At 39.3% G+C, this 288358-nt stretch overlaps 1 protein-coding gene across 6 annotated transcripts; it reads left to right on the top strand.

Moving 5' to 3' along the window:
• Positions 1-142778: 142778 nt before the first annotated feature.
• RASSF8 (Ras association domain family member 8) lies at positions 142779-262108 on the top strand. Of its 6 annotated transcripts, XM_057702081.1 has the most exons (6): positions 143474-143688; positions 183238-183334; positions 247066-247271; positions 257479-258368; positions 260902-261046; positions 261654-262108. In XM_057702081.1, the coding sequence occupies exons 3-6, from the start codon at positions 247169-247171 to the stop codon at positions 261773-261775; spliced, it is 1260 nt and encodes a 419-aa protein (XP_057558064.1). In that variant the 5' UTR covers positions 143474-143688; positions 183238-183334; positions 247066-247168; the 3' UTR covers positions 261776-262108. The 6 variants fall into 6 exon arrangements, with proteins under 6 accessions (XP_057558069.1, XP_057558064.1, XP_057558067.1 ...); XM_057702086.1 differs by lacking the exons at positions 143474-143688; positions 183238-183334 and adding an exon at positions 142779-142839; XM_057702084.1 differs by lacking the exon at positions 183238-183334.
• The last annotated feature ends 26250 nt before the right edge of the window (positions 262109-288358 follow it).

Below are 288358 nucleotides of genomic sequence, written 5' to 3'. Positions count from 1 at the left end.
TGCTAAGTGAAGGAGGGAGTATTTGAAACTGGGTCTAACTACAAAATAAGGCATCTCTGTGTTGTCAGGTATGGCTACTGAATAAACTCTGCACAGGGAGGTAGGGAGATGGATGGAGCAGTCACTTGTTCCAGGAACAGCTAAAATACTACCATAAAAAAAAAATCTGTCCATATATACAGGGAGAAAAAGGGCTCATAGTAACACTAGCAACACTATGTGTGATAACCAAAAAAAGAAAAAAGAAAAAGAAAAAGGATAAAAGAGAAGCAACCTGAATATCAGTTAAAAGGTCAACCATAAATGAATAAGTAGGATGGTATAGCCATGTGATAGAATGTTGTATCACAGTGAAAATAACCGAAGTACAACTGCATATAACAATGTGAATGAATCTCAGTGATTAAAGATTAAACAAAAAAGCTACTGCAGAAAAATACATAGCATGAGATTCCATTTACAGAGTTCTTTGACATGGAAGACTGAATGATATAACAAGGGAATAATAACACAACATTCAGGTCAGGGCAGGGACGGGCTGTGAAGACAGAAGTGGAAGGATGAGATCTTAGGACTCTCATAAGATGGCAAAGTTAAATAACGTGTTCTTAAACCTGGTGGGGGGGTCCAGGGAATACTGCATAATTATACTTTAAAATTTTTTGTTTTTTTAAATTATAGTAAAATACATGCAATATAAAATTGACTCTTTTAATTTTTAAGTGTACAGTTCAGTGGCATTAAGCACATTCACACTGTTATGCAATCATCATCACTAGAGAAGAACTATTGTTTTTGTCTAGTAATATTAGATTAAAAGAGTTTGTAGCAATAGTTGGTGATACTTATATAACCTTCATCTCTTTGGTAAATTCTAGACAACTCGTGATTGTAAGAAAATGTCTCTCATTTAGTAGTGAGAAATTTGGTTTTTGTTGCTGAGAAAAGTACATTGAGTTAGTCTGGGGGAAATTAATATAATATGTGGAGGAAGGTTAAGATGTTTAATCTCAAATAATTAAAAAATAGCAACATATTTTCAATGGGACTTGAAGTTTCAAGGATACCTTGAGTTTAAGGAATTCTATCTACTACCTTTTGGGTCAACTGTAAAGCAAATGTTAAGTCAGTTTTTTTAATTGCATTAATTAAATTTCATCTCTCTTTCTAATCATTATATACCCCAGTAGCAACAAAAAAAAAAAAAAAGGAAAGAAAAAGTATGACAGTTGCATCTGTACACTTTCCAAAAAAGCAGCATAGTTAGAAATGGCAAGTAACTGTTTTATAATGTTTTCCATAATATCAGCTGTCCATGGGTTATGTGAAGAGCAAGGATAAATAGCCGGTAGGAAGCCCAATGGAGTTATATTCTATTTTCCATCAGCTCACACTTTGAGCACTATTGATCTCAGGTTTTTCTCCAATGCTGGCATTTCAGACCCAAGTTTAGCAGTTTCTTGCTGCAGTTGTTCATGTGTTCTTTGTGCTTGCTGTAGCATGACTTGATCATTGTTTAAATGCATTTGTAATTTCAGAAACCGAGGGAAGAAAAAAAAAAGGAAGTGGGGCTGTTTTAGGCAAGAATTCTCTGTTTTATAATAAAAGAAGCCATTGAAAGCTGATTATGTAACAAATCCATCAAGGCTGCAAAATTCCACTAGAGAATGAAGCATGATGGGAATTTTTAAGTCAGATATAATTTCTTTTCTGTCTGCAGGAGTTCTTTGTTAAAAAGCAATATATTAACTCATTAAAAAAATTCTGGCAAGACTTCAAAAAAGTAGCTTAATCTGCTACATTTTATGACATTTTATAGCCAATTCATGTTTTAACAAGTTCATTTCATTTAATCATTACAATAGATTATCTGATACAGTTCCCTTTTATAAACTAGATTTTTCCTCATGAAGTATAGTTTGTTTAGATTTTTTTTAAAGCTCAGTTTCTTTTTAGAATAATTCCATAAATATTCACAATGTACAATTCTGTGTTACACATTTATTATAAAGGGCTTAGCCAACAATGCACCGTGAATAATAATGATGATACACTTTGCTGGTTCTGCTTCTTTAGGATTTTAATTAAAAGTAAGCACATGGCACTTAGAAGGCAGCATATAGATGATTTGTGAGTAACGACATGGCAAAGTAAATTAAAATTGTAAATAGCTGTTTCATCATCCAAATACCTGAGTTTCACTGAATTCTGAGAGGCAGCAGGGTCCAGTGGAATCCCTTGGATGATACATCCAGATTTCTGTTTTCTAAGTTGTGAATTGTTTTTTTTGTTTGTTTTGTTTTTTTATAAATTTATTTATTTGTTTATTTTTTATTGTTTGCATTAGGTCTTCGTTGCTGCATGGGAGGGCTTTCTCCAGTTGTGGCGAGCGGGGGCTACTCTTCCTTGCGGTGCCCACGGGCTTCTTATTGCAGTGGCTTCTCTTGTTGCAGAGCACAGGCTCTAGACACGTGGGCTTCAGTAGTTGTGGTGCGTGGGCTCAGTAGTTGTGGCTCACGGGCTTAGTTGCTCCGCGGCATGTGGGATCTTCCCTGCCCAGGGATCAAATCCATGTCCCCTGCATTGGCAGGCGGATCCTTAACCACTGCACCACTAGGGAAGTTCTCTTAGTTGTAAATTGTAAATGAAAATATCATCAACTAACTTTATTGCAGGAAGAAATGAAACACCAGGTGTACTATCTAACCATAATTGTAATTTGTTGGGAGAATTCAGTTAAGTGTTTTCTGGAAATTCATATGTAGGGAATACACACAGACCCAATCTGATAATGCTGTAAACAGTGCTGATTCATTAAATTTCTATAAATCTCTGAAATAGTTTCTTTTAAAAAGTGACATGTATATGGGTGCATATATAACACACACACACATATATATTACGATACACTGTATGCATATATATGTCTCTCCACCCACCCCACCCCACCCATGTTCTGGTACCTTCTCAGTCAGCGAGATCCAGCCAACACACTGTATTGTACACATATCCCTGGCTAAAGAGAGTTAGTTCACCATATTGCAAAGGTCCTCTGCCAAAGAGTACTCTGCTTCATTTTCCTGAGCTGAGTAAGTTCTAAAACATGTATTGTTTACTATTCTATGGCTGCTCTTTCTACTATTTATTGTGTGTTATGGTGAACAGTTTTGACCCATGACATCTGACAGAAGTCAAAAAGTATCCAAGCAATACTTACACCCTAAAAAAAGGTGGTAGGGGATACGCCTACCACAGGTGCCTTCAAGAAAATGACCTAGGAATCAGATAATAAATATCATGAAGCTCTTATTTATTTATTTATTTTTATAAATTTATTTATTTATTTGTTTATTTTATTGTCTGTGTTGGGTCTTTTTTGCTGTACGCGGGCTTTCTTTTAGTTGCAGTGAGTGGGGGCTACTCTTCGTTGTGGTGCGTGGGCTCCTAATTGCCGTGGCTTCTCTTGTTGCGGAGTACAGGCTCTAGGCGCGTGGGCTGCAGTAGTTGCAGCACATGGGCTCAATAGCTGTGGCTCACGGGCTTAGTTGCTCCGCGGCATGTGGGATCTTCCCCGCCCAGGGATCAAACCCGTGTCCCCTGCGTTGGCAGGCGGATCCTTAACCACTGTGCCACCTAGGAAGCCCCTCTTCTTTATTTTTGAGGGTCCTTTGACCTTCATGAACATCATAAACATCACTGCAAGCTGGGGGACTAACCAGCAAAGAGAGACTGTCCATGTTGATGGTCTGGAGATCATCCCTTTAAGGCTGTCCTCCAATGAACCCACATAGAAGTGATCCTGCCACTTCTGGGAATACGTCCCCTGAATTAAACCAGGTATGCCATCTCCAGAAGTTTCTGGAGACATGGTCTCTTTTGGAAAGTAATTTAAAAGATACAGCTTTTCGATGGGACAAAAGGTGTTAAAGAAACTGGCTGAATCACAAGAGATGCATCACCAAGTGACGAGATGGACCATATCTGGCAAAAGTACAAGAGTAAGAGGGTAAAAGTATGTCGAGAGAGAAAACAAATGATAAGCTGATGTAAGTTTAAATTTCATGCCTAACCTGGCACACTTGATGCAAAATGGAAGTCACTCTGGCAGAAGACAGTGGGTAAATCAGTGCACAATGGTTAAGCCTGCTCAACCAACAGTGCCTGGCACATGTTTACATACACAGTAAGTGGTTAGTGAATGAATCCACAAATAGCCTACACGACCCAAGTAAAATTAGCCTCTAACTGGAAAGTGATGGCCAATCTGGTTTTCCAGATAGTAGGCAAAATGTTACCAAAATTGCACCAGCAGGAAGAATCCACAGCAAGTACACACTTTGCCTCTTTTGGATATTAAAAAATAAAGATAATTCTAAAATATATATTTAATCAGAAGACAAAGAGTTTTCTTATAGTTACTGATTCAGGGTAAAACTTTATGAAAAACCATAAACGGTCCTTTCTATGTCTTTTTTTCCAAATTCTTAACAGTGATATGTCTTTTACTAGGTCCATGTAACATGAAACAGGTCCATGGCAATCAATCGTGGACCTGCCTCCAAAGACATTTCATTTTCATACTTTCTACAGAAATTTTTCCCTTCTCATTTCTACATCTCACAGGTTGGAAGGGAAAATACGTGAACTCTTTCACCTCCTCTTCCCTACCCTCATCTTTCCTACACATACATGTATTTAGGGGGAAAGAAAAGTTTTTAAAGATATATAAGAAAATCCTGGGAATTCCCTGGCAGTCCGGTGATGAGGACTCTGCACTCTCACTGCCAACGGCCCAGGTTCGATCCCTGGTCAGGGAACTAAGATCCCGCAAGCCAGCCAGAAAAAAAAAAAAAAAAAAAAAAAAATCCTTTTGGCAGCAACTAAAGCAGGGTGTTTAACCTCTATCAATCATTTTACCTGCTCCTGCTGAATCTTCAGAGGCTTGTGGGCTAGGGTTGTGGAAGAAGAGGCGGAGGAACTGAGAAGGATCAGGAAAAGTGACACATTCATTCTATAAGCAATGCCCAGGCTCACTGACCGAGCTGGAACTACGACAGTCCGTAGGACGTAGCCCCACCGTCATGCAACTTTCATTATAAAGGTAGAAAAGCTAACATTAAACAAACAGCAATAAAATAATCATAAAATTGGAAATGTTATAAAAAAACGAAGGCTGCAAGATAATAGTGGCTGTTGTGTATTAGGGGGTGGACACCCACTTTAGACAGAATACTCAAGACTAAGTGAGGAATTGACCACACAGGATGATGGGGAAGCACTGACTGGGGAAAATAAGCAGCATCATTGCTCCTGAGGTGGAGTGAGTGTGAGGGTGTGAGGGGCAGAAACCCCAGTGACTGGTTCTGCTTCTGCAAAGATTGCTCTGGTTGACTTACCGAGGATGGACTGCAGGCAGGAGCCTTGGTAGGAGAAGTGGGCAGCTGGACTAAAACGGGGCAGAGGAGATGAACAAAAGTGAGGAGATGAGGCTTGACAATGGAGTGGGTGTTGGGATGCAAGAAAAGGGAAGGACCAACAATGACTCGGGTTCCAGCCTTGAACGTTTGATGGCCAGTGGTGGCATGTACGGATGTGAATAAGACCAGAGACTGGGAACAGATTTGAAGGAAGGATAGAGTGACTGAAATCAAAACTTCCTTGTAATGCGCTTTTTATGGATTAACTCGTGGGTTTACTCTGTCAGAAGTGGCAATAAGCAGAAATCCACCTACAAATAACCTCACTGATGATCCTGTTTGAGCTGTGAAATATCTGCTTTATAAAATGAAGGATTACAAAACTAAATACCGTAATTATTCCTCTCAACCTGGTATTACAGTAACCATGTGGGAACTGTAATGAGTCTCACTTAACGCACAGCACATTCTGAGCTTCTCAGAGGAAATGAATATGGGTGGAAGGTTCATTAATTTAGTATCCAGGAATGTGTTGTGGGATGCAGTAGCTGTTAAAGATAAGAGTAGAGGTCTAAACATAGTAGCATAGTTTCCTCTGCACAGATTAACAAGTGGCCTTGGTTCCCGTTCATGAATCCTGGCCTAGTTTGTCTGTGAGCATCAAAACAAGTAATTTGACAAATCTCACAATCTGGAAAAGTATCACTACCTTGTTTGAAGTAAAGTCCATTATATTTGGGGATGAGAGTCTTCCCTTTGCTTTTGACTTCTATGCTATTAGAGTTGAGGAGACTCCCAGAGGTTACATGTGGATTTACTTAGTTCAAGTTCTTGACTAGAGGACAAATGATTTATTGTACATGGCTCTTCCTGCCATATCAGTTGTTCCATTGCGTTAATATTTCAATCTTTTACATGAAATCATGTATGGAGTAATAGTTACTCCTTAAATTTCATTGTCCCCTGATGTACCCATCAGCAAATCTTCAGAGATCTGAAGTGATGAGATATACACTCCATTCCTGAATGTCTCTAGAGAAAGAGACTTCCCAGTCGGATCAATTCAATAAACATTAAGAGGCTGTATACCATGTACCAGAAACTGCTAGGCGCCAAGGATACAGAGTTTGTGTTGCATCATGTTTCTATAAACTGCCTCAAACTCTCACCTCAGTTTTTTAATATCAGTTTATATTTATTCATCACAGTGTTTCTGGTAACTATTTTATGTAGTTTCAAGGAATAACTCAAAGACAGTTATTTTGTGTATAAATGTTCTCACATAGGAAGAAGATAACCAGCTTGTCCCAGTTTGCCTGGGACTGCCTCTGTTATTATTTTTTTTAATTGAAATGAAATTCATATAACATAAAAGGAATCATTTAAAGTATACAATTCGGTGGCATTTAATACTTTCACAATGTTGTACAATCACAGCCCCTATCGGGTTCCAAAACATTTTCATCACCCCACAAGAAACTCCCTGATCCATTAAGTAGTCACTCTCTACTCTCACCTCCCCCAGTTGCTGGCAACCACAATCTGTCTTCTCTTTCTATGGATCTACCTGCTTCTGACATTCCCCATAAAAGAAATCACAGCATGATGTTTTAGAGGTTCACCATTTGTCATGTGCATCGATACTTCACTCCTTTTAATGGCTGAATAACACTGTGTTATATGTATATCCTAAATTCGTTCATTCCTTGTCAGTGGATGGCCGTTGGGTGGTTTCCACCTTTTAGCTATTCTAAGTAGTGCTTCTATGGACATTGTGTACAAGTACTTGAGTACCTGTTTTCAGTTCTTTGGAGTATATACCCAGGAGTGTAATTGCCAGATCATATGATAATTCTGTGTTTAACCTTTTGAAGAACCACCAAACTGTTTTCCACAGTGGCTGCACCCATTTTACACTGCCACTGGCTATACACAAGGGTTCCAGTTTCTCCACATCCTTGCCAAGATTTGTTATTCTCTGTTTTTATGGGTTTGGGGAGTTTTTTTGTTTGTTTTTAAATAATAGTCATCCTACTGGGTGTAAAGTGGTATCTCTGTGGTTTTGAGTTTCATTTCCCTAATGCTTAATAATGTTAAGCATCTTTTCAGGTGCTTATTGTCCGTTTGTCTGTCTTCTTTGGAGAAATGTCTATTCAAGTGCTTTGTACATGTTTTAATTAGGTTGTCTGTCTTTTTGTTGTTGAGTTACAGGGATTGTTCCTATATTGTCAATACTACTCCCTTATCAGATATATGATTTGCAAATACCTTCTCCCATTGTGTAGGATGTCTCATCACTTCCTTGATAATGTCCTTTGATGAACAAAAGTTTTAAATTTGGGTGAAGTACAATTTATCTCTTTCTCCTTTTGCTGATTTTGGTATCATATCTAAGAATGCTTGTCAAATCCAAAGTTACAAAGATTTAGGCCTACGTTCTCTTCTAAGAGTTTTATAGTTCTAACTCATATATTATGTTGTTATTTCATTTTACATTAATTTTTGTATATGGTGTGAGGTAGGGGTACAGCTTCATTCTTTTGCATGTGGATATCCAGTTATCCCAACCCCATCTGTTGAAGAGATTATTCTTTTCCCACTGGATTGTCTTGGTACCCTTGTAAAAAAGCAGTTGACCATAAGGACTTTCCTGGTGGTGCAGTGGTTAAGAATCCATCTGCCAATGCTGGAGACATGGGTTCAATCCCTGGTCCAGGAAGATCCCACATGCCACAGAGCAACTAAGCCCATGCACCACAACTACTGAAGCCCACGTGCCTAGAGCCCATGCTCTGCAACAAGAGAAGCCACTGCACTGAGAAGCTCGTGCACCACAACAAAGAGTAGCCCCAGCTCACCACAGCTAGAGAAAGCCCATGCACAGCAATGCAGCCAGAAATTTGGGGGGAAAAAAAAAAAAACCATTGACCAGAGTGTGTGAGTTTATTCCTAGACTCTCATTTCTATTCCGTTGGTCTGTATGTCTGTCCTATGCCAAGACTCAAACTCTCATTTCTTGAAGTTAGAGGTGGGTAAGGGCAGAGAAAAGTTTATATCAAAAATACACATAGATAAAAAACACAGTTACTACCACTGAGGGACTCACAGTCTAAATCAGGGATGCACAATCCCTTGAAATTATACAAAAAATTTTCATGAATGTAAAGATCACATTTATGTATGGAGAAAGATCCATAGTTTTCTTAAGGTTCCCAAAAGTGTGTATAACATAAACAAAAAAGAAGAATTAATTAAGATAACAGTTGTTCTCAATCCTAGGTATATATTAGAATCTCCCAGGAAGCTTTTAAAAACTAATGATTCTTTGGACTCACACCTAGAGGTTCTGATTCAATTGGATGGAAGTTGAGCCCATGTATTAATATTTTTAAAAAGCTCCCAAGTAATTATAATTTGTGGCCAGTGTTGAGGACCCCTGGTCTAAAAAGAGAGTCATCATTATATATAACAACATAGGTTATTACATATCCAATGCTAAATACAGAAAATTACAATAACTCTTCTCCTCTTCCCTAAGATCTCACAAATTATAACTGGGAAATTTCTGATATAACAGAAAGACTGAGGGAAAATTTAAGAGAACGTTTAACCCAAATCTTTGTATCTTTGTTTTTCTCTGTTTCTGGAAGCTGCCACAGAATTTCTTGGTACTGATCCAAGTTTGAGTGCAACTACATGAGAAAGCCTGAGCCAAGGCCATCAGCTGGGTTCCTGCACCTCAGAAACGGTGTGAGGTAATAGATGTTTGTTGTTGCAAGTGACTGAGTTTGAGGACTGTTATGCAACAACAGATAACAATACAGATGGTAAATAAATATTCAGACATTTTATTAAAAATAAGCATCCTCTCCATGGGTCCTCCTATGTATAGAAAAAAGACAATGATTGGCCTTGGGGTCAGGAAGCTGGGTTCTAGTTGAGCCCCATCACTTGTTCTGTGAAATGGGAATAATAATGTTGGTCTCCTTGGCCAGAACTGCATCACATGACTAAATCAACCATGACTCATCCCTTTCAGCTCAGGTTGGAGCTGTTCATAAAGTGCATGGCTGAAAAGAGGAAAGTTGAAACATACACCACATCAAGGTCTACTTAGAGAAAGGTTAAATGTTTTTGGAGTAAGCAACAGAAACCATCTCCTACCATCACACAGTAACACAATGACCTTGAACAAATAGCCTCTCCAAACTTCCCAGAACAGAAACAGCAGAAGACCTGGGTACTTACACTGGGATAAGTAAATAAAGGAAACAAATAAATATGAAAATTAAATCAAAAAAATGTTATATGCCAAAGAAGGTATGGAAAGATAATTTTGATGTAGTTCCCAAAAGAAATCTGTATTTGTCATACATAATTTAGACTAGAAGTTTTGGCCATCCATTTTGTAATCATCTACAGCAACAGTAGGAATGAACCATGATATAACTGTGATAGTAGGTACTATATAGAAAATTGATAGCACCCAAAATATCTTCCAACGAGTGAAAGATAAGTATTTTTCGGAAGTTGAAAAGTTGTGTTAGGACTTCTAAGAGCAATTTAGAAGTTTAATGAGGATCCTTTTGATCCCTATTCAATGGATAACATGGTACCAACAGAGAATGAATTCCTTATGCCAAGAAACAGACACAAATGAAAAAGAAAGGGTGATAAAATCTTACTTTCTTCAGTAAATGAACAAACAGTAACACAGCAGAGGAAAGTTTCCTATAGATAGGAAATTGAAACTGAAAGCACATTATAGGAGAGTTTTATCAAACACTTAAAATCTTCAATTTCTATGGATTCCCAAGTTTGCTGAATAAGTACTTGGGACTCGTATTTTTTTTTAAAGAGTATTCTTTCCGTAGTACAAACGATTTTCCATCAATCTTGTTTCCAAAGCTAGTGAAAAGTTAGATTTCACTGTCCCTCTGTATGACCTGCATTATATAACATGGGCAAAGAAAACAGCAATAACAGTAACACTTTATGGGCTTTATATATAGTAGTGGAAAAGAGATCATCGGGATAGTATTATTTTACAACCTTTCTTAGATATTTGGTAGCCTCTCACAGGCAATGTACAATGGAAGCAAGAGTTTGTCTTGACCTTTTACAGTAGCTTCTCCCTTGGATCCTCATTTGGACATTCAAATTAGCATTCACACCTGAAGTCATATAAAATGTGGGGGTGAGGAGTTGTGGGGAAGAATACACACAGAGTAGGCGAGACTCTTGCAAGTATCAAAATATCACAGTACCAGATTCTGGAGGTTTTTAATTCTAAGTTCTAAATATGTTTTCTTGCTAGGCAAAACTTGAATGATGTACTTGGTTCAGTTTCAGGTAAACTCTTCCTTAAAAGACTACCAGGTTTCTATTGTACAATATGTTCTGATTGTTTCTCTCTACATACAAGTATAAACATAAAGATATTTTTAGTTGTAAGACTGCTTGAGGTAGAATCCTAGACTAACCACCGTTGCACATCTCGAAGTGGCATGGCTGTGCCTGCCTGTCTGAGCTCTGTAAAATGGGGAGAATAATAATATCTACCTTACATCTGAGGTTGCTGTGGGGATTACATGAGTTCGTACACGTGAAGCACCTAGAACAATGCCAGGCACAAATATTAATCATATTTCTAAGAAAAAGGTGAAAATGAACTCATTATTTCTTCATCTCTAACTCTTTTGTGCAAAAGCGATTGTTTTGTTTTTTAATGGGTTGGCTGCTGTGGTTCCTAATTTTAGCTTGGACAGTTTATTTACCTGGACATGGGAAGCTCATGAGTTTATAAAGCTCTGATCCTTTCACACACAGGCCTCTGGTTTATACTCTAACTTATTATGACAATGACTCAGAATCACTGCCACCCAACCTCCCTGGCTGCTTGTACAAAATGACTTAGTTTTCTGTGTCCAACTCATGGGGAACAGATGTTAAAGTGAAAAAAATAACACCACAACAATTTCCCTTAATTAGCACCTTTGTGAGTAAACTGAAGAAGATTGAACAGTCCTAGAAACTAAATTACCCTCCCATCTGCAGGCGAACCTTCCAGCTCCCCAGGATGAGTCACTAGCCAGCACATTTAACTCCTCCGTGCCTCCTCTGTGAATGCATGAGGCCTGCAGTCTTTCAGCTATAAATCTGGCCATTTTTAAGAGCACTTTGATCATTCTCCACTTTTTTTTAAAGCTGATGTTTTCATACAGTCTTTCTTCTTTCTTTTTCCTCTGTGCCTTCGTAAACACAAAGTGATATACCTGTGCTTTTCATGCTGTCACTGACTCAGCAATTCCTTTGTTTTTTATGAGCTCCTATCAGGGGCAGGATAAAAATATTACCAAATTAAGAGCTAACAAGGTAACCTCTAGGGCCAAAAAGAAAGGGGGGTGAGGGGAGGGAGAAAACCTTGTTCTATCACAGGAAGTTACCAGCCAAAATCAAATGATATAAAATAATGATTTTTGTTGTTCTAACATGAAATCAAATATTCATTTGAGAATATTTTTCCCTGGGTTCACATTCAGCATCCCCTGATGAGATTAATTTTAATATCATGAGAGCAAGCTCCAGCCTCTCAACCACTTCATTTGCATACTATAATTTCTATATGATTCAGATTCATATCAATTTGAATCCCAGGAGCCCAGAATAAATGTAGCATTATCACTGAATTGCAGAGTTTTTCTCTCTTTATAAAGATGAATTTATTCTTGAAATAAATTTATTCTAATCCAGCTTGAAATATACAGGCACTATCACAGATTCCAAGGACTGAAGAAAACTCAAGGGGTTCTCCAGTCTAAGCCAGACCACTCTTAGAATCCATCAGGTAGAGGGGTTTTAAACCTAATCTTATGGTTCCCCAAGGAAAGAAATTTTGTAACACCTCCCAATAACTTCTTCTGCAGCTTTGACTATACAGGGTGTGACTCTACAGTAACCAAACAAAACATAATCCCATAAACCATTCCTGAAAATTTTTCATTTCTTAGTCATACTCCACAAAGGGAATTTCTCAGGTCATCACACCAACATTTTACTTTTTGCATAATTGTATGCAGGTTGTTAAGATGAAATTTTTAATGAGTTCACCGTCTTTTTTTTTTTAGCTTCTTAAATTTCCTTATTTTCTCTTGCCTCTATTGCCTTTTAACAAGTGATGTAATCTTTACTAAAAATTCTTTATTTTGAGTTAAGGGATTTATTGTCAAACTGCCTTTATGACAATCTTGATCATCATAGATAATACTGCTGTCTACAATTTCCTATAAAAGGCCTATATTCATTCTCTGATGTAACAACAACAAGAAAAGCACACACAGACGCACATAGGTGACTGGTCCAAGGTCATGGATAGTTGAAATATTTTTGCTGCAGAAACACTAACCAAATCAATCCTTTTAGGAATTAAGTACAAATGCAAGTTTATGAAAGTCTATTAGTTTTTATGGCTTATAAAATGTACATTCACTTTTCAAAAGGGCTCATAATTTTTTTTGCTTCATAAAGTATGTTTATCTTACTGAGTTTCTTTCATAAACTCCTAAAGAACAATGTGGTTTTGTTTAGTAGGTATTTATTAATACCCACTATTTACCAGACACTGTGTTCAAGGGTGAGGATACAAAGATGAGAAAACCAGGTCCACACGTGGTGGAACCTGCAGTCTTGCAGGAACCACCAACACAAAACACATCATTTCCATACAGGTGGCAAGTGCTATAAGGAAAGCCTCTAATGGAGGACAGGCGGCCAGAGAGTTGTGAAGTCAGGGAAGACTTCCTGGAAGAACTGCTGTAACTATCACAATTTCTAATTTAATTTTTAAGAAAATATTCTGTATAAAAGAAATTTTAAAAATACTCAATGTTTATGGCAGAGAATCTAGGAAGACACATGTTGGAGGATGGGAGTGAGGAGGAGGTAAACTATTATTTAACCATGTCACTGACAAAGGGAGAAGGTTTCCTCTTTAAAATGTTTAAGTAGAGCTGGTGAACAGCCACAGGGCTGCTTCTAAGATTCTGACACCAATTCCAACTTTTGGAGTTTTCTCCCCCCACACCAACTAATTCTCTGACGCAAGCTGGGTGTCCTACGATTCAACTCAAGTATGACATTATCTACCCGGAGGTAGCATCAGATACCACAGGTTAAAGTCCCAAAAGACTGGCCTTCCCACCCCCCACCCCCACACACTTCAGATGCCAATCACAGGTCCAGGTTGTCACCTGTGCTTCAACTGACCAGCTACAGATCAGAGGTTTCCATCACCCCCTCCATGGGTTTGATTAACTTGCTGAAGTGGCTCCTACAACTCTGAAAAACATTTTCTTATGTTTCTCTGTTTACTATAAAACTCAGGAATAGCCAGATGGGAAGAATGCATAGGACAAGGTATGTGGGAAGGCGCACGGAGCTTCCATGCTGAGATTGCCACGCCTGAAGAGAAAGGAGGTCTTGGAAGGCATCCCAGGATCTACAGAACCCCAGATGATTGTTTTGTAATAAAATTTCCTCTTCCAATATTTGGGAATCTACTTCTAAAGACGCTCAAATTTTGATTCATTAAAGAATAAGTGGGGTTGGGACTTCCTTGGTGGTCCAGTGGTTAAGACTCCATGCTTCCAGTGCAGGGGGCACAGGTTCCATCCCTGGTCAGGGAACTAAGATCGCACATGTTGCATGTATAGCGGGGCAAAAAAAAAAAAAGGAGTAACTGGTGTCTCTGGCTTTTGCGTTTCGGACTGTTTTCCTATGAGATTCTCATAGGAACATCCACCTAATGTAAGAAGCCCTGGTCAAAAGATGTGATTGATTTGATTTTGGTCTCTTTCGGTGCCATGCACATGCTGTATAAGAAACTGGAGATTCTAGACAAAATAACAATACTAAGAAAGCACGCCCATATTTGGTGAAAGTTTTTAAACACAGCAGACAGTGTCAGTGTCCACCATTACTTTTTAAAGTTTCGATGTGCTTTGGCCTTTTCCAACTGCCAGCGTTAGAATCTCTGGCCTGAGGACCAAGGTCCAATCTGCCCACATACCTAGCAGAATGGAAAGACCAGGAATGAACTACCTCTGAAGCAGCCCTCAACCATGTCCCAGCTTCCTACCTCTCAGGCAGGGTAATTCTGAAGCATGCGTTTATCCTGCTCACTAGAGCTGACCCTGAGAAGTAAGCACTCGCCACTCATTTTAGTAGCTGCCTTAATGATGCACATTTTATCAGCTGCTTTCCTTTCCCTGTATATTTCCCTGCTCCCCTATTGGTGTTCCCTGCACCTCACAAACTGCACTCAAATACTTATCCCAGGGTCTGCTTCCAAGGGACCAAATCAAGAGGACATGACTCATTAAGTATAATGGTATCTTCACGTTCAAACAGTATTTTACAAATACACAAAATGTACAACCAAAATTGCAAAGATAAAGAAACAAAACCAGTCATTTTAACAACAACTGTGTTTTCTAAAACATATTAGAAAATAGACGCTTGTTCAATTGCCTAATTTTGGTCTCAGGAGCATAATGTGGTTTGCATACACTTGGAGGAAACCACAGTAGGGGCTGTCACCAAGGAAGGACAGGTCAGTCATCACACTAGGTACAAGGGCAGAGAATGGTATGGAGAGGGAGGTGTCAGGTGGAAACCAGAAGAGAGGTGTTGCTTTTTTATAAGTAAGTAAATGTAAGCATGTATACTGAAAAGTACTGTGGGACAACAAACCCACTGCCTCTCCAGCTGACTCTGATCAGCGTAATTAATAAATCATGACACACTGATGTGCTGGAGCTAGCTTGGACCAGCTCACCAGAGCCAGAGAGCTGACTGCTAATTTCAGGAATTTTGCAAGCCAGATGACTTCATGGTGTAGCTTGAAATAGATTGTGGTGGGAGTATTTACACCACAGAAATGGGCAAATGCTGTAAATCAGGCTTCTTTTTTCCCCCAGCTGTTAAATTTATCAGCACACCATTGAATCATGACATTGTCAGTGTTCACATGTTTATTAATTAGTCAATCTCACTACAACAAGGAAACCAAGGACTAAGAATAAATTGAGACTCACTTCCTTGGTGTCTTGTAAAACTATAAGAGATCTGTAAGAAATCAAGGAAGATATTGCCTAGATAAGTGGTCTTTACATTAGGCTTTGCAAAGTTTTTACACACAAATAATTTTAAGGGACTCAATTTCCAGATCTTCAGCTTTCATATGTGCTTTTCCTAAAAATATGCTTGCCGGACAATGAAGCTACCTCTCCACAGTCTTTCTCCCATTTTACAGAAGAAAGGCATACCCACATACACACACACACCAAATCTTACTACTGGGCACTTCCCTGGGGTGTAAAAGTCTCCAAGTCCCCAAACAAAGGCATACAGGGAAACACTGGTTTGGGAGAAGAATCCTTCATGATTAATTAAGTCATCTTAAACACACAGGGCCTCCTATCTTCCCCAGTTTATCCGTGAAGGTGAAGCTTGAATTAAGGGAAAGGCATTTTAGCCCATTTCGTAATTTTTCTGAATTCAGAACAACTGGGGGAATATATCAGTGACATTAATTCTTTTTATTGTAGTTGGAGCACTTTGCAGGACTACCAAAAAGTTAAGATACTTTGGAAATCCCCATGGCTATAAATTTTACATGCCTTCTTTGCTATTCAGTGAGCTTTATTTCATAAGGTAATTAAAATGTATTTCATCAAGTCATATCATGAAATAGTTACCCAATTACAGTCAATCCTCATTTCATTTTACAAGACGTTCAATACTTTCTATCACCTAATAACGAAAAAAATGTATTTAAACATAATTTAAAAAATTATAGATGTCAATTTTAAAATGACTGAAAGGTGCATAGTTTTTTTAAAAAATTCCTTTAGTCAGGAGCAAAGAAGTTTGGCGCTGCGGCCTGAGGTGACTCTCACAACCCTTACCATTAGCCTGGAGAGTGTAACCTCTCCGGAGGTGGATGAGGCAGGGGCAAATGAACCCTTCCAGAATACCCAAAAGTAAAGAAAGAAAAAAGAATCCCTCTGAAGAATTTAGTAACTCACTGCAAACATGTCATTACAGTTGTTATTTAACAAGATACCCTCATTGATGTGTGAAAAAAAAAAAAGTCTACGGAGAAGGAATCTGGAAAACAATAGTTTTAAAACATGGTGAACTTCTTTGAAAATGATTATGTATGTGTATATATATTCAAATATATAAATATATAAAAGTCAAAAACGGACTTGTGTCATTTCATTTAAGAAGCTCTTGAGCAGAAAAAAATAAAAACCTTTTATATCTATGAACAGTTACTAACCCACAGCCAAGAGTATATCTCATTGCTTTGTTTTTCCAAGTGTACCCAAAAGTCGGCTTCTCTTAGATCCTGTGATCTAAGCACGCTTGATGTAAGCTCTCCTATGGAGTCATACCGGATAGTAAACGTCTGTATTATTAATAGTATCAAAGCAATAAATGTGTTCCTGACATAGGCTAAACCTGGGTATTTACAAGGCACCTGCACAGCCTCTAAGGCTGTTGGCAGAATACGTCGAATTGTTTCTTCTAAAAGCATCCACTAAAAAGAACCCTTTTTTTTCTTCTTTATTAGGAATTCCAGAAGTTATGGTCTCCTATAAAATCAAAAGCATGTGGGAATAAAATTTATATTCTTCCAGAAAGTTCCTCTGAGCATTCAAGGTGATGTATTTGTGGCCCCTCATACCGTGATGGTGGTAGCCATCTATGATTGTTCCAATAAAAGTCTCAATTTAAAGATAACTTATTTTGGCAACTTAATGATTATGTTTAGCCAGGCTGAAAGTAGGAGGGCAGATAAAATTCCCTTCATCAAGAAAAGAGAAAATGTATTTTTTTTAAATCAAAATGCAGGCAATCTCAGTGGCAACACTTTACCCAAATAGCTATAGACACTGCCTTACTCCTTTGGCATTAAACCGTATATAAAAGTTGCAAGAAATAAACTCACTCTGTTTTATTGGAAAGAAGCTATTCCTATTCCGTTTTCTAGAAATGGGAGGAATAATTTATCTCGGCAGTTCATCTATTTGTGCGCCCAAGAAAACTTATTTAAAAATTCTTTTCTCTCGCAAATGGGTTCAGGAGTATTGATTTAGCCACTGCTTCTTACATCCAGGGCATGAAATCAACTGATAACTTATGTACATGAAGGGGAATGAAAGACATAGAAAATAATGCCTGTGAGAATAGTTCAAAAAAAAAAAGTCAAAGGGAACACATTTCTGAGAGCAAAGGAAAGGGAGTCAAAACGATGAAGGATTTTGATGATGAAAGCAACTATGCGTGTTCAAGCTAGAGAAGACACTTCAATGACAATTATGAAAGGCAGCGGCCACGGGTTTTGCTTATTGGGCAAGGATGCGATATAGCACAGCCGACTGAAGCACACCCTCTCCCCTCGGGCACCATCGCGGGCAGTTCCTCAGACCCTGTACTGAAGCTTCAATAGCCTCTACTTGGTAGAAGCGGATAAAGGCCTATACTGCCTGCCTCCCTCCCTTTTCCTTTCCTTTTTTCCTTTCTCTCCCTCTCCTGTTGGAAGCACTCACCTTGCCTGATGCACTGTATTCTCTACACTCCTGAGTCTGCCCAGTTAGGTCTGCTCCAGTTTATTGAGGAGCCTCCATTTGTTCTGTGTGTAAACAAAGAACATCTTACTTCTTCCAGTAAAGCAACCGCCTCCAAATATTTCTGCTGATGCTCTCCTTTCTCCCTTGCTTATCAACTCCCTTAAAAACGTTTTCAGCCACTGTACTCATTAGAACAGTCTAATTCCAGGGTTTAAGGGGCAGTACTACTCGTTTTAAAACTTCAGTGTTGCCGGATTCAAACACTGTTCCTCTTCACTCCTTAGCTCCGCTGGGCTCACTATACGGCAATGTGTGTGGTGGGGATGGCGGCGGGTCTCGGGGACACAGGAGTCTGACTCGCCTGTGCAGGCCTCCTCCCTCTCCTCCCCTAGGTGCTGTCTGTGCCAGTGTCAGAGCTGCGAGAAAATGAAGGCATGGGCCTCCTCACTTGACGGAGCAAGGTTGCTGTCATCGCTGTTTCTCTCACCTAGCATTACCGGTTTGGTTGCCATTTGTGTGTGAGGGAGTTAGACACTCATCTGGAAAGCACACGGGGTCCTTTGCAGGGCCAGCGTTCCCATGGCAAGGTTTCTGGATTTGGGAGGAGACCACTCACCCGCTCTTAGCTCCCACCACTGGCCATCAGCCCCCCAGCCTCTTGCTTCAGAAAATAGCCTAGCCCCACCCCACTCTGCTCGCACGTCCTTGTCACCCCAGATGGTGGGAGCGCCGCTGTGTCTGTGCGCCCTGCTGCCCCAGCCTCTCTTTGCTGACCTTCCTCCAGGTCCCAGCGGCACGGATGCTCAGCAGGCCCAAAGGGTCTCACATTTCAAAGAAGGAGAGAACCTTAGCTTCTGACTCTGCAGGGGCTGGAGAGAGCAGAATTTGGGTACCCCTTCCCCTACCACTCCCCAGCCTCACTCCACCCCACCCACACCCACCCCGCAAACTGTCTTGGCAGTTATCTTAGGTTCTTCGTCCCTGTTCTTGGGAGGTGATGTTGTATACATGCAGAGAGGATAACTTCTCTGCACAAGCATAGCACCTTTTTATAGGCAGCATTTTATCCCTCCCTCCCCTCATGTTAACTTGGGGGCCTTAGCTGGGGAGGGAAGCAGGGAAGGTGGTTGGTTATAGGGCCAGTTCTCAGCACGGCATCTCTCACTACATCCTGGGGGTAGTAGCTGGCCCTCCTGCTGCTGTCACTGTAAATGTAGAATCTGAGGTATTTGGTGCCTTTAATCCTTTAATGATGCAACAGGAAAAATCCCATTTCACATCCTGCTGCATCTGTACTGATCTGGACAAGTCACTGAGGCAGCCCTGGGCCCTTCGGTCCCCTTAAGAGAGAGACCCAGACCTTTGTTGCTGCCTTGTTGGATGCTCAGGTCCTCCTGATTGATATTTGGCACTGGTCAGGCAACTCCTTGGTCTTCATCAGCTCCGGAATAGTCCCTGGTACATAGTACATTTCTCCTTGTCATCACAAGGACCAAAACTCCTCATTAACTGAGATGCTCTGATAACATCAAAATATGCAACAAAGTGAGAGGGAGAAACCAAGGAGCAGAATGTCTGCTGAGAGCTCAGCTCCTCCATTCATTTTCCCAAGGACCCCCTGCATGTATCCTAGCTCCTCTCCCCCGGCAACAGCCTCCTCTGTGTACACATTTTATATGGTCAACCAGAATACTCTGAAATTACTCTCCATCCTTCCCCAATCCCGAGGGAAAGAACATATTGTATTTCCCTGGTTTACGGTTATTTCTATGCTTATCTAAAAGACCTATGCTTTTCCCCAGGTGATAGATTCCTTTTGATTTCACTGTTAGATTATCTAAATCTCCCCACCTCAAGGCAGAAGTCCGCAGACGTTTAGCAGCAGTGTTCTAAGTTGCACCAGATTTAAATGTGTAGAACTACTGTTATCATAGAAATCAAAATGTATGTGTTAATGCAAGACAACTCATGGCAAACTGCAGGCAACTGCCCAATGCCTTATGCTTTGGGAACCACAGAAAACACTGATGCTTGGGTAGCAACTGAGAAGGTATCTATTGGAGGAAAAGCAGTGGTTGGGTAGTTGGTGGGGGACAAAACACAAATGTCTTGATCACATAACCAATCTGTAATTTCTACCAAAGAAATGGAATAAGGCTACCCTTTCCTCAAGATTCCACCTGTTTCAAAATGTAGACAGAGGGAGGAAAACAGATGAGGAGAGAGATCTTTGTGAAGTGACTTCGTGATGCTGAGGTTATGGATCTGTTCTAAATGAGCTTCTCGGAATTTTTTTAGACTCCAGAATTTTTTTCAACTCCCTGAATTTACAAACAAGAAGTTTACTTTTTCATGACCACAGATATACAATTAGAAATGAAAGTAAACGACAAAACATGTCTCTCTTTTTTCTAAAATTTGTGTCGTGAATGAGTAAAGGGAGAAATAGAACTGCCTAGGAAACCTACTGCATGGTTCTACCATCTTTTTAAATATTGCAAATACAACATCACCCCATTCTTCAACTATATTCTTGTGTACAAATACATTGAAGCTTTGTAACTTCAATTTCTTTTTTTTTTAATTAATTAATTTATTTATTGGCTGCATTGTGTCTTCGTTGCTGCATGTGGGCTTTCTCTAGTTGCGACAAGTGGGAGCTACTCTTCATTGTGGTGCACGGGCTCTTCACTGTGGTGGCTTCTCTTGTTGTGGAGCATAGGCTCTAGGTGCACAGGCTTCAGTAGTTGTGGCATATGGGCTCAACAGTTGTGGCTCACAGGCTCTAGAGTGCAGGTTCAATAGTTGTGGTGCACGGGCTTAGTTGCTCTGTGGCATGTGGGATATTCCTGGGGCAGGGATCAAACCCGTGTTCCCTGCATTGGCAGGTGGATTCTCTTTTTTCTTTTTAATTAATTAATTAATTAATTAATTTTATTGCCTGTGTTGAGTCTTTTTTGCTGTGTGCGGACTTTCTTTTTAGTTGCGGTGAGTGGGGGCTACTCTTCGTTGTGGTGTGCAGGCTCCTCATTGCCGTGGCTTCTCTTGTTGCGGAACACGGGCTCTAGGTGCATGGGCTTCAGTAGTTGCAGCACATGGGCTCAATAGTTGTGGCTCATGGGCTCCAAAGCGTAGGCTCAATAGTTGTGGCACACGGGCTTAGTTGCTCCTTGGCATGTGGGATCTTCCTGGAGCAGGGATGGAACCCATGTCCCCGGCATTGGCAGGCGGATTCTCAACCACTGGGCCACCTAGGAAGCCCCGGCAGTCGGATTCTTAACCACTGCACCACCTAGGAAGTCCCTGTAACTTTGATTCCTTAATTTACCTGTCCTGACAACCAATTAAGATTGTTATAAATTATTGTATCAATATTATACAGAGATAATCTCTAATTTGGTTTCCTGGTGGCGTAAAAGAATTAATCTGTCTTTCTCCGACTGAGTATATCAATAATTTCTTGGGAGTAAGTTGCCCTTCACAAAGATTTTTAGAGAGAAAATAACAATCTATTTCCTAGGAATTTAAAGAACAACTTTGGGTGAGTCACTCTGCCTTCCTGAATCTTAAATGTCATCATTCATATAATGCAGATAATAATAATGATGGTGATGCTTTATTATAACCTAAAAGGACTAATGTAATAATTGCTATGGAATACTTTATAAACTATAAAATCTGATACAGACATTAACTACCTTCAAAGTCACACTATAAGACTCTGTACTCTCCACATCGACCTATATTATAATTGAGAATGATTGTCAGCTAGGTGTGTACTTCCAAAGATGTAACTATGTACACAGAATGTCATACGTCTGTCAGGATCATTTCTAAACGCAGCCCTTAAAGTAGTGCTGTATCTGAAAGTGCTTGGCACACTTTAACTAAGTTAACCACCCTCCAGCTTCAGAGTGTCCTGTAATTCTTGTGCTGCTTGGCCATCACTACCTGGAAGCTAAAAGAATTAAATCTTAAGCTGCAAGAGACATATCAGGAATTAACCAGTGTGCTCCAGGCACACAACTCTGTGCCTTTTCCAGAGAAGTAGGAAGTAAAAATAATAGCAAAAGCTGCTCCTTGGAGCTCTTACAACTGCTGGGCACAGTGCTAAAGGCTTTTCAAACACTTCCCGCTTAACTCTCATGACAGCCCTAGGATGTAAGTATTGTTTTCCCTAATTTTGAGGTGAGAAAATTCTAATTTTCTAATAAGAAAAAATCCAGGACTGGAACTCATGATTGCTACACCGTGGTTCTACCCAGTAGATGGGGGTCGTACCCTTCCAAGCACATTTAAGGGTGACCTTGTCATTAGTTTATCAGGCCTGAAGATAGAGCTTTTGCTTGGACTTTTGCCTCTTTTCACACTTAGGACGAGGAAAGAAGGAAGATAAAACATAAAGCAGGTCATTTCTTTTTTTCTGTTCATGTTTTTAAAAGGTTTTACAGCCCCAGTTCTACAGGGAAGGTGGGACACCCTTCCAGATTTTGTTAGCTTTGCCTGTCCTTCACACTGAGATGTGCTCAGGGGCAGCTCCCTCATGAATATGTAAGCAGCACAAACTCTCCAGAACAGCTGTCCAAGTGCAATAGCAGCGACTGCTGCATTCCCCATTCCCCAGTAACCTTTCGAAAATCTGCCTGATACTAGAGTCAAGAGTTGTTTTTTTTCCATCTGCAACACCCCAGTCTTAACAGCCTGTGATGAATTTGCTTTCTGGGTTTTGTTTTGTTTTTGTTATTAGATTTTATCCCAGTAAACGAAAAGAATTTCAAGGAGTGAGTGACAGTTGAGGCAAATCTTTACCATCTGGGTGATTTCACTGCACCGGGCAGCAGGTGAAGCTGACTTCAGCAGCTAAATCCTGCACCAGCTGATTCACAATTAAGAGCAGCCCCATTCATTCCAGGCTGTCAGAGAGGTGCACACCGAAGCCTCATCATACTCCTGTGCCCAACGAAGTAGAATGGATGATAATGAAGAAATGTCATAGAAGATGAAGCCACAGGATCATGGAAATCTAGAATGAATGCTTAGATGAGGTTTATTTATTCCATCACTCAGCTAGGAGTCCCATGTGTCTAGACATAACAGATAACACATTTATCTACTGTTGGGTGACAAACTGCCACAAACTAGCAATTTAAAACAACATTCATTTATTATCTCGCAATTCTGTAAGTTGAGAGTCTCATGGTCTTGGCTGGGTTCTCTGCTTAGGGCCAAAGGCACAGCGTCAGCCGGGCTGAGCTCTTATCCGGATGCTCTAGGGAGGAACCTATTCCCAAATGCATTCAGACTATGGGCTGAACACAGCTCCTTGTTTCCCAGGGTGGAGGCCTGCATCTCCTTGACTTGTAGCCCAAGGCTGCTCTCAGTGTCTAGAGACCACCTGCATTCCTCATCACACGATCCCTCCATCGTGGAGCCAACAATAGTACATGAAATCCTTCTCCTGCCATGAAATGCCCTCCCTCTCCTGCCCTTAGCAAGGGAAAGCTCTCTGCTTTTAAGGGTTCCCGCAATTAGAGTAGACCTACCTGAATAATCTCCCTTTCAAAATGTTAACTCTAGCATATGATACACCACTTTCACAGGTTCCAGGGATTAGGGGGCATGCGATCTTGGGGGGCCATTTTTAGACTTCTGCCTACCTCACTTAGCAAGTAGAATTAATAAAAATATTGTGAGGCTTTTCCTATCCTTAAAAGATAAAGATTTTGTAAGTATAGGAAGAAGCCGTTAGGAATAATATTGAGAATCACGTCCAAATTTCTGGACATGAAAGTTTCAAAGTTTAGATGGCATACTGTTAACACTCCAAAGAAGCATCTTAAAGAAACCAACTGGTGTCCTTTGAAGAAAGTAGCAACAATTCTTCGGCAACCAACTCTCCTTAATACATAATTTTAGAAAACATGCTAAAATATCCAATCTTGCTCTACGAAAAGCAAGAGGCCATAGTTGTCCTGATGACCCCACACTTTTAGTTTAGCAAAACCTTTATATCCTCTCTTTCATTCATCGCTAGTGTCTTGAAATCAGCCTGGACCCATCTTGCACTTCATCTCCTGACCCGTTCCCCAGTTCCTGAGCCCTTGACACAGCTCTGTTTGCTGCCTTTGGTCACCCATCAGGCTCCTCTGGTACTAATGCAGTAGCTCTTCCCTGAGCAGGTCTGCACTGCTTTTGGCTACTCTGTAAGCAGCGTGCCAAGAACTCCCTCTCTGCCGAGATGGGGGACCCCTGTGATTGAGCTCTCTCAGCCTCACGCTCCTGCCAAGAAAACCTGCTCTGTTCAAAGAATAATTGGTTCTTTCCTGGCTAACCTTACAAATGTTCTGAATTCCCTTTGCCATCCCATTTTTATGCACTTTGTTCTTCCATTTACATGTGATAAAAACATCGCATTATTTATTTTACTCAATTGCTTATTTAAAATGACTTGTGTCTCCTTTGTGTTGAGTCAGTTTTATCTCTCTTAGGTTCTGCACGCTTATATGTGGACAACAAGGTATTAGCAAATGTTAAAATGCTTTGTGAATTATTTGCCGAGGGATGACGGCAATCATGGTATTGAGGTGTTCTAGGTAGATATCCTAAACCAATTTAATGCCTACATGTTGCCCAAAAACCCAAACCTATGAAGTTATTAAGATGAGCCCAGGTTTATAAATGGTAAATTACCAGCCACATTGCTGGAAGCTGAGAAGTTAACAGAAGTAAGAATTTTGAGATGCCTTTTTCTGTGTGGCTGAAACAAAAGTTACTCCTAGCTACTTTCCTGGTAAGTACATCCCCTGGTTCCTGTAGACTCAAGCCTATCTCTGAGGCCAGTGTCAGAAAGTTATTTTTTCTTTTTTCCCGGTTATTAAACATGGGTTTTGATTTTGATTAATAATTAATGTATTCATGCAAGTATAATAAAGTTTTCTTCCTGCATTCAATTTTTTAAAATGTGTTACCTATTTTGGCTTCCTAAGCTGAAATGCAAGCCTTGTGAAATTACATGCTTTTTTATTTAATAAGGAATCTTTACCAAAGCAGAAAACTTTACTTCAAAAGTAAATTTTGGGAATCTAAATGTAAGCACAATTTTTTAGTTTTTAAAAATAAAGAACATTCTAACTATAATTAGCCACAGACTGAAAATTGTCTTATAATCGTTTAAAATATTTTTTTTTCTTTTCCCTCTACATCATCAGGTAAGTTCTCCTCCATTCCAGATAACAAAAGTGAAGCAGTATGACAGTAGACAGAATCATTTCCTGCTAATATTTCCAAGATAATCAAAATAAACTTAAGGAGCAGGCAGGTGGAAGCCCTTCAGGGGTGGAAGCAAAGTCATTACCAGACCTTTGCCCTGGACTTCACCCTGCAGAATCCCTGTCAGATCTTTTTCTCGCCTACTGGATCCAAAATAAAGCTTTGTAGCCAAAACATTCAGTGACAGATGGCTCATTTCATTGCTGTAATGTTACCCTTTGGGTCTCTGAGGGGATGAGTCCAGGAATAGAAAGCATGGCAAATACAGGAGTGGATGTATAACAGAATCTAACACAAGCAGGGTTTCTCCAGTTGCTGATGGAATCAAGACCTTCCCTCCTAAATTCTTTGCATGGAACAACAGGGAGTGGCCCCTCCTTCTCTCCAAATTGTAATTAGTGCATAGACTGAGGTCCAATCGCCCCTGACCCTGAACAACCTGGTGATTTTGAACCTGCTCCTCAATTTCCTCATAAGTGAAATGGGTATCATAATAGTAATACTTACCTTTAGGATTTAACTAAGTGCCCAGCCTGTTAACTAAGCCTACATTAGTTAAGCCTGAGTGCCTAAGCACTCAAAAGTGGTAACTGTTCACATTTCCTCCCCACAATTTGATTAACTTGGCTTTGTAGTAAGGAACAATGCATAACAGAGCATAAAACAAGATGCACAACATAGGAAACCTACTAATGGAAATGATCTCCTGTTAAAATTCCTATTTCAGATAGGACTTAGACAAAATTAGAGGAAAACCAGCATTTTATTATGTTATTATGGAATCAGGGGATTTTCCCACTGAAACGGCCTTCAGAAGCAGCTAGTTAGTCTTTTCACAGTTGAGATCGCTAAAGCTAAGGGAGATTGTGACTCACTCCTAGTCACAGTGAAGAAGCTCCCTTGATAAAATTTCTCACATTATTCATCAGAATTGTTTCTAAATTTCATTTTTTGTTTGCTTCACTTTTTGAGAAAAACATATGAATTTTTTCTATCACATGCATTCACAAAGTGATAATTCACGATCCTGTGGTTTTTGTTTCTTGTTTGGCATACCCTAATCTTTTCCCAAGAGCCTGTATTTGTGCTGCTGTTTTCCAGTTGGCCCTGGCATCACTGCTCCACCTTTTGACACCTAATTCAACATAGTTTTATCATCATCATCTGAACAGTACCACCCCATCTGAATGTACTTCACAACTGCCCTCCTCTGCTCCAGGCCTCTGCTGGGTCTGCTTTCCCATACGTTACCCGTCCATCTGTTCCCAAAAAATGCCATGGGGGAGTGATGGTGCTTCACACAGGGTTTGAAAATCCTGACCTTCATTAGGGGTTAGTCACTGAGTATCACTGGATTCCTAACTTTCTTTCTTCGAAATTCTTTCCCAACTGAAAACCACACGAAATTAATCAGGTTCATGTTTTCTAAAATACCTTCACAAGCTTTTGCTCTTGTTATGATTAATTTAGGCTGAATGCCATTTAGAGTTAATCGCTGGGTGCCAGAATCTTTATATACATTACCTTTAATTTGATAATAATCTTATGTGTTAATGAGTGTTATTATCCCCATTTTATTAATGTGGAAACCAAGAATCAGGGAATTTAAGTAACTTCCCCAAAAGCCTGTAGTGGCAGTAAAGGGCTGCCTTTCCCACTAAGCCAAGATGCCCAAGAGGGTCTTTTGAAAGATATAGCAGTTGTTCTCAAATATTCATATGCATGGAAGTTATCTGACATGTTCATTAAAAGCGTATACCACAGAGTCCATCCCCCAAATTCCAGGCTGCATTGTCCAGATTCTGATTCAGTGGGTGGACCCAGGCTCTGCCTTTCAACAAGCTCCCTGCAAGACTCTAACGTCGGCCATCTGTACAGCACACCCAGCTCAGGAGATACGCAGCCTGGCTCTGCATTCCCATTTATGCACCAGCTCCAGAGCAAGCATCGCATTTCCTGCTTTTCTTCCCCTTAAAAGCCATAAATTAACTACCTGCTGAGCTTTGCATCTATAACAAAACTTAAGCTGTATGGGGTTTCCCAGAATTCAGGTTTTATTGGGAGGCAGAATTCTAGCCTGGGGATCAATAGAACTGTTTCCTCTGTCTCTTTCCTTTGCTGACTTCTTGTATGTCACTTGATCAAATAACTTAACCTCATTGTGTCTCATTCTTCACCTCTGTAAATGGAATGTGAAAATTCATGTCTACTACTCATCGTAGAAGACCTCTAAAGAGGAAAACTATGACCATGGGAGAAGCATGAAAAGCTGCAGGCAAAGAATGTGGTTTGAGTCCTCAAGATGAATTACCGTCTTATAAAAGAGGGGCATGTTGATTTTATCATGGCTACCATTTACTTTACAAAACAACCGTTTGGTTGGCATTTGTGAGACTGGAGTGCAGTAGCTTGCAATGCACAGGTTTTGTGTTCTTGGAAAAGTGATTTTAAGTCTATGCACCTCATTTTCTTCATGTGTGAAATGGGAGTAAAACTATTATCAACCTCATGGGGTGTTGAGTTCAGTCACTTCGTGCTTCACATAAACGAGCTTTGACAAATTGCTCAGCCCAGATATTTTTTTTCTCAAGAGCTTGGCTTCAAACTATTGATAACATCAGCATATTCAATCTCAAGACCCTGATATCTGTTGTGACATCCTGGGTTCTACAGAAAACAAATATGATACACTCCCTGCTCTTAGGAAAGTTACTCTCAAGTAGATGAGACACTCTTACATGACACCTAAAGCAACTGACTTGGGGGGATTGTCACAATGTTTTATTAAGGGGGGAAAGCCCCTTAATAAAAAAAAGTGTCTATGACCCTAGTTTTTAAAAACAATTTTAAAACAATGACTGATTCTTCCATATTTTCATTTGCATATATTATATACACACATATAAAACATATATATATTTATAAGATATGTAATTTAATAAGTATCTATATAATTAATAAAAGTTATTTTGGAGAGAGAAAAAAGAAAAGATAAAGAAAAGAAGAAAGGGGTTTCCTGGCAGTGCAGTGGTTAAGAATCCACCTGCCAATGCAGGGGACATGGGTTTGATCCCTGGGCCGGGAAGATCCCACATGCCACGGAGCAACTAAGCCTGGGCACCACAACTACTGAGCCTGCGCTCTAGAGCCCGAGAGCCACAACTACTGAGCCCACAAGCCGCAGCTACTGAAGTCCACGTGCCTAGAACCCGTGCTCCACAACAGGAGAAGCCCCCGCATTAAGAAACTCACGCACTGCAATAAGAAAACCACGCACTGCAGTGAAGAGTAGCCCTTGCTCGCCACAATTAGAGAAAGACTGCGCACAGCAACAAAGACCCAACACAGCCAAAAAATAAATAAATAAATAAGAAACTAAATCTTTAAGAGAAAAAAAGAAATGGAAAAAACATAAGGAAATAATAAGACTTTTTAAAAATACAGTATGTCCATGATTTAAAAAAAGAGTATATGTGATACACCCCCATTTAAATAAATTTGTATCTATGTGTGTGTGTGTGTGTGTGTGTGTGTGTGAAATGCATAAAGACATAGTCAAAATACTATGTGCAGCTATCTCAAGGTAGTGAAATTTAAGTGATCTTAAGTGATCTTTTTTCTGTATTGCTAGATTGTTTCTTATAATGACAAATGTTATTTATAATAACTAAAAACATAGGACTGTGTCAATATATTTATTATTGTACATTATGTATTATTTTATTTTGCTTTTTTCCAAATTTTCCCTATGAATGACTTTGATGTGAGAAAAATTATATTATTTAAAGCAGTATTCTTAGTAATAATAAAAGGCAGTGGAACAAAGATATTCTCAATATAAGCCAAAGCTGCTTCAGCTACCCTGATAAAGTAGACTGCACAATGAACTTGTTTTGCTGGAAGAAACACAGTTACTGAACTCTCCTTTCTCTTCTTTCTTTTCCTCCCACAGATGTTTTCAATCATGTAAATCTTGGATTTTTTGAAAGAATCTAGTTTGTTTGTTTTTTAACTTTACTGTATGGCTTCACTTATGTTTTCCCAACTTACTACTATTTTCCACAGCTCATCATGTCCAAAATTGAACTCATAATCTTCCTTGTGCCTCAACTGACTTCTCTTATTGCCTTTTTCTTTTTTTGGTAGGAATGTCACCACCATCCTTGAGTCACCCAAACTGGATGTCTGGGGGCAACCCTGGATTGTCCCTTTAGTTCACTGGCCCTCTGCATTCGAGTCAGTTCATTTCTGTAGACACTACATCCTAATATCAGATCTCTCCTTATCACATCTCTTCTCCACAGCTATTGTCCTCATTGGCCCTACCTAAATTACAGCCCTTATCTTTAAATTGGTCCCCTTGTCTCCACTTTGAAATTGTGATCAAGCAGGAGAACGTCTAAACTTCTTTACATACTGTGTGAATAGACGTTGTCTGCCTATTTTCACTTCCTTTGAGGAAACCATCTTCTCAAAATATGCTGCCTTGGGGACTGTCGGTGGTCACAGTGCTCTCACTCCCCGTGATGTTATAAGCCAGGCAGTGACAGCTCTATCTCCCTAGACTCCATGCCTGGTTCAGAGAGAGGCAGGGTCCTCAGGCATTCTGTTCCAGGACTTTTCTGTAAGAGTCAGAAGAAAAACTCTCTCTTGCTTTTGGTGGGTCACAGATTAATTTAGCAAATTCCTCTGAAGACTTATTTTTCTTGAAACTTTCTAGGAGGCCATGTTCAAATAGTATAGAGACACAGAGCAAGTCATTTCTTTGGTTTTTCTATAGATAGACATATATTTTCATACATTGGGAACCAACTCCAATTTTAGAAAGGTAACCAGATTAGTGGTGATTTATGATGATTTCTACTTTGTTACCAGTGTGGTGGTTCCGAAAAAGGAAAGCTATTAATTCTAATTTCTAATTTCAATTAGGCTATAAATGTCTTCACTTTTTACACTCTACATTATAGGATTGCCATAGTAATTGTTTACTTTTTGTTCTAACTTTTTATTGATAGGTAATATGCATCAAAAGTACACAAAGTACACAGCTCAATAAATTTTCAAAACTGAAAACCTTGTTGCTGTATATTTTATGCACACAAATAAAATATGTCCAAGGTCATGACCATGTTTTCACTTTTCTCAGCTCATAGCTCAATCCCAGGCCCAACAGTAATGCCCAAAGTTGTTTTTGTTTTTTTTTAATTTCCAGTAATGGCCAATGTTAATGTCACTGTCCTTTGCTTACCAGGTAAAGATCCAAAAATCATTCAGTAGAAAGGTAGAGTGTCTACTCCAGTGTATTAATTGAACAATAATTATACCAATACAGAGAAATTGTCAAGCGCTTATAGGTATTATCATTATCTCAGTTTTATGGGTCAGGAAACCAGTGGACAGAGATTTAAAAAGTGACTGAGATCAAATAGCCAGTAAACAGTAGAGAGCAAGACTGCAAGATAAAACTCAGTTTCCCCAAAATAACTTAAACCATCTAATTCCTCCACTAGGATAACTACCATTTTCACTGAGTGAGAAAAAACAACAATTTTTCTTAAGACCAAGAGATAGAATCCATTTTCTTTTAGTAAATGTTAGCTGTGATTCAGCTTTGCAGGAAGAGAGCAGCTGAGTAAACTCAGCGTTTAGAACTCTGCAAAAAAGACAAGCAAGAGCACGTGTGAGAGATTACAGGCTTACTTTTTATTTGTGGCATCTTCCTGCATTTCTTACTGCATCCAGATTACCTCTGCATCACCAGCTTCTTTTCTACGTAGCTGTTTGTATGGAATCTTTGGGATCCTTAATTTGGGAGCTCTTTCGGATGGCTGAGATGGTGCTTCTGAGTGGGCACGCTGCCTCTCATCTCTCTAAATGCCTGCCATTTAATTACGGAAGGATGGCGAGAAAGTCAGATCTTCCTTGAAGCCACTGAGAAAATCCCAACCAAAGACCCTACAAAATCCCATTTACTCAAATTGCTTACAGGGAAGAAATTCTTCAGATTCCTTAAGATGTGTTAAAAAATAATCCAAGACATTTTAATGTGTAGTTTGAAAAGCTACCAATACTGCTACGAGATTTCTGGGTAACACACATATTCTGATTCTGATTTTATTGTAAGTATTTCTGTTAAAAATAAAAAGCAAACAGTAGGCATTAGGGATTTGGTACCTGCCTTTTTTTGGTTATGTTTTTATTTAATATAGCTAAGATGAAGAAAAAATTTTGGTGAGACATTAAGTTGAAGTGAAGAAAATAATTTATACACTAATTTGATGTCTCTGCCATGAAATGTTCTAAAGAATACAATGGAATCAATATATCTTGAGTCTGAACTAGCAGAAACTACACATGAAGACTGAGTATATTATAGATCTGTAAGACAAGGGAGATAAAATAGAATAAAAGAATAATTTTGAAGTTCCCTTCAACTAAAGTTAATGCATCATTGTAACTTTAAAAGCAAAAATAAATCTAAGCAATTTATTGTCTTTTTAAAGTAAGATTTTCATTTTTTCATGAGTAAAAAACAATTGCAGCTGTAAAAGACTATGATACACAATTTGTATTAGAGAGAAGCATGGTCCTCAACTTTAAGAAATTATCTCTTGCTCTTTCTATGCCAAAGCAACTCTCTTAATAAACGTTTTTCAAATCAAGCGGTAGCAACCACAGAAGCTATGCCCATCTACATGTGCTTTATGAACTTGATGATATGAAGAACAATGAAAATGTGATAACTCTATTACACTGTCAGCCCAAACTGCTTTGCATGCAGCCCTGTCAATTATCTATTTCTTTACTGATCTCTCTCACTTTCTAATATTGGTGGGATCTGGTTAGCTGAGAAGGGTCCCAGAGGCATCTCCTCCGCCCCTGCCTGCCCGGCCTCTCAGCATCCTGTATCCTCGTGACTACATGATACTCCAAACTTCATCTTGCTGGAGTCACAAGGTCATACTGACTGGTTTCTTTGCAGTTCCAAACAATAGCTGTCTTTTAAAATGTAGTTTTTCCTGATTTATAGTAATTTTAATATTATCACAAACATGCACTAACATTATTTATCTTTATAAACTAGCACACCAGCTAAATGCCCTACCATGCCTGGAATTAAGTTAGCATTTGGTTAGGCAGTGCAAACTTTCCCATCAGTACAATACTCAGGCATTAAGCAAAGCAACTGGTAGATAAAAGGAGTTGTTGCCAAATGATGGTTCATATTAAAGAACCAATATCGGCTACTGAACATTCAGTATGTTCCATTCACTAAGCTTATTTCATATCTTACAACTTCTGAGTTTGGAAAATTGTTTTCCAAATTTTACAAATAAGAAGACAGAAGCTTACAGAACCAAAAGGTACACTGCTAGAATCTGGATTGGAACTCGTGCCCTCCTACTCCAGAGTTAATTTTAGACTTCCTCACACAGGAAGCCGTGCATGACAATGGCCCAAACACACACAGAAGCCCAAGCTGGGTCCACCATGAAGCTATGGCTTGTTTTTTCCCCAAACTTGATGTGTCTAGGAGGGTACTACACAGGCAATTTTACCCAAATGCCATTATGAAACAAAAGAAAAACTAAAGCACATGGAAAGCTGGTACTCTTCCAGGAATAATAATAACGAGGTAACACCCTGAAACCCCCCAACTAAAGACCTTGCCTTTTTTTCCTTTTTTTAGTTTCCCATCTGTGCTCCTGCAGGCATGAAACTGGAATAAGTATGCATTTCCAAACACCCTAAGACCCAAATTCCTTACCTGAATTCCCTAGAACGTCTCCTTTTTCAACCAACTTTTTATTTTATTCTTTACTTGATTCCATTGTATTCTGTATCAAAGCAATGTTTGCCAGCCTCCCTTCCAACTCTCTAAATCTCGTTGCCTTTATTCAATTTCTTCTCACTCTATTGTACTGTTTCCATTGTTGCGGTCCATCTCACTCTTTCTAACTTCTTCTGTGGCTGTGAACATTATCGACACCCCTGCCCTGACCCTGTGAATGTTATATATCCTTCTGCCTATAGCATCTTTATTTTTCTGGCTTTGTCTGGCATAGCTAAAATAAACCCTATATTTATGTAATAGATACTATATAATCTCTTGTGTGTATATTTGCCGAAGACATGCAAAGATACATTTGATAATTCATGGACTTATTTCAGATTGAGACTGTAGTGTTTATTACATAATGTGGATTAATTATATAGATTCATTGACTTTTTTTTCTTCCAGTTTTGTTGAGATCTACTAGACATACAGCAGTGTATACGTTTAGAGAGCGTAATGATTTGAATTACATGCATCATGAAATGATTACCACAATATGTTCAATGAACATCCATTATCTCATATAGATAAAAAATTAAGAAACAGGGAAAAAAACTTCCTTGCGATGAGAACACTTAGGATTTACTCTCTTAACAACTTCCATATGTAACATACAGCAGTGTTAATTATATTTATCATGTTGGACATTACATCTCTCGTCCTTATTTATCTTATAACTGGAAGTTTGTACATTTTGACTACCTTCATCCCAATCCACCCCACCCCCCTTCAACCCCCGCCTCTGCTAACCACAAATCTGATCTCTTTTTCTATGCGTTTGTTTGCTTGTTTTTGACGTATAAGTGACCTACAATACTATGTTAGTTCCTGGTACACAACACAGTGATTCAATATTTCTATACCTTTCAAAATTATCATCACAATTAAGTCTAGTTACCTACCATTTGCCACCATACAAAGGTATTACACAATTATTGATATATTCCCTATACTGTACATTTCATACCAGTGACACATTTATTTTATAACTGGAAGTTTGTACCTTTTAATTTCCCTCACCTATTTCTCTTCTCTCCTCACTCTGGCAACCACCAGTTTGTTCTCTGTACATATGATTCTTTCTGTCCTGTTGTTTCTTCATATGTTTTGTTTTTTAGATTCCACGTGTAAGTGAAATGACACCATGTTTGTCTTTCTCTGACTTACTTCACTTTGCATAGTACCCTCTAGGTCCATCCACGTTGTTGCAAATAGCAAGATTTCATTCTCTTTCATGGCTGAGTAATATTCTATTATATATATATATATATATATATATATAAACTTATTCTTTATCCTATATATATATATATATATATATATAAAATTTATTCTTTATCCATTTATCTACTATGGGTGCTTAGGTTGCTTCCATATCTTGGCTATTACGAACACAGAGGAGGCATATATCTTTTCAAATTAGTGTTTTCCTTTTCTTTGGGTAAGTACCTAGGAGTGGAATTGCTGGGCCATAAGGTAGTTCTATTTTTAATTTTTCTGAGGAGCCTCCATACTGTTTTACATAGTGGCTGCACCAACTTGCATTCCCACCAACAGTACATGAGGGTTCTTTTTTCTCCACATTCTCACCAACACTTGCCATTTGCTGTCTTTTTGATAATACCCATTCTGATAGGTGTGAGGTGACATCGCATCATGGTTTAGATTTGCATTCCCTTGATGATTAGTGATGGTGAGCATTTTTTTTCATGTGCCTGTTGGCCATCTGTATGTTTTCTTTTGAAAAATGTTCATATACTCTGCCAATTTTTTAATTAGGTTGTTTGGAGGTTTTTTGATGTCAAGTTGTATGAGTTCTCTGTTTAGTTTGGAGATTAACTCCATGTCAGATATATAATTTACAAATATCTTCAGCTTTTCAGTAGGTGGCCTTTTTTTTTTTCTTGATAGTTTCCTTCATTATGCAAAAGGTTTTTAGTTTGACGTAGCCTCATTTCCGTTTGTTTAATTTTGCTTTTGCTTCCTCTGCCTGAAGAGACATATCCAAAAAATATTGCTAAGACCAATGCCAAAGAGATTACTGCCTATATTTTCTTCTAGATGTTTTATGGTTTCAGGTCCTATATTTAAGTCTTTAATCCATTTTGAGTTTTTTTTTTAATATGGTATAAGAAAGTAGTCCACTTTGATTCTTTTCATGCAGCTGTCAAGTTTTCCCAACACCATTTATTGAAGAGGCTGTCTTTCCCCACTGTATGTTCTTGCCTCCTTCGTAATAAATTGACCATGTAAGTGCGGGCTCATTTCTGGGCTCTCTATTTTGTTCCATTGATCTATGTATTTGTACCATACTGTTTTGATGACTGTATTGCATTTTTATAGTTTGAAATCAGGCAGTGTGATATCTCCAGTTATGTTCTTTCTCAAGATTGTTAAGGATAGTTGGGGTCTTTTGCATTTCCCTACAAATTTTAGAATTATTTGTTCCAGTTCTATGAAAAAATGCCATTAGTATTTTGATAGGGATTGCACTGAATCTGTAGATTGCCTTGGGTAGTATGGTCATTTTAACAATATTAATTCTTCCAATCCATGAACATGGTGTATCTATCCATCTGGTTGTGTTGTCTTCAGTTTCTTTCATCAGTGTCTTATAGTTTTCCAAGCACAGGTCTTTTACCTCCTTAGTTAGATTTATTCCTAGGTATTGTATTCTTTCTGATGCAATTACAAATGGGACTGTTTCCTTAATTTCTCTTTCTGATAGTTCATTGTTAGTGTATAGAAATGCAACCGCTTTCTGTACATTAATTTTGTATCCTGCAAATTGACCAAATTCCTTGATGAGTTCTAGTAGATTGTTGGTGGTGTACTAAGGATTTTTTTATGTATAGTATGATGTCATCTGCAAACAGTGACAGTTTTACTTCTTCCTTTCAAATTTGTATGCCTTTTGTTTCTTTTTCTTGTCTGCTGAGGCTAGCGCTTCCTATACTATGTTAAATAGAAGTGGTAAGAATGGACATCCTTGTCTTGTTCCCAATCTCAGAGGAAATGCTTTCAGCTTTTCACCACTGAGTATGATGTTAGCTGTGGGCTTCTCATATATGGCTTTTATTATGTTGAGGTGTGTTCCTTCTATACACACTTTCTTGAGAGTTTTTATCATAAACAGATGCTGAATTTTGTCAAAAGCTTTTTCCTGCATCTATTGAGATGATCATATACTTTTTTTTTTTTTTAGCTGTCATGTCTTTTTATTCTCTTTTTTTTTATTATTTTTTTATTTTTTTGGGGGTACATCAAGTTCAATCATCTGTTTTGATCATATACTTTTTATTCTTCAATTTGTTAGTGTGGTGTGTCACATTGATTGATTTGTGGATATTGTACATCCTTGCATCCCTGGGATAAATCCCACTTGATCATTCTGTATGATCCTTTTAATGTACTGCTGAATTCACTTTGCTAGTATTTTGTTGAGGATTTTTGCATCTATATTCATCAGTGATATTTGCCTGTAATGTTCTTTTTTCTGTGTGGTATCTCTGTCTGGTTTTGGTATCAGGGTAATGCTGGCCTTGTAGAATGGATATGGAAGCACTCTTTCCCTTGCTGTCTTTTGGAATACTTTGAGAAGGATAGGTGTTAACTCTTCTTTATGTGTTTGGTAGAATTCACCTGTGATGCTGTCTGAGCCTGGACTTTTGTTTGTTGGAAGTTTTTTAATTACTAATTCAACTTCATTATTGGTAATTTGTCAGTTCATATTTTTTTATTTCTTCCTGATTCAGTCTTGGGAGATTGTACATTTCTAGAAATGTGTTCATTTCTTCTAGGTTGTCCATTTTAATCTGTATAATTGTTCATAGTAATCTCTTATTATCCTTTGTGTTTCTGTGGTGTTGATTGTAACTTCTCCTTTTTCATTTTTGATTTTATTGATTTGGGCCCCCTCTTTTTTTCTCAATGAGTCTGGCTAAAGGTTTATCCATTTTAAATTTTTTCAAAGAACCAACTCTTAGTTTCATTGATCTTTTCTATTTTTTTTGGGGGGGGAGGGTCTCTATTTCATTTTTATTTCTTCTCTGGTCTTTGTGATTTCTTTCCTTATAGTAACTTTGAGCTCTGTTTGTTCTTTTTTCAGAAATTTAGTTGTAAGTTTAGGTTGTTTGAGATTTTTCTTGTTTCCTGAAGTAGGCTTATATTGCTATACACATACCTTTGAGAATTGCTTTCACTGCATCCTATAGATTTTGAATCATCATGTTCTTGTTTTTGCCTCCAGATATTTTTTAAAACTTCTTTGATTTCTTCAGTAACCCATTTGTTCATTAGTAGCATATTGTTTAGCCTCCACATGTTTGTGTTTTTTGAAGATTTCTTCCTTGTAGTTGATTTCTATTCTAATAGTTCTGTGATTGGAAAAGATGCTTGATATGACTGTAATCTTCTTAAATTTACTGAGGCTTGTTTTCTGGCCTTCCATGTAATCTATCCTGCAGAATGCTCCATGTATTGTACCCTTGAAAAGAATGTGTATTCTGCTGCTTTTAGATGTAATGTTCTCTCTCTCTATATATATATATATGTATATATACATATATATATATATATGTATATATAAAGTCCATTTGGTTTAATGTGTCACTTAAGGCCAATGTTTCCCTATTGATTTTCTGTCTGGATGATCTGTCCATTGATATAAGTGTGATGTTAAAGTCCCCTACTATTATTATGTTACTGTCAATTTCTCCCTTTATGTCTATTAATATTTGCTTTATGTGTTTAGATGCTCCTATATGGGGTGTATATATATTTACAATTGTTATATCTTCATTTTGGATTGATCCCTTGATCATCATGTAATGTCCTTGTCTCTTGTTACAGTCTTTTTTTCAAAGTCTATTTTGTCTGATATAAGTATTTCTACCTCAGCTTTCTTTTCATTTTCATTTGCATGGAATACCTTTTACATCCTCTCACTTTCAGTCTGTACATGTCTTTAGATCTAAAGTGAGTTTCTTATAGGCATCATATATATGGGCCTTGTTTTTGTATCATTCAGCCACTCCATGTCTTTTGATTGGAGCATTTAGCTCATTTACATTTAAAGTAATTATTGATAGGTATGCACTTATTGCCATTTTGTTAACTGTTTTCTGGTTGTTTTTGTAGTTCTTTTCTGTTCTCTTTTCCAATTTTCCCTTGTGAGTTGATGATTATCTTTAAGCGTTATGTTTGGATTCCTTTTTTTTTTCTTTGTTATGTGTGTATCTATTATTGAATCTTGGTTTGTGGGTACCATGAAATTTATATATATATATATGTATACACCATGAAGTTTATATATATATAGTTTATATATGTTTATATATTTCAACTTCCTGATCTCTTAAGTTTGAATGCATTTTAACAACACTGCATTTTTTATTCCCACCACTATGTTTACCATTTTTGATGTCATATTTTACATCTTTTTTAGCTAGTTATTATAGCTACAGATGACTTTACTCTCTGTGTCTTTTAACCTTCTTACTCACTTTATATGTGGTTGATCTACTACCTTTACTGAATATTTGCCTTTACCAATGAGATTTTTTTTTCATAATTTTCATATTTCTATTTACAGTCTTTTCTACTTAGAGAAGTCCCTTTAACATTTCTTGTGAAGCTGGTTTCATAATGATAAACTTTTCTGGCTCTTGCTTATCTGTAAACTCTTGATCTCTCCTTCAAATATGAATGATAGCCTTGCTAATAGAGTATTCTTGGTTGTAGGTTTTTCCCTTTCACCATTTTAAATATGTTGTGCCACTCCCTTCTGGCCTGCAGGTTTTCTGCTGAAAAGTCAGCTGATAGCCTTATGGGAGTCCACTGTACATAACAAGTTGCTTTTCCCTTGCTGCTTTTAATATTTTCTCCTTATCTTAAATTTTTACTTACAATGTGTCTTTGTATCACCCTCTTTGGGTTGATCTTGTTTGGGACTCTCTGTGCTTCCCGCATTTGGATGTCTGTTTCTTTTCCCAGGATAAAGAAGTTTTCAGCTATTATATTCTCAAATATGCTGTCTGCCATTTTCTCTCTCTCTTTGCCTTCTGGGACACCTATAATGCTAATGTTAATACACTTGATGTTGTTCCAGAGGTCTCTTAAACTGTCTTCATTGAATTTTTTTTTTCTTTTTTCTGTTCAGCTTGGGTGATTTCCACTACTCTGCCTTCCAGCTTGCTGATCTGTTCCTCTGTATTATTAATCTACTGTTGATTACTTCTAGTGTAATTTTTAGTTCAGTTATTGTATTCTTCAACTCTGTTTGGTTCTTCTTCATATTTTCTAACTTGTTATCAAAAACTTCTGACTTGTCATCTGTTCTTCTCCTGAGTTCTTTGAGCATCTCTATGATCATTACCTTGAATTCTTTATCAGGCAGATTGTTTATCTCCACTTCATTTAGTTCTTCTTCCATGGTTTCATCTTGTTCCTCTGTCACTTCATTTTGCTTAATTCTCCATTTTTATTTCTATGTATTTGGTAGTCTAGTTACTTAATGTGGGAGAAGTGGCCTTCTGTAGAAGATGTCCTATAGGGGTTAGCAACACACTCCACTCTGGTCACCAGCATTATATGCTCTAGAGGCACCATCTAAGTGGGCTGTGTAGGCCTTTTATTGTGGTGGGTTGCCTACTCTGGGCATGCTGACAGGCATGACTGACTCTCAATTGAGTTGGTTACCAGGCCTTGCTAAATACAGAAGCTGCTGGCCACTGGTAAGCAGGGTCAGATTCTGGTACAAGTGGCTTCATGGTCTGCAGAGTCCCAGTCCTGGTGCTGGCCCTCTGGTGTGTGAGGTCAGGTCATGAAGAGGATGGCTGCAGAGCCCTGGGGAGTTCTAGGGCTACTGCTGGCCCTCTAGTGAGTGAAGCCAGGTCCTGGGGTAGTTGGCTGCAGGCCCAGGGGTGCAAAGCTGGTGTGGGCTTGCTGGTGGACAAGACCAGTGCCCAGAGTGTCCCAAGGCTGGTGTCCAGAGGTCCTGGATCTGGTGTTGGCCCACTGGTGGGTAGGGCCATGTCCTGATGGCTAACTGTGGGGCCCAAGGGGTCCCGGCTAGGGACTGTCCACCGGTGGGTGGAACCAGGTCCCAGCAAGGCTGGGGGTTCAGGGGGTTCTAAAGCAACTATACTGTTGTGGGTGGGGCTGTGTCCTTGTCTGGCTAGCTCCTTAACATGGGGTATCCCAGGACTGGTGCCAACTGGCTGGTTGGTGGGACTGGTTCCCAGCAGGAATAAGATAGTGGGAGGATTCCAAAATGGCACTTGCCAGTACTAGTGTCCTTGTGGTAGAATAAACTCTCCCAAATGGCTGCTACCAGTGTTTATGTCCCCAGGGTAAAAGTCCTAGTTGCCTCCTGCCTCTGTAAGAGGCTCTCCAAGATCAGCAAGTGCATTTGACCCAAGTTCTTTTCAAATGACTGCTCCTACCCTTGATCTCAGAGCACATGAGATTTTGTGTGCACCATTTAAGAGTGCAATTTCTGTTTTCTATAGTCCTCTGGCTCTTCTAAAAGTAAGCCCTGCTGGCCTTCAAAGCCAAACACTCTGAGGGTTCATCTTCCCAGTGCAGGAGCCCTAAAGTGGGGAGCCAAATGTGGGACTCAGACTCCTAGCTCCCTGGGGAGAACTTCTACAATTGTAATTATCCTCCCACTTATGGGTTGCCTACCTGGGGGTATGGGCCTGACTAACACCACATTTCTGCCCCTCCTATCCATCTCATTGTGGTTCCTTCTTTGTATCTATAGTTGCAGAGAGTCTTTTCTGCTAGTCTTCAGGTCATTCTCATCAATAGTTTCTCTGTAAACAGTTGTGATTTTGGTGTGCCTGAGAGACAAGATGAGTTCAGGGTCTCCTACCTCCACCATCTTGGCCACTCTTGGTTCACTGACATTTAATTATACATCTAGCAATAATTTTTTAAAAAAGGAATCACTAGGAAAAGAATTATATTAAATGATAAACATATAAAATCTCACATAATGGTGATAATTATGATAATTCATAATCTTATCATTACCATCTTGAAATGATTATAAAGATGATGATAAATCTATGAACTAAATACACTATACTTACTTACACACAAAAAAACTCTTATCTTCCTTTGGTGGTGGTAAAAGAATAAGCCTATGATGATGATTAGATAGTAGTCATGCTACTAATTATTATCTTTTTCACAACTCCTAATTAGTTAATTTGAATTCATTATATTTCCAGTGGATACATAAAGAATAGGAAAGAGGAAAAATAGAAAAAATGCCTTTAAAGATTATCAAACATCAATATAATTCTTTATTGTCAATTTATACAAAGCTGAAAAGTAATTCCCATTGTGCCCTGCATCATAGATAATCTAAGGTTACACTTACTTATATAACTACTATTGTCAGGAGGCTCTGTTATTATAATTTATCATTTATGGAGTGCCCACAGGATTTTAAGATATTGTCCACATATGTTGAGTCATGCACAGTAAAGATATGACAAAAGAGATGAAACATAAAAACCCAGGAGTAGGTGGGAGTATTGTCTTGTTCCCTTTTTCTGTTTGTCTATACTAACCTTTCTTAGATTACAAAGGAAAAAAGCATCACCATCCCTGATCAAAGAAGGAGGGGAGAAAAAGGAAGAAAATGGGGCCAAAGTAGGGACATGCTAATGAAATGGAAAAAATTGCCTTATTTTATTATAACTCTAGCTTTAGGAAGAATAAGAAAAGGATATTATTCTTGTGAGTCCAAGAAAGAAAAATAAAAGTCTAAGAAATGAATTTGTGAATCAAACTTAATTTAAGAAAATAAATTGAGTATGAAAAACTAAGATTTGCTTTGAAGCTTGATTGATTGAATTTTACTGGTGCTCTCTTTTTACAGCAAATTATGGAAGTGACATTGGAATACTTAATTAATATCCACCAAAAATGTACCAATAAATGAATTCAGTAAAGTTGCAGGACACAAAAATAATATACAGGAACTTCCCTGGTGGCACAGTGGTTAAGAATCTGCCTGCCAATGCAGGGGACATGAGTTCAATCCCTGGTCTGGGAAGATCCCACATGCTGCAGAGCAAATAAGCCCACATGCCACAACTACTGAGCCTGCACTTTAGAGCCCACAAGCCACAACTACTGAAGCCCGCACACCTAGTGACTGTGTTCTGCAAGAGAAGCCACCACAATAAGAAGCCCACACACCACAACAAAGAGTAGCGCCCACTTGCCACAACTAGAGAAAGCCTGCATGCAGCAACAAAGACCCAATGCAGCTAAAAATAAATAAATAAGTAAAAATAAATTTTAAAAAGCTTAAAAAAATAATATATAGAAATCTGTTGCATTTCTATATACTAATAATGAACCATCACAAAGGGAAATGAAGAAAACAATCCCATTTACAATTGCATCCAAAAAAAAAGAAAACTCCTAGGAATAAATTTAACCAAGAAGGCAAAAGACCTGTATTCTGCAAACTAGAAGATACTGAAGAATGAAATTGAAGATAACACAAATAAACGGGGGGAAAAAAGTGCTCATGGACTGGAAAAATCAATACTGTTAAAGTGTCCATATTACTCAAAGCAATCTACAGATTCAATGCAATCCCTATCAAAATACCAATGGCATTTTTCACAGAGCCAAAACAAATAACCCTAAAATTTGTATGGGTCCACAAAAGACCCCAAGTAGCCAAAAAGAGTCTTAAGAAAGAAGAACAAAGCTGGAGATACCACACTCCCTGATTTCAAACTATATTACAAAGTTACAATCATCAAAACATTATGATACTGGCACAAAAACAGACACATAGATCAATGGAACAGAATAGAGAGCTCAGAAATGAACCCACACTTATAAGGTTAACTAATTTATGACAAAGGAGGTAAGAATTTCCAATGGGAAAAAGACAGTCTCTTCAATAAATGATATTGGGAAAACCAGACAGCTACATGCAAAAAAATGAAACTGGACTTCTTTCTTACACCATATACAAAAATAAACTCAAAATGGATTAAAGACTGAAATTTTGGCCCTGAAACCATAAAAATTCTAGAAGAAAACATAGGCAGTAATCTCTCTGAAATTGGTCTTAGCAATATTTTTTTGGATATGTCTCTTCCGGCAAAGGAAACAAAATCAAAATTAAGCAAATGAGAATACATCAAACTAAAAAGCTTTTGCACAGGGAAGGAAACCAACAACCAAAATGAAAGGCAATATACCACTGAAAGGGAGAATATTTGCAAACGATATACCCAGTAAGGGATTGATATCCAAAATATAGAAAGGGCTCATACAACTCAATATCAAAAAACCCAAATAACCTGATTTTAAAATAGCCACAGGACCTGAATAGATATTTTTTCAAGGAAAATGTAGAGATGGCCAACAGACACATAAAAATGTGCTCAGTGTCACTAAGCATCAGGGAAATGCAAATCAAAATCATGAGATACCACCTCACACCTATCAGAATGGCTGTTATCAAAAAGACAGGAAACAACAAGTGGTGATGAGGATGTGGAGAAAAGGGACCTTTCATGCACTGTTGGTAAGAATATACACTGGTGCAGTCACTATGGAAAAAAGTATGAAGTTTCCTAAAAAAAATTAAAAATAGAACTACCATATGATCCAGCAATTCCACTACTTGGTGTTCATATGAAGAAAATGAAAACACAATTTGAAAAAATATAAGTATTCCTCTGTTCACTCCAAAACTATTTACAATAGGCAAGATATGGAAGCAGCGTCAGTGTCCATTGACAGACGAATGGATAAAAATGTGGTATATATATACAATGGAATATTAGTTATTAAAACAAATAAAATCTTGCCCTTTTCAGAAACATGGATGGACCTAGAGGGTATTATGTGAAGTGAAATAAGTTAGACAGAGAAAGACAAATACTGTATAATTTCACTTATACATGGAATCTAAAAATCAAAACAAATGAACAAATAAAACAAAACAGAAAGAGACTCATATATACAGAGAACAAATAGGTGGTTGCCAGAGGGACAGGGATTGAGAGACAAATGAAATAGGTGAAGGAGATTAAGAGGTACAAACTTAAAATAAATAAGTCACAGGGATGTAACGTATAGTATAGGGAATATAGTCAATACTATTGTAACAACTTTGTGTGGCTGAATCACTATATAATACACCTGAAACTAATATAATATGTATGTTAATTCTAATTTAAATAAAAATAATAAAATAATTCATATTCGCTTGCCATTAATTTAGTCAAATACATCTGTTGATAACTTATGATAAAGACAACTAGTGAGAAAATAATGAAAGAATTAAGAAACACATATTGTGGTCCATGTATCATTTTTCCAATACTGGAATAAGTGACAGAGGTAGACTAAGATCTAGGATCCTAGAGCCAAACTGTACAGGTCCAAATACTGGCTCTGTCACTTACTAACTGTGATCTTAGGCAATTTACCTAACCTCTCTGTGTCTCAATTTCCTCATCTTTAAATATGGATAAAAATATATCTACCCCATAGGGTTGCTATAAAGATTACATTAGTTAATAAATGTAAAAACTTAGAACAATGCCTTTCACATATTTGGCATTAAATATTTGCTGTTGTTCTTTGAAAGTTATGCTGTTCTTTGAAAAGATATGTAATTGATTATGACATTCATTTCTGGTTTTAAAAATACTTTTTTTATATAAATTTATTTATTTATTTATTTTATTGGCTGTGTTGGGTCTTTTTTTGCTGTGCACGGGCTTTCTTTTAGTTGCAGTGAGTGGGGGCTACTCTTCGTTGTGGTGCACAGGCTCCTCATTGCCATGGCTTCTCTTGTTGCAGAGCATGGGCTCTAGGCATGTAGGCTTCAGTAGTTGCAGCACATGGGCTCAATAGTTGTGGCTCACGGGCTCCAAAGCGCAGGCTCAATAGTTGTGGCACATGGGCTTAGTTGCTCCGTGGCATGTGGGATCTTCCTGGAGCAGGGATCAAACCCATGTCCCCTGCATTGGCAGGAGGATTCTTAACCACTGCGCCACCTAGGAAGCCCTTAATAATACTTATAAGGCTAGGAATAGAAAAAAAAGTGTTCTCTACTCGAAACATCAGTTAAAAATGCTCTGGTGGAAAGTAACAGAAAACTCTATGATGCTGATTTAAGCTACAATAACATTTTTGTATTTATTTTAGAAGAATTTCAGAAGCAGAGAGTCTCAGAACTGGGTCAGTGAGCCAAAAATATAACCTGGGACTCAGGCTCATTCCAGCCTTGTGTTTCACCATGCTTAGCTGTCAAATCTTCATTCTCATGCTGGTTGCTTATTATTAGGAGGGCTGCCACAGCTCTAGGCTTCAAGAGTGGATGTAGGAAAAGGAGAATTGCCAACAAGCTCTGCGCTCACACATACACTGACATCTGACCCTTAAGAGGATTCAAATGATCTTTCTCTTAAGATGCCAGCAGACTTCCCCTTAACAGAGAAAGTAAGTAAATGGCTCTCCAGCATCCAAAGTTAGAGGTCACAGAATGGCTTTGGGGTAGTCCCCTAGCGGTTTCTGTTACTTTGATGAAGACAACCTATCGGAAACCAAAAACAAATGTCACACATATGGTGAGACTCGAAGTATTCTGATGAAAGATAAGAATAAGAAAAGTCTGCCTATTTAGCTATTATTCAATGTTTTTATGGATGCCCTAGCCAATGCTCATAAGCCAAGAAAATCAAAAACAATCAATTGAAATTTTTAGATTTAAAATAAATAAAATTGAAATTGGTTCAACATGATGGAATAGAAGGATGCGTGTTCACTCCCTCTTGTGAGAGCACTGGAATCAAAATGAACTGCTGAATAATCATCAACAGGAAGACTTTGGAACTCACCAAAAATGATATCCCACATCCAAAGAAAAAGGAGAAGCTGCAATGAGATGGTAGGAGGGGCACAATTGCGATAAAATCAAATCCCCTAACTGCTGGGTGGGCAACTCACAAGCTGGAGAACAGTTATACCACAGAAGTCCATCCACTGGAGTGACGGTTCTGAGTTCCACGTCAGGCTTCCCAACCTGGGGGTCTAGTAACAGGAGGAGGGATCCCCAGAGAATCAGAATTGAAGGCCAGCAGGATTTGATTACAGGACTTCCACAGGATTGGGGGGAACAGAGACTCCACTCTTGGAGGGTACACACAAAGGAGTATGTTCACCAGGACCCAGGGGGAAGGAGCAATGACTCCACAGGAGACTGAACCAGACCTACCAGCTAGTGTTAGAGGGTCTCCTGCAGAGGCAGGGGACCCCTGTGGCTCACTATGGGGACAGGACACTGGCAGTGGAAGTTCTGAGAAGTACTCATTGGCAGAAGCCCTCCCAGAGTCTGCCATTAGCCGTGCCAAAGAGCCTGTAAGCTCCAGTGCTGAGTCACCTCAGGCAAAAAACAACCAACAGGCCCCACCCATCAGCAGACAAGTGGATTAAAGTTTTACTAAGCTCTGCCCACCAGAGAAACACCCAGCTCTACCCACTACCAGTCTCTCCCATCAGGAAGTGTGCACAAGCATCTTAGATAGCCTCACCCACCACAGGGCAGATAGCAGCAGCAAGAAGAATTATAACCCTGCAGCCTGTGGAACAAAAACCACAATCACAGAAAGATAGACAAAATGAAAAGGCAGAGGACTTTGTACCAGATGAAGGAACAAGATAAAACCCCAGAAAAACAACTAAATTAAGTGGAGATAGGCAACCTTCCAGAAAAAAAATTCAGAATAATGATAGTGAACATGATTCAGGACCTCAGAAAAAGAATGGATGCAAAGATCAAAAATATGCAAGAAACATTTTAAAAAGGCCTAGAAGAATTAAAGAACAAAAAAACAGAGATAAGCAACACCGTAACTGAAATGAAAAATACACTAGAAGGAATCAATAGCAGAATAACTGAGGCAGAAGAAAGGATAAACGACTTGGAAGACAGAATGGTGGAAATCACTGCTGCAGAATAGAATAAAGAAAAAGGAATGAAAAGAAATGAAGACAGCCTAAGAGACCTCTGGAACAACATTAAATGCACCAACATTTGCATTATAGGAGTCCCAGAAGGAGAAGAGAGAGAGAAAGGACCCAAAAAAATATTTGAAGAGATTATAGTCAAAAACTTCCCTAAAATAGGAAAGGAAATGGCCACCCAAGTCCAGGAAGCACAGAGAGTCCCAGGTAGGATAAAGCCAAGGAGAAACATGCCAAGACACATAGTAATCAAACTGACAAAAACTGGCAAAAGATGGCAGCGAGGTAGAAGGACATGGAGTGCATCTCCCTTCACAGATACATCAGGAATACATCAAAAGATGAAGTAGTTCCCACAGAAAACTGGTTGAACACTAGCAGAAGACCTTGGACACCAGAAAGGACTGAAAGGATCATGACATAACTGGGTAGGACAAAGGGAAAAAAAATAAGGAGAAAGAGGAGGAGAAGAAAAGAAAGGGATAGGTCCTACAACCTGGGGCAGGGGGAGCTGAAACAGAGGAGAGATTGCTGAATTCAGGGAAACTGCCCTTATCTGACAGGGAAACCCCTGCTCCAATGGGGAATTTGATTGGGTCAGAAGGGAGGCATTTGGGACTGTCCAAAGAGGGTGAAGCAGTTGATCTGTGGCAGATGGGAAAGAGTGAGAAACACACAGAGGGTCTGTACCACGGCTCTGCATGTCTCACATTAAAACATGGGTTGACAGATGTACAGGGGTTCTGGGAGCTAGAACATTGGAACCGGAGAACTGGTTGAGGGTGAGAAACATTGTTGGCTGTGGGGAGATGGACTGAGGGGACAGGAGGAAAGAATCTGCCATGGAGAATGCCTACCAGGGAAGGCTGGGCGGCCATGGTGGTAGCTCGCTACTGTTGACTCCCAAACAGGTGGGAGGAGTCACTGCTGTTGCCTTTCTTTTGGCAGCTGTGATGAACAAAGGGAAGCTTGGCTGTTTCAGTCAACAAGGGATAGGAAAAGCCCCCTGGGGGTGCTGTCCTGGTGTGCCTGCTGCTGAGAGCCAGAAGAAATCCGCAGAGGACATCTCTGGAGACATTTCAATTATACCTGAGCCCACTGGCATCCCTCTGCAACTGGCGCCGCCACTGCCAGGGCTCCCGCGAGCCAAGCAGGGCACTACTGCTCACTCACATGCAGGGGAAGGAGCCACTATTGTACCCTCTCTCTCCCCACACACTGGCGCCTACAGACGAAAAACAAAGGAAACCCAGTTGGTCACAAAGTAATACAAAAAGCTCCCGAGGGCTGCCCATCAGGCGCCTTGCACCAGGCACCAGAAAAGAACCACACTAAGGCCAGATTTCCTATACCTGCAGCTGCCAGCAACCCTGTGCATTTGGCATCATCCTCAGGGCTCCCACGATCCAAACAGGCCGCTACTGTTGAGTCACACGAAGGGAGAAGAGCCACTATTAAAGCCTCTCTCTCCCCAAACACCTCCATCTGCAGATGAATAATAAAGGAAAACCTCACTGAAGCAGACCCAAAGAGCTCCAAGGCAGCCTCGGGACCAGACTCTGCCAGTTAGACCACATGCAGAAGCAGGGACAAAACCAAAGCTGAACACCAGGGACAGGGGGGCTAAGGAGGAGGTTCTAAAATCTTTCCATCAGATATATATGCTGCAGACTAAATCCCTGTGATCAGCTATGTAGATCCTATACTTTGGAATCTCTGAGTAGACAATGAATGTTCCCACAAATGAAAAAGGTCTAGCTTTGTCAGCTGTGGACAGTGGGAGCAAGCACACATGGGAATTGGGCCAGATCAGAGCCTAAGTGGACCCCATAGGACTCACAGCAGGTCCAGAACCTAACCCAGAGGCAGAAGAGGGCCTCCTGGGGAGGTGAAGGTGGCATGAGGCTCAAAATGTGTACAAGGACACTTACAGCTGAGACTCCAAGGAAACAGATTATTATTATTATTTCTATTGCTCTGATCCATTTTGTGGTCAGTCCTAGTGATTTTTTTCTTTTCTTTTTTTTTCATTACAATCTTAGCCCTATGGGATCTTCACGTTTTATAACATACTTTTTATTCTATTTTTTACATTTATTTTAATGTTTATCTTTTTTATATATTTCTATTTCTACCTAGCCTTTTTTTGTAGTGCTGAGTTTATCTCCTTTATCTTCCTTTCTTCTTTATCTTTAGTACATTTCTATTTTTTTCTTTTTCTTTTTCTTTTTCCAGTCATAGTACACTCTTCTGTTGCTCTGTATTCTATCCCTTCTTATTTTATTTTATCTTATTATATTTTAAATCCATATTATTGATCTGCTCTGTTTCCTTGTTTTATTCTTCAGATGACACACTGCTTTGGTTTTTGTTATTAGGTTTTGTCTTTATCTTAGTTCTAATTATAATTGTCTGATTTTGTTTTGGGGAATCTTCAGTCTACCTGGTTGTTCACTTGCTCTTTGTTATATTTGCTCACTGTTTCTATTTGGGCCCTGTTATATTTGGTCCTTGTCTTCACAATTTCCCTGTTTGTTTTGTTTTGAATTTGTTTTGGTTTTTAATTGTCTGATTCCGTTCTGGGGTTGTTATGTCAGGTTGTTCTAGTGCTTTAAGTTCTATTGTGTTCTGTTTTTGTGTTTCTTGCATGTGTACATGTTTCCTTGACTCAGTATTTGTTTGTTTGACTTAACATTTTACCGTTAGTCTGGGGCTTGGATAGTCTTTCTTAATCCCCTTTATTGCCAGGACAAGCAACTTCTGGAGTCTGGATTACTCGACCAGAAGTCAAGTCAGAGGCTCTGGGAAGGAACACCGAGTCCAGGACACTAGACCACTAGAGAATCCTCAGCCACAGGGAAGATTAACCACAGAGAATTCTCACAGAGGCATCTATCAGAGTCTAAGACCCAGCTTCACTCGACTGCCTGCAACGGCCAGTGCTGGATACCTCACACCAAACTATAAACAAGATAGGAACACATATCCACCTATCAGCACACAGATTACCTAAAGCCATATTAAGCTCACAGATACCCTAAACACACCACCTGACATGGCCCTGCTCATCAGAGGGAAAAGACTCAGATCCACACACCAGAAAACAGGCACCAGATGCTCCCATCAAGAAGCCTACTAAAGACACTGGACCAACACCACCACAGGAGGCAGAGAACAGAAATAAGAGGAATTACTACTGGGCAGTATAGGGAAAGGAGACAGAAAATATTATAAATTAGACAAAATGAGAAAACAAAGAAACATCTTGCAGTCAAAGGAGCAAGATAAAAACCCACAAGAGCAAATAAATGAAGAGGAAATAGGAAAATTGCCTGCAAAAGAATTCAGAGTAATGATAGTAAAGATGATCCAAAATCTCGAAAAGAAAATAGAGAAAATACAAGAAACATTTAATAAGGACCTAGAAGAACAAAACAAACAGTAATGAACAACACAGTAACTGAAATTAAAAATACTCTAGATGGTATAAATAGCAGAATAACTGAGACAGAAGAACAAGTAAGTGAGTTGGAAGATAGAATGATGTAAATAACTGCCACACAGCAGGAAAAAGAAAAAAGAATAAAAAGAATGGAAGACACTCTCAGAGGCCTCACTGACAGCATTAAGCACACCAACATCCAAATCATAGGCATCCCAGAAGAAGAAGAAAAAAAGAAAGGGTCTGAGAAAATATTTCAAGAGGTTTTATTGGAAAACTTCCCCAACATGAGAAAGGAAATAATTAATCAAGTTCAAGAAGCGCAGAGAGTCCCATACAGAATAAACCCAAGGAGAAACACACTGAGGCACATATTAATCAAAATAATGAAAATTAAACCCAAAGAAAAAATATTAAAAGCATCAAGAGAAAAGCAACAAATAACATATAAGGGAAAATCTATAAGGATAACAGCTGATCTTTCTGCAGAAACTCTGAAGGCCAGAAGGGAATGGCAGGATATATTTAAAATCTTGAAAGAGAAACACCTACAGCCAAGAATACTCTACCCAGCAAGAATCTCATTCAGATTTGACAGAGAAATCACAAGCTTTACAGACAAGCAAAAATTAAGAGAATTCACACCACCAAATCAGCTTATAACAATTGCTAAAGGAACTTCTCTAGGCAGGAAACACAAGAGGAGGAAAAGACCTACAAAAACCAACCCAGAACAATTAAGAAAATGGCAATAGAAGCATACATGTCAATAATCACCTTAAATGTAAATGGATTAAATGCTCCAAACAAAAGACACAGACTGGCTGAATGGATACAGAAACAAGACCCTTCCATATGCTGTCTACAAGAAACCCACTTCAGCCCTAGGGACACATACAGACTGAAAGTAAGGGGATGGAAAAAGATATTCCATGCAAATGGAAGTCAAAAGAAAGCTGGAGTAGCAATACTCATATCAGAGAAATTAGACTGTACCGTAAAGACTATTACAAGAAACAAGGAAGGAGACTGAATAATGATCAAGGGATCACTCCAAGAAGAACATATAACAATTGTAAATATCTTTGCATCAAATATAGGGGGACCCCAATACATAAGGCAAATGCTAACAGCCATAAAAGAGGAAATCAATATTAAGACAATAATAGTCGGAGACTTTAACACCCCACTGACACCAATAGACAGATCATCCAAACAGAAAATAAATAAGGAAACACAAGCTTTAAATGGCACATTAGACCATCTCGACTTAATTGATATTTATAGGACGTTCCATCCAAAAACTACAGAATACACTTTCTTCTCAAGTGAACATGGAACATTCGCCAGGATACATCACATCTTGGGTCACGAGTCAAGCTTTAGAAAATTCAGGAGAACTAAAATCGTATCTAGCATCTTCTCTGACCACAATGCCATGAGACTAGACATCAGTTATAGGAAAAAAACTCTAAAAAATACACACACATGGAGGCTAAACAATACATTGTTAAACAACCAAGAAATCACTGAAGAAATCAAAGAAGAAATCAAAAAATACCTAGAAAGAAATGACAATGAAAACACAATGATCCAAAACCTATGAGATGCAGCAAAAGCAGTTCTAAGAGGGAAGTTTATAGCAATACAGTCCTACTTCAAGAAACAAGAAAAATCTCTAATAAACAGCCTAACCTTACACCTAAAACAATTAGAGAAAGAAGAACAAAAAACCCCAAACTGAGCAGAAGGAAAGAAAACATAAAGATCAGATCAGAAATAAATGAAAAAGAAATGAAGGAAACAATAGCAAAGATAGATAAAACTAAAAGCTGGTTCTTTGAGAAGATAAACAAAATTGATAAACCATTAGCCAGACTCATAAAGAGAAAAAGGGAGAAGACGCAAATTAACAAAATTAGAAATGAAAAAGGAGAAGTAACAACAGACACCCAGAAATACAAAAGATCATGAGAGACTACTAAAGCAACTATATGCCAATGAATTGGATAACCTGGAAGAAATGGAAACATTCTTAGAAAAATACAATCTTCCAAGACTGAACCAGGAAGAAATAGAACATATGAACAGACCAATCACAAGTACTTAAATTGAGACTGTGATTTAAAATCTTCCAACAAACAAAAGCCCAGGGCCAGAAGGCTTCACAGGCAAAATCTATAAAACATTTAGAGAAGAGCTAACACCCATCCTTCTCAAATTCTGCCACAATATAGCAGAAGGAGGAACACTTCCAAACCCATTCTATGAGGCCACCATCACCCTGATACCAAAACCAGGCAAAGATGTCACAAAAAAAGAAAATTACAGGGCTAATATCACTGATGAATATAGATGCAAAAATCCTCAACAAAATACTAGCTAACAGAATCCAACAGCACATTATAAAAATCATACACCATGATCAAGTGAGGTTTATCCCTGGAATGCAAGGATTCTTCAATATATGCAAATCAATCACTGTGATACATCCTATTAACAAATTGAAGGATAAAAACCATATGATAATCTCAATAGATGCAGAAAAAGCTCTTGACAAAATCCAACATCCATTTATGCTAAAAACTCTCCAGAAAATGTGCATAGAAGGAAATTACCTCAACATAATAAAAGCCATATATGAAAAACCAACAGACTACATCATTCTAAATGGTGAAAAACTGAAAGCATTGCTTCTAAGAACAGGAACGAGACAAGTGTGCCCACTCTCACCACTATTATTCAACATAGTTTTGGAAGTGTTAGCCACAGCAATCAGAGGAGAAAATGAAATAAAAGGAATCCAAATTGGAAAAGAAGTGAAATTGTCACTCTTTGCAGATGACATGATATTATACATAGAAAACCCTAAAGATGTTACCAGAAAACTAATCGATGAGCTTAGTAAAGTAGCAGGACACAAAATTAATGCACAGAAACCTCTTGCATTCCTATACACTAACAATGAAAGAGCAGAAAGAGAAATTAAGGAAACTCTTCCATTTACCATTGCAACAAAAAGAATAAAATATCTAGGAATAAACCTGCCTAAGGAGGCAAAAGACCTGTATGACTTATGAATGAAATCAAAGACAATACAAATAGACGGAGGGACATACCATGTTCTTGGATTAGAAGAATCAACATTGTGAAAATGTCTATACTACCCAAAGCAATTTACATATTCAACGCAACCCCTATCAAATTATCAATGGCATTTTTCACAGAACTAGAACAAGAAATTTTACTATTTGTATGGAAATGCAAAAGACCCCAAATAGCCAAAGCAATCTTGAGAAGGAAAGACGGAGTTGGTGGAATCAGGCTTCCTGACTTCAAACTATCCTACAAGGCCACAGTGATCAAGACAGTACAGTACTGGCACAAAAACAGAAATATAGATCAATGGAACAGAATAGAGAGTCCAGATATCAACCCACACACATGTGGGCACCTTCTCTTTGACAAAGGAGGCAAGAATATACAATGGAAAAAAGACAGCCTCTTCAATAAGGGGTGCTGGGAAAATTGGACAGCTACTTGTAAAAGAATGAAATTAGAACACTTCCTAACACCATACACAAAAATAAATTCAAAATGGATTAAAGACCTAAATGTAAGGCCAGACACTATAAAACTCTTAGAGGAAACATAGGTCGAACACTCTATGACATACATCAAAGCATGATCCTTTTTGACCCACCTCCTAGAATAATGCAAATAAAATCAAAAATAAACAAATGGGACCTAATGAAACTTAAAAGCTTTTGCACAGTGAAAGAAACCATAAAGAAGACAAGAGACAACCCTCAGAATGGGAGAAAATATTTGCTAATGAAGCAACTGACAAAGGATTAATCTCCAAAATATACAAGCAGCTCACGCAGCTTAATGCTAAAAAAGCAAATAACCCAATCCACAAATGGGTAGAAGACCTAAATAGACATTTCTCCAAAGAAGACATCCAGATGGCTAACAAACACATGAAAAGATGCTCAACATCACTAGTCATTAGAGAAATGCAAGTCAAAGCCACAATGAGGTATCACCTCACACCAGTCAGAATGGCCATCATCAAAAAATATACAAACAATAAATGCTGGAGAGGATGCGGAGAAAAGGGAACCCTCCTGCACTGGTGGTGGGAATGTAAATTGGTACAGCCACTATGGAAAAGAGTATGGAAGTTCCTTAAAAAAACAAAAATAGAACTACCATATAACCCAGCAATCCCACTCCTGGGCATATACCCTGAGAAAACCATAATCCCAAAAGAAACATGTACCACAATGTTCATTGCAGCACTATTTACAACAGCCAGGACATGGAAGCAACCTAAATGCCCATCAACAGGTGAATGGATAAAGAAGATTTGGCACATATATACAATGGAATATTACTCAGTCATAAAAAGGAATGAAATTGAGTTATTTGTAGTGAGGTAGAGGGACCTAGAGACTGTCATACAGAGCAAAGTACGCCAGAAAGAGAAAGACAAATACTGTATGCTAACTCATATATATGGAATGTAACAAAATGGTACTGATGAACCCAGTGACAGGGCAAGAATAAAAATGCAGATGTAGAGAATGGACTTGAACACACAGTGGGCGGGGAGGGGCAAAGGGGAAGCTGGGACAAAGTGAGAGAGTAACATTGACATATATACACTACCAACTGTAAAACAGATAGCTAGTGGGAAGCTGCTGCATAACACAGAGACATCAACTTGATGACAGGTGATGACTTAGAGGGCTGAGATAGGGAAGGTGGGAAGGAGTCGTGGGAGGGAGGGGATATGGGGATATATGTGTAGATGCAGCTGATTCATTTTGTTGTACAGCAAAAACTGGCACAACTGTGTAAAGCAATTATATTCCAATAAAGGGCTAAAAAATTGGCAAAAATTAAAGACAATGAAAAATTATTAAAAGCAATAAGCAAAAAATGACAAATAACATACAAGGGAACTCCCATAAAGTTAACTGCTGATTTCTCAGCAGAAACTCTGCAAGCCAGAAGGGAGTCACGTGATATATTTAAGATGATGGAAGGCAAGAACCTACAACCAAGAATACTCTACCCAGCAAGAATCTCATTCAGATTCAACAGAGAAATCAAAAGTTTTACAGGAAAGCAAAATCTAAGAGAATTCAACACCACCAAACCAGCTTTACAACAAATGCTCAAGGAACTTATTTAAGTGGGAAAAATAAGAGAAGAAAAGGACCTACAAAAACAAACCCAAAACAACCAAGAAAATGGTAATAGGAACATACATATTGATAGTTACCTTGAATGTAAATGGACTAAATGCTCCAACCAAAAGACACAGACTGGCTGAATGGATAAAAGAAACAAAACCCATTTATATGCTGTCTACAAGAGACCCACTTCAGACCTAGGGATACATACAGACTGAAGCTAAGCAGATGGAAAAAGATATTCCATGCAAATGAAAATTTAAAAAATAAAATGAAATAAAATTAAAAGTTAGTTCCTTAGTTTCACTAGCAACATTTCAAGTGCCCAGTGGCCTCATGTGGCTAATGGCTACCATACTGGACAACAGAGACATCATTTCCATCATCTCCGAAAGCTTGATTTGACATTGCTGCAGTTTAGAGGGAAAGTTGTCAGTACCCACCAACCTTTAAAATGTGAATATTAGTTGAATTCACAATTGCACTATTGACAATAAACTGTCCTGCCGAAATACACAAATGCACAAAACTGTGTGTATAAAATGGCGATATTATTAGCAGTACTCCCAAAGTGGAAGTGATTTAAGTGTCCATCAAAACAGAGGGGAGATTTAATAAGTCACAGTACATTTATATTATAATATATTAAGCAGATATTTGAAAAAATGATACAGATCTATACTCACAATGAAGGGTGCTTGCCATTTATTGTTGAGTTGAATAAAGCAAGTTATATATGTACACTATAATCCCATTTTGCTTTTAAATATGTGTAAATTTGTATAAAATTGTATACATATATTTGCACATGTTTCAGGACCAGGACTAGGGGGAAGTGAGTGAGATGCCTATGGCACAAAACTCTCAGTATCTCTGTAAATTTTACACCCTAGATGTCTCACTCTACATACCCTAGTCCTGGCTCTCATATGTTGGCATATATATAGAAATATCTTTGAGAATAATCATACATTAATAAAGGAGTATTTTCATTTCAACTTTTTTCACTTCGTTATTATTTGATCTTTTAAAGGAAGGATGTGACCTGAAGCAAGTTGTTTACTGAAGCCTATACCTAAGGGAGCAGTGGAGACCACAACAGGAGTGAAAGACCTTCTCTAGTCCGGGGCCCCTCACAGACTAGCAACATGTTAACATTTGAGCTGGTTTTCATGTTGAGTTCCACTTAATTTCTAAAGATTTTCATTTGACCCTTTGAATAGAGGAAATACTACCAGCATATTTATTATATAAACAATCATATTTGCTTCTATTTGTATTTTTTCATGTTATATTCTCAATGCTTATTAGTAATAGCTCTTCCAGACCACAGTTTCTGCATAACTACGGTTGTAATCAGCTGAGCAAAATTTTAATGACTTTTTAACAACACAGAATATGGTCAGTCATTCGCCAGATTATTACAGTAGCACAAGTCACTGGCCTATGAACCAACAATGCTGCTAATCATGGAGTTTCTGATATGAATTGAGTGACTTCAGTCCTTTTCATTAAATGTCTATTTATATATTCTTTCAATCAATGTTCATGCCTTTGTTGTGTTTTTTCAGTTTTTTAGCTTTCAATGATTGTTTTTCCTTTTAAAAAGAGTTTTATTGAGATATAATTGACATACAATAAACTGCATATATTTAAAGTGTACAATTTGATATTTTTTCCTTATTAGTCATCTATTTTATACATATTAATATATATATGGCAATCCCAATCTCCCAATTTCAATGATTATTTTAAAGGAGACTTGATAACCTTCTGTTTTCAGGAGCACATACTTGCTGTAACCTGTCACCTTTAGTCATTAAAGCTGACAGTGGGTGAGCTTTGTTTCAGTGTGTGTACTTATCACAAAAGATACAGAGTATGAAGTGTGTCCTGTGTTTATACTGACAATGAATTGACACAATCCTCTCACTATTTATTTTTATCTCCATATGGTGTGAAATATTTCCATTGTGTTTTATGGTTTTTCAAAGATGGGATGAATAGCTCCTTTTCTGTTTTGAAACCTTTCAAATCTGCCCATAAAAAGTCCAACCCATAATTCCATAAACATTCAGATTCACAATCATAAATTAGTAAATGACTAAAATAAGTAACAAAACATATTTCAAAGTACTGATCATCTGGGTTTTATTTTTCCCAAGAGTAATTTTTAAAGACAAATGCAGTGTCCTCAAACCCTCTGCTGTGATGCCAGCATGTCACAACAGTCAATTTATGGAAGAGTGAAAACTATCTAAGTCAGCCAGCTGTTTGGGCTCCATGATGTCCATCTTCCTAATGACTACATCAACTTTGCAATGGGAAAATACTGATAGTTGCTTAGAAATTAAAGTTAATTTATAATTAACCATAATTTTAACCAAAGTTCCACTTCAATAGGGTTAGTGTTTATTATTTCTTTAAAGAGTAAACAAACTAAATTAATATTTTACTATTATATAAACTGACATGTTTTTGGATGCATATTTGTTTGTAAATTTTATCTACATTTCCTAGTTGAAGGAAGAGCGAAGTCACTTTTAAGGAAAAGGAATTAACTGTTTTTTAAATTAGTAATCACATTCTATCTCACTCCTGAGGTTCTTTGGGCTAGATTAAACTGCATGAAAAATAGCATTGATTTGGTTCCTAATATTCACAGTTGCCCTTGAGAAACTGAAATCTTTTAAGATCCTGCAGCAGTCCAATATTCATTACCATTTTTATAATCACACGGAAGCATTTGTCAATAATCTTTATTGAATATTGTAGATGTTTCCTTCTGGATCTCAGTTTATACACTTATAAATTTAAAATTAGAAAGTTGAAAGAAGTAATCGCTATAGTCCTAACATTCTATAATCCTATCTAAATTTTGAAATGGTCTAATAAAAACATATGCTTGCTTTGAGTGCTATCTGATGTGTATACATTTTTTTCTTTTAAAACTTCTGCCCAATTATCACATTTCTCTGCCACTTTTAAAATAGCTACTTATTGCTACCACTATCCAAATTAGGTGTATTGATAAGGTAACTTATTTGTAAGGGACAGAACATAGTATCATGTTAGCTGAAGCAAAAGCAAAAAGGATGACACATATCTGGGAGATTCAAGGGCTTTGGGTAGAACAGAATCCAAATGTTCAAATATCCTCAGATATTTGCCTCTCTCCATGTCTAAGCTCTTCTTTTCTGTTTTCAGTTTATTTCCAGGCATGTATTTTATGTTTAACATTAAAAATAATTACCATTAGCTTCATTCATCCTTACATTCCACGAATTCGCAACCTCATTGTTGCAAAAGTGCATATCTTTCCTGACAGCTCCAGAAGCCCTGAGATAGGCTCTAACTGGCCTGACGTGGGTCGGGTAGCCAAATCTGAAGTGCTCCAGTGGCCAAGAGGATTTGTATTCTCATTGGCCAGGCATGGATCATGTACCCCATCCCTGATGTCAAGTATGTAGTCACCTGATTGGAACCATGTGGACTCAGAGCAGTGGGGTGAACCCCAAAAGGACAGGTGTGTTATATTTAAGAAGAAGGAACACTGAGCAAGCAAAACCACCAGGTGTCCACTGTGCTAACTCCTGATAGCATTCCATCAACCTGAGTCCCTAAACAACATACTCTAGTAGTCAATCTATTTGTGCAGCTGTCAATGCAGCTGAGTCCAAAATGCTTACTTTATGGCATTGACTTGATACTTTCCATAGTACAGTACATTATATGCAGTGATGAAACATTAAGAAAACAACTACAGAATTTAATATGATAATAAGTAGATCAGCAAACATTATTCTCTTGTTTACTTTCCAAGTTGTAAGATTTGAGGCCCAGTAAATGTCTTACTCCTCGTCAACTTGCTTTATTACTAAGCTCTTCAAAGGACAAAAACTGTTTAGTACACTTGCTACCATATTCTCTTCTAGGAATTTCTTTAGGGAATCCACTTATAGCCTCTATCTACTTATAATAAAATCCTTATTGTCAACTAAAGAGCCTCGTATAAGGCCCAAGACTCAGCATAGAGTCTAATGTGCTTAGCACTTCTTTAAAAATTGATTTGAGGCAACTGGACAGTCTGAGTTAAGCTTCTTTTTAAAATATTTGAAATTGTCAATAACAAAAACAAATTTAGCACCCTGATTCAAAGTCATACTTGTACATTCCTAGGTATTTTAATTGTATATAATTGATCATCTTCATGATTTATCCAAAATTTATCCAAAATATTTACTATAAGGTAATAAGTTCTTTAGAGAACACTTCACCTAAGTGGGTCTCCTCAGATAAGCTCCACCGCACTTGAGGTGAACAGTATCATTTCAGATGCAAATGGGTATAGGCTGGAGTCTCATGTGACTCACAGAGCCAAATATTCTAAGCCTCCAAATAGTTTTATATTGATTAAGCAACAGTGGGATACCCTTATGCCATTATGGGACTAATTTACCAGGTTTCTCAGCATAAACAGCAACTAACACTTTTTTCCCCTCTTTCTTTCTTTTTTAAAAGAGCATGACAGGGACTTCCTAGGTGGCACAGTGGTTAAGAATCCGCCTGCCAATGCAGGGGGCACGGATTCGAGCCCTAGTCCGGGAAGATCCCACATGCCGCAGAGCAACTAAGCCCATGCGCCACAACTATTAAGCCTGTGCTCTAAAGCCCATGGGCCACAACTACTGAACCCATGTGCCACAGCTACTGAAGCCCACATGCCTAGAGCCTGTGCTCCACAACAAGAGAAGCCACAGCAACGAGGAGCCCGTGCACAATGAAGCGTAGCTCCTGCTCATGGCAACTAGAGAAAGCCCATGTGCAGCAATGAAGACCCAATGCAGCCAAGAAACAAAAATAAATAAATAAATAAATAAATTTATTAAAAAAAAATACTCAAAGACCTTTAAGAAGAAAAAAAAAGAGCATGACATTTATTTCTCCTGACAGGTTCTGATTGGGTGACTTTTCGCTTCTTAAGGTAAATTATGCAAAGGCAATTCCGTAAGTCAATGGCTCTAATTTGAAATATTTGCAGTGCTGGATAAAAGCCAGCCATCTCCTTTTCATGGAACTGTAAGACTTTTAGGGAAGCAATGGTAATAGTCATCACTTGCTTTTAAATATATATCTTTTTAATATTTGGTTATAAAGATTGTGGGGAGACCTGATCTACTGATTATGGAAAAGGCTCTTGGGGCCTTCCAATGGGAGAAATCACAGCAGAAATGTCCAGCTCCATTGCATGAGGGAAAGTCTAATGGCAATAGCCAGGAAGCAACCATGACCCCCTCTCCAGGGGGAATAAGAGGAAATTGTTGCTGAGAGAGACTAAAGTACCGTTGGACTTACTCTTCGAGCAAAACCACAGGCTGTGGGCAGCAGGGCATGCTTTGATTTTCCAGCTGATCCCTAGTTTTCCCTTTTGGTGGGATTTTCCTAGATGTCACATATCCTGGGTGTGGTATCCACGGTCAGGGTGACTGATCCACGCAGTGGAGAGTAAGACAGGGCAGAAGTGTTCCGTATTGCAGACGGGCTAGACAGGATCTATTCCAGCAGCCAGTGTGACCTGGGAACCCATGCACAGTGAAAGGATAAAGGAACAAATATAATGCTTTCAAGATGGACTTCTGGGCCAGACTGACCTGAGCTCCAAGGGTGCCTTTACGACTCACCAGCTGAGTGACTAGGGAAGCTGTCTTGCGCCCCTCTTTCCTCATCTAGAAACTGGAGATAATGATAGTATCATCTTGTAGCAGTATTCTATGTTCCTGGCATATAATTACGTGTTCAATCTAGAGTAGGGATAGAACAGTAGCCCAGAGGACTGACAGTGATGTTGGGAAAGCTGATGGACAGGGAAGGGGAGGAGTAGAAGAAGGAAATGGAGTGTCCCTTTATTGGAGTCAGCCACACTGTCACAACAGTCGGGGAACGGGCATCAGTCCACACCCACACTGGGCAGCCTGTTAGCCATCGTCCTAAAAATGGAACGTGTGGTTGCAGGGCCAGACACCACCGAACTGACTTCAAGAGTCCTCCAGCAAAGTTTAATCATGGATTAAAAAATAAGCAAGCTTTCTGGTTTGAAAATAATTTCCCTAAATCATCTGGTGTGTCTCCCTTTCGCTAGGCAGAGTTCAATTTAAACATCTCAAAATATATAACACGACTTTCATTTCAAGTATTATGTAGAGAAATAATTTTCACAACCTCTCTTGACAAACTATTTCAGCAGCTCACAATCCTTACTTTAAAGAGATTAAAAAAAATCTGACTGGGTAGATAGTGACCATTTCCACTGTGTAATGATCAGTTCTTACTCTTTCTGATGGGTTTACTTCCAGATCAGTACACTGAATCCTTAATGAAAAAAAAAAAGGATAATATTATGAGAAGTTAAAGAGTTCCACATAAAATATCATATTTAGAGCATTCAGATTTGAAACTATGGATGTGAATTTAAGTTCCAACTTCCCACTACAGTTCAGATTTACTGTCATAAAAGACAGCCTCTGATACTTCCCTCCATAGCATCTCTTGCTTTCATCGTACTCAGCCCAGCTGCACATTAGTCTCACTCAGAGAGCATGTTAAAAATTCTGATGCTGGGACCCCACCCTCAGAAATTCCTTCTGGAATGTGACTTGCCATCGGTTTGTTCCTTAACGTTCTCAGGTGATTCTAGCACCATTGAGAGCCACTGCTCTCTGTGGAATTATATATGCAAAGGCAGGAAGTACTCTTTTCTCTTTCTTTTGTCCTTAAGTTTCATGACTTAGTCATTTTTTAAAAGATGATGATATGAATGTGATCTCTTTAATTAAGATGACTGCATAATGAGTCTGTCTTTTTGTTTGAGTGATTTAGACAGAAATGATATAGTAGCGCCTACGGTTACTATAAAACGTTCTCACAAATTGTATTTTTAAATTATTGAAACTATGTTCACCAGCTAATGAAGTTTTTTTTTTTGCTATAAACCAAGCAGATAAGAATTTCTATAAAAGTAATTAATGAGCCTTTTCACCTTCCATAGAGATATGTCTTCTCTATTTCTAACAACATTATCACCAGTGTCCCAGGAATTCATGCCTTGAACCTTGTGCCTCTAGTATGGTGCCTTGTAGTGAGCAAAAAAGGAGCTCCGTTCATTGTTAATTTATAAATAAAATGCCCCATGTGGTGGTGGAATTTGGGTAACTGATGCCTCCTCCTGCTTCACAATGACTTTCACCTGTGATCCTATTTGTGAAACTCTGTCCCTGCCGTTGCTGGGGCTGTCTGGGTTCCTGTCTCTCCGTGCCGTTCCTTGGACCTTGATTTAATAAATATTCCTGAGGCACTTAATACATGCCAGGCACTATTTAAGACTGTGGACCTGTGGCAGTGAGCAAGGCAGGCTAGAACATCCAGTTCTCTTGTGGAGATTACATTCCAGAAGGGGAGACAGAGAATAGAGAACGAATAAATAAATAAGAAAATGTACTCTGTGTAGTACAGAGAATAGCGCAATCTCAGGTTCTACGGAACACACTTCGGGAAATTCTGGTCTATTGTGCGCATCTAAGAAAAGTTTCTGCCTCCCTGGTTATCACAAACTCTAGAATGATTTATTTTTCTCCCAAGAAAGCTTTCATTTCCTCTTACTAACAAACTCCTATAGAATTAGGTCTAGCTTAACAGTTTCTAGAATTTCATCTGTTGAAAGCTCACTCTAAGTATTTCGTCTTGAAGGTCACTAGAGGAATGTTGAGAAGGGCGTGGTCATAAAATTTCTAACTGAACTTACTCTTGCTTTGGAACTCTTAATATGTTAATTTTTTCCATCTTGTTTCTTTGTCATTTTCTGTTGGCCTTGACTCTAAATTTTCTTCATATTTTAGTTCTTACACTGATCAAAGTTGAGATTTCTCAGCCCCTTCCATTAACCTGCTTATTCTTTCTCTTAACTCAGCACCTAATTCTGTTTTCCCCTGGGCTGTTTTCACTCTACGCTTCTCAGGTTTTGTTGACAGTCCTGGGGACTCCCCAGTATCAGGCCTGGGCAAAAACATATGCCACTTTCAATTCTGTTGGCACAGTAACTACTCAACAAACATTTATTGACCATCTACTGTGTTCTAAGATCCACATGAGGCACTGAGGTTGCAAAGATGAACAAGATATGACCCGTTTTCTGAAGACGTTTACAGTCCTGTGAGAGAGTCAGGTATTTAAGCCAAGCAGGATAAGGTTTGTGGTCAGTTGGTTAAATAGAAATCTTTAAAGTGGAGAATCATAACACATAAAAAACTGAAGTGTATAATTTTAACTTAGACCTTTAAATATACACCTACTTATCAAACTTTAACACAGAGGGGCAAGTCCTTTTGTTCGATTGCTGGTTGGAATTTTGCATTGTCTTTCTTGTGGAGACATAACACATCATCTATCATTTCCAGTTTCAGTTATTTATAATCAAGTAAAAATGTAACAACACTGTAGAAGTATCAAAGTCCTAAAACCATGTAGATTTTTGTGATGTTTTCCCCAGTGTTTTACAGTTGTCTCACTCATATCTATTCTGACAGCACTTGTTTTGGCATTTCATTTTTATAGTCTTTCTAAAGCATTCAAATAAGTTTACAAGAAACTGTCTTTCATTCCACACTTAGTATCTATCATTAGTATAATTAAATTACATGTTTTAAAAATCTCAAGTACAATTGGACGCACTTGATTTGAATACACACACAGCTGAGTCTTGGTAAGCACACACCCCACACGGAGAGAGGCAAAGGCAAGAGTACAAGAACGGGAGACTCCTGGCTGGGAGCATCCAGCGTGTCTTCAGTACCTAACAGTATATTTCACAGCCAGCAGGGAACTCTCTGGTTAATCTGGTAAATTGCTTAAGAGGTCTACTCATTATATTATTGCAATACAATATAAATGGTTTAATAAAAGCTATGCAAAATGTTATGTTTATCTTAAAAGGATCCTTCCCTGTTACCCAGCATAAATGTTAATTTGGAATTCTTTCTTTTTAGGAGGTGCCTTTGATTATTTTAATTTATCTTTGGAATAAGCAACAGTATTGCATAATTCAAAATTTCTAAAGTAAAACAAACAGTGAAAAGTCTCTTTGATATCCTATTCCCCAGCCACCAGCCCCCTCTCTCGGAGGAAACCAATGTTACCAGTTCCTTCTGTGTCTTTATATAGAGGTTTTTTAAAATAAGTATAAAAACCCATCAAACACATAATCATATACATTTTCTTTTCCTTTTTATAAAAATACAAACTGTTAGCATACTAGTTCTGCCACTTCTAGAATGAGTTTTGACATTTTCCTTCACCCTCTGGGAGTCAGAATTTTCATCAGACAGGTTAAGAATTTGTCAGATGCTCTGTATTTAGCTGACTAAGGCTTCCAGCAGATGGCCAGATTATATCCACATTAACTACTATATCTTGATTCTCTGCCAGTTTTGTAAAATATATCAAGAACACATAATCTGCTTCCTCTCTAAAGTCAGTTCAACATCATGTCTGTCTCTTTTATCCATTTGTTAAGGTGTATATTTTGTGGATTTCCTTAAAGGTGTTTCTTCTTGACATATCATATTATTATACCTTCCCTCCTATCAGATTTTTAGTAATTATTTATTTGGTGCATGAGATAAACTGTTTCATAAAAATATTTCCAACAAGTCTTAGAACTTCCCATTAGCTTATATATGTGCATTCATTTTATTCATAACTCATGTGCTTTACATGTGTTTTGGTATTTGAATTTCTAAGTAATATTTTCAATTTCTTCTGATTATTTTCTCATGTGAATCACTGAGAAGCTCCTTCAGTCTTGTTGTTCTTTCCATATCCTATCTTTTCTCCTCCAAAGAAATCAGCATCATGGCTTTATCTAGGAATTTATTTTGCTTTCTCTATGTTTTCAACGTAGAGCTCTCTTGAACAGGTCAGCTAACCTCTGGGAAAACATGTTTATTCTTCCCCATCTTGCAATGTGCATCTGCTTCTAGCCAAGAGTTTATCTTTCCAGGATATTAAGTCATGGTCCAGGTATCTAAGCCTGTTTCATCAACACTAAGTGCATTGTCAGTAGTTCACTTCCCAGAGATTCCTTTATCTTTCACATGTCCTACTCCAATGAAAAAGAAACAATGGAAACATGACCTACACTTCACTAGTTTCCTGCCTAAAAATTTACAGTCCCTGAAAATGTTTCCCTCTTCTTTTGCTAGTGTCTTTTTCTGTTCAGGAATGAACAATTTGCCAACTTGCCAGCTTTGTTAATTAATTCACTAATTTCCCCAACTAATATTTGTTTAGTAGCCAGAGGCTGAGTTGTTAAAAATTTAACTTACTAAATTTTAATAGTAATTTATTACTGTATGGCCATAGTATCTATCATTTTAATTGGTAGGTATTATAGAAAAGTATGTTACAAAACATATGGGAGTATATGGATGGCCAACAGGCACATGAAAGATGCTCAACATGACTAATTATTGGAAAAAGGCAAATCAAAACTACAATGAGATACCACCTCACACCAGTCAAAATGGCCATCATTAAAAAGCCTACAAATTATAAATGCTGGAGAGGGTGTGGAGAAAAAGGAACCCTCCTACACGGCTGGTTAATTGGTGCAGCCACTATAAAGAACAGTATGGAGGTTCCTTAAGAAACTAAAAACAGAGTTACCATAAGATCCTACAATCCCATTCCTGAGCATATATCTGGAGAAAACCATAATTTGAAAAGATAACATGCACCCCATTGTTCAGAGCAGCACTATTTACAATAGCCAAGACATGGAAGCAACCTAAATGCCCACTGACAGATGAATGGCTAAAGAAGATGTGGACTATTACTCATTCATAAAAAAGAATGAAATATTGCCATTTGCAGCAGCACGGATGGACCTAGAGATTATCATAATAAGCGAAGTAAGCCAGACAAAGACAAATATCATATGATATCACTTATATGCAGAATCTAAAAAATGATATAAATGAACTCATCTACAAAACAGAAACAGACTCACAGACATAGAAGACAAACTTATGGTTACCAAAGGGGAAGGAGGGGAGGGATTTCGGATTAACGTATACACACTACGATTTAAATAGATAACCAACAAGGACCTACTGTATAACACAGGGAACTATATTAAATATCTTGTAATAACTTAGAAAAGAATCTGGAAAAGAATATATGTGTGTGTGTGTGTGTGTGTATATAAACTGAATCACTTTGCTGTACACCTGAAACATTGTAAATCAACAATACTTAAATTAAAAAAAAAAGATATGGGAGCAGCAAGGAAGAAGACACTAAATTAGTAGGTGTCTTCCAGGTAGCCAAGGGGGAAAAGTATATACAGCAGACAGAAGATTTTGTGCAAAAGCAAAGAGAGATGAATACACTTGTAAGCCTAAATTAAGGTAATATCAGTAGTAATGAAGAGGGGAATACAGAGTTGGGAGACAGTTTAGAGTTAGAATCTATAAGGTTCTCTGGCCACTAGGATATGGGAAACGAGAGAAAGGTAGGATTCAAGAATGACTCTGAGTTTGGTTACAGGTAGATTGATGGATGGTGAAGCCTGAGATTAGGAATTCAGGAGATGGGAAAAGGTTTGTGTATTGGACTGATAAAACTGAATGCAATTTTGCACATGTAGGTTTTGAGGTAGGCTATTCAAGCAGAGGTGCCCTATAAGCTATAAAAAGTATTGGTCTGAGACCAAGAGAGAAGACTGACTAAAACATAAATATGGGCAACTGTGAATATCATGCGAGCAAATTTTGCTATGGATTGAGAAATTAATGAGACATAAGTAAGTGGGATATCTTAGACACTTACAAATGAGAGGTAAATTTGGGAAAAAAAATTTTAAGTCCATTGATCTGTCTTAACAGGCTAATAATGGGAATATATATATATATAGAGAGAGAGAGAGAGAGAGAAACATTAGTAAATAGAAATAGAGTAGTAATAGTAACAGAAAAATAATAGAGTAATAGAAAAAAATATATTGTAATGCAATATAAAGTTGTCCTTCAGACCAAGAACACCAGTTCCAGAACACATTGCTATTTATGGCCCTAGTTCTGAATCATTCTTTTTAACCATTTTTTTTTGGGGTGGGGGGGGGAATATCCCACCAGATTCTCCCTGGAAATTAGACGAAGACTAAACTCAGAAGTCACTTCAGATACCTCCAACTGAATTGACCAAATCTTTGTACCAATTCAGTAATTTAACACGGGGTCTGTAACTTCCAGTTACTGCTACGGTGATGACCTAGCAACTGCCTACTTCAGTTGGGACTTGTATGTTGAAGTTTATGAATGCCAAAGGAATAATTGGGAAAATGTGACAAATGATTTCTTATTACCATAACAGACTATACATTTACCCTATAACTTGGTCACAAAAGTTATTAGTTATTCAGCATTTTGAGTTCCACAATGAATTCAATATACATTAAGGAAGTTTAATATGTCCTCAATATGTCACTCTACTAGCTGGAAGTACTATTACTTCTTTTCAAATATTTTAACACAAATATAGAGTGGCCTAATTCATGAAGATGAAAAATTGTAAAACCAAAACAAAAAACCAAGAGTTCCTGGAAATTCCAACACAGACGCCAGAACCCATATACGGGAGAAGGAATTTAGGCAAAGCAGAATTGCAAAATGTTGTGTTGAAAGTAAACATGTCTCTGTTTCATGAGAGAAGCACACCCACAGGGGAAACTGGTATGAATGAATTTTCCTTCGGTTCAGACTGTACAGAATTGCCGGGGCTGGGGTGGGGGGTGGTGACAGAAAGCTAAGCTTTCAGATTCCTTCCACTTTCCTGACACTTTCAAGGGCAAACCAGACCTGTTGAGTCTTTTAGTCTCACACAATTTCTACCCCGATGCTCATTTATAGAATGGAAATTAGAAAAGACATTCTAATACAAGTTACGTGAGGGTAGCAGGGTTTTTAGTTTAAAATTGTATCTCCAGCACATAGGTCAGCACCTGGCCCATTATAGCTGGTCAAATATTTGTTAAATTAACTAAATACATTCTGTTATCGATACCCAACTCCATTTAACTGTCACAGACTTTGACTATCACAAGAAGTACTTTCCCATATCTCCTTTGCAAATCTACTGAAAGATCTTCAATCATTGTAGCAACAGCTATTAGAGGAGCAATTCTCCTCTAGTCTAACCTATCAAGAGGCCACTGTGATGCCTTCATATTCTTTGGAATTTTTTAAGGCAAAAAATTACATTAAAATGTAGATCTAACAGACATATGTATGAATTGTAAAAATCTTCACTTGAAACACTAATGACAATGATGGTAAAGGCAGCCATAACTTGCAAGTTCTGCTTCAATATTCTGTGTTATTTTAAGTAGCTGAATAAACTCTGGACAAGGAAGAGTGCTGACCCAGTTTCTTTTGCCTCAGAGAACTTCAGTCAGTTGTTGGCACCTCTACTCTATTTCTCTTTATAATCCAGAACAGAGGTCATGTTTAAATTACATACCAATCTTCCTTCTTTACTTCCTTCATGGTACTTTCTTTATCTCCTTCAGCGATCATTTATTTATCAACTTCTATATGTTAGGTCTTGGAAATACAAAGGCAAGTAATACTTAGACACTCCCCTCAATGGAGTAAATCAACAGTTATAATAATTACAAAATGTACTGCAGTTGCATATAGGAGAGGCAGGTAACCCTGACTTCCCAAAAAGAGGCAGCACGTGGTCTTGAATGACAAATAGAAGTGAACCAAGGAAGCAGCATGTGAAAGGCAGGGAATCAAGGTAAACCATCCCACATTCAGGAAGTTTTAAGTAGTTCTTTAAAGATAACATTAATAGGACTTTCCAGGTGGTGCAGTGATTAGCAATCTACCTGCCAATGCAGGGGACAAGGGTTTGATCCCTGGGCCGGGAAGATCCCACATGTTGCAGAGCAACTAAGCCCATGTGCCATAACTACTGAGCCTGCGCTCTAGAGCCCGTGAGCCACAACTATTGAGCCCATGAACCACAACTACTGAAGCCCCTGCACCTAGAGCCTGTGCTCCACAACAGAAGCCACTGTGGAGAAAAGCCTGCACACTGCAACAAAGAGTGGCCGCCGGTCTCCGCAGCTAGAGAGGGTCCACATGCAGCAACAAAGACCCAACACAGCCAAAAATAAAAATAATTTTTTTAAAAAAGATAACATTGATAGTGTGAGACTAAACAGAGGTAGGCAGGACTAGATAAGATCATTAAGCCTCTCTGCCAGCCTATAAGTTCAACTTTAACCTGAACCCTCTACATAGCTATCAAAAAATTTTAGTTGAGAAGAACATTTCCATAATAGAAAAAGTTCTGTGATGACACAATTGAAAATATACTGAAGGCAGAGCAAGAATGCAAATAGGAAGACAGGTTAGGGGAAGCCATTGTAGTATTTTAGAAAAGAAATGATATCTGAACTATGGTACTGACAGAAGGGAAGTTTAGTTCAAAGCAGTTAGGAGGAGATTACCACAATCCTCCAGGGAAGAAATGATGTCATCCTGAACCAAGACTGGGGCAGTAGAGATGAAAAAATACATAAATAAATAAAAGATGGATTGCAGAGATTTGATCTCTCTTAATTTATATACAATATGCCTATTGTTTTGAATTTCTCCTTAGAATCTAAGTGCATGTGAATAAACATTTTGGCTGTCTTGTTCCATGGACTGGATAAAAATCATCTAATGTTATTTTCATTTGCGGTTATTTGAGATTAAGATCTAAATATAAGCACATTTCTAAACATATCTTTTATCAACTCTTCCCTGGAAGCACATGCTATAAAAGAATTTAATAATCAACCAGAACCCTAGTGAACTGGCTTCTTAAATGGATGAAAGCAGTTGATAGAAGAAAGAACTTGAAGAGTGATCCTGTTAAAATGTTAAGTTAAGGGCCTCCCTGGTGGCGCAGTGGTTAAGAATCCGCCTGCCAATGCAGGGGACACGGTTTGATCCCTGGTCCAGGAAGGTCCCACATGCCACAGAGCAACTAAACCCGTGCGCCACAACTACTGAGCCTGCGACCTAGAGCCCGCAAGCCACAACTACTGAGACCACGTGCCGCAACTACTGAAGCCCACACACCTAAAGCCCGTGCTCTGCAACAAGAGAAGCCACTGCAATAAGAAGCCTGTGCATCACAACGAAGAGCAACCCCCACTCTACACAACCACAAAAAGCCTGTGTGCAGCAACAAAGACCCAATGCAGACAATTAAAAAAAAAAAAAAAAGTAAGTTAAATCATCTCACTCTCACTTAAGATCTTTCAGTGTCTTTCTATCTTACCACGAGTAAAAGTCAGCCTTTATAATGACCCACAAGGCCCTACAAGAGCAGGCTCCTGACCCTCTGACCTCAGTTCTTCAAGTCCTCTCCCCACCCTCAGTTTGGGGCAGCCACGCTGGTTTCCTTGTTTTTCCTAAGTATCCAGGCACACTTGCCCATTGAGCACGTGCTTCTCTTGTTTCCCAGTTCTCCTCCTGGCTTGCTCCCTCGCCTCCTGCAGGTCTTTCCCTGTCCTTAACACTGTATTTAAAAACAAAATCCCTCCCACCCAGCACTCTCTTCAATTTACATTGAACACTCACCACAATCTAATAGACTTTTATTTCATTTAGTATTTAGTATCGGTCTCCCACTTTCCCACAACAAGAAAATAAGTTCCACATGGGCAGAGATGTTTAATGTTCTTCTGTACCTCCAGTGCCTAGAACAGTACCAGGCACATGGTGAAAAACTGAATCAATAAACTCCTAGTCCAGTATGACTGTCAGCTGCGGTGCCCCAAGGACCCAATGGACTGATGAGCAAAATCATCGCTGTGGAAAGAACCCTGCAGACAGTGACTGTTTTTTCCACCGGGAAGTCACTAGCAAAGTCAGATATAGTCTGAACTGTTTCCATCAACACAGAAGTTGATATAAGGCACTATAATTAGGACTCGGATCATAAGAATAATTAATTTAAAAGCAGTTTTCAGCTAACATTTAATCACTATAAAGCTGTGTTAAATTCTTTAACGTAATATAAAATTTGTACTGATTCATAATTGTACCTTTTCTATACTATCTGATAGCAACGAAACACTTATTGTTCATTACTGCTGAGAGAGGCTTTTGTTGAAAGTGATTCCATTGCCTCCAGCTCTGTAGTTAGACGTCTTAGGGTCTTCCCTTGGAGGTGCCCATATCAGCGGAAGTCATCATCACAATTAACAAAACCAAATTATTGAGTGATGCGTCCAAAGACCGTTTTCTGGTTTGTTTTTTTTTAAAGGTCTTAATTTTTGGAAGGTTTTTATTGCTATTTAATTTTGTAACCATAAATGATTTCTCGGGACTTCCCTGGTGGTCCAGTGGTTTGGACTTCGCCTTCCATTGCAGGGGGTGTGGCTTCAGTCCCTGGCTGGGGAGCTAAGATCTCACATGCCTCGCATCCAAAAAACCAAAACATAAAACAGAAGCAATATTGTAACAGATTCAATAAAGATTTTTTTAAAAAAAGAATAAATAACTAAATGATTGTTCATTGTAAAAAAAAAAAAAAAAGAAATACACACGTAGATAGAGTTTAAAAGAATAAATTTACTTTCACCCTTCTCCTTAACTCCATGGTCCTTCCCAGAAATTAACAAATATTAGCAGTTTAGTGTGTTTTTTTCCACGCTCTTTCTATGCATTTATACAAATATGCACATCCAGAGCTTTAGTTTTGGAAGATTCAAATATATATCTGTATTTTTTTCTTCTTTCCTTCCTTCCTTCCTATCTTCCTTCCTTCCTATCTTTCTTTCTTTTCTTCCTTCCTATCTTTCTTTTTTCTTTCTTTCTTCCTTCCCTCCTTCCATCCTTCCTTCCTATCTTTCTTTCTTTTCTTCCTTCCTTCCTATCTTTCTTTCTTCTTTCTTTCTTCCTTCCTTCCTTCCTTCCTTTCTTAGTGCTTTCTTTACCTAACAGTGTGTTTCAGACATTTTTCCACATCAGTGCATACTGAATTCAGCAATCACACGTCCAGGTTTATCCTACTTTCCTAGATTAAGTATTTAATAGTGCCCTTTTTCAGTGTCAAAAGTAGCCTACTTTAGATGATAAATTGCATGGTCCTAATATAAAGTTGCCTGATTAATGAATTTATCAGTCCACAAAACCATAATTTTTGTCATCATTAACCTATAAATGAACATTTAGATATTTAGATATCACCCTTTTTGGTATTATGATTAAGGTTGCAATGAACACTCATATACAGATATCTTAGTGCATGCATATGATTATTTCTATAGGATAAATTCTTTAAGTCCAATTGTGAGATTACAGGGCATATACATTTACATTTTTTATATGCTGTCAAATTGTTTTCTGAAAAGCTATATCATTTTATACTTCCATCAATAGCACCCACGTCACTATACCCTCACCAACCAGTTCTGGATATTAGACATTTTTTGGCCAATTCAATGGGAAATATATCATATCTCATTCATTATAGTTGATTACAGTTGAGGTTCAATTTTTTTCAGATTACTTCATATATTTTGCCAATTTTCAATGGGGTTATTTTTCCTCTTATTAATTTGTAGGTATTCTTTATATTAAGTGTAATAAAATATATAAGTTGTAAATGTATTTTCCCAGTAGTTCACTTATTTTCCCAGTAGCATGGAAATAAATTTTTTTTCCTACAGATATACCCACCAATATTTTGATTCTCAAAAATGGTTAAAATACATATAACAAAACAAAGTGTCAGGACTTCCCTGGTGGCATAGTGGTTAAGAATCCACCTGCCAATGCAGGGATACAGGTTCGATTCTTGGTCCGGGAAGATCCCACATGCCACAGAGCAACTCAGCCCGTGTGCCACAACTACTGAGCCCGCATGCTGCAACTGCTGAAGCCCGTGTGCCTAGGGCTCATGCTCTGCAACAAAAGAAGCCACCACACTGAGAAGCCTGTGCACCACAAAGAAGACCCTGCTCACCACAACTAGAGAGAAAAAGCCCGTGCACAGCAACAAAGACCGAACGCAGCCAAAAAAAAAAACAATTTTAAAAATTAAATTAAAAAAAAAAGTTTCAAACTTTCTTATTGTCCAAAGTTAACAGTATATATATATCCCAACCATACACAAGTACTATGAACTATGCACAGGTATGGTCTGCCACTGCATACGTTGTGAGTCATTTTATTTATATATATTATTTCTCCAAATTTTATATTAATTCCTTATTTTTATAAAAATAAATACTTTATTTACAATTGTGAGTGCAACAAACACATGTGTTGAGTGTAAATCACTCTAGCTCCTACACATAAATATTCTCTCTTTAGAGGAAGCAAAACTTAATCAGATTCTTTTGCATTTTTCATGCTTTGACTACATCTCCTAATTTTATCTTCAACAAATTTCTTCAGGGTTGAGTCAACCTTCACCTCAAGATCACAATGAATTGCACTGTATGTCATCCTAGCATGGAACTGACAACTGAAGTGTTACTCATATCATTTTTCTCAATAAGTCATGAAGAAATGGAGATAACAGGTTTCCTTACCTGGAGAAAAGGTTTAATAATTTCCAGAGGAACAGAGAACAAGCAATATAAATAAATGAAAGGTAAACAAAACAAATAAATAAATGCATATGTACATATATTTACATTTATATATATATAATATATGAATAAACAAATACTCTTTTAATACTTTGCAGGCAAAAGATTTCCCCCAAACACTTTCTCAAATGAATACATGCTGTTTGCATGTTGGTTGTCAAATACTCTTTCCTTTGTGTTTGTATGAAAAAGCTATTAAAGATATTGTCTTCTCTCTAAATAAACATACTGTTCATTAATTAACAAAAATGAAATATAAAAATAGAAATTAACAGCAGCAGGACTTCTGATTAAGGTAATATTCAAACTTTAGATATAATAGGCTTTGTGTTTCATCAAAATCCCATTGCAAGTAACAACAGGCATTAAAGTCGGATTTCAGTATCTTTATTATAATCTGATTTATGTCTGACCAGGCCTTATCGTTTCCACACACCACCCCTTTTAACAAGTGACACAAAGGCAAAATCTGGGCTGTTGAAAGGATGCCACAGAACAGCAACTGGAAATAATGGATCTCTTCCTATTTAGGGTCAACTTAATCAGCTGTGGTAAATTAGCTGAACTGGAACTTTCGGGCCTAATTTATCTATGTGTACAGACATATTCTCAAACAAGACTTCCAAATTATTAGATAAAAGTTCTTTTCACAGTAATTCTGTACCTCTGTCCACTTTGCATAAAGATCACCTACACTAATTTATGACATTCTTCATACTCTCAAGACTGTCCACAGGGTTTCACTAATGACAGTCTAAATATGAGGAATAAAACTTGGTTTTCCTGCCATTTGACTCTGTGCAATTGTTACAATTCGCTCAGCTCTGATTCAAGCTGTAATTGTCATATTAGCCGAGACTGGAAAGGCACTATCTCGCTGCCTCATGCCTCTGAGAATTTCAAAGCATTGTCATCAGAGCAGAGCTTTAATGATAATCAAAGTTCATCTTTAAAGGGCTTGAGTGAAAATTTTTGAAAAGCAGATCTTTTTTTCATCCCTTAGAGAACTAAACCGTTAGTCACATCCAACCCCAACCAAACCCCAATTTGATAGAACTCAGCTTGTTTTCTGCCAGATTTTATCGTTATTTCCAGAATGCAGTTCTCACAAATCATTCACGTGTTTTAAAAATAGACATTGATTTGAAGATTTTTAATAGCCTGAAATTAAGGTGAAGATTTGGCATCCTTGACTGATTTTCTCCATCACCACTTATTAATAGTTGTATATTGAAATAAGAGTCCGCAGAATGAATCGTTTTTCCTTTATGCCTTCTGCTGATACCGAACGAGGAAATGTTCTCATGCTGCCCTTCATTTCTGACAATGAATGAGCCTGTGAATCATTTAAGCAAATCAGCTCACTGTTGCTGCCCACGGTGAATCCATGCAAGGGGTTTGGAGCTGGAGAACACTGGATTAGATTTCAATTCTACCACTTATTAATTATGTGACCTAGGCAAATTGCCTCTACTTGCCAAGTCTCAGAAAAATGAAGATCATAATTCTTACCTCATTAAGTTGTTATGAGAATAAAATGTTAAAGTTTCAGCAGCATGCCTGGCATTTTCTAAGCATTCAGAAAAGTGATGGTATTATTGTTGTACCTTTTCTTTGATGGATTATTTTACAATAAAGGATGCTAATCCTTCATATCGTTCAAAATCATGGTAGAAATTTAATTCTCATACCAATCTGCACCTTTAAAATTCAGAAAATTTTAAAGTTGGCTAGGGTATCTTTTGAAATGAGTACCTTTACACATTGCTAATAAAAGCACGTGTGGGTAGGTTCCTTCTGGAATACAATTTGGCAAATATATAAAAAATGTTAAATATGTTCACATACTTCAGGTCAGTGTTTCCTTTCCTAATAATCTATCCTAGGGTTTTAGTCATAAAGATGTTTGCTAAAGAATTATTTCTAATACAAAAAGTCAGAATCAATTTATATATTCAGTAGTTAGGAGTTATGGCTCAAAGACAGGCACGAAAGGAGTTCAACTAGAACTCTAGACATTATATATGAAATAAACATAATAAGACTTTGAAAGGTAGAGAGAAGGCAGACTGGCTCAGGACCTGGGGAAAGGGGGAAAGACAATGAAGTGAGTTCCCTGGGTTTTGTTTTTGTTGGATAAGCAGTTACCTGTAAGTGCCAATGGGCACAGACAAAGGGGAAAAAAAGCCCTAGGAAGAGCCAATTCTCTAACCAAAGGACTAGAAGAAGAGTAGCCAAGCAAGAGAGAAAACATTTTAGACGATAACTGCCCCTGCCCCAGTCAGCCTGGCCTGAGGGAGAGAGGTGCCTCATTCCTGCTCCCTACCTGGTCTCCACCATTGGGGTTGTGGGGGAGTGATGCCTTGTTACCACTAAGTGGGGGTGGCGGTCCAAAGGGCCTCCACTGATGCCACCCCAGTGGTGATAGAAAAATGTGCAGCCCCACTCCCAACGCTGTCAGCAAAGGCTGAGAGGGGATTATAGATCTTGCTGGGCTGTAACAGGCACACCCTCTCTCCCTTCGTGGAGTCAGGAATTTCATCCCTGCCTGACCTTAGCAATGCCCCTCCCTCACAGTGTCAGTAGAGATCACAGGGGGAGCCTGAACTTTGATCCTCACCTGGTGGTAAGGAAGCACCCTTTTACCTCCCCACAGATATTATATGTGGACTGCCACCCACTTAGTGGTAACAAGGCATCCCTCCTCCACAGCCATGTTGGTGGAGACCAAGTGGCGAGCAGCAATGCGGCGCCCCTCTCCCGCAGGCCAGGGCGATGTCACTGGTGGCCTAGGGGGATTCTGACTCCTCTTCCCACCTCTCAGTTATAGGACTGTCCCTGCCCATCCTGTCTGCTGGGTGTCAATGGAGACCGAGTCGGCAATCCAGACTTCTACCACCACCTGGCAGTGAGGAGGCAGCTTCCCAGCCACTTCCCCTCTGGAATAGTGTCAGATAAAGTCTTCTAAATCAGAAGATTTAAATAAGACCCAGAGTTTCATAACATCAACACTGTGCATGTCTAGGATCCAACTGAATGTCACTTGTCATAGGAAGCAGCAAAATCTCAACTTGAAGGAGAAAAAACAATAAACAGATGCCAACCCTGAGATCACACAGATGTTGGAATTATCTGACAAAGATTTTATAGCAGCCATCATAAAAATACTTCAACAATTATGAACACACTTGAAATAAATGAAAACAATAGAAAGCTGCAGTCTTCATAATGATGATATAAATTAGAAACAAATGGAAATTTTAGAATTGAAAAATATAATAACCAAGAAAAAGAAGAAAAACTCAGTGGAGAAGCTCAATAGGAGAATGGAGAGGACAGAGAAAATAATCAGTAAACTTGAAGATAAAACAGTAGAAATAACCAAATCTGAACAACAGAGAGAAAATAGACTGGGCGGGGGGGAAGGGGACAGAGCCTGTGGGACTACAACAAAAGGTCTAACATTTGTGTCACTGGAGTTCCAGAAGGACAGGAAAAAGAAGCAGGGCTGAAAAAGCGTGTTTAGATAATGGCTGAAAATTTCCCAAATTTGGCACAATGCACACATATTAGAGACACTAAGCAAACTCCAAATAGAGACTTAAAGAATTCCATAGTAACACATATCATAGTCAAACTTCTGAAAATCAAAGGCAAAGAAAAACTCTTAAGAGCAGCAAAAGATAAATGACATCTTACCTCTAGGGGAAAAACAATTTAAATGACAGAGAATTTCTCACCAGAAGCCATGAGGGCTTGCAGGAAGTGGCACATTTTTCAGGTGCTGAAAGAAAGCAACCATCAACCTAGAATTCTATACCCAGCAAAAGTGTTCTTCAGTAATGAAGAGGAAATCAAGACATTATAAAAGCAAGTAAAACAAAAAGAATTTGTTACCAATAGATGTACGCTAAAAGAATGACTAAAGGAGGTTCCTGAAACAGAAAGTAAACAACAAAAGAAGGACTCTTGGAACATCAATGTACACTTTTGTGTTCTGTCTACATTTTCCATGAGTAGGACAATTTAACCAAAAAATGTTTTAAATGTTAACAATGATAACAACTACAGCACTTATTTTCCTTTTACTAATTCAGTTAATAGCAAATTAATTTGTCTATTAAAATATTCATTGGCACTTTTTCTTCCATTTTTCTGTGTATTTATCTTCTATCTCTTTAACTTGGCAATAGGAGGCCCATGACCAATATTCAGTTTTTCATTTCTTTCTCATCTCTCACACAGCATTTGCTAAAGTCATTTGTACCTAGTAAATAATAAAAAATGTTGCTAAATTATTAGACAGATGATTCTAGTATATTGAGATTTTAGAGATAGGAGTCAATACATTCAAGAATAGCATTTCTATTTCCATGACATGGAGTCTGGAAATAGTCAGATCCAATGATAGATCACTTAGAAAATATACTTTGTTCTACTGTGTTGAATTTTAAGTGTTTTCATTTGTACAATTTCCACCAAATGTTAGATTCAAAGAAAAAAATTATTTGGGAGTATAGATGATCTTTTTTTTTTTAAGCTTTTTATTGGAATTTAATTGTTTTACACTGTTGTGCCAGTTTTGCTGTACAATAAAGTGAATCAACTGTATTTATATATATATCCCCACATCCCCTCTCTCCCACGACTCCTTCCCACCCTCCCTATCCCAACCCTTTAAGTCATCACCTATCATCGAGTTGATCTCCCTGTGCTACGCAGCAGCTTCCCACGAGCTATCTATTTTACATCTGGTAGTTAGTGTATGATCTTTTAACCAACTTCTCTCTTTGTATTAAATATGCTATTGAAGCAACTCAATGTTAATCTGGGAAAGGAAAAAGTTAGATTGAAAATAATCATAGGGACTTCCCTTGGTGGTGCAGTGGTTAAGAGTCCGCCTGCCAATGCAGGGGACATGGGCTTGATCCCTGGTTCAGGAAGATCCCACATGCCATGGAGCAACTAAGCCCATGTGCCACAACTACTGAGCCTGCGCTCTAGAGCCCACAAGCCACAACTATTGAGCCCTCATGCCACAAATAATGAAGCCCACGTGCCTAGAGCCTGTGCTCGGCAACAAAAGAAGCCACCGCAATGAGAAACCCATGCACCACAATGAGGAGGAGCCCCCGCTCGCTGCAACTAGAGAAAGCCCGCATGCACCAATGAAGACCCAATGCAGCCAATAAATAAATAAAGTAAATAAATTTTTTAAAAAAGAAAATAATCATAATGGTAACAACAGCTAACATTATTGAGCATTTATTCTATGTCTGGCATGGTGCTAAGCACTTTACGTTCATTACTTCATTAAATTATCCCCCAAATCCTAAGAGATAAGTACTATTGTTAACTTCCTCTTACAGATTATTAAACAGAGGCTTACAGAGTTTAAGCAACTTGCCCAAATTCACAAAGCTAATAAATACCAAAGATTCAAACCCAGATTTGTTTGATTCCAGAGACTGCACTTTAAACCATAAAGCTATACATCTTCAACTTGCCAAGAATATACTGTCTTTGAAAATCATACAGTTCAATCAATTTCCTCTTTCCCAGAATAAAGCTGATGAAAGATTTAGAGTAGTTAATGAGTTATAAAACAAGGAGTATTTTCTCCCCCTTTTTTGCAAATGAAAAATGAGGTATTTTAGAGAGATGCTTTTCCTAAGCTTCATTACTTTGGTGACTTTGGACCAGGAAAGACAATTCCACCCCATTCCAATCCTTTAAGTAAATTTAGCCACCTCACTGAGTCATACTGGTCCCTCCTAAAGAGTGACTCCAATTACAGCATTACAGTTCTGTAACTTCTCAGACCGGTATCCACTATACTTGGAGCTCCACTCTCCTGACGCCACCTTGCCCCCCTTATTTTTGGTTCTTGTCAAACTCTTTCTCTTAATGGAGCCTTTTGCTTGGTGACTCCATTTGGATTCAAACACATGAGTGTGTTCAGTTCTCTGGCCCTATATGCTAATAATTTTGATAAATGACACCTCACTTGCCTCCCATCTCCGGGCCCAAGGACCCCCACCCTCACGAAACTATCTCCCCTCCTCACACACACCCCCCGACACAGAGCGGGGAAGGGGGCGGGGCAAGAGCAGCAGGTTGTGCTGATGGAAGCAAGCAGCATGTACTTCCCTCCAGCAATATCTTTCCAGGTCACATTTACAGAGATCTCGGCATTACTTAACAGGCATAAATCTTAGACAGAAGAACCTGAGCGTATTTCCCGACCTCTGCCAAGAGAGTTCAGGGAAACCATGGAACAAAAAGGAGTCTTCAAAAATCCAGTAAAATTCCGCATATTTATCTGAAAAAAAATCTCTAGGGGGCTTCCCTGGTGCCATAGTGGTTAAGAAGACCCAACGCAGCCATAAGTAAATAAAAATAAATAAATAAATAAATTTTTTTAAAAATCCACTATTTAAAAAAATGTTGATGGTGATTAAAAAGAATAGGGGGGCTTCCCTGGTGACGCAGTAGTTAAGAATCTGCCTGCCAACACAGGGGACACGGGTTCAAGCCCTGGTCCAGGAAGATCCCACATGCCACGGAGCTACTAAGCCTGTGTGCCACAACTATAGTGCCTGCGCTCTACAGCCCGTGAGCCACGACTGTTGAGCCCACGTGCCACAACTACTGAAGGCCATGCGCCTAGAGCCCGTCCTCCACAACAACAGAAGCCACCGCAATGAGAAACCTGCGCAAGGCAAGGAAGAGTAGCCTCCGCTCTCCACAACTAGAGAAAGCCTGAGTGCGGAAACAAAGACCCAACGCAGCCAATAAATAAATAAATAAATAAATTAGTTTAAAAAAACTCTAGGGAAGAAGTTCTTAAACTTCTCTGAGTCACTCATTTAAGGTCTGATAATATATTTTGCAGAAAGAATAGTCCAAAGGAAGGCAGTTTCCAATCAACAAAATCAAACTAAGACTGGGGTGGGGGTGGGGAGTTGGAAACGTGAAATGGATGAAACCAGAGAAAATAAAACGTAGGATTTCTTGGCAGTGTTTGTTGAAGAAGGAAGAGGAGAAGGAGGAGAGACAAGGAAGGGAAGGAGGGAAAAAAAGAACTATTTAGCCTGGTGAGGAAGACATGAATTTTTTGTCAAAAATATTTTCATTGCTGAAATTCCACTAATTCCATTAATGTCTCTAGCACACTAGAACATTCTCCCTTTCTCTTTTTGCTCAATTATTTTCTTCCTGCACTGTGAATCTCACCTCTTCCTTCAGACTCCAATGATCAGGGCTTTCTTTCACTGAGATATTTATCTCTATATCATGGCCTGTGACTCTTGCCTAAACCTCAGCAGCTGTGTCCTGCCTGGTCCATCCCCCACCCCCGCTGCCCACTGTTCACCTCCGGAGCTTGGCTGCCTCTGGCACAGCTCCTGTGGCTCCACTCACCCTGCTCACAAAACGTCGAGTCCACATCTGCCTGGCAGATAAGGCCTTCCACGGTTTGGCTTCAACCCATGCTTCCAACCAATCTTATTTTTCCGTTCTTTGCTTCTCATTAATGAAGAGTTTTTTGTTGTTGTTTTGTTTTGCCGCACCGCGTGGCATGAGGGATCTTAGTTCCCCGACAGGGGATGAACCGCACCCCCCGACCCCGTCCCCCCCACTGCAGTGGAAGTAAGGAATCTTAACCACTGGATCCCCAGGGAAGACCCATTCATAAAGTTTCCACGGCAAACAAGCGGTAATACCCACTGAGTCCCAATTGCAAACATGTATATTGCTATCAGGAAAATTGTAAAGGAAACAGCGGAGGTAGCCCTTCCCTAGAGAAACTCAAAGCCAAATGAAGACAGAATTAACTTCAGCAATGAAATTAAGAGTTATATTTAAGATGCACTTGCAAAAAAAAAAAAAAAGATACACTTGCACTTAGACACTTGCTACGGAGGATCTGAAGAAGGGCAGGAGCCAAGATGCATAAAGCATTTATGAGGTGACCTTAGAAGCCTATATGTGAGGGCTGAGTGTAGGTAATACTGTTCATTAAGCTTTGTAGCAAAATTAATGGGGGAATTAAGATCTTCCAAATACATCTTTATTCATTTACAATCCTCTTTTATCCTGATCCACTCAGGGCTGGACAAATTTACCCTCTTCTTTAAGGGGCAGGTTTGGGGAGACTGGAAATGCAAGATTCTGATCATGCTGAATCAGGTTATTTGCTGTTACAGAGTTAGTCTGCAATTTCCAAAATAGGCTTTCAAAACAATGAGTGGGGGGAGGGGCCCATCAAGCCAACATTTGCTTGAGCCTAGGTAGAACTTGGTCACCAAGGTCCCTGTTAGATCTGCTATCGAACTAGTCAGTCAAAGAAATTTACTCTGATGAACAAAAATAGGCATTTTTCACAATCACCATTACTTAAAGATGCAGATGCTGTGTGAATCACAGTACCTGAATTCAGCTGTGATTTAACACTACCTCTTCCCATAATGAGTGTTCAAAAGGAAGAATCAATAGATCCTCCAGTAGAACATGTAATTGCTTTTAATAATCTAGGGGCTTCTTTAATTATGTGAATTAAAATCAAAATTGAGGAGTAAAAGTTATAGCTTCTTTCTCTGGATGGCTAACAGTAAACCACCAAAGCATGTACTCATAGCAAACAAATTTTCATTGGTTTGTATAAACTAGGCATTATATCTGATACAAAAATGAATAATTCAAGAAGGGAAGTATGGAACTGTTTCACATTCAAAGGTTGATATAAGCTTGTGACATTAAGAAATTGACTATTGGTTTGGCTTATTTTGTACTCAATAAAATTTAAAAATCCTGTGACAATATAATTTACCCTCTCCCATAGATATTAGATTCTTCAATTTTGGAGATAAAGCAAGAAAGAATCTCTGCCTTTGTTTGTTTGCTTGCTTTTTATATAACTCTAAAGAGTTCAAAAAAATTTTTTTTAATTTTAAAAGTATTTTTAAAGATTTAAAATTATTTGTTGTCATTTAGATTAAAAAATAGTTGAACTAAAGTCAAACTCATTTGTGTATATATCATTATCTTCACATGATCTTGTATTTCTTTTTTAAAAGCGGACATTTTCTACTCTTATAACATGAGTATATTTAACAAGCTACCAGAGAGAGTTGTTCTTACAATTCAGATGGCAATAGCATTGGCTGAATTTCATCTCTTCTACCCCAAATTCTTCTGACAAGTCATGTGGTTTAATTTACAGTTTCCTCTATCTGGACCCATAGATCACTATGACTTAAAAGCATGGATTCATGTTTTGTTTTTTCTTTTTTTTTCTGGAAGTTTCTAAGCATAATTACAAAGAGTAGCAGACAAAGCACATCAATAACATCACTACAGTTTTAGTGACCAACTCTTGAGACATTGATAACATTCTGCCTGGCATTGCCATTATTTTGTTTAAACATGGGCAGCTTGTGTCTTGTTCATCTTTCTATCCTCCACAGTACCTGGCTATGCACACTGTAGGTGCTCACTAAATATTTGTTAAATTTCTGACTAAATAAATGAATAACTAATGACTGCAGCCATATTTCTATTCAGAAAAGATTGCAGTAAATCCACCTGTATGCCTTTCCTGAATGAAATGAAGAACTAGATTCTAATGGAAGTAGTTTGGGTCTCAGTATGGCTAATCAAGGTCCTTCTCAAATGGGACTTCCCTGGTGGCGCAGTGGTTAAGAATCTGCCTGCCAATGCAAGGGACATGAGTTTGATCTCTGCTCCAGGAAGATCCCACATGCCGCGGAGCAACTAAGCCCATGCACTGCAACTACTGAGCCTGCGCTCTAGAGCCCGAGAGCCACAACTACTGATGCCCACGCACCTAGAGCCCGTGCTCCACAACAAGAGAAGCCACTGCAATGAGAAGCCCGCACACCGCAACGAAGAGTAGCCCCTGCTAGCAGCAACTAGAGGAAGCCCATGCCAGCAACAAAGACCCAACACAGCCAAAACTTAAAAAAATAAATTTATAAAAGAAAAAAAAAAAGGTCCTTCTCAATTAACTTTACTCTCAAAATCACAAATTGAAAAGAGAAAAAAATGTGAGTGTGCCTCAATTTATCCTGATGAAGAATGAATGACTTACAAAGTTTGGAGGATTTTCAGAGTTGATGGTAAGTTGTTTTGTTTTAGCATTAAAGTACATTCTCTAATCCCTTCTTTACACACACACACACACACACACACACACACACACAAGATGTTACATCTGAAGAAGTTTCGGGGTACCTCCTAATTTCAGCCTAGCCCTTAAATATTAATGCTTCCTAGGGTCTCGACTTTGGCCCAACTCTCTCCATACTCTTTATGTTCTTCATTAAAGCCCTCAATGACCAGAGTGCACCTGTCCCTCTAGCCCCATCCTCCTAATATGTACTCATGGCTCCTAGATATTCACAGCTCTCCAGTTAGCACATCCTATTTTGCCTTTCCACCTTTGCTCATATTATTCCTTCTGCCTGACTTGCCTTCAAATCTCCCCAACCTCACTTCTTTTCGCCTTCCCCACCCTAGTCTTCCTTAGCCTGCAACCTCCTTTTCACACTACAAACACAGTTCAGGCATTATCACCATCCAACAGCATCTGTCCATCCATCACTGGGCTATAAACACAGTGCCCTTCCTCTGGATTCCTAGAGCATCCTGAGAACAACTCCATCATAGTTTTTGCCATATTTTTGAAAGTGCCCATTTTATGTTCCTATCTCGCCCATCAGACCTTGAGTTACTTGAATAAAGAGACTGTATCTCTTCATCTTGCTATCTTCAGCACCTCATTTGATGCCAATACCTGTGGATGTTTAGTAATTATGTGATGAACTGATCTGAACTGAAATAAACTAAACTGATGTTTAGTTTAAACCCAAATTCCCTTAACTTTCTTTCTGGAGAAAAAAATAATCCTTTACATTTGTATTCTTAAACTGAGAAAATTGGTTTTCTCCTTCCTTTTTAAACACTATTTTCCCTTTTAGAATATGACTCTTCAAGACTTAAGACCTTCCAGAGGAGGTAAGAATTTAATAAAATCTTCTATAGTGGTTTGATATTTCTCTAAATCTAGTTTTATTCTCCAAACTATTTTGGACTAATCAAATGATTCTTGGTATCAGTAACTGAAAAAAAAAAAAAGAAAAGGAAAAAAGTAGTTCGATTCTTTAACACTAAGCACTTGAGGAATATCCTGAAAAATACCAGAGACTATGGGTCATGTGGGTGAACTCAGCATGGCCTGAACACTCTGACTCCTGAGGAAGCCCCCTTTAGGGCACTGCCCTACCAGCTCTAGAGGAAATACTTTAGAATCAACCGTTAGTTAACTGAGTGGAAGAAAGGTGTCACATTGTTTCAGGGAATGGGGAGAATGCCATCATCAGATTTTTCAGGACTATCTTGCATGAAGTGTGTGGTAAGAATTCATCTTTGGAAAGCACACAGAGGGCTCTGTCATCACGCCTTTTAGAACAGTGGTCCCCAACATTTTTGGCACCAAGAACAGGTTTCGTGGAAGACAATTTTTCCAAGGACAAGGGTGGGGGAGGGGGGCTGGCTCAGGCGGTAATGCAAAAGAAGGGCAGTGATGGGGAGTCACAGATGAAGCTTCACTTGCTTGCCCGCCACTCACCTCCTGCTGTGGGGCCCAGTTCCTAATAGACCGTGGACCAGTACCGGTCCGAGGTCTGGGGGTTGAGGACCCCTCCTTTAGAACACCCCCAAATCCACTATTGGTAGCACTTAGGAAATTAATAAATGGTGGAGAGTGTTTACCATTCTCTTGATTGTTCCAGGGAAGATTTATGCTTTTTTGAATAAATGAAGAAAAGAAAAGAAAAAGAAGGGTGAGGAGGAGAAGAGACCATTGTTGGCATCCCAGGTTTTTTGAAGCTATATATGGTCTCACTGAGCAAATAAAATAATTCCAGGCAATGCAGTCTTTTATGTAGAGGCAAGCAAACTCAAATGAACCCATGCACAAGGTGGCAGGTAGACTGAGCACTGTGCCATGCATTCCAAGCAAGGAATGCAACGTCTAATGAAACTTGGCTCAAATAGCCCTACATTAAATATTTTATTGGGTATAGTATCTATACACACTCTGGTGAAAACTCTTGTCTTACAGCTTTCCATTGACCTTTCCAGATAATATAATCTTTGGTTCCTCTGAACCTGGATTAAAAAATTTAATTTGACAATTCAACCAATCTTAGAACTGCTGTCATCAAAGATACTAATTTTTTTTAATATGGTAGTAGAAAAGAGGCACGTTCTGCTTTCAGTACAAGCTACAAAACCAAAAATTCACCTTTTCCCTAGTTCAAAGAAAGAGCCCTAGACTAAGTACAAATCCATAACACATCAAGACAACCAGTTCACAAAACCAGCTCATCCTTTTCTGAACCCTTTGCTTACTACCAGTGGAAAGTGTAATGCACTGAGCTCCATAAATATACTCCACCAATGTGTTAATGAATCAATGACTGGAGAAATACATATTTAGACTTCATATGAGTGGGAGTGATTCCAGAGTTTGAAATATCTTACTGAAACATTTGGCTATAAAAAAATAAAAGAAAATATTTACTATAAGATATTTCTCATCATCTTGTGAATACTTTGGTATTAGATAGAATGTCTAAAAATTCCTAATCTCTTTTGCTTTCTTATAAAAACCTTATGGTTAGCATATCTTTTTAAGATAGCAGGAAAAGACTCTCAATACACTTATGGCAAAAATAAAACAGCTTATCTATTTCAAAAGAAACTAGTACAGCAACACACACATACATAGAAAACTTCTTTGTTTCCTAAAATCAAAATTTTATGCAAGAAAAAATTCAGGTCTCGAAAATTAATCAATGTACTCATCATCAAAATTCTAAGTGTACAAATGTTCAGCAGGGAAATATGTTCAAAATAGCAAAAACGTAGCTTTCCAATAATGTTGACAATGCAACATTATCACAACATTTGCAAAAGAGAATTGCAGCAAAAGAAGCCTTGCCTATTTAATTCACTAGCTTTAATTTCTCCCTGAATATCGAGGAGATTAAGTTCATTTGCATCAGACTTTGTGTTAACGCTGAAGAATGTATCAGCCCCATTCCAGCACTATGTTAGAAGCACTTTCTTTCTTCCTAGATGTTCTAAGATTTTAACCTCATGGGTGCCAGGAATTTTCAACAACATATCAGCGTAAAATCACCAGTCTCAAGCTTGGATTCCTGGGGCAGCTGCATCCAGATTTGTTGTGTGTTGTCCTAGGCACCGGCTGTGCTGATAGTTGCAGAGGGAATGTCCTCTCTGTATTTAGGCGTGGCGCACTGCATTAGATATGGGTAAATAACAGCCAAGGTCTAACAGCCACTGCATTCAAAACATTTATTGTATGAAAGTTTGGGCTTGACTGGTTCAAATATGCTTATTGTAATAGACTAAGAAAAAAGATTCAGATGGTATATGGTTACAAAAACATGGTGGCAACTGAAAAATCTGCAGTCTTTCTTTATTCTGAATATCACCACCCATCTCCCTGACTACCATCTTCTTTGTTCTAAGAAGGATGACCATGTTAAGATCAAAGTTTGGGGCCTGTAAAATGCATAATGCAAAAGACAGTTTTCGTGGTTGTCTATCAGTTCTGCTATCTCAGAGAAATGATTTCGTTACTAATTTTGTGACTCATTGCAGCTTTTTATTTTTCCCTCTAAAGAATTCTAACATACTGTTAAGTTTTCAGTATGTTGATATTTTTCACAATTTTATTTTATGGATTCATTTTACATTTAAATTTTTATCATAGTTGCATCCTTTAGTTGCGGGTTGGCATTACAGCATTTTCTCCAGTGCAGATAAAAAGCACAGGCATTTCATCACCCAGAGAATGTTCTTCTTTGAGGTGAGGTCCCATTCATTCTAAAGAAGGAGTTTTAATGACAAGGCTAATTCCAAAGCAAGGACTTCTTTTTAACTTTTTATTTTTTATTGTAGTATAGCCGATGAACAATGCTGTGATAGTTTCAGGTGCACAGCAAAGGGCCTCAGCCATACACATACATGTAGCCACTCTCCCCTAGACTCTCCTCCCATCCAGGCTGCCACAAAACATTGAGCAGAGTTCCCTGTTCAAAGCAAGGATTTAAAGACTTGCAAACGGCCCATAAGAATGTTGAAAAATATCTTATTTACAGTTAGGGCTGCAGATATAGCAAACTGGTATTTATTTCTATTTACTTTTTATGACAAAGGAAACACGAATATAAATTAGTTCTTTGTTTCTTACAAGAAAAACAGTAGCTGTCTATAACTAAGGACCACCTGTTTTCATTTAAACCTGAAAAATCTAAATTTATAACTCTTTAATAAACAATTCCAGCTAACACCCCCTTTTTAAAAAAATTTCTTGACATAAATGGCACAATTTTAGATTGGTTACTTTCTGCCCAGTTTGCTGCAAATGTTCAAAAGCAGAAGTAACATTGCCTTTCTTAACACAAAGGACTTGGTTCAGGCCTGTCATCAAATCATTGCATCTATTTATCCAAATGTATCTGTCCAGATTCTGGTCTCTAAGTGCATTTGAATCTAAGCCATTCATAGTTCTGACATATTTTATGTTTGCATATTAGATTATTTTGCTGTGCTGTTAAAAATATATCTTCAGTGAAATGAAATTGGATGATTTCTAATCTTTTATGTTCAAACCTTTTATGTTTTAGAATTCTCTGAGGAAATTGGTATCGTTTTCAATAGTAATGCATTTCATGGCTTATAGGCCTCAAAACCTGGAGTTCTTTGTTAATGATTTCTGTAGTAATGACTGAGGCCTTTAACTGTCATGTACACAGAAAACACAGTTGGTTTGGGGATGGGAGAGAAAACAAGTCATGACATGTACACAGAAAACACAGTTGGTTTGGGGATGGGAGAGAGAACAAGTCATGACAGGTACAAACAATTTGGAAGAGAAATACTAGCACTGTTGTAAGAAGCAGAAACTTTTAATTTTCTGTTGTTATTGAGCCAAAGGTGATATGAACTAATGAAAGCAGCAAATCTCAGTGCGGCACGAATGTGAGGGCTCAAAATATAAAAAGGGGAAAATGAGAAGTCCTAACAAGTTTGCAATATGATGAGATATATCACCATTTTCAAAAGAAGCTGAACTTCCAAAGAAACACATGGTCCCACTGGTGTTCTCACAGGAAATTGTTTTGGGAAAGAAGGAAAAAGAAAACTGGTAATATTCTAGTAACAAGTGAGGCTCCTGTGTTATGTACTTAAGAGATTTAACTGCATAGAAGGATGGCAGAGGGAGGAGAGGTTTTCATATCTACCTTCATTAGCTTAAAAAAGTTAGCAATTAGATTCACTATCCATGTTTATGTGTTATTTTCACCATATTATTATAAATATATGAGAGAGACGTTCTCCCAGATGCACACCAAACTCTTAATGGTGGTGACTATTTCTGAGGAGCGATGTAGTGGGGAATGGAATGGGGGAGAGGCCTTCCACTTTTTAATTTGTATAATTCTGCACTCTTTAATTTTTTGTGTGTATTTTACACAGTAAAATGTATACCTGTTTCCTTTGAAATTCATAAGCAGAAACTATGATATACCTTATAGTTTTCTTTTAAAAAAAAAAAACAACTTGTCCTGGCCATCTGTGCTAAGAATTAATTTATGCTGAGCTAGACCCTTGTGGTAAGTTTAATAACTAAAACCCCTTAGCTTTACTTATGTAGTGAATTTTTCTGTCACAAATACTTTTAAAGCAAACTTCTAACATAACACGAACAAGTAATACATTGTTTCTAATGTTACTGCCTTTTCTTAGGAACAAAAATGCAGCACACCACTTGACTCAGTCACTGCCTGCCCGGGGGTGCCTGATCACAACACAGGGTTTACCAATTTTCCCGGGAGCACGCCATGGGCAGGAAACCTTGGGGGCTTCTTTTACTTTCCATGTTTGCATTTCCCAGTGGACAAAAGTGATGGAAAATACATGTAAGTGGGCACAGAGCCTAAAGGACTCACAGCTTACACTACTCAAGGTACAGCGTGAGCCAGGGATTAGAGCTGCCACAACCAATCACTTCCATCTCGGCACCCCCATCTAAATCCTATCACCCCTCAAAAAGTCATCATCAACATATCTTCCATTTTGGTGTCAGCCATACTGTTTGTTAGTCATTTCATATACATGTCATATAGATTGTGTCTAAAAGTAGGACTTCCCCGGAGGTGGAAGTTGGTGGAAGTGCCAGGGTCAGTGGTTAGGACTTGGTGCTTTCACTGCCGAGAGCCCAGGTTCAGTCCCTGGTCTGGGAATGAAGATCCCACAAGCCGCGGGGCATGACCAATTAAAAAAAAAATGTAATTCACCAAACTCTCATCCTTCACAAAATGTTGCAGATTAGATTCTCCAGGAAACAGACCCCAAAATAGAAAAGTGTGCACTGAATGTCACAAGGCATGTTCCTGGGGTCAATATTTGCACAGATGTTAAGGAAGTAGGATGGGCAGAGGGAGCAACTGGGCTGCCATGAAGCCCCAACAGAGCCTTGCCCAGTCCTGTGGGGAGCTCTGCAGCTGGGATGGCCCTGCACAGCTGTCCTGAGTTGAAGCACAGTACCCCTCATCAACCATAGGCAGGGACAGCGCCTTCGGTAAAGAGGCTCTTTTCAGCCCAGCGCAGGGACCACAGAGGGATGCTCACTCAGCTGCGAGAAGTCAGCATCAGACTCCCAGCAGCAGGAGGGGTGAGTGCTTCATCCTGAAGGGCGGATCAGCGCCATGCTCACAGCGACCAGTACACTAAATACACCAGCCTCTTTCTATCGTAGAATGTCGGTACTTATCTGTGAGGCTAAGTTGGCACTTAACAGATTTGTTCTGCCTGGCTCGTTTGTACACTCTTAATGTGCCACTATGCATAAATTTTCTCTAGTTCATACATTAATTCATTTAATTTCATTCAATTCAAAAACTATCGGTTGAGTACCTACAACAGGCAAAGCACTGCTTAGCCCTGGTGATACAAGAATGGATAAGGCCAAGGGCAGAATAATGATAATCACGTTATAAAGTATTTAGTGAGCTTTTAGCCTGAGGCAGGCTCTGTGCATCTCATTTAATTTTCTAAAAACTTTGTAAAATTATATTCTGTTTTCATCTCCATTTTGCCAGTTGGGGAGACTCAAAAGTGGAGGGGTTTAGTAACCTTTCCAAGGTCACTCAGCTAATGAGGTGTGGAGCAGGGTTTGAGCCCAAACGGAATAATTCCAGCACTGGCGCCCCTAGCCTCTCCATGAGGGAAACAGTAACACAGAAAGACGATCTCAGTATAAAGTGGTAAGCGCTGAGTGGTAACAGAGGAAGACAATCTCAGTGCAAAGAGAGAAGAACCAAGGAAGAGTGTTAGGCAGGATTGTGTGGGAGAGAGCAGGCCAGCCTGGAGAGCCGGGGAAAACATCCTCAAGGAAGATCTGGGCGGTGATTAGGATCATCAGGGCGGGTAAGGGTCAAGCGCTCTATAGGCACAGACCACAAACAGAACAAAACGGAAGGTAGGACTACAAGTAGTTCAAGGTTACTTGAGCATAAGAATGCAAAGCAGGGAGTGGCAGGAGGGGAAATGGAGATGGAGACAGGGCCAGGTCAAGGCGCGTCTGCTGTGCCCTGCTCAAGAATGTCTGCTTAGGGACATCCCTGGCGGTCTGGTGGTTAAGACTCCGAGCTGCCACTGCCAGGGGCATGGGTTCAATCCCTGGTCGGGGAACTAAGATGCCGCACGCCTCACGGTGTGGCAAAAAAAAAAAAAAAGGTCTGCTTAATCCTAGAAGGCAGAAAGCCATTCAAGGGTCTAAAATAAGGAAGAACACGGTGGACTTGTGCTCCAAAAGATTTCTCTACTTAGTGGTGCCTCAGGGTGCAGTGCCATACTGAAGACGGAGAATTCGCTGGAGGAGGGAGGAGAGAGAAAGCACTGATGGCTGGAAGCGGCCTATGGGGTGGCTGCGCACCGTGATGCGGAAAGGCTAGAGGGCAGATGTTTAATTCAGGTTAGCACCGTGTTTACAGAAGTTACAGAACATATATATATATATACACACATATATATATATATACACACACACACACACACACACACACACACACACATATATATATATATATACATGTCCAGTGGGCAGCTGGATACTCACATCAAAAGTGCAGATGCGAGGTGGGGGCTGGATGTAGCTGGGAGACTCATTAGATTGTAAGTGGTAGTTAAAACTGCAAAGTTAAAATGACACTGTGGAGGTTTTGAAACGGAGTGGGGCCTGGGCACAGAGGGCCCTTTTGTCCCCCATTTCTTGTAGGCAGGACTCCAGCCTCCATGACTTGCCCTGAGTTCCAAAGCGCAGATTCTTGAACAGTTGCTAATTAAGGGAGGAGCAGCCAAGAAACCACCTGAGGGAGATGAAAGGGACCAGAGAAGCTCATCAAGATTGGAGAATGGAGACTGACCACCTGAGACCCTGCACACACCCTAATCTTGTCCGCATCCCACCCTTGAACTATTGCTATAAAACTCCTCATCAAATCCTCCCAGGTTGGGACACATAGTTTTTCAGTGCAGGAGCCAGCTGTGTCCCCCCTGAAAGAGAAAAGCTCTTCTTTTCTACTTCACCCAAAACTCTGCCTCCAAGATTTGATTCGGCACCAGTATATAGAGAAGCTGAGCTTTCAGTAACAGTTTTCTACACTGAGCATGGAAAATCTGGACAGTGGTGCACTGAGGACCAAACCTTAGAGAAGAGCAAGTGGAGGAGAGTTTACAAAGGAGCACAGAGGGCGAGAGAGGGCAGAGGAGTGCCCAGTGTCAGAGAGAGTGAGAGAGTGCTTTACAACGAAGTGAGTGATTCCAGTGTTGTAGGCATGGGATAAAACCAGGTACATCAAGTACTGGAAAGTGTTTATGGGGTTTGGCAATATGCCGGGATTGCTGACGTTTCCAAGAGCGCCTCTAGGAAGTGGAGACCGTAGGAATTGAGTACCTTGAGTTGGAAAGGTGAATGGGAAGTAAAGGAGGGGAGCTACATAAAAATTCGTTCAAGAAGGTTGAAAGGAAACGAGTGCAAGATGGGAACTACAGGGAACCCAGTGCGAGAGGATTGTTGCTTTTTTTTTTTTTTTTTTTTTTAACATTTCCTAGATAACTAATATATGTCAGACACTAGGAAGATATTTCATGTTGAGATCTGGTCCCTGCCTCCAAGTACTCATAATCTAGCGCAGGAGCCAGAAGCATGAAGAGCCACAGTAAAACGTGATGAGAGTGGTGATGGCAGTGTGATCAAAGAACCAGGGGAAGAGGGAGGAGAAAGACCCGGACTTCACTTAGAGCTCAAGAAGTAGGTGCATCAGCAGAAGGCCAGCAGATGATCAGGAAAGTGGTACAGCTGTGGGAGAGCATGGCGCAGGGTAAAGGATGGGCACATTTGCTGAAATGCATGCTTGGCGTGGCTGAGTGCAGGAGAATGGTGGAGGCAACAGATGACACTGAAAGGTAAGACTGACTTCCAATTACAGAGGGCTTTGTTCGCCACATTAAAGAATCTGACCTTTTTTCTAAGCAATGGGGGAGCTTACTGAAGGGCTTTAAGCAGACCACGTAATATGAACAATCGTGTTTTACAAGCCCCCAAGAGAAAAGCGGGCGACCTGGAGGAAGCAACTCAGGAGGTAGGAAGACCAGTTATGAGACCACTGCGCTTTATGCTGGGGAGCATAATGTAGCAAGGAAGGAAGTGAAGAGGAGGGACAGATTTGAAGGAAAATAAGAGACAGAATTCATAGAATATGATTACACTTATGTGGCGCCGGGGGTGGGGGGTGGGGGGTGGGGGAAGAAACAGTAAATGACTGTTCCAGATTGCTGAATTGGTGGCTGGATAGATGTAGAACCTATAACAAAGTTTTAACATTTATTAAGTGTAATGAGTTCTATCCTGAGATGCCCGTGTGATATCCAAGAGCACAAATATCCAAGTACCCAGCGCAATATGGATGTGTGAGTGTGGGGTCAGGGTGGGATTTGGGGGTAGATATTCAACAGATGGTAGTTAAAGCAGGAGAACGAACACAGAGAAGAGGAGGGACTGAGGGCGGAACCCTGGAGAATCCACATGTTAGAGGCTAAAAAAGTGGGAAGTGTTTGCACCAGCCTTTGCGGGAAATGAGGGGGAGAAAAGGGCAGGGACAAGTATAAAGATTATTAAGTGTCGGCTTCCCTCGTGGTGCAGTGGTTAAGAATCCGCCTGCCAATGCAGGGGACACAGGTTCGATCCCTGGTCCGGGAAGACCCCACATGCAACCAAGCCTGTGCACCACAACTGCTGAGCTTGCGCACTGCAATGAAGAGTAGCTCCCACTCTCTGCAACTACAGAAAGCCCGTGCACAGCAACAAAGACCCAATGCAGCCAATAAATAAATAAAATTAATTTTTAAAATATAAAAAAAAAAAAAGATTATTAAGTGGCACTGAGCCTGGCCTACAAAGTAAAACTTACTTTTGTAGGGGTTCTATCCACAGGGCCGTGTGAGTTTATACAGCAATGTTAAGTGACCCAAAAGGGTAGGTGAACTCCCTGATGAGTTTGCTGGGCATATCAGTTAGGAATAAGCAACGTCAAGAGATTTGAAGGTCCTGGTGAGAAAGCAGTTGAGTGTAGATTGCATAAAGAAGGACCTCAAGACAGGAGAAATTGGGTATTCTAGGAATTCAACACCCAGTGCAGCAATAATGTAAAATGGATGGTCACTCCACTAAATCATCCAGTCTTTTAAGCAAACTTAAAATAAATCTTTTCCAACCCAGGAGAAAACAAAATATGCCCTTTGGTTCCAGGTAAAGAAATAAGAAGCCAATGGAATTTTATAACTTTCTTATCTTGTACCAAGAGTAAGAATATAGAGCATATCTTCTTGGTACCTTCTAAAGGGAAGCCCTGGGCCTGGGGGTTGGGAGAGGGTACAGGAAGACCCATCTGATGTAATCCTCACATTTACTAGATACAGACCTTGATTTGTTCTCTGAAGAAATTTATGATAATATCCATAACTTAAAATGCCTGAGGAATTCAGTTTGCAAAAGAATGAAGTTTGCAACATTAAGATAAGAAATCAGAAGCCCATGGGTCTCTAACAGCAAGACAAAAATGACTCATGTCCTTTATTTCTGCTAATTTGGTAGGAGTTTCACAATCTTCTTTCTTGCTTTCACAAAACTGAGATACTGATGTGGGATCTCGAGTATCCCAAAACTGTAATTTGAAACATTTATTTAGAAGCCATGGATTGATTCTAATAGTTATGTTACAAGATGGAAAATGCTTACATTATGTGTGAATTAAAATAAAAGGATAGGCAATCGTCTGTAAGCTATGGTTGCAACTACATACACCATGTGGAACTGAGATATGAGTTGTGTAGATGGCGGAAATGTGAGGATTGTCTCCCTCTGTTTTCTAAAATGCGATTATATTATTTCTATGGCAAAAAGGAAATCCACCTGTGCTTGGCACAGCTAAGAAATACGTAAAGCACATTCAATAGGTATGATCCTATTCCACAGGAGCCTACAAATCTTTTCCACTCTAATGACCTTCAGCTCTGTGTACTTTGAAAACCAGGCCCTGAAGCTTTTCCCTCACTCACTGGAAGAGCTAAGCCTCTGGAATCTCAAATCCCATGTTCCAACCTCAGACCACAGCTGCCTCTTTCTAGCTCCTTCATGCCTATCATTCCCATGATACTTGCTTTTCAACTTCATCAAAAGCTCCCAGTTCCTTACAGTCTTAACTAGATGTCTCCAAATCCTTGGCTCATCCTTGATCCAGGATGACTGATATAATTTCTTTTCATATTGTCTTGTCTGAATTCCAAAGCATTGCTTATTCTGCCCCACCCCCAGATGCATTATATTGGGAGAACATCTAATCTTATAGACATACTAAGAGATTAAATCCCATTTGGGGGGCAACTTTGACCACAACTTATGGCAGAGATTGGTAACTGCCTATGCCCTATCCTTCTTCCTTCCTAATAGAATCTAACTTTTTTCAGCATGACAATGTGCATAGCCAAAGATTACACTTCTCAGATTCTCTTACAAATAGAGGTAACCAACGAGATATCCGCAGTAATCATCTGGGTAGGGGTCCCAGAAAGGTCTTTAAAGGAACCCGACGCATCTGAGAAGTCTGCTTCCTCTTGTCCTTTCCCCTTTCTTCCCTCTTCCTTACTGAGATATAATGGTTGGAACTTCAGCAGCAATTTTACAACCATGAGGAAACCTTTAAAAGGTCTCTGCATGAAGATAGTGCAACAGAAACCTAGAAAGAGCCTGAGGGCATGACAGTGTTGCATAGTTACTACATAGCCCTGGACTTCCTATTTGCAGACTTTTTTTGTTTGTTTTATGTAAAAGAAAATAAACATCTATCTTCTAAAAGTCACCATTATCAAGTAATTGTTACTAATGATCTGGCAACTCCTCATAGACACACTATTTCATTCATTCATTCATTCATTCATTCACTACCATGTATTTGCTGACTGCCTGTTCTGAGTTCAGCATTATTTGAGAAGTTTGGGTAAAAACGGAAAAAGTATAAGAACAGTTTTAGAGTACAAGTAAAGCCCTGTTTCTTCTATGTAAGGGAAGGCAGATATATCTTAAAAATCAAGATGAACTTCATGGCAATCTGTATTTTTCAAACACACTGAAAACTACAGGCAACAAGCACTGTGCATTATCAGTGGTGGATGAGGGGAGGTGTAGGACACAGCGACTGAGAATGGTGAGGAGGCCTGCGCTGCACTTGAACGGAAGGAGCGGGGTGGGTGGGGTAGGGTCAAGCCATTTCTTCTCAGGCTGAAAGGAAAACCATGAGCAATGGATCAGAAAGGAAAACAAAAAGCATAATTTCAGGAGGTACTAAGGACCACAGTCTGGCTGGACTCATTCTGCTGTGAGCTGAGTTTTCTCCCTTGCAAAACCACACGTGCTTATAATATGCTTAGAGGTTGTTGGGTGAATCCTGCATAACACTGTCAGTGGCACAGAATTTTTATCATTGTACAACACTTATCTTTCTTCACAAGGTTGCTATAAGATTAACAACTTTATATGGGATTAATATTTCATAGCCCTTCATGTCTTCACGTCCTAAATTTGCTAACGCCTGTGGGGTTTGTGCTGAACGAAATTGCTCTTCAAGGTGTACTTTGTGGGGTCCTCCTTGACGTGGTGGGAACTGCCTACAGCCCCCTTTGCTCAGTGCGTGTGCCTTACTATGTTTCTGTCCTGTTGTGCTGTATTGGCTAATGTATCATGTTGTCACAAAAGGTTTTGTTGTGATCTTTTACCAAACAATGTCATCAGCAGCATACACTCATCTTTCTGTGGTCACAGTTCAGAAAGCTACACTGCTACTTAGTCACTTAAGTTACCTGTAGGCTATGTTTAACCATCTGTGTACCACTGATGTAAGACAGTACAAAGACTGATTACAGTAAAAACCAATACATTTCTATTTCCTCCTTTTCTCTCCAGTATGGGTCCTAACATGTCTCTAAGTCTTCAGTTAACTGACCCTGCTCCTCAGTTCTTTCCTTTCTCATGACTCAGTTCCTGTCTCTTTGAGTCTTTAATAATATTAAATGGTGCTTCTCTGATTTCTTCTACAGCCATTCGGTATTTCAGCATAAGGCTAATCTCTCAGTAACTCAATGCACAAACACTTAACCTGCTTCAATTTGACAACCTGACTTCATTTTCTCAAACCTGGTACTGTTCAAGAAAAAAGTATCACGGGCTGTGTGCTGGGCATGTCAGAGACCAAACTCACTTAACCAGTGGGAGAAACGTCTTCGGGAGGCTCTTGGGACATGGGAGAACACAGATCTTTATCCACTCTGGCTCCAAGATAAGGACCCATGTGTCCTCACACTGACTTTTTTTTTTTCTTTTGGCTCCTGACCTGGGAACACGTGGCAAAGATTAGGGTCCTCCTCTCTAACTGGAAGGCACTAAAGCTGATCATATTCACCACGAGGAGCAATCCTTTAGGGAACAGCATTCTCTTCAGATGTCCCTCATGAAAAACTGGCATGAAGGGTCTTAAGTCCATGGATAAGTTTACCACCTTCAATGTTAGATATGATGGAAAAATCCTGCAAGCAACATTTAAAGGCAAACTCTTTTGAGTTTGGATTACAACATCATTCAACTGTATACTGCATATTCCTATTCAAGTTCCTGCCATAAATGAAAAGTTAACTATTCTATTGTAATGGAAGCCCATACCAGCTGTGAGAGGAAAATACACCACTTTCCACCAGGAAGATTAGAGGCTGTTTCTAGCAAGGCAAAAACCAGTTATTAAAGTGTTCTGGTTAAATGAAGACTGTGTGTGTTACTGGGGATGTGTAAGCAATTAGCTCCTGCCATCACACACAGCATACACAGAGTGGATTGTAGAAGGTGGGCGGAAGCATAAGTACACCCCTATTTATCCACACCGAAACTCACTTTCTTGCCTTTCATCTTGCTAACACCTACCCCAAGACACCCCAAATAAGACACAAGGAACTTCACTGAGAGTCCATGTGAACTCAGGATCTGCACAAAGCGCTTCTGTCACTTACTGGCTGTGGGTCACAAGCAGTCTCACAAGCTCTCTGAGCGACAATTTCCCACTCTGCAAAACAGTGCAATTAATACCTACTCTGCGAGGCTATTGGGATATTTAGCAATAATATACACAAAGCATTCAATACATGATAAACATTGCTATAAATATATAACAAATCTCTGTTTTCCCCAAAATACACACACACACACCCCCGCAGGGGTGGGGAGAGGAGAGAACGGGAGAAAAGGGGGCAATAATTTTATGCTGCTGAGAAAGGAGAAGCCTACAGAAACATTTTTTTGTTACTTTATCATTTCACTGTTTCAAGTTTAATATAGGATTTACCTGAGCTATGGATTTTACACTGAGTCAGCTTCCAGAGGGATATATTACTTTAATCTCCCAGAGAACAGGCAAGAAATTTTCTCCAAGGGAGAGGGAGTGGGAGAGATTGCCCATCAGTCACAACCTCCCTTAGAGACTGACAAGTCCGAGTCCACCCGTCCTCGTTTTGCAAGAGCTTTGGTGATCCAGCCACAGAACGGAAAGAAGCAGGAGGGGCGGGGGAGATAACATTCTCTCCCTCATTCCTGCTTGCCACTCCCAACCACACGTACACGTCCTTCTCCATAACATTATCTGCCTTTCCAAGGCAGAGGAACTCTGCACAGAAACAGTAGGGAACCCCTTTCTTAAAGTACTGAGGTCAACATCTGCCATTTCATCATGACTCTGAGAGTGTACAGCGGATGCAAATCCGCCTGCAGGCTGTGCCTCTCATTCTCGCCGCTGCTGGGACAGTTGTCTGCTGATGCTTCCCAGTCCCTTCCTCCCCAGGAACTGCTCTCAACCAAAGGGAGCTGCCGTGCTCTCCTGAAGCTGACTGCATCCAATGACTGCTTGAGGCAGCGGTACGAAGGCCCTGCACCGTTGCCTCCGTTCAGAAAGGGGGTTTCAGCTCTAGAACGTCACAGGGGGTCTGCTGAGGCCTCTGCTGCAACTGCATCACAGCTCAAGTCCGTCCCCTGTGAGTGGATGCTGACTCTTCCCTGTTCCTTCACTCCCTAACAGGTGTCCTTAGACCTCTCACCAACTAACTTCCTGCACGCAAATCTCCATCCCAGAGTAAGAAAATCAGTCTACATATGGCCTTTGACAACGAAGGACAGAATCTGGTAGGACCACCCTGCCAGCGAGGCTCCTGACAATACACTAATCATGTATGAAACAGTCGCTCAGCGAGAACCCGGGGGAGCAGGGAGACGTGCGCTGAGAGCACCTGCCCACCAAAGGCACAGAGGCAGCCTGGCGGGGGAGATGAGCGCCTGGATTCTGCAGTCAACTGCTAGGGCATACGACCTTGAGCAAATTCCTTAATATCTGTGTGATTTGAATATATAAGTTGAATATACAATAGTATCTACCTCATATGTATATACGAGGGTGAGTCAAAAATTACCCACACTCTGGCTGTAGAATTTACAGAAGTTTTAATATAACCGGAGTGTGGTTATATTATTTTTGACTCACTCTGGTATTTATATACATTATGTATAATCATATCTATGTAGATATAGTAGTATCTACCTCATATATATGTATTTATATATATAGCACCTACCTTATACAGTTATTTAGGGGGATTAACTGAGCCAACATGTGTAAAGAGCTTAAATTAATCTCAGCACATGGTATACATGTGGTAAGACTAGCTGTCATAAAACATTTGGATAACCCATGTGTGTATCTTTATTTAGGAACACCCAGGTTACCAGAGCACTTGCATATTTTTATCTCCATCCTTCAAGATAGTAAATTTCTTGAGAGCAAAGATAATGTGTTTAATGATTAAATAAATACTAATCCACACATTCGTATGTTTATACGTATCTATGTATATGTAAATGCACATGTTGATACGTAGAGTATATGTATGTGTCAAGCTACTTGAAACTCTAACTTGTTTTGTGTTTCTGATACCATAGAGAAAGAATCTGAGATTGTAATGACCCTAGGCAGAATAGCTAGAAAGGACAAAAGCACAGCTCCATTGAGCTCTCCACACTCTGCACTGGGGCTCTGGTCCCTCACTTTGAGAAGGCTTCTCTCTAGCAAATAAAGGAATGCATTAGAAGACAGGACCCTAGATCTTGGCCTGAACAGCTCGGGCCCATATCTAAAGATGTACCATGGAGACAAAGGATTATTCTGCTTATTTGGTACCTGGAATTGTGGTGGTTAATAACCCTTTTGGTTTGTAGGGTAGTAACTCTAACATGTTATATTCATGAAAAGATTGAAACAGAGATGATAATGCCTGTGAGTGTCACAATTTAATCTTTCTTAATATTAAATTCACTTAAAGCACTCTGACGTCAACAAGTTGGTGGATGACATTAACAGAAAGTTCTTTAGCCAAATGGTTTCTAAAAATGTTCATCCACTGTGAAAATAGGGCATCCCTATTATACGTAGCATCCCTATTTGGTGACATTTTTTAACCATTTAGGGAGACATTACAGTAACATCATAAAAATGCTAAGTTGGAGAAAACTGCAGAAGATATGTAGTTCAACCTCCTTTACAAATGAAAAACACAAGACTTGGAAAGATTACATGACTTGTCCAAGGTCATGCAGAATTTTTTTTAATGTTTTATGAATTCTGAAGATGAAGCAAAAACCAGATAAATAAATACATAACCACTTATATCTTAAGTGATGCAATTAAGAGCGGGGCTATAGAGAATCCAAGGGGAATCTGAGCTGACAGTGTTGTAGGATGAAAAAGAAAAACCCACTCTGGCTCTTGAGAAAATGACTGGACATCTGCCAAGGGTTCTGCACTGCGTGCTTCTGGACTACATGTGCATAGAAAGCAGAGGGCAATGATAAATTGCCAGTCATTGTCCAGTTCAAACAATTCAGATTCCATCCAGAGGTTAGCTGAAAACGGGCCTAAGAAATGACAATGGTATAAGCATTGTTATCAAACACAGGGAACAGTAACAATAATGAACATTAGGAGGGTGCTTTACAGACTGCAGAGGATTTTCAAACACAACTCTTTCCATCTTCATGACGGAAAACCACCAGATGAGTAGCCTTGCTGTTGTTATTATTACTACCAGCTCCAAGCCAGGAGACTTCGGTTGGTTCAGAGAACTTCTCCCGTCATCATCTGAGCCAGAACTCATAGGCGGTTGTCACTCCAAGCCCTGGGCACACTCCCCTATTCAAAGGTGCTGATCCTCAACAGTTTGATGGTCTCTGCTGAGTCCCTGCATAACAGACCATTGCGTATGTACGGTAAAAAGCGGAGTCAGAAATAAGAACCACTTACTTCACACAGAGGATTCTCTCTTTGCCCAGAACAAGGACACTCACTCAGTATCAAAAGTGTGTATGAAGGACCAAATCTGTGATTCTTTAGAGACTACCTGATTTAAGCCACTGAACTAGAACGCATTTAGTGTGGACCTACGGAACTTACACCTAATAAATCCTAATAAATTCAGCCTTTGTTTCCTATGAGACCAAAACCACTCAGACTCTTTCCTTAATAACTTTTCTGAACTAAGTGGCGCACAGACTTCTTCAGTATGTGAAGATGGAGGGATTCAGAGTAAGGGGTAGGGCAACTGAATAATGATCCTCTTAGAATTCTGAGTACGAAAGTGGAAGAATTTTATCACCTGTAATTGCTTTCATGATCCAGTCTCCTTGTGCCCTACCTTACCCCATGAACATTCACTGTTTTTACTGCCTGACCTAAGCATGGAAGTATCTGAGGAAGCAGCTATAACAGCAATTTTCAAGTATTTTTTTAAAAAATAACCTCATAAACGTACAGGCTGTGAAACAAGAGCTAAAGGAAGATCGTTATGCTCACTTAAATGCTGCACTGAGGTGCGCGAGGACTAAACCAACGAAGAATGATGGCTATCATACTCCATGAGGGAAATGTGGGTTACGTATTCTTTGTTTAATATTCTACTTAAGTTTTCTTGAATGGGTAAAGCCTTTTTCACTTCTTGAACTGCATTACTAGAGCCCACAGAGAGGCTCAAACCTAAATTTGTTAATAGGATATACTCAGAGCTTAAATGTGTGTATATGATTTGGGGATGCATATACTTGGTTACTGCTAGGTGGATCTCACATTAGTTCCAGTTTGATTTGTGAGAAGCTATTCTTAAGCTGTTCTACTTATTAGCTATTCCGATCTCTAGGGTGCCCATTTATGGAATGCAGGAGGGGAGCATAACATTAGGAGCAGATTTTTCTTAAAGCAAAGTGGGAAACCTGCATGAACTTTTTAAACAGAATTTTGAATGCACTCCAATCTGGAACACATAATTACTTCACGCTGACTGAAATCAAGAAGTAAATATGTGACTATACTCCCAGATGTAATTACAGATTACAACCTGTGCCTTATCATTGCATCTATTCAAAGATGCTCTGCTGGATTTCTTAAAATGATGACTCCTTTTTTCTGTAATTTAATGGAATTTTGAGTATAATGTAATACAGTGCCATTTCTAGGCAAATTACGATGCCTGATGACATTGGTTAGAACTTGAGGAACCTTTCCCTTTTTTTTTTTTTTTTTAATTTTTTATTTATTTTTGGCTGCGCTGAGTCTTCGTTGCTGCACACAGGCTTTCTCTAGTTATAGCGATCAGGGGCTTACTCTTCGTTGTGGTGTGTGGGCCTCTCGGTGCAGTGGCTTCTCTTGTTGTGGAGCATGGGCTCTAGGGGTGCAGGCTTCAGTAGTTGTGGCTCACGGGCTCCAGAGTGCAGGCTCAGTAGTTGTGGCACACGGGCTTAGCTGTTCCTCGGAACGTGGGATCTTCCCGGACCAGGTATCGAACCCGTGTTGCCTGCACTGGCAGGCAGATTCTTAACCACTGCACCACCAGGGAAGTCCCGAGGAACATTTCTAATGACATTAAAATATTTTCACAAGCACACACAAACATCTTTTTTCTCTCCTTTTCTATTTATTTAATTTTCTTTTTAAAACCAGGAGAATAGGAATAGTCCACAGTAATTCCTGGATTTCTCTTCAGAAGTGTGACTAAATATTAAAACTCATCATTTGATAAATACAGTTTGAATTACCTTTCCATAAATGCATGATAACCTGTTTGTCAGAGAGAAACCCATTTGCCACTTTTCTGTCCATTAACTCAGCCTCTGAGATACTGCATCAGATTTCCTTTTTGTAGCTGGCATCTTTCCACGTAGAAAAATATCATATCATTTGTGAATTTGAAGTTTTCACTCACTTATAAAAATTTTAAATAAACCCAATTCTAGTACTGATCCTAGGTAATCCTGTTATTTGTACTTCCATATTATTTAGAAAACTTTCATGCTTTTGTTTTAGATCTCCAAACTAGTCATTTATCCATGACAGAATTTTGTTCTTCAATCCCTTGATAACTTAAAAAAAAAAATCTTCCTCAAAAACTTTGCCCTGGGCTTCTCTGGTGGCACGGTGGTTAAGAATCCGCCTGCCAATTCAGGGGACATAAGTTTGATCCCTGGGCTGAGAAGATCCCACATGCTGCAGAGCAACTGAGCCCATGTGCCACAACTACTGAACCTGCACTCTAGAGCCTTTGAGCCACAGCTACCGAGCCCACACACCACAACTATTGAGCCTGTGCTCTAGAGCCTGTGAGCCACAGCTACTGAAGCCTGAACACATAGAATCCGTGCTTCACAAGAGAAGCAACCTCAATGAGAAACCTACGCACTGCAACAAAGAGTAGCACCAGCTCGCCACAGCTAGAGAAAGCCCGCGCAGCAACAAAGATCCAACACAGCCAATAAATAAATAAATAAATAAACTAATTTAAAAAAACCAAAACAACAACAAAAAATTTTGCTCTGACCAAATGCTTGTTTGTCTCTTTAGAGGGAAATAAACCTTCCCCCAATTAATTATGTTTCTTGGCATTTAATGAATCTCTACTTAATCCTGGCTGCCAACTGCATTACAGGTATAGAAATGAAGCATCCTAGGCTGTAGTTTCTATTTCAGGAACGCTTTCAATGAATGAAGGCCATTCTGGAAACCCATCAAGAATGTCCTAGTGCAGCACTACAACTGGGAACCTTTTCTTACCCTTTTCCTGTGTACACTAATCCTTACCTTTTGACAGCCAAATTAAATTTTATCTCCTCTATGAAGTTTTCTATGATTCATCCTATTCCTTTTTGAGAATTAACTCATCCTTCTTTCATGAGCAAAACCAAGTATATCTGAGAATCAGTGACTAGAATCACTTTATCCTCTGAGTCAAGAGGGATAGAAAACTGGTTGGATGGGCTCATAGGAGACATTTTAAGGTGAATAGGCAGAATAGGAGGAGAGTTTTTGTTGAACAGCCTTGACCACCTCAATTGCACAATGGCTTTGGAGTCAAACAAATCTAGAATGGACTCAGCTAAATAAATACAAATTAATTATTTCTATAGATATAAGGCTATTGATGTACTCTACTTCTTGAGTGAGGTTTGCTGGTTTGCATCTCTTTAGGAATTTGTCAGTTTCATATGTCGTTCATAATATACTCTTATTATCCTTTAAATGTTGGGGCTGATAAAAACCAAAATTAAGGATAGACTCATTGAATGTGTAAGAAATATAATTTGATTTGTTGGATTTGTAGTTAGGTTCCCTTTTCCATTTGTGATATTGGTCATTAGTGTTTTCTCTCTCTCTTTTTTTCCTCTTCAGTCTGGGTAAAGTTTTATCAAGTTTACTAATCTTTTCAAATAACCAGTTTTTAATTTAATTCATTATTTTCTACTGTATTTCTGCTTACTCTTTCACTGACTTCTACTCTGATCTTCATGATTCCCTTCCTTCTGCTTATTTTAAATTTGCTTCTCTTTTCCTAGTTTTTCTGAGATCCTTGCTTTGAACCTTTCTTCTTGTCTAATATAAGCATTTAATGCTATAAATTTGTTTCTAAAACTGCTTTGACTTCATCCCACAAGTTTTTATATGTGTTATGTTCATTTTCATTCTATTCAAAACATTTTCTAAATTTTCTTGTGAAACTTCTTCTTTTACCCATAGATTTAGAATGTGTCATTTGGGGATTTTCCAGATAACTTTGTTATTATTTGTTGTTTACTTCCTACTCTCCATCTGGTCCTGAGTTTGAGGTTGTGACTTTTATCTCGCTCTCTAGGCTATGATGATGAGTCCGTACTACTACTTGATCCCTGAAATGTGCCCTCCAGCTTTATGCCCCACTCTCTTGCCCTTCAGTAGTCCCCATGGGGCTCAGCTGGGTGTGTCTGACTCATCTTCTACATGATGTGATAGAGGAAACCCAAGCAATGATAAATTTCATAGGAAATCAAATGTGGATCAATTAAAAGACTACCGAAGTGCATTAAGGGTTTGGAAAGGATTAGATTAAATAATGCACAGAATGAATTTCTCAAGAAATACTAACTGAGGAATAGGGCACTGAAAATGTATAATGGGGTTTTACCAAACTTGAGAATTAACAGTGTTGATAAGATCAAGGTATAAAGGACTTTCAATTGTTAGTAAGACCCTTCTTCGACATAATTCCACATTTCTTTCAAAATCATCTTCCCATTTTTTCCATTCACATCTTAGTACAGATATCAAATGGTTCATGTGAATTAGATATTCTATTTGTATACCAGAGTCATAACAGAGAATATTAACAGGTTCAGCAAAGGTGTAACCCCCATTGTTCATCAATGATTGTAATCACATCTATCACTGGCAATTCCTCTAACATCCAGATAATATTAATTTATTATTTACAATTATAACCAATACAATCCAACCTATTTCCAAACTTTTCAAAACTTAAAATTCATGTTACTAATGTTTCAGGTGTGAGAATTATAATAAGGAGAATTTTTTTTTTATTAAAGAGTTCTTATTTTTTGACATACATACTGAAATATCTGCCCATAAAATATTTTTATAAAAATATAAAATTACCTCTTTATTGAAAGAGAATTATTAGAGAAACTTCAATGAATCTCAAATGAAGAATATATGATAGTATCTATTAATATATCTGTACATGTGGGAAAACATCTCAAATATATAGGATCCCGTGTCTGTATGCTCTTCATATAAAGTCTTCAGAAAGACATCTCGTACAATGATGCACAAACAAATCAATTCATAAAACCAGCTCCTCACAATTTGAGGAAAGTCATGATTGATCCTCATGGAAGCCAGGCCCTATAAAATATGGGTGTATTCTCTCTATGGCATCTGGAGCAAATCACCAACAAACAAGGGAAATGTGTAAACAGGTAATTTAAAAAACTTGAGGATGTTACTTAATCTGATTACAGACAAAGCTGAGGCCTACATCAGGTTGTCCCCCTCAATGTTTCCTAACTCATAAATTCCCCTTCTAAGACAGCCTGAAAGAAGGAAAAATAGACCAGCCCTGATTAATAAGTTGTGTGTATATGCACAAATGAAAAGGGTAACTTCTGGGCTGAATTTTGTCTCTCTCTACTCCAAAAGCACAGGGTCCTTACTCATTTGTGGAAGTAATATCTATTTGTATTACTTTGTTTTTATTAATATAAATATATCACCAACTGTATTCATCATTTAAACTAGCATAGTTCATGTCTGCAAAATGTGTTGAAAAGAACTACAAAGATGTCATTTTTATTTGCATCAATACTTTTGTGGTCATTGATTTTTTAAATAGGCAAATTTGTGCTGCTGCTGCAGGTCACCAGTATAATTTGCTTTTTTTGGATTAGCGCTGTGACACTCTCTGGTATCACTAATTGAAAAAGGATTGATGACATTATATTAAAAGTCTTTGGATATAAGATTTTTTAAATGTTTTATAATCACAAAATATGTCCTAGAGATAAAATCAAGATTCCATTTTATAATCAACATGACTTGGGACACTTGGCTGAACTAAAAAAAGGATAAGGCAAAGCAGAAGGAAAAAAGAAAACAAATGGAAGGCTAAGATTCAGGTTTTGTTTCTCAGGAAGGACAAAACTTGTGGTTAATTTATTATCAACATGGCAGAGAGACTGAATTTTTTTAAAAAAAACCTTGCCATCTGTCCACACTCTGTGTGCTGCTGCTGCTCTGAGGAAAACTGAATACATCCTGGGCTGATCCCAAGACACTGGGTTTACTATTAGTACCGTTCTCACTAATATGCCTTAATCAACACTACTGCAGTCTAAACAACTATGATAAATAAAGGTCAGATGACGGAGTATGACTTCATCAGGAGTTTTGATGTCATGTTTAGCATTTGGGTTTTTCTTTTTTAATGTTTTTTTTTGTTTGGTCCCATTCTGCAACTCTTAACAGCTAGAATTCCAATTTCAATGTCAATAGGAACTAAAGAATTCTGAACACTGTACAGTCCCAGATTTTAAAATGAAACCTGAAACATCACTTAGAATAATGGCTGGGGAAGAAAACAACCATAAAGTTTGTTTTGTTTGACAGTGACTGATAATGACATTGTTGTCCACATGTGTATGTCTGTAAATACTGTTGTGCATCTTTCAGCTCTTTCCCCTAGAGTATAATCCAGCTCTGGAAATAGCAGTTCAATCCATCACCATGGATACTGAAAAATCTGGCGAAGTGACCTAAAATGTAGACTGTGGGTAAAATTGTGTTGGTATCCGTTGCTGTGACGGATGGCAGCGCTCTGTCTTTCTCATTGGGCGCAGAAGCCCCGGGAAAGGGCCCAGTACTCCCGGAGATCCCCACCCCCATGGGTCCTGCTCTCACGCCTTACCTGCCTTGGCTCCACAGGCTCTCCTGAGGCCCTGGACCCACGATTCTGCTTTCACCCACACAGGAATCCAAGCTACCGCTGCTGGGGCCAACTATTTGTCTCTGGGGTATGTGGCCTCTGGAGATTTACTAGTTTCTCTGTCTCCACTGAGTGTGAAAAATCGCTTTTACATTTGTTTTAGCTGAAACAAAATGTATGAGCCAGAACATCAAGAGGAAAACAATGAATTTAAAAACAAATTCAACCCAGTTTTTGTTCTACCTTTAACTCATTACAGACCTTAAGTAGTTGCCTGACTTTTTATTATTCATTTGCTGAGGGCCTACTGTGCCAGACATGCTTAGGCAACAAGTATACAAAGAAAAATGGGAAATGATTCTTGTTCTCAAGCAGAAGATGGACACACATGCCAATGTTCGCGATGACCTGGGTGATTCGGATCATGATAGGAAGAAACAAAGGAGAAGGAGGGTCATCTCGCCCAGACTGGGAAGGTCAGAGTGGGCTTCCAAGAGAAGCACAGTCTGAAGTGAGGGCTGTAGGATGAGTGGGAGACATCCAGTCCAAGGGGAAAGGACAGGAGAGGGAGGAAAGGGTGAAATGATAATGGACTTGGAAAGAAGAAAATGTTATCCTGGCACGCTACTTGACCCAGCATGAAAAAATGTCCCAATAATATAAATGCCATTAGTTAGCTTTTAAAGCCAAACTGTATATAAAAGTATTGTCGATGGTTTCAACATAAAACAGTTAATAACATTTAAGTGTTAACACTATTTAACCACATAAAAGAAAATTATTACATCTACCCTATGACCTAGTCATTCCACTGCTGGGTATTTACCAAAGATGAAGGAAAATGTGTGTCCTCACAGAGACTAAAATAAAGATGTTCTCAGCAGTTTTATTCATATTAGCCCAAACTGGAAACAACTCAAATGTCTACTAACAGTGCAATAGGTAAACAAAGCGTGTATATTTACACAATTCAATAATTTTGGTGTGGTTAAAAAATAACTATTGATATATGCAACTACATAGATAAATCTCACAGACGTTATACTAAGAAGCCAGACACACAGACTAAAACAACACTGTGATTATATTTACATAATTTCTAGAAGAGGAAAATCTATTCCATAACGGAAAAGGTCAGAGAAATTGTTGCTTCTGGAAGAGGTAGAGGACTGACTAGGAAGGAGTGCAGGGGTCATTTCTCAGGTGATGAAAATGCTAGAGGGACTTCCCTGGTGGCGCAGTGGTTAAAAATCCGCCTGCCAATGCAGGGGACACAGGTTCGAGCCCTGGTCCAGGGATCCCACATGCCGTGGAGCAACTAAGCCCATGCGCCACAACTACTTAGCCTGCGCTCTACAGCCCACAAGCCACAACTATTGAGCCCATGTGCTGCAACTACTGAAGCCCGTGCTCCTAGAGCCCATGTTCCACAACAAAAGAAGCCACTGCAATGAGAAGCCCTCACACTGCAATGAAGAGTAGTCCCTGCTCTCCACAACTACAGAAAGCCTGTTCGCAGCAACGGAGACCCAATGCAGCCTAAAAAATAAAAAATAAATTAATTAAAAAAAAAGATTATACTCACTTTAAAAAAAAAAGAAAATGCTAGAGACACAGGTGTAGGCACTGATTAAAACTCATTGAATTGCACATAAAATTTATGGCTTTCACCGTACGCTTCTGATATAAAAAATGAAAACAAACACTAATTAGTAGTTTTGCTTTTTTCCAGTGGTATAAATTAGCTATTCTGAGGCTACCTCCTGTATATTCTAGGCTTGAGCAAAATTCTAGGCTTTTGAAAATAACGGGAGCCAGGTTTCTCATTGCCGAGGAATGTAAGAAGACTACAACTCTGATGTGTAATACAGCAGCTATTAGCCACATATGGCTCCCGAACCCTGGAAATGAAGCTGGAACAAACTGAGGATGTGCTGTAAGCATCAAGTACACACTAGTTTAGGAAGACTTACTACAAGGGGAAGAAAGTACAATATCTCACTGATAACTTTTCATATTGATTATATGTTGAAATGGTAAAAATTAGGATACATTGTGTTAAATATATTATTAAAATAGATTTCAATTGTTTCTTTTTTATTTTTTTAAACATGGCCACTAGAAAGTTTATAATTACATATGTGGCTTGTATTTGTAGCCATTGCACAGTGCTAGACTATAAGCACAGTGCTTGTGGTGCTGGACTGGAACTGGAGCTATCATATGAGAGTGAACTGAGAGTTTGATCACGTGAACGGAGAGTTTGATCATGTGAACTGAGAGTTTGATCTAGCTAGCTAAGTAGCTAGCTACCTACCTATCTTTTTCTCCTCTGAAAGGGCCTGGAAACAATGGCATACCAAGGGGATATGGGGATATGTGTATAAATACAGCTGATTCACTTTGGTGTACCTCATAAGCTGGTACAAGAGTGTAAAGCAATTAGATTCCAATAAAAAGCTAAAAAAAAAGAAAAACAAAAACAAACAAACAAAAAATGGCATACCAGTAGCAGTAAGTACTTTAGCACTCAGATCTTGGTATCATTCTCTATTAAAAGGACATATAGCTGCTTGGAGAAATGGTTGATTTCAAGGCTGAGGCACAGAAAGTAGAAGATGAGCTTGAAACATCTTATTTCACAAAAATGTAAAGGATTGTTCCCAAAAAAAGGGATGAGATGGAGCTATATGTAATGAGGTGGATAGAACTACAATCTGTCATACAGAGTGAAGTAAGTCAGAAAGAGAAAGACAAATATTGTATGCTAACTCACATATACGGAATCTAAAAATGGTACTGATGAACTCAGTGACAAGAACAAGGAAGCAGATACAGGGAATGGACTGGAGAACTCGAGGTATGGGAGGGGGCGGGGGGTGAAGGGGAAACTGAGAAGAAGCGGGAGAGTAGTACAGACATATATATACTACCAACTGTAAAATAGTCAGTGGGAAGTTGTTGTATAACAAAGGGAGTCCAACTCGAGGATGGAAGATGCCTTAGAGGACTGGGGCAGGGAGGGTGGGGGGGAATCGAAGGGGGGGCGTCAAGGAAGGGAGGGAATATGGGGATATGTGTATAAAAACAGTTGATTGAACCTGGTGTACCCCCAAAAAAAAAAAAAAAAAAATAATAAAAAAAAAAAAAAAAAAAATGGGGTATATAAAAATGATACAAAAGAACCACTGGGGCTTCCCCTAGCCAAATCGAGGATGATTTGAGCATCAAAATAAATGATAATAGCAATGGATTATAACTACTTAATAAAATAAGAATCCACGAGTCCATACCCAAACAAATAAATAAATAAGAAGGTACAGTGCCCCCTTATAGGAGAACATCAATACAGAAAAACAATCACGGAGATAGAAAATCATCAACAGATACTAAAACTAGTAGGGTAAAATTTTATGAGAAAGCATTATGCAGTTATTTTCAGTGTCTCCATATGTATTACTGGGTGGGCCAAAAAGTGTCTTCAGTTTTTTAAGTAAAAATAAAAGACACATTTTTCATTTTCACCAAGAACTTTATTGAACAACATATTCACCCTTTTGTTCTACTACCTTCTGCCATTTTTCAGGCAACTTCCTAACTCCACCTTCCCAAAACTGTTCATCTTTTCGAACAAAGAACTGTTCCAGGTGCCTTTTACAGTCTTCCAGGGAATTGAAATTTTTTCCATTAAGAGAATTAGGTCTTTACAATTTTGTAAAGACCAAAGTAAAGGAAATCCGAAGGTGCAATGTCTGGTGAATATGGCGGATGAATCAGAACTTCCCAGCCATGCTGTAATAGTTTCTGCCAGGTCATCAAAGAAACTTGTGGTCTTACATTATCCTGATGAAAGATTATGTGTTTTATGTTGACTAATTCTGGATGTTTTTCATCAAGTGCTGCTTTAGTCGGTCTAACTGGAGCAATACTTGTTGGAATTAATTGTTTGGTTTTCCTGAAGGAACTCATAATAGAGGACTCCCTTCCAAACCCACCATTTTACACAACATCACCTTCTTTGGATGAAGACTGCCCTTTGGTGTGGTTGGTGGTGGTTCATTTAGCTTGCCCCACGATTTCTTCCATTCCACATTATTGTACAGTATCCACTTTTTATCGCCTGTCATAATTTGTTTTAAAAATGGAACATTTTCATTATGTTTCAGTAGACAATTGCATTCAGACATATGGTCATGAAGTGTTTTTTTGCTTAACTTATGTGGAACCCAAACATCAAAGCAATTCACATAACCAAGCTGGTGCACATGATTTTCAATGCTTGATTTGGATATTTTGACTATGTCTGCTATCTCCCGTGTGGTAGAACATTGACTGTTCTCAATTATTGTTTTGATTTGATTGCTATCAACCTCAACTGGTCTACCAAACCGTGGAGCATCATCCAGTGGGACATCTCCAGCACGAAACTTTGCAAATCACCTTGACACATTTGATCAGTCACAGCACCTTCTCCATACACTGCACAAATCTTTTTTGTGTTTCAGCTGCGTTTTTACCTTTCTTGAAAAAACAAAGCATAATATGCTGAAAATGTTTTTCTTCTTCCATCTTCAATATTAAAATGGCTACACAAAAATTCACAAATTTTGATTCTTTTTTTAAATGCACACTATCACATACAATCTAACAAAATTGTTTTGAATGAAGTTAAAGACAAGTAAGTGCTGCTAGAGCTATCCTATGGAAAAAACTGAACGAAACTTTTGGCCCACCCAATAATTACAAAAAATATATATACTTAGTTTAGAAGAATAATTTTTAAACTTTATAACTGAAAAAATTGTCAAAATAAACTGAGAACTAATTAGGCAAATTTTCTGCCTTTGAATTTTTAAATATCACTGAGAGATTAAAAGCATCCCCCTACCCCAAATCTGATGAAGGAAAATTAACCTCATCTAAGTGTGGTCTATGCATCACAATCAGAGTCATGTAAATCTTTTTTCACAAAATCTTTATAAGATATAAGAGGCAGAAAACCTTCACATCCCAAGGAACGTGGCAGCAGTGGGTGCAATTAAAAATACTATTTACAGAACTAATTAGCAAATTTAATCAGGAAACAAATGAGAAGAATATATGAAATTATACTGTCATTTTTCATAGTTATGCTTGTTATTGTCATTCTTTAAAATGATATAAATTTAAGTAGTGTCAGAAATCTTTTATAATCCTTGCACTGACACTTCTTAAAATACTTCATGTAATTTTGAAAACAATTACAAAGGTAAAAAATTTCATAGTGACAGGAAATTACTTATAAAATTAGAAATTCTATTTTTTTTTTTTCTTTTATTTTTTGTCACGTTGCTCAGCTTGCAGGACCTTAGTTCCCTAAGCAGGGATTGCACCCAGGCCCCAGCAGTGAAAGGGCCAAGTCCACTAGACCACCAGCAAATTCCCTTACATATTCTATTCTTAAACAGACTGCACAACAAAAAAAGCCAAGTTTATTGCCAGATAATTTTAATATTAAAAAAAATGTTATTACCTATACATACACTGTAGTCAGAACAATTTAAATCAAGTAACAAGTAGGCACTATGATATCTAGTCTGAAAATTAAACATTAAATCATACCTCAATAGCTGTACAAACACAAAAGGATCAGGTTGATTTATTTCTTAATTTGTCTGTTTTTTGATTATTTACAAGATAAGCTCTCTGGGGTGTGGCCACGGTGGCAGAGTAAGAAGACCCTGAGCCCACCTCCTCCCATGGGCACACCAAAATTACAACTGCTTACAGAGTAACAACCTATGAACTGCAAAAAACACACACACATGAAATCTAAACAATATACTACTAAACAACCAATGGGTCACTGACAAAATCAAGAGGAAACAAAAAATATCTGGAGAAAAATGAAAACGGAAACACAGTGATCCAAAATCTACAAGATGCAGCAAGAGGAGTTTTAAGAGGGAATTTTACAGCAATACAAGCCTACCTCAGGAAACAAGAAAAATCTCAAATAATCTAACCTTAAACCTAAAGGAATTAGAAAAAGAACAAACAAAACCTAAAGTTAGTAGAAGGAAAGAAATCATAAAGATCAGAGCAGAAATAAATGAAATAAAGACTAAAAAACAATACAAAAGATCAATGAAACTAAGACCTGGTTCTTTGCAAACATAACCTAAATTGATAAACCTTTAGCCAGACTCAACAAGAAAAAAAGAGACAGGGCCAAAATATATAAAATCAGAAATGAAAGAGGAGAAGTTACAACTGACACCACAGAAATACATAGGTTCATAAGAGATTATTATGAACAATTATATGCCAATAAAATAGACAAACTAGAAGAAATGGATAAATTCCTAGAAATATACAATCTCCCAAGACTGACTTAGGAAAAATAGAGAATATGAACAGCATCATAAGAGATTACTATGAACAATTATATGCCAATGAAATGGACAAGCTAAAAGAAATGGATAAATTCCTAGAAACATACAACATCCCAAGACTGACAGGAAAAAATGGAGAATGTGAATAGATCAATTACCAGTAATGAAACTGAATCAGTGATTAAAAAACAAAAACAAAAAGCACCCAAAAAACAAAAGTTCAGGGCCAGATGGCCTTGCAGGTGAATTTACCAAGCATTTAAAGATAAGTTCATACCTATCCTTCTCAAACCACTCCAAAAAAAAAAAAAAAACAAAGAGGAAGGAATGTTTCCAAACTCATTCTATGAGGCCAGCATCACACTGATGCCAAAACAAGATGACACAACACAAGAAAGAGAGAAAGAGAGAAAGAGAGAAAGAGAGAAAGAAAGAAAGAAAGAAAGAAAGAAAGAAAGAAAGAAAGAAAGAAAGAAAGAAAGAAAGAAAGAAAGAAAGAAAAAGAATTTCAAGCCAATATCACTGATAAACACAGAAGCAAAAATCCCCAACAAAATACTAGCAAAGTGAATTCATCAGTACATTAAAATGATCATACACCATGACCAAGTGGGATTTATCCCAGGGGTAGTAGGATGTACAATATCCACAAATCAATCAATGTGACATACCACATTAACAAACTGAAGAATAAAAATCATATGGTTATCTCAATACATGAAGAGAAAGCTTTAGACAAAATTCAACATCCACTTTATGATAAAAACTCTCAACAATGTGGGCATACAAGGAATATACCTCAACATACTAAAGGTCATTTATGACAAACCCACCACCAACATCATACTCAATGATGAAAAGCTGAAAGCATTTCCTCTAAGATCAGAAATAAGACAAGAATGCTCACTCTCACCACTTTCATTCTAGTATTGGAAGTCCTAGCCATGGCAATCAGATAAGAAAATGAAATTTTAAAAAAATTTGAATTGGAAAGGAAGAAGTAAAACTGACACTGTTAATAGATGACATGATACTATATACAGAAAATTCTAAAGATGCCACCCCAAAACTAGTAGAGCTCAATGAATTCAGTAAAGTTGCAGGATACAAAATTAATAAACAGAAATCTGTGGCGTTTCTATATACTAATAATGAACTATTGGAAAGACAAATTAAGAAAACAATCTCATTTACAACTGCATCAAAAAGAATAAGATACCTAGGAATAAATCTAACCAAGGAGGTAAAAGACTGTACTCTGAAAACTATCAGACATTTATGAAAGAAACTCAAAAGGATACAAACAAATGGAAAGATACACTGTACTCATGAATTGAAAGAATTAATATTGTTAAAGTGACTATACCACCCAATATAATCTACAGACTCAATGCAATCCCAATGGCATTTTTCACAGAACTGGAACAAACAATTCTAAAATTTGTATGGAAACATGAAAGACCTCTAATAGCCAAAGCAACCTTGAGAAAGAACAGTGCTGGAGGTAACACAATCCCTGATTTCAAATTATACTACAAAGTTACAATAATCAAAACAATATGGTACTGGCACAAAAACAGACACATAGATCAATGGAGCAGAATAGAGAGCCCAGAAATAAACCAAAGTTCATATGGTCAATTAATCTACAACAAAGGAGGCAAAAATATACAACTGGGAAAAGACAGCCTCTTAAATAGATGTTGTTGGGAAAACTGGACAGCTACATATAAAAGCATCAAACTGAACTACTTTTTCACATCATATACATAAGTAAACTCAAGATGGAGTAAAGACTTAAATGTAAGACCTGAAACCATAAAAGTCCTTTAAAAAAAAAAAAAACCCATAGGCAGTAATTTCTTTGACATTGGACTTAGCAATATATTTTTTTTTGATTTATCACCTCAGGCAAGCAAAACAAAAGAAAAAAAATGTGACAACATCAAATTAAAAGCTTTTGCTTAGTGAAAGATCATCAATAAAATGAAAAGGCAGCCTACTGAGTGTAAGAAGATATTTGCAACTGACATATGTGATAATGGGTAATATCTGAAATGTACAAAGAACCCATACAACTCAGCATCAGACAAACCAGCAACCTGATTCAAAAATGGGCAGAGGATCTGAATAGACATTTTTCCAAAGAAGATATACAGATGGCCAACAGACACATGAAAAGATGCTCAACATCTCAAATCACCAGGGAAATGCAAATCAAAACCACGAGATACTATCTCACACCTGCCACAATGGCTATCATCAAAAAGACAACAAATAACAGGCATTGGTGAAGATACTGTGGAAAAGGAACCCTGTGCTCTGTTGGTGGGATTGTAAATTGATGCAGCCATTAAGGAAAACACTATGGGGTTTCCTCAACAAATTAAAAATAAAACTACCATATGATCCAGGAATTTCACTTCTGGGTATTTTCCCAAAGAAAACAAAAACACTAATTCCAAAAGATACATGCACCCCAATGTTCACTGCAGCATTATTTAAAATAGCCAAGATATGGAAGCAATCTTCCATATCCACTGATGGATGAATGGATAAAAAAGACGTCACACACACACAGGAATATTACTCAGCCATTAAAAATAAACCCTTGCCATTTGTGACAACATGGATGAATCTAGAGGGCATTTTGCTAAGTAAAATAAAACAGACAGGGAAAGACAAATACTGTCTGATCTCACTTATATGTGGACCCTAAAAAACAAAACAAAACAAAATGAAAACAGACTCATAGATACAGGGAACAAATGGATGGTTGCTATAGCAGAAGTGAGTGGAGGGTTGGGTGAAATAGGTGAAGGGAATTAAAAGTACAAACCTCTAGTTATTAAATGAATAACCCACAGGGATATAATATACGGTATAAGGAATGTGATCAATAATAAACTGTAGTAACTTCGAAAGGAGACAGATGGTTACTAGACTTATCATGGTGTTCATTTTATAATCTATATGCAAATGTCAAATTACAGTTTAGTATACCTGAAACTAACACAACATTTTGTGTCAACTATATTTAAATTTTTAAAAAAAAGATAACTTCTTTTCAAAGAAAACCTTTAGTTGCTTTCACAACACAGGGCATACAGAATCTGATTTCAAAATGAAATACAAAAATTTTCCATGTTAGACCTGTGGCAGGTTTGGACGTGAAGAGGAAGATGCCTGCTTTCCAGAGTTTTCTGAAAAAGCAAAAGAATGTCCATGGAATTGAAAGCCAAATATCTAGTAGTTGCCTCCAAGGGAGCTGAGAAAGACAAAAGGAAGCTTCTTTATGAAAGGGTTAAGTGCTGTCATCAGGAATGGGGTAGGAGTGCAGGAATAAAATCCGAATAAATAAATGGCAAGGAAAACTGGCAGAGACTGTGCATCTGTGAACTTCAAGTTACCATTTCTCATAAGCATCAAAGAAGTTCCAGATTCTTCACTGTCTAAAACCTCTTGGCTGTCACTAAAACACTTCATGAGGACAGTGAAGTAATACATTTTACAGGTTCTGTAACCCTTAGAAGACCAAGAAACAACAAATCATCCCGATCTTTAGGTAAACATGGCATCATCTGCAAGAAGAATATAATCAGATTTATTTGACTGTCAAACTCTTCAGAGCTGAAAATAATTTACTGTGTTTTATTAAATTTATTTTCTGCATATTTTGAAAAGAAAAAAATAGGACACTGGGGGGTGTGTGTGTGTGTGTGTGTCCTTCTGTGTCTGTGTGGAAAATAGCAAGGTTGGCTAAAGAAAGAACAGCATAAAAGACTTTTTTGCAAAATCAATTGAAGGTATCTACAGTGACTATTTTAAAAGTATGACCATCTTTGGGCTTCCCTGGTGGCACAATGGTTAAGAATTTGCCTGCCAATTCAGGGGACACGGGCCAGAGCCCTGGTCGGAGAAGATCCCACATGCTGCAGAGCTACTAAGCCCGTGCGCCACAATTACTGAGCCTGCACTCTAGAGCCCACGAGCCACAACTATTGAGCCCACGTGCCACAACTACTGAAGCCTGCGCACCTAGAGCCCTTGTTTCACAACAAGAGAAGCCACCTCAATGAGAAGACTGCGCACCACAATGAAGAGTAGCCCCTGCTCTCCACAACTGGTGAAAGCACATGTGCAGCAAGGAAGACCCAACACAGCCAAATAAATAAATAAACATATTTATAAAAAAAAAAAGTATGACCATCTTTAAAAAAAAATTTAACAGTTTAAAATATTATGAAAGAGAAAGGAAATTCAGACCAAGGGAAAAAAGAGATAATGTAAACACGCCATCTTGAGAAGTGTCAGAGTTGCCATGATTATTTCAAATCTGCACTGAGTTTCCTAGCAGCCAGGACAATGGGCACACTAAATTATGAAGCCTTGTTGCTGGAATAAGGAAATATTCTAGTTCCTTACAAAAGGAAAGGTTTTCCTTGATTTTAAATTCAGAAGATATTTCTCATGTGGAGCAAAGAATACTTTATCATGTAATATAGTATACAGTATCTTCCACTGGATTTTTATTGCTAACATCAAATGATTGTCTAGGAACTTCCCTGGTGGTGCAGTGGTTAAGACTCCACACTCCCAATGTGGGATGCCTGGGTTTAATCCCTGGTCAGGGAACTAGATCCAACATGCATGCCGCAACTGAGAGTTTGCATGTCACGACTAAGGAGGCTGCTTGCCGCAACTAAGACCCGGCGCAACCAAATAAATAAATATTTAAATAAATAAATATGATGAAGATTCAAAAAATATATTTATTTTTAAAAAATGATTGTATAAAGCACTGCTACTTCATGAAGGCAGTTCTGGGAGGGTTAAGGAAACCCCACTAAGCACACAGCCCTCCCATGCTCTAGAAATATCACTGTTCTCTGGAGAACACATTATGATCCTGATGGCACACCTAAGTGAATATATTTTTCCACTTGATTGTATCCTGCCATATAGTTAATGGAATCAATTGCCACGAAATTCATTGATTAGTTTTTTGGATGAACACAGGAACAAAGGCTCTGAAAGTTGGAAAGGATTTTAGAGAGCTCTTGGTCCAATAATAAATTATAGCAGCTAATGTCACAAAAGGCATCAGCATAGGAACTTGGCACGCATGCCATCATGGACAGTTGGATCACTCTGTCACAAGGCCATCTGCTCCACTGTAGTAGACAGTTGTTTTATTATGTTATGCTGAAAACTACTGGACTGTAATTTCCACCAGCTCTTAAACTCTGTCCTCCGGATCAAGCGAGGGGCCTTCAAATATCAGAAGACACCTTTGCTTTACCACTTGTCTTACCTTCCCTAAGCGAAACATCTTCAGTTTATGCTATTCATCCATTTTAAATGATGCTGATTACTTTAAAAGGCATATAACACTTGAAATGTTTTTCAGTGCTTTGTACACGTGACCTCACTTTTACCCTTGTATCTCTGAACGCTCTACAACACATATTCTAATCATGAGAAAACTAGCTGGCCCCTAGAGCCTACCACTGGTTTATGGCAGAACGTAGACTAGAAGCTTGGTCTCTTCATTTTCTTCCTACCTCTGTGTTTAAATGAGCATTTGTAAACTACACTGAACACTCACTAACACTCACTAAATACTAGTTAGTAGTTAGTAGTTAGGAGAAGTTAGGAGAGTGAGTAGTTAGGAGAAGAAAATTTTGAAGACATTTTACTAAGAAAATAATCAGGAAGACTCATTTACAGTAATTAAATACTTGTAAATTTACAATTTTTCCAAGTGTTAAGAATGTTATATAGGCGTTTGGAACTTCTAGAAGAGATAGTTTTAAAGTTTTTCTTTTGTTTTTAGCTAAAATTTTGACAAAATTATGGGTCTGAGTTCAGGTTCAGGTTTGAGTTCAGGTTTAAGTTTTCTGATCATCCCAAGCATAAGATAATAAACTAATATAAACCCTCTGGCTTGCCAAATAAAACTAAAATTCTTTGAGTAATAAAAAATGTGTGAAGGTTCTAGGACTTTATGTACATCAGTCAGTTCAGACACCATTCTCCTGCTGTTATTCCCACATTCATCTTCATTCACTTATATTTATTGAGTTCCTGGGCATCTTCTCATTTCTCTTCTGTGTTCTCAGCAAGAAATGTCAGTATACAAACATTTTTCCTTAAATAGCAAACAACAAAAATCCACTGACTACATAAAACTTCACCTGATGGGGTAAAATCTTTAAGGGCCCTAGAGCTATGTACAAGGTACTCAATTAAATACACAGAAGCAGCAGTAGTTAATGGTATGTAATTAAAACACCAGCTTTAAAATATGACTCCAGGGGCATTTCAACGAAGTCCAACTTAAAGAAGTTCCACTGTGCCAAGGAGGTTCTCTACTCAGCACAAACACATTAAAAAGTCAAGTGGTGAGAGCCCTCCATGAAGGACAGCCTGCCTTCATCCACAGTACACTGAGGTGTGCACCCCTGCGGGAACTCCTGGAGTGCAAGCTGACACTGCAGTGACAGGGCAGAAGGAGACCTGAAGAGGCTCTGCACTTCTGCAGGAAACGGAGCGCAAACCTCTGACGATTTGATGAGTTGGGACTTGTAGCAGTTGGGCTACTGGAACTGTTAGCCTGATTGCACATTGTTTGAGTAGAATGAGCCTGCTCTTTAGTTTCTTTTTTCCTTTTCAAATGTGTCCAAATGTCAATTTGAGCCATTTTCCTAAGAAACAAATTAATGGCCGTTGGTATGCTAGTCAAAATTGCCACAGAGAGAAGCATCCTGGGGAACCACGTATGAAACTTAGATCAAACAGCCTCTCCTTGGGGTACTGACCCAGCCACTAGCCAGGCCCATTCCCAGTGTTTAGTCTTGCAGGCAATCGCTAGTTGTTGGGCACCAGTAATTTAGGTTACCATGCTACAAAAATACAGGATTGGTTCCTTCATCTTGCATCTTCCTAGGATTCTTTACTGAGAATCCTAGCTTCTAAAATACCATTCCCTAGTCCCAAGCTTTGTTATCCTTTCTTTCTAGAAGTAACAGAATCATTGAAATGGAGCAGGCTTTAGAGGGAAAGAGTCTGCTTTTATCTTAGGTTCTCCTACCTAGAGGGAGAGGATATTTATTCCAGGCTCCTGATGTTTTCCCCTTGCATCTAGAGAGACCTCATCTCCTGTAACATTCCCAAGCCCTTCACGCTTTTACCACTCTGCCTCAGAGGATGAAGAGCAAATTATTTGAATGGTAAGTTTGAGAAAAGTAAACAGGGCTGGACTTCCCTGGTGGCGCAGTGGTTAAGAATCTGCCTGCCAATGCAGGGGACACAGGTTTGAGCCCTGGTCCGGGAAGATCCCACATGCTGTGGAGCAACGAAGCCCGCATGCCACAACTACTGAAGTCCGCGCACTGAGAGCCTGTGCTCTGCAACAAGAGAAGGCACCGCAATGAGAAGCCCGTGCATTGCAATGAAGAGTAGCCCCCGCTCTCCACAACTAGAGAAAGCTGGCACGCAGCAACAAAGAGCTAATGCAGCCAATAGATAATAAATAAATATTCTTAAAAAAAAAAAAAAAGTAAATAGGGCTTGCAAAGCCTAGTCCCTGCCATGCTCTCCTTCCCTGGGGAATGGCTATAGCAACGCACATATTCATGTCTTGTCTTCTAGGCTGGAAGTTACACGGGGAAGTCCCACAGGAGGAAACATGGGCCCATCTGGCCTGGCTCGATAGACTGTCTGCCTATTTCTGAGCTGCAGCATTAGGAAGTCCACACTTGCTGCACTCCTAAGCCACATGATCCCTGCAAGCTTTAATCAGCACTAAGAACGGTATTCTGATCTCCATCTGTCTTTCTCCTTGTCTATCTCTTAAGTGGCTTAGAACTCAGGACCACTTTTTAACTGTGTTGACAGTGCAAAGCCATTTTACCATAGTTGTCCTTATCCACTCATATTTGTCAAACTTTTGAATATCTTGTTCTTCTTCTGGATATTATATTTTGTCTACCCGGCAGGAATGTGAATGTAAAGTGCCTAGCACAGGGCTTGGCATTCAATTAAAGTTCACCTTCCTTTGCTTTTATTTTAATTTTAATTTGGTCATTACCCTGTTGTCTTAATTCCTTCTTCCCTTTAATTTCCTCCAATAAATTGGCTTCTTCTATCTCTCATCACTGTCTTCAACACTTTATTAAACCTTTCTGTCTCTAGACACTGACCTAAATCAACCTGAATTTAGTTCTTGAAGTGTGGTCCCAGAACCAGCAGCATCAGTATCTTTTGTGAATTTGGTGGAAAGGAAACCCTCAGGCCCCATCCCAGAGCTACTGAATCAGAAACTGTTGGGGTGGACCTAGCAACCTGTGCTTCTACAAGCCCTCCAGGTAATTCTGATGCATGGTCAAGGTTGAGAAGCAAGGCCTAAACCATTGTTTCTGTTCAGCGCCATGATGTGTCTCTACCCAGATGCTTTTCTTTCTGTGCCTTAGTCTCTTTGTGATTACCAGCCATTTTGTTTGGTATCATTATCAATTGTTTCATACCTGAAAGCCCTGACACGCCCCCCCCATCTCCATCCAAAAAGGGGGAAAAAGGGGTAACTATTTGGCCCTCAAATAATTTAAAATTAGGATCTATGGGTCACCTTTATATAAATTTCTTGTCCAATCCAAATTATTATATCTAACTTATTGAAAATTTGGGCAACTCAGTCCGTTTTAATTTGGTTTACCAGGTGTTCATTTTCGAAGCCACTGTATAACATAAACCCACTCACAAGTCCGCAAGTCTCTGCTCTGTGTTTTGTTTTTAATGGGTAAATAGAAAATCTCCTACCACAGGAAAACTACAGGTAGCACTGAAAAAAGATTGGTTTTCACAGCACTGGTTTCCCAACAACTTGAAAAGCATCAAGCAATTCAATTATTCTAAAATTGTCATCCAATTTGCTTCTCTGTGGGAGAGCTAGTATTCTTATGTCATGAAGACCAAGAAATTATTTGCTTTCTGGAATATGTGAATATTTTACTTTCTATTACTGCTGAATCGCTAAAAGAATATCTAGGGGCAGCAGGGATGGGATGGGATGGGGATCAGGGGCAAAGGGAGAAGAGGTAAACTAAGAGCTGAGAAACAAAAATGTTTTTCATTTCAAACGACCCCCAATATCACTATTTACTTTGATGAATAAGTTTTAAAAATTATCCCTTAGTAAATTTTAGCTAAGTCTAGGTGCTTCAAATAATTGAATGGTTCACGTGTTTATTAACTTCCTCCTACCGCTTCTCAAATGTCTATGCAAACTAATTTTCAATCAACAAAATTTGCAGACATTCATGAGTTTATAATAAATTAGTGTTAATGTGCAACATTTTGGGGAAATGTCATTCTTTCTCCTGCCATTCATTATGAGGCATTTCGAGGGGAAGCAAGTCATTCACTTAAATTGTAATGAAAAGCATTTAGTATTTATTAGTGTGTAGGAGTCTTGTTCTCAAGGGAGTATTTCACAGCTATTATTCATCAATCTCAGTTTCCCTGGGAGGGAGGGAAAGGGTGCCCAGTGACCCAAAGCCGATGAGTTGAGCCATTGTTCAGCTCCATTCCAAAGGACTACTCAGTTTCCACTAAACTCCTTAGGTTCAAGTTAAGATTCTCTAGCTAAGGCTTTTCTTTGTGATCTAGTCCCACTGGCAACAGCTCAGACATCACTTATCTGGTCTCTGATCACCTTCCACCTACAAGACCCTGGGAGGCATCCATGGACAAGACACCTTCCTGAGGAGCAAGAGCCTTACAGGGTAAAGCAGACATTCCTAGAGCTGCATCTTCAGATTTCTTCTGAGAGTCCCACAGTCCCCACAATTGCCAGGTCTTGTACCTTATTTTCAATATTCCAAGATCTTTAATTGGGTGATGGTGATGACTCCTCCTTTCTGATTTTATCTTCATTGATTTCTATCATTTGTACTTCCTTCATCTTATAGAAATGACACTTTGGTCTCATTTCTTTCTTAAGTCTTTTTTTCTGATCCCAGCTGATCAAGTTCCTGCTGGTGTCCCTTGCTCTACCAACCAGTCTGGACTCCAGAATAAGTTATTTCAACACTGTTTTCTTGGACACTCATTCCCTTCAACGTTTCTTGAGTCTTACATGACAATCTCAGCCTCTGATGCTTTCAACTTCTTTTCCATCTCCACGCCTAAGCTACCAAAGTTTTGGGAAAGACTCCAAGACCACATCAAACACGTCTCCTTGGCAGCCCTTTCAGACCCTCCAGTGGACTCTGTATAGCCCCCACGTAGGATGGCTACTGGTTTACCCTCCTGAAATGCCCCACTGTAATCCCAACTTCCTTCTTCTATGCAGTTGACCTAGCCACTTAATGTCATTACCCCCTTTTTGGGCCTCCCCCTTCAAATTTTCTTTGTGCTTTCATTCTTTTCTTTCTTCCTCATTATTTCAGAGGGAGCTGTGCCCCTTCTGTGTTCAACTTAGGCATCCCTTCAACTTTTCTCCATCCTTTCCTGGCATTTTCTCAGCTCTCTATCTCTGTCTCCCCTCTCCAACTCCATCTCTTGAATGCTTCTGTTAGGCTTACAAACACTCTCAGTATTCTATGAAAAACAACAAACAAGCAAGCAGACAAATGTCAGCTTCCCTTGGTTTTCCAATCCCTTCACATTATTATCTTCTTGGTTTCCTATTCAGGGCAAATTTGTTTGCTCCTGGACCTCTTGAAAACTGGCAAATGCCATAGTGTTTCATAGAAATCGCTTCCTCGGAGGCCCCTAATGACCTCTAGTCACCAGTGAACTGTGAACTGTTCACAGTGAACTGTTTTATCGTTCAGTTTACCTGATCTCTCTGACGTGTCTGCTGTCACCAACTCACTCCCTGCTTGGCTTTCGGGAGACCCACCACGTTCTACCTCTGCCTTCTTTCCTCCCTTCAGGGATTCCTTTCTCTTCCAACCTATCAAAGTCATCTTCCACAGGTGCTTTCTCCAGCCCTCCTTTCCCGAATCTCTTTGTGACTGCCTCAACTCCCACATTTTAAACTATGGCTTCTTGTAGATCATTCCAAAATCTGAATTCCAACTGCCATTGGACAGTTTTACCCTGAATATTCTAGAGGAAGGTTTGCAAAACTAATTCTATAAAGGACAGCTAGTAAGTACGTTAGGCTTTGCAGGCCATACGGTCTCTGTCATGACTGCTGAACTTCTGCAGTTGTGGTGTGAAAGCAGCCACAATGCATAAATGAAAGAACATGTCTGTGTTTGAATAAAACTTTACTTATAGACACTAATATTTGAATTTCATAGAATTTTCATGTATTACAAAATACTCTTCTTCTTTGGGATTTAAAAAAGATCATCAAAAAATGGAAAAGTCCTTCTTAGATCTTAACAAAACAGGCAGCAGGCTGGATCTGGCCCTCTGGCTGGCCGACCCGCCCCAGAGGCATCACCACAGTCACACGTTCCTCAGCCGTTTCCTCCTCCCTCCTCATTGCGATAGTGTCCTTTTTAAGGCTGTCTTTATTTTTGTTTTAAATGAAGAGTTGTGTGCCCTGTAATTTCCCGCAGGTACAGACTTCCTCTAGAGTGAGCTTAGGAAAGACAAATATTAATACAGTATTCCCACCTCCAGACAAGGAAGTTGAGGCCCAGCCTGGATCTGTCATCCAGTTGAGTAGCGCTAAGCCAGCATTAGGAGACTCTTTGGAACAAGACTTTAAGTGAATTGTCACACAGCAGTCAACTACTATAATCTGGGTTTATATTTTTAAACACAGAAACTGACAAACGGAAAACTTAATCAAGGTTCTTTTCAGACCTACGATCCAGATTCTATTGTATCCCCTGCTATAAGCATGTTCTCTGGTCAGTCTGTGGCTGGTTGTGATGCTTCTACTAAGCTGAGTCAGTTAGCCAGGAAATGGTGGAAGAGCAGAAGCAATGTTTACTAGAGCAAAGGTCCACAGATGTTAGTTTAAGGTTGAAGGTGAACTCTTCATGTGCCTAAAGAAGATCTAGATGACAACTAGCATAATCTTGATACTGGCAGACAGGGCTAAAGTCCAGTATTGCATTTATTTATTTATTTATATTTTATTTTGTTATTTATTTATTTATTTATGGCTGCATTGGGTCTTCATTGCTGCGCACAGGCTTTCTCTAGTTGTGGTGAGTGGGGGCTACTCTTTGTTGCAGTGCGTGGGTTTCTTATTGCAGTGGCTTCTCTTGTTGTGGAGCACAGGCTATAGGCACATGGGCTTCAGGTGTTGCAGTTCATGGGCTCAGCAGTTGTGGCTCTCGGGCTCTAGAGCACAGGATCAGTAGTTGTGGCGCATGAGCTCAGTTGCTCCACGGCTTGTGGGATGGATGGAACCCATGTCCCCTGCATTGGCAGGCAGATTCTTAACCACTGAGACACCAGGGAAACCCCAGTATTTCATTAAAAAAAAAAAAAAAAATGAGATGAATTTGCTACTAGTTAAATATGTCAGGAGAAAATGAAATATTTTCCTGTAGCTAATGCCTATTTTATCCTCTTAAATGTTTTGTCTCAGAATTCACCCAGAGTTCTGAGTTCTATGAAGAATACTATAGTATTCACTTAGTTTTTATAAGGTTATTAAGGTCATAGATTCTTTTGTAACCCCTTTTTCTACCTCTCCAGTTTCAGAATTTTGAGGAATGAATTCATCCCTACTTCATTCAGGGCCTATATGTTTTTTTTAGCAATGGGCCAATTTGGCACTATTTATTTTAACTTTCACATTTTATATTATTTTGTTAATATCTATTCTAATAGCAGAACTTTACAAAAAACCTAAATTATAAATGCTATCTTACTTCGTGAGGAAAACAAAGCAAACCAACAAATAAACAAAAATATTCAGCAAAGAAGTACCATTAGATACGACACCAATTGTGGTATAAAAAACAAACCATGAATATGTGTGTGATTCTACCCTCATTCCAATTTATAATTTTCTTTTGAAATTCAATGATGTTAACCTTGCTTTATGCTTCTTTCATTATTATATTATAAAGTGACCCCTGAAGAATTTTGTTTCCTGAGACCGCATTTGATCATAAGCTGAATTTGGCCCTAATTAAAATGGGATTATCATGGGATACTATATCAAAGAAATGTGCTTCTGAGGTGGGTATTCTTTTACTTATTTTCCTTTAATAGATATATTGAAGGCCAGAACATATTACCCTTTTCAAATAACAACTCTTTGGAAAATATGTCTGGTTTTGGTAAACAGATTTTTATGTTTGAATGGAAGATTAAATTAGGCTTACTCTTTGGAAAATATGTCTGGCTTCGGTAAACAGATTTTTATGTTTGAATGGAAGATGAAATTAGCCTTCTCCATTTCTTAATATTCAGAGAAATACACTATCAGAATCAAAGACAAATGCCTAGAGTTTTGTTTTCAGAAGAAAATTATTTTTGCTTACATAGTTTTTGATTATTCAGTATATTTTGGTATAATACTTTATAATGGCATAGAAAGTGAAGTAAGTCACAAGGAGAAAAACAAATATGGTATATTAATGCATATATGTGGAATATAGAAAAATGGTACAGATGAACCTGTTTGCAAGGCAGAAATAGAGACACAGATGTAGAGAACAAATATATGGACACCAACTGGGGAAGGAGGGTGGGGTTGGGGTGGGATGAATTGGGAGATTGGGATTGCCATATATACATTACTAATAAGAAAAAAATATCAACTTGTACACTTTAAATATATGCAATTTATTGTATGTCAATTATATCTCAATAAAAATTCTAAAAAAAATACTTTATAATAGGACATCTTGTAAAATAATTTTTGCAGTAGTTTTATAGAGGAGGCTAAGCTGTTGTAAGAGAGTCCCAAAATGCAGAGGCTCAAAGAACAATGAAGTTTACTTGTCTCCCAGGCAATAGTCCAAGATAAGGATCCTAGCTTGGTGGGCAGCTCTGCTCCAGCCAGTCACTGGAGACCCAGGTTGGCAACAGCTCTGCCATCAACAGCTGGCTCACAGGCTTGCTCTGGTCCAGCTGGCTAAGTGGGGGAAAGAGAGGGAGTCTCGGGCCAGGGAGATCCTCTTAAGCAGATGAGGCAGAAGTTCCTCGAATCACCTGTACTCACATTCCACTGGCAAGTATCCAGTGCCACGGCCACACCTAGACTGGAAAATACAGTGTCTCCATGTGCCCAGGAAGAGGGGGAAAAACAGAAACAGTGCACAACTACAGGCTCCACACACTTTCTGATTATGAAAAATTATAAATCACCAACAATATGCATCGCAAGGTCTCTAGAATGTTATACGAAACACAATAAAAATGTCAGAAATAAACAGGTTAATTTTTTTCCATTATGAAAATATTCAACAAGGTAAAAACTAAGGCAGGTCCCTTTGATTTTATGTCACCACATCAAAAAGATCTTTTTTTTTTGGTACCAAACACACAGAGGAAATACCCAACTTAAAATAAATCATGTTCTAAAAGCTGCAAATTCATTTTCTCATAGAAACAATGTTCTAAAAATGGCCAGGTTCCAAAATTATTTCAAAAGGGCTCATTTACCTCCTGTGGTACTCTGCAATGAAAAGTAATGGAACACAACACTGCACCGTAGCACCGAAAATGTGAGCTTGAAATAATTTTTTAAAATATTTTTAATAAGGAAATTAAGTTTAATTAGAGAAGGATGTGGTGAAGGTGGTGGGGAATGGGAAATGAATATTTTAATGCAAAGTCAAAGTAAACTTTCAGATGTATACTGGTAGTGGTTTTTTAGTTTTTAAAACACACCAAAATGTGTTTTCCTCCTTCAAAGTTAATCATAAGCAAGAGAATTATGCTTATGAGCCATGCATTACAGGTAGACTTTTGGAACAAAATGGGAAGGAGAATATAATGAACAGAGTTGTGGGAGGAGAATAGTCTATAAGGTGACCAGGAAAGAGTAGGGAAGGGAGGAAAAGTCTCACACACTCATGTCTCTAGTCTACAAGGTGTAAAGAGAGAGAGAAGCAGGAGGAAAGACAAAGCTGAGATGGAGAAAAGGAGCCAAGCTGACACAGGCATGACCTCTTAGGAGGAAGGATGGGGACAGCTTGGGATTGAGTTTTCCCTAATCCGGCCTCCAAGAATCTGATTACTGCCTGCAATGAAGGTCTCAGATGGGGAGAGGCAGCCTGCAAGCGACCACGGGGAGAGAAAGAGAAAGAATGTTCAAGATCTAAGAGGAATTTAGGGAGTGACTGACTTCTATTTCACTTTTCTTTAATTGGCACAAGGAAAGTTCGTGGTTTAAAATTAAGAAAAGGAAAACGTATGGAAATACAAATTAGAAGAATCTTCATGGCAGAAAAGATACATCTGAACAGGGCCCCACTGAAGATACTTCTTTGCATCTTTCAAGTACATATTTGTTTTCTTTTTTCTAGCTGTTCTATTTCAGTACAACTTAATAGTTCCCCTACTGCTTACAACATGACTTCTGAAGATGCTTGATCTTGAGTAAAAAGGCAGTTCTGAGCAGCCTGATCCAGGGGTAAGTCCTGTGTCTTACATACAGTGGAAGGCTGTTCCGGGTGAGCCTGACTGACTGCTCACAGCCCACTGATTGCGGAACGCACCAAGGGATGTGGTTTCTCTCGCTTGACAACCACACGTACTATAATCAGAGAGACACGACATTGGGCTCCTCTAAAATTGCCTCGAATTGCTTTCTAAGCAGTACTTGGTCTAACGCTGGCACTGGCAACAAGGAACCATCACCATGGATATGAAGAGCCTACCCAGCCTTTTTGAAGCCTGAGTACAAAACGAAGATCTCCTTAACTTCTGAAAATGAATTCACCTTTTGAAAATAAATTCTCAAATGGGCTGCAAACTATTTAATCAAATGCTTTTTGTGGTTTCACAGACTATGAAGACAACCGCAAACATGTCAGCACAATTTCACTCACAAATCTCTTATCCCAGTTTATTGTTGTTAACTGTTTTGCAGAGAGATGCAAGTTTATGAGATGAGGAATAGAAATGGTGTGAAGTTTAATAAGTACATATGTTTATTTGTGTTGTCTTGAATCTTAACTCTGAGCCTAATTAGCTGCATCACCTTGAGCAGATCCTCAAACATCTCTGGATTTGATTCCTTAACCGGAAATCAAAGGGCCTGGATGAGATGAGCTCTAAGACCCCTTCCAGCTGGACAGGCAATAATTCAAGTTTTTTCAGCTTCAGTGGTGCCGTGACAGGGGACTTTACTGGGTTACAGGAAGATGCAGCTACTGCTTCACGCCTGTGCAATACTGCTCTGGACAGACATCTCGTAGCTGCTCTGGTTTCTTCTGATAGAGGCCACTTGGATGAGCATGAGGCCAGTGAAATTCCAGCAATAAAGACTGTTCTGGAAAAGCTGCTGTGTGACTATTAAGGTTTTCCTGTACAACCTGAAGACCCTCAGCCAACTTTACAAAGGGATGAACGGGCATTCCCTTAACACCAAGAAATGCTTCAACCACGCGTCAGCCTCTCCTGCCACGCAGAACACTAAGCCCAAATCGCCCGGTTTACCAGTCTTTTTCATTTGCAATAACAACCTCTGAGTGAGGACGCTTATCAGCAGAACGGACCCAAAACACAGACAAGTGTGTGAAGAAACTTTTCTGTTTCACATTTGCCTGCCTGGTACTGGTGCTCATTTCTGAATCATCACCAGGGTGTCAGCCCCCTCTCTCCCTGCTCCTAACTGAGAGGCTGGGTTTCTGGTCTCACACTTGACTCCTTGTCCCACCATGAGACAGAAGGGAAAGCATTTCACTAAAAGATCAGGCCTCTGATCTGAAATTTCTTGTTTCAGTAGTAAGAATAAGGATACAGGCTACCTTGAACTGGGGCAACTCTAGGTCAGATCACACTGTTTGGTAAACCTTCATTATCATCCTCCCTTTTTACACATGCAGAAACTGAGGCCCAGACAGATAAACTGCCCAAAGTCAGCCCCACCAGCCCCACGCTAGATGCAAATCCACTTGTTTCAGTTTGCCTGCAGCCATCTACAGGGCTCTGTTCTCAAGGGTGGGGCGAGAGTAGCCTGGAGGATGAGGAAGCGTTAAAAACTGGCAACCAGCATTAGAAGACTTCAATATACTTCATTCTCAAATAGTCTATCTTTTTGATAATTGTCCTTGCTCAGGCTCAGGGATCTGAAGCGAGCTCTGAAAAGTGCATTAATTTGCTTTTCACTTATCTAACAGAAAGACTCACTCAAGCACCTCTTACATGCATAGTAACTACTGAACTGGCTGCTGGAGAGTAGGTTCGAAAGGAGAGCAGAGCACTCCAAGATGCTGTCCATGCCCTAGGAAGATTATAATCCAGTACTGGAAGCCTTTCAAACCTCCTTTAAACCCCTGTTACCTCCCAATGCATATTCTCTTCTGCCTATGTTACTTTCTGCCGATGTTAAGAAATTAAGGAATCACCTTACTGTGTTTTCTCTTGATTTTGGAAATCTGAATTTTAATCATTCGTGTGAATTCTTCGCTTTCTCTAAAATATGTCCTAAGCGTGTCCTCAAGTGCTCACAGTAAACTATTTGTTATGTGCAAAGTAGTTCTTCCCCCAAATCACCACTTCTTGCTTTTTCCAACTCCAGTCTACTCGAAAGACAAAAATTAAAATCACTTGCCTTGACTGGCACTGCCATGAGGTCTCCATCGGTTTCCTTTTTCTGCATAACACCCAGGCCTGGGGGTTGACTGCCAAGGTCTGGAATTTAGTTCCCATATTTCATTTTGCCTTGCTTGTTTTGCTTTTTAAAACTTAATTTGTTTCGAATAACTCCTTTTTATCCCCTTATTTGCTTCTACACAAAATGGTCAGACAGAATTAGACCCCTTACCTACACAGACCCCCAGAGTATAATCACAATTATTCTTTTATTACAGGAGAAGGGAAACTGACATGCTACTCATCTCTGATTAATTTCTGACACTTGGTTCTAATTAACAGTGTTTTTGTTTTAACCAACATGTCCCTAGGAAACAGGTGCTAAAATTAAAACACAGAGCCAAAAAACATCTCTGCCCTGAAGAGAATGAAAAGATTTCCTTTTTTCAGCTTACTCTCTGAAGCTACCCAGGGCTGAACTGATTATCTACTTCCATATAGAATCACTGGACTATTATGCAGTTTTTTCTGCAGTTTGACATGCTGTCATGACCCCTATGAGTACATGGACGTCCCAGCTTGGAGGGCAACAGGTAACACGAGGCTATTTCTTCATAGGCTATCCACTCTTTGTCCATTTATTTGTTATAAAGCTCTAGCGGCCCATATTGCTCACAGGATAATGACATTTTTGGAAACCAATGCTCAGAAATCAATATATAAATTGAATGCTAGGAGTAAAGTCACAGAATAAGGTAAAAAATAAATAACAGAATTATATTCACTGAATATTATGTTCCTGGTGCAAAATAAGCCTAACTCAATTTTTTTTTTCTGGATGTCTTAGTTGGATTTTTGAACTGCCTTTTGGGTCATCAGGAGAAGCTGGAGCAAGCCTATTCTGCCATGTCTCTTCTCTTTCAATGACACCAATTATTTTAATTTATGATTCATACATTCAGAATGTTAGAGCTAGATGTGACATTTAAGGTAATTCTATGAGCCCTTACTGTAAGACGAATGCAGCCCCATCTGGATATTCGGCCCTCTTGGAAGAAACACACGGAGGTTACACAGGGAACAGTGGAAGAGGAAAAGGGACTCCCATCAGGCAGCCAGATCTACCAGTCAATGCTGAGGTTCAAAGTGGCACAGTGGTTAAGAATCCGCCTGCCAATGCACGAGACACGAGTTCGATCTCTGGTCCAGGAAGATCCCACATGCCTCAGAGCAACGAAGCCCATAAGCCACAACTACTGAGCCCATGTGCTGCAATTACTGAAGCCTGCATACCTGCATACCTAGTGCCTGTGCTCTGCAACAAGAGAAGCCACCACCCTGCGCACCAAAACAAAGAGTAGCCCCCACTTGCCACAACTAGAGAAAAGTCCGGGCACAGCAACAAAGACCCAATGCAGCAAACAAACAAAAAACAAAGAACCTCTGTCAGACCACGCTTCCAACTTAGAGGTCGAGGAAGGCAAAGGGACTTGCCCAGGGTCACAAAGCTAATTAATCTGAAGAACTGGCACTCACAGGGTATTTCCTAGGATGGTCCCTTTTCTGGTAAAAGACAGGTAAGACCAGGAACATCCTTGAAAATGCACATCATTGTCTTAGTCATAGTTCACCTGTGGGTTACTTGCCCAGTTTGCTTGTAAATTGACTTGGAAACTTATCAACCATTCTAAAATAGTAAGTTAACTTATTCTGCTGGGTGATCAGTCCATGATGCGGAAGCTCTGATGCCGCTGGGCCTGCCTGATCCCCACTCCCCACAACTCACCCGCCGCATACTCGGCACCAGGTGAAAGGAACCTCCTAACCTAGACCTCAATCTGCAATTCCATTCTAGTCTTTGCACCCTGAACCTGTGCCAGTTCCATGCTTCATTCCCTCGGCCCTTTTTGAGTCTTGCCTCACTCTTTAACTTTAGTGGTAAAGAGTGCAGGTTTTGAAACCAGACATTCTGTGTTTGAATCCCAGCTCTGCCACTATCTAATGATGGACTCTTGAGTAAATTACTTAATCTCTCTCTGTTTTGGCTTCCTAGTCTATAAAGTGGGTATAATAATAGTATACCTGATAGGGTTGTTGTATTTAGAAAGTTATTATATGAGAGGTATTCAGAACAGTGCTAGGCACAGAGTACACTGAATCAGAAAATTATAATTATTGGCTTTGTTTAAAGTATATTCTCACCTACAAGCCTGTAGATAATAATAATGATGATAATAATAATAATAATAAATAATAATAATGGCAACAACATTTATGTACCGGGCACGGTACTGAATGAATGCTTTACACACATTATTCCAGTTAATCACAGTAACTCTTTACATGCTACTAATATTATCCTCTTTTCTCCTACCCCTTATTTTTTTTTGCAGGTAAGAAAACGAAGGTCTCAAGTAGTTAGAAGCAGAGTCAAGACTTGAACTAAGATCTGTCTTGGTATCTTCCTGATCTTTCTGAGAAAAGAGCCTTAGAGTTCCTTTGAAGTTCTTTTATTTAAATGGGTTGGCTTACATCCCATACAGGTCAGGAAGACTGGGATCCCCACCTAGGCTGAAGGGCAGCGGCAGGAAGGGAGAGGTACCTTCTCTCCTGGAAGGTATCAGGCATAGATGATGAAACCATAAATGTCTTAACCAGCCCACCCTGTCTTCCACCGTGTCACATGGCACCCATATGGGCTGTACTGCTGAAGCCACGCCAACTCCTTGCTCATCTGAGTACAGTATCAGGAAATGTTCTGATTCCAGCCAAAGTGGTAGTATATGTAACCTCAATGTCAGTAGTTCTTGGAGTCATTTATTTCTACCCCAGCCTTAGGGTAAAGGGAACATCTCTTCCTTTCCCAGATTAGAAAAAAACAAATTATGATTTTCCTCTCTTCCTTCAGAGCCTATAATAGCCAGTATTTTGCACTCTTGTCTCACACTCACCTATTCTCAGTTGTCAACGTATCTTCCATTAGTCTAAGATGGTGTCTTCAGCAGAAGGTCTGGGGCTGAAGGGCCGGGGAGGAAGAGAAGGGAGGAACACCATGCACAGCCTTGTCCCTGCTCCTGTACCACCTGCCCACACCGGTATCTCCCCTGGGGCTCTCTGTCTGCCTCCTTCTCTCCCACACTGCACCCCAGGGCCTTCACCCAGCACCTCCCAGGACAGCCTTTGGGTGCTTCCCTGAAATGCAGCTGAACCAACAGCACGGTCTCTGTGTTTCCCAAAGACCCACCCACACTGGGCTTGGCTCATGGGGCTAAATTTAGGAAAGGGATAGCACGGGAGGGATTTTTACCCTGTTCCCTCTCCCCACACCCACCATCATATTTAGGTGTCAGAGAAGCTGAAGTTGAACGTTTATTTTATTAAGTGGTGGAAAAACTGTTTGAAGAAAGACAAGCACAGCTCCAGCAGCCAGGGGAGATAGACACCCTGGTGGGCAGCTGAGGGACGGGCAGAAGGAAAATGAGCAGGCAAGTCCATTTCTAGGGCTAGGGGAAGAGAACAAAGGGGGAGGGTGGCAAGTGGGCCTCAGACATAAGCCTTAACCCAAAGATGCCCCTGTCCCATCCCAGCCTGTCTAGACCTATCCTACATTTTCCTGATATCCTTAGTTCCTTCCCTGCTGGGCACCTCCCCTCAGACTCTAAAGCCACCACCAGCTGCCCCTGTTTGGCACAAAAGGTAGGTGAGGAGATAGGGAGCTCCCAAGCCTGTGCTGGGAGAGGAGATGGGCTCCTTGCATCCCTAGCTGTATTCCGAGCACACTTTCCTTTAGCGACAAGGCCACACGTGGTACTCGGTCTCCATGGTACTTTTAGTAGTGTGCTGCGGTTGTTGCAGGGTCATTAAGGGTTGGTGTGGGGCTCTAACCCATATATGATGTGTAGTGGGTACTGCTGGTACCCTTCTCAGATCCCTTTGGTGGGCCAGTAGTATGTGCATCCCTAGCTGCTGTTGAGTGTTGGTTGCGAAATGCAGCTGCCTCCCGCTCAGAGGATCACCTTTGCCCTTGGGGAAATGGGAGGTGCCTTGCCTTAGGGGTTACCACCAACCCACAGCCAATGACTGACTGATAATCGGGGTGCAGAAGGCCAGTCTCTTTGCCCCAAGGGACCAACTATGTGTCCCAAATCCTGCTCTAGAGTTCCCACAGGATCATGCTGGAGCTGGTCTCCAGGTGAGGCCCTGTCTTTACTTCGCTTTTATCCCCCTGCCCTATGCTACCTGCCTCGTCACCCTTCTCCCGAGGCCGCCCTCAATAAGTTACTTGCACAAGGATCCCTGTCTCAGACTCTGCTTCCAGAGAACCTGATCTAAGATACATGCTCATTTCATGTTTATTGGAGATGCTTTATTGTCACCAGAGCGATACACCTCTGAGGAAACCAAGGGTGAGAAGAGAAGCAGCTATATAAGCCAAATTTGGATACATAACCCAACTCAACTTATCATATTCCTGGGCCTACACCTAATATCGGCCCTCTTGCTGACACTAACAGACCACATTCCACCAAATTTGAAATGAAGATTTATTTATTCATACTCTAAGGTATTTTTCCTCTTACTACAGAATATGAATTATTATACTTATTAAAAGAACTAGCATTTATTATTAATCAATACATTCATTACAATTCTCTCAAATGTGGCTGGATGATTCCAAATCATTTTATAATAATTATTCCTACTACGATCATATAAATCTCATATTTTAAATCTGTTATCGGGTTGTTTCCCCGCCAAGAACTATAGACTCTGTTACTGTGGATGACTGAGCCCCTGATAAGGAGGCTCTGGTCAATCCAGCAGTGTTACAAACAGATCAGATTCCCAGTCTGCAATTAATAAAAATATAATTAAATACACAGAGGCAAAGCAGAAGATAATTTAATCTTGCTGCTATGATTTAGCAGCCTTATTGGGGCCATCATCATACACCTTAATTATGGCACTGGGGAGGTGTAGGGAGATGGGTGAGTGGCCTTCAGGATGAAAGAATGCCAGACAGTCCAGATTTTACTGCGCATATTTATAAAGATAAAACTTTAACATCAGGCACCACATTCACTGTTTTCCCCCAATATTCTGATCCTGGTATAGGCTCTTGTAGAGTTCCCCATAGTTCATGTCAGTTGACTAAATCCATTCTTCCAGGCTACAATAAAATAAAAAAACCAAGGCTTTCGGAACTTCCCTGGTGGTCCAGTGGTTAAGAACCCGCCTTCCAATGCAGAGGATGCGGCGTCGGGGAACTAAGATCCCACATGCCACAGAGCAACTAACCCCACACGCTGCAACCACTGAGCCCGTGTGCTGCAACAAAAGATCCCGAGTGCCACAACTAAGACCCGACACAGTCAAACATAAAATAAAAAACAAAGAACAAAACACAAGACTTTCATTTTCATGGGATTATCTTCTCAAAAAACTTCTGCCTAAATAAGAAGCCAACCATGTTTTAAATCCTATTTCTGAACATGTTTGTATTTATTCCTTTTGGTATAACCTGTGATAGCTTCCAGTTGCAGTTTATGCTTTATTTTCTTTCTATGCTGCACTTCACCATTTAACAACATACTGAGCCTCACCCTCCTGCTCCACCAGAGGGTCTTTTAAGGAGTTGTTTATGATTTGGTATCTAAACATTTTATTGTTTTTTACACAAGAAACTATTATTAAATTAAAAATTCCTACACATCTGAGACCTGTTGGTTGTTTCCAAAAAGGCCCTTTATGTTGGTCAAATAAATCACAACATTTATAGATCTCTGCAGTGTTTCAGTATGTGTACAAGATTTTCATTAGGAGTGGTAAACAAAACCACATTTAATTGCTTTCTACCCACGTATACTGAAGAGAAGAGAAGAGAAGAGATTTTTTTTTTCCTTTCAAATCTGTCAGTAACAGTGACTAAATGCAGCCTTGATAAGATAGGCTGAATAGCTCTAAATGATCCCATTTGTACAAATTTTAGTATATGACTTCAGGCTTCAAGGCAGCCTTGATGTCACAAGATTGTTGCCGTAACTCCAGCTCTTACATCTGTGTTTCAGGCAAGAATAGTGCTTGAGTCAGCCCTGCTCATAAATGAGGACACACAAGTGAGTTTTCCTGGAAGACCCATATAACACCTTCTAGCCACATGGCCAATACTTAGTAACCCCTATCTGCAGGGAAGGTTGTGAAAGAAAACTTCTCACTGGGCACACAATCAGGTCTCTATCACTACGTAAGAAGTGGAGAAAGGGAATGGGATAGGCAACTAGCATTATCTGCCTTATTTTCTCTTTTAGTATCTCTTTCCTTAGATGGACTGAGAGCTCATACTAATATTAATTTTGTCATGTTAATTTTCGTAAACCCAGAACTAGCACAATACCATGTTTATTAATTTTTATTATGTTTATCAATTAATGAAGAAAATGGAATTCTCAGCTCGTGATAGATTAGAAGGAAGACGATCCAAGGCAAGTATAACAGATGAGTAGGTGACATGAGTTTACTGCATTTATACTGTCATTCATTCATTTAATTATTATTTCAATTAATATTAATTTAGTTCCCAGTCTAAGCCAGGCCCTGTGTCAGGCATAGGGGATATAGCCATAAAAACAACATAGCCCCTGGCTTTAAGCGGGGCGGTGGGGGGGAGGTGGGGCGCAAGGTTGGAGGAGGATAGTGAGGGCTCCACTGGTAAAGGAGCAACTTCAGGGTCACATGGTAAGAGAACTGAGGAGTGGTCCTGAACCACCGTTTGGGGTTAGTATGCTGTAAGCAGTCTGAGTGAAACAGAGTGGGGAGAGAATCAGGGAAAGAGAAGGAAAGACAGGTGGGGCGAGCTACTAAAGAAATGTGGAAGTTATATTCAGAAGTCCATAGTTTATTCCTTCTAGCACACATACCTATTTGTTTGTGATAAAATGTTTCTCTCTTGGACTTCCTCATGAACGGATTTCCCGACACGTGGCCCTTGATGTATCTGACCCATTGACAAGCTTCTTCTGGCCTAAACTGTCGTCACAACTGTGTTCAATGGGTCTTATCTGATCACGGCACAACTGTCTTCCCAGCATTCCATCCTACAAGGTGGTGTTCCCTGGTGGACCAGTTTGGGAAATGCTGGTCTAGATACATATTTCTCAAGCTTAACAATATGATTCTACTGACACAATAAAACAAAACAAAAAAAAGTTACCAGGGATTTACAGAGAAAGGAATTTATCCCCAGGAACTGCAGATGTGAACTTGGTTTCTTAGTGTGTTAACACTTTGGGTTTCACTTACATGGGTCACTGCAGGGATACAGGTTTAGTTGGACTAACGAATCACCACTTCAGCAATCACACAGTCAAAAAACTTATCCAAATGACAATTTTGCTAGTAATGAAGACAATATCTTTTCTTCCTGTAAACAATTCAATTCAGCTCATAACATATATGGCTAGAAATGTATCTACATTAATTCCTATTTTCTTTGCCTAGCTTAGAGAAAGAGAGGTCCACCCAACCATGAAGCTGAAGTCACAAAGACAAAGAGAGATCTGAAGATGCTATGCTGTGGCCTTGAAGAGGGAGGAAGAGGCCACAAGCCAAGGGATGCAAAGCTGGAAAAGGCAAGGAAATGGATTCTGGGGAGCCTACAGAAGGAACACAGCCCGCATTTTGATTTTAGGATTTCTGACCTCTGGAACTGTAAGGTGACACATGCTTATTGTTTTTGGCCACTCAGTTTGTGGCAACTTGTTTACAGTCAGCAGCAGGAAACTAATAATACATAGACTATATCTCTAGGTGCCGTCCTGCTTGTGCATTCTCACTACTCTCCCCACGTCTCTCTCCTTTGGGACTCTCCTCTTATTTGAATCCACCCTCTCAAGATTCTTTTCTTAAAAATTAAATCTGATTATGTCGCAGGGCTTGAAGTACATGAATGCTCACTCATTCTAGTTAGGTTATTTTCAGGGATATAATTAGAAACCAGAATTAAGGGTTGTTTACAAATCCTGTCGAGAACATTGGTGTGATCTCAGGAAAGCTTAACAGGGATGTGATTATAGCTAAGAAAGCTCAGAACAAATTACACTATATGCTGAAGAAAGAATGCATAACCACATGGGGCTGAGGGAGAGAAGAGATTTTTCTGGGTTCATCCAGGCTGGACAGAGGTAAATTCACTGATGTCTGCAGCCACCAGTGAGGCACACTCTGATCTGGCAGTGGGGATACCTCACCAGGTTCCTGGATCCTAGTAAGTGCTTCTCCTAAATAGCTGTTAAATCAGAGCAAATGTCATCCTGATTTAAATGTTAGTCACATGAAAGGTGGCTGTCATGAGTCAGTCAACTTGTTCACCTCTGGATGCATGAGAAAATCGAGGTCGGGACCCTCCTGGCGACCAACAGAAACTAGATTAAAGTTCTTCTACTTGGTAAGATCCTGAGTCCTGCTTTAACAATAGCCATACTCCTGCCTGTTATCACTCATCCCTGTTTCAAGACCTCCATAAAAGAAGGATGACTATCACAGCAAAAAAACAGGGAGGGAGGAGGGGTCAACACTGGCCAATGTCACAAAGGGCACGAGAGGATTGGGACTGAATTTTTCCATTCGATTTGGCAATTAGGCAGTGACTGTTATTCAGTGGAGGGAAAGGTTGACAAAGGAATGAGCTTAGGAAATGTTAACATCAAGGATGGAAAACTCCTCAGAGAAGAGGTGTCATCTTTTAAAAAGTTCTCTCAGGTTTTACACTTGGATCATAGAGAACTCTTCTTGTCCCCAAATCCTCCAAATGTTGATTAGCCAAATTTGAGTCTTACCACCTCTCTCCTCAGTTCACCTCTGAGGTAGAGGAATAAATAAGCTGTGCAATAACTAAAGGTCAAAAAAACAAGAGGAAGAAACAAAAAGCCTACAAACCCAAACTCCAAACAAAACAAATCAAGCCCTGAGTAGGATGAGCGGTAACAAGTCGTGCTTCAAGTGCAATATCCGTATTTCGGTGATTAAAACAAAACAAACAAACACAAAAACAAGTGTCCGGAGACTCAAAAGGGATATTTTATAATTGGAATGCTTCCTTGCATCTCATCCATTATCCATCCTCATACCATCTCCCTCCAAACTGATCTCTGTTTCCTGAGTTGTGGGCTTGTGTGAGCACAAGTCTGGACCAAAGACTGGATTTTGTCCGGTGGCTAGAGTAACTGCATGCCGTAAAAAAAGGAGACGGAATAGTGAAAACAGCACACACATCTACGTTTCCATATAAAAGCACTGCTTTCCTTCCTTGACGATTCGCTGTATTTAAAGGTAGGTGTGGGGGAGGGGGTGGGGGGGGGAGGCGAGGGGGGAGCGGTTTTCTGAATCTGAGCCCAGCTCTTTCTAAACTTGGTTACTCACGTCTGATTCATTCGCTGTGTTTTTCGTCTCCTGTCTCTGTCACTGCCTGCTGCTGAGAAGGGGGTCGCTGAATCACTGCCACTCCAGATGAAAAGCAATTCAAACCCAGACCTGGGGGGATGGAAGGGCCTTTTTTTTTTTTTTTTTTTTAAACCCTTCTGCAGAGAAATCCTCCTACTTTCCAGAGTGCCGGTGGAGGGCAGTTCTGCAAGTCTCATCCCCGGGCTACGGAAGGTTTTGCTCTGTGAGAGTCAGCGAGGTACCAGTCATCTCACCATGTCTGGCTCTCGGGTCCACAGGCCTCGGCGGGCAGGGGGCGCGCGGCCAGCCGGGCGGCGCGGGGGCTGGGCCGGGGAGGGGAGTGGGGCGGGGGCCCCGGGCCCGAGCAGCCGCGCCGCGCTCCCCGCCGCTTTAAAAGCTCCCACAATGCAGCGCTGGCGTCCCAGTTCCGTTACAAGGTCTCTCCCGGCGTCGGCGAACCGGCGAGGCGCGGGGCGGGGGAGCCGGGGAGCGGCGGCTGTAACCCGAGCGGCCAGCCGAGGGGGGCGCCCCCGCGCCGCCGCTCTCGCGCGCTCAGCCCGCGGCCCGGCGAAGGGGCGGAGCCGCCGGCCGCCCGGCCCGGCCCGGCCCGGCCCGGCCCCCCGCCCGGCCCCCCAGCCCGGCCCCCCGCCCAGAGGCACCGGCCGCGGGAGCGAGCCGGCCGCCGCCGACGCCGCCCGCGTTCGCCCGGCGCCCCGCACCGCGCCCGACGCCCCGCGCCTCGCCGAGCCTCGCCCGCCCGCCCGCGGCATCGGCGCGGCGCTGGGGGCGGCTCCCGCCGGCAGTGCCGCGGCTGCCCGCGCGTTCGCACACCCCGGCACCTCCGCCCGGGGCGTCCGCGCTCACCTAGCGCCGGCCCGGAGGTGCGCGGAGAGGGCGCGCCGGGGAGCCGCGGCCTCCCTCGGGTGCGGGGCGCGCGGCCGGCGGAGCGCCGGGGAGCGAGGCGCGCGGGGCTGCGCGGCCGGAGACCAGTGTTGGGCGGCCGCCGGGCTCCGGGCGCCGCCGTGTCCCCAGCGCCCCGGCTGGCCCCGCGGGGCGGCCTGCGGGGGCGGCGCAGTTGCGAAACTGAGTAAGTATTAACTTTACTCCGCGGCCGCGAGCTCTGGGCAGCGTCCGGGACCCCTCCCTCCTCCTCCTGGAGCCTCCAGGCTCCCCCTTCCCCGGCCCCTCTCGCGGCACCCCGGGTTTCTTCGCCCGATCTGCCCCGGCCCTGCCGCCGCCGCGGGCTCCCGCTTCCCCCGGTTCACCTTTTCCCCGCTGTCTCCCCTTTGCGCGTTCTCCCCGCCGCACACACGCGCCTTGAGCGAGAGTACGAGCTTGATCCCAGCCTCTCTGTTTCCTCCCAGTGTCCTTGGCCGGGGAGTTTAGAGGCCACTTTTGTTGGGAAGGGAAATGTGTGTCTGGCTTCTTTAATATTTTTCTCTCCAAATGGAAATTGGATGCTCGCTTGCCGAGCGGCGGTTTGGTGAACGCTTATTTTTTCCTCTGAAAAGATGATTGGTTTACAGGTTTTTAAATGTTGTTTGAACGATTAACCATCCTCTGTCCTTATTCCCCCTTGCCGCCAACCCGTCTGGAGAGGGGAGTCTAGAACAGGGGACTTTCAGAGTGATTCCGTTTTGCGAACTAGAACTTTGAGAGCGTACGTCGTAGAAAGCTTAATAAGATTGAACCTGAAGAGATGTGAGCTTTGAATATGGGGTCCTCGTGTGGCACAAGGTCTTACACGCCGAGTACCTGAGCTCGTAATCGGGTGTTGCGTTGTTATTTTAGCATCCTAGAGCCGCCTGGTGTTGCTAAATCACTACTTTCTCAGCCTCGGATGGCATCTTGAGCAGTGCAAGCGTTGGATGTAATTGCGGGTCAGTATTGTTCCTCATCTTTAGGCATTTAGACGGGAAATAGATGCAGGACACGTTTCATAGCTGACTTAAACCCGTCAGGTTAGCCCTGTAAATACATCAAAGCATTGCGTTAAAAAAATTCCTCCAGCCTGGTGACAGCGAGGACGAACATTCATGGATTTTCCAGGGTAATGTGGCTCAGCAGTTCTTCGTTAGATCTGTTTTGTCTGCAGGAAGCACCTTTAAATATGTATAGATCTCTGATTTTCTGAAGGTGGGATCAACCATCCATTCTGATAGGAGGCCCCAGGTTGCCGTTTATTTTTTTCTTAAGTCTTTCATCTCCCGGTTGCCAGGAGTTGGCAATCATGTTGTGAAGGAACAGAAAAATGGGAAGCTTTCTTATGGCTTTTCAGCATCCCGTCTTTTGCCCGGGTGAGGCAGTAGTGAATGCCAGCCAGCCCTCTGCAGGGAGAGGTGCTGCGTGGACACAGGAATCAGGTGGCAGGACAGAGCACCGTGGTCTCGGAGGGTGGTTTCTGTGAGATTTTATCTTTTAGCTGGCATATTAATTGTACTTTTATCTCTTTATCCCCATGGGGAACTCTCCCCAAACCATAAACATTATATGTGACCATACCGTACTTAATTAAGACTGAACATAATTTGAAGATTATTCTTTTGAAGGATGAGACCCAACAAAAATATAATTTGTAATGTAGATGGTAAAACCTTTCAAAAATCTCCCCTGCGTCATTTTCTCTCCTTTCAAAAGTCACAAGCTGGTGCTCTCAATAATAGACACATTCGGCAGTAATGCATTGAATTCTTTCTAGGTTCATTGATGAAGCCTAATTTCGGGACTTCAGTAACTAAGGGGGACATCAGAGAGCTCAGAGAGGAAGGAAATCGTGGCACTGTGCCGAGAAGAAAGGCATTTTAGTTTGCTGAAGGGAATATGCTGCAAGGAAAATCAGTTAAAAAGAAGACAGAATGTTTAAGTTGTTTTTTAGGGTGCACCTTTCCTGAATTTGGCATTTGGATGAGATATTTGGGAATTGCAGATGTTAAATTCTCTGAGGTTGTGGTATGATTTCTTTTTCCTGATATTTTATTTTTATTAAGGTTGCAGTTTTTTAATGTGAATCTCAGTGGTTGGCTTTTGTAGCCTCTGCCCTGGGTGGCTTGCATTAATTTTTGACTTGAATGCCTTGGTCATTTGGAGAAATGATGAGTGTTTCAGACTTTCTTACTCATTAATTGATCTCTCTTACATTGATGTAGTCATGACTTGAGAGTAAAAATATTGTTCAGTGTTGGATATTGTTGCTCTTTGCATTGTGGTTGATTCCTAGCATAATGGCTTTGCTTATTTATTGTAAAGTATTAAGGTCCTAGATGTCTTGCTGGTGTTCAGAACATTGCAGAACTCTTTGCAGGTGGAAGAGGAGCACGGATGGGAGTGCAATAGTAAAACATTGTGCATCATAACTAAGGATTTGGATTTTAAAAATAATGTCTCCCCTGTTTACTCTTCTCAGATGCTAGCTTGCTCCAACCCTAAATAGATTTCAAAATTCAAAGTGTAGAGATAGTTTCCAAGAGCTCCGTATAGTGGAAAGAATGCTTACCCCACAGTCAGCCAACCAGACTCAGGTGGCAAGTATGACTTTGAGTGAGCTTGGCTATGCTGCTTCCACCTCTGTGATCTACAGTTTGCTTTCTGTAAAATGGGGATATTATTACTAAAAGCGATGTTGTGACAAGTAGAACACTTAACATGGTGCATGGCACATCTTAGTCAGCAAAAGACAGGGTCTGCAGCTTCTCAAGAACTGAGCTCGTGATTACTCAACCTTTCAGACCGTTCCTTCTGTTTTTCATTTCATCTGGCTCAGGCCAGAAGGCTGGAGTTATCTTCCACTCTGTCTTCTGTTCTGTCACCCCCACCCAACCAGTTTGTCACAAAGTCCTGTCTACTTTTCTGGCATGATCTCTTTAAAACCTGATTTTCAGTCTCCGCTGTGCTCCCATCCTAGTTCTAGCTGCCGTCCTCTTTCCCCACTGCAGAGGCCTTCTGCACACACTCTGCCCCCCTTCCAGCCGCTCTTCCCACCAGTAGCCAGAAAGAGAAGAAAGAAGTCACTTACTGCTAACAGTCTTCAAAGCTCTTATTCTCGGAATACGATGTCAAATCTGCAACGTTCCTACAAGGTCCTGTGTGATTTGACCCCGTCTCTTATCTTCATCTCTGGTCAGCCACATCCTTGAGCTCTCTAGCCAACTCACCTGAGGGCACCTGCTGCTGGTCTATTTCAGAACCACCTCCTTGAGTAGTTTCTCATCCTTGGGTGCTGGTTCAGATAGCCTCTATACAGGCCTTCTCCAAGAAGGCCACCCTTATCGTCATGAAACTTAGAAGCCCTGTATTGTCTCCCTCACAGCAGTTATCTTTTCCTTCTTAATATTTACCACAATTTGTAATTATGTATTGTTTGTTTAATGTTTCTCTTTTGCCCTTGAGGACAGAAATAATGCCTGGTTTATTCACCAGTCTATACCCAGTGCCTGGTGCGTATATAATACATGCTCAATAAATAGTTATTGTTGTAATGAATAAGATAGTAATATGAGTTGTGATTTGTATATTGACTGCCTTCTTTTTCACTGTTAAATCTGCTTGTCCTAACACAAAAGCCAGACTGGCTGTCTCCTCCGTTCCTTCTTTGTTGGTTTCATGTATAACATGAAATAACCTCTGCAGATGTCAAGTAAAATGAATATATTGGGGCTCTGTGGAAAATTCATAAATAAATTGAGACACCTTTTAATTAGTGTTGCCCATGTGATTTTCTGTTGTAGATAATCCTTTTTCTAAGTACATCATTAAAAGAATTATGGTTTTTTCATCAGCACAGGATTACTGAAAGAAAAAACTTACCATGTCATGTTATTTTGCACGTCATATGATAACATGTTCGTCAGCAGCTGTGGATCGCACAGCGCTAGAATTCAAAGGAAGGAAGGGCAAACTGGAATAGAAAAAGAGTTATAGTTTTAAGGGTGTTTAGTACCGTCCAGCTGTTGCTGTGACTTGCATAAATAACTAGGTATCACTTGGCCATTTAAGGTAGAGAGGTAGTTGCTTAAAAATGGGAGCCACCTAGAGGTCTGGAAGTTCTTTTCGCCTCTCACTAAAGCATTCCGTGTTTTAGCCAAAAAAGTCTCATGACTTTCCAAGGCCAAGGAAGGCTTAAAGCTTTGAGTGTTTTTGTCATGTGGTTGCTCTTTACAAAACATTAGCTTGATGCACTATAACTCTGAAGTACTTGTGTCTTTATTAATGTTTCTGGCCTCTGCTTCTTACATAATCACCCACCTTTTCTTTTAACTTTAGTTTTTCAGGACTTTAGTTTCCTCTTAGAACTTTCCCTCACACCCTTAGAGTGTAGTATGTCCAATTTTTTTCTAGTTTTGTATCTGGTAGGTCACTAAGTGTACAGGGAACTTGGGAGTTGATTGTAGTTGATTGTAGGATTTACTTCTTTGCACTCAACCTCTAGGTTTCCCCCAAATGTATACGTCTTTGCGGTTTGGACCCTGAGTTTTTGCCCATCAGAAGCTAGATGCCTTTGGGTTAGGAGAGCAGAACAAGGAGGCTTAAAGCATTTTTAACCTCCTATTATGTGCCAAGGTCTGGGCCAGGTGCTCTCACTAAAGAGGAGTGAGTGGTTTAGCTGGTCAACAGCATGAAAAGGAGTCTTAAGCTTTTCATACATTTGCTTCACTTAAGGAAGTTGTTCCTGTTGTTTCCTCATTTTCCCACATTTTATTTCCTAGTCAGGAAGTCATGACCAATAGAGATGTCCTCTCTAGCCAGACCCTTTACCTCACCTTGGTACTTATTTAGACCTGATTTTCCTTGTATAAAATACTGGGAGTGGAGTGGAGAGGGGCACACCATGTGATTTGCCTTTGTAGGAGGCCTCTGGGCCCCCAGGACATTGGCATCACGAGTAACCAGCCTGTGCCTGAGAGGAAAGTTGTGGTTGGGAGCCCTTGGTATTCTTTCCCTCATGTGTACATGCTTATTGGTTACTTTGGGTGACCTTGAAGAAGTTGCCTAGAGCTTTTTAGCACCAATAATATTTATTACCTATTTATTTCACAGCCTTGCTATAGGATTTAGAAGACTTATTTTGGGCAGTGTTTTTCTTGTCACATTCAGATATATCACAAATCTCATTACAGTTAGCTCCACGATGTCCAAGTTTTTTGCATTAAGAAAGATATTTTCAGATTCAGCAGTATATTTTATTCTTTGTTTTGATAAAAGATCAGATATAAATACAGGTTGTAACAAGAGGAGAATTGTGATAATTTTCCACCAGGTTTTATTCATGTGGGCGATATATTTTGTCACTCTTGTTAACTGTCATTGGCTTCTGAGTGCTAAATCATGTTTATCTTTAATTACAGTAATTTTATTATTGGAAAATCACTTAAAATTAAGTTGTTCTTACAGATATAAGTGTATACATTGAAAAAATTAGGGTTCTCCCAATGGATAGATACTGGACAGAAAAGTCAGCTCTTACTTTTTTTTTTTTGAGTCACATATTTATTGAGCAGCTAGGGAGATACAAAGGTGATTAAAATATGATCAGAGAGGGGAGGCAAATGCACACGCAATGGAAAGCAAAGTATAAGGTTCACAGAATCAAAGCAGGATTTTAGTTTCCCAACCAGGGATTGAACCCAGGCCCTCGGCAGTGAGCGTGCAGAGTCCTAACCACTGGACCGCCAGGGAATTCCCCAGGAAGCTCTTACTTTTATTTTTGCTTAAAATATTTGACTAGATCTCTAATCTCTGAACCTAGTTCATGTCCTCCATTGTAGTTTGTCTAGTCCTGATGATCTGTCTCTTCTCCTGTTATAGTCTACTGAGTAATGACATGCAGTGCCTGTTGAAAAGAGGACCACTTCAGTGAAAAGCCTGGTTGGACCTGGGTAGCCTTAGAGAAGTTATTATACTGGCCCAGCCTTGTGTTTCCTGATCTTTAAATGGGGCTACTAATTCGTCACTCAGGGCTGGTTTGGAATAAAAGCGGTGCTTGTGTATGTCTCTATATGGAAATGAATGTATATGAAGTATCTCACTGAGGGTTTAGGCCTTTCCCCTTTGCTAGCTCTAGTGAGCTCCACCTAAACAGGCCTCAGGGCTCTTTGGAGAGGACAAGTACTAAGTCCTCCACAGTCTGTCCAGACCGATGCTCTGGGAGCACCTGAGTTAGAGAAAACACTGTCAGTGTAGCTCATCCAAGGATGGAAGCTGCTGGTTGACGTGGAAGATCCTCCCCCCTCTCCACAGTCTGGAGGCGTCTGTCTCCAGGGCCTTTCCCCATTGGTAATAACCCTTCCTCATTGAGTTTCAATCTCACTTTCCCTTGGCTCCTCACCCTCAGCCTGGGAAGAACATGCTCACGTCTCTCTTGACAGTGCTGCTCCTTCTAGCTGTCTCCTTTCTCAGCCAGCTTCTTACAGTTGTCTGTGCTTACTGCTTCTACTACATCACCTGCCAACTCACTCTCCAAAGGTACCATTTCTTAGAAACATTTCCTGCCACAGGGTCCAGTATCTTAATTGCCAGAACCAATGGAAGCTTTTCACCCCAATGTGACCAAAGCTTTTTGTAGCATGTTTACGCTGTTGAACGATCTCCTTCTGTCTTGAAACTTCTCCTTGGCTTCCTTGTCACTACTGTTTCTTTGTTCATTGATTCATTCAGAAATGAACTGCATGTCCTTCCCTGTGTGGGGCGGTAACGGAGCACAAACACACAGAACCCCTGTTCTCATGGAAAGTGTACTTTACTAAGGTGAGTTAGGTCATGAATGAATGCGTAATTTCACATTCTTTATATAATGATAAATGTTTTGAAGGAAAAAAATATAGCAAGGTGGAGGAATTGAGAATGCTGGGGGGTGGGGGTGGGAGTGTATGTGTGGTTTGCTATTGGGTGGGCAGGAAATCCTCACTGAGGAGAGCACATTTGAATAGATGGTAATGAAGCAAAGGAGCTAACTAACTCTGTAGCTGTCTGGAGGAAGACACTCTAGGTCAAGGGGACAGTGGGTGCAGAGGCCCTGGAACAAGAGCACACAGGGGTGTGCATGTCAGAGCATCCAGACCAGTTTCAGGAGATGAAGTGAAAGAGGTAGTGGCGACCCCTATATTAAGGCCTAATTGGCTGTGACAAGGATCTTGGTTTTTATTCTTGAGTGAGAAGACAGTTGAGGGTCTTGAACAGAGGAGTGAATAAATTAGAAAGTAACATGGAGGGCTTCCTAGGTGGCGCAGTGGTTAAGAATCCGCCTGCCAATGCAGGGGACATGGTTCCATCCCTGCTCCAGGAAGATCCCACATGCTGCAGAGCAACTAAGCCCGTGCGCCACAGCTATTGAGCCTGTGCTTTAGAGCCTGTGAGCCACAACTGTTGAGCCCATGTGCTGCAACTACTGAAGCCCACGCGCCTAGAGCCCATGCTCCACAACAAGAGAAGCTACGGCAATGAGGAGCCCGGGCACCACAACGAAGAGTAGCCCCCACTCACCGCAACAAAAGAAAGCCCGCACACAGCAAAAAAGACCCAACACAGCCAATAAAAAAAATAAATAACTTTAAAAAAAAATTTAAAAAAAGAGAGAGAAAGTAACATGGAGTAGTTGGCGAGAGCATGAACTCTGGGGCTGGCTGTCAGCGTTAAGATCTCAGCCCTGCACTTACTGGCTCTGTGACCGTGGAGTAGTCCGGTAACTTCTCTGTGCCTCATCGGTAAAATGGGAATAGGAGTGATACCTATCTCCCGGTGTTGTGAGGATTCAGTGCACTAATATTTGTAAAGAGCAGAGCATGGCAGAACGTAAGTATTATAAAAGTGCTTGTTAAATAAAATCAGTAAAATTGAAAAGGTTCACTTTGCTGTCATGTGGAAAGGGCTTGACAAGGGAAATTAAGAATAGAAGCAGGAAGCCAAAACATGGAAACAGCCTAAGTGCTCATCAGTAGATGAATGGCTAAAGGAAATGTGGTGTATATGTACAATAGAATATTATTCTACCAGGAAAAAGAAGGAATTCCCATCATTTGCTACAATATGGATGGACCTTGAGGACATCATGCTAAGTAAAATAAGTTAGAGTAAGGCAAATACTGTATGATCTCACTTATATGTGCAGTCTTTATTTTTATTTTTTTAAAGATTTATTATTCATTTTTGGCTGCATTGGGTCTTTGTTGCTGCTCTCGGGCATTCTCTAGTTGTGGCGAGCAGGGCTACTCTTTGTTGTGGTGCGCAGGCTTCTCAGTGCAGTGGCTTTTGTTAACAGAGCACAAGCTCTAGGTACGCGGGCTTCAGTAGTTATGGCACATGGGCTCAGTAGTTGTTTTGTGGCACATGGGCTTAGTTGCTCTGCGGCATGTGGGATCTTCCCGGACCAGGGATTGAACCTGTGTCCCCTACATTGGCAGGTGGATTCTTAACCACTGCACCAGGGAAGTCCCTATGTGCAGTCTTTAAAAAACTGTACAAATAAGGGGTAGGGATGGGGTGGGGGTTGGCGGTGAAATGGGTGAAGGGGATCAAAAGGTACAAAGTTACAGTTATAAGTTCTGGGATATACAGCATGGTGACTTAATAAAAAGAAGTGGGGGAAAGAATAGAAGCAGGCAGACAGGAATGATTGCAATAATTCAGGCAAGGGATGGAGTAGATAAGGTGCTAGTGGTGAAGGTAGGAGAATGGTCACATAGTGGTGTGTTTGGAAATGGGGATGATCTATTGGCTGGAGGGTGTGATCTGCTTTTCATTCCATCTCTGATCTTTCAGACTAAGCCTTCTTTGCTGCCTCCTCTCGCTTTTGACCAGAGGTTCTCAAACATGGGTACCGTTTGGAAATAGATGAGGCATCTATTGGTTGTCACAGAATCTAGGTTGTGGGTATTTCTGGTGTTCAGTGGGCAGGGGCTGGGCCAGGGGTACTCAGCATCCTTCGTGGTGAAGACTTATCCCTTGTACTTTGCCAGTAGCATCCTAGTTGAGAAATGCTGCTTTAGACCTTCTTCCTGTCTTCCTCCCCTGTCCCTCAGGCCCAGGATTTCTTAACCTATGGTTCTATGCGGGCAGCAGGCCTATAAGCTGCCTGGAGTATTCTCCAAAATGTTTTTTGTTTATACGCTGTGTACTCTGACTTCCAGACCCCTCTCCACTGAACTGTACAGCAGTCCCTCAGGATCGGCATGCCTCCTGACTTCTTGATTTCCTACCTGGGTTTGTGGCGTCATCATCCACCTTATTCCTAATCTTGCCTTCCCTGTGCCACCTTGCCTTGACTAATTCATCTGGTTGTGATTGTACCTTCTGGATAGCTCAGGAAATCTTTTCCATTTCTCCATCATTCACTGCCCTAAGTTAACATCTCTCATTTAGACTGTTGCCACTTCACTGGTCTCCCTGCCTGAGACCCATCTTCTGTATGTCACCAGATGAGCTTTCAGGTACACAGATCTCACTGACTTGCTAAAAACTCAACTCCATCACTGCCTGCAAGGTTGAGTTCTGACTCTGTTGCAACCCAGAGGACTCTGAAATCTGGCTCTGGTCCGCTGCCCTGTGGCTGCCCTGCCTTCCTGCATGGCTGCCCTCCAGCTCTTCCCCTCTCATCTGTCCTTGTGTGCCAGGCTCTAGCAGAACTAAATTAATACACTCTTTCATGTATTGATGTTGAGTAATATTCCTGTGTGTGTGTGACGTCTTTTTTATCCATTCATCCATCAGTGGATATGGAAGATTGCTTCCATATCTTGGCTATGTATTGATGTTGAAACATCTAAACGTGCTATTTGATCACATGAAAAAAATGGTTCTACCTCTCCCTTACCTACCAAGGCACCCAGCCTGGCTAACCTCTGTTCCTGAAGGAGGTGCTCACTCCCCTAGGGGTCCATCTTGCCTTCTTTCTCTACCACCTGCATGTATGTTTCTCTTCTTCTTTTGCATTGTAATTTCGGACGCTCTCTACTTCAAACAGCTGAGCTTCTGTGAGGCTCTTCTTAAGCTCATTTGTTCACCGGTTCAAAGTAATGAAGAAGACTAAGCTTGCAGTCCTCTGATCCAGTTCAAGGAGTGTAAGTTGGTTCATTGAAGCTTTATAACCAGTTATGCCCTTGCTGCTGGATGTTCTGTGTGGCATCTCTTTCTAAAGTGGAGCAGCTTTGTCTACATTAAAAATCTCTTGAGGCAGATGGCTCCTTCATGGTCTCTTTGGAGCCCTGGGTAGCCCTTTCATAGCCCTTGGTGTCCAAGTTCATTCATCACCTCTTGATTTGCAGGAGCCTCAGTGGGCTCAGCCTTGGCTGTGCTCAGCCTTTCTGTTCTAGAACAATTTCCTGGCCTCCTGAACTAACATTGGGCCAGATTTTCACCTTTGGTTCTGATCATCCTGTTGTATTCAGGATGGATAAACTTCTGAAGAACTCTCTTCTCTGTGTGGCTAATTATTACTCCTAGGTTATAATAGGTATAGGTTAGCTTTTTTCACCCTTTCCCCATTCAGCCGTTGGTTGCTCTTCAGGCTTCCTCCCAATCTTCATTCCATATGCAAAAGGGAAAAAAGGGAAAAAAAAAGAAAAATATTTTTCACCATTCTCAACTATTTTTATTAGCTCTCATGTTGTGTCTGTCGTAATTGTGTTTCTTTTTTATTAGCACTTTAAACATGTACTGTACTTTTGCATTGTCAGATACAATGGGGTTAATAATGGTTGTAAAATTATTTAAAACGTGTTTTAAATACAGCAATCATGTTCATTCACAGACTAACAAACATTAAGGCACCCACCCAGGCCAAGTTTTCAGAGTTGGCTTTGGGGCCGCAATTTGTTCCCATCTGTACAGTTGTGAATTGAAAGCTCAAGAGTTGAGATTTGTTTCATGTCACCTTTCCTACAAGACTGTGAGTCTCCTGAAAGCAAGATCCATATTTTATGATCCACCAAAAGCTCTTTGATGGGAGGAACTTGTCTGATTCTCATTAGATCCTTGGGACTTGGCACTGTTAGTTGTTGGGTGAATTCAGGACGCTGGCTAGTATTTAAACCCTCAAGGGGAACCACACTAAACTGCCTCTAAGCATTTGGCTGTGCAGGTTAAACGAAGAGTTGGAATATAGCGGACTGATTGAGGTGGTACTGAAATCTAGGTTGGTGGGATTGAAGGTTTTCGTTGGCTTCTGAAAATACTTTAACTAATAGTAAGTACATACTGTGTTGAGAAGTAAGGGTCTGGGGAGGGTGCGAGGAAGGCAGAGGGGGTGGTCTGTGGTTTGGGGAAGCTCATAATGAGCAGTGAGGGTATGCTAAGTACATAAGTGATTACACATGACAGAGTATGTGGTAAGATAAGCATTATAAACATATAAAGCAGAGTAGGAGGAGAGGACAGCTAAATGACTTCAAGGGTAAAGGTATTCACTACAGCAGTATTTGTAATAAGAAATACTGGAAACATCTAATTCAGCGGTTCCCAACATTTTGGCACCAGGAACCGATTTTTTGGAAGAACTTTTTCCACGCACTTGGGGGGATGGATGGTTTCAGGATAATTCAAGAGCATTATGTTTATTCTGTACTTTATTTCTATTATTATTACATTATTACATCAGCTCCACCCCAGATCATTAGGCTTTAGATCCAAGGGGGTTGGGGACCCCAATCTAAATGGTTGCTAGCAGGGCACTGATACAGGCACCAAATAGACTGCTCTACAGCCATTAACAGTTCTTGTGAAGCATTTATCGTAATTTGGGTAAATGCATATGCTTTTTGTTAGGTGAAATGACAGAATATAAACTTATATATACAGTATGATCATAATTTAAAAAATAGTATTTAAACAAGAATACCAAAAGGAAAAAAAGCACCAGGAAGAAAATACCCCAAAATATAAACATTTCATCTGACTTCAAGTATATTATATGTGTGTGTGAATAGACGTGTACAGTTGTGTGCACATATATATACACATCGTAAATTGTACTTCATTGCATTTTCACACACTGAACACATCCATGCAACAAGTGCCCAGACTGAGAAACAGGCCATTATCCTCATTCCCCCTTGTGCTCCTGACCTCTAATGGCATTCCATAGTTCTGATTGCTTTTTGTTCCTTATATACATGGAATTGTACAACGTGTACTCTTTAGCGTCTGATTTCTCACACTCAGCATTGTGTGATCCATCCATATTATGTATAGTTGTGAAGATTGTTCATTCTTATTTATAATGGATGACTTTTAATCTTACTCTTTCATCTTTTTATGTTTTCCAGAATTTTCTACAATGAGCATGTATTTTATAATTAGAAAAAAATAGCATTTGGTTTTTTAAAGAGGCAAAGGCAAGTTTTTTTTTTAATTTATTTAATTTTGGCTGTGTTGGGTCTTCATTGCTGCATTAAGGCTTTCTCTATTGTGGGGAGTGGAGGCTACTGTTCATAGTGGTGGGGGAGCTCATTGCGGTGGCTTCTCTTGTTGAGGAACATGGGCTCTAGGCGCGTGGGCTTCAGTAGTTGTGGCACATGGGCTCAATAGGTGTGGCTCTCGGGCTCTAGAGCACAGGCTCAGTAGTTGTGGAGCACGGACTTAGTTGCCCTGTGGCATGTGCGTTCTTCCCGGACCAGGGATTGAGCCCTTGGCCCCTGCGTTGACAGGCGATTCTTAAGCACTGTGCCACCAGGGAAGTCCCAGCAAGTTTCTTTTTAAAGTGCTTGGGTAGATTCCGTTGGTCAGTTAGTTAGTGTGAAGGGAAACTGAGAACGTAGGTTGGGGTTGTCCTGAAACAGATGTGGTGCAGTGCCTGTGAACTCAGAGTCAAGAGACCCAGATTCTACCTGTTTTGTCATTTAGTGGTCATAGGACTATAGACACATCCTTTAATCCCTTCAACCCTCAGTTTGCTTATCCATCAGTCATCTAGGTGTGATGGTATCTTCATTAGAAAATGGTCATGAGGATTAACTGGAGATCATATAATGAGTCTCTGAGGTGGTCTGCCACATGGTGAGGTCCTTCATTTAAAATTTGGAACTAGAGAAGACAGATGCTCAGGGAAGGAACTCCTGCCCGGTTGCCATTCATTTTCTCTGTGAAGTGAGGGGTGAGGGTTATTTGCAAGTGAAAGTACGTAGCTTTGAGGTGGGGGTTTGAGCACAGCAGAGAAGGTTTGGGGCAGGTAGACCCTGAGTGCTCAGTGAGCTGGGGGTTCCAGGGAAAACGGAGGGAGAGCTCAGCAGTGTTGAGGGCCCAGCCGCAGTGGGAGCAGAAACGTGCATGTAGTGTGTGATTTTTCCTCCGGAAGGTGTGTTTATCATGTTTTATTTGGGCTAATAGTAAACCTGTTCTTCCTGACCATGCAAGTGGAGGAGGTAGAAAGGGGAAGGAGGAGGAGAGCCACGTAGGAAGTGCCATGATGAATCCACAAGGAGAGCACCTTCTGAGCAGAGCCCACAGATTTGGAACTTAGGATATCTTTCTCCAAGGATACTTACACTAAAAGGGAGGGCTAAGATTTTAGTCTAGCCCACAAACAGGCAGGGAACCTTTATTAATACAGGTGTACCTCAGGGATATTGTGGATTTGGTTCCTGACCACTGCAGTAAAGCAAGTCACATGAATTTTTTGGTTTTCCAGCTCACTTAAAGTTATGTTTACACTATACTGTAGTCTATTAAGTGTGCAATAGCATGTGTCTAAAAGGATGATGTGCATACCTTAATTAAAAAATGCTGTGTTGCTAAAGCAATGCTAAGCATCACATGAGCCTTCAGCAAGTCCTAATCATGGAGACTCTTGCCTCCGTGTTGACGGCTGCTGACTGATCAGGGTGGTGGTTGCTGAAGGCTGGGGTGGCTGTGGCAACTTCTTAAAATAAGACAACAATGAAGCTGGCTTCATTGATCGACCCTCGCTTTCACGAATGATTTCTCTGTACCGTGCAGTGCTGTTTGCTAGCATTTTACCCAGCATAGAACTTCTTTCAGAATTAGTCAGTCCTCTCAAACCTTGCTTCTGCTTTATCAGCTAAGTTGATGTACTAATTTAAACCCTCTGTTGTCATTGCAGCAGTCTTCACCAGCAGTAGCTTTCATTTGAAGAAACCACTTTCTTTGCTTGTCCTTAAGCAACTCCTCACCCATTCAAGTTTGGTCATGAGATTGCAGCAATTCAGTTGCATCTTCAGACTCCACTTCTAATTTTAGTTCTCTTGCTATTTCCACCACATCTGCACTTATTTCCTCCACTGAAGTTTTGAATCCCTCAAAGTCATTTATGAGGATTGGAATCAACTTCTTTCAAACTCCTGTGAATGGATATTTTGACCACTTCGCATGAATCGCGAATGTTCTTAATGGCATCCAGAATGGTGATTCCTTTCCAGAAAGTTTCAATTAATTTTTCCCAGATTCATCAGAGAAATCACTCTCTATGGGAGCTGTAGCCATATGAAATGTATTTCTTAAAGCATAAGACTTGAAAACCAAAATTTCTCCTTGATCCATGGGCTGCAGAAGGGACGTTGTGTTAGCAGGCATGAAAACAACATTAATCTCGTTGTCCATCTCCATCAGAGGTCTTAGGTGACCAGGTGCATTGTCAATGAGGAGTACTATTTTTAAAGTAATCTTTTTTTTTTTCTGAGCAGTAGGTCTCAAGAGTAGGCTGAAAATATTCAGTAAACCATGTTGTAAACAGTTGTGCTGTCATCCAGGCTTTGTTGTTCCCTCTATAGAGCACAGGCAGAGTGGATTTAGTATAATTCTGAAAGATCCTGGGATTTTCAGAATAGTAAGGAAGCATTGGCTTCGACTTCAAGTCACCAGCTGCATTAGCCTCTCACAAGAGAGTCAGCCTGTCCTTCGAAGCTTTGAAGCCAGGCCTTGACGTCTCCTCTCTAGCTATGAAAATCCTAGATGGCATCTTTTTCTAATAGAAGGCTGTTTCATGCGTAGTGAAAATCTGTTGTTTGGTGAAACCACTTTAATCATCTGAGCCGGATCTTCTGGGTGACTTGCTGCATCTTCTGCATCAGCACTTGCTGCTGCCCCCTGCAGTTGTATGTTACGAGGTTCTTTCCTTCAACCTCATGAGCCACCCTCTGCTAGCTTCCAGTTTTTCTTCTGCAGCTTCCTCACCTGCTTTAGCCTTCATTGAATTGAAGAGAGTTAGGGCCTTGCTCTGGATCAGGCTTTGGCGTAAGGGAATGTTGTAGCTGCTTTGATCTTCTAACCAGACCACTACAGCTTTCTCCATATCAGCAGTAAGGCAATTTCACTTTCTTCATATCATTTCTCTGTTCACTGGAGTAGCACTTTTAATTTCCTTCAAGAACTTTTCCTTTGCATTCACAACTTGGCTAACTGTGTGGCCTAAGAGGCCTAATTTTTGGCCCGTCTCCACTTTCATCATGCCTTCCTCACTGAGCTTAATCACTTCTAGCTTTGGATTTAAAGTGAGAGACATACGATTCTTCCTTTCACATGACCACTTAGGGGCCATTGTATAGTTATTAACTGGCTTATTTTAATATTGTGTCTCAGGAAATAGGGAGGCCCAAGGAGAGGGAAAGAAACGGGAAAGGCCAGTGGGTGAAGCAGTCAGAACCCACACATTTATCAATTAAGTTCTCTTTTATGAGTGGAGTTCATGGCACCCCAAAACAATTACAATAGTAACATCAGAGATCGTTAATCACAGATCACTGTAACAAATTTGATAATAGTGAAAAAGTCTGAAATATAGTGAAAATTACATAAAAGAGACACGAAGCAAATGCTGTTGGAAAAATGGCCCGTGTAGCGGGCTTGCGCAGCACAGGATTGCCACGTGCCTTCAATTTGTAAATAATGCATTATCTGTGTAACTCAGTAAAGTGGAGGGCAATAAGATGAAGTGTGCCTGTATTTGCATTATGTTTTCTAGCTCTGAGAGTCCCAAAATCACTAGCAATTTTAATAGAATAGGGCTTGAAGGGCCAGTCTGAAACCCTATTCATAGGTGGTATTGTTTCTGTGTGAATAGTACTCAGCTCCGGTGAAAACTTCTGGGGATGCACTCCAGCTTGTCAACCTCTTCCAGGGAAAGCAGTGGGTGAACAACTCATCCTGAGCCTTTGTAGAAGGTTAGCTATTTGTAGATAAATGAGGTTGGTAGCTTGTGAGGCACCTTTGCTCATTGTTGATCCCTTCAGACAGTATCTGTTGAGAGCCTGCAGGCTGGATATGCAAAAGTGAAAAAGAACCAGTCTTATCTTTTAGATCCTTTTTATCTGGGCTGGACATTTAAAGAAGTAGTTTTTGGAAAGTGATAATAGATAAAATGGGGAGTAGGTTCCTGGGGCGGGGTTGGAAGTGAGTGCTGCTGGAAGGGTGTTCCTAAGTCAGCCTGAGGAAATCAGGGGAGGTTTACGAGGAAAATTCACTAGCTGAGACTTGAGGATGGAAAGGCATTTTCTCCCGTGTATACTCCATACAGATAGAATAGTAGGTACGAAGGCACAGTGTGGGAGGGAGAACATGGTCTGTTGGAGAACTGCAAAACGTCTTGGTATCGCTAAAGTTAGGTGTGCACCATGGGGTGGGGAATGGCAGGTGCTGAGGACAGGAGTAATTTACACCCCCCCACCCCCCCACCCCCGCGGGGGAAGGGATATCACATTGTCCTCTGTTTAGTTTTTTTGTTGATGACAACATTGGTTATGAGAAACACAGTTTTTCCATCTCTGTCCTGAGTTAAGAGTTCTACCTCTTCAGATTTTACATTGGGAAATGTTGAGATTGCTTCAGAATTAGCTGGGGCTCTGTGCCTTCCAGTTCAGTGTATTGAGATCACCTTGCTTCTATTCAGTCCACAAACCTCTGTGAAGCACATGTTCAGTCGAAGGAATTCTCCTTGCTGTGGATGGTAATACAAAGATAGGAAATGGCCTCTGCCTTTCAGGAAGCTTGCAGTCAAGTTAGCCTCTCACAGAAATAAAGATAATAGCAAAAGGAAAGAGGAAGGGCTTGTTCCTTGCAACTATGTGAAGCAGATAAATCTGTTTAGAAGACAGTGCACTCTGATCAAGGACCAAAAGAAATGTGATGGGTCTACAGTGGTGTGAAGGTGGGCCCAGGTGATTGGCAGTGAAAAAGAGGCCACCCCAGCCAGAGGAGCTCCGTGGAGACTAGCCCAGGAGCGCGGTGTTCACAGTACCCTTGGGAGGTAGCATGATATCTGGAGTCACTCAGTCGAGGGGCGGGGTGGGGGGGGGGGCAGGTGTTGCTGGAAGTAAAAAGAAATGGGGCTGAAAATGTGGCAGAGCCCCGACAGGGAGGGTCTTACCTGCTGCACTGTGGAATCTAGACTTTATTCCCAGCTTTTATGAACAAGGCTTCTATGGGTCTTTCCTCCGACCCAGGGCATCACTGTCTCTAGTCTCCTTCCACCTGCTATGTTCAAAACAACACCCCTTGGGACTTCCCTGAGAGTCCAGTGATTAAGACTCCACACCCTTCAACTGTAGGGGGCACAGATTGATCCCTGGTCCAGGAACGAAGATCCCACATGCTGGGGGGTGTAGCTAAAAAAAACCCACACCTGATCCTGACACCACGTGGCAGGGACTCCTGGTTTTGCACAGATTACCAGGAAAGTTGTGATTTTGGTTTAGAATCTTAGGAAACATCTTAGGAAACATACGTAGTTGAAAGTTAATCTCTCAGGGATGGTTCTCCTCACCTTAGATTTTTGCAGCCCACAGTTCAGTTTTTCAACCACTTTTGTGTGCATATAATCTGACTGTTAACAGTTATTGGAAGTAGTCAGGTCAGACAATTTATAGTTAGGGAAATCAGTTCAAAAAGCCTAAGTGAATAGCCCAAGGTGGTTCAGCAACAAGAGTTCTAGGAGAGATTAGAAACAGCCACTTCAGGGCCCTGTTTGGACCCAGGTTCCTTCCATTAAGTCGTTGTGCCCTGGCCTTCTGCTCCACTGACTCTGACAGCTGATGCATGTTTGCCTACCGTGTTGTTATGGCATCATCGAGATGTTTGCATGGATTCATCCCTGTTGGGTGTGACTTGAGTATTTTGAACTGGCTGAGATTATGGGTTACATCCATAATCATTACACAGACAGAAATTAACTGGCTTATAGGGGAGTTTGCCCATAACCATCTTATTATTTATTTTTTCTCTATTTAAGAAACAGCCTAACTTCTTAGTAAGCCACTGTCATTCAACTGTTGATTTTGACTTTTTTTTTTCTGGAAATAATCCACCCAAATCATCGGAGTTTTTATTCTTAATCTCTTAATTTTAGCAGGAAAATTGTTTTTCCGTCTTTCAGATATTCAGCAAGCCAACACAGTTAAGTGTGTACTACTTTTGTGAATCATCTTTAAGCAGTAGGACTTGCCAAGTTAAGTACACAACTTAAAATATTTGTAAGACAAAAAAATTGAGAATCTTGCTTTATAAATATACTCTTTGCTTTTGTCAAGAGCAACAGAGTTGACCTTTTAAAAGTTAGGATTGAGAACGACTAGTTTGTGAGGCAACTATACTCTGGGCAAAGATAATAGTTTTTATAATTAAGGACCACTGACATCGAATACTAACCTGTAGAATCCCTATAGAGATGTGGTGGTGTTGATCCTGGGAGAGACTTGGGAGGTCGTTGTACCATGTTCTCTTTAAGAAGAGCAGCCTCTGAAGAAGAGAAGTGAAAGGTCACATAGTTAGTGGTAGATGTGGGACTAGAGTTTGCCCCACTCCTCTGTTCAAACCCTCAGCTGCTCCCCGTTACCAGTAGGACCAGGCCTAAACTCCCCCTCCTGGCCCTCCTGTCTCTGAAAGGGGTGTGGGAGATGGAGGCATTTCCTCAAGTCTGATAACAAAGGCAGAGAAGAGAGAATAGATAAAAGTAAGTACTTGTGTATCAGTGCTGAGTGAATGCAATTTGATGGCATGATGTTAATGACAGTAAGTTTGTGGCCTGTCTTGGAAATGAAGATGGAACTCTTCTAACATACTATTTAAAAAATAGAATAGACTGTAGTTGAGTATGCAGAGGCTTCTGAGCTTCCAGTAGAGCTGATCTGGAACACTTTGTTCAATTCTAAGGTCAAATCAAGTTATTTTTAAGCTCCTAAATGACTGGGACGAGGCCTAAATATAATACCCGTATATATCTGGCAGCCAGACTGGCCAACCTCTCCTGTCTAGTTAGAGCACCTGCAGTGGTGGTCACAAAACCTCCAGCCTCCCTCATTCCTCTCTTTATGAATTCTTATTTAATATTATATTAATTATATATGTACTATATGTAATTTTATTAGTAATGATATTAATTGTGTTAATAGATAATAAATATTGCATATCTCATTTGCAGTCCAGAGTGTTTTAGATTTTAGACAGAAGCCTATGTGTGTACATGTATTTGGTGGGGAGGGGGTTCGAAAGCAACAGAATGAGGGCCTTAAAAACAGGCACATGGATAAAATTAACATGCAGGAAAGAGGCAGGGCAACAGCTAGGCCAGCATCCTTCAGTTTCAAAGTATAATTAATAAGATTTTAATAATACTGCACACAATTACGGTACCTTACAGCTTTCAGGTTATTTTCACATCTTTTAAATTATTTGATTGTCACAATAAACTTGTGAGAATGGTAGGCTAAAACATCATTCACATTCTCCATGTCAAGTTAGACCACAGAAAGACTGTGCATTGTCTGATATAACAGGTATCCAGAACATTCTTCCTTAGTCAGTTTGGTCTCGTCCAGCTCCTAGGTGTCTTTTGTGAGGGACTAGATAGATGGTGGTATCTACTAAAGAAGCTTGAAGCAGTTGGGGGTTCCCTGTTCTCTTACAACCTATCAGGTTAAAAGCAAGTTTCGACTAAACTACGACACATGCAGATGATTTTTAGATAAACATTTACTGGCAGGCGGCCCAAAACGGCTGATACGGCCTGGCTTATAAGCTCCAAGCTTTGTGTTTCTAGGTGTTCTGGTACACCTTTGGAGGAATGCTTACTCAAAGCAGACAACAGCGTGGCAGAGGAGATTCTTGGTCTTTTAGTTACCATCAGAGACTTATTAGGCTTTATCAGATTATTATACCCTGTTCATTCAAGGGTGGAAGTGTCTGTAAAACATTTTAGCAATCTCACTTGAATCCTTTAATTTCACCAATGTGATCCTATTTCTGACATTCATCATGCAAGCTGCTGATTCCACCAAAGAAAATCCATCCAGTAAGTAATAAGCAAAGTGTCCCCAAAGTATCTGTCTGTTGTAACCACCTCTCGAGTATGGGCTTCCAGACTGGAGCTCACCAGACCCACCCTGGAGAGTGTGCTCCTACTCCCATCAGAGTTCGCGCCTAGCCTAAGCACTGTCACAGAATTTCAGAGGCTGTCCTGCTGAAGTAGTTTCAAAACAATATTATAGTTGTTGAAACGCATCTAGGCTGTTGCGATATCTTGGAAGGTTACATTATGATTCGTGTACTCTAATAAAATAGAGAAGTGTGCTTGTTAGCAGGCACATTAATTTGATTAGAGAATAGTCTCGACAAAATATGGAAAGTGAGTTTTGCCCAAATTAATGCAGTGCATGTAGGGTATGTGTGTATTGTATCTGCCTAGTGCCTGTCTGCGTTACGTCAACTTATTACAGCCTGAAGACTGAGTGAATCTCAGGTGTAATTTTCTTGTTTTTTTTTTTTTAATTGATTTTTTTTTTCCTTTTTTTTGGCTGTATTGGGTCTTAGTTGCTGCTTGCTGGAATTCTTTCATTGTGGCAGGTGGGGGCTACCTGTTCGTTGCGGTGCACAGGCTTCTCAGTGCAGTGGCTTCTCTTGTTGCGGAGCACAGGCTCTAGGTGCGTGGGCTTCAGTAGTTGCAGCGCATGGGCTCAGTAGTTGTGGTTCTCAGGCTGTAGAGTGTAGGCTCAGTAGCTGTGGCGCATGGGCTTAGTTGCTCCTCGGCACGTGGGATCTTCCTGGACCAGTAATGGAACCTGTGTCCCCTGCATTGGCAGATTCTTAACCACTGTGCCATCAGGGAAGTCCCTCAGGTATAATTTTCTAAGAAAAAATGAGGGCTAAAGATTTAAGCATTTCTATTACTACTGAGGTGAAACTAAGGTTTTGACACCCACTCATGCATACAGACACTTTAAACAGGCTACAACCTGGTGAATGCTATGTGCAAATATTTACCCATTCAGGTATGTGGTAGATGCAGTTTGGTAGTTCAGCTTGATATGGATGATTGGGGGGGGTGAGGGTGGCGTGGTAGGTTGGATATATTACCTGTGGAAGAGATGTGAGACAATGGCATGCATATATTTTTTTTTCTAAATTTTAATTTAAACTTAACCTATATGTAGCTATAATCTATAGCCCTCCCCAAAACTAAAAGTACATTGAATTTTCCACTCTGCTTACCAACATGTGGCAGTAGTTAACACATGTGGTAGTAGTTGAAGAACCATTAATAGATAAGCTTGTCCCAGAAGCAGGTAAAGAAGAGAGTCAGGCAGCGGGGAGCTTTAGCAGCTGGCCCAGGCAGGGTGATAGGTCAGAGAGAGAATGAGAGCAGTGCCCTCCTGAAAGTGAAGGGAACAACCTCAAAAACAGCACCAGCCAGCGGTATTGAAGCTGCAGATGGAAGTGAAGTAGGATAAGGGCTTGCCTTTGCTGATGAGGAGATCCTTTGTGATCTTCTCACAGATGAGTGAGATAGCATTGAGTTGAGGAGTCTGAGGAAATGTAGGCTGATTTTTAAATAATAATGGTAATTTTATTTATAAGGTATCTGATCACTTCTAATGCGCCAGGTCCAAAGCACTTCATATGCATTCATTCATTTAAATCTCACAACCGCCTCACAAAGTGGTTTTTCCTCCCGTTGCAATCTATGCAAAAATTAAGGTACAGAATAATTTGCCCAAAGACACATGGGTGGGAAGAGTGGGCAGAGCCAGTCTGTACTCCACCACTATAGACTTTAACTGCCATTCCATCCCAAAGCTTCCCTGTAGAGGAGGGAGGTCGGTACTTGTCCTGTGTTGGGTGATGGTGACACAGAGACAGTCCCTCGCCTGGAGGAAATCTTTCAAGGCTTGTAGGGAGGGTGGATCAACAACACATAGTTTCATTGCTGTGGTGGTGTCTGGACACAGGAAGGCGGGGGCCAGTTTTCGTTGCTGGAGATGGGAGAGAAGAATCAGGAAAGGTCTCTTGGAGGAGATGACCCTTAAACTGAAGTTCACAGTGGAAAACTTCAGTGGTGGTTTAAAAAACCAGGTATGAGAAGCTGGATTTCATCCTTAGGCCTACTGTTTCTGTTTTTATCGATTTTTCTAAGTAGCCTTCCTCCATGGTTAGAAACCGATTTAAGCAAACATGCCATGTCTTTAAAAGTCTCCAGCGAGTTTGTCCTAACAGGGTATGTAACCCACAAATGTGAATGTTTTGTTGTCGTTATTTGTTTTGGCTAGGTGGGTCAGTATGCTCTATTATTCATAATTATACACAGCATTCTCTTTAGAGAAAGAAAAACCAAAGGTTTCCCTCGCATGTTCTCTTTTAAGAAAAAAGCAAGTACGTATACACAGTAAAATGGTCACTATTTTTGGTTAAAAAATGCAGTAACCATTATGCTTTCTGTAATAGGTGGGAAAGATTATTCTTCCATAATCATTTCCATGCTTTCATTAAAAGCACCTTAAAAGAAATGAAATTGTTGCCTAAATGAGGAGAACAGGGAAATCAGCAAAAAAGTAGTTCTGGAAATTTTGCTGGCCCTTCTGAGTGACTTTCCCTCTGGGCCCTTTCTCCATTATGTGGTTATGTGATGTAGCTGAATTTATTCTTTCTTATTTATGTAATAGTTTTGCTATCTATTCTTTAAAAGCAAGCAAATTATAACTTTTTTAAACTCAATAAATTCCATAAAACAAAGCTGGTTTTTTTAAAATTTTTTTTACCTAAGTGTAGTTTATTTACAAAAGTTGTTTTATTACAGTGGCTCACTATTGTTTTTTGTTTGTTTGTTTGTTTTTGGCTGTGTTGGGTCTTCGTTGAGGTGCGTGGGCTTCTCAGTGCAGTGGCTTCTCTCGTTACGGAGTGCAGGCTCTAGACACAAGCGGGCTTCAGTAGTTGCAGTGCACGGGCTTAGTTGCTCTGAGGCATGTGGAATCTCCCCGGACCAGGGCTCAAACCCATGTCCCCTGCATTGGCAGGCGGATTCTTAACCACTGTGCCACCAGGGAAGCCCCCTCACTATTGGTTTTACTTTAGGGTTTATTGACCTAAATATAGCAAGAACCATGAACTAAGTGATTGTCATACGTGCAGGGCTGTGCTAGGTCCTTTACCCACATTTTCATTAATCTCCACAATTCTGCAAGTTAAATTTATTCATTAACAGATGAGAAAACTTTGGAGAGATTTCTTAAACTCCAGAAAGTTAACTGAGCACCCAGTGGGGAAAGCTGGTGTGAGCGGATGAGGCCCGCATGTGGAGGAGCAGCACAGGCGAAGAGAGAGCCTGCAGTGAGCGAAGGAGGAGAGCTCCCATCAGCCGGCCGGCAGACTGGCTGGTTGGTGCTCGGGGCTCTAGGTGCGCAGAGCCCTGGTCTCGCCTGAGTTAGCCGTCTCTGTGTGTGGGGTGTGTGTTTACTCGCAAATCCTTTATGGCAGCGTTTGCACTCGCTACAGCAGACAGGTGGCGTTAAGGGGAAAAGTGGGTTTGGTGTCAAGATGAGTGGTTAGGACTGTGGCACATTAGCGAGCACGCGAATGACCCGAAGGGGGCAGTCCCTGCTCAGCTCCAGCTGATTACTGCCCTGAGGACATGTGGGTGAACCCGCCTTTGGCACATCTTCAGGTTTTTTTCAGAGAAACCATACATTTGGAATTTGGGGGTGATTTCTGTCCTTAAAAAAAAACACTGGCAAAAACAAACAAAACAAAACACATAATGGAAGATGAATTTGTGCCTTGAGACTTTCATCAGTGTCCTCGCGTTAGGTGGTGGGGGTGGGGCGGGCCGCACGAAGCTCCCCGCCTTGAGAGAGAGGGCTTCTTGGTTACCTGGGGGGCCTCTGCCTGCCCCTGTGTGGGCCGGGCCAGGGTAAGGGCGGTAGTTACGAATGTCCGAATTTAATTTTTGCATCACAGGGGATGTAAACGTTGGACTGTCAGGATGGTCTCATTGCACGAATAATTTAAATTCAGGCTAATTTTTTTTACAAAACTTCATGGAGTGAGATATTTCAATTCAGTGAATTTTTCTAGATAACTTATATTCCTTTAAAACTTTCATTTTGAGAATGAAGGATATCAAACTGCCTGCTTTACGAAACAGTATATGAAACATAATATTGGGGGGAGGGGTTGTTGAAGGAAATTATTAGCATATTATCCTGTAAATTTAGATTTTGTCCAGTGAAAAATAAGCAGTGAATAAGCACTTTTTACATCTTTACGGGCAGTGTGAGGAGACACTGAGACAGCTGCTTTATTAAAAGAGGAAAGATGTGTATTGTCCTTCATCAGTCCTGCCTCACTCCTCTTGTTTTGCATAATAATAGGACCTCTTGTCCTGGATGATAAATTCTATAGTCACCCTGTACAGTATCAATGTGTTTTTTAGTCACTGGTCCCTTTCTCATAGAGGTGGAAAGAGGCAGGTGTGCTGGATGGCCTTGCTGCTTCTTGTAAAGTTAATCACGGAAGCAAAGGCGCCCGCACCTCAGAGTGACTCTCTCAGCCTTCCCTAAAGGATCTTTGCTGTTGCTGTCAGGGTTTTACTTGTCAGCACCATTTAAAGTGTGACTGATTATTGCTACATGGTAGATTTCAAAGGCATCCTCCTAGTTAACTTTAACCTACTTTCACCTCTGTATCACATTTAATTTGTGGTATGTGATGGAGGCATAGCAGCCCCATGTCAAGGATCTATACTAAAAATTTTTCATAACCATCCTTAAAGGTAATGACCTTTAGTTAAAGATAATAAAACATTGATTTTAGAAAAGCACTGTTCGGGACTTCCCTGGTGGTGCAGTGGTTAAGAATCTGCCTGCCAATGCAGGGGACACGGGTTTAATCCCTGGTACAGGAAGATCCCACATGCTGTGGAGCAGCTAAGCCTGTGCGCCACAACTGTTGAGCCTGTGCTCTAGAGCCTGTGAGCCACAACTACTGAGCTCATGTGCTGCAACTACTGAAGCCCACGTGCCTAGAGCCTGTGCTCCGCAACGAGAGAAGCTACCTCAATAAGGAGCCCATGCACTGCAATGAAGAATAGTCCCTGCTCTCTGCAACTAGAGAAAGCCCACGTGCGGCAATGAAGACCCAAGGCAGCCAATAAATAAATAAATAAATAAATACATTAAAAAAAAGAAAAGTACAGTTCCAGGCAAACATCTTTTGTTGTATAAAATTGGAGATACTGGGTGCTACTTTCTGGATGTATCGTTTTTTGTTTTTTGTTTTTTTTTTTTAGAAATCATTTTTATAGTGAATCATATGCTGAATAATATGATATCCCACATCTTTTTCAACTTGGAATAAATATATAGAAGGTATGTTAAGTTGCTGAATGAAAAAGTTTGAAGATATAGATAAAATCCGAAAATGCCAGATTGAGAATGCAGAATAATTTTAATGGCTTAAAGGAAGGGCTGAAACATTAAAAGACTAAATTTAATGGGTCAGAATATGAATTTCTGCATTTAGATTCAGAATAGTAGCAGTTATGCAAGTACAGGAATGAGGAAACTTAGCACAGCTCATATGGAAAAGACCTAATGGTTTTAGTTGAACATAAGCTCAGTATAAGCTGATAGGAAGTATTGGCTATTTAAAAAGTTAGCACAAATTTTCATTTCTGGTGGTATATGAGATTAGATACTCTAAACTACTCTTCTACCACAAACCAAAAATAAAAATGCTAGATAAGTTATATAAAATATGACTTTAAATAGCAAGAAAAAAAACATTGGCCTGAAAGTGAAAGTGAGAACTCAAGAGAGGTAAGTGAAACATCTAGTATGAGAACACTCCCTGAATCCAGCAAGTATGTGCTTTGATTTCCTTGGTCTCCTGTTGCTTTGGAGATATGAGACAAAGCCCAGAGTCCGTGCTAGGGAAAAAAGTTTAATAGAAGATGTCTCCACATAAATTTGGGACCACCTAAAGGCTGCTTCCATAGTGTAGTGTTGAACTAGAAATACAGCTTTTTCCCTGACTTCCTCCCAACCCCCAGCAACTCTAAGGAAAACTGCCTATCTAGTATTTCATAACCAATAACCAGCATTCATGTGGATTAACAGTCCTAATTCAGACCTACGCGGGCGGGCCAAAAAAGGGGTAAATATATATAGTTGTGAAGTGATTCCAGCCAGTAGCTCAAGGCAGAAGCAGGTGCAGATTCTTTCTGGAGGAATCTTTCTTCAACCCAAGCCTCAAAGAGTTCAAAAAATATAACTATAAGAAAATTTAACTCAGAGTCAAAAATTGTAAAACAAGCAAGTAAAGCAGCATGAATAGAACCAACCAAAATAGTAGGAACAGAATTAGTTGTGTACTGATGTCAGATATAGTTGTCAGACAGAGATGTAAAATGACTTTGTTTTAAAGAAATGAGAAGGTTAAAAATGTGAGTAAATAGCAAGTGAATATAAAAATGACAAAGGAGGTCTGAAAAAAACTATATAGAGCTTTGAGAAATTATATATGACTGGAATTTTAAAATCAACAAATAAGCTTAATGGTAAATTTGACATCGGCAAAGAGGATCAACTGGAAGACAGTTCTGAGCTTTCTGACTGACCCATAGTAAGGAATTCATTTACGGATGTGTGTATACCTATGACACATGTATAATTTGTCAGTGTTTTGAGAAACCAATCATAGCCTCCTAAGGGGGTAATATTCTTTGCTTTTTCCTTTCTAATTTACTCTTTGTCATTTAAAAAAAAAAAACTTGCATTTTATCTAGGAAATTTTATGAATCACAATGGTCATGACCACAGTTTTGAAGAAAGTTGATTTTATTAAACTTGAAAACATGGATACCCTACAACCCCCAGCATATGTCCACCATTGTTCACAGCACTTTACGTGACCTGCCACAGAAAACCTGAGAGAAGACACGTGGATTGTATAAAACATAACTGTGGTGTGGTTTATACAGTGGGTTACTGTAGGACTGATGTAAATGATCAATAACCAGTACAGCGTGGGCGCCACCCCATCAAAGTGGCTGCTCTCCAGAAACAGCCAGCTTCAGCCCACACCTGTGTGTGTCAGCCCTCTTCCCAGCTTTGAAAACGGATGGATCACTGATTCATACATCAGCGTAATGTTGAGTGGAGAAAGCAGGTTGGAAGAGATCATATGTAGTCTGATTTCATTTGTACGAAGTTCAGAGATTTGAGCAAACTGAATATTATATTGTGTAAGGATACAAACATGTGATTAGACTGTTTTTTAAAAGGCAAGTGTATACACAGAATTTAGGAGAGTTATTACCTGTTAGTAGAGGAGAATGGAGTGGAGGAGGAAGAGGGGAGTGGAGGAGGAAGAGTGAAAAGGAGCTCCTCACATCGTAGTAATTTACTTTTTCTTTGTAAAATCTGTTACGGATACACAAATGTTTGTTGCCTTGTCGTTCTTTATATTTTGTACCTATTCAACATTTAATGAAAATAATGTAATTTTAAAAAGCCAAGGAGGGATCAACACATGTGATAAATCTTTTATGCTGACCAGGCCAGTTTGGGAAAGGCATTTTTAATTTTGGGGCCCAAATTTTATGCACATTAACAAACTGGAATGTGTCCAGGGGAGAACATCCAGCGTGGTGATATAAACCTGGTCCTGAGCCTTTCATTTTTCAGATGCAGAGCCTCCATGGATTCTGAGTGTGGAGAGTGTTGATTTCCCCAGGTCTCTTGGCTAGTAGAAGAGGGAAGTGAACTCTGGTCTGTTAACTCTCAGAGTAATGTGCTTTTGCTGCAGTGTGCAGAAAGGTGTTCTAAAAAAATGCCCCACAGTAGTTCTCTAGTCTGCTAAAGGTTTTGTTTTTTTCTGTCCAATGCTATAACTGTAGGTCCTGTGGCATGTTGTAATATACCAAATAACAGCTCAGAAATAGGGCATCTTTCGTTGCTGGGTTCAGACAAGCCCCCTGCTGTCCATAGCTCCTGAGGGCATCTCTAGATTCAGGTTGTGTCCATCGCAGGGACACACACCTGAGTAATTTAGTTTGGTGCCTTTTGAGGGAAAGCCAGACTCACTTCCTGTGGTTGCTCTTTGGCTGTGCAGGGAGCCAGTTTGACCAGGGCCTCAGCTGGATGTAAACGTGGAGGGCTGGGCAGGTGGTGGCCTCTTTCTAGGTAATGATTACTAGAAGTGAAGGAGTAAATAAGCAATTATTGAGTATCTGCAACGTACCAGCTGTTGTTGGGCATTTAAGACTTAGTTTTTTAGAGCAGTTTTGGGTTTGCAGTAAAATTAAGGGGGAGTTACAGAGATTTCCCATTTTACCCCCTGCCCGCCTCACACACGCACAGTCAACATTCCTCACCTGAGTGGTGCATTTGTTACAACTAATTAACCTACAGTAACACATCTTTATCACCCAAAGCCCACAGTTGTCTTTACAGTTCACTCTTGGTATTGTACATCCTGTCTGTTTGGACAAATGTATCCGAATGACATACAAATAGTGATATGTATCCACCATCATAGCCTCATACAAAGTATTTTCACTGCCTCTGTGCTCTGCCTATTCATCTCTCCCTCTCTCCTAACCCCTGGCAACCCCTCATCTTTTTATTGTCTCGATAGTTTTGCCTTTTCTTGACTGTCATATAGTTGGAACTATACAGTGTGTATAACCTTTTCAGATTGGCTCTTTCACTTAGTAATAGGCATTTATGTGTCTTCTTTGTCTTTTCATGGCTTGTTAGCTCATATCTTTCTAGTGCTGAATAATATTCCATTGTCTGGATGTACTGCAGCTTATTTATCTGTTCATCTGTTGCAGGACATCTTGGTTGCTTTCAAGTTTTGGCAGTTATGAGTAAAGCTGCTGCAAATATCCATGTGCAGGTTTAGTGTGGATGTAAGTTTTTAATTCCTTTGGGGAAATACCAAGGAGAGTAATTGCTGGATTGTGTGGTGAGAGTATGTTTAGTTTTGTAAGAAACCACCAAACTGTCTTCCAAAGTGACTATGCCGTCTTGCATTCCCACCAGCAATGAATGAGTTCCTCTTGCTCCACAGTCTCACCGGCATCTGGTGGTGTCAGTGCTCTGGGTTTGGGCCTTTCTCACAGGTGCGAGTGGATCTCGTTGGTTAATTTGCAATTCCCTGGTGACGTATGATGCAGAGCATCTTTTCATACATTTGTTAGTCATTTTCACATAAAAATATCCCACGTTCCATTGGGAAGAACGTGGTCATACCCCATCTTACTGATGTGGAACTTAGGGAAGGATGTCTGAAATCAGTGTTTGGGGGAGAGAAGGCCTTCCTGTCAGGAGAGCCAGCTGCCAAGTCCTGGCTAGGCAGTGTTTCGGGAGGTTAGGAGCACAGACTGCAGTAGCAGGGCCGGGCCATGTACAGACTCTGCCGTTTGCTGGCTGGGGGACTTGGGTCATAAGTTATCTAACCGCCCTGTGCCTCTGGCCTCATCAGAAAATGAGGGATTGTTATGAGAAGTAAATGAATTAATGTGCACAGAGTACTTAGAACAGTGACCTGGCACATAGAAAGGGCTGTAAACTGAAGTGTTTAGAGAAATTTTTTCCTAACTCTGGCTTACAACAAGCAGTTCTCTTGGTCTCTGTGGCCCTGTAGCAGAGCCTGCCCTCAGGCTGAAAGGGGTGAGATAGTTACATCCCAAGTCGGGTTCTCCCCACACCGGAAAGGTCGGCATGGCCTTGATGATTTACATCCATCAGGTAACTCTCCCCTGCGATCCTGCATCTCCCAGGGCCATAGAGCTGTTGCCGATTAAAAGACACACAGCTGCACTTAGTCCTAAGAGCTTGCTCTGCAGATGAGAAACTGAGGCCCAGAGCCACTTCAGCAGAGCTGGGATTAGGGTATGGCCTGTGCTACCTCCAGAACGTGAAGAGGACAAAGCCAGGTTTTTCTTTGGAGCTGTGCTCTCGTACAGTGTGCATGACTTCTCGTTTCTTGGGTCAGCTGGACCACTGGGACTCCTGGGTTCCACGCACCCTTTGGGGTCTATGAGGTGCGGACTGTGCCGTCTTCGGAGTCATACCAGGGCAGCTTCCCTCTTCTGTGAGCACCTCTGCTGGCCGCTCCTCTTAACCCAGTTTCTTTCTAAACTGTGTGGAGTTTAGACATCCTTTGGCTTCATCTGTGAGTTTCCCTCAAGTCTGCCCTATCATTCCCCGTGGTCACTGGCTCCTCACAACCCTGCGAAGTTCTTTGGTACTTGCTGCTCCCCCTCCCTGCTGCTGCCACTTATTTTGGCTTTAATCCTTTCCCCTTCTTTACCCCCTTTCCCCCATTGTGGCCCCTGTGTGTTTCTGCCATTTTTCCTGTACCTGGGGGTCCATTGCTGGGCACTGTGCTGGTATGAACTGGAACATGGTATGAACTGAATCCATGATACATCATGTGATCTGTGCAGTCTTGCCTCTCATCTTTCTTTTGATGAGCCTGGAGCCAAAGTAGACGTTATTAACACAGCATTATAGGCAATACCATATGCTCTCAGCCAGGAAAGAGAGTACACCGAAAATGGACCAAAGACTGTGGGAGACTGTAATTCCAGAAACGATCTAAGGACGTCCCTTCCTTAAAACACCTAGGCAGGAAATGATGAGGCTTCAAAAATAGGTAAAGTGTAATCTGCACACGTGCCTGGCATAAATAGTGTTTAAACATAGAAATACTCTTCTCTTCAGATTAACGTAGCTTTATTGCTTATGCTTTTTTTTTGCACTGAAATGAGGACATTTATTCAATATTAACATAATTATGAAACAGTGCAATTTAGGAAATTAGATAATTGTTTAAAGCGTACTTGAACATGCCAACATACTATAGTAATTTACAATTTTAATAGTAGAATATTCCTTGCTCTTTATTTTTTGCCTTTTAAACATATGCTAAAAATTTTCTACCAACTCTTGTTTTAAATGGAGAATGAAAATCATTGTCACTTGAAATTAATTCGTGTTATTTAAAAAAGAAATCCCTCGTATTTGAACTCACTCTTTATGATAGCGTCTTTTTAAAATTAGTTCTTTTGAGACCATTAGGACGAAAAATGGGAGAAAGTTTAAAACATCCGTGCAGACAGCCTTCCAGTCAGAACCGTCAGATCTTTAAAAGCAATCTTGGGATTTTTCTTGTTGTTTGGTAGCAGTATTGAACAGATGGTTAACTGATAGCAATAAAGCTGGGTAATCAAATCAGATAAGCTAAGAAGAGGTTAACTAGAGCAATCTGTAGTATTTAGAAAAATTTCCAGGGCGACTGGGGAGTGGTGGCTGAAGTCAATATTTGAGATTTTATTTGTGTTAATACAATAAAAAGCCACAAGTTTGGTTGTTAATTAACAGTTGTCTTCATTCATTTGAAAAATAGCCCCCCCCCCCCCCCCCGCCACCATCTTTCCTTGTAGGGAGAAAAGGCAGAGAAATTTGTCAGCCAGCTGCCTGCATTGCCACCTCAGGAAATAGCCTGTCGAATTCCTGCTTTATCTAGACCCTCCTCCTGGCCTTCCCTTCATCCTCATTTATTGAGTGTGCCAGATTTGGTGCTAGGTGCTGGGACTATAAAGAAGAAGTGAGACAGAACCCCATGGTGCAGTAACGGGGTGATTCTAACAAACAGCACAAAACAGCGTGGAAACCTCCAAAGAATGCTTTCATTGTGTTTAGAGAAATTGTATCTGCCAAAGGACTGTTCACAACCTTACCGTTTTTGTTTGCTTGTTGGTTTTACCTTTGTAGTTTACTTCATTTAAATCAAAAGGCAGTTATCGTCTTTGAATTTTTCCCAGTCTTAGAAGGCAGCTCTTTGAGATCCATAAACATCCACCTAAATTCTTCTGCAAACTCACTGTGCCTTCACAGAGCCTTATACTTTCTGAGCAGCAGTACAGACAGCTTCATAGTGTCTCCTTCACAGAAGGAGCCTGCTTCCGTTTCCTTTTCTATTCTTCAGGTCTTTTTCCTTCCTAACGTTGCTGTCAGTTTGATGTTTTCTCTTAAAACTTTGGCCCAGCCATGTGTTCTGTCCTAATCACTGTTCCTTTCTTGGTGCTTTCTTGATGTCATTCTTTAATATGTCCCAGTGTCACATTTGTCTGATAAGTGTTCTATAGGGAAACACAGCTTCTATAGCGTGGTTATGTTTATCCTTTAATCTGTATGCGTTTAACAGTGTTTTGGGTTTTTATCCAACTCATATTGGAGTAAAAGATCTTCAGTAAAGACACCTAGATAATTTGATGAATATTTTATCCAAACTGTGCTGTTGATCTTCTGAAAACAACTCTCTGGCATGTGGGGTATGAAGATGTTAGCCCAGGGAAAGTAATCATTGGATAGCTTGTCTAGTAAAGTTTATATTGGGTTGGCCAAAACATACATTCGGTTTTTTTCCATAAGACGGCTCTAATAGGGCTTAGTTGTCTTTAACTTCATTTGAAACAATTTTGTTAGATTGTATTGTGACAACTGTCATATCTGTGTGCATTTAAAGAAAAATTTATCGGGACTTCCTAGGTGGCGCAGTGGTAAAGAATCCGCCTACCAATGCAGGGGACACGGGTTTGAGCCCTGCCCTGGGAAGATTCCACATGCCACGGAGCAACTAAGCCCGTGCACCACAACTATTGAGCCTGTCCTCTAGAGCCCATGAGCCACAACTGCTGAGCCCATGTGCCACAACTATTGAAGCCCATGCACCTAGGGCCCGTGCTCCACAACAAGAGAAGCCACTACAATGAGGAGCCTGCACACCACAATGAAGAGTAGCCCCCGCTCTCAGTAACTAGAGAAAGCCTGTGTACAGCAATGAAGACCCAGCACAGCCAATAAATAAATTAAATAAATAAATAAATAAATAAATAAAAATTTATCAAAATTGGTGAATTTTTGTGTAGCCATTTTAATATTGAAGATAGAAGCATATTATGGTTTATTATTTCAAGAAAGGTAAAAACACAAATGAAATGCAAGAAAAGATTTGTGCAGTTTGTGGAGGAGGCACTGGGGCTGATCAAACATGTCAGAAGTGGTTTGCGAAGTTTCATGCTAGAGATTTCTCGCTGGCTGGTGTGCCAGGGTCGGGTAGACCAGTTGAAGTTGTTAGTGATCAAATTGAAACAATAATTGAGAACAGTCAACATTATACCACACGGGAGATAGCCCACATACTCAAAATATCCAAATCAAGCATTGAAAATCACGTGCACCAGCTTGGTTATGTGAATTGCTTTGATGTTTGGGTTCCACATAAGTGAAAAAAACCTTGATTGTATTTCTGCATGCGTAACAAAAATGTTCCATTTTTAAAACAAATTGTGACAGGCGATGAAAATTAGATACTGTACAATAATGTGGAACAGAAGAGATCGTGAGGCAAGCGAAATGAACTACCACCAACCACACCAAAGGCTGGTCTTCATCCGAAGAAGGCGATGTTGTGTATATGGTGGGATTGGAAGGGAGTCCTCTATTATGAGCTCCTTCCAGGAAACCAAACAATTAATTCCAACAAGGACTGCTCCCAGTTAGACCAACTGAAAGCAGCACTCAATGAAAAACATCCAGAATTACTCAACAGAAAACACATAATCTTTTGTCAGAATAACGTAAAACCACATGTTTCTTGGATGATCAAGCAAAAACTGTCACAGCTTGGCTGGGAAGGTCTGATTCATCCACCGTATTCACACGACATTGCACTTCCGGATTTCCATTTATTTCAGTCTTCACAAAATTCTCTTAATGGAAAAAATTACAGTTCCTTGGAAGACTGTAAAAGGCATCTAGAACAGTTCCTTGCTCAAAAAGAAAACGTTTTGGGAAGATGGAATTATGAAGTTGTCTGAAAAAAATGGCAGAAGGTAGTGGAACAAAAGGGTGAATACTTTGTTTAGTAAAGTTCTTGGTGAAAATGAAAAATGTGTCTTTTATTTTTACTTGAAAACTGAAAGAATTTTTTGGCCAAACCAATAAAATTCATTTCTCAAACTGGTCTAAACAAAAATGATTGCTCAGCTATTTAAAAAATAATTGATAATGTCCTCTGCTTGTCTTTTCCTTCTCCTTTGTTATTCTTCTGAGTTCCTGCATGACACTTAATAACAAATCAGAAGACAAGGATGCATTTGAATTCCTCCAGTCTATGGGTCAGTTTATTAGGCCAGAAAAAAAAGGTGCAGTAGAGTTTGAACACTTACTAGGACTTGCCTGGGTTATATGAACTAACCTGAAATGGGAGTCTGGTAGGAAAAGCAGGATCTTTGAAATCAAGTGCACCTGAGTTCAAATCAGGGCTCCACCATTTACTGGTTGTGTGAACAGGAAATGTACCAAATTGTTCTGAAATCTTAGTTTCCTCATCTGCCAAATGGGGACTGTAGGATTTACCCTCACAGGGTTGTGAATAGTGTCTGCATTGTGCAGTATGTGGCTGGGCACTGATTTACTGAGTACCTACTGTTACTTCTTTAAAAGGCAGACACTGGGTTCAAATCATCTAATCTTTCTGAACCTGAGCTTTGTCATCTGGGGACTTCTATTAATATGAAAAGCTCAGAAAGTTTACAGCCATAATACAAATATAATGACTTATTTCACAGAGGCTCCCTGAATGTCCACCAGGATACGAACTCTACTGCAGGTTTTGTTTAGGCCTCTTTGGTGCTTCCCAAACATTTATTTGCTATTATTATTACTAGATATTACTTACGTCTCACAAATATTGCACAGTTGATAGAAAGGAGTCCATATCTTATTTACCTTTATAGTTTCTACTGTATTTTAACTGTAGTAAGGGCTTAGTAAATGTTTATTAAAAATGAATTTTTTTGTTATTACCATTGCCCTCTGCTTTACAGACTAATATAGCTGATAGCATCATAATGGATTCATTTCTACGGAAAATCTACCTTATTGTTTCTGTAGTCTTTTTATTGTTTTAACATTTCATATGGAATATGTGAAACCCAAGATACTTTTCTTATTACCATTGTATATTGCTCTTAGCAGAGCTGAATTATATTGAGAGATGTAGGATATCTCTGAGTTTTGGTATCAAAGAAGAAAAAAAACTGAATGTTCCTACCCTTCTTTTATTAGGAAAACTAGAAATTTAGGAGAATTTCCAATTTTTGTATTATTTGTGGGTTTAATTTACTTTGTGGATACAAAGGGATATCACTTACGAAAATGTGCTATTGCATTTTATTTATAGTTTAATATTTATGGTTGCATATTTAGCTGATTTTCTCTTTTGAATAAAAAGAAATGTGTGTTTTGAACTTTTCTGATGTCTTAGAGAGTAGAAAGTAGCTTCCTCCAAACTTTTTTCTTGTATCACCCATGACACTTGAACAGCCAGAGCAATAAGCTCTTTTCTGGTTTCTACAGTAATAAAAATGCCCCTGTGGTCCACTGCTTATCCATCCCGGTGGGCCTAGTTTGGAGTAAAAGAATATATCCAACAATTAATCAGCAGTCATTAAGAGCCATCTAGAAGCAAATGAAGGGCCTGCATTTCTTTACTGATGAAAAAAGAAAAAAGAAAAAAAGGCAGCACCTCTTAGAAGGTTTGCTGAGAATTTACTTGCTCTTGAGTTCTTAATCATTCAGTTTTGCTTGTGCTCAGGGAATAGGAATTGCAATCACCTGATATTGTGTCCATTTCTATCAACTTCTGTTTGCATTCATAAACTAATTTAGATTAAGGCTGTGTGGGCCACGGTAGAAATATTAGTTATCTGTTGCTGCATAACAAGTTGCCCTGAACCTAGAGACTTAAAACAATAAACATTTTTTATCTCACCTAGTTTCCTTGGATTAGGAATCCAGGAATGTTCTGGGTGGGCAGCTCTGGCTCAGGATCTTTCATAAGGTTGCCGCCCAGGTTTCCTCCCATGTTGTAAGTCACCCACAGGAAGGCTTGGCTGGTGCCAAGATCCACCCCCAAGAAGGTTTGCTCACAAGCCTGGCAAATTTGAACCGGTTATTGGCAGGGGGCCTTACCACGTGGATCTCTCCATAGGGCTGCTTGAATGTCTTTATGACACGAGTAAGTGATTAAAGAGAGCAAGATAGAAGTTGCATTGTCTTTTATGACCTAGTCTGGAAGTCACACATCATTACCACGATATCCTACTGGCTCTGGAAATTAACTCTGCTCATTGTGGGAGGAGAATACACAAGGATATACAAGGATATGAAGACCACTGGGCAAGGATCTTTGGGGGTTATCTTGGAGGCTGGCTACCATAGTAGGAGAATGTCTGATCTTTACACATATTTAGAGGTGTCCAGTGAATGTTTAAATAACCTTAATTTTAACTTTAGCAAAAATAATGTAGTTATTGGAACATAGAGAATTCCTATTTGTATCCCTTCCTTTTATCCCAAGTTGCACATGTTGGTATAATTTGATTATTGGTCCATTTCAATTGCTTATGTAATAAATACCTATTTTTCAGAGATGCAGTCATAGGAGAATTATATCTAGGTAAAAGAAATCATTTAGCTAGTAAGGGCTTTCACTGATGATAAGGTCGGCACCTCTCAACAACCTGTTGCCATTCTATAAAACCTTCAAGCCCTCATTCCCAAGCACCTCTTATGTGCTAGGCAATGTCAGTGCAGAACGTCTCTGCCCTCAAGCAGAGCCAACAGCTTATTATAATCTGTGCTAAATGTTACAGTAGAGATAGTCGTGGAGATGGTGAGGTCCGGTTGTGGGAGATCATGGGCTCTGAAGTGGCTTCCCTGAGTTCAGCTCCTGGCTCCGCTACTTATTAGCTGTATGACCTCGGACCAGTTATTTAGCCTTTTTATTTAGTTTTCTTTCCTGATCTTCCCTTATTACGCCCTGCCTACCTCATCAGGTTGTGAGGATGCAGGAAACAGGGCCCGTGAGGGTATCTGGAACGATCAGTGTGGATGAGGGAAGGTTGCAGGGGGTGTGAGATCTTTGGGTAGTCTCTTGGAGCGTGAGTTGGTTGGGCCTCGGCGTGGGACACCAGCATGAAGGCGGGCTAGAGGCCAAGAGGCTGAGCCGCGGGAGAGGCTGGACATGTCATGTGGTGGCTTCAGAAGGGTGTCTGGAAATGAGCTAGCGGTGGCCTGTGAGGATGTGGAGAGGCTCAGGTAGAGCATCAGGACATCATCCACGTTCCAAGATCACCCCAGCTTAAATCTCAGCTTTCTTACTGCCTCTCATAGTTGCCAGATCTTACGTCTGTATTTGTGGTAAGGAAAATATTGTCACTACAGTTATAAGCCAAACAAAAGAATTTTGAACTTTTATTGGTGGAGGCTTTTAAAAACAGTAGAATGATAGAATTTGGTGTTTTGAATAGTTAGGATGGTTGTAGTAATTGGTGGGGAGACGATTGAGACCTCACTGGGGACTAGAGAGGTGAGGACAGATGTACAAGAAGTGAGTCCTTCCCTTCCTGCCAGGTTTGGCATTTCCCACATTCCTAGGCCACCAGCAGGACTAGGACACCAGTCATTCTATCCCAAAGAGCCTCGACTCATCCACAACTTTACAGTTATAAGAATCTTAAAAAGAGAGATTTTAATGTCAGCATATATGTAAGTTATGTCATTTTGAATTATATATGAGGGAATAGCACCATAATTATCTTGGCCTTTAAATGTCTGGCTCTAGTTGTGATAACCTTATTTTGTAGACAAAAGAAGATAATGATTATGTCAATTTTAGAAACTGCTTTTCAAATGCCCACTTCTCATTTCCAAAAGACTTTCTGGAAAACAAAATTGATAAGAGTGATGAAGCTTTAAAGAAGAAAAGATGGATAGGAAAAGAAATTTTGAATTAGATACATAAGAATCCCTCTGCCAAGCAAACTGGATTCCAGATTGCTTCTCGGCCCAAGGCAGGAATCAGGTGGTGAGTCTATTTTGCCTCTTCTCACCACCCTCTGGTCACCACCCAGGCCTCTGCCAGTCCTCTCTCCCAGCAGGGTTGACCCTTCCTTACTTTTTGGATGACATCACGTTTCTGTGTACAGGCTCTTTCACCAAAGGCATATCAGCTTGAAATGTGTGTCTGTCTTCTAGATTCTTTAGGAGGTAGGTTGGTCTAGTTGAAGCCATTCGGCTCTAACCAATCTAATAGAAGAGGATGAAACAGGAATTCTATGGTATCTAGTTGGCTTAAAGCCTGTTCATTTTCATTAGAAAAATATTTTAATGTGACTGCTACTCTCTTTTAAAACTTGGAAGCATGTACCAGTGCACCTTTGCACTTGTAGCTATAACACCATGGAAAAGTAATCTGGAAATGAATGGCATTTTTATGACAACTATTAACTTATAGGAAGTATTTGTCTAGTAACCAGATTTGGAAACAGTGTCTCCATCCAGGGGTTTAGAAGCTGAGCAGGGGAGAACCCCATCCTGGAAGGGGAAACTAGACTAATTTCCCCCTTCCTCAGCTGTGTTTGAAATGTATATATTTTCTGATAGCTTGCATCAGATTTGGGGTCCACCAGTTCTTTCTCCTTACACTGTTTCTAATCCGATATTTCGTATTATTTCATAGCTAAGAATTTAAGGATTAACTTTTGGGGGTGGTATTTTCTATTCATAATAAAAGTAGTTCAGTGTCTCGGTATATTAAAAGAAAATATGGTTAATGGAAGATGGTCTTGTTACTAAAGTAAACCTTTCTATAAATAAATGCAGAAACGTCTGTTAAGGGCATAGTCTGAATGTGGCAGACTTAAGAATTGCATCAGTTCCCATCTTGTGGCCAAGATTTCTTTCTTCGGCTTTCTTTATAACTAATGTCATGGCAGAGTTTCACATTCTCACTGTATTAGGCAATAGAATAGTCAAAAGAACTGGTGCCAAGTTACCCTCTTTCTTAGGTTAGCCAATGGTTGTCATTTGTGCTCACCAAGGAAGAATGTAGCATGTTTTTATTTTTTAAGACTGAAAACCTAAGTTCTCTCCTTCAACTTCATTTTGAGGCCCTGGCTTTAGGCAATTTTCCAAATGTCTAATTGCTAAACTGCTTTCAAGAAATTATTGTGGTATTGCAGGGAATTTTGTTCAGGAGAAAAGGAAGGCACAGAGTCTTTCCTAGAACACCATGGTCGCATCAAATGACCTTTTAAAGAAACAACTAGAATTCGTCTTTCAAAGGCCCCAAAATACTAATTGAAACCAAACCAAACAAATCTACCCCAGAAGTACTACAATTCAAATGACTAGAGGGGAGGGTCCAGGAGGGGAGGAAAAATTCTTTTTGGAAAAACTATTTGAAACTAAAAGCTTGTGTATTTTGCTTTTTGATTAGAAGTTAAAATGGGGTGATTTAGCATTTCTAAGATAAAAATTAGCCAGGACTGTAAGAACACTGTGTACCTTTTCAGGTGCCTGTAAAGCTCCTCCTAGAATACCTGTCTGGTGCTCTGCCCTTCCTCAGGACTACCTCACACTGCTCCCACTTGGGGACTCCAGCACAGTAAGGTGAGTCTGAAAATTTGTACTCCTTCGATACATCCTAGAAGAGTATCATTTACAGTGACTTTTTAAGAAAACTTTTCAAAGTTTTGGGAGACTTTCAGAGATTGTGTTCACTGGTGAATCATCATTTGTAAACCCTTTATTTAAATAAGTACAAAGTGTAGTTAGCAATAATATCTTTTGCCACTGCATTATAAATTCTAGATTCATGAAATTTGGAATCTGAGGCAAAATTTTGCAAACTGGTGTATCACCGCTCTTGGGCTTCCTGAGCACTGTTCTGCTAATGCTTTAAATCAGCAGCCTCTTAAAACAGAAGAGTATTTCTAACAGTGAAAGATTAGAAGGTCTTGGCAAGTGAAATATGTCCTATAGTTTGCACTTCCATTTCTATAAGTGTCAGTAATTGGCTTCCTTAAATAAAGGGGGCACAAACTCCCTTGAGGTGGGTATATACAACTGTTTTCCACTTGCTTTTTGTATGCTTGATGTGTATGCTCTCTTGTTTCTTGAACGTTAAAGTGACTTATTGGTGTCAAGAGGGGAGATAATTTGACCTTGTTTGCAATAAGTGAATCACTTCTGAATAAACTGTTCATACTTTACAGGTGAATAAACTCTTTAAGGGCACCAGCCAGCATGCTGTCACATAAATACCTTAGTCCTCATTTGCAAAAGTTATGTGCTTGCATTTTTGCCTACATGATGAATTTTGAAGGTCTCCTATAAATTAATTTCCCCCTAGAGCCTTCTAGTAATTGCTAGACTCTGTGGAAGGAGTAGATTCCTAAAACCGCAAGTTCATATCCTCATTGATTCAGTTCTCCTGTGGACTCTGCTGCATTGCTTGGGTATGAACAAAAACTGTGACTAGAAGGCTCCAAGTGTTGAGCATAAAACATAGTCTGATTCTGATAAGGTAATTTCATTATATCCAGTAATGCCCTGTTATTTGTAATACAGTCTAAAGAGGAAAAGCATAAGGAAAAAATGTTTTATGTAGCTCCATTGACCAAAGTTCTCTCCATGATTAGATAGTCACTTAAATTTCAGTTTTAGCTTCCATTACTGATGAAGTTGTTCTGCAGATCTTTCTTTTACACTTTAACTATTTTCTATATAGGAGGATTTATTGCAAGTTACACCAAGAAGGAACTGTACTTCAGATTTAACGTTTAGGGATTGTGTACATTTGGATTTGCAATTATTTTGTTTCTCATGGAACACTAGTACTTACTAATACAGGTCGGAGAGAGAAATGAATTGCTTGGAGTTTACTGCTGAAGAGTTTTCATTTTTTGCTATTTCTTCTCAAATGCTCAGTAACAGTCTGATTCTTCACTTCAAGAGCAATGAGATTCTTTCAGCATTTAGCATACTGCTCTGTTTTTCCTTTTTTTAAATAAAGCTTTGTTTGAACTTAAACGTTTTTGGCTATACTGGGTATGGAACCAGCTTACTCATAAGAATAGGGTACATGAGCTCCCTAAGCCTTTTCAAATAAAGCATGTATTGTGGATCGTGTTAAACTTTGATAAGCAGCAAAACCAGCTTTGAACTTCTTAATATTGCTACATTGTAAAGCTACCTTTTTTTGTTTAATGGAGCTACTTTAAATTTTTACTGTCTTAAAATCAGAATATCTCTACTAAATCACATTTCTCCATAGTGATACAATTATTCTCAAGCCATTATTATTCTCTTAGAGAATGAGGATAGAGAATAATTCACACTGTTATTTATCACAAGGCATCTTTGTTAGGTTTATAAAATTGAAGCTGTGTGAGAGCAAACTATAAAGCCCATGTTTTGTGTAAAAGACAGATTAGGTAAAACAAGTTTAGATTTTACAGATTGCTTATTTGCTTCTCTTTCTGTTCCAAATAGGACTGCAATATTCTCACACCCTCTTTTTCTGGTCCTTTCCTGTAAAAAGCATTAGTGAGGGGAAAATCATGGTAAACAAGGCTTAGCTCTATAATCTTCTTTCAAAACTGCCTTGTAACTAATTTCCCATAGTTTCTGTAATGAAGCATATGGTGGTAATACCCTCTGTGCCTCTGCTAATGGGAAGTAGTTTCAGAATACTCTCAACATTTTATATTTTAAGCTTTGTATGTGTATCTTTAGCTTAGATTCTCTGTCCCATGTAGATTTAATGGAATTTATTTTTATATGCTTGTTCTTGGTTTTAAGGGTTTAGATGGGGGCACTTCTGAATAAAACCTGTAAAGGATGTTTATTGTTGTTATAGGTAATTCATACTTACAGATTTTAGGAGGCTTGAAATGGTCTTGTGGAGAAACAGCTTGATAGAAGAAGGGATATTTTCTGTAATTTAAGTTGTCATAGTAACCTGCATCAAGACGCGTACTTGGAATCCAGGCCTGAAGAATTTCAGTGACAATAAACATTCCAGTCGCACTGATCATCATCTTTTTTTTTTTTTCCCTCTGAGAAAGAAGCCATCTATTGTGACCTAATTATTTCATTTCTGTTTTTAGAAAATGGGTAGCAGTTTGCATTTTTTTAGTACTTTGAAACTTCCCTGACAGAGTAAAAATGAAAAATTTAGCTATTTATATTGGAAGTTGGTATTTTTCTGATAATGTGTCTCTATTTCAGACGGCAAGACAGATTCAGTGTAGTGGTTACTTAATGAAATATGAAAGAAACAGGATTTGATGAGGATTTGAAGAGATTGCCACAAACATTTATTAACATGCAGATCTTAATATTAACAGTATTAGAATCTGGCTTTCATGGAGCTCTGATCTGGGAATGTTATGAATTTCCTAATATCAAATTGTTAATATTTTATTTTCTGTCATCTCGTACTGTAGACCTAAGCATGAATGTATTTTGATAAAGAGGATGAAGTATTTTTATCAGCAGAATAAGTTTACTTTGAGAAACAGGTATACAGACATTATCTTTAGATCTGTTGTCTTTCACAAGCAACAGTACAACGTTGTTTCTAAAGAAAAAGCTTTTTTAGGGTTTGCTTCTCTCTTGCCTTCTGCAAGATAGCAATCTGATTGTTAACCAAGATTATTTGGAGTTAAAAATGTTCTCCTGAAGCAGGGAACATTAAGAGAAATAGTGAGAGGTAAGGATGTGTGTGTCCATTCATTTTAGGAAACTTGGAAAATAAATTGGAAGAATTTGTGGCAAGTCTGATTTTACAAATATATACACAATTAGCAGCTATGGGATATGACTGTAGTTATCTGTAAGTGAAAAGTGAGAATACTTTCGTAGATACTTTTCCACATATGTTTGAGTCTTAATCAAATGGATGACTTTTTTAAAAACATAAATCAGTGAAATTTGAATTCTAAAATGTAGAAAGGTAGATTTAGAAAACCTAGATAATAATTTACTGGGAAGATGTGAAGGAAAATAAAATCACCCATTATCTCACTGTTGAGAGATATTTACTCTTTCTGTTGTATGGGAAGTATCTATAATTTTATAAACAAAATTGAGATCAAGCTCTTAATAGCCAAAATACTAATTAATAATGATGAAACACAAGAATTTTATCTCCTGTGAGAACTAGCAATATACCAGCTGTCATCACTACTGTCTAAAATAGCTTTGAAATATCTAGTTAGTGTGTTAAGAAAAGAAAAAGGAGTGAGAGAGAAAACTATTGGAAAGAAGGATAAATTTATTTGTAGGTAAGGAAAAAAAATCACAAAAACAATCAACTAAAACTAATAGAAATGCAGTAAAATTCCACTGTAGATAATGGAAATTAATGGATATCATGATCTATATGGTAATAATAACCAGTTCCAGGAAAAAGGAGTGCATTCATAGCAGCAACAAAAAGGATTAAACTTTGTGAGAAATGTGAATGGCATTTAGGAAGGAAGCCATTAAACTTTCCTCTCAGGGTACAGAGACTCAGTATGGAAGACAATTCATTAATTATTTTCGATCTCTTTATATTGATTTGTAAGTTTAATATAATGTAATCAAAACCTCAGCAGGAATTTTTAACAGGTCAGTGATTCTGAATTTCGTATTTGTAGAATAAGAGCCAAGAAATATTTATGTGAAGAATAATAAAGGAGAACCAGTAATGCTCCATAGTAATTAACAAATAGTATGATGTTGATAAAGGAGACAATACTTGAAACAGAATGGAAAGCCCAGAATAATGTGTTATTGATTAAAAATGACATTACATCTATACAAATAAGTATAAAAATGTAGTAATAAATATACTAGAAGAGAATGTTCAAGAATATCTGATTTTGTGTTTAGGGAAAGATAAACTAAAATACAGATGCAAAGATTTAAAAAGGAATGATTCAAAATGTAATTACATTAAAAATAAAATAATTTAAATTTGCATATGTCAAATCACAAAAAGTATTTTCTCTCTTTATATGTCATATATATATGTATATATATACACACACACATATATATATATAATTAGAGTTAATACCCATATGTAAAGAACTACTTCAGGTCAGTAAGAAAATAATCAACACCCAATTAAAAAATTAGTTTGTCGGTCTGTTTTTAGTTTTTTAAGGAGCCTCCATACTGTTTTCCATAGTGGCTGTACCAGTTTACATTCCCACCAACAGTGTAGGAGGGTTCCCTTTTCTCCATACCCTCTCCAGCATTTACTGTTTGTAGATTTTCTGATGATGCCCATTCTCACCAGTGTGAGGTGATACCTCATTGTAGTTTTGAATTGCATTTCTCTAATAATTAACAATGTTGAGCATCTTTTCTTGTGCCTCTTGGCCATCCGTATGTCTTCTTTGGAATTTGGGATTGACATGCATACACTGCTGTATTTAAAATAGGTAACCAACAAGGCCGTGCTATATAGTACAGGGAACTCTGCTCAGTATTCTTTAACAACCTAAATGGGAAAATAATTTGAAAAAGAGCAGATATATGTATAACTGAATCACTTTGCTGTACACCTGCTACTAACACAACATTGCTAATCAACTATACTCCACTATAAAATAAAAATTAAAAGAAAAATTAGTTTGTAATTCCTAGTAGACAGTTTAAAAGAATACAAACAGATGTATATCTAAAGATTTTTCAATTTTAATATCATATTTGGTATATCACATTATTAAAGAGTAAAAAACATGTACATGACACATATATGGGAGACCGGTACACAAAAGGTGACATAAGCAGACATGTAATTCCTGATGTTGGCAGTGGGAGAAGTAAGAAAGATCAAAATGCTCATATAATGCAACTAGAAGGTAGACTAGTACTCTGTAAGCCAGTAATGAAATCTATGTCTTTCTGTCTACCTACCTTCTTATTTATCTGTACGTAGTTTTAACTATTTAATGAAATGGAAAAATGATAGTAATCTAAAAAGTGACAGTATAAGGACATAATATAAATTATCTTGTATTTTTTAACTGTATTTATGCAGAAAATAAATAAAGAGGTAATATAAAAAAGTGTTGATGATTACCTCCAAGTGGTATAACTATAGGAAAATCATTATTACTATTCCTATTACATTATTATTACAGATTCTCTAAAACAAATATATTTGTATTCAGAAATTTGAAAATAGATTGCTTTTTAAAATCTGATTGGCCATATGTCTAAGATTTCATCATATGCCTTAATGAAAAAAAATTACCATAAAGATATATTTATTGAGATGGACTATGCACAGAATCAAGTAATTAAGATCATCAGTCTCTGGGCAGGGCTGAACAGACTGCATCCCCAGGCTGCCATTCACATTAGCCTGTGGTATATACTGTGTATCCGGGATCGTGCTCCCTGAAAGTGTGGGGTCCAACATCGCTGGGAATGATAAAGAACAGTGTGTCCCTAGGTTTAAATCTCAGCCCTTTCCCTGTGTCTGTTATATCAAGTGTCACAACAGCTTAAATGTTCAAATATTGATCGCCAGTGACATTGTCAAATGTTTAAATGAGAAGATCAGGACATTTATTTTAATTCCGTAGATATTTTTATTTATTATTTGTCTCTGCTCCACTTCCCCATTGACTCCATATTTTGTTTACAGTGATTATACCTGGGCAAGAAATTTAAGAAACTTTTAGGAAATATACCTATTCTAGTCTAGTCTTCATAAACAGGATTATCCTAACCAGTCACCCTTCTGTGTCTCCCTTCTACCTCCAGTCCCCTCTTTCACAGAGGTAATGTGCTTCTCAAGTCTTAAGTATTGCTTTAATTTACTTGTGTTATTTTTCCTGAATACGGCTTTTAATGGTGACCTTGTTTTTTCCAGTAATGCTAATGGTTTTGTGGGCGCCACAGCTCCTTTGCAACTAAGGATTAACTTTTGTATTTAAAACAATTGCTAACTTAAAGTAACCCAGTAGGTTTAAAATGTATAGGAAGGTATAAAATGCAAAATAACATTACCTCCTTTCATTTTTCATCCTTTAATCAAAGGTAACCATTGTTAACAGTTTCTTGGGTATCTTTGTGTACAAAGAACATGCATTTATGTTTTCTAAGCTTATATAATGGGTGTGTGTGTGTGTGTGTATTACACGGGATTCTTTACAGATTGACTCTTTTAATCGCCAGAATAATCTTAAAGGAAGGTATGTACCATTATCAGATTGCACATTGAATTGGTCAGAGTTCGGTGAATATTTATTGCTGGTTTGCATTCTTCCATGTGGTTAGGTTTGTAAAAATGAGGTTAGTATGTAATTATGTGAGACTGTGATCACATCTCCTCCTGGGTACACTGGTGACTGTTGTCTTAGCAGAGTCATTCTCTATGACCTGGTTTCTATCCCAATAAATTAAGACAGTGCCTACATCTACCTGAATGCAGTAGGGAGAATATACAAAATTATTTTTTTGTTTTTAAGATCTACTAAGGTAGTAATAATGTCATAACCCTCTCTCTAATTTTGCCAAGGCAGTTTCTTTTACCTAAAGTGTATTTCGTGAAAGTTATAGAATAGGATGGAGTTCATAGTTTCTGCTTTTAAGGAATATATAGTCTCATCAAGTTAAAAAGGTTCACATCAGATGGGAAAAACATAGTTTTTACTGCAAAGTAACATCATGTTATATCAACAGTTGAACTTATACACTCCCTCTCTTTCACTTTCCTCTTTTTCACATTTCAGCTGGGGTGTACTTGCTTCTTAGAAATTTGGGGAAACTTATCCTCAACCTCCAGTTTCAAAGCTTATGAAAATCTCCCCGTAATCTTGCTCAGTCTAGAGTCCTTTGTCAAATGAGCATCCCTTCATCTGTCTGACTTGCCTCCGTGTATGGTCTTCATTTTTGCCCAGTGTTAAATCTTCTCTTCTAGTGGTTTTTATTTCAAACATACACCACCACCACATCACTTAGTAGTCCCACCAAAGACCTAGGAGTTAGAGGAAAGAGACTCACACTGTGGGAAGGGCACCCTTGATAGTCTTCCTGGCCTCTCACTTCATCCTCATCCCTTCCTTCCAGGATGTCCCGAAGAGCTGTGTCTGTAGTTTCAGAAATTGCCACATATCATCTGGAGTCATCAATCTGCGTACCAGTCAGCTTAACCCATTGTTAATTGTGTGACCTTGAATTCTCTAAATGATAGTTTTCTCACTCGAATGTTGGGTAAGAGTAAATTATATATGTAAAGGACTTCATATGTAAAAAATTCAATGAATGATAACTGTCATCACTTTTTATTAAAATAGTGCCATTTTTCCCAAATGCTTCAGTCTTGTTTCAGACACACGCTAGATATATTTTTATATAAGCAGATTTTCACTCTTTTATACTTAAGGAGACTGTATAATTGTTAAAACCAGACACTTTGGAGAGCAAAACATGGTATCAGTACTATTGATAGTTATACTGGGATAACAATGTAAACCATTGCTGTTCCAGGCAAACCCGGATAAGTGGTCACCCTAGGTATACATATATCCCCAGTGCCTGATTTGTGGTGCAGGCTCAGAGGACTCGAGCCATTGTCCATTGAGTGAGATGGGGGAACATGGGACAAGTGAGGTCACATTTATCTTTCTGAGCTTATCAGAAATCATTAAATCATTAAATTCAGATTAATAATAACTATCTCACAGGGTGGCTGTAAAGATGAAATGGAATTGTGATTTCATAAAGAATGGAGTATACTTCTGGAAACTAGATACCTGTTAAATCCCCTCTCCATCTCTGCGAATTACCTTAGTGGCACTGATGGATAAGTTTTGTATATGGATATTCCTGCTGTGTTACGTACTTACCTCTCATACTTTCTTTCATCTTTTGACGTTGTAGGTGGTAATCATAACTAACTGCACACATGGTTCCACAGTTTACGGTGGAAGTTTAGTCTATATTGTTTCAATTAAGCACTGTTTGACATTGAAAGACATGAATTGTAGTGCTCAGTAACCACACCCACTTTCCCTGTAAGCTCTCTGTGGTATGCTTTTTTTCTTTTGTGCTTCCTATTTTTTAGGTGAATCATAATCTAAATAGGGGAATTTTTTCTTTGGGTAAATAATCTGTTAAGTGTGAATGTTTATATGCATTTAATAGACTGTGTGTGAATCAAAAGCACTTGTTTTGGCCATCAGTTGTAGAGATGTATTTCTTCCCTGGGAAAAAAATCTGCTAGCTGAACCTTGAAAATTGATAGGATGTATGTAATATACGTACCAGATTTGATTTTTTATACTAATTTATAAATAACACAAATCTGGAGGAATAATAGACCTCAAGGTTTGGATCTTTTGCAAAAGGATCTGAGCCTTTCACCATTATCTTCCGTAACTCTTCTCTTCATCAGTAATTCTGTTCGTTGTGGTACTGCCCAGTCTTTTGGCTTATAGAGAGGCTACTGGGGGTAGACAGGTGGTGAATGGCTATGGTTATGTTATAAATTATGTAGTAGTGGAATGAAGGAGGTGTTATGGGAGCACATGGGGAAGTACTGTAATTGCAGAGGTTAAGGAAAGCTGCTTGGGGAGATCATTTGAGCTGAGTATGTAAAAAGTGAATAGGTCTTTAAGGAGGCAAGAGAAGGCCTTCTAAAATAGCTGGTAAATAGCATATGCAAAATCAAGAAAGGCACATAAGGAGCATGATGTGTTTGGGGATAAACAAGAACATCTTGGTGTGAATATGAATATGGATGGGAAGGAGATGACTGATTTTAGAAAACAGGATTCTTATTCTAGTTTGATAGAAACAGATTTTCTTTTAGGGACTCTGGGCTTTGTGGTAATTGAAAGGATCAAAATTATTTATAAGTAAACAAAGTTCTAGTTGGAGGATAAGCAGAAATATTGCTGGTTTGGAGTAACCTAAACTTAAGGTATCTCTGTAAGGAGGAAATTTATTCACCCTTTTTATTCTTGATAATTTCTTTATAGTCTCCAAGAAGTTAAATATTTAACATATCTTTATTCTTCAAAAGGAAGTTGCTACTTTAAAATATTCTCACTTTAAAAAATAGGTATAAATAGATAACATTGAAAGCTATACTGTTTCCAGCCAGTTGATTTAATGTCCCATTCACTTGAACATTTTCTCCTGTGAGCTGCTCCAGTCACTGGACAATTTGTGCAGATTCTTTGCAAATTTTGCCTTGTCGGAATAGGAATTGTGTGACAGATGAAATGATTAAAGATTGCACTTTTTTGTTGCAACAAATAACGCTTTTAGAAAAACAGGCTGATACTGCCATTTCTGTTCCATTTTGCTTCCAAGGATCACTTGAATGTGTACTCTCAATCTTTTCATTATATCAAAAGGCAGAAATATAAATAGTGATTTTTACTATTAACCAAATAGTAATTTCATATGGTAATATTATATTTATATCCTCATGTGAAAAGCAAAATAATGTCATATGAGCGCCTTTACCTTAGCTCTGGTACCATCTTGCCAGCTTCATTTTGTATTTTCCCTGTGCTACACCATAGAATCTTGCAAGCATATACATAAAACCTTAATTTTATTTTTTACTTGGAAGGTACTTTGAAGATTCAGATTTGAAGTTGAAGAAAGGAAGACCCATTTGGGGACTGATTTGCTCTCTCTAGACTTCTGTAGGGCAAAAATTCTTTTCTTCTTTGTGGGCCCAGTGCTGCCTAGCCAATAGATGAAGATCTGTCAGATAGGTAAATACATCTCTTTGTTTGCAGAGTCTGAATTACAACCCAGATCATTTAATTCCCAATCAGTCCAGTGTTTCTTCTCTGTACACGGGTACTTTCCCATGCTGCAAAGTGGATTTACATTGTAGCAGATTCCCAAGGTTTCAAATTGTGTGTCATGTGTAGTTGCCAGCTATTATAATCTCACCTCATGTCACAAGAAAGCCAAGCTCACCAACATGTTAGGACAAGGGGACTATCTGGGCTGAGAACTGATGGATGTACTAGGATATTCTGGAATAAATTTAAATTTTAACCCCTTGTTCAAGACGGATGGCACTTTGTGCTTTTCACTATGTTGCTCACACTTCTTTTGATGAAACTACGAATCAGCAAACGCTATAAGATTGTAGACTTTATTTCTAGACAAGAGTTTCTAAGCAGAAGAGGTTCCTCCATTAAGAGTGTTTGGGACATTTGCGAGGCCATTTGTGAGGATATGCAATCGCTGGTTGCTACAGTGATTGAGGAGATACCACCAGCAGTTAGTGAATAGGTGACAGAGAGGCCAGGCGTCCTATCGTGCACAGGACAGTCCCACACAAAAACTTAAAAATGGCCCATCTGGACTTCCCTGGTGGTTCAATGGCTAAGAATCCACCTGCCAGTGCAGGGGACACGGGTTTATCCCTGGGCCGGGGAGATCCCACATGCCTCGGAACTACGCCCACGTGCCACAGCTGCTGAGCCCATGTGCGGCAACTACTGAAGCTCGTGCTTCTAGAGCCCATGCTCTGCAACAAGAGAAGCCACTGCACTGAGAACCCCGCACACCGCAATGAAGAGTAACCCCCGCTCACTGAGCTAGAGAAAGCCCGCACACAGCAACAAAGATCCAATATAGCCATAAATAAATAAATAAATAAATACCCAAGACCTTAAAAAAAAAAAAAAGGCCCATTCTGCTTTCCATTGAAAATCCACAGCTGGACATCACTTTTTGCACATATATACAAAGCACTTTTGCATTGTCTTAAAATGTGATTACTTTTCCAGGAATGAAACTATTATGTAAATTAAGGGAAAATGTATTTAATTCATCACTTGAAAAAGAGTTGTCCCCTGACTTAAAAAACTCTGTCTCAGACAGTGGTGTGCCTGATAGTATTTGAGCTTCCTGTTAGCACCCTGCACTTACAATTGTTGCAGTCACGATACAGGTGTAAGTATCCAGTTACAGTCATCCCTCGGTACCCGTGGGGGATTGCTTCCAGGACACGCCACGGATACCAAAATCTGAGGATGCTGAAGTCCCATGGTTGGCTCTCTGTATCTATAGCTCTGCATCCACAGATTCAACTGCCGTGGATCATGTAGTACTGTAGCATTTATTGAAAAAAATCTGCATATAAGTGAACCCACACAGTTCAAACTTATGTTGTTCAAGGGTCAACTGTACTTTATTCTGTCTTGTCACTTACATAGTGAAGTTCATGTCTCTGTTATATTTTTCTTTTATTTCTCTTCTTTCTGGCTTCTGTGTTGAGAATAGTCAATTTGGAGGTGGAGGAAGCACTGATAGAAGCAGTGAGACTTGTTAGGAGGCTGTTGGAGCAATTCAGGTGAGAATATGGTAGGGTGGATAGAGGTGGAGCCAACAGGATTTCCTGACAGACTGGATAACAGGTAGTGAGAGAGAGGGGTCAGATTAACTGTAGGCATTTTTTTTTTTTAAGATTTATTTGATGTGGACCAATTTTAAAGTCTTCATTGAATTTGTTACAATACTGCTTCTGTTCTGTGTTTTGGTTTTTTTGGCCATGAAGCATGTGGGATCTTAGCTCCCCCCAACCAGGGATTGAATCGGCATCCCCTGCACTGGAAAGCAAGGTGCTAACCACTGGACAACCAGGGAAGTCCCAGCTGTAGGCATTTTGGCCTAAGCACCTAAAAGGATGCATTCTAGGTGGTTTGAACTGAGGTAAAAGAGTGTGGGTGCAACAGATTAGGGAGGTAAGATCGAGAGTTCCTTTTGAGGCATGTTGATTTCTAGTTGTCTACTGGATGTCCCAGTGTCAGTGTTGAGCTGGCATCTGAATGTGAGGCTGGAGTCAGAGAGAGGTCGGAGCTAAAAATATAAATGTGGGAATTGTCAAGTATATGGCATTTCAAGTTATAAGTTGAATGAGATCCAGGGTGTGAATATGGATAGGATAGAGTAGAAGACCAAGAATAGATTTGGGACACTCGGACATTAAGAAAGCATAGAGAAGAGGAGCTTGAGAAGGGACACCAGTGAGGACGGAGGAGAACCAGGAGACTGCAGTGTAGTGGCAGCCAAGAGAAGAAAGTGTATTGGGCGGAGGGGGAGATATACTGACTCTTGATTTAGGAACATGAAGGTGATTGGTGACCGTGACAAATGGGATTTGGTAGAGTGATGGGGGTAAGAGCCTGACAGGAGCTAGCTCAATAGAGAATGGGAGGTAAGAAAATGAAAAAGGAACAAGAAATAAAGGATAGCTGGTGGGGAAAGTGGGATCCGAAGAAAGCTGTTTTTGTTTTTTGTTGTTGCTGTTTTTAAGATGGGCCAGATAGCTACTGATTTATTCTCTGATCCAGTATAAAAATCAATGGACATAGTGGTGATGTTGGAGCAGATATGCGCGGGCCGGCATCCTGGTTCTCCACGAGGCTCCTGGTACTGTAGCACTTATTTTCTAGGCAGCTGGTTGCCGTAACCCTGGAACAGCTAACTGATACCTAATAGATTTTGAGGCCCTGGGGCCAGAGACTTTCTCATTCACTAGTGTTTCCTTTTGGTTTAGGAAGGTTGGTCAGCCACCAACCAAAAGCTTAGATTTTAGCCAGAAACTAAATTAGAAATTAGTGGAAAATTAGGAGGGAAGGTAAAACCAATTACTTCTCCTGAGGCAGTGATCAGAGAGCAGCTGAAGTTTTCCCTCCTATCCACTGAGACCATCTTAACCGCTTTGACTTGTAGGCAGAAATGGTGCACGGCTTTTAGAATAAGTAAAGTGAGGCACCAAGGAGGGTACAAAATGTAAGGAGGCACTCACTCTCAAGGGTTGTGCACTTGACAGTGATGCCTTCTAACATTTTATGCCTTGCTTGCCACACCCGAAATCCCCCAGCCCTGAGAATGGGTGCCGTGATTTGTTTAAGGGACAGTAGGAAGGCTCTTTGCCCTAATTATCTCTTCCCGTACTACAAACTGGAAATAAATTTAATATGCTTTAGTTAGTCTGATATTCCTCTTGCCCCTTAATATCTGGTCGACTTCAGCCACTGGAATCAACATTGAAGGGGGCACGATGAAGAAGAGAAGTGCCTCTGGGCTGCAGAATTCTGTTGTTGGTGATGGTGCAGCAGGAGATGATTGACTGGGGCCTTTGGATAGACAAGGGGCAACATGAGAGACTATTGATCCCTACCAGGCAAGGGTACGGGGACTGGGAATAGAAGGGAGACTAGATAGGGTCAATCCTGTTTGTGAAGACTAGAGTAGATTAGTCAGATGTTTCCCACATGAGCAGTATTATTTTTGATAGTGGTAGTTACTCTTCTAGGATTGCTTCCTCTTTACCTCCAATCCCACAAGCACTGAGTCAAATAAATTTGATGACATGATTAATTAGTAAATGGAGACTGACCCATGAACTTCCGTTTAAATCTAGCATATTTAAAGCTTTTGTTACCATACATGTAGTTATAGTAGGTCTTTAGGAGATGCTTTTTGAGACAAGTATATATTCTTATATATTCTGCTTAATTATTTATTTTATTAGATGGTAGAGTATATACTAGTTCAGGGTTTGAGCTCTGATTGCAGGCTGCCTGGATTCAGGTCTTGGCTCTTCCCATAGTGAGGGGTGTGATCTTGGGCAAGTTTTATAAATTCTCTGTGCCATGGTTTCCTCTTCTAAAAAGTAGGGACAATAATAGTACCAGTTTCTTAAGATTATTATGAGAATTAAATAAATTGATACATTCAAAGCACTTAGAACAGTGCCTAGCATATAGTAAGTATTAATAAATGTTAATACTTTAACAAAAGGTGTCAGGCATTTAATGTTTTAAAAGTAAGAAAATGAAATCTCCGCTTCTTTCCCAAATAGCATTATAACTGGCAATGAGTACTTGAGTGTTGGTTGTGTGAACTGTAGGTATTTAGCCTTTTTTCAGTGGCTGTAAACAGCTTCTTGTATTTCTGAAGATAGAGGAATAGAAGTCATCTTCCCATCTGGCCTCATGTCTGTATATCAGTCTTGACACCTAAACATAACTGTGCTCATATATTATTTTGTTATTTATTTGTATATACTTAATCATATGAGTGAGTTGGATTTTTAAAATTGGTGGAGACTCTAATTAGTATCCAGATTTGTTTTTTATTGGGCATTCGGTACCCATGACATTTCATTTCATGTGAGTCTTTCCATCTTCATGCTCTGTCCCTTCACCCAAATTTATAGAATCAAAATAAACTGTATCTCCAGAATTTTAAAAAGGCGAGATTTCCATGCGGTCAATAGCCTGTTAAAACAGGGTCTGTGTTGGCATGGGCTTGCCCTCAGGGAGCTTGGCAGTTGTGCCCAGCAAGGAGGACAGAGTTCTCCTTGTGTGGTGTGCCCACGGCACTGCCCTCCCAGCTTCTCTCTTGTTCCCAATAATCCAAGTTTTATAAACCCAGGGTAAGATGTGGCTTCTCTAGCAATACCCACCTGGTGGGACAGCACTTTAGTGTTCATACAACACTTTTAAGTAGATGAGTCTAGTTTGATGCTTACAGCAAACTAAAGAGGGAAATAGTCTTATCAGTATTCTGTACATGGAGAAATGTGCATCCCTGAGTTTAAGGAGGTTTAGGGTTAGACGGTTAAAATAAGCAGTGAACCCAGGTCTGCTGACTCTTTAAATACTGTGTCCTTCCATTTTCATCGCTTTCCAATTAGATTCACTCAGGCTCAGTAAAATCATATACTGGAATCAGAATCAGACCTGGAGTAGTAGCCACCCCTATTAATTAGAAATCATAATCACAGAGTTAGAATTTCAAGTAATATTATATTTGACACTGTTTTCAACTGTTGAAAACTACTTTTTGTAATAAAAGAACCTACTTTCCTTTTAGTGATATTGTTCATTCTCCTTGTTGTAAATCATAAGCATTTTCTATCTAACTTTAAATTTTTAAAGACCTTTTTTTCAATTTATATGTACATTACTTTGTTGTTAAAGTAGATTTCATGTTGATCAAAGTCTGTTTTCTTTCATTGTAGCTGGTGTTGAATAGGCCTAGATTAAGACTCTGAAGTGCTTAGAAGAGTGTAATTACCAGTTCTTATCCTATGCTTGGCAGGTAGGTGAGTGGTCCCAGGAAGAGTTAAAGTGGTTCTATTTTTGTAACCATTATTTTTCTAAACCTCATTCTGAGTAAATGGCACATTTCTATACTGCATGGGCAAAGCTCAGACCTGTAGCGTTGGTTTGGGGAATGTGAGAGGCTGGCGCTGGCTCTTTGTTGCTTATGGAGTTGTGTCCGTGTGCCCTTCGTGAGCTGCTGGTGCCCCTGCTCCCAGATGCAGCCTCAGCTGGCTGCTGCCGTAAGGCCAGTGACTTGCTGGGTGAGAGCTCACTCACCACAGCAGCAGATTTGGGCAGGGACCTGCCTTTCAAGATCACATCAGTGACCAGTTGCTAATGAGCTCTGAAAGACTCAAACTCCTATAGTAATACTAACAGTAGCTATTTTAAAGTAATTACTGCATGCCCGGTTGTATTTAAGTCTTTCTGTTCATTGTAACTTAGCTCTGACAAATTTAAGTGTTATTATTCCCATTTTAGAGCCAAGGAAGCTAGTAATTTGTCTAAGGTCATACACTTAATAAGTGGAGAGGTCAGGATTTGAACCCAGGGCTGTCTGACCACTAAAACGTGTTCTTAACCAACAGCTTCCACAGGCGGGATGGTGAAATATGTCATGTGTGTGCTGCCTGTGCAGACGTAATTAATTGATTGCAGTGTGTGTTCATGCTGAGCCTGATGATCCTTTTCCGCACTGCATCCTTGGCGTCTGTAGTCCAGCAGCCTTAGGAGGCAACATAAATGTCCCTAACTCCAGATGTGCCTGTATTAACTTTCTCCTAAATTCCAGTGCTGTGTTGAAATTGTGCCGATTTGCTTTTGGGAAATAATAAACAAGGTAAATAATTGCTGCATTTTACAGGAAGAGCAAACATGCAGTGTTTTTCTGTAGAGGGCTTTTTTTTTTTAAATATTTATTTATTTTTTAAAAATTTGTATTTGGTTGCGCCGGGTCTTAGTTATGGCAGGCAGGCTCCTCGGTTGTAGCTCACAGGCTCCTCAGTTGTGGCGTGCAAATTCTTAGTTGTGGCATGCATGTGGGTTGCCTAACCATGGATTGAATGTGGGCCCTCTGCATTGGAAACATGGAGTCTTAACCACTGCGCCACCAGGGAAGTCCTTGTAGAATCTCAATTGAAGTGGAAAATTGAATTTAATACAGGTTCAATTCCATCTTAAAGAACATAAAATCATCTCCATGTCAAAAAAAATTTGACAGGTTGATTACTGATTTATGTTTATTTGAAAATTTTCTCAAATGGATATATGAAATAAAAGAACAAATTTTGACAGTGCTCATGGAGTTTGTTATAATAAAATTAGATTTTTTTTTTTTTACAGTCAGCAGAAACTAGCTATGGAGTCTTCATTATATTTTAATCATAGATCAAAATACTAATCCTTTAAGAATTGAATTTAAAACTCTGTGTTTTGGTTAAAATTGTGGAAATTATTAGGATTACAGCTTTAGTTAATTAGCCAGTTCTTTTTTTCTTTTGGCCTTACTACTACTTCAACTGAAGATAGTGGTTTTTTTTAAATTCGGCATATGATCAGATAGACATTCCAGTGTCTCTCCTGAGCCCTTGATATAAAGTGGCTCCACCTACTGTGGGATTATTGAAGAGCATCTTGACACAGGATTCAGGGTCAGAGTTTTTGAGCCAAAGACCAGTAATACCCACAATATTAAATTGTTGTTCTTGTCTGCTGCTTAGTGTTCACATCTGAGAAATGCACTCTTCGTTTTTCTCCTCTGAAATCTGAGACACAAAACTGAGAAATAGGAAATAATTTCTATCAAAATATGTATCCATAGGTAGGCCATTCGACCAGCAAAGAGATTGAGGTGAGATTTAATCCGAATTCATGTGCAGGGTCATGGAAAATTGCTAATCTTTTATGTGTATCTTTAAAGTTAAGTAACATTATACTTTAAGTTACTTATCTCAGTTTGCAGAGAAATGAAAATTTTCCATATTTATTTTCATAGTGATGTTAGGAGAAGAAAATATATAATACCTAAAATTAGGTGATCCATTATTGTATTAATACAAAATGCTGATTTGAATGTACTTTTTGGAAAAAAAAATGAATGAAATTGAAATAACTCAGTAGTTTCTTCAGTCACTCTGCTTCTTCTCAGTAATACCGTTTCTGTTTTTTCTTAATTGATAAGGTTCTAGCTATTCATACTTTAAAAACAGAAGATAATAGTCCTCTGTAACACTGTGACCACAGACCCCACTAACTCTAACTAATGGTTACTTTGAAGTGCTGGTGGCCAGTTGGAGTTTATAATTTGTTACCAAATTACTATTATCTTTATTTTCATCCTGTATTTTGCCTGTCAGGCAGTCATACTCTCCAAAATTGTAGAGTCAAAACCTTCAACTGAAAAGTTTGTTTAACTAGAGACAGGAAGAGCATATTTACCCTTGAAACACATGAGAAATTCATTCATTTTCTTTTGTTTTAAACCTTTAAAGACCTGGACGTTATTAAGGGCTGTTTGGGGGTGGGTTGGTTGGTTGATTGATTGGTATTTTTGTTTTGTTTTGTTTTTGGATTTTATGACACCCCCTGGTACTAATGTCTAACCAGTGCTTTTTCTTTGCTTCATGTATAGGTTCCTTTACATAAAGAATTAGTTTCTCACTAATTTTAACATCTCTCAATAATCTTGGACCATAGCTTGCATGTCCAGGATTTCCCATGTAATGTTACCTTAATTAATCTGCATATTCTTGTTGTCTGTTGTAGAGAGTCACGATTTGGGATTTGAGGGGTGGCACAGGGTGGGTAGAGACAAAGGAGGGCCTTTTTTAACATGTTAATATTTTATTGAGATAGAAGTGACATATAACTTTATGCTAGTTTTGGTTGTACAACATAATGATTTGATATTTTATGTTTTGTGAAACATTCACTACAGTAAGTTAAAATTTTTTAACTTAAAAAAATTTTTTTCTTGAAATAAGGACTTTTTTTTTTTTTTTTGAGATGAGGACTTCTAAGATCTCTCTTAGCAATTTTGAAATATACCATACAGTATTATTAACTGTAGTCACCATATCGTACATTATATCCCCATGCTTATTTACCTTATAACTGGAAGTTTGTACCTTTTGAGCCCCTTAACCCATTTTGCCCACCCTGTCACCTCCTGCCTCTGGCAACCACCAATTTGTTCTCTGTATCTATAAACTTGTGGTTTTGTTATTTCACATATGAGTGAGATCATATGTCTTTTTCTCACTTACTTCGTTTAGCATAATGCCCTCAAGGTACCTCCATGTTGTTGCAAATGGCAGTATTTCCTTCCTTTTTTATGGCTGAATAACATTCGTGTGTGTGTGCGTGTGTGTGTGCATACCACATATTCTTTATCTATTCATCCATCAGTGGACATTTAAGTTGTTTCCACTTTTTGGCTATCATAAATACTGCTGCAGTGAACATAAGGGTGCACCTATCTTTTTGAATACCCAGAAGTGGAATTGCTGGATTGTATGTAATTCTATCTTTAATTTTTTTAAGGAAACTCTGTTTCCCACCAAATTTACGTTTCCACCCACAGTGCGCCAGAGTTCCTCGCCATCACTTGTTATTTGTTGTCGTTTTATAATAGCCATTCTGACAAGTGTGAGGTGATACTGTGATCTCCATTTGTATTTCCCTGATGATTAGTGCTGTTGACCACCCTTCCATGTGCCTATTGCCCATCTGTATGTTTTCTTTGGAAAAATGCCTACTCAGGTCCTCTGCACATTTTTTAATTGGGTTGCTTGGTTTTTTGTTTTTGTTTATTTCTTTTTTTGATATTGAGTTGTATGCATTCTTTATATATTTTGGATAGTAACTCCTTATCGGACATATCATTTGCAAGTATTTTCCCACATTCAGTAGATTGCCTTTTCATTTTGTTGCGTTTCCTTTGCTGTGCAGAAGCTTTTTAGTTTGATGTAGCCCTACTTGTTTATTTTTGCTCTTGCTTCCTTTGTTTCTGGAGTCAGATTCAAAAAATCATCATCAAAACCAATGTCAGAGAGCTTAGAGCCTATGTTTTCTTCTAGGAATTTTATAGTTTCAGGTCTTTCAGTCCCGTCTTTAATCCACTTTTAGTTAATTTTTGTGTATAGTATAAAATAGTAGTCTAGTTTCATTCTTTTGCATGGGGCTGTCCATTTTTCCCAAAACCATTTTTTGAAGAAACTGTCCTAGTTACATCATACATTCTTTGTGCCTTCATTGTAAATGAATTGACCAATTATGCAAGAGTTTATTTCTGAGCTCTCCCTTCTGTTTCGTTGACCTATGTATCTGTTTTTAGTCCAGCACCATACTGTTTCAATTACTATAGCTTTATAGTATAGTTTGAAATCAGGGAGTGTGATGCCTCCAGCTTTGTCCTTCTTTCTCAAGAGTGCTTTGATTATTTGGAGTCTTCTGTGGTTCCATACAAATTTTAGGATTGTTTAATTCTATTTCTAGAAAAATACCATTGGGATTTTGATAAGGATTGCATTTACAGAAATCACTAGTAGTATGGAAATTTTAACAGTATTAATTCTTCCAATCTAGGAACACAGAATGTCTTTTAATTTGTTGTGTCTTCTTCAGTTTTTCATCAATGTCATATAGTTTTCAGTGTACAGTCTTTCACCTCCTTTGTTAAATTTATTCCTATTTTATTCTTTTTGATGTAGTTGTAAATGGGATTGTTTTCTTAACTTCCCTTTCTGATAGTTCGTTAGGAGAGGTCTTTTTTGTTGATATTGTTACTATCTACATGTGAGAATCTATGAGAAGGACATTTATTAATTTACTAAGTTCTGTGCACATTTTGTATTGAATGAGATTGTTTTTAGATAATTATATCAATAAATATAAAAATGAACAAACTTTTTTCAGAATTTGTTTCTTATAAAGTTGTTTGCTAGCAGTTGTTCATGTCAGCCCACTTAATAAGCTATGAAAATATTTTCTTCTTCCCTTTTATTCTTGCTTTATGGTGTTTGATTTGAATCTGCCCTATTATATAAATGTTTATTTACTCATATTAACAAGACAGAATAAGTAATGAAAATACTACCTGAAGTTCATAGTTCATTCATGAGATGAGGCCATTTCTTTTTTTTTTTTTTTTTTTTTTTCATTTCTAGTGGTTTGTAAAATTGACTTGATTCTTTTATTTCTCTGCTATACACAAACTGGGCCGGTATTTTCTTCATGAAAGTATTAGCTTCACATTTTAGTGTTTTTAACTGGAGTTTTTTCTCTATAGATGAATAATATTAAATGAGGAAGCATCTTTACTTGTTTTTCTTTGGTTTTTCATGTGGTACTGAAACCTGTGTAGGATTATAGGTAAGTAAAATATACTTTTTTAAAAAAAAAAGCTTTTTTTCTGATTTTTTAAAAAATTATGTCAGTGTGGCTAATTGTTAGTAGGGGCATTTATCCTAAGGTGCACAAAGAATTGGAAAATAATGCTTTCTATTGCTAGATAAGCCTGGGTCCAGTCAGGAGAGAGGAACCACATGGTCATTTAAACAGGGGAAGTTTAATAGAGAGGACTGTAAATATAGCAAGGGCTTGGAAACGAGAGATTGTTGAGGTGAATAGAACTCTATAGAATACAGAATAGTAGCTGTCATGTGATCTTTTTTTAATTAATTAATTTATTTATTGGCTGAGTTGAGTCTTCGTTGCTGCACATGCCTTTCTCTAGTTGTGGTGAGCATATCTATACTCTTGAGAGGAATCCTTAAGTATCTGTGTCACTATAAAAGCTAATTTTTGTTTATTATTTTTTCTCAAAGCATTGCTTCTTTTCGTCATGCTTCTTACCTACATCCATTAGAATATAAAACCTTCACATAAATGTTACACAGGTGGTGGGCAGCCACTTGTGAACATTTTATTCTTATTTAAAGTATTTTTGAATATAGCTCTAAAAATAAGTTACTTATTTGTCTAACAAATCCATTTTTTAAATTTAAGTATTTTTGACACTATATAGTTAGAATGAAGTTTTATAACATTCTGCTTTAATAGTTCTTATTGATAAATAAAATTCATGAGCTGGTAAAAGACTAAACTAAAACCAAGGAAAGTTTATAAAACCAAATATGGATCCCAGCATTAGTAGCCAAACAGAACATGATTTTAATTTCTTAGAGGATGATAAAGATATGTGGAAACTGAACACTTAAAAAATTATTTAAAACTTGAAAATCAGTGACCAGAAATTTCATAGGTAAGGGAGAACCAGCAGAAAATATCTGTAGGTGAACCTTGTTGCTGTAGTTGTATCCCATGCCTCTCCCAGAGAAATGAGGACATAGAATGGATACTGGGTTGAACCAGGGATATTGGTCCACCTTCCAAAAGAGCCTTTCACTGCATCACTCACTTCATCTGGCCCAAGGCCTGATGTCTGATGTTGGCCCCTTTGTAGTCAGCTTATTTAGAATAAGTAGTTCATGAGTGGCTTGAGTAGATATAGCCAAAATTGCTCTACAAAACTTTCTTCTCTAAAGAGCTAGACTAAATTCTAGTGAATCTGAACCTCTCTTGCATCATGACAAAGTGAAACTGTTGTCTTCTGCCTGATTTGGCCTGGTCAAAGTTGTGAAGTTGTCCTTGAAGCAAGTCAACATTTAGAGGCGGTTCTTTGGTTATGGGTGGCATGGGATAGACTGCACAAAGGTGCCTGGAGAGCTGGTTGGCTCAGCCTGTTATATAACTCTCCCTGGGAGAGTATCTCCAGTGTGACCAACAGATCTTGACAAAATTGGTTACAGATTACAGTGCACCAGCACTGATGCTAGCCAGTTCACTGGATTTGGGCAGCATACACTCTAATGTGGTACGTTCTTTTAAAATAATCTTAGTAATAGCAACAACATGTTATGTGGGGTAATTTTGCTTTTTAAAAATAAGAGGTAACTATCTCAAGTTCAGTGAATAGTAATTATGAGTGAGCTTAAGAATGCTAAACTCATACTTTTTAAAGAAAGGGTGGCCATTAAAAATAAGACTTCAGTGTATAATGAACTGATATAGAAGAAATTTCAAAAAGAATTCCAAATGTAGTTTGAAAAGTGGCAAAATACAGTTATATGTTTACCAAATTGCCTACCCTCATGGGTTACAGCATCCATCTATATGTTAAATATGAAATTATATATTAAAGAAAAATGTAGTCTCATTACATTGTATTCATAACGCTTAGAAATGGCCTCCCAGAGCAGACTAAATAATATAAATGTTCTTCATGTGTGCACAGGCTTGTTGGCGGGGGCGGGGTGGGGGGGGGAATAGTGACAATATGTGTGTGTATGTGTGTGTGTGTGTTACTAAACTGAACTTAAAAGATATCTTGAATTTTAAAGATTCCTGATGAGAGAAGGAGATTTATCATTGTGCAGAAGGACACTGAATTGTTCTTTTAAAGGAATGTTTGGATTAGGTTAAAATGTACTGCTTAGATTTTAATACCACATTTTCAACTGTGATGTTTTAGGTAATTCTCTTGTTAGAGAGGATTTATTTTTCTGGATATCCACTGTTTGATAGTGGTTTTTAAATAGTGTCTCTGGAGGTTCCTCAGGCTATAGTTTAAAATTTACAACTTTATGGCATTTGTCTAAGATGTAACAGGAAGAACATAAAGATCACATTTGGTGTATATGACAAGTATATTCTTGTGGCAAAAGACTGAATATTACCTTATATGGGAAAAGCAGTAAGTTAAGGATCTTAAACCCTTATCCCGGATTATCTGGGTGGGCCCTAATGCAGTTATATCTGTGCCTATAAGAGAGACAGAGGGAATTTTTGAGACAGAAGGTGATGAGTCAGTGGGACCATGGAGGCAGAGATAGTTGTGATGTGGTCACAAGGCAAGGAGTGCCTGGAGCCACCAGAAGTTTGAAGAAGCAAGGAAAGAATTCTCTCCTAGAACCTTTGGAAGAGGCATAGCTCTGCTGATACTTTGATTTTGGTTCAAAATCAAAAGTGATTTTGGACTTCTGAACCCCAGAACTGTAAGAGAAAATTCTTTGTTGTTCACTTAATGCATGGACTGAATGTCTGTTTCCCCCTAAAATTCATGTGTTGAGATCTCACCCCAGTGTAATGGTATTTGGAGGTGAGACGTTTGGGAGGTAATTAGGTCTAGATGAAGTCATGAGGGTAGAGCTCCTATGATGGATTAGTGCCTGTGTAAGAAGAGGCCAGAGAGCTAGATACCTTTCTCTCTGTCATGTGAGGGTACAACAAGAAGGTGGCCACCTACAAACCAGGAAGTGGGCCCTTATTAGACAGCAGATCTGCTGGCATCTTGATCTTGGACCTCTCAACCCTCAGAACTGTGAGAAATAAATGTTTATTGTCGAAGTCATCCAATCTATGGTATTTTGTCACAGCAGCCTGAACTAAGATCCTTAGTAATGAAACAAATGAAAAAATAAAATGTAGATATAAGATAAATCAACCACAAGAGAAAATATTTTACAAAGAGAATGACAGTTATTTTTTAAAAGAGAGTAATTTATTTAGTGATAGGAGATAATGAGACAAGCATTTTCATACAGTGATTGATGGAACAAGATTATGGAGCTAAATATTAGAAACTGTTTTCAAAAATATTTAAGGTAAAAATATGACTACCACATAATCCTAAGTAAAAGCAGGATTGGTTTTTGTTTTGCTTTGTTTTTTTACATTATGAACCAAATTTTAAGTAGCTAGTTATCTATTCACAGAAAAAATGTGAAATAAAAAACAGCCTGTGGAGCAAATTGGCCTTTATTTAATCCTTACTTTTCCACTTCTTAGCTGTGCAACCTTGGGCAAATCACTGAAGCTTCCTGGGCCTCTGTTTCCATCTATAAAATGAGCATGATAAAGCAACCTATGCACCTTATAGAGGACTAAATGTGTTAATATTTTCTGAGTGCTCAAAACAGTGACTAGCATATTCTAAGTGTGCAGTATACATTACTTTGGTTTTTTGTTTGTGTATAACATACATTGGAATAAAAATTTTTTAATCTAGGAGAGTTCTTCACCCAATTACTTCAAAAGCCATTTCCTTCTTCCTGCACTTGAAATATAGATACTGAAGAAAGGCTTCACTTCCAGAATGGCAGGACTGCCCCACAGCAAAACAAGCATAACTGGTAGAAACTATTAAAAAAGAAAAAATTAAAGTCACTGGGTATTGCCCCGCAGGTGTGTGCCAAATGAAGAAACATTATCCAAGAAAATCTGCTAACGCTTGGTAAGAACAGCCAATATGGCAGCTAAGCCATTAGCTGCTCCTACTTTCCTCCACTGCCCCCAGCTCAGCATTACAATAGCTTCATTCTCAATAGGTGTGGCTAAGAAAATGGGCTCCCTCTCCTTTCCTCTCCCAATAAAAGGATACCATGTCTTAACAGGAGGGTAGGCTGCCAGCTTTTCTCATCTCTTCCAACATCGAGTTACAGAGACTAGATTCTTGATGAGTGCAACTAAGAGGTCAGGAGCTCCCTTCCTTCACCCAGCCCCTACTGATAGAATGGAGACTCCACTGCAGGTACAGTGAGCCTAGAATACTGGGGCTCCAGTTGCCCTCACTCTGTCTTGCTTGAAGGGCAGAAGTTCCATACTGGGAGAGGCAAACTAAGGAGACCAGAGGCTACTGCTTCCACTCAGCCCCTGGAGCAGTGTCTCAGAGATTTTATCTAGGGGAAGGGGCAGCCCCTAAGAACAGAGAGCTTCAAACCTCTCCCCAAAGGAACTGATTTTACTTGAAACAGACTGTGGGGAGTTTTCAGTTTCAGGATGCTCTCAAAAACAATGGAAATTTCTAGAGTAAGCAAATAAAAGGAGGCTGGTAGATCCTCTTAGTAAAAGCAAAATGCTAAACCATAGGCCAGCTACCTTACAAAAGAGAACCAGAGAAAGAGCTAAGAAAAGGCTTCCCGAAGTCAGAATAAACCTCAAAGACTAGCTGAAAAAACTGCTACTGCCCACACTTAATTGCATCAGACTGTGAAGCAACTTATGCCCCAGAGCATTGTTTACAGCAATAGAGCAATCAGCCAGCAATTCCTTGAGCCAAAGAGCTAAGCAGATACCTGAATAGAGATTAGCGGAAGAGGCAGAGAGAGCCCTGCTGAGGACACTGTCACTCCCTGGCGACTGTGTGCATGCCCAAGACTGCCTCTGAGGAGCAGCACCAGGGGCTTCACACTGCAAGGGAAATGGACTTTCTAAAACAGTTCAGCCAAGTCGCTAAAAAAAACAGCAAACAACAACAAAAACAAGCCCCAAAGAGTAGTGGAGAGGAACCAGTATCCAGAGTTCATACGATATATTATGTCCAGTTTTCAGCAAAAAACTATGAGACATGAAAAGAAATAGGACCTTGTGATTCATACAGTAGAGGGGTGGGGGGAGCAGGTAACAGAAACTGCCTGTGCGAGAACTCAGGTGTTGAATTTAACAGAAAAAGCCCTCAAAGCAGCTGTTGTAAACATGTGAAGTAACTAAAGGAAACTATGCTAAAAGAAGTAAACACAGCTATTCCCTCATCAAATTGAGAGAATAAAGAAATTATCAATATAGAAATTATAAAAGAAAGCCAAATGGAAACTCTAAGTACAATAAAAAATACAGTAACTAAAATGAAAGATTCACTAGAGGGGCTCAGCAGTTGGTTTAAACTGGCTGAAGAAACTAATGAACTCGAAGATGGATTGACAGGAGATCGTGTAGTCCAAAAACAAAAAGGAATAAAGAATGAAGAAAAATGGACAATGCCTCAAAGAATGGCACCATTAGGGGCACCAACATAGGTGTAATGGGAGTACTAGAAGGAGCGAGGAAAGAGAAAAGAGGAGGAAAAGAAAATAAAGGGAATAAATAATAGCTGAAAAAATCCCAAGTTTGGTGAAAGACATTAATCTATACATCCAAAAAAGCTTGTGAACAAAAAGAGATCCACACTCAAACACATCATTATAAAATGCAGGAAGACAGAGAAAAACTTAAAGCAGCAGAAAGGAAAAAACAGCCCCTCACTTAGAATGGAATCTCAATAAGATTAACAGCTGACTTCTCATCAGAAACAGTGGGGGTCAGAAGGATGATAAAAAATTGTCAACCAAGAATCTTATGTTCTATAAAACTATCTTTCAAAAGTAAACTTGAAATTGACATTTTCAGATTAACAAAATTCAACAAAATTTTTGCTTTGAGATTTGCCTTGCAAGCAATCCTAAAGGAAGTTATTTGAAAAAAAAATAGTAAAAACATGAGGTTTACACTCAGCAAACTTCCAGGTGTACATTACAGTATTGTTAACTAAAAGCACAATGTTATACAGTAGATCATTATAACTTTTTCGTCTTGCATGACTGAAATTTTGCACCTATTGAACAGCAACTCCCCATTGTCCCCCCACCCCATCCCCTGGCAACAACCATTCTCTGCTTCTATCTGACTACTTTACATTCCTCATATAAGTAGAATCTTGCAGAATTTGTCCTTCTTTGACTACTTCATTTCTCTTAATAATGTCCTTCAGATTCATCCATGTTGTAACATATGATAGGATTTCTTTCTTTATGATAGAATAATATTTTGTTGCATGTATATACTACATTTTTTTTATGTGTTCATCCATTCATGGACAGTTAGATTATTTCTAGCTCTTAATTCTTATGAATACTGTTGCAGTGGACACAGGAGTACAAGTATCTCTTTGGGATCCTGATTTTAGTTATTTTGGATAAATCCCCAGAAGTGGGATTGCTGGATCATGTGTTAGTTCTATTTTTAATTTTGGGGGGAACCTGCATACTGTTTTTCATAGGGCCTGCACCATTTCATGAAGCACACCTGCCAACAGTGTACAAGGGTTGCAGTTTCTCCACATCCTCACCAACACTTTCTGTTTTTGTTTTGTTTTAATAATCACCACCCTAAGAGGTGTGAGGTGATGTCTCACTGTGTTTTTGATATTTGTTTCCTTGATGATTAGTGATGAGCATCTTTTCATATATCCGTTGGCCATATCATGTCCTCTTTGGAAAAATATCTATTCAAATTTTTTGTCCGGGTTTTGTTTTGTTTTGTTTTTTAATGGTATTGGGGTTTTTTTTGTTTTTTGTTTTGGCTGCATTGGGTCTTCATTTCTGCATGGGCTTTCTCTAGTTGCAGCGAGTGGGGGCTACTCTTCATTGTGGTGCTTGGGCTTCTCATTGCAGTGGCTTCTCTTGTTGTGGAGCACAGGCTTTAGGTGCATGGGCTTCAGTAGTTGCAGTGCATGGGCTCAGTAGTTGTGGCACACAGGCTTAGTTGCTCTATGGCATGTGGGATCTTCCTGGACCAGGGCTCAAACCCTTGTCCCCTGCATTGACAGGCGGATTCTTAACCACTGTGCCACCAGGGAAGTCCCTTTTGCCTATTTTTAAATTAGATTATTTGGTTGTTTTTTGTGTTTTTTTTGTTTGTTTGTTTTTTTGGTGAGTTGTAAGAGTTCCTTGCAAATTATGAACATTAAAATCTTCCTACATATACGCTTTGCAAATATTTTTTCCAATTCTGTAGCTTGCCTTTTCACTATGTTGATTTTTTCCTTTATTGTACAGAGCTTTTTAGTTTTATGTACTCCCACTTGTCTATTTTTGTTTTTCTTGCCTGTGATTTTGGTTCCATATCCAAATTATTGCCAAGCCTAATGTATGAAACTTCCGTTATGTTACCTTCTGAGAATTTTACAGTTTCAGGGCTTAAATTTAAGTCTTTAATCCATTTTGAATTGATTTTTGTGTATGCTGGGATGGGAGATGGGAGTCCAATTTCATTTATTTACTTGTGGATATAATATGGTTTGTTTGTTTTGTTTTTTTGTTTTGTTTTTTGGCTGCATTGGGTCTTCGTTGCTGTGTGGGCTTTCTCTAGTTGCGGCGAGCGGGAGCTGTTCTTCATTGCAGTGTATGGGCTTTTCATTGCAGTGTGCAGGCTTCTCATTGCGGTGGTTTCTCTTGCTGTGGAGCACAGGCTTTAGGCGCACAGGCTTCAGTATTTGTGGCACAGGGGCTTAGTTGCTCCATGGCATGTGGGATCCTCCTGGACCAGGGATTGAACCCATGTCTTCTGCATTGGCAAGAGACTCTCAGCCACTGTGCCACCAGGGAAGTCCCTATAATATGTTTTTAAATCACAAAGTGTGATGCCTCCAGCTTTGTTCTTCTTTGTAAAGATTTTTTTTTTTTTTTTTTTTTGGCTATTTGTGTTTATTTGTAGTCCCATGTGAATTTTAGGATTGTTTTCTCTATTTCTGTAAAAAATGTCATTGGGATTTTGATAAGGATTGCATTGAATCTGTGGATCACTTTTGATGTTTGGACGTTTTAACAGTACTAAGCCTACCAGTACATGAGCATTGTATGTCTTTCCATTTGTGTATACTTTTTTTCATCAGCGTTTTGTTTTCAGTATGCAAGTCTTTCACCTCCTTGGTTAAGTTAATTCCTAATTTTTTAATTCTTTAATGCTATTGTAAATGGGATTGTTTTCTTAATTCATTTTTATGGATAGTTTGTTTTTAGTGTATTGACAACTGATTTTCACTTGTTGGTTTTGTGTCCTGCAACTTTACTGAATTTATTTGTTAGTTGTTACAGACTGTTTTGTATGTGAGGATTCTTTAGGGTTTTCTACATATAAGATAATAAAATCTGCAAACAGGTAATTTTACTTCTTCCTTCCTGATATGGATGCCTTTTGATTCTTGCCTAATTGCTCTAGCTAGGAATTCCAGTACTATGTTGAATAGAAGTGGCAAGAGTGAGAATCCTTGCCTTATTCTCAGTCTTAGAGCAAAAGCTTTCAGCTTTTCACTTTCAAGGATGATGATAATGGTGCCTTTTCACATATGGCCTTTATAAGTTAAGGTAATTTTCTTTATTCCTAGTTTGTTGAGAATGTGTATTATGAAAGGGCATTGAATTTTGTCAGATACTTTTTTTACATTGATTGAGATGATCATGTGATTTTTATCCTTTACTCTGGTAATATGGGATGTCATATTAATTGGTTTTTGTATTTTGAATTATCCTTATATCCCAGGAATAAATTGCACTTGGTAATACTGTGTGGTCCTTTTAATGTGCTTTTGAATTTGGATTGCTTGTATATTATTGAGGGTTTTTGCATCTACATTCATCAGGGATATTGGCCTTTGATTTTCTTTTCTTATACTATCTTTGTCTGGCTTTGCTATCAGGGTAATTCTGGCCTCAAAATAAGTTTGGATGTGTTCCCTCCTCTTCAGTGTTTTTGGAAGAGTTTGAGAGGGATTAACATTGATTCTGCTTTAAATGTTTGGTAGAATTCACCAGTGAAACCATACTCCTCAGGGTTTTTTTTCTTGGAAGATTTTTAATTACTCATTCATCTCCTTATTAATTATTGGTCTGTTTGGATTTTTTTTCTTCATGATTCAATCTTGGTAGGTTGTATGTTTCCAGGAATTTATCCATTTCTTCTAGGTTGTCCAATTTGTTGGCATATAATTGTTTGTAGTAATATCTTATTTCTTGCATTTCTTTGGTATCAGTTGTGATTTCTTCTCATTTCTAATTTTATTTGAGTCTTCTCTCTTTGCTTAGTCTAGCTAAAATTTTATTTTGTTAATCTTTAAAAAAATTTTATTGATTTTTCTCTATTGATTTTCTGTTCTGTATTTCTTTTGTTTCTGCTCTAATGTTTATTAGTTCCCTCCTGCTAAATTTGAGTTTATTCTTCTTTTTCTGGTTGCTTGAGATATGAAGTTAGGTTACTTATTTAAGAATTTTTTAATATACATGTTTATTGCTATAAACAATTCCCTTAGTACTGAATTTGCTGATTCATAAATTTTGATATATTGTGGTTTTTATTTTTATTTATTAATTTATTTGTTTATTTTATTTTATTTATTTATTGGCTGTGTTGGGTCTTAGTTGCACACGAGCTTTCTCTAGTTGCTGTGAGTGGGGGCTACTCTTTGTGGTGGTGTGTGGGCTCCTCATTGTGGTGGGTTCTCTTGTTGCGGGGCCTGGGCTCTAGGAACATGGGCTTCAGTAGTTGTGGCACATGGGCTCACTAATTGTGGCTCACAGGCTCTAGAGCTCAGGCCCAGTAGTTGTGGTGCATGGGCTTAGTTGCTCCGTGAAACGTGGGATCTTCCTGGAGCAGGGATCGAACCCGTGTCCCCTGCATTGGCAGGCAGATTCTTAACCACTGCACCACCTAGGAAGCCCTGTGGTTTTTATTTGTCTGAAGATATTTTCTAATTTCTCTTTTGCTTTTTGACCCATTGGTTGTTTAAGAGCATTCTATTTAACTTCCACATATTTCTGGATTTTCCAGTTTTCCTTCTGCTGTTGCCCTCTACTTTCATTACATTGTGGTTAGAAAAGGTACTTGTTATGATTTCAGTCTTAAATTTGATTTTCTTTTGTTACTTATTATTAGATCTATCATGGATAATGTTTTATGTGCATTTGAGAAGAATATATATTCTACTGTGGTTGAGTGGAATGTTCTGTATATGTCTTTAGTTCCGTTTGGTCTGTGGTGTTGTCCAGGTCCTCTGTTTCCTAATTGACCTACTCTGAATGATCCATCCATTGTTAAAAGTGGGATATTGCCATCCCCTATTATTATTGTATTGCCGTCTGTTTTCCCCTTCAGTTCTGTCAATATTTGCTTCGTATATTTAAATGTTGTGGTTTTGACTGCATGTATATTTATAATTGTTGTATGTTCCTGGTGAATTTGACCCATTATCATTATATAATGACCTTGACTCTAAAAATATTGACAGGTGATTGGACATGTATTTGATTAATGTCAAATATGTAAAATATCAGTCATGTTTTATGATTTGTTGCCTAACCCACTTTTACAATTAACCAGCCAATTACCATTCTCAACTGTAGTAGATAAGAGGCTTCTGCTGTGGGGTTCTGGCCTTGGAGCTGAGAACTTCCTGGAGATTGGGTTGGAAAGTTATTAAGTCATTAATAAAATTAAACATTTACTAAGCATCTGTTGTGTGTTAGGCCTATCAACATGTAGCTGGTAGTTGATATCATGACAATGACTTTGGTCACTCAAGGAGAGGATATAAATGAATGGCGTAGAGGATAGTTCAGTAGTTCAGTAGTTAACATTAACCTGAAAAAGAACAGCTTACAGTGATGACTAGTGGAGAATGACCAAATGGATGGGAGAAGCTGTGGAAAGTAGGATGTGAGAAATCAGGACAAGAGAGTGTTTGCAAAAGAATGCAGCAGTGCCAATGCTGTAGAGACATCAAAGAAGATACAAGGAAAGAGTAACCTGAGTATGAAAATAAGGCCCACCAAGTATGAGATTCTTGAGAAACTTGTTGGGCATATTTCACTGGTAAATGGAGGACAGTTTATAGTGAATTTTATGAGCTGAATGGAAATGAATTATAATGATAAAAACTTGAAATGTATAAATTTGATATCATGCATATTTGAAAATATGTTTCACTCAGAACTTCATTGTCTTTCCCCATATTCTGTGGGATTATAAGTGATTTTATTTTCTTGGAGCCATTCTTCATTTTTTGAATGTTCTGTAATGAACGTATTTTGCCTTTGTAGTTAGGAAAGATAGTTGTCATGTATTCAGAAGATATAATGGTGTGCAATAGCCTTATTTGTCAATATGTCAGAATACAGAAGAACGTTTTCTAAAAGGTATTTCACAAACTGCTGAGGACTTCTGGGCTACTAAAGACCCTTTGCTTTGGAATTTCCTTTAGTAGTACATAGAATAAGAAAAATTGTGTTTTGGAAAGTTCTGAACCCCTGGGTAATCATGAGGGTCTATGCTGAATTGTCTCTTGGCTGCTGTTATCCACATACATGAAATTATTAAAAACCTACTCTAACCCTTGAATTTTATTTCTACGTGTAGCTGTAGTAGAGTGGCAGCAAATGGGGATAATGGGGCTCTTACCTAATGGGATTGAAACAGAAGAGACAAACTTTTTTGTCAGCTCCTCCTTGTATTATATGTGAGGTAGGGTGAGTGGGGAAGAATGTTTACTGACCATATATTTTGTGCAAGATGCTGTGATGAAGTCAGAGTCTTTTTCTCTCCAATTTGATTGAAAATGTATATATGTTGAACCCTGAAGCAGCCCTGGCTAATCTGCTTTTTCCTGAAATCCAGATTTAGTAGATAAAATTTAAGTTTGACATGCAAAAGTAGATTTAAAAAGCAATATAAATCTTTACTGCAGCCTGTAGCTGAGAATGTCCAGGAATGGTTATATTCATAATACACAGTAAACATTCTTGAAACCTCTTTCATCCAGTTCTCTCATCTCAGTAGTGTGGTAGCCTTCCACAAATCTTACTTCTCCCAGGGAGCTGCATGTCCTCCGCCCGTCCCTCATTGCTTGACTCAACTCTGTTATGTGTAGATCATGTTAACCTCTCAGGCTGTTTTCACTTCTGTTCTCCAATACCTGTATGTCTGTATTAAGGGGCAGGGTGGGGGAGGGGTTCCATCCTCAGGTATGGTTTGGGTGGGGAGAGAAGAATGTTGCAAACGTGTATTTTTTAAACTGTAACCATATACCATATACACAAGTGGCAAATGCTTTTACAAACTCTGCTTTTCATCTCTCTGGGGAAGGGTGACCTCTGGTGGCTAAAACAATAAGCCCCAAATTCAAGAGATGTAAAGGTTGAGATATCTCATTTCCGCTCAAATTATGTGCATATGTTCATGTTTTGTCATTTTTTTGTAATGTCCCATGTACTCATTCCAGGTAAATCAATGTCTTTGCCGCCATTTTTAAACACTGCATCTTTTGTTACTTATCACCTGTTCTGTATTCATGCTTTGGCCTTAATTCAAGATCCAAAGTATTTCCTTAACAGAATTTTTCTTAACAAGACTATCTCCTTGGTACTCTTTTATGTAATTAAAACTTAAAACTTTTCTATTAGTTTTAAGTTCTTATTGTTAGTAATCATTCCAATTATAAAAATTTTACCTAATGGTTAAAGAAAGTAAATCTGAAATTATGCTGTCTGATTTATACTCCTGGCTTCTATTTATCTTTGAATCAACCCTCTAACCAGTGTTTAATCAAGTTGCTTCCTCAGAGATTGTTATCTTTAACTTGGTTAGTCCATCAGTAAATGGCAAACAAATTGTCAATTTTGTTTTCAGATCAGTCTTCATTGGTTTGGTTATTTTGCCTCACTTTGTTTTTTAAAAAAAAGGATTTAGGGCAACAAAGGCTTATTATTAAAAAAGGTAAAAATCATTTTAAAATAAAAATGAGGCAAAAGAGTTAAAGGTATCTTTCTCTTGGGGTACAGATTGTGCTGTTATATGTCTAAATTTTCTCAAAATTGATTTTAATTCATTTGTTTTTTAATAGGTAATTGATAAATGTTATAGTGACTAATATAGTTACAACTGATGATAAAGTAATTCTTGGTAGTTTTCCCTCATGATCAAAAGAATGCTTTATTCAGCAGAAAGGAAAAAGCTGTCTTATTCAGGAGCCATGGTTTTCAGAATTTTTGTGTGACGGTTTAGACCTACATTGTTTCTCATGTCTTACAATCCTGAATAACAGGACTATTAAGAAGCAGAAGTGAATCCATTCCACATAATTGTGCTTGTTTTCAAAGAACCTTCTATGAGGCTCCATAGGATGACTTTAAAACTGTTTGCCTAGATAAGATGGATTCTATTCTTTTGTAATCCAGTATTGAGTTTTTGCCTGTCATACACAGAATTATCAACCTGTGATGTTCTGCAGAACTGTTATTCATGCCATGGGCATTTTTGCTGAGGTGTTTCGTATGAAACAGCAATTCCCATGTGATTCTAAATGTAGTAGAAAAGTGTATTCTAATGGATAATATTTAACTTCTTTTGTAAATCAACTAGATATCTTTAAATTTCTCTTTTTTTCCCCAGAATTAGATTTTAATAGGTAAGCAACTTCAGATTAACATCTAGAACAAAGTTAGGACTCAAAAAGTGTTTTTTTTACACATACTATACCAACAAGTGGTTAGTTTTCAAGATCAGTTGTGTATCACAAAATATTAAAACTATGGCACAAAGAAAGCAATTAGTCAAAAACCAGACTATGCTTAATTACTGCATTTCTTGGACCATTAACCACTATTCTGTTGATGACCTAAGACATTTTAATTTCACATATATATATGATGCACTGTTTTAATATATTATTTCCTATAGAAGCATAGTATTTCAATGTCCTGTAGTAACAAAACAATACAGATACTGTGTAGTTGGTTACAGAAAGAATGTACTAATTACTCAGTATTTGCAGATATGTTTTACAAAGTATCAGTACCATGGAGATGATCTGTAAAGTGCAAATATAGCATATGTAGAAAGCATACGTCCAATTATGTTTATTTATTTATTTATTTTTGCAGGGACAGAATCTTTTATTGTCCTCATAGTGATTAACACACTAACATTAATACTGAATAGAATACTGTCACATCTTCCTAACTTTTATTCAATTTTTTCCTAATATATACAAGAGAAATGATATCAGCCTTCAGATTATTGCACAGATTAAGTAAAAGATACATGAAAAAAATATCATTATGTAGCACATAAGTATCATTTAATAAGTATTAAAGTTGGAATGTGTGATATTTTCAGAGTATCATTCATTTACAAAATTTTTACAAAAGAAGGGTACTACATATAGGGTAATCGTGAAACTCTAACAACAAAAATAAATTATGACTAAACTTTGAACACAAAAGTGAGTGCAAAGTAACTGAATACAATATTTTATAAATATATATCCTCACAGCAAATCTGAGCTAGGTATGATAAAGTAAAATGCCTTTATAAAATACCATTTTAATGTAATGGATGGTAATAGGTGATTACTAAATGAAGAAATATTTCAATTAATTAAGAAGGAAATGCACAAAGAATGATGAAAAGAAAGGTCAAAGGAGACAGAAGTGGACTCAATCACTATTCAGTAATTGTCCAGGTCAAACATTAAGTGAACACTAAACATAGGTCTTGGAAATCCAAGAACAACTTCTATCTTCATGTTCTAAGCTCCTAAAGGAGCTAAGATTAAAAAAAAAAAGAGAGAAAAGCCTCTCCATTTTGTATGTTTCAGTGAGGACTGCTTACATCTGCATGTAATAGAATACCTGAACAATAGTCCAGAGATAGAGAGACTAGAGTTGGTTCACGGGCATCAAAAGATCATAATGCTGTCCTTGCATTAAGTACCTAAAATTCACAGCAGGACTACTGCCTATCCAAACATCGTATCTTAATTACAGGAAGGAAAAAGAAGAGTCAAAGGGTAAATGAGGCCCGACCCCTTGGGACTGTCCTTTTACATCAAGTTCACACAGATAATACACTCGATACTTCCATTTCAACTAAAAGTGGAACGTCTGTCCAATCGTGACTTCAAAGGAGGCTGATCATTTACCCCATCTACTCAAAATTCATATATATCCTTTTCCCCATTACACAGAACATTCTCACTCACTATTCAAGAGAGAAAGCTCCAAAGTTCATCCAGTCACTGAATCCAGGTCTCATGCTTAACAGAAAACTTATCTGCGCACAGCATCCAAAATACACAATGGTTAAGAAGCAAGTAACTACAATAAAAAATCCCATCAGTGAAAATCTGCAAGCTTTTCCTCTAAGATCAGGAACAAGACAAGGATGCCTCCTCTTGTTTCTTCTATTCATATAGTACCAGAAGTCAGTTCTGGAGTCTGGAAGTCGGAGATCAGGGGGCAATCATGGTTGGATTCTTGATGAGAGCTTTCTTTTTGGTTATGTTCTCACATGGCCTTCCTTCATGAACACATGCAGTGCATGTATCTGTTTATATAATTTTAAAATAAAATATAATTGTATTTTAATGTTTCCTATCTTTATCAAAAATATTCACTGTTGAAACATACTGTTAGAAAATCCTCTGTGCTCCTTAATTTAAAGAAGAAAAACACAGCTTATTTGCTACCACACCTCTTATGGCTACATTTCACATCATCAAGGTTACCTTCCATTTCATCATCTAGTCAGGTGGTCTAAAGTGTTTCTGTAGAGAGCCAGGCAGTAAGTATTTTAGGCTTTCCTGGCCATGTGGTAAAACTACTCAGCCCCCACACTGTAGCACATGGCAGCCCTAGACAGTAGGCAAATGAAAGAGCATGACTCTGTTTCCCTAAAGCTTTGTTTACAAAACAAGCAGCAACTGCACACAGCTTGCTGACCCTGCAGTACCGTCCTGCAGATAACAGGTTGAAGCAGCATAAATATCTGATTTCGGCCAGCTTGTTTGCTGCTGCTTTCACTATAAATATTCTTTACACTGATGTCATGCCTGACAAAACCATGCAGTCAACTTTCTGTCACAACCAGTAGCTTGACGTGCAGACTTTTTCTTCTATTTTTTTGAGGTGTTTGGTAGTTTGTGACATTCTGCCACTCCATTAATGAGGCATTTTACAATGCCAGGGTCTCTTTCATATTATGTTTATTTTGCCGGCATTACAGTCTCCATACCTCAGGTGTAGATTTGGGGAGTCGCACTGTGCTAGATTTCTGGGTTACTTTGCTTTTGCCAACTGCTAACCCTTTAAAATGTCAGCACTCCAAGTACTAGATTTGGTGAGGTTTTTTCCTTTTCCTTTTCAATTATATCACTTACTTGGCTTCTCAGAGTATATTCTGGCTGTGTGTTACACTTGAGACCCCTCCGTCCTCATCAAGATGTTGTGAAGTCAATATCGGGTTGCTGAGCTGGGTTACCCACCTTTTCTTAAACCTCTGTCATTGTGCTTAATAGAGGTACACACCAGATTTGAGCCAGGCTGAGGGAAGAGTAGGATTTGGTGGCATTGGGCCCAGTGGACCGCAGAGAGGCATAGCAGTTATACAATTGTGAATTTCTAAGATAATAAAGATTTTGAATTATTGGCAGTGAAAATGGCAGACAGTTGACTGAAAATGTTTTAAATACAGGACTGGAAAACAAGTGTCTGTTTCTAAAGGTGCTTGTTAAGTGTGAGCAATCATTTGGGGTAGGAGAGCTTGAGAGAAGAGGGTTTAATAGAGGTTTCAGTATCACCTGTACGTGTAAAATTATAGCTATGCCCATCGTTATTGAAAATATTTCTTATTCAAAGAAATTCATGAAACATGAAAAAAAATGCTCTAATGCTTGGGTCTGACCTATGTTTTACTTACAAATATGTTCCAGATAAATTTACCAAAATATCTTGTTTCTCATCATCATATCCTATTTTAATAAAATGTATGTGTGTGTATGTTTAGCTTAAATTTATGTGCATGATACAGCAGCCTACAGCACATGAAGGAAACTTCCCATATCCCAGGAGAGCAAGTGACTAAAATACGGTCTTGGGAAACTTGGAAAGTTTATATCTGGAAAACTTCTGGATTAGGAATTTTTCCATTGAGCTTGCTTCACTGAAAAGATCCTTCCTCTAAGATAGCCTGTAGCACTTTTTTTTTTTTTAGCTTACCTCATCCATTTTTTGTGATGATTTAGTCATTTATTTTCACATGTAAAACTTTTAAACATCTTTTGGAAAATCTGTGGAAATATTGTGTTTGTTGTTGCTTCATTTTTCCTAAAAGGAAGTGGGAAAAATTTGAGTAATTAGTATAAAACAATTCTACTCTGTCCATTTGCTTTTAGATTCACAGCACGTTGTTCAAAATCACCTAGGTAAAAATTTTGGAATGTTTATTTAAAACAAACTTCTAGCACTGTTTGTATAGAGAAGTATACCCCGCAGTCAAGTTCGAGGACTCATGGGAAATTTTCATGGCTTAGTCAAAGGTTCCCTTGGGATAGATGAATTTTTAGAAAGAAGAACAATAACAAAAAAGAATTTGGAAATTGCTACACTGGTGTGAAGCAAAGAATTTTGAAGAAAATATTTTCTGGCAGTTTTTATATTATATTTACCTGTGTTTATATAGCCTAAGAGAATTTTTAATCCATAAAACCTCCAAATCTATTAAAAGTAAAAAGGGCTAGATAGATTTCATTAGTATGTGCAATGGCAATTTCTTTACCCCTCTATGATTATTTAAAACAGGATTAGTAATGGGAAGATCAGCTAAGGAATTCTGATGATGTTTGAAATGCCTGGGGTGCCAACATAATTAAACAGCATGTGCACACACTTTGGCCCTGTTCCAAAACCAGGAATTAGGAGTCTGACATTAATCCCATGTGTCTACAAGAGCTGTTAGAGTAAACACCTGGAATCTTTTACTACCAAAGCTAAAATATTACCTAATCAGTTAAAAGAGCTTCTTACCCACAGGTATCCTCCAGAGAGCAATTTTTGTGTGTGATCTTATTTTAAAGCAGACGTGTTAGAAACTAAATATATCAGATACTTCAGCCATCCTTGAAACGTAACTTTTCCTCTAAGGTAAAAATAAGGACAGGTTAAATGTTGCTGAAAAGTCCAGTTCAACCCCAGATACTCCACAATGAGACAGAACAGGATCAACTGGAGATCAAATTCTTACCAAAACCTTATGGCTCAGCTCCCAGGCGGCAACAGAGGCTATTGGAGCTCCTTTGATCAAAAGAATCTGGTATCTGCTCACATAAATACTGAAGCTGTAAGTAAAGCTTGTGATCTTTCAGATCACAACAGAGAAAACCAGAAATTGTTTATAGCATTTTTTGGCTTACCAACATAAAACAACAAGAATAGTGAGCTTTTCCATATCCTTTTATGTTTTTCCACTCTATTCCTTCTTGATGTAAGGTATGCTTTTCATAAGTTTTTATCTCACTCTTTCATCCTAAAGCACATTAAAATTTTCCAGAATACAAATGGTTTCTCTAGAAAAATGACATTAATTATCCAGATTCTTAATTTAGAGGGAAAAAGAATAACATGAAGGGCTGTTGGTTTTCTTATGATAGATAAAATATGAAAGTTAATATTACCCATCCTCACAGAAATAAACTTAAAGGGTCATAAATTTGGTTTGATTTGGTTTAAGCACATTTCTTTGTGGAGGTGAAAACTGTTTCTGTGCCTTTAATATGCAAACCTGCCTGGTCCCTGTGGGTTTGCCGCCCTCAGGTAAAGTCAGACTCAGTTCAGATCCCAGCTCCATCTTGTATTAGCTGTACTGTGTTTTAAGTTAATTAACCTTTCAAAACCTCTGCATCCTCACTTGTAAAATGGGCATGATAGTAACATTTCCTCAGTGGTTCTGAGTTGGCATATGTCCTGGCATAGAGGAAGCACTCAGCACCTGCTGGTGCCTCCTCGCTACCGCCACCTCATCAAGCAGGGATCAGAGGGTAGGTACCTGGTGAGGTGGGTAGGAAGAAGGAAGATGTTCTAAGCAGAGGAAACTGTACATGGTGGGGCAGGGAGACATGGCTGCCTCACGAAGGGGAAGTGTGGTTGAGGAAGGAGCTGGAGTGACACAGGCAGTGGTAGGAACGTGGACTTTTTCCTAAAGTCAGTGAGGAACATTCATGGATTTGAGCAAGAGAGGCCCAGGCATATATTGAGTGAATGAATGGAAATGAACTAGGACAGAAATGAACTAGGTTGCTTTTGGGTGCATTTTGCCTGAGAAAAAGCTGAAATGAAGAGGTTGTCATGATATCTGTGTGCCCCCCCACCCCCAACCCGGGTGCGCCGCATGGCATGCAGGATCTTAGTTCCCCAACTAGAGACCGAACTCATGCGTCCTGCCGTGGAAGCTCGGAGTCTTAACCAGTGGACCACCAGGGAAGTCCAATATCTGCTATTTAGACTTGAGTTTGAGCCCTTATTGTTAGAGGAATGCGGTTATGGATGGCTTTATATTTTCAGTATTTTCTGATTTTTTCCCTCTCCAATGAGCATTTTTTTTTTTTTAAGAAAAGTTAAATGTATGAAAAAGCTCTTTTTCAACCCAGGTGATTTATTCTTAGCCAACTGTGAAGATAGGGATGGACTATCATTAAACCGTACAACTTAATTAAGCAGGAGTAAAACTGGCAGGCAGTCATGCCCACGCAAGAGGGGTCAGTGCCTTGGTACAACCTGGAAAAGAGGTTCATTAACCTTACCTCTAGAAGTTAATAATTTTTATTAATGGTATTGGACAATTGGGAAAATGCCCATTAAATTTTATAGGGAAACACCAGATTTATCTTCATAAAGCTCAAAAACAGGATAAAGTTCATCACGACTAATGCACATAGAAATTAAAACCAAACAGTTTCAATAAATAGAAAGGACCTGGAAAGGTAAAAGCAGTCTACGAAAAACCAATTAGAACAACTCTGTAGCTTGTTGGTGAATCCGCTATAATGGTATTTTTAGTTAGATGGACTTTATAACAATTCTTAATGCAATATCACAAATTTTAATAGGTACATTACATAGAAAAGATATAGTAAATAATTTGTTGTATTTGGACCTTATCCACCCTTGTTTGATTTCCCCTCCTCTTCCCCTCTGTACTTTAATAAGGAAGCAGGAAGCTTTGCAGAGTTCCTTGATTTTAAAATATGGACAGTACATGCTGGAGGACAAGGGGTTACTTAGCTTGTCAGAAGAAAATAATGAATAGTCTTTTAAGAAGATTATTTGTTTATTTCCACTCAAAAAGTTTTAATTTTTGAAGCAGTAAGGGTGATAAATCCTAGGTAGGGCAAGGGGCTATTCCTCTTTCCCCTGTGGGCACACCCCCTCCATTCGCCTGCCCTAGCCCTTGGTCACTGTGTTCGTGGAAGCTGTGTGTCCTGGCCCTGTGGTGTAGGGGCTGGAAAAGACAGAGAAACCCTAACTCAGGTAATCCCTTGGTCCTTTCAAGTGCTAGAGGTCCACATCCTTTCAAATGCATGTAATTGCTACTAAAGAACTACTGTGGAAAAGTAGATGGGAGATGGGAGACTATCCTAAAACAAACAAAAAAGGGAGAAGCAGCTGAGCCTGGTGGTGTAGCATGTATGTTTCAGTGAGTTCTGAATATGGCTCTGAAACAGAACATGTTAAAGCAGGCTAGTTAGGAGATAGGAAATTCATTGTAGCTTAGCACTGTTTTTCCTCAGATTTTGTTAAATTACCTTCTTTTAACAGGCAGCAAGGAGAAATAGGGAGGAAACAAGGTGAAAAACCATTTCAGCCTCTCAAATTAATTTACTATGGAAAAGAGCAGAATGCACAGAAGGTTGGTGCTGATTTGTATGTATACATTTAACTTGGGTAACATCAGATATCTTCATTAAAAGGATTCTGTGGTTTCCATGGTGTTTCTTCTTGCTTCTGTACCCACATTTTTTTTAAGCTCTTTATTGGAGTGTAATTGCTTTACGCTGTTGTGCCAGTTTCTGCTGTACAACAAAGTGAATCAGCTGTATTTGTACATATATCCCCAAATCCCCTCCCTCCCATGACTCCTTCCCACCCTCCCTATCCCAGCCCTCTAAGTTATCACCAGTCACCGAGTTGACCTCCCTGTGTAATGCAGCAGCTTACTGCTAGCTATCTATTTTACATTTGGTAGTGTATGTATGTCGGGTGCTACTCTCTCACTTCGTCCCAGCTTCCCCTTCACCCCCCACCCTGTGTCCTCAAGTACGTTCTCTACATCTGCATCATTTTTGACAAGAATTAGAAACAACCGGCTTAATGAATTTTTAGATCAGTGGTGATAGAAACCACCTGAATATTCTTTGTAAATCATACCTCTGTGATTGCAGTACATGTCAGAGGGAAATCTGTGACTAAATGTATAGATTCGTCTCAAACCTTTTGACGAGGACTTCTCTTTTCTAAAGTGGAAACTTGTAGCTGAGGAATAAATAGAAAATTATTTGGCAAAAATTTAAGTTCAGCTGTTACTGGAAACGATACTTTCAAGATTTATTATTTTTTAGAAACTTCATATATAAGCTATGTAGAACAACTTTTTTTAGTGTAGAAATTCTTAGTTTTGTTTTTATTTTGAAAGAGCTAACATGGCTGTGAAGCTAGTCTTTAACATAGCCTAGAAGATTGGTAACTGGAATTTTTAAAACGTGTGTATGTGTGCGACTGAGTAGTATCATTGATCAGAAGTTGATTTTTTCCCCTGTATGTATCTTAGAGCTTATCTAATTTTTCTAACATCATTTCTTGCTTGTCTAATGATTTTTTAAATCCCTTTTTAATAAAAATTGTATGAAAAAGTTTGCACAGTGACATTATGACTTTATAGACTGAATTTGGACTCTGTAATAGTGGTATACCAAGGGCAGGACAGTAGAAGAGGTTGCCTTGGTGCAGGCAGTAGGGTGCATTGTCTAGAGAATTTAGAAACAATAATCAAACTGAGTAAGATCCCTAAAAGCCAGTCTTCCTTTTATTATCACATGTTCCAGAGATTCTAAACAATATCAGTGAGAAATACTCTTCCTCACCTCAGTGAATCATTGCTTCCACCAACCCTATTCTTTACCCTCTTTGGTATACTCTTAAAATGTGAACTCTTTAAAAGCATATTAAAGATTTCATGTAAGTTACTTTGTATAGTTTTTATACTTTGAGGGGTATTCTTAGAAGTAGGGTAGAGTTTATAATTTTTTACTACCAAGATCCTATTTTATTTTCTCTTTTGTCAAAGTCTTCATCCCATTTTTAAACATTACCAAATTGTATTTCGTTAATAAATGTCTTTTTTTTATGAGACTTTTATGACCAGCAGTCAGGTTAGCATTGAAATGACAAGTTAAGCACAGTAAATTTAGGTAATTGTTTTCAAAAGCAGCTCTGTTTCATAGCATGGACACACTTTGCATGGCTGGTGGACCGCCATGATTGCTGCAGTGGGCATCTCTACAACTTACTGGGGGTGGGGGATGGTGCGTGCACGTGTTCATGAATACACGTTAAGAGAGAAGGAAACAGGATGCTGGGGAAAGAGCTGCAGAGGAGTGGCTGTGTCCGGAAATCAAGAGCTGCCTCTAGAGGTCACCACTTTCCCAAGGGTCAGAGACTAAAGGAAAGGAATGGCCCAGCCAACCTCAGTGTGAAACAATTTAAAGTTTTTGAAAGAGAGAGGGAAGCAGATATGAATTAAACCAAGCCCAGCTCAGTTCTTGACCTGAACCTGAGTACCTGTGATGTGTGTACACTTAACAGTCTCACTTCCTCTTTGGGATATTGTCTTTCTGCCCTACATGAGTCACTGTCAGTTCACATACAGAGCTGTGATTGTCTGTAAACAGGCCATACATAGTATATGTGCTTGGGGGGAACTAATGCCACTGTAATAAAATAGCCTGCTCTCTGAATAATGTCTTCCCTACTGTTATACTTTTATTTTTAGGGAGAAGCTTTGTTTCAGGATCAGAGTCTCAAAGGAGAACATCCTAAGCCCTTTTGGAAATAGAGCTGACTAGAAGTTTAAAAAAAAAAAAAAATGCAATGAAGACCACAAAGACAAATAAGCTAAAATATGTGCTTTTGACAGTTTCCTGAAAGTGTTTTACATTCTCAGTTGATTATGAGCACCCCAGGTCCTGCATAATTACTTATGTATTTTTATACTTTGTGTTAAGAACCCCAGCTTCTGAGGCATGTTGGAAAGCCCCAGAATTATAGAACTAGATGTTTGGCTTTTAAACATATCTTCAGTGTACACTTTCATCATTGTTACCCAGTGCAGGTTAGAAAAAAAAATTACTTGTATACCTACTCTTTAATTCCCAAGATTAATTTGGGAAAATAATTCAAAATGCTTTGTTCTTTAAAAGATGTTTTTTAAAAAAAAACACAATTTAAAAGGGAACATATTTAATTTGCTTCATATCCAACCAGATATAATTAGTGTCCAGTGAAGCCTCAGCTCCTAGCGCTCAAAACTAGGACATTGCTTTGTCTCTTGCTGGTTTTATTTAACTCGACTGTAGTCTCTTCACAATGAATTTATTGGCCTGATAAATTACTCCTCTGTTTTCAAAGACAAATCCTTCCTGTCACTCAGGTCTGTCAGTCTTCTACTTAGAGATTTGCGGAACATTCACAGATGTTTTACTCTTCCTACATAACTGTAGGACTTTTTCTTTCCCTAGAAAATGTTAACATTCTTCAAGTTTGTTTTTGGGTTGTCTTTTCTCTTAAAAACGACTTACATGGCACTCACAGTGTGAGGCGTTAGAATCACAGGACTGGAAGAGACATCATGGGTGTCCCTCGTGATTGAACTGGAAACAGGATCCCAGGCTGTGGATTCCTGGGAGGCTCCTCCTCTCATGAAACTGAGCCTGCTGCTCAGGATGAGGCTCCAGAGATCGGGAAGGGGGCTTCCACAGCATTTCTAGAAGAGTTAGTTTTGCCGAGCAGATAGGGCAATCTCCATTCCTTGGGTTTTCGTAGGCAAGTGTAACGTGGCCTCTTTGTTCATCTGCTGCTTACACTTCCCTTGTGATATACCTGGGGAGATGACAGGGGTCTGAGTGGCTAGAGTTTTATGGTAGGTTCCTGTTGGGGCTGGGCGTTAGAGGACTGAAGATGAGAGACCTGAGTTCTTTACTTATTTAACTTAACTCTTGAGCAGATCAGTTAACCAGCTTTTTTGGTGTTTTGTCTTTGGGGGCGGGGGTGTAGCAAAATGATCGTGATAACTGCCTTGCCTAACTTTATAAATTATCTAACACTAACCAACACTGTTTGAATTTTTCAGGGTGAAAAATGAGTGTTGTCTCAGGGTTATAATGATTCTCACACTGCGGTCAATTGTGGAAAACTTCATGGTCTGTAAACAGCACTCACTAGTAATTGGTGATTTCCACGTCATCTTACCCTGATTTTTCTAACAGAATGATTTTTCACGTTAGTGCTCTTACCCTGATTACCTTCAAAATGATCTCCCTGTGACCTGGGAGTTGAAGGGGTGAGCTTTTCTTTTACTTGTTGTTTAGTTCTTGAGTGGACTTATTTAGATATGAGATTATAACTACTGGCTTAATTTAGAGAATTCAGCTGATTTGCCTAGATTTAATGAGTACCTATAAAAAGAAAATATTTGTTGTCTGTGTTTTTTCTATATAATCAAGTGTTGCTGGATGTCTGACCCTGGTGGTATCATGATTAACAAAGAGCATGTGAATCATATATTTAAAATTAAATCATAATTTTATTTCCTTGACTTTGATCATTCTCTCCACAAATTTGAGTATTGGATTCTTTTAAACAGTGGCCTTTTTGTTTTGTTTTGGTAATAGTCTCATTGTTTTTTTTTTTTTCAGTTATTGTTGAATAATAACTTTGAACATATTGGTATTTTTGATTTTAAAAAAGGAAATTAGGACATGGTTTCTCTCCATAATGTAAGATTTTTGGTTCAGTAGCTAAGCATAAATGATTGGTTCCTTGGATTTGAATCAAAAAAAAAATTAGCAACTTCATTCTCTTAGTCATTTTGCCACTACTAGGTAAATTTTAAACAGTGGGAAAACTTTCAAAAGGAGTCCAAGTTTATGCTTATACTAGTGCGTGCCTCAGTTGACTGGCTATTACCCCTTGACCATGAAAACATCTATCCCATGTTAGAATACAGAAACCTCCTTAATGCACCCCCCCCCCCAAGCAATAAATTCCTTAGGTCTTGAATCCTTGATTCCTGTTTTATTAATGAGACTGCTGACTCTTTATTAGACTTTGACTTTTATTTTTTTCTGAGCACTGAATATAAATAGAGCTAATATGTATATTTTATTTCATCTTTTAGACCGTGAATTGCATAGTTTTATTGTGTGATTTCTTTATAGTCTAAAATTCAATAATTTACTCTATCTTCTCTCCTGAATATATTTTTATCCATCACATTGAACACAAGCCATGAGTTCTTACATTAATTTTCATATATACAGCTTTTAGAGTATTTCGTTGTTTAGTTTGTTCCTTAGAGGTCTGTACTATTTTGCTTCTTTAGGAACTCAGATTAATATTATCATGGATTTGTGGAAATTTAGGTAATCAGAAATGCATAAATCTCCTGGCTTTGACGTTGGATGATTGTATAATTTGAAGTTATCTACTTGGTAATTCATTAATTAATGAGCATGTGGTATGTTCACAAAATTAACAGTTAGAAAGAAGGGGGGGGACCCTGATTTCTAGTTTAAACTATAGTTAAGGAGAGAGGGAGTGTGTCTGTATGCGGGTGCTTGTGTGTATGTATATACATGTACATAATATAGCTACACACACATGTATACATAAATATATATACACATACATGTGTGTATACATAGATACATATATTAAAATACTAAATTGCAAGTCTAGATCAATCTTAAAATGGAAGCATAGGACAACCTGATATAAGTCCTTACAACAATGCTAAGGAGATACCATTTAAGGGTATAATTAGCATATATATATGAGTGAATTTTATAGCTTTATGTCACCTCTCTGGTAGATACTTTGATGTGTTGGATCTGTCTTCTCAGCTTTAGATGCAAATTTCTACTTTTGCTGGATGCTCTACTGAAAATGTATTGCTCTTACAAATTCAAAATATCCAAAACTTAGTAACTTTTGATTTATGGTACAGTCATACTAAGAAAATGAATTGCTGGTTATTGTGAATGTTTTGGAACTTTTAGAGTCTAGCGTTAAAAGTGAGATGAGATATATGTTTATTTAATTCTGTCCTGAAATAATGTAATTAAAAATCAAAGATTTGTTCATCTTTTCTCTACCTAAAGAAGCTAAACATAGCAATTTAAGAGCATGCTGACTGAGCAAACAGATAACATACTTGAAGGAAGAGATGGGTAAAGAGCATGTGTTGTATTCACTCTGTATATTTCCAGGCTAGGAAACAGGAGAGGATATTAACCAGTCTATCTATGGGTTTATTTATCTTCATAATCTTAGACAAGTTATTCAGATAGGTGATTTATAAACCAGAATCTGAAAATGGCTTGAGAAGCCTGTGCTGTTTTCTTTTATCCATTCCTTTGTTTTGATTTCATTAGATTCCTTACATTCTTTTTATTAAAAATCCTTTTAGTTTGTAGGGTGGTGCTTGTGTTTCTTCTTGACTGGTGACATTTGGCCTATTTTGATTAATTTGTTTTTAGAGAGGGAAAAGCTTTGCTTAAGTGATAAGGTGTTGCGAAAGAGCTGTGTCAGGAAAATTTTATACTGCACTGATTTTTTTTTCCGTTTCTGAACAACATTAGACATTATTTTTTGCGGTCATTTTTCTATCTACCCCATAAGTATGATTTCCTTTCCACATTTCCTTTCACTGAGTATTTAAAAATTAATATCCCTAAAATTATTTAAATTAAATGTTTTATTTGAAAGCACATGGAAGGCACAAATTTTAGGTTAAAAAAATAGTATTCCTTCTCTAGATATTGCCTTGGGGTATATTTAAGAACTTTACAATGTGGTGTAATATTCACTGTGGCATCATTAATGGTAAGATTTAACATTTATTCCAGAGTTTAAGTCAATACTGCAGGGCTTTACTGGGCTTAAAACACTTGAATGCCAATTTTGTCACCTCTGGGTTCACACTGACACGTTCTCACAAGAACTGTACTTTTTTTCCGCAGTTAAATGTAAACTGTAGTTTCTGTCCTGTGCAGTTAGCACCCGTGTTATTCAGCAAACACATATGGTGCATCCACTGTGTGTTGGCCCCTGTGCTGAAGTGTTTAAGAAAGTGTTTAAGAGGTAGAACAAGAATCAGAGGAGTTAGGCAGAAGCACTTTGAGAGTTGCCACGGTAAAACCAAAACAGTGCTTTAGAAGCACGGGGGAGAGTGGCCACCTCCAGATCAGAACAGGGGCCAAAAGAGATTAAAATGAGCTTGAAGGATGCGCAAGAATCACAAGCTTTTTTCCAAGGAAGGAGAACAACCTATGCAGGGCGAAGATGCTTGAGAGAATGATACATCCAAAGAACTGCAATGTCTTGGCTCAGGGTGGAGGGGAGCTGGGAGAGTTGCAGCATGATCAAGAGGCGGTACAGCAGTGACCCGAGGGCAGTGGAGAGCCGTCAGAGGACTCTGGGCAGGAGTATGGAATCACATTTGTGTTTAAGAAAGATCTTCTGTAGCAGTAATGTGTAAAATGGATGTACAGGGGGGAGAGAGGAGAGAAGACAGAGGGGTGAGTTGGCAGGCACTTGCAGACTGAAGCAACTCCACTCCAGGTGTTGTTTGTAATAGCCAAAAATTGGAAACAGCCATGCTGTCCATCAACAGAAGGTAGTGAATGAATGGTGGTATATTTGTACAGTGGGGAATCTCTACTGCAGTGAGAAAGAATGAAGTACCTGTTATGAACAGCAACATGGATGAAGCTCAGCAAACATACTGTTACCAGGCACCACTTCATAAGTTATAGTTCATTTATATAAAACCTAAAACCAGGCAAAACTAGTCTGTGATCGTAGAGGTTCTTTCAGGGACGTGTCAGGACTAAGAAAAGGGTTCTTCTTAGTCTTGAGGTGATTAGACGAGTGTGTTTGCTTTGTGAAAATTCATCACACTTAAAATTGCTGAATTTTTCTGTAGTATGTTATACTTTAATTAAACTATTTCTTCAAAAATCTACTTTTCTCAACTGCAGGGCATGTACACTGTTCCAGTACCATTCCCAGCCCCTTTCTAAGTAGTGACCTATTACCTGACTGCTACTTTCCTCCCACTCTGCAACTCGATGAGACAGGGGTGGGTTTTAGGGACTGCTAGAGTAGTCCTTGGTCACATTTTTTGACCCGTTTCGTCCTGTGTGGTGATACTTCTGCCAGTGACCTACACCAGGATAACTGCTGGATTAGCAGTGCTTGTGCTTCGCTCTCCACTCTGAGTATGTAAGACTTGATGAATATGAAAACGCTGTAGAAATCAGATATACTAATGAAACGCAGATTTATTTGAACATAAAAATCTAGGGGCCTTTTCCCCCTTAAACAAGCAGTTTAACTTGGAAAGTGTACTAGGATTTTAAACAGTTAATTGCTTTAGTTGCTACACCCTACAGTTGCACCATTTATACTTATTCATAGGTTAGGTGTATAGCTCTCCTCATGCAATCGACTGCTGATTGACAAGTCACAGCCATATTTACCTTGACACTGTAGTTTCAGTATAAAGGGCAGGGACTAGGCCTAAGCCCAGTTCTCTAAACAGAATATTGTCAAGTAGAGGACCACTTTAGTCAGCATCACTAGTGATACTTACGATAAATATCCTCAGGTCTTTTGCCCTGAAATTTCACAGTGCATATCTCAAAATTAGCATGTATCTTCTCAAATAATATTGAACGCTCATTTAGCAACACAACACTACCTAAATTATTTTAAGCCCAAAACTTCCCCAGCTTAAATACATAGCAGCACACAGTATCTCTTTAAAGAGAGTAGCAACTAAAGCAATGTGAAGAATAAAGTGTGGAACATTATGGAATAGCATTATTTGTTTCATTACACAGAATAATTAAACTCTCTATTAGAATTCTGCTACATGGAAAATACCTATTACAGGAATACCTTGTTTTATTGCATTTCCCAGATATAATGTTTTTTACAAGTTGAAGGTTTATGGCAACTCTGCATCGAGAAAATCTGTGGGCACCATTTTTCCAACAACATCTGCTCACTTCATGTCACATTTTAGTAATTCTTGCGATATTTCAGACTTTTACATTACATTCGTTATGGTGGCCAGTGGTCTTTGATCTTGCTATTGCAAAAAAGATTAGACTCACCAAAGGCTCAGATGGTGGTTAGCATTTTTTAGCAATAAAGTATTTTCTAAGTAAGGTATGTACATTGTTTTTTTAGACATAATGCTATTACACACTTAATAGACCACAGTATAGTATAACTTCTTCATGCATTGGGAAACCATAAAAATTTGTGAGACTCACTTTATTGCGATATTCGTTTTATTGCAGTTGTCTGGAACCAAACCCACAATATCCCTGAGGTATGCCTGTACTTTAAAATATCTCCAAAAGATGCGCCTATTTTTGCATGTCATCTAGGGATTTCATTATTTAATTGACTTATATTTTCTTCAGGAAATACATAGAATAAGAATTATTTTTGACTCTTAAAGATTAAGGGAAAACTACCTTTTCAAATTGTTTGAATGGATACTTTTTAAATTTTCTATGAATTGAAATAGTTCTAATTTAACAAAAATTCTTAGAGATCATGCATGTTTAATTTTGCCAAATATAATTTCTGCCTTCCATACTCTCAAAGCATTTAGTACTTTTATCAGCTGGTCACAGGAGAAGAAGACATGGGAAGGCCAGGGAGCCATGGGTGGCATGAGACAGTGGCCACTTGGTTGGTACAAAAGGGTGTCATGAAACTGATGGAAACAAGTTAAGAGCTATGCACAGAAGCGAACAGTTTAGTCTAGTCAAGGCCTCCAACGACCCCTGTAGCCCGCATTGTTAAGCCAGTTTCTGATGGCAGTGAGTGGAGAGCCATTGGAGGACTCTGAGCAGGAGTGTGGAATCAAATTTGTATTTAAGAAAGACCAACTATTACCCTTTCTGCACTGTGTTAACTCTTTTTTTTTTTTAATAAATTTTATTTATTGATTTATTTATTGGCTGTGTTGGGTCTGTTGCTGTGCATGGGTTTTCTCTGGTTGTGGCGAGTGGGGGCTACTCTTTGTTGTGGTGCATGGGCTTCTCATTTCGGTGGCTTCTCTTGTTGCAGAGTACAGGCTCTAGGCACGTGGGCTTCAGTAGTTGCAGCACACGAGCTCAGTAGTTGTGGCTCACTGGATAGTAGAAAACAGGCTCAGTAGTTGTGGCGCACAGGCTTAGTTGCTCCCTGACATGTGGGATCTTCCCGGGCCAGGGATCGAACCTGTGTCCCCTGCATCATCAGGCGGATTCTTAACCACTGCACCAACAGGGAAGTCCCAGTACTGTGTTAACTCTTAAAATTGAAGTTAGTAGAAAGTTTTATAGTCTGGCAACCATTTTGACAGTCAAAGAAAGTCAGGTGCTCACTTTTTCCTTAATTTTATATGTTTATTTTATTGCTGTTTCCTCCCCAAATTATTTTATTTTGGCTCTGAAATGTTTACATACTAATTTGGCTTGGAAATAGATACCTTTTTCAGGAAGATGTTTGATATATAAAATTTGGCTATTTAAAGTCTTCATTGTAGCCATTAGTCAAAACAGTGTTTTGTTGAGAAGTTTGTGCACTTAATGCATTATAAAATGGGCTTGTTTGTCAGAATTAATGGGCTTGATATTTATGATATTATGAGTGAGAAGTCTATAGATGAAAAATACATTTATTTTTATCTTCCGTTAAGTAAAACAGTGGGTGTCATTGCAGAATTTCATAATTCAGAAAATAGATTCCTTATACCTGAGTAGAGACTCTAAAGTATTGAACATAATTTAATATCACGCACATGGATAAAAACCACCAACGAAGTAGCCCATATCTATTCAGGTATGGAGAAGAGGAATGACTCTGTCTTGCACACAGCTTGTTGTATTAGAAAGGACACAGACTCCAGCAGTCTGATAGCATTTGGATTCAGACCCAAGCTCTATTCCTGCTTTACTGATACGAGGGTGACTGGCAGGAACCTCAGGGATCACGTATTCCTTACTAAGTCTGACTGGATCGTTGAACATCAGCCCCTTGCTTCTCCTCAGCTCTGTGGCAATAATTAGGCTAAGTATATTATTCAGCTTAGTGGTATTAGAATTTATAGCTCCCATGGTCACATCTACTTGATTACTTTCTCTCCTGAGCCAGGACTGATGACTACAAATGTCCTGGCAAACTTTACTATTAACTTTATTTCATAAGTATAAGTAACTTTTTAATAGGTGTGAGCATTATCAGATTTAGATCTGCCACTTGCTGGCTGAGTGACTCTGGCCGAGTTACTGATTCCTCAATACCCCAGTTTCCTCATCTGTTTCATAATATTTCATGTCACATAGAGCTATAGAAGAGTAACAAAAGGATTAAATGAAATGTTATACACACATATATATAAAATGCATATAAATATATATACACAGTTAACTTTGCATCTGTCACATAGTGAGAACTCAGTAAGTGTTAGCTGTTTATTATTGTCGTTGCTAGATTAAGTAACAAAGACATGTTTTCATTTGAAGGGTTTGGTTTACAGTGAAGGTACCAAAGTGTATCTGTTCAAGGAGGAGTAACACATATCTATTTGTACTTAAATCTATCATTTAACGTATCACCAAGTTTTCAGTAATTTTTTTTAGTCAGAATAACAGCAGTAACATTATTGCTCACTGCCAGTTATTTCTAATGAACTTATTATGAAAGAGAGCCATGAAATAGCACATGTAGTAAAAAGCACAATTTGATGCCAGAATTCAGGGTTTTTCACATTAAGACTTGGAGAGTGTGATAACTTTCCCAGTCCTAAGAGTTCCAACAGGAGTTAAACCATCACAGAACTTGGCACTACCTACACACATGCCTCCAGCTATCTCTAAAGGGCTACAAGGTAGACTGGGATACCAACAGAAGATATGATTGCAAAACAGATGGCTTTTTATGTTCCTTTTTAAAAATAAGACTGCAGCAAGAAATGGAACCCAACGGTATATTATTTTTGTATTTTTTGCTTAGATTTTGTACCAGTAAAATTAAGTTGTAAGGTCCCCCACTATTCCACCTTCCATGAACATTTAAGAAAAGTAGCAAACACAAGCAACACATAGTTTTTTCATGCTCATGTTCTTATGTCAGTGGCAACCCCCATTTTACAGTCCAACAGCTTTCATTAGAGTTCTTTGCAAGAGCAACTCCCTCAGCAACTTCTATACCAGGCACTTAATTTATTTCAATATATGTAAAATTTAATCATTTAATTTCAGTTTTCAGAATAATCTAAATTAATATTGTTCCAAATATTGGCTAACATCTATCCATGTGACCTTGATCAAATGATAAGGTTGGCTAGACCTCAGCCTTCTACGTTCAGTGAAATGATTATACTAGTTGTTGGTCAGTGGGGTCCTAGCTCTGAAACAAAAGATATCTTATCCATTTGGTTTCAGAGAACTCTATGAAATGAGTGACCTTTATATGTCTGGAGAAAGTACTGTCATGTGCCCATCCCTCCTTGACATCTCTAGGTGTAAGGAATCTACAGCTTGCTTAGAATTTTTACCACGTAGAGCCGAATTATTTTTGAGTTATTTTGGTAGGCCTGTGACTTGGAAAGAAGAACACAGCAAGGCTATAATAACGGAAAAAAAGAGGAAAGATGCACATGTTGCAGTTAGTAACGTTCGTGTGGAGTGTTGGCATTCCAGTTAAAGTTGACTCTGTTGCTACCACTAGAGAGATTTCAGCCAGCAGAAACTGGCTAACTGTGAAGGCTTTAGGGGCTGTTGGAGGCCCTGACCTAGACTGAACTGTTCATTGTTGTGTGTTGGTCTTGGTTCATTTCCATCACTTTTATGACATCCCTTCAGACCAGCCGAGGCCGTTGTCTCATGTCCGTGCCTTGTTTTCCTGTAACCCTTTTCAAGGTATGAATTTCCAGGTTAAACTCCCAAGCACAGCACTTCCTTTATTAGTGTTCTGTCAGCCAGAAGTCAAAGAAGAATTCCATCTAATAAACATGTCTTTGTACTTCCATGGGGCATTAGAGTGATTCTACAAATGGTAACCATTTTGAGGGGGTTAGGGAATAAATGACTTTTTGGTGGTCAGTTAGTATTAGACTAGTAAAAGGAATTATTTCGAATAAGAACTTGCCTTTGAGATTAGCTTTGGTTACTGGAAATACATCTTTCTATCCTCTAAAATGGTAACTAAAGATTTTGCTTTTTCTTAAATTATGATCATTACATAGAAATCCTGTATTTCTGCTCAGAGCTTTCATTGACAGGTCAAAATTTACCCAAGTTGTTAGTTCAGAAATAAGTACTGTCCTGGTGAAGTACTGTACTCCCAAAAGATTTTTGATACTGCTCTGTGACCTATCGGTTTACACCTCTGGGTATGGGAGAAGTCTCCATTTAAAAATCATAGACATGGGTTTAACATTATATATGATTTCGAAAAATATAATTGTCAATAAGCTAGCTGGAGATGAGCTTTGAATAAGGAACTCAACTGGAAATAATGGCTCTTTTAACACTAAATTTGATGCTAAATAAAAAACTAAAGTTACTAGTCGTATTTATTTTAAAAGCTTATTTTTTTAAAAAAAAAGATAGTTCTTAGTAGAAGGACCAGTATTTTCATATCAGTAACTTTAACTTGATTTGCATCGTGTTTATACCAGATACAATTGAAATTCTTTAGCACGGAGGTTAATCGCAATTATCATTTCTAATCTCCATTTAAAAACTTTGAGAGTGTTGGCTGCTTTTAGGTGCACAATGTCATAATCTTAAATGTCTTTATTTTCAGGTGCTCTTATTAAAATAAAAATAATGTTTCAAAAATTTTGCTTTTCTATTGATTTTTTTCCTTTAGGAAAAGAAGTTTCTAATTTTGAAAGTTATAATTTTTCATTTCCAAACAGAAAAATTCTTTTATTGAATTCACACTTTGAGCCAAGCCCCTCACTAGGTACATTTTTTAAAAAGGCATTGTGTTTCTCACAAATACCACTTGAAAAGTTATGCATCTTGACTTAAGTAATAGACGCAGGACTTGAGCCTCGGTAAATGCTGTCTCCACTAAATCAGTGGTCCCTTGAAAAAAAAAATGGCTTATTCCAGGAAGTAGTTTTTAATGGTGTGAACTTAAAGAAAATGCCAGAAATCTCTAAGAAGCGTTGCTTTTTATTAAAGGCAAGAGTTAAAAATTATCACAAATATTCAAACATATTTTATTTAGAATTCTGTAAAATAAATATGGACATAATTTTCCAAAACTGGAGGCACTGAAAAATGAATCTGACCATGAGACACTCATTTTGCTGGCGTGGGTATTTACTTATCATAGGTTCTCTGAATTAAAACTCTAGTTTCTTAGCACGATTTACCTCTTCTCTTTCTCCTGGAATGGCACGTTTCTACCTACTGTCTGGTTGTTGTTTATTAATAGAAATAAATTTTCAGATGACACATGAGTTTTCTTAGTATAACTTAGGACATTTTAAGAACATTTATCTGGGTACAGTGAATCCTTTTGGAGAACCCTGCTTTATTCATTCCTTAGTTGCTTTATTCATTCCTTAGTTTCTTTATTCACCCCAGTTATTAATATATGCCCCTATACTAGGTTCATGACCTTGGGAGAGTGAGTTATTTAAGCTTTCTGAGACTCACTCTTCTCACCTTTGAAATGAGGCCAGTGATACCTAACTCACTGAATTGTGCTGTGAGGAATAAATGAGACATGATACACTGTGCTTGGCACATGGTCAGTACTCATGCCTTTCCTTGCCACGGTTGCGGAGTGGTCACGTACACATGTAATATGTGGAAAATGTTAGCTCATTGCACGCGTTTGAATGCCGTGACCTGAGGAAGATGAGTAATAGAGGAAGGAGCATGGGTTTATTGGACTTAATAGTTACTATGCACATACTGCTTAGCATTGTGAACTTTTAAAAACATGCTTTTAAAGAAAAATCATTTGATTTGGACATGTTTATGAAAAGAAAATATAAAATCCATCTTTAGAAGAGATGGCGTTATCGTGGCAATGAAGACTTTTTGTATACGCGAAAGAGAAAACTAGGGTTCTATTAAATTTTCTCATTTGTTCTATATCGTTCCTACAGGTAAAACTTCAGACACTGTATCCATCACCACTTCTAAGTTCCTCAAAATGCATTAAAGGGCTGGCAGAAACCTTACTTTTACATATAGGCATATTTTGTGAAAGTTAGTAGCTTGCATCCTATAGTATAAAATACAGGTGTTTTACAAGCATTGTGCCCCCTTCCACTCCCCACCCCCTCATGCAGAGTCACTGAGTAAGTTTAACAGAGTTTGGCTAATTTCTTCCCCGTGGGATATCAGAACCTTTATCTTGCGGCGCATTGTCTCCCGGAGATGACATGTTATGAGGTGTTTCTCAAAATTGTTGGGCTGGGGAATCTTATTTTCCCATGATGCGTCTCGGGACTGCTGTTCTCAAGAATTCATTTTGGGAGGCACTTATTTCTATTGCTAAGGGTACCTTTTTGTAACAGCCCATTTTCTGTGACACCATTTGCAGAACTGCGTTATAGCAAAATAATAGTTTTGATAAAAGCAACTTGGGTTTCACTGAGTTTCCAAAATACAGAACAAGAGTGTCAAGCATGCATCACCTGAACATTGCAGTTCAGGGGCAGGTAACCTGTGACTGGCATCTGAGGCAGTTTTCTAAAAACTGTTACCTTTATCTGCCAAATTCTGTTTTCTTATCCCCTGCCTTTTTCCTAATGTGTTTTCACTCTCTCTCTTCTCCTCCCACATTGTGCTCGTCCTGTCATGCTCTCCAGGTTGTTTCTTCATCTTCAGTTCCTTTCCCCTTTCTGCAGGCAGCAGGTACCCATAGACACGTTTTTCCTTGTATCAGTAATATTTGAACATTAAAAAGTTAATACTTTTTTAGTTGGTAGCAGTTATTCTACATAACTTCATTTAATTCCCACATCAAATTAGTTTTAGAATGAGATAATATAAATTCCCAGTTTTCTACACAAGGGAAAATTTTAGTATCTGATTTTTAGTAGTACTATTCAGAATATATTGTGTTCATTGTGCTGAATCTCTTTCTCTATGATGCAGAAAGAACTAGTGGCCAGCGTTGGTATTTGACTTAAAGTAACTAGCTTGACTGTGAAGATTTAATATAACCTAGTTTATCTGTATACTGTTTTTACAAAGAATCCCTTGATACACAATATCATCAGATCTTGAGCAAAACTAACAATGGAGGAAATGTTAAAACTGGCAATGAGCCATCTGTATGCTTGTATCCAGGGAGTGATGGGATTTGTTTAGCAGCTTGATGGTTTCCATCATAAGAAAGTTATACCATTTAGAGAGACGTAGTCAATTCTCGTCATTTGCAAGAGCCTTTCTTTGGTCACAACAGTTTCATCACCTGATCTTACGTGTTTTTCCATTTAAAGACACTTTGTGTAATATATGTTGTTGATTCACTAGTATTGAATTCCCAGCCAGTAGCACCATAACACATGCCTGAACAAAGCTTATGTAACAGCGTGTATTTTTCTCCAAGTCACATCACAGCCTTTTTGCCTTTAGGAACCCTAAACAACACTTCTGCACAGTGCCTGGGGACTGCTTTAAACAGCGAAGTCACCAACAGAAACTACAAAAATGCAAAACATGGCACTAAATAGACTGAGGAAAGACACTTGTTGACAGCATGGAAGCTGAAACGAGAGAACACTGATTTTGTCTAATCGCAGATGGGAACGCGTAGGTCAGACAACTCCACTTTTTCACCACTGTATACATGTCTGTGAATGACCATGAAAGTGCCACAAGTGTTGATTTGGGAGTTACAAGTAAATTTTAGTGAGTGGGTGAATCCACAAAGAATCTGTGAATAATGAGGATTGGCTGTAATTGCTTTATGAAAACACTGGTCTTGGGGGAATATGTTTCCACAAATTCAGGGGCTTAATTCCAATAGACATTTTTTTTTAATTGAAGTATAGTTGATTTACAATATTGTGTTAAGTTATACAGCAAAGTGATTCAGTTATTTTTTTTCAGATTATATTCCATTATAGATTGTTATAAGATACTGAATATAATTCCTTGTGCTGTACAGTAACTCCTCATTGCTTATCTATTTTATGTATAGTAGTTTGTACCTTTTTTTGGGGGGGGGGCGGCTGCATCACGTGGTGGCATGCAGGATCTTAGTTCCCTGGCTGGGGATCGAACCCGTGCCCCCTGCAGTGGAAGCACAGAGTCCTAACCACTGGACTGCCAGGGAATTCCCAGTAGTTTGTATATGTGAATCCCATACTCCTAATTTGTCCCTGACTCTCCCGTTTGGTAACCATAAGTTTGTTTTCTGTGTCTTTGAGTCTGTTTCATGTATAGAGATTAGATTCCACATATAAGTGATATCATATAGTATTTGTCTTTCTCTGACTTTCTTCACTAAGTATAATATTCTCTAGGTCCATCCATGTTGCTGCAGATGGCAATATTTCGTTCTTTTTTATGGTTGAGTAATATTCCATTATATGTACCACGTCTTCTTAAGCCAGTCGTCCCTTGATGGGCATTTGGGTTGTTTCTGTGTCCTGGCTATTATAAATAGTGCTGCAATGAACATTGGGGTGCATGTATCTTTTCGAATTAGAGTGTTCATTTTTTCCAGATATACACCCAGGAGTGGGATTGCTGGATTTTATGGTAACTTTTAGTTTTTTAAGGAACCTTTGTACTCTTTTCCGTAGTGGCTGCGCCAGTTTACATTCCCACCAACAGTGTATGAGGGTTCCCTTTTTTCCACACCCTCTCTAGCACTTATTATTTGTAGACTTCTTGCCGATAGCTTTTCTGACTGGTGTGAGATGATACCCTGCTGGGGTTTTGACTTGCATTTCTCTAATAATTAGCTATGTTGAGCATCTTTCCATGTGCTTGTTGGCCATCTGTATATCTTCTTTGGAAAAATGTCTATTTAGGTCGTCTGCCCATTTTTTGATTGGATTGTTTGTTTTTTTCATATTTTGCTGTACAGACTGTTTATGCATTTTGGAAATTAACTCCTTGTCAGTTGTATCGGTTGCAAATATTTTCTCCCAGTCCATAGGTTGTCTTTTTGCTTTGTTGATGGTTTCCTTGCTGTGCAGAAGCTTTTAAGTTTGATTAGGTCCCATTTGTTTATTTTTGCTTTTATTTCTTTTGCCTTCGGAGACTGATCTAAGAAAATACTGCTAAAATTTGTTTCAGAGAATGTTTTGCTTATGTTCTCTTCTAGTTTTATGGTGTCATGTCTTATATTTAGGTCTTTAAACCATTTCAAGTTGAGTTTTATATATGTGTGAAGGAATGTTCTAATTTCAGTGATTTACATGTAGCTGTCCAGCTTTGCCAACACCACTTGTTGAAGAGACTGTTTTTTCTCTGTTGAATATTTTTGCCTCCTTTGTCATAGATTAGTTGACAGAAAGTGCATGGGTCCAATAGACTTTTAAGATAATAAGTGATTCTTAGCTAAAAGAACACTTGTTCCTCAGTAGCAAGTTACTGAATAAACCTAGTTCTTCATTATAAAAATTATTAAAATAATAGTAGTTTGAATATAGAAACTTCACAATGAAAACAATAACTGAACTCTGTTAATACCCTTGCAGTAGAACCGTACTTCTACCTGCATCACTGTTTCCATGGAAAAATGTATTCCAAATTCCAACTGAGATGCCAAAGCCCTTCTGCTCCCTGAATCCTTAGTTCCAATGATGACCAATCCACCACACGCACCTACGGTGTAGGACTTCCATTTTCCCCTCTAGTCTAGTTCTGGGGCTGGGAGCAGAGCTTAGGAGTTGGACTCAGAGGGTATAAAGGAGAGAGCAGGGTCGCAGCTTCTAAAAAGAGTACTAAAGGCTTCTGCTGGGAAGATACTCTTCACATGACTGTCATGAATAACCCTGATAATAAGGAAGGAGAGGGGTGATTGTCAGGATAGCCCCAAACTTGACAGAAGCCATATTCTAAAGATGGTGGCCCTCCTGGAATAAAATTTTGGACCATGTGATTCACTGGTCTAATCCATAATGGCATTTCCTACCCTCATTAAGGAGTCAGGACTGAAAGATATTGTTAGTGGTGTTAAAAACGCAGGTGCTCATCTCCGTGAGTAGCCATGGTAGGAAATCTCTGATCAGGAGGATAAATACCGTGCAAGTTTATTTTAACTAAGCAGTATTATTTATACTCAGTGTTTTCCCATAGCATTACTGTACTCTGTGATATTTTACGGATGTACATGTGTTTTGTGTTCATTTGTATTCAGTTCATGATTAAAAGCTCACGGTGAAATGGTGATAATGCAGATAAGAAAAGATGTTATGGTATACGAAAACCTTTATGGAACTTAATAATAAGCCTCATAAGTTTCTTGTAAATGACAGATTTCTTGGGGTGGGGAGAAGGACTTAATCAGATCTGCTGTCTTGTTAGGTTTCCCAAGTTTAATATGTTTTTTAAAATAATTGTGTTTACATTTTTTATTTTCATTTTTAAAATTTTATGTAATTTTTAAAGGTTACTTTCCATTTATAGTTATTACAAAATATTGGCTATATTCCCAGTGTCGTATAATACATCCTTGAGCCTATCTTACACCCAATAGTTTGTACCAACCGCTCCCCCATTTTTATACTGCCCTCTCCCCAACTGGTAACCACTAGTTTGTTCTCTGTATCTGTGAGTCTCCTTCTTTTTTGTTATATTCACTAGTTTATTGTGTTTCTTAGATGCCACATATAAGTGATTATCATATAGTATTTGGCTTTCTCTGTCTGACTCATTTCACTTAGCATAGTCCATCCATGTTGCTGCAAATGGCAGAATTTCATTATTTTTTATGGCTCAGTAGTATTCCATTGGATATGTATACCACATCTTCTTTATCCATTTATCCGTTGATGGACGCTTAGGTTGCTTCCATATCTTGGCTTTGTAAATAATGCTGCTGTGAATATCGGGGTGCGTGTATCTTTTCAAATTAGTGTTTTTGGCTTTTTCGGATATATACCCAGAAGTGGAATTGCTGAGTTCTATTTTTAGTTCTATATTTAGTTCTATTTTTAGTTTTTTTGAGAAACTTCCATACTGTTTTCCACAGTGGCTGCACCAATTTGCATTCCTACCAACAGTGTAGGAGGGTTCCCTTTTCTCCACATTCTTGCCAACATTTGTTTCTTGTGTTCTTTTTGATGACAGCCATTCTGAAAGGTGTGAGGTGATATCTCAGTGTGGTTTTGATTTGCATTTCCCTGATAATTAGTGGTGTTGAGCATCTTTTCATGTGCCTATTGGCCATCTGCATTTCCTCTTTGGAAAAATGTCTGTTGAGTTCTTCTGCCCATTTTTTAATTGGGTTGTTTGTTTTTTTGATGTTAAGTTTTATGAGCTGTTTGTATGTGTTGAATATTAATCCTATCCCCTTCACTAAGTTGTCTTTTTGTTTTGTCAGTGGTTTCCTTTGCTTTGCAAAAGCTTTTAAGTTTAATTAGGTCCAAGTTTAATCTTTTAAAGAAACATAAAGGACTAGGTATTACATAAATTTTAGTTCAGCTTCAAAAATTCAGCTGTTTTATTTTTAATAAAATAATTTAATTTTAATTTATTAATTTAATGCAAAATATTGTTTGACCATTTTTTCATCTTGACTTATCCCAGGAAAGAATACTACATATTCTATCTTTAGTAAATAGAGTGCCTAGCAAAGAAGGAAATACATCTTATTTTAAGTCAGAACTCTTATGTTTCCTTTCTGTAAATGTTCTCTAAATGTATTAGGGATAGTAGCATATAAACCTCTTATTTGAAATTTGCAGTGCACACCAGCCTATATAATGCTCAGAGAAATCTAGCTGCAAAGGAACTTTTTAAACTTTGTTTACTGGATTTCTTACATTTTCTCAGCTTTGGAACCCTTTTTCCTCAGAAATTTTAACGTCTTATAGTACTTCATAACTGAGGAACGCAGTTATGGGAGTCACTTTATTGCAGGCAAATGGTCCTTTGGGTGTAACGGGGGTTTGTGAAGCCACCTAGGCGCTGCCGTCCAGGCAGAGAGAGCTGAAGCAGCACACTGGGAAATTAGCAGTCCTTCCCCTTGTTTATAAGAGCACAAAAAATATTTCACTTGTATCTTCTCTAGAAAAAGTAATTAGGTTTGTTCCTGTTCATCTCACATGTGTTCTGACTCATCTGCCCAGGTGACCAGGTGGCCTAGAACTGTCTTAGATCCTTTAAGAGAATGTAAAAGGACTAAGTTACTATTTGTAGTAAATACTGTTTTATAGGAAAAGTTTGTATTGTTTTTTAAATGTTTTTTAATAAGTAGTTAATCCTGAAATGCCAGTGCCATTGTAAAGGGTTAAACAAATTTAAATGTTTTCTTTAATTAAATCACTGTTTATTACATCTCATACACTTTAACATTCTTTTTTAAAAACAGTAGAGAAGTAGGAGGATCACAGGGCAATAGACAAATCATAGATTGATTAAAGAGTTACTAACACAGGAAGAGTAGAGAGTTTAAAAACCCACAGGAAATAGAACTGTGTGTAATTGATTTTTAGTAGGCTAATAATAACGTTCTTATCAATAGAAGAAATCAAGTCATTTGGTTTGACCATATGAGAAATGTAAAATTTTCTGCTTCACTTATAGTGCAGCTAAACAGAATATCAGACACTGGGGAAACACAACAAGTTAAAAAAAAGCTTAAGGTTTACATTATTAGAATAACTCATAAATGTAAGGCAGTTATCAAACTCCAGTTACATAAATGGGAAGAGGACAGGAAGTTCATATACAGGGAAGTTGTCAGCCAATAAAGGAATTAATTTCCTTCAGCTGTTGTTTTTTGCACACCTGTACCTCACACTGCACTTGGTGTTGGAGCTTCAATGGTGAAGACAGCACCCTTGGTCCCTTGGCAAAGAGAGAGAGGCAAGGGACACACAGAACAAAGGGATGCATGACGTTAGGAAGATGCTTTTACAGATGCTGGCAAAAGGCTGAGGAAATGACTTCAGTTATTTATGATTTCTATATTGACCAAAAAACCTTTTTTTTTTTACCTCAGGAATTATCCTAGCGAAGTAATTAAAAAAAAAAATAAACAGTTTGTATGTTGAGCAATAGGGCTTGGTCAAGTAAATAAGATTTCTTTGGTCAATGGAGAGTGACTTTATGATTCATATTCTAATTGTGAAAATAGTATCATGAGATGTCATGAGCGGTGGCCATGGCTGCGTTCACACGGCTAAATTCAGTTCTGTGCGTAAGGCCGCGCTCATTAATGGTGGTAGAACTGTGGTATATTAAAATTTGTTTTGGTAACATTTGCTTACTAGAAGAAATGTTAAGATTTGTTTTATTAAAAATGTTTTTCCTCTTTTTAGCTGACTGTACAGACTCTGCTTTTTCCGTGTTTCCGTGGCCAGAGACATGACCTGACGCCTTGATGACCAGTCTCAGGGCCCTTGGGTGACTGGCAGGGGCACCATGGAACTTAAAGTATGGGTGGACGGAGTTCAGAGGATTGTTTGTGGGGTCACCGAAGTCACAACTTGCCAGGAGGTTGTCATAGCCTTAGCTCAAGCGATAGGTAAGTGAACTCTCAGGGTGTCTGAGACAAAGTGGTTTATGCTTATGCATCCTGTTGTTGTTTCTTTTTGTTTGTTTTAAATATTGATCTCATGGTCTGTGTTCATTTGGTTCCATAATACCTCTCTCGGGCGCATTTTTACTTATTACTGCCCCTGCCGCCACCCTGAGCTTAGGTCAATCTGTGCAGACACTTGTTCTCTGCCTCTCCCAGGTTTTACTGATCTTGAGTCTAGAGTCTGCACTGTCTTCTCACCTGTCATTGATCCTAAACAATGATTTCTGGAACTAAAAATGTTTTCTTGAGTCAAAACATGGATTTCAAATTCCCAGATCCTTCATTAAGGAAAATCCAATTTATTTTTTATTCTGAATACTTTTAGAAAAGAAAATGCAACAAATTAAATGACATGGTTCTTCATTAGAAAGATAATGTGTACTTTTTAAATCTCACACAGTGAAGATGAAGTAAGCAAATCCATGCTTACTGGCTCCATCTTATTCACGTACCCTGTTGCAGCTTTTCTTCTTATCTACTCTCAGTTAATCTTTATCATATGTTGTGCATGTTTTTTAGTTGCCGTAGTTCCTTTCGGAACATGATGAGGGCATAAACACCTACGCCAGTGAAGTCAGTAATGTGGGCTGACGTTTGTATTTGCATCTTAAATCCATCACTTAGAAAACACGTAGAGTTGACCCTTGAACAGCACAAGTTTTAACTGCGAGAGTCCACTTATATGTGGTTTTTCCCCAGTGGTAAGTCCTACGGCCCTACACAGTTCAAGGGTGATTGAATCCACGAGGAACTGCAGATGGAGCTGGCAGATTTTCAACGGCGTGGAGAGTTGGCACCCCGACCCCTGCGTTGTTCAGGGGTCAGCTGTACTGAGAGGAAACTGTGTGTTCACCGTGCTCAGTGCTCAGCGCCCCTTTGTCTTTGCGCTCCTTACTGAAAGTGTGTTTTCACATCGTGCTAGTTTACATTGGAAGCATGTCGAGTTAGCTCAGGATGGAGACAGGTCGATGTCGTCATGGCCCCGTAGCATTTGGTGGAGGTGGTTGTGCCCCTGCATTGTGGCAGATGCCCTGTTAGAAATTGGAAATGCCCCTATACAAAGACAGAGGCTTTCTTTTAATGCTGACGCCTTTTGATTTTTCCTGAAATTCTGTATAGCACACTCATATAGTAAAACGATGCCGAGAATCTTAGGCTTTCACATCCCGTGAAATTTTCTTGCACTTGGCACTAGTGTTATATTTGTGGACTTAAGTTTGATTATTAAAGAGGAGGAAATTTTTTTAAATGTATTTTATTGAAGTATAGTTGATTTACAATGTTGCGTTAATTTCTTTTGTACAGCAAAGTGATTCAGTTATACATATATATATATTCTTTTTCGTATTTTTTTCCATTATGGTTTATCACAAGATATTGAGTATAGTTCCCTGTGCTATACAGTAGGACATTGTTTATCCATTCTATATATAAAGAGGAGGAAATTAAGGCATTTAATTTTATTTCATATTCTTTGCAACCAACTTACTTAGTCATTGCCCCTTTTAAAAGCTTCACATAATTTATTTGAATTAAAATACTTAGCACTGTTGGCTTTTTCTGCTTAGTGAAAACTAGAATTAGCAAGTGTCAAATCTAACATTCTTTGTTATATTTGAGAATCAAGTGGTGAAAAAAACAGCAAGCAGTTTTTAGAAAAGTCAAGGTAGTTGCAGAGTGCAGTAAGCTGCATCTGTCCATATGGTAACCATGTTCTCCACACAGAATTTCAAGTGGAACCTGCCCAGGTGTACCAGGTGTGTGTTTATCCATTTGGACTAAAGAGTGTGCTTGTTTGTGGAGAAGTTATTGATAAAAAGAAGCTTTATCTGAACCTACCCCTACCCCATTTTTTCTTTCTCAATAACTCAGTCCAGAACTGCTTTGAAAAGTTGACAACTTGTATACAGATGCTTTATGATATTTCTCCAAATCTGGCTTAACAACTCTTTCTGAATCATAAATACTTCATTGAATTCAGAATTCACCTGAGAAATGATTCCGCTGGCAGCCAGCAAGGACTGTTGATCCTTGGCTCTGTTGTGCCGTGACATGTTCCCAGCCTCGATTCAGTACGCCTCTGATGCACACTGAGATACACCTATCTCCCTCGTCGTGAGAGTCACTTATACTCCAGTCTAAAGGCTAAATGAAAGTGTTATAGTATTTTGACCTTGTTTTTACTGTGAGAAATAATAGAAGCTTTATGAATTAGGGAAAATTGCTGGTGTAACAAACACCTGCAGAATCTCTATGGCTTCACACAGTAACAGTTTAGTTACACTAATAGTAGCGTATGGACTGACTAAAACTGCAGATATTTCTTAAAAATTTATAGCGAAGCAACCTATTAGAATAGCTTCTTGGGTTTAAGTCCACATATTTGCCTCATGGCGGGGGCACTATATATATGTGATTAGGAATTATCGAGTTTTTCTGGGTAGGTAAAATTGCTTTCAGGAAACCATCGGGATATAAGAACATATACACATTAGCAGTCTGCAGATAAATATGACAGCTAACAGTTTCTGACTCAATGCTACTAATCAATCAAATCAAGTTAGAAAAGAGCTAAAGACAGAACATAATTTGATAAAAGATTTTGAATGTTATCTACTAGTATAGAAGGAAAACTTTTCTACTCTGATCTTTGACTACCTTGACAGGTTATATTTAGGGGGTGGAAACAGAACACATTCCCAAATATAAGAGACAGTAACTAAAAGTGAAACCACGACTGACCCACTAAATGGGCATGAAGTGGTTAAAATGCCCAGCAGGAGTGCACTGTTTAGTTACCATACACCCTGGACTTTCTGAAACAGTCCCAATTTTAAATATTCAACCTTGTTTTTTCCATAAACTATCCCAAAAATGCCATTATTTCAGAGTCCAAACTGCTTCTCAAATCTGTGTGTGAAGCAAAGCCTTGAACAATTGATCTGTCTCAAGTTATAGCTGAGAAAATGCATTTGCTTTTACAAAGTCACAAACCAAATATGTGAAAAGAATGTACTTCTGCCCTCAAGTAGCTTAGAACTTAAAAGCACAGCTATAAAAGATTAGAGAGGAAAAGAAGAGGAGGAAGAAGTCAAGGAAACTGAGGGAAGGTTCTCTGATTCACACTGCTTTGTTGCCTGGTGCCATGTAAGGCACCGAAGACTCAGAATGTTTCTCTGTCCCCACTTTTTATGATCCATCTCGTCCCCATATCTTTTTCAGCTGCGGCCAGAGCTAGCACTTAATAGAAGCAAACGGGGGCTGGGACCCAAGGTGGTGTGGACTGTTCTGAGAAGCCATGTTTCATAGAATTTGCCCTAGCACAGTCAGTTTTCAAACAAATACAGTTTCCAAACTGAACTCTAGTTTTACTATTTGTTAATATTTCTTTCTCTTCTCTGGAAGTCCCTTCAAAGTGGGGTCCTGCTTATCTTTGCTTTGCCTAGAGTAGTAGGTGCTCGATAAAACATAGTTTCTAGAACAGTGCCGCCCCATAGAACTTTCTGCAAGGATGGTAATGTTCTGTATCTGTGCTGTCCAGCACAGTAGCCACTAGCCACATGTAGCTATTGCGTACTTGACGTGTGGCTAGAGTAACTGAGGAAATGAATTTGTAATTGAACTTTAAATGTGGCTAGTGGCTAATAGCTATTGTAGTAAACAGCACAGTTCTAGAAGATGACTAACTGGTATCTCAGACTTAAAATGTCAAAACTCAAGCTTGGTGTCCCAATTGTTGCCCAGCCTCCAATTTCCTCCTTCTTATCTCAACAGATGAGAACTCTTGCTTTTAATTGATTAGATCTAAAACTTTTGTGTGATCTTTGATTCTTTTCTTGCTCTAATACCTTACAACTAATCCATCCACAAATCCTACCTGCACTACCTTCAGTATGTATCCAGAATCTTGTTGCGTCTCTCCATAGCCACCGTCACCACCTTGGTGTAAGCCGCCATCATTTGTCACTTAGATTTTTGCAGTGGCCTTCCAGCTCATTTCCCTGTATCATCCTGGTCCCCTTCAGCCTGTTCTCAACAGATTTAGTTTAAAGTGATACTTCAAAAATACGCACCATCATCACTCTTCTGCTCAAAACCCCTTAGTGGTCTCTGGACTCACTCAGAAAATTTTAAAGTCCATACAGTGGTCTTCAGGGCCCTAAACAAATCCCTGCTTTACCACCAACCTCATTTCCTGCCATTCACCTTTGATTGCTTCCTCTTAAGTGTATCAGAGACATTTCTGCCTTAGGCTTTGCATCTGTTCTTCTCTCTGCTGAGAATACTGGGCACTCAGAAATCTTCCAGATGTGCTCCCTTGGCTGACTGCTTAAATGTCGTCTTATCACACAGCCCCTCCCTGACCACCTGTCCATGCACACCTGCACACACACGAACACGTGTGCACATACTCCCCACCTGCCATACTCTGTTTTCCTCTGTTGTACCCCCCGCCCCGAACATATTACATACAGGCCACAATCCATTATCTACATTTTCGGAACCTAAAAAATTTTGAAAGCCTAAAGTTTATCATACTTAATTTGGCATGGCTTGAACTCATTTGGTAGTACAAACTGATCTGATATGATGTGAGGCTGAGGCTGCTTTTAATCTATATTTATTCCATTTGGTATGAAATGGATATATTTTACTTCAGAATTTTCAATATGTTTGACTACGGACCTTCCTATAATCCAAAACATTCTGAATGTGTTTAGCGTATCTGACCTTGAAGCTATTAGATAATGAACAGCAGACCTACCTTCTTTGATTTGTGTGTTGTGTATTGCCTGCCACTGTTTTGTTATTGCTTAGTCTCATAGCTTAAAACGATGTATAGCATGTAGTAGATAATCAATACATACTTGTGAATAAATGAATGAATTTTTGAAAGTTTCCGTGAATTACAGGCTGAACGTTGTGACCACCTAATGTCCCATTCGTCTCTAAGATTATATGATCCTTTAAAAGATAAAGAAAATAATATATTTTATATTGTCACATTTAATTTCATATATAAATTACCACTTTTAGAAATTTATAAGTTGGTTAATTTTGTATCTGTTTACAAAGTAGTACTATCCATTGTAGACTGTTTTGAAATTTAACAAAACACAAAGAAGGTAAAAGAATCACTCATGACCTTGCTTCCTAGAAGCAAACACTATAAGCAATGCTCTTTATGTACCTACAAAGGAGCTTTAAAAAAAAGATTTCACTCTCCATGTTTCATAGTTTTAAAGTCTCACTTTTCATTACTGAATTGGGAATTAAATTTTCCACATCATTTAATCCTGGCAACAGTCGTATAAAGAAGGCACTGTTATGATCATTCCTGTTTTGGAGATGATCGAGTGGAGGCACAGAGATATTAAATAACTTGCCCAAGCCCCTGTAGCTGCTAAGGAGCGTCCTGGGATTCAAACCAGTAGTCTGAGTCAAGAAGCTTGCTCTTAACTACTATTGTACTGTGTTACTTATATCCCCTGTAATCTCAGCGGGCAACTGTTAGAAAATACAGTTACTGGCTGAATTACATTGAAACAAAAACTAAAAATCCTTAGTACTAAAATATACTACTTTTTCATAGCCAAAGTCATCTCTTACAATTTTGATATTTGTAGCAAGTGTAGTGTATCATCCATAATTCTGCATATATGCTGTATTTTCCACATCCATGAAAGGTTGTTTTAGTGAATGTGAACACATAATTCAAAACATGCATCAGTCAGAATGGGTAAGATTATGCTGCATTAATAAACAGTCCCCCAAACCTTAGTGGCTTATAATGATGTGTTAGCTATTATTTTGGTTAATATTATTTACTTAAAGTAACCAGCACAAAGCCTAGCAAATAGTCGGCATATTAAATGTTAATCATTATGAAATCAATAAATGTTTTCATTATTTTTAATAATAGTAAATTTATAATAAAATCCTAAGTAAGTCCTAAATTAATACACAGTAATTCTGTGATTACATGATAGTCTCATCAACACATTGGGAAAATATACTGTGAATGATTTAACTGTGGGTTGAATGCACAGCCAGCTGACAGATTATACTGAGAGATTCTTGTACCACTGTCATCATAAGATAAATACTCTATGGTAAGAGTTAGCTAGCTTTTTTTTTTTAAGATTTATTTATTTATTTATTTATTTGTGGCTGTGTTTGGGTCTTTGTTGCTGCACACAAGCTTTCTCTAGTTGCAGAGAGCAGGGGCTGCTCTTCGTTGCGGTTCACAGGCTTCTCATTGCAGTGGCTTCTCTTGTTGCAGACCATAGGCTCTAGGCACATGGGCTTCAGCAGTTGCAGCACACGGGCTCAGTAGTTGTGGCTCACAGGCTGTGGAGCGCAGGCTCAGTAGTTGTGGTGCATGGGCTTAGTTGCTCCGAGACATGTGGGATCTTCCCGGCCCAAGGCTCGACCCCGTGTCCCCTGCATTAGCAGACAGATTCTTAACCACTGTGCCACCAGGGAAGTCTGAAGAGTTATCTTAATAGCTACACACAGGACTTACAGAAAGCTCATTGACAGATTTTCATAATAGTTGTATATCATTGGGAAATTGCTTTGAGTATCCATTATCAGAAACATTGAGTGGGGTAGGATAGATTATTCACCATAGATAAAGAATAAGTCAGTTGTTAACTGGCATTACTTACAATATGTCCAGAAAGAGGAGGATATGTTAGCATTAAATTCATAAGAGGTTAATGCCAGCTCTCTGTCCTGTCCTTTTGAAGAACATAGAGTATTCACCTTTAGGGTGAGAAGGATTTGATACTGAAGAAAAAATCAAATGTCAGTTAAAACTAAAATTTCTGAAGAGCATTCATGATCAGGGTGTTTAATAGAATATATTCTCAGGGCCTGACACTGTTTCTGACAAATGTTTGTTCAATATATATTTGTTGAATAAATAACAAGATGTGACACTTTTTTTTTTTAAGATGTGACACTTTTAAATGATTTTTTTTTTCCTCTAAGGAAATTTTCCTAAAATTTTCCTAAAAAAAAAAAATGGTTGCGGTTTTTTAAGTGGTTGAAATAAAAAAACATCATGTTTCTGGGTGACTCATATATGAGTATTTGAGTTTCAGTGTATATTTCCAAACTGTCATATTACTTCATAGTCAAATATTCTGCTTTAAGTTAGATGAAAATAACCTATCTCCTTTTTTTTTTAACAGCTCAGTGGTGTTTCATTTAATTTGTACACAGTCATGAGACCACCACCCAAAGAGACATAGAGAACATCATTCCAGAAAGTGCCTTTATGCTCCTGTCTCCTTCTTATCTCAATCATCCAGTGAGATTCCACTGATGCACTAAAATATGTCATTTTCCTCATTATATGAAGTTAATGATTTTGGGGATTACGCTCAATTGCTTTAACTCTTCAAAAGTATAGTCAGTATTTTATTTATCATTACAAATTGTGGCATACAGGCCTAGGTAGCCAAAACAGTTTCAACTACAAATGCCGTAGATAGATAGGTTGGATAGATAGATATTCCTTTTTTATTACTCTTAGGGCTACATCAAGATAGTATGCAAGGTAGAACTAAATGTATCCACTTAATAAACTGCACTGAAAGGAGTTTGCAGGAGGAATTAGAATCTGTCTAAATGAAGTATTCAGGTTCTATAGGGCCTTGCCAAGTATAGGTATTAAAAACAATTATTATGAAACTTAACTTACATAAACTATCTAAAACCCAATTTCTATAGTAAAATCAAAGTAGTAATTCATTTACCTTTTTAAAAAAGCTTTTTTATATTGGTGGATGGATTTCTTCTTTTTTCTTTTCTTTTTTTTTTTTTTTGCCTAATTGCACTAAATATGCATTATTTAATGAAAAGGAAAAGCTGGCAGTAAAAGCAATCCTAAATAATGTACCAAGACATTCTCACAGGGTAGCAGTACCATTAAGCATTGGAAAAAAACAGCTTCATAGTTAATTATGACTAAACTAGAGTCCTTAAAATTTTTATTTTCACTCATATAATGTAATGATTCAGTTTTCTTTTTAAAGATGCTTCATGGCCTGGGAGGATTAGAGAGGGTTCTGCTGGTCTCGTCTAACCCTTCATATTTACTGATAAGGACACAGGGTCCAGGTAGCAGGAGTGAGATCCTAAAAGTAGCTGATAGGCAGCAGAGCCAGGAACACACAGTGCTGTATCTCTGCAGCAGTGTGTACATGTGGAACAAGTTTAACCTTGAAGTTGTGTGGTTTTTCTTGGGGTAATTACAGTAATTTTTAACCTGAGAATCTTTAGGAGCAGTTTTATTCCAAGAAGCCACATCCAATGCGCTCAGCCTTTTCTTGCGCTCCCCTTGTTTGCCCGAGTATTTTGATGATAGTAACGACTGATACTTGTGTAGCACATTCCAGTGTTATAAAACATTTTTATATTTTACATCTCGCTTGACTCTTACAGCACTGTCAGGGAAAAAGACACTAGTCTCACCATATAGATGAAGAAACCAGAGCTAAATTTAATAATTTGTGCAAATCTTGTAAGTATATGACAGAGCCAGATTTGAAAACAGGCCTGACTCCAGAGAGCCCTTATTCTTTCCACTTTGTCCAACTTTACGTAGTTGGAAGTTGCTGAAAGTTGCTTAAGGATTCTTTTAGTCACAGTATTGCCATGTCACGTCACTATTTAAAGGAGGTCTCTGGTCAGCCCATCTGTCATGCGAGTAACAGCGAAGTTAATAGTGGCTGCCATGTATTGAATACCTGCCGCAGGCCCGCAGTGTGGCAGGCACTTGTACCCTGACTCTGACTCTCAGAGCCTGCGAGGTATTGCTACTCTCCCCATTTTAGAAGTGAAGTCGTGCTACTTAATCCAGTAAGTAGCTTAAAACTCCAGCGCTTGCTTTCAAAGCTTCCACTTTTCAGCTGCACCCAAGATCCAGGTTTCCATAAAGGAGAACGTATACATACGCTTAGCATAATACCACTCTTCATCTGCAGCTTCTGAATCGTATGTGTGGGTGTTCATGTTACACACCCACGTTTCCATTTAGTGGCCCAGTAGTTGAGGAGATGCTCCTGTCAGTTCAGAGGCTCATGAAATTAAAAAAGAAGACAGGGAAGGTAAGTCAGAAACTATATATGGCAGTATTATAATTGCTCGATGGCAGGGTGAATTTTTTCCTTTGTAATCATATTAACTGCTAACAGACACTTTTTTAAAACATTGAGATCTAGTTGATATATGACATTACATTAGTTTCAGGTGTGTAATGGACACAACACAATTAATATTATCCACCTGGCCCACATACCTTAAACGGAAATATTTAGGAAGTGTATTCAAGCTAATGACATTTTATTGTTTCCTGAATCTTTATCTTCCATATTTACTGTTAGGTTCAGTATATTTTTAATATAAATGTAATTTTATTCTATTTTTGTTTTTTAATTATATCATTTTTGCCTTTTTTATGTTTTTTAAAAGACTCTTTGAAGCTATTACTTATTAAAACCAAACAAGACTTCTCTTCAGGGTCCACTTTTTATATGAAATTATTTTGAAGGGTTGTTTTCATTGAGGTGATTTTTTAATTTGCCACAGGTGTGCAGGAAGGTATGGGCAGAGGAAAGGCCTGTCTAGCGCCTGTTAGCTGAGCAGCAGGCCCTTCAGGAGGAGAAATGGGGACTCCAGCCTTCCCAGGTCCTGATATGCAGAGAAACCAGAGGGATTCACCCAATGGAAGTTTGCTCAAGTTCTGAAATTCTGCCTGATTCCTGGGACCAGGCTCTCCTGGCTTCTAACGGAACCCTCTAGTGCCTTCCTTAGTTTTAGCAGGGGGTCTTTTCCTCAAACAAGGTCTAGGCAATCAGGCATTTGACAAGAGGGTAGGTTAAGATTCTCACTGAGATTTAAAGTGTAAAGATAAATTTCTAAGCAAGTCTGAAGAGTATACGCAGTCCACATCCCATAGTTTCATGTGTTATGTATCTTAGGAGTTGAATATCTTCAGGTGAAAATTTTAAAGGCATCATGGACTGGAGTTTGATGCTTATTAAGAAGACAGTTATCAAATAGTGTCCTCTATTTGGAGGCATTATTTTAGCTATTGCATATCCCATTTTGACAATTTATTCTTATCTCTTTTACCTAGGTCGAACTGGAAGGTACACTCTTATAGAAAAATGGAGAGATACTGAAAGACACTTAGCACCTCACGAAAATCCTATCATATCCTTAAACAAATGGGGACAGTATGCTAGTGACGTGCAGCTGATCTTACGTCGAACGGGGCCGTCTCTCAGTGAGCGACCCACGTCGGATAGTGTGGCTCGAGTTCCCGAAAGAACTTTATACCGGCAGAGTTTGCCTCCCTTAGCTAAACTGAGGCCTCAGATTGACAAAACAATCAAAAGGAGAGAACCTAAAAGGAAGTCATTAACATTCACAGGAGGTGCCAAAGGATTAATGGACATTTTTGGAAAAGGTAAAGAAACTGAATTTAAGCAAAAGGTGCTGAATAACTGCAAGACAACAGCAGATGAGTTAAAGAAGCTGATCCGTTTGCAGACAGAGAAGCTCCAATCCATTGAGAAAGAGCTAGAATCAAATGAAATAGAAATACGATTTTGGGAGCAAAAATATAATTCTAACCTTGAAGAGGAAATTGTCCGCCTGGAGCAAAAGATCAAAAGAAACGATGTAGAAATTGAAGAGGAAGAATTTTGGGAAAATGAATTACAGATTGAACAGGAAAATGAAAAACAGCTGAAAGATCAACTTCAAGAAATCAGACAGAAAATAACAGAATGTGAGAGCAAATTAAAGGACTATTTGGCTCAAATCCAGACTATGGAAAGTGGTCTTGAAGCAGAAAAATTGCAACGGGAAGTTCAAGAGGCACAAGTCAATGAAGAAGAGGTTAAAGGAAAGATCGGTAAGGTCAGAGGGGAAATTGACATTCAAGGCCAGCAGAGTCTGAGGCTGGAAAATGGTATTAAAGCTGTGGAAAGATCTCTTGGACAAGCCACCAAACGATTACAGGTAAGAACATTTTTATAAAAAGAATGTTTCATCTCTTTTAAAAGAATTAATATATTTTGGCGTCTTTTTTTAATGATTGTTCATTTTCTCTTACATTTGAAGTTAGAAACCTACTTTGGTTTATAAGTTTCTTAGAATTTCTGTAACTTATGACAAAGCTAAAATGTGAGATGAAAACAAAGATGAGAACTGAAGCCACACGGATCCTTCTCCGGGAAGAAGCTTTTTTACTGTGGCGTGGTAGTACTAGGTACTTGGGTAAAGGAGGTGAGAATCTCAGAGCTGGAGAGACGCTAGTGATGAGATAGTGAATCTGACCTTCTCCTTTCAGCGACAGGGAAACCAAGGCTGAAAGAGATTACCAAGGATGGTGTGGCTAGTTGGCTGCTCATGTCGCCTCTCCTTTGGTTGCTAACTCCATCTTCTTTCCCCCACCTCCTCCTCCTCCTCCTCCTCCTCCCATAGTCCTGCTTTGCTTCCCTCAGGGGGGTGGAGGGCAGGGGAGGTTCCTCTCTGATTTTTCCGCATCTCTAGTCCACATACAAGAACATTTATATTTCACACTTAGACCATAGTCACTCAACTTACATTTCTTAGATGCCCATTCTTTTTTTTTTTTTTTTCCTCCCAAGAGTAATTTTTTTTCTATTGGGGTACAGTTGTTTACAATGTTGTGTTAGTTTCTACTGTACAGCAAAATGGAGTTCCCTGTGCTATACAGCAGGTTCTTATTAGTTGTCTGTTTTATACATATTAGTGTATATATGTCAATCCCAATCTCCCAATTCATCCTACCACCACCCCACCCCACCCAACCCCCCCTCCTGCTTTCCCCCCTTGGTGTCCATATGTTTGTTCTCTATGTCTGTGTCTCTATTCCTGCCTTGCAGACCAGTTCATCTGTACCATTTTTCTAGATTCCACATATATGCGTTACTATACGATATTTGTTCTTCTCTTTCTGACTTACTTCACTGAGGTTGACAGTCTCTAGGTCCACCCACGTCTTAGACGCCCATTCTTGAAAAGACAGTGATAATACATGTTATAGGAGTCACAAAGGGGTATCGGTGTCTAACAGCTGAAATGAGGAGATGCACGATTGGTTATCATATGGCTGCTTACATTCAAGTTAATTAAAGTTAAATAATATTCAATAAAGCTGTTTAAAAATACTAAACAAATTTAAATTTATGTTTTAGTCACATTTGGCCACATTTCAAGTGCTCAGTAGCACATACGTCCAGTGGCTCCTGTATTGGATGGTGCTGGTTTAATAGCTGCTTGAATCATGGATCAGAGAGTGAACCATGAGGCTCCTGGGCCCTCTGGTTAGAAATTCAGAATGTGTGTAGTAGCAACATCTCCAGATAGCACCTGTGAACACTGGAGTTTGAGAACAGCTAGATTAGAGGAGGAACCGTTCCACAAGCAGAGAAAGCCAAGGTTTCAGGAAGAACAGATGTGATTTCCTTTCTCTGCCAGTAACTATACTGAGAGGTAGAACTACCACCAAAATTTGGAAAATCAGGAATTTCTCACGTAATAGAAGGTTGTTAACCAATAATTTGTCAGTATTTTACTATTTGGATTCATTTCGACACTTTAAAAGGGTACATTTAGAAATTGTTTTGCCTTGATATTACAGGAAATGCTAATTTATGACAGTTGTTACTAGAAAACCCCACTACCTGTGAAAAGTATCTAATAATCAAACTACTAACATATCTCCAAGTATCCCCTATAATCAAAGTAGTGAAAACAACCACTCCTCTCTATTTTCTCTTCCCTACCCTTACCAAATCTTTCTGACACACCTGCTTGGATGGGGCCTTGCCACTTTTTCTTATAGTGCCCTAAAGGAGAGAAAGAGAAGAAAGTCCATTTGGATAATAGGACGCCTCTCCTTGCTTTTGGAGCTTTCTGGTCATCCAAACTTGGCCTCCTTACTTTAGGGCTCTTCAGTTCTCAGACCTGCTCATCAAGGATTTAAAAACCCCATAGTGGGAATCTTGCTTTCTTTGCTATAATATAAATCTCAGTAGTGGATCTCATGAAAACTTAAAACAGTTTAAAAAAACAAGAACCCTGGATTTCATGGACCAAATGACTATTCACTTTGCAGTCAGTTATGAAGCAGATAATAGGGAAGTTTAATTATGAACAGCTTAGCAAGATTGCTGCAAACACCAGTATGGATGGACTCCAGTATTTTATTCATGAAAGTTTATAGACATACATTTATCTCATCAGCTGTATAGTGTACTCCTAACAGAGGGAGGCATGACATTTAAGAGGACAGACTGAAGAAGCTGTTGTCCTTTATTTGCTTATTTTTTGGCCCATGCCACAGAGTGAACGTGACCTCCTTATCAGCCCATTATGTCAACATAAACCAGGCTTGTTAAATGCATTCTTGTGAAAATGAGTGTCCCGTGTTCAGCCCCTGTGACAGGTGGACTGTCACCAGGATGTCTGTAGCCGGCCAATAGTGAACCCTCAGATTTTAGAAAAAAATTTAACTTCCATCTAGGACAAAGAACAAGAATTGGAGCAGTTGACTAAAGAGCTGCGACAAGTCAATCTCCAGCAGTTTATCCAGCAGACGGGGACGAAAGTCACTGTTTTGCCAGCGGAGCCCATTGAAGTGGAGGCCTCGCATGCAGACATAGGAAGGGGTAAGATTTGAGAAATTGCTTTTAAAAAACTTTATTGTCACTGTTAATTTTGAATCAACTGCTTACATTGTGTAAAAATGTTGTCCTACCATTCCAAGCTAATTCTTGGGCCACTCACAAAAATTTTTGATGTACTTCCTGCTTCTGGGGAAAATCGATAATATTTAGGTTATTTTTTTACTTAGATGAGCAGATATCCTATCATTAGTTTTAAACTGCTTCCTTACAAACTTTTCCTGAAATGTGTGTGAGTCATGGTCTATTAACTGAGTTTTAGCTTCTCTCTGTTCTTAATGCCTCTTCTTCCTCTCCTGAAAGTCTCTGTTATTAATTTGTGCTGATATTTGAAAGACACTTCTAAATCTGTATATGCATATAATCTGAACAACGCAGAAAGAGATGCAAAATGCTCACCTTTTAAAAAAAGATCATGAACTGTTCAAATCATTGAAAACTATTTTATCACCTGAGAGGGTCAAGCAGTTGTAGCCTCTCCTCTCACCCAGGACCCATGGTTCTTGAGAGCAGGAAAAGTTCTAATTTTTCATATTGCTAAGCACTCCAGGTTACTGCGAACATCAAGTGACTTTCTCTGTTTCCTGTTTAGAGGCACCATTCCAGTCTGGGTCTCTGAAGCGGCCTGCTTCCTCTCGGCAGCTCCCCAGTAATCTTCGTATTCTACAGAACCCTATCTCATCTGGCTTTAATCCTGAAGGCATATATGTATAACATTATCTGTCTTCAGGGGAGAGACCCAGTGAAGGTACCAAGGACAGTGAGAATTCCTTCTTTGATTCTGTGCCAATGATGAACAGAGGATGTATTCCACAAGCCACCGTATCTTTTTTCTGTCCTAAATTGCATACCACTTGGAGCCATACCCTGTGCACTGATGCTAAAGAACAAAGAAACTGTGTTTTCACACATCCACAGTGTTGACGTTTTTGTCCAGCAGCTGTAATGCAAAGCCTTCACTTTTATTTGTAGCATTTTGAGAGCATTAGGAAAGTATCATACTGTGTGCATACATAAATAAAACCGTGACTTAAGAGTGAAGAGAAATATGTGACTGGCTTAGTTTATTTATTCCATGTAATCAATTAATGAGTGAATGTTGATGTTTTAATATTTTTTATTAATACTTATCCTGTGACTGAATTCCATTACACGTTGTGTGATTATGACTCCGTGTGCACGTTGCCAGACTCCACGCATCGCTAATTTATCACCACACGAGTGTCATAGGGTGCCCCACCATGGACACAAGCTCCAGAAGAGCTGACTTGCATTTACATTGTGAACCCACCCTAGCCATTGCTTACTTAGGTGAGATAATTCAGGTTTTCTTTTTAATCTGGTGTTGAACCTTTACGGTATTTCCAGCGTATGAATGACCACATCCAAGAACAGAAATATTTTCATGAAGTAAATTATATGTTTAAAAGGTTTGCAGAGCTTCAGACACTGTTGAACAAACATGTAACTGTGGAATATCTATCCAGACGGGCATGGGGTTTCCTGGTACATTATGTGTTCTGTTTCCGCCTCGTGGGTCCTCAGAGTTACCGTAATACGTAAATTAGAGATGCCTGAGGATCGCTTTAGAAAGGTGGCTGTAAGTGGTATACTTTCACAGCAGCCCACTCTGTGTGTACGGTCTGTTGGTGCAAGTACCCCTGGATAAGCTACTGCTTGCACCTGACTTGCTATGCACGTTACGAACTATTGCAGTGTCTCCAGTCACTGAAATAGAAAGCAGGTTGGAGTTAGGTACTTTTTACCAAGGAAAGTCAGTGTTAGTTTTCATTCATTTTCAGCTTGACTTTTACGGGACATTAATCTCCATTTGTACATATATTTTCTTATTTATAAAACCAAAAAGTGAGTCAACACCCCTCCCGTGAATACTGACTTCACTAAGATGCACACGAGTATCTAGATGAATGTGGTCAGATACTTCCTAGCCATTTTTACATTCCCTCTATCAAAATTTGGTACAATATAATTAAGACTTTAAAGTCTGAGGAAAACATATTATCTGCATTATTTACATGCAACAAAATAGAAGTGGATTAGTGTATTAATGCCATGGTAACAATAAAAAGGTGTAAGTGATACCCTATGCATGAGGGCAACTTTGGATGTTTTAAACACATTAGACTTATTTTTGGTTTAATGAATGCTGAGAATGCTGCTATATTTAGGTTTCCAGTGAAAAAATTTAAGAATGGCTTTGACAGTATATAGAAGCTTCTAGAGAACTGAAAGTAATAATGCTTAGTTGCCTTTTCTAGTCCAGCTAAATGGCAGGCCTCAACTAAAGATATTTTCTTTGGGTTCTTGGAGTTATCGAGTTGACCTTGCCATTATACTGTTTTGCAAAAAAAAAAAAAAAAAAACTTGAGAAATAAATGATTCTTACCTAATAACCACAATCTATACACATTTGCTCTCAGTTTATAATAGTTATTTCATATCTATATATATTTAAAAATTAGAATTAAAAAAATCAAAATAATTTGTAGATTTTGTGACAATAATGGTTTATGTATGCCTGATATATGCCTTATTTTTAAAGGGTTCCATTCTATACTGGGTCATTTTGTTATTGTTCCGAGAAATTGAGATCTTATTCACAAAGAAAAACATTTTTATAAATTGATCACATTCTCTTTAAATCAAAATGTTAAACTGAAGATATATTAGACTTCGCAATTTTTAATTGCAAAGATGCCTGGGCATGCCAGGAAGGACACAAAGTCAGTATCCAACTTAATTGTTGTAAATTCTTATCAGCATCAACCTAATAACTTTAAAGAAAGATGGGCAGGATTCTGACAACTTCATCTGAATTTTCAAGCTGCCAAATAATCTTCACAGACCTGAGTACAGATAGAAACACTGTTTCCTAGATGAGAAGAGTATATAAATGTGCATTTGATTAATACAGTGAGCAGCTGTACTTTTTAATCAATTATATTATCGATATATCTGGAAGCACATCTCTAAGAAATATTTTCTAAGTCTTTTTTTTAAAATAGAGGAAAGAAAACTCATTTCCTTAGAACATCTTAAAAATATCTTAGTCTGTTTCTGATCATTTTTATCTATAGTGAATACAAATGAGTTAGATTAAGTGCTACATCTTTGGATACATTTCAGAGGGGGGAGTGGGCAATGCTATACAAAAATATCAAATAGAAAATTTTGCATCTGGGGGAATATTCAGGTTCTGAATACTAAAGTAGATTGTATGTTTTTAAAATTATTATTACACTGAAAGTTGTTTCATTGTGATTTTCTACAAGTATTAAATAGAAGATTTTTTTTTTCTTACCAAGGAATAATTTGAAATAGTACTGGTATATTTGACCCTTTTGAGTGTCTGTCATCCTCAGTGAATGATCCGTAGTGGGTTTCCTCAATCCTTTTGTTGTTCTTATGAGATACTTTGGTTTGTTAACCTTTTTTTTTTCTCCCTGTTGCAATTGATGTTAATAGGAGTTACCCATGTAATTCCCTCAGCCATCAGTGAGCTAGTCATCAATTTCTGCAGTTCAGATTAATCATAAACTAGAGCTAAAACAAGACTAATACAGTAATAATGTCGAACTTAAAGTGTGAAATGTGAATTTTAGCAATATTTGAGAAGAACAAATAAGCACTTGCTTCCAGAAGATAAATACATTTTGTACCTGAGTTAAAAGAAAATTTTCTTTGTGAATAAGAGCAGAGTGGCCTTCAGAGAAAAGAAACTTCATTTAAAACCATTTCTGTGAATATCTTTCCAAGTTAGATCTATAATAATGGATTGAGGAAATAACATGGAAAAGGCAAAAATTCTTGATTTCAGGTGTGTAAAAGGCATGGGCAGATGGACAGTTCCCTGTGTGTATTGCCTTTGAAAAATTGGGCCTTAATTTATATGTAAATAACAATGCTGTGTTCACATCCCTCTTTTACCTAAAGTTGTCTTTATTAATTCATACTGTATTAAAATTTAGCTCATAAGTATTACTTTTATATTATGTCAGTTTTTTAAAGTTGCATGTTTTTACTATTTGTTGCAGTATTTTTCAGTTTTGGTTGAAGGCCATCAGCTGTGTGGAGAAGACAAAACAATCACTATTTATTCAGTATTGCTGCTTTACATTTCCAGAATAAGCTTTTGATGCCAGGACAGTGACTGCTTGAAAGCTGCAGGAGCTCTATTCCAGTGCATTTTATATATTTTTAGAAACCAAATAAATGCAGATAACTATTTAGTATACTAATTATATTAAACCAGCAGAAATATAAAGGCAATAAAGTATATACATATATATATGGGGGGAGGGGAAAGATTAAAAAATAGGTTTACAGCCAGATGTGGTGATAGCCCTAAATGTATTTCTCAATCTGTGTTTCTTTATTGACCCGAAGAGGATTTGAGTTGCTGCAGCTTTAAACAGAGAATTGCCATGTTCACTAACTGTGGACGCATAAATATGCTTTTAGTACTGCTCTGCATATGTACACGTAAAATGTCTGTAATCTGTATTATATGTAATTATTCTTTCCTTTTGACTTTCATTTCAAAATGTATATTTTCTGCTTATTATCATGGGCTGTAAAACAAAGGATCAATATCTGATATTCTCCCAAATAATAAATTTTCAGGATTCACTGGGGCATTACAATTGCTGGTTTGTTTGTTACGTATTTAATATTTTAAAATGTAATTTTTATTTCCTTTAAAAGATGCCCAAGAGGAAAAAAAGGTCTGCATATCAGTGACATAGAGTTACATTTTTCTAAAAGTAATGTTAATTATAAGCAGAGAAGTATCTGCTGCGGCCAAGGCAGCTGCTTCATCGAAGTGAAACTGAATTAAGAAACTAACATGCCTCCCTTTTATTTCAAAAGAAAAAGAAAAAATTCTTATTGACGCTGTTTATTCCCAGATCTCTTTAAAACCACAAGTGAGAGGAAGAGAAGGAACAATTCACTACTTCCCGCCTACCGGGCACGGTAGGAGGTGCATTCTGCCACACAGGAACTTCTCCCAAGTCAAGTAACTGAGAAGTAGCTCACAGGGCCCTTGAATTTTGTCCATTCGGATACCAAGATACTTTCCTGTATTCCACGATAAAGCTGTGTAATAAGCTTTACAGTGCCCAGCTTCTACATGTTAACCACTTTTTAATATGAAAGTCATGTGGAAGCATATAAATTATCTTTGTATTTTTTATAAGTAGAAGTTAGATCTTGTTCCTGAAATTATACGTATGTGTAATAGTAGCTTATAAAAGCAGAGAGAAAATGAGAAACAGTAATTCAAAATGTAAATTATCATATGTCCTAGTTTGGGGGGCTTTTAGAATTTTAATTTCCATCCTGTCTTCCTCACCTGCTGCCCACTGCACATACTTGTGCGGCCTCCTGAGGAGAGACCGACATAGATCTATAACGTGGGCATGGACATGCAGGGCACGTTCATGGTTTCTGCAGGCATTCAGGCCTCTGTTGTTGGCCAGACACCGAACTGAAGGTAATATGATTTGTTTTGCACCTCAGGGAGGTTTACAGTCTAGTGACCACCATTAAAGGAGGGCTTCACCCCGGTCCAGGGTGTCGGCAAGCCCTGGAGAAGGGGATGTAAACTGGAGAAGGCTGCCTACACAGACAGGAAGATAGAAAGATGAAGAGGCTGGGAGGGCTAAGAGAGAAGGTAGGCATCAATCATGCAGGGCCTTGGTTGCCATGTAAGAGTTTGGACTTTATCCTTAGAGCCACGGAGGAGTTTTAAGCATGGAAATGAAATGATCAGATTAACGTACTGGAAGATCCTTCTGAGTGGCCTCGTGGAGACCTGCCTGAAGAAGGGCCAGGACTAGAGGCAGGAAGAACTGCTTACGGGGTCTGCAGGAGTCCGGACCAGAGGTAGTGGTAACCTGAACTAAGGAGGCTGTTAGGGTTTATTCCGTAACAGGTTTTTATTGAGCACCTACTGTGCACCAGGAGAAGAGGAAAACCAAAGAGATCGCAGACATCCAAAGGAGACAGTAGCTAAAGGATATGATGTATAAATGGTGGAGGAGGGAAAAGAATCTGAGAAACCCCAGGTGATTGACAGCTCTCCACGGCGCGAAGTGAAACAGTGGAAGCAGTGCTGTGGGTCTCAGTGATGGGTGGTCACAGATACTCTGTCCTGCGTGCTGGGGGCAAAAGATTTGGATAGGAGGGAGGGAAGGGAGAGAATCAAGACATGGAGAATATGTATTTGAGAGGTAGGCCTTTAAATGAGCCTCCCCCTTGTAGACAGCCCCTGCAGTCTTTCCTGCAAGGAAACCATGGTTTGGGGGCCAGCCTTTTTGCAGCACCAAATTTAAACACCCCAGTCTCTTAATCTGGTGTGTTGGAATCCTGTCTTCCCAGCATCATACTTGACTTTGTGTTCTATATCCACCACTTTCATTCATCTGCCCTGAGTATGGGTCCATGATGAAAGGTCTGACTGTGGTCCAGAATGAAAGGAAGCAAAGAGAGGATGGACAGTACAAACCCATCTCAGTTTATGCCAAGCCGATATTTACACGTTTCCTGCAGCTGGCAAAAGCATGAACATCAAGTACATGAATTGGAATACTTAGTAACCTGCTGTTTTTAAAGAATAAAGCAAATCATAGACACTTTAAGCAAAGAGCACAGTGAGGTGACATGCCGGGCAGCCACAAGGAGCACGCGGAGGGAGGCTGGGGAGAGTGGGGGTGCGTGCCGGATACACGAGGAGCCGCCCGCTCCGCCCAGAGGGCAGCTGCGTGGCAGTCACTGAGCACCGCCTGACCGCCCCCACACCACCCCCACCAAACGCAGCCTGCATCAGACCCTCCGGGTTCTAGACCCACCCAGGCCTCCTCAGAAGGCTATAAAGTTCTCCCTTTGATTGAGCCAAAATAGATTTCCTTATGATTTCCAACTTTCATTAAGATCTCACAGAAGAAACAGTTTTTCACCAATGTGACAGCACTTCAGGAATGTGAAGGCATCTCTTATGCCCTCTAGTGTTCTCCTTCCTGGGCCAAATATTCCCAGTTCTTTCAGATGGTATAATTTCCAGTCTCCGCACTCGAATGTGACAGCCAGCACTGATCACAAAAACACTGCATCTGTGATCTGACCAGGTCAACGTGAAGGAACTTGATTCATTGTTATGCAGGCTAAAACTAAACTGGGTGAGTGGGAGGGTAAGTCGTTGGTTAGTTTTTTGTGACCCTCATCTCACTGAGTCATTGAGATAATCGTTTGCTAAAATCCTGTCTTTTTTACATTTTCTGCTGTTAATAAAATCGTTCCTAATTTGTATGGCTGGAATTGAGTTTGGGGAAGCATGTGCAGATTTTTTTTTTTTTATAAATTTATTTTATTGGCTGTGTTGGGTCTTTTTTTTTTTTTTTTTGCTGTATGTAGGCTTTCTTTTTAGTTGTGGTGAGTGGGGGCTCATCTTCGTTGTGGTGCGCGGGCTCCTCATTGCTGTGGCTTCTCTTGTTGCGGAGCACGGGCTCTAGGCGCGTGGGCTTCAGTAGTCGCAGCCCATGGGCTCAACAGTTGTGGCTCACAGGCTCTAAAGCGGGGGCTCAATAGGTGTGGCACACAGGCTTCGTTGCTCCGCGGCATGTGGGATCTTCCTGGCACAGGGATTGAACCCATGTCCCCTGCATTGGCAGGCAGATTCTCAACCACTGCGCCACCTAGGAAGCCCGCATGTGCAGATCTTTATCAAAATACTTATCATCTCTAAACACTCTGAAAGTAGTAAATCCCAGAAGGAAGACATGAGCTTTCACGTCAGATCAATAACGAGGCTGCTTCTGTGGAGGGCAGAGTGCTGCGGGGCACATCAGAGGTGGGCCGGGAAGTCAGGACGGGCTCCACGGAGGAGGTGGGTGAGGCCCTGGAAGAGTCAGGAGGCTTTCGCTCAGCTGTGTTTATTGAATGCCGACTCTGGGGTGGACACTGGAGATACAGCAGTGAACAAAAAAAGACAGAAATCCCACCTCACATGAAACTTGTATTCTAGAGGAAAAGACAGAAGATCAAAGAAGTAAAATATATAGTAGTTCTTACTGTGATAAGATCAAAGGAGAAAAAAAAGCAAAGAGCGATAGGAAGTGCTTAAGGTTGAGAAAAGACTGCAGTTTTATGTAGGTGGCCTCAGAAGTCCTCTCCTAAAAGGAGACACGCCTGCAGACATGAAGAGGAGGTGCCTGGGCCACACTGCCCAAGTTTGGCCCCTGTAAGCAAGGTCCCGGGTGCCCGAGAAGCCTGTGGAGTCCAGCTTCCTGCTTCCAAGCAACTGACTCAGAATGTACAGGCCTTTTTCTGGCTGTGAGCCGGTAAGCCCTTCTCCCAGTTACTCATTCAGTCAGTTCCCTCAAATCTGATAAAGTGCAGAGAGAAGATATTTTGAAACATTTAAAATTTGAATTGAACTAACCTTAATCCTTCCCAAATTAAAATTAAATTCATAGACTTCTATGAATAAACTCAAACCTGACCTACTCTCTTTTCCAAAATAGTGGTTAAAGGAATACCTTTGATCTAAAGAAGCTTTATTTTGTTAGACATCCTCTCCAAATTTAATGCAGCTTTATAACCTAAAGATATATACTTTTCAATTCAAGATCTCACACAAAAACAAGCCGTTGTCAGGTACTCTACCGTAGACTGATCAGTGTTACAGCCTATGTTTATGGAAGGATCTGTGACTTGAGTCCGTGGACTCATAGGAAAGGTTTCAGAGACTCCTAATACCGACACTTCGGAGGTCGTGGGAAAGTAGAGATTACGCTGAGTTGGGGTAAGATAAGGAGGGAGTGATAGGAGATGAGGTCGTGTTGTGAAGGAGCCTTAAGATTAGTTTGCTTCTTAGAGAGCTTACTGTGGCAATATTGCAGTGACCGGGCTGCAGTGGGTAGACATTGGTCTTAGGGGAAGCTTGTGGAAGGCAGTTGTAATACACCTGCTTAAATATCTTCTGTGAAAACTGGCCTGAACTTCCACCCCCACCAAACTCTAATTAATAGCATTGACAGTTCTTCACCTTGTGTCACCATTTTGCCCTGAACGTATGTCTAACACAGCCCATGAAGAAACCCCAGGTGGACATAAATGGAAAATCCCCAGACTCTGTAGTGCAGGGACAGATAATGGAGAGATTGTCCAAATGATGGCACAGCAAAGATTTCAAGGCCTGGCATCTGGCTTAAGGCCCAGTCAAGTTGACGCATAAGATTAACCACCAGAGTATGCATGTGTGTATGTTTAGATTATAATATATATAATAGCAACCGAATAAAAACCCTTTCTTCTTACCGAACACCACAGTGTACAAACTCTCCAGTATGAGTCTAAAGTAAACCACTGGAATCGCTATCACTATTCGACTATATCTCTCTTGCCAAGAGCTCTGACACCAAATAAACATATAGGATTTAAAGAAAACAGTGGCTCAATCCTTTACGTAGTCCTCCCTAAGCAAACACTCTTGGAGAGCTTCCCTCTGCAGTGTGGTAAATGGAACTTCAAGTGAAGCTACCAAATGGAAGTTTAGGCAAATTCTTGAAAATGCGTTTGCCAGGAACCAGTTCATGTCTAACCATAAATCTCTTGCTGCCTTGACTGTTTCTTCTTTCATGACACAAGTGAATAAAGAGAGAATGCTTCCAAACCAGATTTTCACTTTTTTTCATTTGCTCTTGCCTCAAAGTTATATCCTTGATTCTTCCAAATCAACAAACATTGGCATGTTTTTCAGGTCCAATTAGGGCACTGGGGAGCTGGTGGGCCTCGTTCTGTAATTCTGCTACTCTGTAATAGCTTTCATGGGGATGGGAGCCACCGGGAAAGGAGCTATTGAGAGGGTGGTGAGTCAGGTTTTGTCCTTGTCCTGTTGAGATGCTGGTAGAATCCCCATTGATGTATCCAGGAAGTATTTGGTTTTTTGTTTGAATTTATTTATTTTTATTTATTGGCTGTGTTGGGTCTTTGTTGCTGCGAGCAGGCTTTCTGTAGTTGTGGAGAGCGGGGGGCCACTCTTCATTGTGGTGCATGGGCTTTTTATTGCGGTGGCTTCTTTTCTTGCAGAGCACAGGCTCTAGGCGCTCAGGCTTCAGTAGTTGTGGAGTGTGGGCTCATGAGTTGTGGCTCGTGGGCTCTAGAGCAGAGGCTCATTAGTTGTGGTACACAGGCTTAGTTGCTCTGTGGCATGTGGGATCTTCCTGGAGTAGGGCTCGAACCTGTGTCCCCTGCATTGGCAGGTGGATTCTTAACCACTGCGCCACCAGGGAAGCCCTCCAGACAGCATTTGAATATGCAGGTCTGAAGCTTGAGCAGGAAACAAAGCTGCAGGTGGACATACAGAAACTATCTGCACTGAGACAACAGTTGAAAATGTAAGAGACCTCCCTCCATAAAAAACAAAACAAACAAAAATACAAAATTTTTTTTAACTTTTTTTTTTTTTTTACAAATATATTTTTAAAGGAAGAAGAGGTAAGTTTTCTTGGGGAAAAGTGTACACGTTTACTGTCCAGTGTGGTCGGAGGAGCAGCAGCCTCTGGGCCGCCTCGGGACTGTTTAGAAATGGGGAGCCTCCAGCCACACTCCAGCCACCTTGAGTTAGAATCTGTGTGTGAGTGAGAGACCCACGATGTTCACATGCACCCAGGAGAGGACCGAAGGCAGGAGCTGAGACACATCTGCATTTATGAGGCTGGCACACAGAAGAGACTTGAAAGGAAGACCAGGAGGAATCAGAAGCTGAAAACATCGAGGGAAGGATTGTCATCTAAGAGCAGATGATAGAACACCAGTCTTAAGGAATTATACTCGGGTAACAGGGCAGTATGAGGACAAATTTAACCAATGCCTTTTCGTTTTTGGTTTCTTTTGTTTTTGTCTTTAGCAACTCCAGATTTTCTAGAGAATATTAACAGCATCACCTTTCTCTGCTCTTCTGGCCTCCGTGCCTAGAAAGGAGAAAAGATCATCAAGTATGCAAATATCTGGGCTCTTCTTACCCCTTAGGGTGACAAATTGCTTTTTGTATGTGGGTGATTCAGGGTAAGTGAAGAGAATTTTGAGACAGGAGTAAACTGCCCTGCAAACAGCCTTTATGATTTAAAGGCAACAGGCCAACACAAGGAATAGACTGGCTTGAGCGTGAGGAGCAAGGTTGAGGAGGGAGGAATAGCCAGCACCTGGAGGTGGCTCCGCCGCAAGAACGGAGAGGGCGTGAGGGCTGCAGGCCGCTGGGCCCTCTGCACGGGCTCCTGAGGCTCAGGTCAGCTGGGACGCACCCACGCGGAGGTGGGGAGGGCAGAGCTGCAGGTACAACCTCCCTTCTCTGAGCAGTTCTCCCCCAGTAAGGACTGAGGACCAAGCCCCTCACCGCCTCCTCTGAATTACATAGCCCAGGGCTTCTTGTGCTATCCAGACGGGTGGGAAAGGGGAAGGGAGGGAAGATGCCAAAAACTGACTGATAGCGTATGTAATTAAGAAAAAAGAACATATGTGATATTTATTTAACTTTTAGCATTGCAGAGAAATTTATCCCTGTTTCATTTCGTTTACCCTCTATTGCCGCCAGAGTTGCTTTTTCTCTGATAGACCTTATTGGAAGTGTTTACTCACAGGTGAATAGCAATAACTCCTAACACGTAGGATGAGGATCCAGTCCCCCTACTCCACGTGGCTGAACAGAGCCTCCTCTGCTAAAACTCTCCCGCTCCCACATCCTCACTGCAGGGTGTCCCTGGCCATCAGGCTGCCCGTTGTGCCTAAAGGCTGACCCTGCGTGAAGAGGCCCGTCTGTCTCCAATCCTCACACCTGCCCTACAGGCTTTAGCTAAAAAAACGTTACCTAACATCTTCCCTTTCTTCTCCCCTCCATCAATTAGTTTCACCTATTATATGCTAAGAGCATCCTTTACCTCCTATCACAGAAGCTATCATAGTTAGATAGTGATCTGTCTGATTACTTACTATCGGTCTCCTATAGATCACTTCATGTCTTTCTGACTGTCCTGTAAGCACCACAAGGGCAGGGACCGTGTCTGTTGTGTTACCCCTCTATTTCCAGTACCTATCACAGGACCCAGCACCTGGTATGTAGTCAATAAATATGAATGGAATGAAAATATGCATGGATTTCATCTTGCACACAAGCACATGGAGGCTCATCAGCCACGTCACATCACTGACAGGTGAGAGGCAGAAGCATGGATCTCTTCTCACTGGCTCCACCACCTACCCGTCCTCCATGCCAGAAGGTGCCTCACCTCCGTCTAGACTTCAGTCTCCGGGCTGTAGCACTGGTGCTGGATGAGGCGGTGGGGGGAAGCAGGCAAAGAGGTGATAATATGTAGCTCTGGACTGGTCCCTTGTCACTTGCCCTTTCTCCATCTGTTCACCAATTTCAGTACATACTGTATGAATATTATCTCCGCACCTACTGAAAGATGTCTGCCTATTTGCAGAAGGTCTTAACACCTTTGGCCCAATAGCCTTAACCCTCATGTGGAAGGTCATAGTGAAATATCCAAAACATGACCTCTCACCTCTCCTCCACCTTCATCTATATCATGGGCTTGTCGACTGGGGAAAAAGAATGTACAACCTAAAAGTTGAGAATTATGTTTTGTTCGGTGGACGTCCTGAAGACTAAAGCCCGAGAAGACTAAAGCCCGACCGGCAGCCTCTCTGATAACTCTGAGGGATGGCTCCAAAGAGGTAAGGGAAGAGCCAGGATACATCGTTTTTGCAACAAAAACCCAAGTAGTCAGAACATAAAAGATTATGTTAAAGAAAACCAGACACCTCAAGTTAATGAATTTAGTACTTCTCTACGTATGGGAAGGTGCAAGAGCTTGGGCTCATTGAAACCATCCCTTTGATACGCACCTTAGCTACCGAGGGCCCGTATCCTGCTTTTCTCCATCCTGAATCCCTTCAGGGTGCACAGTCGTGGGCGGCTGCAGTGGCTGAGGGCTTGATGGCTGCAACATCCTTCATTCCCGATAGGGCAGGAGACGTTCTTCATCCACGGACTCCAATACACAAACCCTCAAGTAAATACGGGGTCCTTGTATAGTATTTCTCCAATGGACAGAATCACCTCTCATTCCTAATGCAGCAATTCTGTCTCTGTCCCAGATACCTGGGTTATGTAACCTGAGGCTGGTCCTTGATCCACCAAGTGAAGCTCGAGGTCCGTTTCCAAAGCCCAGGTGTCCTTTGCCTCGAGTTACTTTCTCTTGCCCAGAGCTGCATTCCTCAGCATGTCCACTCCATCTGCTCTGTCTGCTTATCTCCCTCTCTCTCCTCCATGCCCACAGTTCCCTCTTATTAAAACTCCCTCTTGGGAGTTTGGGATTAGCAGCTACAAACTATTATATATAGAAGAGAAAAACAACAAGGTCCTACTGTATGACACAGGTAACTATATTCAATATCCTATGATAAACCATAATGGAAAAGAATATGAAAAAGAATGCATATATCTATATAACTGAATCACTTTGCTGTACAGCAGAAATTAACATAACACTGTAAATCAACTATATTTCAATAAAATAAAATATTTCTTCAAAACTCTGTTAGGCTTAACATCGCTAAGATAAACAGAATAAACATATTGCCTAAATGGAAATTAGTTTAACCCCTTTCTTCACTTTATAAAATCATCGAAGCAAATTCTCAAAGTTTGAATGGCTCGAAGTACTTTTCTTTTTTTTTTTATTAATTTTATTTATTTATTTATTTATTTGCTGTGTTGGGTCTTCGTTGCTGAGCTGGGGCTTTCTCCAGTTGCAGTGAGCAGGGGCTACTCTTCATTGCAGTGTACAGACTTCTCATTGCTGTGGCTTCTCTTGTTGCGGAGCACGGGCTCTACACATGCAGGCTTCAGTAGTTGTGGCTCGTGGTTTCAATAGTTGTGGCTCACAGGCTCTAGAGCACAAGCTCAGTAGTTGTGGCACATGGGCTTAGTTGCTTCACGGCATGTGGGATCTTCCCAGACCAGGGATGGAACCCATGTCCCCTGCATTGGCAGGCGGATTCCTAACCACTGCGCCGCCAGGGAAACCTCTTGAAGTACTTTTTAATAATTCTTTGACTTGTTTGTTCTATTTTTCACAACTCAGAGAAAATGCTTTCTCCATACACTTTCCTCCACCTCTGTTAAGTGTTTATTGGATTAAGAAACAGACTAATTTTCTCCAAACTGGCCTGCAGCACCGAGATCGTGTGTAGAAAGAGTGGGGAAGTTTGCCTGCGTGGAGCACGCAGTTAAAGGCTGACGCTGGGTCCTTCCTGTTCCCATCGCCCCTGGAGCGTGGTGATGGATCAGAGCCAGATTTAAGAGGGCCTGCCGCCTTCCAGGGGCACGCTGTGTGCCACCGCTGCGCTCTCCCTGCCTGGTCGCCGGTGCCCTCTGCAGGAGGACTCTGTTTTGGCTTTATTGTATCCAAAGCTCCCTCAAGTTACGCTCCTGCAGTCTTTACAGAACTGGAAGCTTGATCTTGTGACATTGTGAATATTACCTGTATTTGCCCCACAAATTCCCATCTGTTTAAAGTTGGGGATTTGTTTCTATGCTACTAAATTTCACTAAATAATTTCTATCTACACAGAAACTCTGGTGCTTGGCAGACTTTCAAATTTGGGGGAAGTTCTGACATGGATATTCATGTTCTGATTTTAATTTATTTTTAACATCCCTTGGCATATAAAAATAATTACCTTCTTGTTTTCCCTTTGTTCTAGATCTTCACCCCAAGTCTATATTTTATTTGATCTTTCATACTGAAGAGGCACTATTTGGAGCAGGCTGAGCCAAAGAGTAGAAAGGGGCTTCCCTGGTGGTGCAGTGGTTAAGAATCTGCCTGCCAAGGCAGGGGACACGGGTTCGATCCCTGGTCCGGGAAGATCTCACATGCTGCAGAGCAACTAAACCTGTGTGCCACAGCTACTGAGCCTGTGCTCTAGAACCCTCCAGCCACAGCTACTGAGCCCACGAGCCACAACTACTGAAGCCCTCGCGCCTAGAGCCCGTGCTCCACAACCAGAGAAGCCACCATAATAAGAAGCCCGCGCAGCGCAATGAAGAGTAGCCCCCACTTTCTGCAACTACAGAAAGCCCGCTTGCAGCAACGAAGACCCAATGCAGCCAATAAATGAAAATAAATAAATAATTTTTTTTTTTAAAGAGTAGAAAGTGTTGTAGTGAGAGATAAATTAGGCCCCAGGCCTCATTTTCTGCAATTTACTGTGATGCCTTGAAAAGTCACCTCACTCCTCTGGGCTTTGGTGTTATCTTCCATAAAATTAAAGGGCTGACTGAGATGATTCCTAAGATTTCTTCCAGCTCTGAAAATAGTCACCTTATGCTTACTCCTGGGTCACCCTTCTCTGTCAGTATTTATCACTTTTTAAAAAGTCACATAATTACTTTTGTCCCCTACCTGTTTCTGTGCCTTTTAATGGTCATATTATGGCTCTGTTGCATTTGCTGTATCCTCTTCAACAGAGAGCAGTGATTTCACATATAGATCTTTCAAGGAAAACAATGACACGGTTATTGTGGTCATCTTTTTAAATAAAAAAAAAAATGTTTTCTTCTTTCACTGTCCCCTTTCTAAATTACGTATTACTTAGCTGTTTCTTTACTCTGTAGATTCTTCAGTATCCAGCATCAGTCTCTGAGCCAGGGATAATAGATAATGATCTCTTATTATCCAACAATGAAACATTTATTGAGCACCTACTCTGAGTCAGACATTCTGCCAGATGCTATGAATACAAAGACAGGCTAACCCTGGACCCTGTAAATTAAGGCTAAGAAGAAATGTTCCTGTATGTTTAGAAGTTAATGGGCTGCTACCTACTCCTCATTATTCCTGCTCTATCCCAAAACTGACTTCAGAGATGTGACACTGGATCTACATTCCCTGATGTGGCCACATAATCTAAGGCAGAGGAACACGACCTTCACACATAAACTATGGCTTCTGTCTTGTGCAGGTGGCAGATGAGAATTCTTACATGGTTGCCACCGCTTCTTTACCTGTAAAATCAGAAAGTTTTGTGTGGACTTGCGGCAGGGATTGGACTGCATAATTCTAAGATTCATTCTAATTCTTACAGGCCTGTGGTTTTACCGCTTCATAAAGTCTAGGAGAAATGAAGCCAAATCCATGGACTCTTATACTGTAAGAAAACCAAATACATACGTACAGTGGTGGACAAATTGATCAGGGTCACAAGATCAGTGGGATAAAAACTCACTTCATTCAAAAACAAATCTCATACCTGGCTGATTGTGAAGATCATTACCATCTTTCAGAAAAGAAAGGGTGAAATAAACAAAGTTAAAAGAATCCATGGCCAAAATACCTGCACTACAAGAAATGTTAAAGGAAGTCCTTTGGGCAGAAAGAAAATGATACCAGCTGGAAACAGGGATATACACAAAGGAATAGAGAGCTCTACATAGATACAAATTTCACTGGCGGGTATTCCAGACTCTACCAGATGAGAGGCAGCAAACGAAGAAATGGTAGAAACAGATAGAAGGTCTGGGGGAAACATACGCTGATCATTCAGAGAAGGAGCAGCTGATAACCCTACACCCAGGGAAGAACACAGAAAAAAGGAATTTCCTTGGAGGAGGAGGAGACAGGAGGAGAGAAGAGAAGAAAAAATAATTTTAAAATTCTAACAGGCTAATACCAATGAGTTTTGGACATCAAGAAAAAAAATCAAACCACATTCAAGATACCCTTCGAGAGGGCAGGAAACCAAGCTCTGCCTTTAAGAGATTTTTGTCTAAATTGAGTAAAATAAAATTTCATTACTAGACTAGTAAAAAAATTAAAACTGGCCCTTATACTGTTTCTTTGTAATTCTGTGGCTATTGTTCTGATTTCCAAACCAGATGGGTTCTGGAAGGCAGCAATTCTGCCTTCTACCTCTGGACTCCCTCACTCCCAGCACAGGCTCTAAGCCTCACAGAACAAGTGCATTTTGATTGAATCCTTGATAAATTAATTTCATAAGTTTGCAACTAAAATTCAGCCCTGCTATCAGGCATATTGAGTCACATTTTGACAGTTTAAGCTGAAGAAACACTAGTGCTAGTCTATTCTTAAATATTATGAAGTTTAAAAAATGAACTTGTTTCTATTCTTAAATATTATGAAGTTTAAAAAATACTTAGGTTTGCCTCTTGTTACATATTTATGCTGGGGAACCAGACAACGCTTTTCTGGTTTCTTTAGAGCGAATATCCTTCTAGTCTTTTGAGCGTGCCCCATTAGATGCAGTAAACATTTTCTCACAATTCCTGCAATAATGATCTTTATCCCCACCTCTAAATGCTGGCTCTGGGTGAAACTGTGGCAGCCCCAGGCAGGGCCCAAGCACAAAGCCACAGAATCCCACGTCACCTGTCCCTGCCTGCACGTAACTGTTGACTGGTGATTGTACCCTGAGAAAAGTCCCTCCACATCCCCCCAAATAGCCTGAATTATACATTCCCATTTGGAACTGATGAAAGTCCAAACAAGCAAAACAGACTCTGCTTGTAGATTTGTAGGACTGATTAAAGTTACACATGAGGGTTTCCCTGGTGGCACAGTGGTTAAAAATCTGCCTGCCAATGCAGGGGACATGGGTTCAAGCCCTAGGCAGGGAAGATCACACATGCTGCAGACCAGCTAAGCCCATGCACCACAGCTACTGAGCCTGTGCTCTAGAGCCCATGAGCCATAACTCCTGGCCCACATGCCACAACTACTGAAGCCCTAGAGCCCATGCTCTGTAACAAGAGAAGCCACTACAGTGAGAAGCCTGCGCACCACAATGAGAGCAGCCCCTGCTCACTGCAACTAGAGAAAGCCCGTGTGCAGCAAACACGCAATGTAACAAAAAAGAAATCAAAACTAAATAAAGTTACACAAAACCAGATTCATGGACCTGCAAACTGTACAGAGTCCTGAATTCAGAGGGGCCCTCCCTTTGCTCGGTTTAATGTTCTGATGTCACGGCCATGAAATTGTTGACAGTTTTATTCTTGACCTTGTGATTTGTGAGTGAAGTCCAAGGGGACAATGGAGTGGGTGCATGAACAGAGGAGATACACAAAACATGTGTGTCCATCATTCCTTACCTCCCCATCTGCACACAACACTCTCCACGTCCCATGAACACAGAATTCCAGTGGGCCCACAACACCAGGGAGTTCAGTGACATTCAAAGCCAGTACAAGGTAAGTGTGCTACAGCTATGATTGAGTAAATGGGGGCACGGAGAGCCCCGAGAGGCCATTCTTTCCTTTGGAAACATAACTTGCTTCTAATGCAACTAGAAGGCAATGGTGTTTTAAGAACCGCAAATGACCAAGAAACTCTATCATATTCTTTCCTCCTGTTACGTAGGCAAGCACTTATGCTGCATATTTTGACACAGAAGAAAAGGGAAAGCTTGGGCAACCCATAATCCCTTTTCCTTTCAGTCCTTACTTACTCATCAGTAAGCCAAAGGTAGAGAATATTGGTTAAATGTGCATGAATCAGGAAAAGAAATAAAAAGCAGCTGAAGTACTTTTGTTTAGCATTTCCATTGTTCTGGGAAGAACAAAATACATGTGTGTCTGAGCTACAAAATATAAATCGTGTAGTTTCAGTAATTTCACAGTGTGAATTATATTTGCACTTAATACAATTATATTGTTTTTATATTTGCACTTAAAATTTGCATTGCACAATATAAAAATGAATGATAAAATTCATTCAACTAATTTTAAAATTTTTATTTTATTTTTTGGGGGCTGCATTGGGTCTTCATTGCTGCACGTGGGCTGTCTCTAGTTGAAGCAAGCAGGGGCTACTCATTGTTTTGGTGCATGGGCTTCTCATTGAAGTGGTTTCTCTTGTTGCAGAGCATGGGCTCTAGGTGCTCAAGCTTCAGTAGTTGTGGCACGAGGGCTCAGTAGTTGTGGCTCACGGGCTTAGTTGCTCCACAGCATGTGGGATCTCCCTGGACCAGGAATCAAACCCATGTGCCCTGCATTGGCAGGCGGATTCTTAACCACTGCACCGTCAGTGAAGACCCTAAAAAATTTTTTTAATTTACATCATTTACATTAAATAACAAAAACTGCCATAACAAGTCAAGAGAGAGGTTGAAGAAGAAAAGAGAAAGTATGTTAGTACATATTTTAGTACTTTTAATGGCACTCTTGTCCTGTTTTTTAAACAAAGTAGGCCACATTCTCATTTAGCAGTGGGCTCTGCAAATTATGTAGCCAGCCCTGAGGTGGGAAAAGCAGAAGATGATGAGAACGTCAACCTTGAAGCAATGAGAGGAAAACATTTAAACGACTTTTTCTTCAAGCAATTACAAAAAAAGTGTTATAACTACTCGTTTTAATAGAATGAAATACTTTAAAAAGTTCTCAATTATCTGCTTCATTTAAACACAGCACCTTTGTTTATTTTCCATGCCTCTGGCAGTGGGCTTCTGGTTATTTCAACCCAGTACCTGCAGTAACAAGGAATCCTACACTAGGGGGCAGCAGCTACCGTCCATCAACCTGCGGCTCCAACGCCGCAGGGTTAGGGTGATTCCTTACTTGGAAAGACCCAGAGAGAACGAAGATACTCACTACCGAAGAAGTTTGCTGTTTATCTTTATATTAATTTGCCTTGCTGCATTGTTTGTGAAAGCTGATGGGCCTCTTACTCCAAGGACTTAAAGTGTTTCTTTGCCAAAAAAGGAATAGTAGTAAACGGAGTTTATTTGCTCTCACTTCATGACCCATTACTAAAGTGACAAAGTAACATAGTCTGAAAGATCCTTTTAAACTTAGTTTCTCTGTAAAGCCTGGTAGCCATTGGTCATTTTCATCTACTATGGATTTGATCAAAAGGAACAACTCATTTCACCGAGGCTACTTAGCAGCTGTCAAGTGATAATTTTGTAACTCATGAAGGGTGTGCAGATTTCAGAGGGAAACTGCCAAGAAAAGGGATTAGTAAAACCATTACAAAGTCCACGTGCAGTCACTCAACTTGGCTTGAATTATTGAAGAATCAGAAGGTCCTAAACAGAAACAAGAATCTAGAAGTCCGTATTTTTAAAGGAAATAATTTTCAAAGGTGACTACATTTGCTTGGATATGGAAAGTTATTCAGTTAGCATAAAGTGAGAACTGCATTGTCCTACAGATGAGCGGGTGCTAGTTTAGCTTGCCGTATGGTATTCAATTGCTCCAACAAGATTTCCCGAATAAAAATTGTATAAAAAGTGAATGGAGGGACTTCCTAGGTGGCACAGTGTTTAAGAATCTGCCTGCCAATGCAGGGGACACAGGTTTGAGCCCTGCCCCAAGAAGATACCACATGCCACGGAGCAATGAAGCCTGTGCGCCACAACTGTTGAGCCTGTGCTCTGTAGCCTGTGAATCACAACTATTGAGCCCATGTGCTGCAACTACTGAAGCCCACGTGCCTAGAGCCAGTGCTCCGCAACAAGAGAAGCCACCACGAGAAGCCCATGCACCACAATGAAGAGTAGGCCTCGCTCTCAGCAAGTAGAGAAAGCCTGTGTGCAGCAACAAAGACCCAACACAGCCAATTAAAAAAAATACCAATAAATAAATTAATTAATTTAAAAGTGAATTGAAAGTTCAATGAAGCAATATACTAAGAAACCACTGTTAGGTATTCCAGACTTTGGCAAGACTTAGTTTTAAAAAAAAAAAGTATTCCAGCTTATTACAAACCTCCAGGGAGGTGCTTCTCAACGGAGGCAGTTCTACCCAAGAGGAACATTTGGGAATTTGCAGGGATGTTGTTTCTGATGGTCTCAGTGATTGGAGGCACTACTACCATGTAGTGTGAATGCGGGGATGGTAAACCTCCCACAACGTACAGGGCACCAGCAGGCAATGAAAAGGTATCATCACGTGTGTCTCACAGCTTTTAATGCCCTGCCTTATATTTACCAGTGAAAAAGTTGTGTATAATTTCTTGAGCCTAGAAACTATTTTATATATAAGCACAAATTATTTATAGCACGGTTTTAATAAATTTGAGTGTTCCAGGAATACAACTCCCAGGTAAGTCAAGGGAAGCTTGTGCTTTATTTTATTTGGAATTTTACCAAAAGTTGTTAACTATCTCTGAAGATCATGTCACCAGCAGCATCTCAGCTTGTGGAATGGAGCCATCAATAGAATGCATTGGCAACAGTTTGTGTCAGTAACTCTTGATTCATGGTGATTCTATGTGAACATTTAAATATACCTTTCCAGTCTTCATTCATAATGTCAAGTACAAGAAGAATCAACTTGAAGATTTTCCTACATCTCTTGAGAACTTGTTTGGAGGTTCTAGCAGGGGAGCGCAGCTACTCATATACCCTTGACTGAAGAACGGTCCTCCTCTATGGGGGAAGGTCGTCCTCTTCGACCCAGCACGCAGCTTTGGGAGAGACGCACGTGGAGCAGTGAGGGTGGAAGGGGACACCCGCCTAGCCAGCCAGATCAGCCACATCAACCCTGGTGATCAGTGGGGTGACAGAGGTCCCAGCCAGATCACCCTCACATCCCCTACATCTCTTAAATGCCAATATATTATAGTTTAAGCATCTGACTACTTCATGTGTTTTATAGTACAGCTATATGTATATATTTTCATATATACATTTCCTTTTATTTCTGCTTTACATTAAAGTGAAGGTATTATATATATTTTAAATTATGTGTATTATAGACTATATTATGTGTGGATTTTGTTTCGGGGTAGTAAAGGAGGATAACAAAATATTTGTTATAAAAAGGAGGCTTTGAGTCTCCTAGGTTTGAAATCCAAGGCTCTCAGGGCTCCCTTCCATGTGTAGCTACCTCACCATCCCACCCTCCCTCCCCACCACACCCTTGATGTTTGCACAGAAGGGAATAGTCAGTAACAAGAAATGGTTAGTAGGTAGCCCATGAACAAGCTTTTGTTCTGATTAATAATTTTTTTTAATACTCTCAGTGATATGGATATAAAGATAGAACTGTGAAAAGTACATATTAATTAATTAATTTCATTCATTAAGTATTACTCAGTACCTACCGGGTGTAAGGCATTTTGCTGTTAAAGAGATGGTGTCTAAACAGCAACAAAATCATTGCTACCCTAAAGAAAAGCTCTTTCTGGAAAAACAAAGCAAAATATATATATATGGATTTAAAAGGATATTACTATAGGTGACAAAACAATTGGGTGAAATTTTCATCTGGATATTTTGGAAGCATTTAATTTGTATCCTATCCATTTTAGGCAGATTAGGTCCCAATAAGCCAAAATCAGAGAAGACATGCAAGAAAAAATAAAGATAAAACTTTAATAAGATTTCACATTAGAGGGATAAAAGAATTTTTAAGAAAAAAACTCAATAAAATGATACATTATTTTTGACACAAGTATACTTTTTCAGAGTCAGAATTACACGACGGTAAAATTAGTCCAGTTTTTAAAGTTCTTTAATATGACTCTTTTGAATCAAATTATTTATAGTAAATTTAGTGATAGAAAAAAGTAGTCTTCAGCAGTTATTAGAGACAAACTATATGTTACTATGGGGGTTTTTTTTCTTTCCTCTGACTGGTTGCTAAAATCAGGTATGGACAAGCAAAGGGCAAAACAAGCCTAGGGAAGGGTGGCTGTATGACTAGAGCAAGTTGCTTAAACTCTCAGTGCCTGGGTTCCCTTATATGGTAGCACCTACCTCATAAATTTAATAAATTAGTACGTGTTATGTGCTTAGCACAGTGCCCAGCATATATATAGTAAGAGGCACATAGCGAACAGTCACTGTCACATCTCTTTTCCACACCAGAAACATGAAGACTGTTCGTGGGGACAGTTGCCTAACTCAGGAAGGGCCATCTTGACCTGACTAGACTCACGTGACTTGCTTAGCAGTTCAGGGCTCCAGATAAGAGATGCCAATCAGTCTGAATGTAATTAAGGGTGTCTGACAGGCTGAGACTCCTAGCATGTTCCTAAGTGATATTCAGTTCTGCTGGTTAGAAACATGGAAGACCTGTGTGGATTTTAGTCACTGGAGTTTGTTACCCAGCAACAGGCCGAAGTTCCTGAAGAAATTCTAAGTTATCTGGTTAGTGGAGCAACTTCCTGTTAGGTGGCTCTTGACTCTGACCACAGTGAACCCAAGAACTCATGATCCTCTGACCCAGAAAAACACTCACGTGAGAACTGATTAGATGGCAAGACACCAAGAAAACTAGTTTTACAACCTATCCAGTGGCTGAAGGTTGGTCACATTGCCTGGGCAGCAGGAAGAGCAAGGCCGCTGCACCTCACAGGGGGCCGCTGGGGTGGAGTTCGTGCATGGGAATGGGCTGCAGAACCCTCTGCAGCTCTGTGGCCCCAGACAGGGCCCGATGCAGCTGGGGTGCACAGGCCCATCAGCCCAGGTGGAGGCCACATACGTCTTCCCTCCTTCTGGGCTTTGCACAGCATTGCGTGGCCATGGAACGCGCCCAAAAAGAAATACAAATACAGGAGGTTTTCGGTTATGTCATTTAATCCTTACAGCTATTCTAGCTCATTAAAATCATCCTTTTTTACAGGCAAGGAAACATAGATTTAGAGAAGTAACACCTACGGTCATAAAGCTGATAAGTGAGACTCAGACCAGGCTGTCTCACTTCAGATTCCATGCTCATGATCTCTATGTTAGACTTCCTCCTCAGAACCAGCTACAACTTATGTTTGTTTAGCATTTGAATATCCACAAAGCTCCAAACATTCATCACCATCTCTTTACACAGATAAGGAAACAGACAAAAATATGTGTAAGCAATTGTCTCAAGTTCATGCAAGTAGGTAGTGGAGCCAGGATTTGCACGCCAAGCCTTTTGAATCTCAGCAGAATTTGCAATTGGAAAGTGCACATGGAATGGGGTGAGCTATGCTGAGCACCCAGCTTAAGGGGAAAGAGTTCTGAGGCCAAGACCTTAGCCTATTTTTGCCTTTGCTTTGCCTGTCCAGACAACGCTTTCACAGGGATAGAATTACCTGATGATAACCTGTATCCTGATTACTGTATTTCTACATTCTAGATATACTACTTTCCTCTAGATGATATGTAGGATTTGTATAATCTGGAAATATCTTGTCTATTGAAGATGAGTAACAGAGAGAGCACTTTTAGATTTAAGCAATATCCTTCAAGGAACACGTCAGGAATACTCCACTCCACATGGAAATCCTTCCAGGGTTAGTGAGCAAGTACTACCTGTCCAAGACTCAGAATAAGGCCACAAGATGAGAATCTTCCACCCCACCCCACCGAGGACAAAAATCTCTGCATTGGCGGGGGAAATGCCATTTTCAGACTCATTCTTCTACTGTGATCTAATAACCTACTGCTTACTCTGGATTTCAGAAGGACTGGTGAGGGGAGAGTAGCTGAATTGATAGGGGATTGTCTAGCATGAGAAAGGAAATAGCCAGTAGCAATCTCTGTTACAGCTGACTCTCCTGAGCTGGTCTTGAGCCTCTTCTAATGCTGACAGGCACCACAAGGAAGCTTTGTCAGCACGGTGATGCCTGCAACCACAGGGAGCTTAGCTGCTAAAGGAGAAAGAGCGTTATGGACATCAGTCACCTCATACCCATTTCTCTACATTTTTCTCCCTACAGGGTACTGAATATATTCATCTGGAAAACTATTTTTTTTTTCAGATATAAAACATGATACAATATTTCACCACTTTATCCCTTTCGGCTCAGTTGTAAAATATATTTAATGTTATCTAGTTAATTTATCAATGATCAATTTATAATAAATGCAGAGTATACTATTCTCACAAGATAAAACTACCTCAAAAATATTTTCAACCCATGAAGTAAAAGGTAATTCAGTGGTGTTCTCCCCTACATAATAAATTATCTATACCACCAAATCTTATCTATTTCCAATATTAGAGACATTAAAAGTTTAGAAGGGCCATTTATTTTACGAGTGGATATAGTGAATGGATGAAGTAACTAATTTTAAAAATATTTACTGAATGCTAGGCATGGTGCTAGATCCTGGGGATATCCATATTAATAATTAAGCAAAGCCCAGTAGCCCACCCAGTCGATATAATGAATATAATTTCGTGAGAAGCAACAAGAAAAGTAAGTACATCAGAAGTATTCTAAGTGAAGACATTTGAGGAAAATTCAAAAAGAGGATTTAGGAGACGCTGTTTTTGTCCTGTTCTGGCTCAGTTACTTTGTTCTCTATGTGAGCCGGAGAGCACACCTTCTCCCACTGGGAAAGGGGTGACATGTACTCCAAACCAACTGCATGTGCTTTGGGCAGAAACTATCAATGTTAAGACAAGACACCTAGATCCAAACTGAAGGAAGAAGTTTCCTGAAACATGACGTTGGGCGCGCAATAACAGTGCTTTGGAGCTTGACAGATGCAGAGATGGGCAACTCACCTCTATCTCTGCCAAAATATGTATTCCCCAACAACCAGAAAGAAAACATGACTAAAGCCACAAATGTTGGGAGGGGGCTTGAGTATTAAAATTCCAGCTGCCTTGGAGGCTGATGCTAAACCCTGTGAGGAAAACCAGCACATCAGGGTCCTTACCACAGCCAGCTTCCCAGGAAAGGAATCCTAATTTCCATAGGTAGGTGTCAGAGAGTTTACTGGTGAGAAAGGAATAGACCCACACTGACCTTCAAAGTGGTCGGAATCGTGGCAAGCCAACTCATCGAGCTGATAACCAGTTCCCTGAAACAGGTCAACTGTACGAGAGGAAAGCTTCATCAGCAGGTCAAGGGGCTGCATAGTAAGGGTGCTACCACTCTGATGAATGGGGCTGGGTATTGGGGGGCAGTGGCCTGAGCACCTGATTTCTCAACGTCATGAACTTCTCAGCACTAAAATTAGGATAAAGTTGATAAACACACACATATCATCCACATTTCTCTAGAGATAGATGCTACTTAAATTAGGTAGACATAAATGAAATGGCTAATATTGACCTAATTTGAAAAGGCATTTAAGGAAAAGTGTATTTAAGGTTTCCCATTAGTTCTTAATTGGGATTAAAATCTACTCATCACATAGTATCAGTGGGTACATGACGTCCACATGACTTACAACTGGTGATGCCAACCTTGATCACCTAGCGAAGGTAGTGCTTGCCAGGATTCTTTACTGTAAAGTTACTATCCTGTCTTTCCATACTAACTCTGGATGTGAAATCTAAGCCCAGTCCGCACTCAAGGGGATGTTTTGTTTACTATTTATTTTGAAAACATTCCAAACTTCTAGAAAAGTTTACAAAAATAGTTATGATGAATTCCCACAAACGATGCATCTAGATTCTCCCCGATAGCATTTTCCATGTGTACTTTATCAATCTCTCTCTTGCTCTCTCTACAAATCTATGTATTAATACTATTTGTACTGTTATTGTTTTCACGAAGCCATTTCAGAGTAAGTTGTAGACAGCTTTATCCCAAGTATCTCCACGTGTATATCATAAGAACAAGGAGTTCTTTCATAATCACACTATAACGATCAATTTCAGGAAGTTTTACGTTAATATAAGACTATTATCAAATATACAGTTCAGCATTTCTGGCTTTGTCTATGATGAATTATCTGGTACTAACCCTCTTGCTTTAACTATAAAATGAGACAAAATGTCTAAGGCAAGTATTTTCAGACACTGGAGAAGCAGCAACACAGGGAGAGCACGCAGCGCAAGACTGCAATCAATCCCTGAAGGCAGGGAAACCTAAGAGGTGAGCCTCATGACTCCTGGCTGTCTGCCCAGGGAAAATTTCCTGACTGCAGTGTAGCAATCTGGAATCCAGGCAGAGAGCGGCCTTCCCTCTGAGCTTAGGAGGAGGAGATCGGGGGGTTAGGGCAGCTGAAGCACTGGAATCTGCAAGGCAGGGCCTCAGAGAGGCAGGAGCTGTGCAGTTTATATAAATATCATCATGAGTTCATAGTGATCCCTCTAACTCTGCTCCAGTATCACAAGGCTTTCCCTGGTCTTCTAGTTCTTACTTCTGGCTCTCTTTTAGAAACCCAGAGCAGACTGGCAAAGTAAGTCATCCTTTTCATTTCAAGTCTCCCAGCTGAAGAAGAGCCTGCCAGGGGTGAGGTGGCAGAAAAGTGGACGTGGAGCAGCCATCACTTGTGTGAACCCCTGAGAACACATAATAGAAAACCCAG

The sequence above is a fragment of the Hippopotamus amphibius genome, chromosome 12 (genome assembly GCF_030028045.1).
Source record: "Hippopotamus amphibius kiboko isolate mHipAmp2 chromosome 12, mHipAmp2.hap2, whole genome shotgun sequence".
Lineage (NCBI taxonomy): Eukaryota > Metazoa > Chordata > Mammalia > Artiodactyla > Hippopotamidae > Hippopotamus > Hippopotamus amphibius.
Note: the sequence above shows the minus strand (reverse complement) of the source record. Positions and strands in the feature narration are given on the sequence as shown.

Coding starts and splice junctions, on each gene's coding strand:
- RASSF8 (XM_057702086.1), top strand. CDS start 247,169: ATGGAACTTAAAGTATGGGTGGACGGAGTTCAGAGGATTGTTTGTGGG. Junction 247,272..257,478: donor AGCCTTAGCTCAAGCGATAG/GTAAGTGAACTC, acceptor TCTTTTACCTAG/GTCGAACTGGAAGGTACACT. Junction 261,047..261,653: donor GCATGCAGACATAGGAAGGG/GTAAGATTTGAG, acceptor TTTCCTGTTTAG/AGGCACCATTCCAGTCTGGG.